The following is a 233499-nucleotide window of genomic DNA, read 5'->3' as shown; positions in this document are numbered from 1 at the left end:
GTTTTATTCTTCAGTCCCGCGCTGAAGATTGAATATTTGCCTTCTAGAGTTTTCATGAGCTAAAAATTGAACACTTTTCAAGAACAAGGGCAATAACTCATACTCAATATTATTCAGTATCGCCCTAAAGAGTTCAAAAGAAGTGTATGACTGAAGGTTGAATATTTCATACTGGTGATTGTTACTGTACTGCTAAATATTTTTATTCAAAATCAAAGCTGCCAGTGGGTCGATATTACCTTGCCTGGCAAGCTATCTTTCTTACATTCACTTCCAATTCCAATTTGCTCATTCAAATTACAGTTTTGTGAAACTAATTGTAAAGTTTCTGCTTTGTTTTTGGGATATAAAATAAAAATACAACAATTTCATCAATACTTATAATATTAATAGTTGTTCACATTATTTAAAACAAAATACATGTTAATATTGAAGTGTAAAATATTTGTTATAAACTAAGAAAATAATAATTTTATTTTAAATTAGCACTGTCTGTTTTGTTCTGCTTGTCTTAAAATACGAAAATCGCTTGGTATAAATGTAGAGATTATATTTTTTTTTAAACTGTTAGTTGTAAATAAAAGCCCATTCCTGCTATGATCAAATATTCTGCCTTCTTTAAATAAAACTCAGTGATCTAAAAATGACTATAAATGTGACTTAATGTCCATAAATCTGTATTTTGACTAAAAATATCTTTCCTTGGGAAAATTTTTGGGATTGTGTGCTGAATCACTCTTACCTAAAGAAATTTAATTATTTTAACAAAACTTAATTGTGTACTGCTCGAATATGATCTTGTAAATTATTATTCCTGGAAAAATCTTTATCACAAATATGACACTTAAATCTCACATTAAAATGTTTCGATCTAATATGGCGTCTCAAATCACCAGCATATCGATAAGACGCTCCGCAAAGATGACAAGATTCTCTTGGCCAACGTTCTACCTAAAATAACAAGAAGAATCAAATTAACAATTTGGACTTAAATTTCTGACATATACATGCTATAACATGGTATACGCCATACGGCTTATCAATCTCTTAAATGTCTATAGCAGGAACAAATTAAATTTTATAACATTTGTGGTCAATTTTCAATTTTTTAATTGTTTATGGTTTTTGCCAGATCAAATATTTTTGGTTGTAAACATGTCAAGATCATGAAAACCTTGTCAAGCATCTTTTTCCTTTCACAAAATACTCCAAAATCAGCCTATTATTCATAAAAACTATATATGGTAGATTCGTACCACCACTCAATATTCTCGTGTCTGTGTTATGCCAACTTAGTGATTTTTTTTGTCCATTATTAAAGATGATAAGAGATTTTTCCAGACTCACTTGAAGGTAAGGAGGGGTGTATACTGTTTTTATAATTTATAGTATTAGTTTATGTTTATTATTTATAAAACCAGTTTTATTGTGTAAGAACCCCATTATTTTACTGTTTTAGTAAACATTGTGTATGAATTATATTATATCTTTATCTTTCATAACAGAAATATGTGACTAAAATAATTGTATTTGTAAAAATACAACAAATAGGTAAAAATAATCCATTTAAAATAAATTTTAATTTGATAAATCTGTGTTAGTCTCTAGATATTCAATGTGTTGTTCTTTGATATGGGCTTTCAATTTGTATTTTCTAGTAAACTTCTTGTTACAAATAGGACATTGAACTCTTTCACCAAAATGTTGTGATTTAAAATGACGTTTGACATCTGCAGCTCTACCAAATAATTTCCCACAAATTGGACACTGCCTTTTATTGTAACCCTCAATTACAACCTACAATAATAAGAAAACTTTAATTTTCAAATGTCCTTGGTCTAATATGAATCTTAGTAAAATTATAAAAAATTATGAAATTTCCAAATGTCCTTGTTCTATTGAAAATTGAGTTTATAATTACATTTTTTATATGAAACAATAATGAAACCTCTTTCAACATAACTGAGGAAAATGATCATGTCATAACATACAAAACTTGCTTTAAAGGGATAGATTGACCAATCAAACTTTATTTTCAGAAACAGGAATTTTTTAGCTAACCCAATCAGTAATAGTGTTCACAGCTCATCGTCGAAATTTGACTCTTGAAATTTGAAATCCATGCGAGTCCAGAATTATCCACATTTGAATGTTAAGATGACAACTTGTCTTTACTTGAGACATTTATAAAAGTGAAAATCCTAGTTTGAGGTATTTTTGAAAGAATTATGCTGGGATCATGCTTGCTTTCTTGTTTTCATTTCATCTTAACATTTTTTTTGATTCAATCATTACTGAAAAATTACAATATTAAAATTTTTTTGGCCCCTAAACTTGAAATATTAGGCACTATATTTCTAGAGTTATTTTGCCTGAGTAGGCCTATCTCTATTATAGATTGTTAATTTTAATTAAGTTAACTGTGTCATGTAGGCCTATGATCAATTTAATTAATTTACAAGGCTTATTTAAAAAAAAAAATAATCAATTTGGAGTTTCAAAATCATGAATTTACGTGCTTGGCAAAAATCTCCCAACTTTTCATCAAATCTCCAGATTTTTCAAGGCAAATCTCCAGATTTTTTTTCTTGACCTGTACACGTCCAAAGAACTGGTAAGGCCAAATTTATCAGTGTAATATCAGGGGCCCAGCTTTAAAACATAATATAATGTATAAGTTTGTTTAATAACATTTTGTCCAGTTCAAATTTTACATACAAGACAGATGTCATATAAATTAAACAATGCCAACTAAGAAAAGTGCACTGAAAGTTCAAATTACAGATAACAAAATATATAACATCACAATATTTAAGTTTATAGCAACAATATTGTGTTAAAGAAAAACGACCTTATTTTACATGATAACAATTCCGTTTATCATATTTTCCATGTCTTTCTTATTGCTGCTCTCATACCAAACCCTTGGTATTGATCTGTTCTCTTTTACAGCTGGTTCAATTGAAATGAAATGAAGGATTTATTCAAGGACTCAGACTTCCACATGCCAACCAAGATCAGTTTGAAATTGAAATTTAAACACTAATTTTCATTCGACCAAGAAACCATGTTTTATGATAAATCAAAAATATGATGAACAGTGATCCTATGTCTTCTGAAATTATCCTTTCTTCTAAAAATGCGCTGACAAACAGAACAAGTATATTTTTCAGTTTGTAAATGAACATTACGCATGTGACGAGCACAACTACCAGCTTCTGTAAAAAGTTTACCACAAAATGGACACTGTTTTTTATTCTCCCATTTAGAATCAACCATCATCTGAAATCAAAATGAAATTTCTCATGTAAATAAGGAATTCAAATTCCATTTTGACTCAATACAATAGAGCAAGGTACAAAGAATTAATCTATTAAACTGTTATGATTTTGAAGTTCATTCAAGCTCCATATGTATCTGCAAAATGGTAGGGCAATTAAATGTACTGAACGCAATATTAATACTATTTAAAGTGTTCTTATACTTGAGATGGATTCATTCTTATCATAAAATTATTAAAATACAGGTAAATTGGTGAAAAAGTAAAAATTATCACATGACTAAAATGTAAATTGGTCACAGTTCATGTCTTCTTTGTTAAGTAAGTAACTACTTAAATAGGTATTAAACCAACCAAATCGTACTATGACTAATTTACCGTTTGACTAAATTCAGCTTGTGACCACAATATTGTAAACGATCACCAACGAACTAATTACTGTGACTAATTTGGCTGTGACTACTAGTCTTTGACTAAGGTAACATGTGACTAAATTACTGCCCTTGTTTTAATGAGGAAGCTTTTTATTATTCAATAGTGTTATTTCTTACCATATCTAGATCTATCTAGTCCAAATGCAAAAAAGAAGCTCTAGTTTAAATCTCCCCTTATTTTGAGATCAAACAAACCAAATTAGATAGAGATGTCGATATAGCTTATAGATTTTCGCATCCGATCTTTTTCAATCCCTTGGGACAATACAACAACGAATAATTTCATTGCAAAATTTGAGATTGCACAACACGAGTAAAGCTGTCATTACATGTGTATGTAAGCGCAACTCAAAGGACATAATTATGTAAGTAGACTGTTGGATTTACTAATAAGGACTAAAATGGTTTGCTATGGTGTGTTTTTTTCTTGGGCCATATTCTGAAGATAGGGTTTATTTTCATTGCTGAATTAAATTATGTATTGTACAGAAATACTATAGTTAACATTTGCTACATGAAGGTAACAGTTGAATAATGAAAATATAAAATCATAATGATATAAAAATGACACATTTACTCAGAACGATATAAAACGATACATTTATTCATAATGATATTAAATGATCATAAAAATATAATAATAAAAATGATATGTTTGTGTAATAACACAGTAATGCAAAAAAAAAAAAAAAAAAAATGAGTGTCACTATGATTTACTAAATACAAAATTCTGAAGAAAAATTACCAAGTCAAACTTCAAGGGTCTATCTTAATATTGGTACACAAAGAAGAAGCAATTAACAATAACTGACAAAAGAATTCCTATAAAAAGTTCAACAAAGAATGTAGCCTACATACCTCTAATCATTTGTAAAAAAAAGTGTGTGAATTCATACATCCTTCAGAGCATTCAATTTTAACTTTTGACAGTCAGATAAGACATTTCTGTACATATACATTAAATTAAAAGATGTCCTCAATGCTATAGAGTCAGGTGTTTGTCTAACAAATACATATGTCCCCAGTACTGTGGCTATGGCTTACAAATTCCATGTTTACTTTTCAAATGTTTTTGAAGGTGAACTTTTTGAGCGCATGATTTACCACATATTGGACACGTCAAGCGTATATTGAGATGTTGAGATCTGACATGTGTTCTCAGATTAGATCTATCACTGAAAAGCTTACCACACCATTCACATGCTCTTGAATCAATCCCCTACAACATAAACAAAAATCTTGTTTTAACATAGGCTAAATATTTCTAAAAAAAAAAAAAATTCCACAGATTAATAAATCTTGACTAGAAAAACTCAAACACTCAAATTTTACATCTCGTTCATAAAGAATAAATGAAATCAAAATCAAAAGTATTATTGAAGCCAAGCACTAATATGTGTCAAATTATAAACAAAAATTAAAGAAAGGAAAGGAAAAAGTTTTTGAACTTGTAATATTTATAACAAATATATGTATAAAAAATATGACATTAATGTTGTTGGGTTTGTTTCCAGCTTTTGAAAACCTGGAAAAGGCAAAATCTTGCCAACAATACATAAGAAATACAATTTTTTTCCTGCGTATTTGTTAAGGAATGACAAAAATCAGGAAGTGTATGCACATTATTCATCAAACACAAATACTTCAAAGACTATATCTTTGACCCTGTACATTCAGAAACAAGAAAAAAGGAGAAAAGTTATAATACAAAAAGTCATTTAAAAAAACATGGCAAAATGTAGCCTGTCAAACATGGACTTTATAAAAGAGCCGGATGGGGCACAGGAACATAAAACGTAAAATATCTGCCATGTATTGATGGACTCATTAATGGTTCAGCTTTGTGTCTTTATATCCATCATACTTGATGTCCATTTTTTACCGTTACCTTCATATTAGAACTACACTTGAAAATTATGAACAGTTTTTTTTTTATTGGAAACTAGCTTTGACAGAACATTACTGAAGAATTGACTATAAGCACATATTAATCAACAAGATGAGTTCTATGAATTCTTCTTATATGATCTCGAAGATGGTATTTCTGAGTACAAATCTTGCCACATATAGGACACTGAAAATTCTCGTTAAAATGAGCATGACGAATGTGTCGTCTCAAATTACCACGATGACTAAAAACTTTACCACAATCTATACACCTACAATTTCCATCTTCAATTCCAATCTACAACAAATCAAAAAGTAGAATTTCAATTTTTTGAATTAGAATAGAATGAAAAATCAAAATGGTGTTTTTTTGTTAGTTTTATAGAGAAAATCAGTGCATCATAGCAAACTTATGTTGTCTTTTTTAATTCAGTATTATGGGAAAGTTTTTAATGATGAAAATATGCAACATGTGTTTCAATTCATTTGAATAATATTGTGAATTATTATATTACTTTGAATATTCATTAACGTGGCTAATTTTTTTTCATTTTCTATACGGTAAAAAAAATATGCTCATTACAGCATGATTTAAATAATTCGTTTTCTTGAAACAAAATCAATTAATTTTCAGTATACTATTGAACTTACAAATCCTTATAAAATTAGTAACCTAAGGTGATTTTACTTAACATATTAAAACAAGAAAGTGCTAAAAATAACAATTAGTAAAATAATACACATCAATTAAAGTCATTTAATAGTCATCTACAAAAATTTGACAAGAGTTTTTTGAAATATTTTACAGCATTTCTTACAGTTAGCACAGTATTTCATTTTGGAAATATGGACATAATTTGATCTTTATGTACATTAGTTACATGAACTTTAAGATTGCTTTTCTGTGCAAATGTTTTGTCACAAAGCTGACATCTATAAGATTCTTTTAAATGTGATCCACGGATATGTCGTCTAAGATTACCCATATGACTAAAGACCATTCCACATATTTTACAAACTGGTTGGCCAGAATCATGAACAATCTACAAAATAAGACAACAGAAAATTAATCATAGCCTATTTCTTTAGATTCCATATTTACTAGAAAATAAATCTCAGGGATGTATTTCAAAATATTGTTGAAGTTCTAACTTATTACATATTTATATTTCTTGAATTAGGTTACTTAGAAATACCCTTAATTACAAGTGATGTTTCTATATAAGATATGTTCAATTGAAGTAAAGGTAAACACTGTTCAACAATGTTAGGTGTATCTATTTGTTTAATTCTGTGTAAGGTTTGACTAATAGATTCTGGATCCAAATAACACAAGCACTATTATACAAAAGGTTGTATATAATCACTATGACATTGTTTAATATGTAATTTAAGATATGATTGTCTAGAGAATGATTTATGACATATAAAACAATCTGGCCGATGATGAAAATGTTTTTCTTTCAGATGACGTCTCAAATTACATTTCAAGGTAAACTTCTGATTACAATAACTACAAGTTACATCTTTTTCCTTATTCTACAAAATATACAAATATTATAATTAGTTTTATACACATTTAGACAACTTCTATAAGTATATCTTTATCTTATTCATGCATATTATTCTACATTTTAATATTTTAAAGATTAAACCAGACTTAAAACTTTCTGAAGATAAATCTGTTAATGTGATTGTCAAAACAGTTTGACTTTCAGAAAATCTCAAAGAAAAGTATTTCATACTGTAAAACAATGAAATAAAATAGATATTTTGGCCTCTTTGTAAATTTTGTATAGCAAAGTAAAAAGTCAAAGTCTATTAATCCTTACATGGTACAAATAATCAAATTATTCAAAATCTTGTCAAACTTTAAAATGTTAAATTCCACTGTACATAAGCAGTTCTGTTATGCCCTCTAATAATTATCAGTGGCAGGGAAATTGTGTGTATTTCTTAAATGTGTTTTTAAATATTCCAAACGATAAAATGATGCTGAACACATAGAACAATTCACACTTTTAATATTCAGGTGTTTTTCTTTATTGTGTCTATTTAAACTGCTTCTAGTTGAAAAAGGTTTGTTACAAGGATAACAGATCAATTCTACTGCCTACAAAATATAAAATAGAAGAATTAGCTTGAATATCTCAAAAATTCACTTGATTTTTCCTCTTAAATCATAATGATGCCAATAAGATTCCTATATATAGAATCATGCCAAGATATACTATATACAGTATCAATATCTTAATGGTAACATTTTAACCTACATTTAGTGAAATACTGTATAACTATATATCAATTGTTAGAATTGACATTTAATAATCAATATTGATAATTTATATTAATGTAATATCATTAATACATGAATATATTCACACCAATAGCTTTAATGTACCAATAAACTGTGCAAGACCTATTAAAATACAAGACTACCTATGAAAATATACCATTAATACTGTAAAACTCCTAATATATTTTTATGAATTTGCTGGGTTATGACAATTTTCATTTATGTTGATCTGACTAGATATATAATGACATATCACATAACCTGAAACGCTAAGTAACATGTTTCAAGTTAATATTTCTATATTGCTCTACAATTGTTGTATTTAGCACTATTTTTACAGTGAAAATATTTTATTTTTATTTTAACAACAGATACATGTTGTACTTGTGAATTTATGTTTTGATACCACACATGAAACAGTCAATTTCACATATCATCTCTCTCACTTCAACACTTCCATTAAACATTTGGTGTATTAAAATTGTTCTGAAACCCTATATCATGGACAGTCTTCAAATGTTGTCTTAAATAACCGTCCCGACTGAAATGTCTATGACAAATAGGACAAGCAGCTCGATGTTTAGAGTTAAAATGCTGTTCTCTCATATGTCTTTTAATACTGCTTTTTGTTGTGAAGTACCTAGTACACAAAGAACAATAATTATCTGGGCCATCTTCTGCCTACAAAACATCAAATACAAAATTATTAATCTATTAACATACCAATCCAAACACTACAAATAAAAACATTAAACATTTAATTCTGTACAATGAGTCATCTAGATTTTTAAATTGCCAGCTGATAAGAGTTCAATTTCAACACTTCAATGTGTAAAAGAAATTTTCAGATAATAACAAATGCATTGTTATTCGTAACCTAATTGTGTAACCTAGTGGTGATGATATATCTTTCCTTTTTTCCCCAAAATTCTGTTCTGCAAATTGGTGGACTGTACAAAGTTATATTTTATTATCCTGGGGCTGACATGGAAAAAGCGTCTAGTCATTCAAAAGGGACACTAAACCGAGGCCTGGTGTGCTACAGGCTGTGCACATTAAAGATTGCTTGACAGTTGGAAATAAAAGAAGAGCAAGCTAATGCTTCATTAGTCTACATGGTGCAGAAAATCAGGACATAAAACTTTATTCATTTCATTTCTGGCAATTACATTCCGGAATATGACCTTGACACAAATAAACTCTCGAACTTAATAGTTGACATTCAAGACTATGTTCAGCTATTTGAATGTGTGTTATTTCCATGTGAGAACCATACATAATTTGTATGCCTGTTTAGCCAGTGACATAATGGCAGTGTGCCACCAGTGATATTGGTTTTATGGTTTTTGAACAGAAAGATCTGAAGTGATATATGGTAGTCCATAATTCCAAGCAAAGCTATTGTTGAGAAAATGCTATAAAATGACTGCATACATATAATGATTCCCTTTCCAATAGGAAAAAAAGTAATCCGCATCAGCTCAAAATATGTCACACAGATGCTAACAGCTATAGAGGACTGTGCTTAATTCATATTAAGACCAGAGTTTGTAAAGGGCTTGTAAGAGGTTTCCATCTTTTTTATGTGTAACTTTTCCTGAAATTGTAGAAATACTTAACCGTACATGATATTCATTCAAGCACCATTGTGAAAGCTATGTCATAGAATTTGTAATGTTTAGTTTTAATGGCATTGCAAGAACCACTGACTGAATATTAGAATGGTGCAAATACAATCTGTGTTTCCTTTAAAAAAAAGTTTTTGGAACCTTCTCAAAACCCCCCTTTTGATGTCAGCACTAGAATCTGCAGTTTTCATCTATACAAAAAAGGCAAAATAACAGTTTAAAAATCTTTTTCCCAGAATACAAAATATACAGATTAGTCTTTAAAACCAAGAAAACTACATCAACAAATTTTTGATGACACAAAATTCAAATTATAACCATACTTGAATTAATTTTTAATTTTGTTGCTCCATTTAAAATACAAACAAGATAGCTTCCAGTCAAGGTAATATACACCCACTCGCAGCTTTGATTTAGAATAAAAATATTTGGCAGTACAGTAACAATCACCAGTATGAAATATTCAACCTTCAGTCATACACTTGTTTTGAACTTTTTAGATACTGAATAATATTACCAAGTTTCGTTGAAATCTGTCAAGGATTTTGGGCGTTCTAGAGTGTTAACAGGCTAAAACTCATACTTAATATATTTCAATTTTTCTGATTTTTGATAGGGTTCATCCTTGAGTGATAACAAACATTTACACCAAGTTTAGTCAATAATTGAACCTTCTAGTGTTGACAAGCTAAAAATTTAAACCATCTTCAAGAACAAGGGCAATAACTCATACTTATTATTTTTCGTTTTTTTTTTTATTTTCTTCCTTGGGTGATAACAAACACTCACACCAAATTTTATCAAAATCTGTCAATTATTGCACCTTTTAGAGTGTTTACGAGCATTTAAAAAACAAGGGCAATAACCAATAGTAAATATCTTTTGATTTTTTAATTGGGTTAATACTTGGGTGATAACAATCAGTCAGGAATTATGCCTTCTAGAGTGTTTACGAGCAATTGTGGATGGAGGGAGGGATGTGGACGTATAATAATAACTAAATTGATTTTGACAAAATGGTCAGTGTATTAAAACCATGCAAAAAAATTCCTTCTTCAATTATCCCTTTGGAATGTTAAAAACCACTTCATAAAAAAGACAGAATTAGGATTGGCATTATCTGTATGTGTCTTTCCATTCATCAGAAACACGCCTACTTATATTGTTCTAGACACTATTATACTGTTGAATCATTTTTGTACAAGCGTTATGGCTAAAATTACAGCATCCATGTTGTCTGCATTTTTAATTCACTAATCTTAAGCAGAAATATTATGGACATATTTTATATGTTCTCTTAAAGTTGAAATTCTAGAAAAAGTTTTTTCACATAATATACATTGATGCCTCTGTTTTAAATGCTGTGCTTGAATATGTCTAGTTAAACTTCCTGTTTGAGTGAACGTCTTTTGACACCATTTACAACTTGCCAATTTTCCCTACAAAATACATACAGAAAATTTTAATTATCCTTCAATTTTGTCAAGGTTTATTCTTAAAGGTCATATCTGACATCAAAATTAATCACACTTGAATAATCATGCAAACAGCAAGAGATGATACAAGAATTTACAAGTATATATATATATAAATGTTTGATGATATATGCATACTTTTTTAACATCAAATTTCATGTAATATTTATCAGTATTTACATTTTTATTGATTACAAAATACTAAAATTAACTTTTCAAAATACAATGTTAAGTACCAGTACTACGAGTAGTAGTACCTTGTATTGTAACCTTGATCATGATCATACCTTTCAAATATTTCAATAGATTCATGTACATTCATTCATTCATTCATTCATGTGTCTTCAACAAATGAGTCGTGATGATGACGTTTTATATGAGCTATCAAATGAGCTTTTTGAGTACACTGTTTATCACATAATGGACAATGCAATCGAATATTCAAATGAGCTCCTTGTGTATGACGCGTTAAACTGCCTCTCTGTGTAAAATGCTTTCCACACCAATTACAGACAAATTTTCCCTACAAAGAAATAAAAAACAACTAGTTAATTCTTCAAAAGAATTCCTTTATTATTTTTCTGATCAATAATTTATTTCTTTTAATTCTTAGTTTAGATCTAATACGCTTCCATACAGTGGTGCAGTAGGATAGTTAATTTAATTTGTGTTTTTGTAATGTTTGTGTACATGTGTTCAATTACAGATGTATTTATGAAATTCGTGTGTAACAAAAACTTAACCTATTTTTTATGACTATCAAACTAGAATTAACTATCACTTCCTAACATCAAGTCAACTAATGCTGATCACTTGCAAATATCTAACATCTAAATGTTGGTATAAAAGCTATCCAGAGCTCTACTAGCAATTAAAATCTGACCCCAGGTTTCTCGTAATTCAACAATAAGGCACTGTCTCAATTAATTTGTCCTTTCTGGGCAATATTGACATACTTTTGTCATTTGATCAATATTTTCATCATAGTTAGAAGTCCCGAAAGTGTAAGTTTCTGTGTTGAATTATAGAATGAAAATACAAGTATTTACTTGACTGTATCTAATTTATGTTACATGTTATCTGCAGTTTGTAACATAATGATGATACTATTGGACAACTTCATATAGGCCTCAATGTAGAAAAATTGAACAAGTATCTTTTTATTTATCCTGATTTCTTGAAAATATTTAGATGTAAGAAATTGAAATCTGTTCATAAATTAGTGTAGAGAATTAGCTGTTGATTACATTTCTTATGTTATAAATAACAAATATCCATGATTTAAAAGCTAGTCTACACTGTTGTTTACACAGGAAATTTTATGATGAACTCTTAAATGACTTCTTAAATTGCCCCTCTGAGTAAAATATCTTGGTGAAGGACACACAGGACATAAATATCGGACATTTTTATGCAATCCATTAATGTGTCTGGTTAAACTGCCACTTTGAGTAAATTTCTTGCCACACCATTGACATATCAAACGTTCACAAGGACTCTCCTACAAGAGATTAAAAAAGTCCATTTTAGATTTTGACTGTAATTTAACTTTATGTGGTCGAACAGAAATATCCACAACAAACATTTATCATATATCAATCAAGCCACGGCAATCCTTTTTAGACAACAAAATTTTTCATGAAATATTTATTGTATTACATGTACATCATAATTTGATGAATTAATATATTTCTATCCACAGATTGTGTCTGTTTTTAATTTTTAACAGGTAAAGATGTTTATTATTGAAATTATAATTCAACTAATTTTAAATCATTGCCAATGATATTCAGAATGTCAAGTTTCGATTTGATGTAAAAAAAGAACCAGTGCCAATGAAATGGATATAGAAAGCTAGTTGTCAAAACTAAAATCAAAATAACAGTAATGCACAACACAAAGGCTAGTATTGTCAAAGTTAATATTGTATGCACCTCTGGAACTTCTTTACATATTTTTTTTTCATACATCATAACCCTCTTAATATGATCATTGAAAGTAACAAACTTCATTTCCAAAAAGTAACCATTCTAGAATCAGATATTTTCAATGACTGCTTGCAACTAACAGAATCTTTGAGTATTAGATCAATTGCTGGCATTATTTGCTGTGAATGCACCGTTAAGTAACAAATGGCAGTTCTTAATGTTTTACTTTCAATTGTTATCAACCAGTACAGTTGGAATGTTGCAGATCCACTTTATGATGTGCACAATCTTTTATTCAATTCCTTATTGAACATGTCATCATGAAAACAGTAAATTCTTAATCATACATAGTTCAAATCAAGTAAAATAATGATCATGTACATAGAAATAGATTGATCTAGGTGGTACTGTAGACAATAATTTGGTACACATTAAGGTATTAACCCTTGTAATTTGCAATAAACTAAATGTCTTTGTATCCATGGACAAATTCAATATGTCGCTTTAAGTTTCCTTTCAATGTGAATTCTTTTTGACATATTGGACAAGAGATTCTCAACTGAAGATGAGCAACTTGTATATGTCTGTTAAGACTTCCACGTTGGGTAAACATCTTGTGACATGTTGGACAGGAAAATTGTCTCTCCTGAAATAAATAAGTCAATTGTTTATGATTTAATAAATGTTTATTTTCATAAAAATGATCATAAAATTTACATCTAAAATCATTTAACACTGTTTATTAATAAACAGTTTAAATTGTACTTTGGTCTGATCTTTCATGTGTTTCAAATAAACCTTCACATTAGTTCAGCATGTCACACAAAATTTACTTCAAAATTAACCACAGGAAATAATGCTTTATACAGAAACGTAAAAACTTGTTGAAAATATAAATTACTATCTTGAGCCTTAAAGTTTCATAAAGTTTTGTTAATAATTGTGCCAGACTATTTACAAGTTAAAATTTTAACATATTTAAAGAACAAGGGCAACAACTCAGATAATTACTTATAAATTTCGTTTACAAATTAAGATATAAGTTAGCCTAACAAGAGAAAAAAGCAAACCAACCAAATCCACTCTCATTTTTTCCCAAATCAAACTTAACTGATCTTTTTCATGTTTTAGCCCAAAATATTTCGATGGTGACTGTATATATGACTTTTAAGCTTGGTTTGTTGACCAAACAACCTTTCACATCCTTCAACTGGACATTTCATACGAATATTATCATGTACAACTTTAACGCGCCGTTTTAAACTTCCAACTGTAGCAAACTGTCTAGAACACAGTCTACATTTAGTTACATCTTTATCTAATGGTATCTCTTTTCTTAAACTGAGTCTGTTTATATGCTGGTATGCCTAAAACACAGATATAATACTCAGTTAAATTACTGCTTTTGTGAGCAAGAATAGTATAGGTATTATAATATTAGAAATAATAAAATATTTTGACTATTAAAATAGTGCTTAAAATATCAATTTGTAGAGTGATATGGATTATCTATTGTAATATGAAAATCATATATATAAATCATATACAAAATCTCAATCAAATAATGTTAAACAGAGCTAGTAACCAAAACCATACTTTTAGTAACAAATTTGATTGTCATCATAGTAATAATATATTTATATCAACTGAAACTATTTGATGTCTGCTCTTAACACATACATGGACCCATTTAACTACCACCATTTTTACAATCTTATTGCATTTTATTTTATCATTTAACTGTCAATCACCACTAAGTGTCAACACCTTGCTTTTCATCAAATTATTTTGTATCCCTATAAAATCAGTTATAAAAAAAACTACTACAATATCAGAGTGGAAACAAGTAACATATTATAATTTGTTGTGTTGTTTTTTATCGTTTGTCCTAGGAATATCTGCATTGTGGCGAGTAATAATGTGATTCCTTAAGTCAGAAGTTTGTCCAAAACGTTTGTCACATCTTTCAAATGGACATTCTATTTTGATGTTTTCGTGGACCACTTTAACATGTCTCCTTAAACTTCCTGATGTTGCCATTTGTCGATGACAATATGGACACTTAGTTTCATCACTTGAATATTCTCTTCTGCTCATCAGATGCATCATATTCATATCCGTAGGGACCATTCCAATCTTATGTCTTGGTTCTCTTAACCCCTACAACACAGATTTAGAAAAGTCATTAATACAGATTCCTACAAATTAGGAATTTCCCTTCATTTAAGTTTTAATAACGTAAATGATAGCCCCTTTCAGATCTAATGTCAGTATTGGTAAATGGTTAATTCCAAAAATTTGTATTCAATTAATGTTTTGTTTAAATATTATTTTTATTCTGAATATATGAAACATATAAAATAGTAATTAAAAAGATATAGGAAATTGTTGATATCTTGTACAGAAATAAAAAAAACAATTTAAATAGCTGAGTGTTGAATCATGTCTTGAATATAGTATTATGGCAAAAAATAAACAAATTTGAAAAACCTATGTGATTAAGGCAGAAAACAAAACAGATTTGTTCAAAAATTGATAAGCACTATCATTCGTACTTAGTAGGAACACAATTGCACAAAATAGTTCTAATTAATCATGATTGGTGAATTTTCATATGTTGTCTTAGAGTAGATAATTGTGAAAAAGTCTTCAAGCAAACTGAACATTCGGCACGCTTTCCATAATGTAAACTTTCAATATGACGTTTAAGACTCCATTTTGATGTAAAACTTCTACCACAAAACGTACAAGAGAATTCCTGATCCTACAAAACACAAATATAATTTGATTGAAGATTTTCTTTAATTTATAATCATAAATACCTTAGAGAAAAAATCGTTTCAAAGATAAATGATTAATAAGAAGTCACAAAACTTCAAATTCTCAAATAATTGTTAATACCGAGTTCTCTTCTAAATCACATTTACAAAGTGCTATTTTTGTGATTAATCACATGCCTAAATTTCTGAGTTCAATATCACTGTGAATGTTCATGTAATAAAAACCCTCAAATTGTTAAACCATTTCATTTATATAAAAGTTATATACTTATATAAACTATAGACCCATTTTATGAACATTTTTGATATGTCTGACAAGATTTCCTTTCTGAGTAAAAACACAATCACAATTCATCACTGGACAATTAATTCGGAAATTCTGATGAGCTTCTTTAATATGTCTTTGACAGTTGCTCTTGGAAACAAACTTTCTGGCACAAAACAAACACTTATAAGACTGGTCCTCATCAAGATATATACCCTACAACACAGATAAAGAAATTTCAAATTAACATTATTCTAAATGATTTCTGCAATTTAATTTTGCAGATCTCTACATATTGTTTTCTTATATTTGTACATATATGTTGCAAGTTTATTGTGAAGAAGAACTTAAATTATTCATAAGGATAAAGGATCAATCTTTTCGGATGTTGGAACTGGTTCTACATGGAATTCCTTGTGTATCATTTGATTTACGCAAAAACCAGTCATGACTATGGAGTAGACTAATCAAGGTATTATTAAGGTTTATATTATCAATATTAATTTCTTATTTTTAAATAGTTAAGTTTAATAATTGGTGTATTCATGATTTTGCATTTGTTCACTGTGTATATGTTTCAAATGTTCCTTCAAATTTCCCTTCTGTGTAAAACTTTTAGAACATAGAGGACAATCAATTCTTATTTTCAGGTGTTTTCCTTCTATATGTCTTTTTAAATTTCCTTTTTGAGCAAAAGATCTGTGGCAAAGGTTACAGGAAAACATATATCCAGATTCCTACAAAATAAACAAAATAGAACTTAAAGCAGCAATAAGTAATCCAGTAGAGAGATAAATTGCAAATTACATGAAACTTAATGTGTTTACCTTCATTATCTAAAAATATAGTACCAGTGGAAATATTTTTGCTTTAGATTTTGTTTTTTTGAACAGTATTAATTTATTTTGAAACAATGAGCACATCTAAGAACTGGATTAGTGTTGTACTGCACAAAACTCTATATTAGTTCCCATCGTAATTGAAAGCGTTTATATAAGAAGTAGCAAATTTATTGATAAGCATTACTATGTAAATGCATATAATAACTTTCAAGTAAAACTATAAAAGAAGTATAATAAGATTAAAACATCTTGTCATTATTGTAGGCTATTTATTGAATGTATTTTAGTAAACGCAATAAACAACAAAGATAATTATTCACACCAAAATTAGTTTATTCACCCGATCAACTAAGCAATGATAACACTAATGGTACTAGGTTAAAATTAATCAATAATATTTGATAATCTACATACAATATACACTCATTTTTATAATTTTAAAAAATACTATGATTTCATATTTTACAACAATAATGAACAAATGAATTTATAATAAAAAAGTTGAGCACATTTTAATAAATGGAATGAAACAAATATTTTTACATCCTACTTTTCTACTCCATTAGAAGACAAACAATGTCATAAAATAAACAATTAGAACATATTTTCCAGGGGAGCATTTTACATTTTCCAAATATCAAGGTATAATTTGCACATTTGCTGATATCAAACACTGGAACCTGGGTTATTCAACAAGTGCCTAACAAATTAACACATTCATAGTTTCCACTGTTTTTGTAGAGAGAATGAGATGGAAATTTGGGGTTAATATAAGAACCTCTTATCATCCAAGGAATAAAATCATTTGAACTCAGAACCATGAATATATCTGAAATGTTCTTTAAGAGTTCCTTTCTGAGTGAAAGTTTTTGGACACAATGGACAAGCAACTCTTTTGTTTAGATGCCCTGTGTCAATGTGTCGTTTTAAATTTCCCTTACTAGTGAAGGCTTTCTTACAGTACATGCAGACAAAATCCTACAACAAAAAAAAAAGAAAATACTTTAATGGCTTGAAATTACAAAAAAAAAAAACCATTGACTCTGATATGCAAATACATGAATGTTAGTTGAAGAATTGAAGTTTGTTAAAATGAGTCTTTGTTCATCAGTGGACTTATCTGGTATCACAAGTATACAGTAATTTTTAACCATACTAGGAAGCGTGTTTCAATAAGTATTTAGTTTAATGGATATATCGTCTTATACAGAGATTATATTCTTTAGTCATGGCACCTTGCCCAACTGATGACCATGTTACAGACTTTATATTTCATGTCCATTCTAAGAGATAGTATTCTTTAAATAGCAGGAACTAAAACAGTGTCAAAATGTTCGTATACAGAATGTAAATCATGAAATGAAAAGAAGGAAGGCTAAAGGTGCGAATAAACGAGGTACGGTGTCTGGTACAGGATTATCAATACAGTAGAAAATAGAAGAAACGCAAACGTGTCCAGACCGCACCCATGCCTCGTGTGTTCACTTCTATTTTCGTTTGTATCAATTTTTCCGGACACCGTATTTGTCCATTCGAGGCTAAAGGTGGAATAGAACCTCTGATTGTATAATGTTATCTTTCTTCTTAGGGGAAAATTTAAGATACATGAGCACATCAGACTATGAATCAGGTCACAATTTGTCAAAGTTACTATTCTAACTGTATGCCTTATAGTCTTATGAATGATCTATGGGAATATAAATTGTAATGTGAACATAGCCCATATAAAGCAAATTTTTCCATACAACCTACAAATTTTCAGATCACTTCTGTCAACTATATTTATTCAAGCATGACCTCTTTATTTTTATTGAGTTACTGAACTAACATGCTTTAGTGAAATTCAACAAGTGGACATTCTATTTTCACTTTTTCAGTCAGATGATCCTTACTAACACCAGATTGCAGCACACCTTAGTACAGGTTCACCATAATAGGAATTTTCCATTTTAACAGATAGCTTAACACGAGTTCAGAAGACTGTGTCAGATCTAACAATTAGTCAGTGTATATGCTTATTCACGTCAGAATGACATGAAATAAAATGTGACTTTAAATTTTCCTTCCTGGTAAAGCTTTTATGACAAACGGGGCAATTATTTCTAATTTGTAAATGTGCAGACTGTAAATGTCGTCTTAGGTTCCCTTTAAAACTAAAAGAACTTCCACAGAACTGGCACGTAAAAAATGATGGAGCCTAAAATGGAAAAGAAAAACCAATTAGTTTTTTTTTTTTTATCTTTATTCAGAAATCAAAATATAAATATTGGAAGTTTTCTTTCAGAAAAATATTGAAAACCACACATAACTGAATATTTCAACATGAAAACCTCCACAAGTGATAGATAAGGTAATAATAAAAACGATGCATATCCTTGCATTTCCCCTATCAAAACCAGTTATGAAATTAACAAACCCTGATTCTCCAGCTAATAAAATCATAAAAATAATTTTCACAATAGCGATTTAAAACATATAAATTTGAAAGCTATATATATATATATATATATATTGAATTCAGCAGCAAATTTGTTACTTTGACAATTTCTTAACTACAGGAAGAAAGATCACTGGTAAAAGTTGAACTTTCATAAAGGCAAAGTTTTCAAAACATCCCTATGATTGATATGAACATGTTCCTTAAGATGACCTTTCTGAGAAAATGATCTAGTACAAAAAGGAAAATTTAAACGAATGTTTAAGTGCATTCCATTGATATGTCTTGATAAATTGTCTCTCTGAGTGAAAACTTTCTGGCAGTAACTACAAGTGAAACCAGTAAAAATTCCCTAGAAAATAATCAAAAATATTTTTCAATTTGCACATGAAAATTCTTCAAATTAACCAATATGTTAAATAAATTTTATTTAATGAAATTTAAACATTAGAGTTATGTATGGTATAGTGAGATTTTGCAGCAATTAAACATACAAAGTAATTTGTCGCTTATTTCCAAGAAGTTTTGTTCTTGTTTAGCAGTTGTACAGAGAAATTGAGATATATTTGAAGAATGATGTTAATTTGTATCATTCAGAGAATGGAAATTCACATCAATAGAAATTTAGCCCCATTCTTGAACAACCATAGCCTGTTCATGCTGTAATTCTTCATAATGTATACGCTTCATATGAGTTCTTAGGTTTTCTAAGCGTGAACATTTCTTTTGACAAAATTTACAAATCACATGTAGATTCAAATGCTTTTCTTTTATATGCCTATTCAAGGCACCTTTCCACAGAAAATCTTTTCCACACACAGAACATGTATAAATTCCTTTATCTTTGACCTAAAAGTAAAAATGACACATATCAGTTTTTTTTATGTTTGTGTCTTTTTATTTGATTAACATCTGTTTCAGTTTCTCTGATCTTATAAATGCTTCATTTCAGCAGGAAATAATTTATCTAGCAAAAACCCTACCTAATTTCACAAATATAAACTAATTACTCTTTAATTAATCATTAATTGAAAATATGCATGTGTAGAAGAGTAAATATCATAGATGGTACAAAACTTTGATGGGAGAAAGGCATACCATTAACTATCTTTTAATGGTGTGATTCCCAACCTCTCTTAGCCTTCACACCCCTAGAGCATTCACCTAGACCTTTCACACCCCCAAAGAATTGTTTCATCCACATTTTCGGCCATGTGTTGATGTGAGGTGCTCTATCAATTCAAAACAAATTCTTTTCCTACACATGTTGGCCACTCCCCTGACACTCTAGTCCCACACCCTCAGGTGGTGAAAACACCCCAGGTTGGGAACCAGGGTTTTAATGTGTCAGTTATTTAAAATGAACATTTCTCATATGACTGGATAAAGAGTCAGGTCTGTTAAATTCCCTGCCACAAACACTACATTTAAATCTATAGTTTAGATGATTTCCTCGCACATGTCTCTTTAAAGCACTTTTCCACAGAAAGCGTTTAGCACACCACACACAATTGTAATATCCTCCTGATGGGGTACTTGAGAAATCAAAGGCCTAAAATGATACAAAAGAGTGGAATAAGACACTTTTATTATTTGTAACTAAACATGAACATTTTATGCAGTAACATCCTTAACATCATTGTCTGTCTGTTGAATTTATTAGATTGCTTTTATTATACAAGAAAAAATAAATTACATTACAGACTTAAAAGCTGAATAACCCAAGATATCAGGAAAGGAAAATGTCAAGAACATAAGGTCACAAATCATTTGGTTTTGATGTTGTGTACAAATATATGTATCAAAAGAAAACTTCAGAACTATTTTAATTACTACATATTGTCTCTTCTACATTTACAGCATTTAAAAGTTTATTGTGTCACATATTTTCTGGAAGATCTATCTATGTTATGTATATTTCTGTAATGTGATAATAAAGCACTCTTCCTAGTGAAGGTAGAAAAACAAATATCACATTGAACTCTCTCATTAAAATGACGAGAAACAATATGTCTTTTTAAATCAACTTTCCACTTGTAACTCTTCTCACAATACGAACAATTCCAAGCCTACAATTACAAGGGATAATCTGTAACATGGATTAGATGAAGTCAGGAGGCTTACTATTTTAAACTACATGTATAACTATATTTAATTTGTTGCACCTGATAGTCCAAAATATCCAACATGATAACCAAATTATAAAAGACCTCTGAATCACATTTTAATACAAATGTTCAGTCTTAAATTGTTTTGGGTTGATAAAAATTTGAACACTTAAGAGAAAGTATTTGATAATTCAATATGTTTTTCAATTTTGTGGCACTTGCAACCAATCTGAGAGCAACTGAACACAAAGTTACTATAAAGTAAACCATGATTTTTAAGTCCAGTTTCTCTCAATTTCTGCAAGATGCAAGGGACAGATACTAATTTTGGGGGGTTGATTTGAGTCTTGAATATATGTAAATAGTTTTCAGAAGTACTACAAATGTAAAAAAAAATGAGTAAGATTAATTCTTTAAAGTTCTTCATCTCAAAAACACTAAAGATATCAGACTGGTTTCAGTATAAAGAAAATCGATAATAGGGATAAACTTTTATTTGTTAATACAATACATGTACATCATTATGCATTGTACTTCTCTGTATGATAAATATGAGGATATGTAGTCTGCTATTCATTCCTGTAAGTAGCTGGTAGAATATCTAACATACAATTACATTCAAACCAGCATAGGATACTTTACTATATTGGACAAATACAAGGGATTGTAAAGAGGTTTTTTAGCCTTATGTGTATCGCAGACACCTTTGACTTTCATTTGGGACATTCCAATTTTTTTTCCGAGGCCTGTGGCTCCTGCAATTTCAGAAAAAGTTAATCAAAAACTTGATTTACCAAATTGTTGCCTGACTATATTCAAACCGACCATTTTATCATAAATAATTGTATTAACCGCTCTTATTAGCACAAATATCATAAAACTCTCTATTCTGTTAAAACTAAGTAATATAAGACATAGTAATGAGTTTTATAAGGCAACGGTGAAGCAAAATGTGAATGAGTAGGCAATTTTTAGTTAGAAACCATCTTCTACGGAAATAACATATGTTATCATGCAATTGTCGTCTGGTGGCAGGTTGGTTACAAATTCTTTTACGGAAGCTGCTTTTCCGGTTAACTCTTTCTGGAATTGCAGGTACCACAGACATCGGATGAAGAATTGGAATGTCCCAAATAGAAGTCAAAGGTGTCCCGGTTCACCTCTTTACAATCCCTTTCAGGTATTAAAACTAAGAGTGATACAGATCCTGAATACAAGATTATTTCCTATATTTGACTTAAACTGTGTGCATTTCATTCTTCAGTGAGAAGATTTGTAATGAACATTCAAGCTCCAATTTCTTGTAAAAGATGCTTCGCAAAGGGTACATTTGTATCGCAGGTTTAAATGTTGAGCTGTCATATGTCTTTTAAGGTAGGATTTATATTGGAAACTTCTAAAACATACTGGACAAGCAATACCACTTTGTGAAGAATCCTGCAATGGATTATAGAGAATTGTGAGTAATATGGAATAATCTATTAAAGATCATGTCAAAGAGTTTGTTTCATATTTATTGAGTTATGTATGGATTTATAATGATCTGTTAGCCTCCAATTTCTAGTAAAAGAGGCTTCACACATTGTGCATTCATATCGAAAATTAAAATGTTGAGCTGTCATGTGTCTTTTTAGGTAGGATTTATATTTAAAACTTCTCTGACAAACTGGACAAACTATACCAAGTGATGGATCCTGCAATGAACATACAAAAACTTAATGCAATTGTATGGATAACCAAATTCTAGTGCAGTTCTCCCTTATTGGGTTAACACTCCTAAGGATACTCATATACATCGACTTGCTTAAAGACAATATCTCTTTTTCAAATCCCTAAGTCAATATGAGCCTCAAAATACAGGACTGTTGGTGTTAAACAAATACTAGGTTCATTTTTAAATTAGTTTTATTATGCAAAGTTTTTTCTTACATGATACAACTGGATTCAAACTATCAATAAAAAGACAATCATTCTCATGCAACAAATACTAGGTTCATTTTTAAATTAGTTTTATTATGCAAAGTTTTTTCTTACATGATACAACTGGACTCAAACTATCAATAAAAAGACAATCATTCTCATGCAAGACCAAATTGAGATTAGCCTGTTTATAAACAGTTAGTAGATATTTGCAATGCATACACCTAAATAAGAATATGAAAATCTGGCAATTCAACATCCATAAGCTCTCAAAAGTACAACAGACCAAGAATATAACCCAGTCACTTTGTGCCATGAAAACTCATTTTGTATGAAGCATATTAAGACCTTATTAGCACACTTTCTGTTTTGTCAAATAGGAAAGAAAACAATTAGAAATATCCATATATAAATTTGATTTGATTTGAATGGAGTTTTAGGTCCTACTTTTCTGCACCTTGTGGGCTAATGAAGACGGGCAACGCCAAGCAGGGTGCCATGAGGGAAATTTTTCCAGGACTGCGGCATTAGCCTGCTTTTTTTCGATTTCCAACTGTCGAGGGATCTTAAACGTGCACAGCCTGTAGCACACAGGACCTCGGTTTATTGTCCCATCCGAACGCTTTTTCCATGCCAGCCCCTCTTACCTGCATAACTGACAGGGAGAAACCGGGTTGAAAAATCCGAAGGTATTATCTCGACCTATGCCGGGATTGAACCCTGGACCTTCAGGTCAGCGAGCATTCGCCTTACATCACTGAGCCACCGCGGCTCCCATCCATATATAAAGAATCAAACCATTATTGCCTATTTGAGTAACATATTGAGTCATATTACTAAGTCACTTGAATTGTTTCACATAATCTGAATCTTTATGAACAGTCCTATAGTGAACATTCAAATTTCCTGTTAAAGTATAGCTTGCGTCACATAATTGACATCCATATCTGTAATTGAAATGAACTGCTTTCATATGACGTACAAGGTAGGATTTCCATTTAAATGATCTGTGGCAAACTGTACATCTATAGGCAAGCTTATCCTGTAATAGAGTTAGATAGATAATTTAACAGTGCTAATCACCTAATAACTTAACAGTGTTTATCATCTTATATTGCTGATAACTTAACGGTGCTTGTCTTTTTACACAGATAATTCAGAAGTTAATTTAAGTGTTTATCATCTTAAAACCAAGATAATTTAACAGTGTTAATCATCTTGTAACACAGATAATGTAACAGTGTTTATCATCTTATAACACAGATAATTTAACAGTGTTTATCATCTTATAACACAGATAATTTAACAGTGTTTATCATCTTATAACACATTGATTAACAATGGTTATCACCTTAAGACAACATAAATTTCAACTGAAATGTTTGTCATTACATGCAGTAAAGTTGTAGATCTACTGGAGGCAAATGTACTCACAAGACAGCATTAGTTGAGCCATCTATGACACAAGAGGAATATTTCACAGGCATACATTCCTTACTTTTATAGAATGAATAATTATGTATAATTATAATAATTTCATGTTTAGCAGGGCAGTTCAAACCACAAGACCTATGACAAAATCTGGGGTGGTCGGGAGATATCTGGCATGTTTTGTCGAAAGATGTGCCAATAATTTTACACCATTATTAAGTGTGAGCAGGCCTTTACGAAAACAATCAAAACTAGAGCCACACGTGGCACAGAGTGGGACTTTGCAAATGTAGCAAATTGCAAAAGACCCCGAAAAAATCAACCTTCCACGATAATTAGATCATGTGCAAGAACAGTCTAAAGTTGAGAAATTTTCATTTTTTAGAAGATTCTAATACCGGAAGTAGACGTCAGACCTCACAAATGTAACTATCAGCAGATAGCCAAGGTCAATGACCTTTGATCTTGTAAAGGAGAAGGTCTAAAAAGGTCAAGATCAAGAGATATACGTCATAAAATTTCTAATTGCACACGACCATAAAACCGGAAGTTGACATAGGACAGCAATTATAAAAGTATAAATAGATAGCCAATGCCAATGACGTTTGATCCTACAAAGGTCAAGGTCAACAAAGGTCAAGGTCAACAAAGGTCAAGGTCAAAAATTGAAAATTTTGAATTTCCAAAACCTGTTCCTTTTTTTGAACTATGAAGCGGAAACAACCGAACTTCGAAGACAAACTGGCTCAAAACATGAGGTAATTGTATGCAAAGTTCCATTTTGAACAAATGTATACTTTGCGAGTTATGCCCTTGGCCAAAAATGTCAATAATGAGTAATTTAACCTGGATGTGCCACGCCCACCTCAATTTTTTTTGCATAGGTTAATTGATATTCAAAATGTTTTGTCGTATTCCAAATTTCAAGCTTCTACATCATACAGGTCAAAAGATATAGGTCAACAAAAGTCAACAAAGGTCAAAATCGAAAAATGAAAATATCCAAATGTACAAAACCCGTTCCTTTTTTGAAACTATAAAGCTGAAACAGCTGAGCTGTTAACACAATCTGGCCAAAAGGAAGATGTAATTGTGTGCAAAGGCCCTTTTTGAACAAACGCATCCTATGCGAGTTATGCCCCTGCCTCTAAATGTAAACAATTAGTAATTCAACCTGGATGGGCCACACCCACATAAGTTTTTTTGTCATAGGTGAATTCATATTCAAAGTGTCTAGTTATATTCCAAATATCAAGGTTCTACATCAAATAGATCATAAGATATACGTACACCAAGCTCAAAAAGTCACAAATATTGTAAAAAAAAAAACTCAAATTTGAAAAAATCACGAATTTCAATTTTGCTTTAAAATAACGATTGTTATATCTATGTAAAGTACACGAGAAGCACATTAGGAAACCGAAAAAATTTACTCTCTAGGTTAATTAGGTCACGTGCTAGAGCAGTCCAAATTTGCGAATTTGGCTTTTTACGGATAGCCATAAAACCGGAAGTACATGTCGGAGGTCGAAGGTTAAAGTATCAAATGATAGCCAAGGTCAATGACCTTTGACCCTATGAAGGTCAAGGTCATCAAAGGTCAAGGTCACAAGAAATAAGCTTTCAAACTTTGAAAAAATTCAACCGAAAGTTGCAAAAATGCAAAAGCGAAATTCAAAAATCGGCTCCCAATGTTTTGTAGACTTTCGACAGCAGATTACATCGACACCAAAATTACGCAGGTTTAGTTTATTCCTAAGGACTTATTTCGAATTTAAGAAAAGTTGGAAATCAAAATGGCGGCCAAAGTATCACTTCCGGTCCGGCCATAGATTTTTATTTTATATCGCTCAACGAAATTCCGTTCATTTTGATAAATCTCACCGGAAGTTATTCGACAAATTCGATTTTGGACTTCAAGTGACTCAAACTTTGAAACCAGAAATGACGTAAAAAATCTTGACTGTATCATATCATTTACTTAAGTGATGTCTATTTGCATTTTAAATTTCAGATCAATCGATGCAAAAACAAAAAAGTAGCAAAAAAATTGAAAAATTTGATCGCAAAAAGTTTGCGACAAAGTTACGAATTTCGAAATTTTTTAAGTGCTATCTAGTCGACATTAGCCACCAGATGTTAAAATTGAAAAATGTTTCAATTTATATTTATGCACAACATTGCCATTATCTAAGGTTCAAGAAAGTTGAATGATTGCTGCAACTACTGCAGTCTAAGCTCAGGAAGGTGTGTAAAAATCGAAAAAAAAAAAAAAAAAAAAAAAAAGAATTGACATTTCGATAACAAACTGGGACTTTGCAAAAGCAAAGTCCCACAATCAGTTGATAAGAATTTTTTTTTTATTCCAAAAACATAAAATTGTTTGCATACATACAGCAAAGGGCCCTTCAGCTTCATTGAACAGTAAGTAAAACAGAATAACAAAATCCAAAAATCTGTTGCCAAACAAAACCCTGCTAGAAAAGGATAGAACAAGATTTGGGTTCCTTTCAGTTAAAATTGGTCTGCATCTCAGAGCACTTTTCATGACTTAGTGCTATATTGTGAATCTTTTGAAAATGTTTTTTCAAATGAGCTGACTGAGTGAATTGTTTTCCACAAATAGTGCAAGCTACTCGAACATTGAGATGTAATGAACTAATGTGTCGCTTGAGGTTAGAATTACTCCCCATCTTTTTACCACATGTTAAACACTTGTACTTCTCAGAAAGCATCTAAAACATACAAAAATATATGTTTGTTATCCAGATAGTCATATTAATACAAACTCTTCACATTGTCATTTTTCAAACATAAAACAAGATTGTATATGGTATTGTTGTCCACTGTTGTTTCAAACCGATTGCATCAAATAGTTCTAATATCTAATAAACCACAGCAAGTACACACACCCAAAATATCAATCAATTTAAACATCAGCTTTGCTTTCAGTTAATTAAACGTTACGAAGCTATAGTTTCTTATTTTTTAAATGTACGGTACATGACTATAATTAAATTTTCTTTGTTCAATTTATATTCTTATCTTGATATATCATTAAAGTAGTAAACAAATAATTTTTATAAAAGCATTATTCAACAGAGATGTGACTTGTTTTCCTTATTCACTGGGGATTGCTTTTCCACACAAGATTTGTAGACCCAACATTCATATTGTGTTCGACTAAAATGTGTCGCTTAAGTTCACACTTTTGTTGGAAAGATCTACCACATATGGAACAGTGGACAGCCATTTTAAGATGAACTGTTCTGATGTGACGATAAAGAACATATCCTTTGGTAAAGATTTTACCACAAACAGTACAAGAGTAACTTTTACCACCAGCCTAAAATCAGATAAAATATCACTTTAGAATCAAGATCATTCAAAAACAAGCTATATGCTACTAAATTAGTAGTTCTACAAGACACTAAATTACTGCAAATACTTGTATTCATGTATAAAATTCAAGTTTTACTAAGAATTATACATCTGTTCCACCCGAACTTTGGTATATGTACGTCATGGTGCTATGAAAAGTAGTTAATTTGGGTTGATTAATAAGTGGATGTTTATGAATCTTTCAAATCATGTCTTGGGCAACAATTCTGTATGAACTTTTTTAATGTGTCTTTTTAAGTTATCATCCTGTGTAAAAGTTCGGTAACAGATTGGACAAGTCACTCGATAATTCAGATGTTTTCCTTGAACATGTCTATCTAACTTGCTTTTATGTAAGAATTGTTTATGACACCATTGGCAGTTTAATTCACCAACTTTTACGTGAATCTACAAAATAAATAAAATGTCTTTTATTATTGAACATATGAACATGTTCCAAATGCAAATTGCTGGCTATGCCAGAAACAGATACTTGATAGCAGAAGATTCATATTCTTACAATTTATTCATGAATTTTAACATATTTTCTCGTCATAACTATTCATAATTATATATCTTTACTGCAATGTTTGTAAAATTAATGTCATTGTAATATTGATTATATATATGTAGCTCACATGGAGTATAATTTTTACCCACGATCTTTCTCTTTTGGATACTCTATTCTTATAACATTTGATCCTCCAATCAATTTCCAATTAAAATTTACCCAAAGCCATTTCCAACTAATTTCACGTATTTCAAGAGGCAACCTGTTGATTCTGCCATTTTATGATGGTGCAATCAGATATACCTTTAATCATTTGTTAATTGACAACACTCGACAATGGATTAGATTAAAAGATGATATTCGAGATTGGTTGATTAGGAATTTAATACGGAAACACAGTGATGAAAATTTATGGGCTATGTGGCCATCAAATATTTGTTTCAACACTAGGCTTGCAATCAAAAATTGTGAGAAAATGAGCATAGATATCTATGATATTGAGAAGCAAAAGATAATTCCTGTTATTTTTAACTATTTATTTACCGGTACTATAATCTCTAAATAACATTTAGAAGTAGATAGAACATTAAATAAATACTTAAATAAATTTATTTACTGTTTAAAAACATATTACAAAGTATTTGATATAAACATTTGCTGAATAGAAGTTTGATTGTACTAGTACCAAAAAAAAAACTTCTAATAAGTGAAAATTTATGTTGTATTTTGATCTCCACACCAAGAATGCATCTGAAATTGTTTTGAATGTACTAATTTCAAATGTTGTTTTAAATTATCATTTTGAGAGAAAGATCTTTCACAGAAGGGACACTCAGCTCGATAGTTCAAATGTCTTCCTCGGACATGTCTTTCTAACTTGCTTTTAAATAGAAATGCTTTATCACACCAATCACACTTCCAACTTCCAGATCTTATCACAGACATCTACAATGAAAGACAATCTGCTTTATTGATGACTTTTCTTAAAATGACTCTTTAAGTTTCCTTTTTGATTAAAGCTAATACCGCACACAGGACAAGTAAATCTTAAATTAAGATGAACACCTCTAACATGTCTATCCAGATTAGAGGTAGTTGTAAATATTTTACCACAATGACTACAATTTAAACTTCTTCTCCCACTAACCTACAACATACAAAAATATCTTCTGTCAATATTCCTTGGAAATCACAAAATATAGAGTTATATTGACTACAAATTATCAGTATTCACAAGAAGATCTTCTCTCACTAATTTCAAATGAAACTTCTTAATATGATCCCTTAAATTTCCTTTCCAATTGAAAATCTGACCACAAAAGGAACAAGACACTCTTTGTTTGAGGTGTACGCTTCGAATATGACGGTCCAAATTGGAAGATGTAGAAAAAACTTTATGACACCAAGTACAGAGACCAGTCCTTCTCTCCTAAAACAAAAAACACACCAATTAATGAAGGTTTCCAAAATATGTCAGTAAATTTTGTGGATATTACGTAAATGCACTTTTAAATTACTTCTTTTCACGAACTGACTATCACAAACTGGACAATTAACTCTATAATTTAAATGTTTGATTTGATAATGTTCTCGTAAAGTTGATTTCCTAGTACACCGCACTTCACAATATGGACACTGAAAACCCTTTGAATCATGACACGTTTGATGTTGAACTAAATCTTGAACGCCTTTTGATATGTACCCACACCAACAAGAATTGTTAAATGTTGGTATTTCCTAAAATAACAAAAAAAACTGAGCATTATTACGCTTATCACTAAGGGAATCATCAACATGAATAAAATGTTAACTTCACATCGTTATTCTTTAAAAAATCCACTATTAGAATGTACTCTCTTCACATGTTCTCTAAGGTTGCTTTTACGCACATACTCTAAATTACAAAAGGGACAAGTTATTTTATAGTTCAAATGTTTAATATGAATGTGTTCTTTTAAATTGCCTTTTCTTGAACAGCAAACAGGGCAATATGGACATTTAAAACCTTTTTTTCCCATATGCTCAAAACCACTTGTTTCATTAACAATTCCCTAAAAGAAAAAGAAAAGTGTGAATGTATCATCATTCAAGTCAACCTTAGTAAAGGTAATAATCTTGTACCACAGACAAGTTCTTTTTATCATTTCTATCAATTTAAAATTAATCAAATCAATTCAAAAGTCATAAAGGCATGATATCTGCATCAGTGCTAGTTGTGTAATAGGAAGCTAAGTTAACCTGAAGTTAGAAGCCTTCTTTCATAAGGACTTTAAGTGTAAGGACTGCTCTTATTCTGGACATTTGTAGTAGTGTTTGTATGTAAAGTATTGTCAACATAAGATATAATTGGTAATATTAACAATTCTACCATTATTACACCCTTTATTAAACCAGTTACATAAACTGACGTTTGTCACATAACAATATCAATATGGTGTATGAATACATCTCAAAACAAAACAATGACTCCATCTAAGATTTGTGTATAAGACAGTGCAGTTTGTATCAATATAAATATATATAATGCATGTTTGTGGCATGATCACATCAACATGAATAAAATGTTAAGTTCACATCATTATTCTTTAAGAAATCCACTATTAGAATGTACTCTCTTCACGTTCTCTAAGGTTGCTTTTACGCACATACTCTAAATTACAAAAGGGACAAGTTATTTTATAGTTCAAATGTTTAATATGAATGTGTTCTTTTAAATTTCCTTTTCTTGAACAGCAAACAGGGCAATATGGACATTTAAAACCTTTTTTCCCGTATGATCAATTGCTTTTACACATCAATAATACTGAGACAAACATTTTCATTCCTACATAAATCAATATAACTTTCAATTATTATTTTTATATTACTATATTTTCATATTAAATGAAATGTCTCTCAATCTATTTCCCTTAACAAGTAAGTCACTTTTTGTTCCACTGCCCTTATAATAAATACCCCATTATTTGCCCAGTTCTTTATTTAGTTTTACTGCCCTTACAATAAATACCCTGTTATTTGCTCAGTTCTTCACTATAAACTCACTTATTATTCTCCAGTCCTTACAATAAACACCCGGTTCTTTGTTTTCAGCTTTTGACAAACTCAATATTAGTCTTATTATTTGCTAATTTTCTGCTCTTGTCAAGAAAACTATTCTGTAAACTTAGAAGTAGACTATAGTTCTAGTTCTACAATTTTATTACAAAAATGAATGTTCTCGTTTCTTATGGAACATGAGATTATCTTTCTGAGAATAATTCTTTCCACAGATATCACAAATTTCTCTTTGCTTCAAATGAACACCTTTAACATGACGATTAAAATGATATTTGGTTGGAAAACTTTTATGACACCATTGACATCTATGCCCACCAGCCTAGAATAACAAAATGTTCAATGAACTTTTAAGCCAAGCACATCACTAATTTTAGAGAAGGAGTTGTGTTGAAGATAGTTGGTTTTTATAATTTTTACATATTACTAATGTGAATAAGTGAAATAATAGGGAGCTGCAAGAGACTTTATCCCGTTGAATATATAGTAATTTTTTCCTAGTCATGCTGCTAGCAGGAATAATATTTTTTATTGATGTTCAAGATATCAAATATAGAGAAATGTGCCCTTTAACATATCTGAAAGTTTTAACTAAAAAAATTCAACCATTAATTTTTAAATGCCCAAAATATTAAAAAACACTGCATTTGGTTTTTAGTTTGTTATACTGCTTGGAAACTGTTGGAAACTACTGTAAGGATTTGCATTAAATAAATGCCTATTTGTAGAGAAATATGTTTCCTACATATATCTTAAACATTTCAACTAAATATAACTAGCCATTAAAAAAAACAAAAGGTCAAACCAATTAACAATTGGTAACCAGTTTTTAATTAACCCTTTAAAAACAAATTGATGAAAAAGATACATAAATATAAATAGCATATTTTAGAAATTTTTTCAGGTATAATTAAAATATTTTTGATTATGAAAACTTTTTTCAAAAAAGCAGAAGGCCCCTTTAAAATTCTTGTGGTATTTTAAGGAAAATTAAAGATAGTTAAAAATACTAACTGAAATTATTGTGCCATGACACAAAAAAAGAAGATCTGCATTTTACCAACTCCAATTTCTTGCATTTCTAAATAAATTCATATTGCAACGTTTTAACTAGACCTCTTATGACCCATTCAAACTGACATGCTCCAGCTAGGGCCTAACAGCAAAGATGTAACTTGCTATGAAATTTACAGCTAACTCCAATTAAAACAGGCCAAATGTACAAGGAAAAATAATATTGAAATATCCAATATCCAAGGTTATACATGGTTAAATTACTTAAATCAAGTAAAATTCTACATAATTTATCTCATGCTATATTTAAAAGAAAACTTGGACCTCTTTTTCACTTATATTATTTGATCATAGAAGATTTCTAGTAAGAAGTTGTTTGGATTTATGACAAAGATCTAAGACAAAGGAATATTATTCTTTTGAGAAGTAAGAACATCTGAGTAATATTTACATGTAAAAAAACGTGAAAGTTTCTCACCTTAAATCATCTTGGTTCATTGTCAGAAAAGAAAACTCGAACAAAAATCATGCTCACACAAGATCGTAATCAAGGATAAATATGTGGTCCAGATTGTTATAAACTGATGCAGATAGTTCAATTAAGTTTGAATATACTTGAGGTTGAGATTTTCATCATTGAAAATAACGCTGTGAGCTTTAATTGTGACAACATGCCATTTTGTCCCCTACGCTTTATGTATAATAAGTGATACTATCATAAAGATACAAAATGAAAGAATGGACAAAGCAAATCTTGAAACCCAGTAACGAGTATTAGAGTAAGATACACAATATAACGATATTATAGGAATAACATTTACAAGAGGAGATATATCCCAAACTTAGGAATGATATGGCACTACATCTATTAATTTCTGGGTACATGGTGATAGTTATTGCTGATTAACTCAAATCTTTGATAACTACTAGTGATGTCTGTAAGATACTTTGAGGCTTGATAATATAAAGCAGATAAAAACCACATGCTAGCAACAGAGTGATGAAAGCAGAAGACCTTTCAAACACTAATATCTATATTATACCAATCAAATGGTATTTAGGTAATCAAAAACTGGATATTTGGCAATTTTCTTTTGTTATGAATGCAAAAGCTTTCAGATCTTTAAGGATTAGAGGTGAAAAGGACAGTCTCGCATGTAGGCTTAGATTCAATCAAAATACACCTATAGATTATTAACTTTATTTTTTCCTGTGTTTATTTCATTAATTTGGATATGACAAGATGTCTGGACTGTCAGATTTAACATTCAAAAGGAAAAAAAGTAATGGTAATTACTATTGATACCGTGAATCCAGGAGAAAACTCTTCTATTTGAATGACATTGAAGCAAAATGAAATTTTCCACAAGAAAATATCAACAAAACAATCTTTAGTTGTATTCCATTTAGATTCAAAAGACAAATATGCTGTCAAAGGAGTTTATCCTTTCTGTATATTAACAAAACAAGGTCATCTTAAACTGCTGAAATAACTGCAACAAGTACTGGCTACTTTATTTTATTTTTATCCAAAGAAGTTTCTAAATGTTGTATATCTGAAGCCAAAATTTTATAAAAGGCTTTAACAGATCGATAAAATTATAGTTTGAAAAACTGATAGAGCAAGTTTAAGCAGAGCCTGCAATGTTTAATATAAGACTGATAAATCCAATTTAATTCAAAACAAGGATTCCCTTCCATAAATTTATAAATATCACAAAGATCATTATAAAGAACTAGAGTGATATTCATTACTATCTATGCAAGAAAGTCTGTGAATGTAAGGTCCATTAACGAAACTCTCCATATACATTAGATTAAAATGTAACAATTGATATTTTTAACAATACAAATTGTTAGAAACTAGAATCATTACATTTATTGTGGATGGGGTCTGGGTGGGGTAGCTCAATCATTTCTTTATGGACACTAGTGCTCAAGCTAGAAAGAAACTGTCCAAAAATAGATTTTTTTATCATATAAACTTTCCAATAAATATTGCTGGAGTTTTTCTTCTGAGTTTGAGCACTATAAATTTAACTGTATAGGGTTCAATAATCAGTCAGGGATATGATCAGAATAAAAGGGTATAATTCTAGATATCAATGACCCACTATCAAAGAAAAGTTGAATTATGGGGAGGCATTTTTTGTGAGACTTTCTGGTATTTTTCACTTTTATTTTAATGAAGGTTTAATGCGTTGACTCAATTGCTTTGTAATACGTGTTAATATGTAAAATATAGAACAAAACTTACCTGCATAAAACTTTCAGATTTGACTTACAGTTTTACTCTAAAGAGTATGGCCAAAAAGAAAATTTTTCAGTTAAATATAAAAACTTATTCTTAGATCCCAAACATGACATATTTTTAGCAGTAAGGTTTTGTCTGAAAATTTTCTTTTCTTCTGATGACAATAAAATACCACAGAAAAAACTTAAAATTTAGCCAAATTTCAGAGCAGCATCAAATGACAATTTGCTGTCAATGTTCATTTCAAAACTGATGATTAATTTCATAATTTTACACCTCAATCATAAGACGAGTTTAACAAAATGTCATCAAAAATATCCCAAACTATTAAATTACATAGAAGAGGCATATTTCGCAATTTTGTAAGTTTTAACTTGTGATTTTATAAAGTCAACTTTATTCCTTCTTCAAAGAAACAACCAATAAGCAAGTATGACATGGTAGTTTTCTTTGAACAAAGAAAACATATACTTCTATAGGGAAAAAAGACTGGATTTAATACTTCCATACTAAATACTTTATTTATTTCACAATAAATTTAGATGAAGAGTTGATTCCAGTACTTTAGTCTCTATTGGCCAGAGGACAAATGATTGAGCATTTATGTTCTTCAGAAAAGCAATATTTTACAGCAGCTCCAATGGAATTGTAGCATAAAAAACACTTGCTCTTAATGAAGTCAAGGAAAAGGGAACAATGTGAAGAGTTTTCAGAGCAATATCAATATGAATCCATTCAAATCTTTTATTTCTGCATATTATTATATGTACACTATGTTTGGTATTAAAGACATATCTTTTAGTAGAACTATTTGATATGCTCCATATTTTTTTCCAAGTTTGAGGTTCACACCTTAGTCAATAGACTTCAAATAATAAGCTTTCAAGAATCAACCAAAACATTCACTCGATGTTGATTAGTAATTTTTGAATGATCACTGTCCATTGTTTACAAGAATGGAAATTTTCTTATTGTGAAAATTCAATGATAGAATTCATGTTGATACTGATAGTTAATGGACCTTGAACAATGTTATATACCTTCGTTTCTTTTTACACTGCCCACTGCCACACATTATCAAAAAATTTAAGACATTTCAAATTTGTAGTCGGATAAGCATCGAACAGAAGACATTTCTAAATTTAGAGCCCCAAAACTGTTGAATTTTCTTAAAATGATTTATCAATGGTTTTTGGTAATGACGTTTTCAGTGAGTCACAAAATGAAAAAACTTGTATCTGACGATTGGTATTATCACACTATGTAGCAGGAGTACAAAAGTCAAGGTATGAAACATTGCTAATAGTTTGAAATAAACAGTGAAACGTACCTGTTGATTTTGAGATGAAGAGGCGCCAGAGCCAGACACTGAAAATTAAAATCCATACTGATAAATACACAATATAAAGGTCAAGACATATATATATTGTTTGAATTCAATTGTGAGAAATTTATGAAAAACTCTGTGGACAAATACAATATTTTATTTCAAATTCTAGTTCTTAACCAAAAAATCTGACAAGAAGTTCTGTTACCTTTTCTCATCAAAACATTCCAGCAAATAAATAAGAAATATATAAATAACATACCTGACATGTAAGCGCCTTGTGATTGGTCAGGTAAATTAGGAATATCAGAAAAACTCTGATTGCTTGATTCATTGGTATGTAAGCCTACAGGATATAAACCAACAGTTTGTTCGCGCAAACTATTGAAAAAATCATCATCATTTGATTCACCACCGAAACTTGAAAGACTGTTATCACCACCCTGAGCACCTGAAAATATAGAACACAACCTGTAATTGACACTATTCTATTAGAACTCATCGGTTATTTAATGTTTGAAAGACTATTTCTGAAAATATTTAAGAAAAGAATACAAACTAGGTCATGTAAAAGATAGAATATATCACCAATTTCCATAATCAGTTTCAAATGCACTTACCAAAAGAAGGACGCTGAAAACTAACTGCTGGCTCCATCACACCATAATTAGATTCAGAATCTAGTACGCTGTCTACTTCATCTTTTACTGAAGTTAAATCAATTTCTATAACATCAGGTTCCGATGGTGCTCTAGATTTTGATGGGGTGAAGGGAGAACTATTTTTATTTGAAGGCTCATCCTGGGCACTTGTGTCTAATGATGAAGGTAATATTTCTGATGAACTTGCATCAGTTTCCATTTCCGCTGTATTATTTTCAGTGTCAGAAGTTTGTTTATCCGTTTCAATATCTGGTGGTTGTTCATTTTGACTAGAATCACCTTCTGCGATATTTTCTGAGTCTTTTTCACCGGTTGACGCTGTATCTATTGATAAATCATGACTAGTGACAGATTCTATTTTTAGTTGACCATCATCTCCTTCTGTTTTATTTTTATTACTAGCTACAACACTACCATTTTCTACTTTAATAACTTCAAATTTAATATCAGGTTTATCTGTTGTATCAGTAATATTACCAGTAGAATCTGATTCTGGTTTATCAGCACCAGGTAAAGAATGAGCTGGTGTTGCTGATACTGATGCTGGATCAACAGGAATAGGAATGGACGGAGATGTTATTGTTGATGTTGCATTTAATCTTTGTGATGGTGATGTTGGTATTTTTCGTGGTGATAATGATGATAAATTCATGGATTGGCGCTGAGGTGATGAAAAACGAGGCATTTTAGCCATTTGATGAGGAGGAAGTCTATTTTGATCAAAGGGTCTTCTTCTCATTTGAGGATTTCGATTTAGTGAACCTGGGTAACCTTGAGGTCGTGAAAACTGACCTCTTTGATGCATTGTGGGTCTTCCTCCCCCAGGTTCATCTGTCAAGTCCACACTAATGTCATAACGAGTTTTACCCAAAACATTTGGGGTGGGGGGAGGAAGTGGTCTGTCTAAATTTTTCTTTGGTGTTTTTTGTTGTGGATCAGTAGCATAGAAACTTTTACTGATAAATGTTGTTGAAGATTCATCACTTTTAGAAACTTTTTCATTCACAATATAATTAAATTCTGTTGCACTGTCAACTGTTAGAAATAAATGACCCACAACTTTCACATTTTTATCAAAATCTACATTTCCATGACAAACCGCTTGTAAATTTTTCACTAAAGCTGAGATAAATTGGTTAGCAGATTTTTCTTCTAAGGATACCATTTTTCAGAATGTTATTTCACATTGACTAAAAAAAAAAGAAATTCATTAACGATTGGTAACTATACGAAATAATTCTCAAATTGTATGGCTCTTTATGCACCATGATAACTTCTAAAGCATCTATAGTCATCTATAACCCTGTTTCCACTAAGAATTTTATTGTAAAGTAAATTTTGCACATAGCTAGCTTCATTGCCAAATGCATTGCATTTACACTGAGTTTAACTGGTTCCTGAACGACTTTAGCCTCGATTACAACCAGTAAAATGCAATAGACCACAAAGATCAGTATGCCCCTTATTGCTGAACAAGATAAAGCTGGCTTTTTGCGTTTCCACTGGTTAAGTAAAAGCCAGCTTTAAGCTAGCTTACAGTTGACCCTGATTCATTTCGGCAATTTGCCCAGTAGAAACACACAAAAGCTAGCTTAAAGCTGGCTTTTTCCTTCAGTGGAAGCACAGTATATTATACTTGACATATAGATGAAATTTAATTTCTTCAATAAAAAGTCATTTTTGTATGGATGAAGTGAAATATAAACTCCAAAATACCCCTTAGAATAGATTCTTAGGTGTCTTAGGGTGAAAAAATTGGTGGCAATAAATGCATCATTTATAGGCCTATGACCTTATCCCCTGTCAAATGTTATTGTTAAGAATAACTCAATAAGATGAGACTATAGCTATAATTGGGTATACAATCCTACATATTGAGCAAACAATGTCACTATTTTACTGTGCAAAAGTACAGGGTAAATTTAGCTTAACTGCAACAGCCCACTTTATACTACGGTAACTAATTCAAGCCAAGGACAACGACAAGTTGAAGATACATACAATACATGGTCAAAGTCACAGTGCCCACATTGCCACAATCTTGTTGCTTAAAATATCTCGACAGTCCAGCATACTGTCTGACCTATATTCTCTTCAAGATTGATTTTGCGATAAACCGATTACTTTTCACAGCGTCTATACTTACAAATTGCATTGATTCTTTGTTGTGGTCATGAATTATCGCGGGAATGCAAGATGAAATTGTCATAAAGATCTTTCTAGACCAACCACGCATCGCGCACTTTGCTTGCTCATTATCATAATAGCTGAGAGCGAGGCTAATATTCCGGAAAACTGTTGAACCAAATTGTACGGATTAGTTTCTGCTTCAGAAAATGTATACGTAGCGTTTATATGCGTTATAATGATTGAAATAATGATTATGTAATATTTATAGCACAGTTTTCTGATTAAACAGATTTAAGCATCGAACGAACCCCAGTTATTTAATAATTGCAGACATTTCCATTTTAATTTGGTGGGGGTGGGGTCGAACTTTTTTCTTGCTCAAATTTGTGAAAAACATACCGGTATGCTATATTAGGTCTACACCAAACCATATTATCTCCACCCTATTTTGAGCAGATCTCTTAATTTGTGACCTCGGCCAGTGCTTTACATAGGAGTTTCATAATTTCTATGAACTTCCTCACTCCCAATACCAAAACCTACAGAAATGTGAGTTTTAACTAAAAAAAATTCATGCATGGTTTATTTTTTTCAACGACAAAACTTCGTTAAATTATTATGCTTTTTGGTAGGTAAGAAAATTACTGTGTAGGCCTTGGATTTAAGCAAAATAAAGGCCTAACTGTAGAAAAATAATATATCTAATCCTTCTTAAGGTTTCAACTAATAATATCGATCCATAATATATCCAAACACTGAACTTTGTCAAAATGCTTAATAAACAATTGGAACTCTCCATTTTTGAATTAACCCTTTTAAGACAAATTCGATTTCATCAAGTAGATACAAAGATTTAAATACCGTACTTCAGAAATATTAATTTTTCAGGTATATTTTACGACGCTTTGAATAGGCTACTGCCGATTGAAATTATTTACATAATAAAAGAAATAATGTATCATGAATAATATTCTACACGCTAGAATAATAAATACTGAGGATTCGAACCGAAAAACAGGAGCACCAAATCCAAAATAATAGTTGGACAATATCTTAAATTCCACATCTCCTCATCTCATAAACTAATCAAGAAGCTGTTGATCTTAAATTAATTTTCATCAGTCTGAATTAAGAATTCTTTCAGATTGTTAATCACAGATTAAGTAGCCAGTAGTCAATCTGTTATCATCACATAACATATTAACAAGGAAGTGCGCATGACTTTGAAACAGTTCTTTAATTTATTTTATAACTTTTAATATGCATTCATTATTTTTCTGTTGTCTATTAATAATAAATAATAATAATATATTTGACACATATTTCACATTTTCAGTATCAAAAGTGATAAGAGAATAAATTACAATAAATGCAAAGGTCTGTCACAAACTAGATACGGTACAGTGTATTTCAAGTTAAATCAAGATTTAGCCTAATATAAAGAAATAAGGAGTGATAATAATCTGGTGATACCATTTCATCACGATCATTTGAAAGTAAAGCTTTATATACAAAAGTATTTTGTAGTGATTCAGAGAACTTATTCCAAATCTTGATAATGTCTTGTCGGTGTTCCCTCGTCCGATCCGAAATTTTTGTTTTGTTTAAACGACAATTACGGAAATTGACGGAAATAATTAATGAGCATGTTGAAGCCATCTTTCTAAAGAGAAACGCGTCAGTTGCGGCAGTGTTGATATTTACAGCGAAAGCCATAATATTATGGTTTTAATCTGAAGAAAATTTCATGTCTTATTTATCTATCAGGTAGTGTGAATTACAATAACTATATTGTATATCATTTGCAGGTCATATTGCTGGCATGGAGAAAACATAGAGCACCTCCAATCGCAAGAGTGACGCTATCTTTACCGCCATTTTGCTAGATTGTGAAACTTGTCTGGATCATTTGGCTGCAAACATAAAATATGGTCAGCAACCAGTCTGTGTTGCTAATTTGATGTTTGTAAAGTTGCATCTTAAGCAAATATAGTAGTCTTTGGACATTTCTTTGCAAATGTTTGTGTTCTTAAAGCTGATTATGTACCTTAGATAAAGATTCTTTTGTTCGTGGACGTAGGGTAGGGTTGGGTAGAGGCGTCAACTACTGTTCTGACGACAATGATTTCTGAATTGAATTTTGCCAATCATTTCCGTATGAATTGAAATATAAACAACTAAATACTTCTGAGAGCCTTACATTGTCTTTGGGTTAATGAAATGTCAACCACTGGAAAAGTTTTTGCTTGTAAACATGATTTTACTGAGATGAATTTTCATTTCGTAAAGTAGGTCATTTTCAAGTGAATTTTCTGGGAGAGAAGCATGTCTATTTAATATTGAAAGTCACTTAACCTTATATTTCTTGGACCCAAAGACATTCTAAGACAAATGGCATAGAGTTGAATATTTTATTTTGAATATTTATGAAATTAGAGAAAAAATTCAAATCAGAGCTCAATGTCAGATACTAAGATAGTCTCATCAACTTGCCAACCACTTTGTCAACAGCCCCAATTTAAATTCAGTAGCACATGCTTCAAATAAAGTGAAAGTTTTGATGATTTTTTTCTGAGCTAAATGATGAAATTGACAGGGTATTAGGAACCTCGTCCCCCTCCATCGCCCCCGCCCCCCTTTCTGCAGCTCTGCCCACCTTCGTATATAATTACTAGGCCTATTTATCACTTACTGTACTGATTCAGATCAGTTAATTTTTCTTTTAATTTACAGTGATTTAAAAAGAAGACTATGGCTTTGCCAGATGAAAAATCTGCTAACCAATTTATCTCGGCTTTGGTAAAAAATTTACAAGCTGTATGTCATGGAAATGTAGATTTTGATAAAAATGTGAAAGTTGTGGGTCATTTATTCCTAACAGTTGATAGTGCAACAGAATTTAATTATATTGTGAATGAAAAAGTTTCTAAAAGTGATGAATCTTCAACGACATTTATCAGTAAAAGTTTCTATGCCACTGATCCACAACAAAAAACACCAAAGAAAAATTTAGACAGACCACTTCCTCCCCCCACCCCAAATGTTTTGGGTAAAACTCGTTATGACATTAGTGTGGACTTGACAGATGAACCTGGGGGAGGAAGGTATCCGCAAATGCCAGGAAGGAGTCAGTTTTCTAGACCTCAAGGATATCCAGGCTCTCATCCAATGCACAGAACTCCAGCACGTCGTAGACCCTTTGATCAAAATAGACTTCCCCCTCATCAAATGGCTAAAATGCCTCGTCTTTCATCACCACAGCGTCAATCCATGAATTTATCATCATTATCACCACGAAAAATACCAACATCACCATCACAAAGATTAAATGCACCATCAACAATAACATCTCCGTCCATTCCTATTCCTGTTGATCCAGCATCAGTATCAGCAACACCAGCTCATTCTTTACCTGGTGCTGATAAACCAGAATCAGATTCTACTGGTAATATTACTGATACAACAGATAAACCTGATATTAAATTTGAAGTTATTAAAGTAGAAAATGGTAGTGTTGTAGCTAGTAATAAAAATAAAACAGAAGAAGATGATGGTCAACTAAAAATAGAATCTGTTACTAGTCATGATTTATCAATAGATACAGCGTCAACCGGTGAAAAAGACTCAGAAAATACAGCAGATGGTGGTTCTAGTCCAAGTGAAAAACCACCGGATATTCCTAATGAATCTGAACCAAGTGATAAAAATACAGCTGAAAATACCCCAACTGACCGTACAACTCCCTCTGAATCAACTGAAGAATCATCTCCATCAAAAGCACCTCAATCAAACGACCCTGAAGTTATAGAAATAGACTTGACCAAAGTTAAAGATGAAATAGATAGCTTATTTGACTCTGATTCAAGCAGTATGTTTGAAGCTTCTGGTGGTCAAAGGCAGCATTCAGGGAATTTTTCAGGTGTGTTTACTTTATCTGTATAACCAATGTTTAGTTTCAATTTCTTTTTCACCTTTTTTCATGGAATATTGTTTGTCCGATGCAATTTGTTTTGTTTTAGTACTGGTACCAACTACATTTAAAATGGGAATATTTTATTGTTTTATACTTTTGTGTTTCAGGTGCTCAGGGTGGTGATAACAGTCTTTCAAGTTTCGGTGGTGAATCAAATGATGATGATTTTTTCAATAGTTTGCGCGAACAAACTGTTGGTTTATATCCTGTAGGCTTACATGCCAATGAATCTAATCCTGGTGAACAATTTGAACATGGGTCAATTCCAAGCCTTCCTGGTGCTCAGTCTGATGGCGCTTACATGTCAAGTAAGTAATCTTTTATTGTCTGGTATTCATAGCATTTGTGAATTTCTAAATACAGGTACCTTACTTTAAATCGAAGTTACTTCTTGATGCCTCTAAATGTATCATAAATGACTTATTTTATTTTTCAGTGCCTGGCTCAAGCGCCTCCCCCTCTCAAAATCAACAGGTACGTTTAACTTTCATTCTTCACTTTTTCTACATAAAACCATTGGAACTTAAATTCAGTTGTGATCATAGCAACTATATCAGTCATTAGCTCATGCGTATTATTATTTACTAGGTGTAGCAGAACAAGAGTTTGATATGATCTTTTTTTGGAGTCTTAAACTTCTCATTCTTCAACGTATGGGAACAATTCCTGATAAATTATTTCTTATCTAAAACTACTGTATGATGACTTATAAAAATTAATCAAACTCATTTTCTGATATAGTTAGCCATACATTTCGGATTTCTTGTACACCACACCAATACTTTAAAATGTGACTTTGCTGTTTAAATTGATCAAGTTTGAAATTGAAGAAATATTTTACTTCCCTTTCTGTTATAAGGCTCAAAACTAAACATTTAAAATTAACTTTGACACTTGATACAATTATGAATTCAGCAAACAGTCAAATTTTAACAATTTTATAACATAAGCTTATTTGGTCAAAAAAGTTCAGTTTAGAAATATTGGCTTAATTAAATCTACATTTTATTTTTTGAAAAAAATTATCAAAACATATTTTTGCAAATAGTGTATAAGAAATAACAGTGAATTTATGTTTCTGGTGGTATTATGTAATATTTTGACTCACTTTCTTATTGCTAGAAAATTTGTAAAGTCAAATGTTTTGTTCACTGAAATAAATGATCAATCCAGACTTATTAATCTCTTTTGGTACATCCGATGATTATTTGGCACCAGATTGTAATGATTGATATTCCTATCCATTCTTAGTACCTCTCCCTTCAAATACACACCTCAATTTTTATGCCAATAGTATCCAAATTGGATACAGCCAAAGTCTTCAATTTTTCATATCCAGATCAACAGCTTAATCATTAAACAATCATTTAAAGATTAGTTGGAAAAGATAATTCAGAAATTTAGAGTAGTTTTCATAAGAAATCTTTAAATAATTTCTATTATTGAATAAAAAAAGTCTTTTTGTACATAAATTTTCACCTAGGCAAAAATCTGCTGAAAGCTTGTTGAAGACTTTAGGCTTGACAAGATAATCCAGAAACAAATGCCCTTGTCAACTCTTAATTTTTTTTTAAAGTTATTTAAAAGTAATGTATGCCATTGGAAAAGGTTGTTTCTCCAAAGATCATAACAAAATATTCCCTTTTAAAATCAAACTGAATTGCTTTGTTTTGTATAAAGAAAATTAGAGTTGACATAAACAGGTAAGTAAGGAAACTAAAGTATAACTAAAGGTTGCAATCCACCAATACCGTTCCAAGTTGGTTTGATAAGATTAAAGGCAGTTGTTAGGTGACAATGTTGGACCTATGCTTCAGTTGGTAAAATAAATAGGACAATTTCTGGCTATCGTAACTGATTGATTTTGGTACCTTGATTGACAAAGGTATATTTTACTTCAAGTGGGAAATCAATCTTGGTTTTGAAGTCATCCAGATATGTTTGAGTCTTATGACAATTAGCAAAGCACATATCCATCATTGTTGTTAAGGTATCTTAAGATGATCTTTGTGAGAATATGGTTATGAGCTCTGAGCCCTTGTTGTACTTTAGTTTCCTCCCTTTGATCTCCCACAATCAATATTCTGGATCGTCTTTAATGTCCTGACATAATCTGATGATTTGAGATATATAGCCAAACAGGAAATAGATTTTGTATAATACATTTATTCATTATGAACTCAACATTCAAATCTTGGAACACAGAAGTAATCTGACAAAATTGAATTCATTTAGGTTTTTATCTGAATCTGAAAGTTCATTTTGAAATGTGCCTCAAATCATCAGATCTGGTAGATAGAGCAATTGAATTTATTCAGTTGTGAAATCAGCTTTGTCAAAGCCCTTAACAAAATACATACAGTCCTATGCCATCTTATATTTTTGGAAGTTTTGAACAAAAAGAAAAACTTAAAACATGCAGGCTACAAAATCTAGAAAAAAATTTCTGAAAATACCTGCCCATTCTTTATATATGTGACTCTACCAAGTGGTATTAATCAATTAGAAAAATTTTCTGTCTACATACCGGTACATGTAAAAAAATAATAAAGCTTAAGAAATTTGTTAATTTTGAACTCATTCACTTAAAGTTTTTTTTGATCATTATAATGAAATTGACCAGATTCACTCCCTTGGTAGAATATACATGTTCAAGAATTTATGTAATTCTGTTACATTTTATTGTCCACTTGTCAAGTGAGACATTTCCTTCAACATTGTCCTGATTTCAGCTATAGGAATTATCTCATTACAATCTGGTGTAATAAGAAAGTGAGTCTGCATCAGGAGTACAAAAATGATGCCAAGTCATATTCATAACTTTTCTGATGGATACATTGCCTTCTTTTTGTACTGCTCATGCTTTTTTGTGAATTTGTATTCTGAAAAGGAATTGTTTCATGTAATTTGATTTCTAGAATGAAAATGAATATGTACATTCTTGCTGTGACAGATTATTATTGTTATAAGTCAAATTATTTGAAAGAATTCAGATTCAGATTGTGGTTTCAGATGAAATATTTTGAGAATAAAATATATACTTCAAAGACCACATTAATGGAAAGAGACTCGTGATATTTCCAGTAACTTATTTATATCTCTTTGTTATCTGTTCTTTTTTTTATCAAAATTAAACAAGTGATGTGTAAAGAAGATTCTGGGAATATCAGTAGTTTCTGTATTGACAACATTTTGAGAGAACGTCTTAACGAGAAGGTTTTCCCTCATATGGATGGGGCTTCTCTTATGATTGGGCTTCTCTTATCGTTAGGAAGTATCTTAAAATAGGTGTCTAAAAATAGTCCCTGTGTTTACTGCAATACATATTTTAGATTATTGACTGAAATTGACCCAAGATAAACAAGATCTTTTACATTTTGTCCCGACTTCATTGATACCAGTACCTAAATCAGTTGATGTCGAGTTTGCTATCATTTGAATGAATTAAACATTTAATTGGTAGACTGTTACCCTAGTTTGTAGAGAATTTGTTGTATAATTAATTGTTAGCAATTAAATCATTAACTTGCATCACACCATCGTCTGGGAAGATGATCTTTTGAATATAAGTATCTAGATATAACTATTAACTAGATAGAGCCATGAATTTATAAATAAACATAATTGAATAAAATCTGTATGATACGACAAACAATCTCAGTGTATTTTTTAAGGCAGCAAATGTTTACTATGTCATGAGCTTTAGATGCTGAATCTCATTGTTAAATACATATTGCTGTTTGCTCTAGTTACTTTCTTTATTAACAGTTTCTATAAAGCTCAATCTACCTAGAATAATATTGAAAGATGCCTCATGTATTCTTGTGCAAGACTCTTTTCTTCCATCATGTTTCCAATGATTTGTCATGTAATAGTTATATTACAACCTAAATATAGTCCATAGCTTCTTTTGTAGTCCCCAACCACAAGCCTCTTACATTTCCATTATTAGAATTTATCATTCATGTGACATTCTGGACATATTACCAGTTGATATGAACACTTAAACATATTGGAGTATTGCAGAGTTTTTTTTTTAAAACTGTTTGCATTTCTCCCATGTTTTAGATGTATTAAAACAAAAAAGTTTGCGCTTTTTCTGTAGCACTTGATTATTCCTAAGTCTGTCTTTTCTTTGAGTAATTTAATTCGAAGGTAAATAGTATTTATGAAAATTCTCTTACCAAGGCTTTGTGTCCAATAGATGCTTATGCATAAGCACTTAATATGTCATAAGTTACTCTTAAGGCCCTGTATGGATAACGCTTATTTCTAAATTCTTATGATGGTAGAAATTTCTTGTGTTGGATCAGGAGAGGCGTGTTGACTTGGTGAATCAGGCACTTGTTCTCTAACCTAATTGTCCAGGGTTCAATTCCAGCATGGGTGGAGAAAACACTGGTTTCCCCCTGTCAGTGATGCAGGTCATTGAAAACACCCCCAAAAAGCTAATGCCTACTGTCCTGGCATAAGCAAGTGCAGATAAGTAGGACTCCAAATTGATTTCCTATGTGTTTGAACAGTGATTTAGACTTATTTTGTCTTCATGTTTGTTAATTGTTAAAAGAAATACCATAAAATATGTTTATCAAATGTTAAGCTCCTGTATTACTTGATGAGTTGGGCATACCTATTGTTTACAAACTTACTTTTCATGATTCAGATAAATTTGACCTGTGATAAACATGGAATTAATCCAAGTCTGACTGGAATAGGCTAAATAGTGACATGATTACATTTTTTTGTTCTTATTAGCAAACGTTGGGACAATATTGTAGAGGTTCAAAGGTGCCACAATGTAAATACAAAGAAGAACTTAAAGAGGACACGTATTTCATAAAGGTTTCACATTGCATGTGTAGAAACATAACTAAATTTGAGACGAAAGCTGAATTTCTATTTCTTTGTTTATAGGTTGTAAAAGCTATCAATTTAAATCGGCATTGTAAATGGTGTGGTAAATATTTTTTGAGAAAATCGCAGTTGGAGCGACATGTTAGAGGTCTTCACCTTAAACAGAGAGTTGATTGTCCTTGCTGTACCAAATCTTATTCACAAATAGATAATCTTAAAGAACATATTAAAAAGTTTCATTCTAGTGACATTGAAAATTGGAAACGTAACCAAATATACAAAAAATACTGGAATTAAGTCTTGACGTCATATTGTACTTGTAAATTTCCTCTAAGAAAAACTGACAGATTTTCCATTTATATTTTGTAGGAATCTCCTAGTTTTTATCGATATCAGTGTATTTGGTGTATGGAGAATTTTGAAGCTCCTTCTCAATTAACTCAACATGAAAAGGACAAACATAGCAACTATTTCAATTCAGAAAACATGTCCTATATTTGTCATATTTGTAATCATATATATGCATCGCGGGGGCATTTTAAAGAACATGTCATGACCAAACATAGAAATTATAGAGCACAGTGTCCGTTCTGTGACCGTTCTTATTCTCGAAAACGGGATTTAATTAGACATATAAGAAGAATGCATACTGATAAAACTTGTTAGTTCTGTGATAGCATCCCAATACAGGATTATACCTTACTAAGGCGAAATAAACAATGGACCTGAGATGAAAAGGACACTACACTTGTTATATATGTGAACATTTATTTACACTAGGACGGCATTTTAAAGAATATATCTGATTAAACATCTGTTCTGTGACGGTTCTTATTCACAGAAAGATGAATTAATTATGTATAATTAAAAAATGGAAATAGTCATACTACTGATAATAACAAGTGCTCATGATATCAAATTATCACATTTCGTCTTATTATTGATCAGTTTAACAGTTGTGCTTCCACCTTACCACACTTTTCAAATACAACTTCTGCTCAAATTGGTTAGTGGAGTCTAAATTAGAACTTATTATATTATAGGATGTGGAAAGAATATTGGTTGAAACTGAAAAACTATGGAGTAAAACCAAGTCTATTGGCAAAGTTATCTGCCCTATATGTGGACAAATTTGTTCCAGAAAAGGAAACTTAAAAGAACACATTCAGATAGTTCATCTCAAATACCGTGTTCAGTGTCAAATGTGTGAACGTTCATATACTCGCAAAGTTGATTTAATGAAACACATTAGGAAAACTCATAGATTATTTGATGGTCAATCAACAAGTTAATTGAAAATATATCAATGCTTTTGTAAGGAATAAAATTGAAAATGCAGTTAAGCAGAAAGTGTAGCTCTTTGTTTCAAATAAAAAAGTGATTCAAACTTCTTATTTCATTATAGGATGTTGAAAGAATTCTTGACGATATTGAAGCAGCAGGGCTATGGAATTCTACAAAGTCAAGTGGCAAGGTTACCTGTCCAATATGTGGGCAAATCTGTTCAAAAAAGGGAAACTTGAAGGAACACATTCAAATTGTTCACCTGAAATATAGAGCCAATTGTCATTTGTGTCCAAAATCTTATACACGAAAAAACCAGTTGCGACATCATTTAATAAAAGATCATAATCTGGCCATTAAATTTAAAAACTGAAAAATTGTTATAACTTGATTATTATCATGTAATACATGAAAAGATGTTTGTAATGAAAGTTTGAAAGGCTAAACATACCTTATTCTATTTGAAGGAATAGTTTGATAACTACTTGAATTGTTATTTTGTAGGTTCCAAGTCAATTCTCATGCAGTATTTGTGGCAAATTGTTTTCAACCAAAGGCAATATGGTGCAACATATTAAAGGAGTTCACTTAAATTCTCTGTCTGTATCTTGCCAAATGTGTGGTAAACTTTTCACGCGTAAATCTAATTTAAGGGAACATATGCGAAGTGTTCATAAAGTTGATAAATGTAAAATCAAGTTGTGTAAGACTAATTTCTGAAGCTATTAATCTTAGTCTGTAATGTTAAAGGTAGCACGTTCTCATTTTTTGTATTGAAATTTTTACTTGTTCAGTGTAATATGTTACAAAGATTAAAGTATTTTATGGTTTTTTATCGCCTTTTCAAATTGAATCAACACCCAATTACATGAAAACTGCTGTCCACACTTGCTTCATATTGCTCCTTAAAAAGTAATAATTTAATAGAGAACTGTTGTTCAAAAAGGATTAACTTGTGAAATTTCAAGTGTTGGAAATCTTGATCACAATGGGAAAGGTGTTCATCTTAAAGTTTGCTTTCCATGCCCAATTTGTAGTAAAATTCTATAGAAAACTTGCCCTGCGTTTTCATCTTGTTTCCCGTCACTACTCTGAATTGAAATCTGAGCAACATCATGTTTAATAAAATAGTAAGTTTGAATGTATCTTTTTGTTTGTTGTAGGGCTATATGTGTCCTGTTTGTAATAGAGTGTGTACAACAAAATCTAATTATACTAAACATATTAAAGAGATACATATGAAGATTTATGTTACTTGTCCAGTTTGTCAACAGAAGTTCACACGAAAAAATACTCTACGCGATCATATCAGACGAAAACACCCAAATGAGTTGGTTTCTAATTTGTAATTCAACAGTACCACAGACTGAAGATTAACATTTACACTTCTTCCTTGTAGGTAGATGGTAAAAAAGTATATCCATGTCAGGTGTGTGGTAAACAATTTGGAACCTCGTCTAATCGACAGCGTCACATACGGGGAGTGCATCTTCAGTACCGTTGGCAATGTCCATATTGTGAAACTAGTTTTTGTCAAAAAGGGCACTTAAAAAATCATGTCCAAAAAAGCCATTAAGTTGTGTTGTAGGGGCTAAGTAATTGTTTGTGACATTCTGTATTGATTAAGAAAATTAAATGCTTTGATACACACGATCAATTAAGGCCTGTTGCTCTGTTGTATACACAAATTTAAGGAAAAAATGCATGTGAAAGACTGCATTTTTTGGTACCTGAGATATTGTCTATTTAGTAAAAGTTATTTATAAAAACAGAAAGATATTCCGGATCAATTTACATCATTGAACGTGGAGAGAGTCTAAACATGAAAATTTCGTTCATCGGTCACAGTTTTCGCTGAACTGGGTTAGCGTAGCTTCGGTAGGTTGTTTGAACTGTTGTTCAACACAATGGTTAATTAATTACTTTCTGGTCCAGAATGCAGATAATTGATTTTACTATAAACAATTTATGGAAATAAATGCAAGAATTTATGTATCTATTTAGTTTTCGCTGAAATTTTAATTAAGTAGAAAAATCAGCCCTGGCTGACATACGATTATTTCGCTGTTTGTGATGTGAAGTGGTCATGTTAAAAGCTTATTCCAGAAGGAAAATAAAGTTTTATCTTTTTAGAAAATTCCAATTAGTTTTGTCCCTGGAAATTTTTTTCCATTTTCTGGTAATTTTTTTACATTTCGATGGTTACCACCAAAACAATTATGATCAAAAATGAATAAAGAAAACATTATATTCTTTGCATTAAAATTGTCTTGTGATAGGTTAAGTGTGATGAAGATTGATCCACTCATTTTTCTGTCATTCTTATGTTGAAGGTTTGAAAAATCCAATTTTCATGACATGTTTATGGGCTGACATAATATTAAAAAAAATTCTGAAGGGTATAAAATCAAATAGAAACTGAAGGGAAAGACCTTTAAGTCATCATAAAATGCACAATCATTCTTAAATCAGTTTTTCATAGAATTAATCCATATTTTCATAACATGAAATAGACCAGTCAATGCAAGGTAATGATGTACAGTTTGTTTTAATGGGACAGGTGCACCAATCATGCCTAAGTCTCAGGAACATGAATTTTTGGGTTAAGCCAATCAGTAATAGTCTTAACAGCTCACTGTCGGAATTTGAGCATGGAAGCCATGTATGTTCAGAATTATCTGTGTTTGATTGAAAGTTAAGGAGACTAGTCACCATTTTTTAAGACTGCCATATGATAGAAAACATCTATAGAAAAATTCCTTGTTTGATATTTTTGAAGGAAATGTGCAAAGTTAGTACATTTCTAGTACTTCTGAAGACTATTTACATATATTCAAGACCTAAATCAACCCCTAAGAGTGGCACATCTGTCCCTTTAACACTGGTTCACAATCAATGATTTTCTTTACTATGTTGTAGGTTGTTGAACCAGTGTGTTTAGTTTGTGGCAAGGTATTTAGTCATAGAGGAAACCTCAACCGACATGTTAAGGAGGCTCACTTGAACAAGCGCTTTTTTTGTCCATTGTGCAATAGAGCATTTACTCAAAAGTCAGTCCTGAGGTATCATGTAGAACATGTGCATAACTTGGTTCAGTAATTTAATGATTTTACAATTGTGCAAATAATTGTCTGCACCAATAAAATTTATTGGTACTTCTTCTCTTATTCTAGAACATTACTCAGATGGTTGTTGTTTTAATTCATACTTTAAAAATTGGTTGGAAATGATGATAAATTCCTGTTTATATTGTAGGTCAATGTTGGCAAGATTTGTTTAGAAACTACTTGTAATGACTGTGGAAAGGTATTCAGCCACAAAGGCAATTTGAAACGACATATAAGAGAAGCCCATCTTGGTGTGCGTATTGTTTGTCCTGTCTGCCGAAAAAGATTCACTCAAAAAAATTACCTGTGGCAGCATTTGCGTAGGGTTCATAATTTAGATGTCCAAAACATGAAATAGGCATTTCAATTAATATAACAGTATTTTACTTTTAGTACTAAAGGCAAAAATTAGTTATGATTTATACAGTTTGTAGATTTGGTAGTCAAATGTGTCATAGTAATAAATAATAATTTTATTTTTAAAGTTCATATTGAGATTAGTGTGAGGAATTAACAAAACATAAGCTCATATTCCATATGTTATCAATGTATACATGTAAGAAGTAAAATATAGAAATAAGTTTGCTTTGACTGCCTATTGAAATTCATCTAAGTAAATCTAAACTTATGTTTATCTACTTTAAAGATTAAAGTGGCTATCAACAGTGTATGCTTATTTATATTTTAGGTAAAATTTCCTGGTAGTAAGACATGTTCCTGGTGTGCAAAAACATTCAGTAATATGGGTAATTTGAATCGCCATGTAAAAGAGGATCATCTCAAAAAAATATACTCTTGTCCTGTTTGTTGTAAATCAATTAAACAAAAGTCATATCTGAAATTACATTTACTTAAAGTTCACAATATCATGTTTGATAACACCTAAACTCTGCTATGGTCTTCTGCTTTTTCGACTTCGTGTATGGAACCTTTTCCTTTTTCAGAGTATCCTAATTTATATTTTAGGGAAAAAAGTCCTGTTCCTGGTGTGCAAAAACATTCAGCAATGTCGGTAATTTAAATCGCCATGTAAAAGAGGAACATCTCAATAAGATATACTTTTGTCCTATTTGTAGGAAGTCAATGAAACAAAAATCAAATTTGAAAAGGCATTTAGTAACTGTGCATAAATCTGGACTGTCTTAATACTGAATTCACATATGACATTTTCATTATTTATCTGTTTCCATATTTTGTTTCTATTATGTGATTTAAAGTTTGGATGGAGATAATGTTAATAAAAAAGTACTTGGTATTGATATTGTGTATGTATTCTCTGCCCATTAAAATATCAGTAAGAAAATGGTCTTACTACCTTCGTTTAATGCTGTCTTTTTGAGAACAGCCATTTGTGTTTTGTGGCATGCTAGAGTTACATTCACATCTTGTTTAGTTCTCTAAAATGCAAGGTGAATGTTTCTCGATCATAGAGGAAAATCGTCTTCCAGAATCCTTGCCTGATTATCAGTAAAAGACTCAAACAGTAGACAATCAAAGATATTACTTCTGATTATGTGAAGTTGTGCTCTAAGAGGTGCACTTAAGCTTGTTGATGCAGCTCATATTCAGCTATAAGTAATGCATTTCAAATCAGACCTACCAACAATCATACTCAAGGACATGATACTTTACCATTCATGATCTTATATCTGCTTGGATCAATTGAGACTACTGAAACTTCTGGTGATGTATTTGTGCTATCTTTTTATGGTTAGAATTATTTTTACAAACACATAGTACAAATAACATAATGGCAATTGCAAATATTTCAGTGTTAAATTCACAGTGTTAAACTTGTACAAATTGAAATCAAAGGATTTGGGATTTCACCTGTAAATTTATAGGATTGTATTCAATGTGTTCTACAAAATAATGTCCTCAATACTATATATCCATGAAAACCTGAAAAGAGAACATTACTAGAAGAAAAAATCTATGTTGTAACAAGATTTTATTTGTTTTTTGTAGGTAAATGTCCAATCAGATTGTACCTGTATGACATGTGGAAAGACATTTTGCCACATGGGAAATTTGAAGCGTCATGTCCGTCAAACACATCTTAATGAAAGACAATATTGCCCCGTTTGTTATAAAGCATTCAGTCGTAAACCTGCTTTACGGGCTCATTTTATTCTAAAACATAGCAATGGATAAATTAAGGCAATGATTCTGTTTCATTTATTTTGTAGGGTGAAAAATTGAAGTGTTCTTGGTGTGGTAAAGTGTTTACTCAATCTGGAAATTTAAAGAGACATATTGAGGCAAAACACCTTTATATTAGAACACAGTGTCCGTTTTGTGAGCGATCTTTTACACAGAAAGGGAATATGAAGGATCATGTTAGAATGTTTCATCAAGATAAACTTCTTTGTTATAAAAATAGTTGACATACAAAAATTAATTTATATTCTATACTGTTAATGAGCTTTATCAGCTGTTAAATACATGTATATGGTGACTGTGTCTGACAATGAGAAATCAAAAAGGAAATAGCTAATGCCTACTTTGACGTTTTGTTTTTATTCTGATAATAGTTGTCAGTGAAGAAGTATTTTTCATTAGTTATTATATTTTGAAAGTTTACTATTTAATATCTTGTTTGTGAAAAACATTTTTTTTAACAGTGTGATCTTCTGTGTTTTAGGTGTTTGTTGAACTGGAAAAGGGAGGACCGTTTAAGTGCTTAATGTGTGGGAAAATATTCAATTTCAAAGGAAATTTGAACAAACATATCCGAGGTGTTCATGGTAAAATGAAAGTAGAATGTCCAGTCTGTGGCAAAAAATTTTCTCAGCGAGGGAATGCTAAGACTCATCTTCAGAAAATTCACAAAATATATTCAGATACAGCTGAATAGGTAGAGATGTTATCCTAGTGTCAAGTCTGAAATATTTTTTTTTACTTTATTTTAGGTTCCTCAAGATAACAATAATGTCTGTTATGTTTGTCTTAAAGTTTTTTCAACTTCTGGAAATTTAAAACGACATATTCGAGAATCTCATCAGAATCAGCGTTTTCACTGTCCATTATGTCATCGACCATTCACTCAAAAATCACGTCTGAAAACACATCTTTTATCAATTCATAGTAATTTGAACAAAATATAGTCAAAACAGTGTTCGACAAGAATGTTAGAACACATTACAAAAATATTTGATAAGACGAGATGCAAGTCAACCTAGGATTTGAAGCATATTGTCATCTTAAATTACATTTGTTTCTGCTATTCTTTGTTTAAATGACATCATCATTCATGTATTAGAGTACATTTGGGTCTGCAAAACATTAAAACTTGCAGTCCACTTTTTTTTTGGTTAGTTTTTGTGGTTTCAAAAATAAAGTCAATGTTGAGAAATGTCCCTTTTTAAAAAAAAATAGTGTAACAATTTCTGTTTAGAATTGTTCATTTAGCTAATTCAAGTATTTTGTATGTTGTAGGTTTTCAGTAGTCAGAAAAGTGTGGGGAATTTTACATGTTTAGTTTGTGGAAAACATTTTAATTTCAAAGGAAATCTTAAAATACATATTGAAGGGAAACATTTAAAAATGAGGTTCAACTGTCCTGTTTGTAGCAAGAGTTTCTCTCAAAAAGGAAACATGAAAATGCATTTAAAGAAATGTCATTGAAATATAAAACAGGAATATTATTGTTGTCCTCCTAAATACTTCATTCAACTCTTTGAAATTCCAGTTTGAATGGACTCAATTTTAGTGTCATAGCACTTTATTTTGAGTAAAGATAATCTTCAGATTGTTTTACATTGTACATCTGTTGTCAACACTTTCAAGATTTTTTCTACATAGCATTTAAAAGTTTATTTAAGTGTTCAATGATCATAATTTTATTAAATAGTTTACTTCAATAGTTAACTTAAATATTTTTGTATTGCTAATGGCTACTTTTTGTCGGAGATTCTGATTAAATAGGGTTTGCTTTTGAAACATACATATCTGATTAACCACGACTTGATTGTATTACAAAATTTCTAAATTATTTCTAAATATTTTTGGTTTGAAATTTAATAAATAAATTTTGTTTGTTGTAGGTGACTGCTACAAGTTATAAACCATTTTCCTGTAAAGTCTGTGGAAAACAATTTAATTATAAAGGCAATCTTAAGAAACATTTTCAAGGGACTCATATGAAGATGAGATTTAGTTGTCCAATATGTGGGAAGTCATTTAGTCAGAAGGGAAAAGTTAAAATACATTTCAATAGTGTTCATATATGAATAGAGTATCTTTCAACATTGATACAAAATATAATTTGAAAATATTGGTAACTGAAATTATACATTTAATTATGTCAAATATATTAACTTCAAGCTATCTGAAAAAGTTTTTTGATTTTATATTGTAGGCCAAGAATCCTAGTCTTTGTAAATGGTGTGGCAAATATTTCTATAACAAGAGCACTCTCCGTCGACATATACAACATATCCATTTAAAAATAAGACATGCATGTTTATATTGTAACAAGACATTTGTTCAGAAACATTTATTAAACACCCATTTATTAAGAGTACATGGTCAGAAATAATTGACTTCCATTTCTTCTCAACTCTTTATTTTTATATTGTAGGGAATGGCTGATAATCTTTGTAAATGGTGTGGCAAATATTTCTATAACAAGAGCACCCTTAATCGTCATGTTCAAAATATTCATTACAAAACTAGAGCTCCCTGTCCTTACTGTGAAAAATCTTTTGTTCAAAAAACTTACTTGAATTATCATATTCGTAAAGTTCACATTCAAGGTTTTAATGTACAGCCAGAATGAAGAAGCTAGAGTAAATTACATGATAGGGATCTACTTATTGTCAAATTTTGTGAAAACGTTTAATTGAAATCTATAACCTTACTTTGTTTCTGATATATTTTGAAACTCCAATTATTTCCAACTCTGGTATTTTGTTTGCAACAATTTTGTATAATAATTAGTAGTTAAATTTGAAATATCTTGGTGAAAGTGTAATAAGATCAAGATTATGCATTTTCAAAATAAGTCAGTATATTATATCGAAGCCAGATATAAATTTATTGTGTTCAACCTTAGGTCTGTTAAAAAAAAAAAAAAGAAAAAAAAAAAGTCTTTACAGCATATCTAGTATGTTGTCTATTGTTTGATTTAAGTTTGTATAAACTGTATTATAAACATATATAGTACCAAATAATGACTTGACGAGTTTTTATAATAAAGATATAAAGTTAATAACAGTGTTTGTTTCATTGTAGATGTTTAGTAGTGGTAACTTTAGTTTCCCATGTCAATGGTGTGGTAAAATATTTAACGATAGAAGTAATTATAAACGTCACATTAACAATATACACCTCAATATGAAATTCACTTGTCATTTATGTCTAAAACAATTCACACAAAAATATAATCTAAAAACTCACATTAAAGTTGTACATAGACTTGTATAAAATATATTAAAAGAGTTTGTCAAGTATATACACATGTTTTTCCATTCTGTAGAATAGTAATCAATATTGTATGGGGATTGCTATTTATCATTTCTGCCTGTATTTTGTAGGACCAATATGGCCGAAGAGTTCATAACTGTTCTTGGTGTGGAAAATTATTCAATGATAGCAGTAATTTAAGACGACATGTTGAAGGAATACATTTAAAAATCAAGATACCTTGTCCTGTTTGTCATTTTAATTTTACAAGAAAATCTAGCATGATTCTACATTTGAAAAAAACACATACTCAACATTTCTAGCTGCCTTGTTTACACAAATTTTGCATCCAAACATTTTATTTGTATTTGTAACGAGAATAAAACAAACTTGCATATAAATGCATTAAAACAAAGCTTAGGTAATAACTTTAGATGAATTGATTTAAAATTGTTCTTTATAGAATCAAAATAACTTATTTTTTTTATAATGACCAGTAGCATAAAACTAAAGTACACATTAATAGATGTTCTTTATGAGCTATATGTAGAATTTTATTTTTCACACCTTGTTCAAAAACAGCCGTTATCTAACAATATGACTATCAATCTGTGACTGATTCAAACTTGATTGGTACAGTTCTCCTGATTTTGGCTCTCCCCTTGTATGACCATCCTATTAAATTTAGGTCTGTATTTTGTAGGTCGGAAATGGCCGGAGATGTTACGCTTGTCCTTGGTGTGGTAAACTATTTAATGATAGGAGCAATCAAAGACGACATATACAAAGTCTTCATTATAAAGTCAAGATTTATTGCCCACTGTGTCATAAGGATTTTACCCAAAGGTCCAGTATGCTGTGTCATGCCAAAAGTATTCATAAAACTAAACTGATTTGAATTATCAGTGTCTGAACTTGTTCTTGAAGTGTTAATTAAAGACTGTTTCATACAAAGAATTTGTGAAACGAATTTTCCCCATGAGAAAAGGTTTTTCAATACAGCTTATTTTCTGAAGTACCAGATTTTGCTGATGAATTATTTGAAGTTTCAAAACTATTTTGTACTTATTTCTCTGCAAAGCAGGTACATGTACTTAGTTCCTGTCATACGAATCCTTAGTTATTCATATAAGGTCAAGGCCACATTCATCCAAAAATGACTTAACAAAAATGGACAAAGATATTAACATTTGTTTTTTCTCAAACTTGTCATTAGGTTAAAGGTTTTACTAAGATGACTATTATCAGTAGGTGGACTAATTTCTTATTTTTTTGACTTATTTTAGGAATATTTTGGGAAAAGAAGTATTGACTGTAGTATTTGTGGTAAAATGTTCAGTGACAGAAGTAATTTGAGAAGACACATTAAAAATAAACATCTTGACATCAAGAGCATCTGTCCAGTTTGTAATAGAGAATTTTCACAGCAGACAAATATGAGAACACATGTTCGAAAATGTCATCCAGATTTTGTATACATTTTCACGCATGATTAATTGTCTGATAATAATTTTATGAATAAAAAATTTTAAATAGAATGTGAGGGAGACCCAATGAAAAAAATTAAATCTTAAATATTTTTGTTTTAGGTGCAAGGCCCATATAAAAGACCTTTTCATATTTGCCGATGGTGTGGAAAATCGTTTGAGTCATCAACATTGAGAAGACACATACGAAACAAACATCTGAATATACGCCATAACTGTCCTATTTGTCAAAAAGTCTTTACACAAGAAAATAACATGAAAACACATATCAAAACTCTACACAAGGATATACTGAACACATTTGTGCCCCAATAGTAGACAACTATGTGTTTCAAATGATTTTTTTTTTCATTAGAAAAGAAAAGAAAGAAGAAAAGGCCTTCATTGCAGGTGTACAGTGTACAACACTTTGAAGAAAGCACTTATTCTTTCTGGGGACTACTGACTTTGGGCTTCGTCACTTCGATTATCAATGAATTGTTTCATATCTGCCTTCTTGATTTTGTAGGCTTTTGAACCTAGAGTTATGTATAGACACATCAGTTTACTCTGTGCAATTTGTGCAAACATTAAGATAGACACAAAATAAACACATATAATCTAGATTCAAGTTGTAACAAAATTGGCTGAAGTCATTTGTTAGGGAAGGTTATTGCATCAAATTTAGTTTGAAATGATATGCGCTGAAACATAAATGATAATCAAGTCAAGAAAATAAGTAAGATAATAGGCATCCTTCAATTTCTAACGCAAGAGTGATATTTTATTTTTTTCTATGTTGTAGGCATCATTTGGGAGCAGTGTAGTTGAGTGTACATGGTGTGGTAAACCATTTAAGGACAGGAGTAATTTAAGGAAACATGTTCAAAGCAGACATTTAAATGTTCGATTTGACTGCCCAATATGCCACAGAAAATTCACTCTAAAACAAAACTTGAAAGTGCATATTAAAACGATTCATAGTTTCATTGAATAAAAATGTCTAAAAAAAATTATTATGAATATCTGATTTTCTAAATTGTTTTTTATTATCTTGTAGGCTTTCTCCTGCTGTATTTGTCAAAAATTGTTCCACCATAAAGGAAACTTGAAGAAACACATACAGGGTTTGCATATGAATGTTCGTTTTAAGTGTTCTTTCTGTGACAAGAGTTTTACAGAAAAAGGAAACTTGTCGAAGCATATTCAAAAATATCACAAAGAAAGACAATTTTAACTCAAACTACAATTTCTTGATTTCAAGGTTTCTTTATTTTAATTTTTTCCAATTTAGCAATCTGTTTTAACTTGTTCAATTTTGAAAGTTTAGTCGTAGTCTGTTTTCTCCACTGTTCATTCATTCACAATTGCTCGGTGCTAAGAGTTTCATTGGATTATGATATCTGAGATGAATTTGACTTCATGATTTTAATGTGATTAGTTTGCAGTTTACTTTGTCAAAAAACTCTAATTCAATACCAGACCACTGTTTTGTTAAGATTTTGTAATAATTACTGTTCATGCATATTAGGGATTTTCTTGCAAAAATGAGTTTTGTTTTTATTTCCAATGGCAGGAAAATGCCAAACAGCAATATTCCAAAATTCGAAGTTTTTAGATTATAACAAGTTAAATTTTTGAATGTATGTAAATAAATGATTTTTAGTATCAAGACAAATGTTAGTTTTTGTGGCAATCATTATATTATTAGGATGTAAATGTTGCTGTAAATAAACAATATGCATGATGAAAATAAAACATGAAAAATAACAAAACTTCCCTTTTATTTGTTGTAGGAGGCAAGATGGGTGAAATCTACTGGCTATCCCTGTAATATCTGTGGAAAAGTTTTTACCATGAAATACAATCTGAATACACATATAAAAGGAAAACATTTCAATATACGACACAAATGTCCTATCTGTCAGAAAGAATTCACATTTCAGAGCAACATGTTGACTCACTTGAAAAATGTACATTAAAATACCTGTAAATCATACATGAATCAGTATTTGGTGTTGTCAAAAATAGAATGTACATCATGCAGTAAACTTATATGTAATAATATAAGAACACTACTTATTAATATTTTCATATGCTGTAATTTCTCAGTAAATCACTGCTGAATGTTTGAATGTTACAATGTGGTAGTAAATAAAGAAGACAAATCTACTATTATAGGTTACATTATATAATCGTTCGAGGAATAAGCAAAGCTGTATAGTACATCTAGTACATTGATATGGTCAACTAATGCCAAACTTTCTAATAGTATTGCTGACAGCTCTATGTTAGATCAAAAGAATGAATTAAATCGTTATGAGAATTCAATTTGACCCCATTAAATTCAATGGTATTGATTTGCCTGTGTTAATTTTTACAGATATGTTTTCTAGTTCTTAACAAAGCTGCATGTGAACATGTGCAAAGATAATCTTTCTCTAATCTGTCAATCAGGAAAAGAAACCTATCCTGAAATACAAGACATGTAACTGAGGAAACAAGACTTTCCTCAATTTGAGACAGCCATATGTAGTCAAATTAACTTGGACTTAAAAATCTGATGTTTTCTTTATAATATGCATATAAACACTAACTTAGTCATTTTCAAGTAAACTAATCAAGAAAATTTTGTCTCATTTTAGGCCTTGTATGATAGACATATCAATGGTTTGACCTGTAAATTATGTGGTCAGGTGTTCACACAGAAATCCAATCTGAACACACATATCAGAGGAAAACATCTAAAAATAAAAAATCAGTGTCCAGTTTGTTATAAGGAGTTTTCTTTTCAGAGTAATCTTGCTCGACATATAAAACAAAATCATTTCAACCAATAAGATCACTAATATTAATTTATCTCCTTTGTTTCATTGTTTCAAATAGCCATGTCATTAGTTTCTAATCCAGTAAAATTTTATCTAATTTTAGGCTCTTTATGATATCCATGGTTACAGTTGTACAATATGTGGAAAAGTGTTCACAGAGAAATTTAATCTTCGAACTCATATAAAAGGAAAACATCTTAAGATTACAAATAGGTGTCACATTTGTTTAAAAGAATTTAGTTTCCCTGGTAATCTTGCTCGTCACATGAAACAATGCCATTCCAACATCATTTACTGAACTTTCATGCTAATTCCAAATTTTGTCTCATTTTAGGCGAAAAAAGATGTCCATACCTGTAATTTATGTGGAAAAGTGTTTACTCGCAGATTTAACCTTCAAACTCATATTAAAGGGAAACATCTTAAGATTAAAAATCAATGCCCAATTTGTCATATGGAGTTGGCCTTTCCTAGTAACCTTACTCGCCATTTAAGACATAGTCATCCTCACATGTAATCAGGTTAAAATTTAACACTTGTTTATACAGTATAAAGGCTGAAATGTTCTCTTTAGGAAGTAGTTTGAATAAGAAAGTAAGCAAATAAAATTGAAATCAGTTTTTTAAGATGTAGTTTACTTTATACAGTTATATTGAATATAAAATTCAAACCGAAAATCTGTATCAAATCATAACAGTAATATTATATTACACACTTACACCTGATATTATCTCATTTTAGGCGAATGAACAAGCTGGCCACTCCTGCAGTATCTGTGGTAAAGTGTTCACTCGGAAATCAAACTTAAAATGCCATATTAAAGGAAAACATCTACGTATCAAACAACAGTGTCCTATTTGTTTTAAAAAATTTGCTTATGATAGAAGTTTGCGTTTTCATATGAAACATGCATGTCGGCACTGAAAGTTATTTTTCACTTTGTGAAATCAAATTGTCCTCATGTGTAAATTATTATCAAAACAAAGTCATTCTTAAACTTGTACTCCTATTTGAAGAAGAGAATTTACATAAGAGTAATTGTTTTATTCAATTTACCAATTATATTACAAAGACAGGAGGTAGTCATAAGATCTTAAGAATCTATCTATAAAATAATATGCCATCTTATTTCATTCTAGGGGTTCGATAACAATGGATATGTCTGCCAATTCTGTCAAAAAGTGTTTACACAGAAAAGTAATCTACAAACGCATATTAAAGGAAAACATCTTAAAATCAAACACAAATGTCCTGCTTGTAATAAAGAATTTGCATTTCAAAGTAGTTTAAATCACCATATTAAACTAGTTCATTTTAAATAAGAGTAGAAAATAGTACCTAGCACTTGTGACTATCGGCTATAACTTCATGAAATTCTGATACTAGAAAAAAGCTTGAGTTGGTTGTTCCTATTTAGGTAGTTTGATTAAGATCTCAGCCAGTCCCCAAAAATCTAACTGTTCATAGATACCTAAGGCACTGGTTGTTTCTTTGTTTGATTGATTGAGCATGATCGTTTATTTAAAGATATATACCCTCTCTCATAATTATCTAACATGAAGGTACATGTTACAATATGTATCTTAGATACAGTATGTTTATTGGTATGTATCATTGTCATATATTGTCATAACTTGTATTTTCAATTTAACGAAACATTTCACTTTCTTTCATTGTAGGAAATGAGTGTTAATAGTTTTAGTGAAGTTTCTAGTCGTGGGTTTGTTTGTAAACTATGTCAAAAGGTTTTCAGCCAGAAATCCAATTTGAATACTCATATTAAAGGCAAACATTTAAAAATCAAATACCCTTGTCCAATTTGTTGTAAAGAGTTCACATTTCAAAGTAATATGACAAATCATTTGAAACAGTGTAGAGTGAACTATGTAAATTATTAGCCAAGTTAAAAAACTTTGTAATTTGTATAGTTGAACAACTATAATTTTGCACTTAGGGATTCAATGCAAAACATACAAATGACCAGTCAACTTTAATTGTTGGTACAGAATAAATAGTTATTGAACTGTACAACATAGTTCTTTCCATTACTACCACCATTTAAAGTGGATTACTCGTGTTTATGTTTTGAATTGTGAATTTTCAAATATATCTTTGCTGAACTATACTTATGAATACATAACACTTACTTTATTGTTGTATACATAGCATCAACATCATGGACATTATGTACATTTCAGAACCTGTTATTTAAGAATTTGACTTTATCTCAAAATAGTAGGATTTTAGATAATTAATAATTACTTTCTTCAGGTATTTGTAGTCAGACACTGTCTATTTGTCTTTTTTTTCCTTTTTTTCTCCTTTTTTTGTAAATCAGAACTGTATTTTCCTCAGTTTGTGTAAGATGTTAGTTTCTTTGAAAATAAAAGATAATAAGAATTAATCTTATAACATAAGAGATTTATCTGTATCACACCTTTACTAATACATAGATATATCTTTGATCATTGCCATTACCTTTTATTAAACCTGTATTAACTTGTGGCAGCTGTTACTTTATTACAATAATAAAACTAACATGATCACAAACCTGTCTGTGAAATGGCATTGTGACATTTATCTGCACAATGTCAAGCTACCTTGACTGCTATAGCGACCTTTCTTGCATCAAGGAATGTAGCACTTTGGCCGTTTTTGCTGAGCCTGTAAATGTGCTCTTTTTCTGTACAATCCAATGAAATTGGTACATTGACAAACTTCCATGATACAAGACTATTACAGTCAAGGTATTAGTACGAGGTTCGTGATAGTTTGACATTGTGAAGTTGTGTGACATTAGACTGAGGGAATATACTATTATACCATGATTGAATGGTTATGAACATGTTTCAAAAACGCTTACCATTTTGTTACTTTTGTTTTCTTTATATTTGTAGGGTCATGGTAATTTTGTCGGTTTCCCATGTACCATTTGTGGTTACGTATTTACCCAGAAAGGAAATTTAACTAAACATATGCAGGGCAAACATTTAAATGTTCGATTTTCTTGCCCAATATGTATGAAACAATTCACAGAAAAGGGCAATATGAAAAAACATGTCAAGTACTCTCATAAATTGAACTTGTCTTGATTTATCTTTTCTAAACAAGCATGGATGATTGCTCACATTCCAGTTAAGTAGTAATGTGATATTTTATATTAAGATGAAAATATTTGTACTCAAAAATAGTTTCATGAATTAAATTTGATAGTTATCAACCATTTTGATCTAACCTGAAAAATAAATTTTTCAAAAAAAATAAGCTGTTAACCAAGTCATATTGAGGAAAAGACTTGACATTCCTTCTGTAATGAAAAGTTTTCATTCTTGTCATTATAGGGTCTAGGCCAGGTTAGAGATGGTGGTTTCCCTTGTAAGATCTGTGGACATGTATTCAGTCAAAAAGGCAATCTGAAGAAACATGTTGAAGGCAAACATTTAAAAGTAAAACATTTCTGTCCTATTTGTAATAGGTCATTCACTGAAAAGGGCTCTATGAAGAAACATATTAAACATATCCATCCCAACATAATGATGCAAGAATACAAATCTTGAAATATGGCATGACCTATGCTTTTGAACTATTTCATTGAATATTTCCTCTCTACATCTATGTTTAATTTGAAACTTAAATACTTTGTTATAAACCAATATTTTGAATTCTTAAAAAGTTGAAAAATATTATATACTCACATGCGAGATCAGCTTTGATTGAATTTAGGTTCAGTTATTCTTCCTGGTTTTGTTCAGTGTAGGCTTATTAGATGCTAATTGTTGACTTCTTAACTGTATAATTCATGTACATTATAAGAATTTTTCTTCACCTGTACTTTTATTACTGTCTCTCTTTTAAAATAAAATGTGTTGAACAAATATGAATGTTTTATTTCTATTTATAATTTTGGACAATTTTGTGTTGTAGGGTGTGGTAAATGCAGGCCCTGAAGGTTTCCAATGCTCCTACTGTGAGAAAAAGTTTAACTATATTGGAAATTTAAACAAGCATATCAAGTCAATGCATCTGAAGCTTAGATTTAATTGTCCATTATGTGAGAAAACATTCTCAGAGAAAGGCTCTGTCAAGAAACATATTCGAGTTGTACATAATCATATAGTGGAGTCCTATAAACAAAAACATACTTAACAATTCACTTACTTTATCAAGTATAATATACCACTTACATTAACACTTTTATCAAAAAATAACAGAAATATATTTATATTTGTATATTCTTAATTTCCTTCATAAATACACCAGGTCCAACTTGATAAACCTTCTAAACTGTTTAGGAATTATGTGTGAAACACTGAATAAAGTTCCATCTATCATATTCCTTATTTATTTATTTGTAGGCGAAGGAAGTGAGAGGACACATTTGTCCTGTTTGTTTCAAACAATATGAATCCAGGTCCAATGTAGAAAGACATTTCAGAAGTAAACATATGAACATGTTTTCTGTTTGTCCAATATGTCAAAAGAAATATACAGATAAAAGTAATCTGACACGTCACATGAAGAATGCTCATCATGTAACTAAAGAATAAAACTGATGTAATGGTTGGAATGGTGTTAAAAATTCATTGAGTCAAATCTCTTCATGCTCTATAAAGTTGGCCATTTTACTGAAAGTTTCAACTTAATGTACATTAAATATGTTGTTAATGTTCTGAGGTTCCTGGTTGCATTATGTACTTAATCAGTTCAAATTATACATAACTTTCCAGTTGTACAATATGTCCTTCCAAATAGAACTGCTGGTTAAATGACACTATGACTTCAACTTAATAACACACCATGTCGATATTGTGGACCTTCTTGTAAACTTGAGAACAACCTTCACAGGTCGTTGAAAAATGTCCAAATTGGCAAAAAAACAACTCTGCCTTCCATCAAGGTTTATGGATAATGGGAGGCTAATGACATTGTGATTATATTTTGTAGGTTCAAGGGCAACAAGAAGACATATTTAGATGTTCAAAATGTGGGAAAGGATTTGCCAATAAATCCAACTTATCTAGACATATTAAAGGTGTACATCTAAACATCAAACGTTTCTGTCCAGCTTGTCATCAACAATTTACTGATGTTGGAAATATGAAAAAACATTTTGACAGAGTTCATAGATTATGTTGAAAGATGCCCTAGTCCTTGAATGCCAAACAATAACAAATCCTACTAAAAACAAATTTATAGTAACACAAATATCATGAATTTATTTGGAGAGACTGTGTAGAAAAACTAAACTTTTATTTAAAATATCTTTTGTAGGTTGCTTATTGGATAGGTGAAGATGGGTTATATCGATGTTCAGAGTGTTTCAAGTCTTTTAACCATAAATGTAGTTTAAAACGTCATTTTGAAGGCTCACATCTCAATATTCGACATACATGTCCTATTTGTTTGAAGTCTTTCTCTGATAGAGGAAATTTAGCCAAACATGTCAAACTCAAACATTATAAAAAAGAATAAGAAAATACAAAGTTTGAGTATTGTAAATGGTTAAATCCAAAAAATACAATTTTGATTTCCTATTGCCGTTGATTGATTGGATTTAAGGTAATGGAGCCTAAACATAAGTATAGAGTTGAAATCGTTGAACAGTACATGTATAAGTCAATGATTTTTGTTAACAATCATAACTAGACTGAAGATTGTATTAATGTGATAAGTCAATGATAACAGGGTTGGAATATTTGAGAGAAAAAAAAGGCTATTTAGAATTTTATTTGCACAGTTTTTTCCATCACCTAGTTCTTATCTTTAAAGAAAGTCTTCATTAATTCTGTCTTCTCTTGAATTATTATTCGAGAGGGAAGAAATGTACGTAAATGTATACACAATATTTAAAAAGATTAAATCATGCATAATATGACAAAATTGAATCTGAATTTTTCACTGTATATTTTTAGGCTACAGCTGATGCAGATTCATTATTTCAATGTCAGCTATGTGGTAAACTATTGAGTTGTCAGTTTAGTTTAAATAGACATGTTCGATGTACACATCTAGGATACAAACATAAGTGTCCTGTAGATAATTGTGGACAACAGTGGACCGATAAACGTGGCTTGCAACGGCACATGATAAAACAACATCCTAACTATCCTGCCTGGAAATCCCGGAAAAGGTGAAAAAAAAAACATGTCTATCTCCATACACAATTTGACTATATTTGTTTATAAACAATTAAAATACTGTCACAAAATCGTATTTTTAATACTTTGTTTGAAGTTGAGCACCTTGATTTTTAACCGTTATTTGAAATTGACATCATTGTACCTGATAATCTGATCATCATTAGTGACATCATTGTACCTGATAATCTGATCATCAGTGGTGACATCATTGTACCTGATAATCTGGTTGTCAGTGGTGACATCATTGTACCTGATAATCTGGTTGTCAGTGGTGACATCATTTTACCTGGTAATCTGGTTGTCAATGGTGACGTCCACCTTCAGTGGTAACAGCAAATCTAGTGTCACAATCTTACTTCACCCATCACCCAGTGATATATGATATTATTTGATAAAATTATTATTTAGTGTACAAATAGAAATGATATTTTATTATTGCTATATATATATATATATTGTAGGATGTGTTTCCACAACAGTTCACATGTTCAGTTTGTGGTAAAAATTTCCATTCTAAGTCTAATTTAACCAGACATTACAGAGGAGTTCATCTCAATTTTAAAGTCAGTTGTCCACTTTGTAATCAAACTTATACTGAGAGACACAATCTTAGGAAACATATAGCTCGACAGCATCCAGAAGCACTTCAAAATTAAATTAATCCTATTTATAATGCTGTGTTTATAATTGTGTGCTCACTATTTTATAAGGCTCTTTCAAGGGTCCTCATATCTGTTATTTTGGTATTTGATTATTGTTCTCAAATTGAACATGATGTTTCTGTTGTCAGTCAGTTGAATTTGCATTAAAATTTGAACACAAAATAATGTAAAGTAAATTGAGTTTGCAACACAAAATAATGTAAAGTAAATTGAGTTTGCAACACAAAATAATGTAAAGTAAATTGAGTTTGCAATGTTTTGTTGTGGATATTATCTCTAGTTTTGGTAGTTTTGTATTGTATATATATATACTGACTTTTGCAGAGTTATGTGTTTTATACTTCATCTTTTAAATGCTGTATACCAGTATATCACTCCTAGGGTGATGGTATGTTATATAGTTGTATTTAAGAAATTTATTGTAATGTTGAATAAAATTGTTATAATTTTTATGTATATTTTTTATATTGGGAAGTATTACTTTCAAAACATTACTTTCTTGATAGTTAAGTTTGTCAGCTGACCTTTTCATTCGTGTGACATGGTCTTTTAGTATTACAAGCATTAGATAATGAATAGTACATTGACAAGAACAATTGAAAAGCAAAGCAGTTTTATTGTTATGACCAAGTATGATGAAATGCACAATATTCAGGATTAAATGAAAATGAACATCCATGACAAAAGCCTGTATATGTACATTGTATTTTATGATGCTATTGGAAAGTAAAATAATACATACTTATGACACGTACATAAGGCATACTCAAGTCAATACTATAGTATTAAAGATTACACATTTGAAACAAATAGCCAGACACATGTATCTCAACACATATTATAGACTATAAGATATCACGAGCCATACACATGTATCCTAAAAGATACAATAGTTTTACAAGCATACTAAAACATCAATTGAAACTTATGCAAGCTGTACACGTGTATCTTAACATCTAATAGTATCATGAGCCATTCACATGTATCCTAAAACATCCAATGGTATCATGAGCCATAAACATGTGTTTTATGATTTTGATGTTTAGGGATACTTGTGTAGTATCGAATCATGTGGCTTGAAATACATGGTTTACAATACTATTGGACTGTGCAATGGTATAATTTTTTGCTGTACAAAATCTTGTTTTCTTAAATTTGATCATACGCTGTACATTTATTTTGTAGGTTAAACTACAAGATGATTTAAGTTGTTTGGTTTGTGGGAAAGTTTTTACCTATAGATCAAATTTAAGAAGACATTTTAAGACTTATCATCTTCAGTTTCGCTTTCATTGTCCAGTTTGTAAGAAAGCTTATCTTAAAAAATGTGATGTTAGAACCCATGTAAGGCACCAACATCCAGGGGTAAATGCGGATTTGATTTAGGTAGGCAAGATTTTGGTTGTCTTAAGGTCAAATTTTTTGTTTGTTACAAGTTGTCTAAAGATTATTACAAATGGATTGATTACTCTGAGGTGTTTATCTGTTGGATCATAGAAATTTATTAATACAGATCTGCAATATCTTATCAAAGATGTACATGTGCAGTACTAAAATATTTGAAAGTAAGAAGTTTCCACATCCTTAAAAACAAAATTGATTGAAATCTTGCAGTTGAAATTTACTGTTGCATAAAGATTTTGCTAATGAAAAAAATATCTGTTTTACTCTTGTTGCTTGTATATTACAAGTTATACATGTGTCTAATTATTTTCAAATATATTTTGTAGGAATCTAACAATGGTGTTTTTGACTGTCCAGAGTGTGGGAAAAAGTTCACATATAAATCTAACCTTAATCGACACATCCGAGGATCACATCTTGCTATTAAACACTCTTGTCCTGTTTGTTATAGTTCATATGCTTATGTTTCTGACATGAAAAATCATGTTCGAAGAAAACATCCTGAATTGTTCATGAACAGAAACCCAAATAACTATTAGAACTAGCATGACATTTGGATTATGTAATATATTTGTTTGGTAATTGTGAAAAGCAATGAAAAGTGTGAAATATCTATGCATGAAAAGTATGTACCGGTATTTCTTTGAAAGGTTCATTAACATAGTAATTATAAAGATTGATATGTGAATAATATTATTATAATAATAATGAAATATAATAAAAATGATCTTCCCTATCAAAAGTTTATGAAAGATAATGGTTAGGAAGATCATTCAGTCCAAAACAGCTCATTGGTTTGTCTTTACTGACTTTGAGAGTAGTGCTATTTAGTTGCTAGCAAGAAACACAAACATTTGTTTACAGTATATTTATATATATATATTACAATTGATACTGGAATGATAAATAAATTAATGTTTCTTCAATATATTTTGTAGGGTTATAATGATGAATTTGGTTGCCAAGTTTGTGGGAAAATGTTTGTTTGTAAATCCAGTTTAACGAGACATATCAGAGGATCTCATTTAAATGTTAAACACTGTTGTCCTATTTGTCATCAAGTTTATGTTTATCAATCAGATATGAAAAGTCATATGAAAAGAAAACATTTTCAAAATCTTGCCAGAAAGTGATTTCTAGATACGTGTTGTATATCGATTGATTTGAACGTGTGTCATTTTACATTGCATGTATTAATTCTTAAAGGGAGAGTTGATGTTTGGAAGAATTTAGTGCTAGTTTAACCTTTAATCAGAACCCGATAATAATATGACATAAGATGACATAATCAACCTGCTTGTTCAAAGAGCAAAGCATGGGGAGTAACTTATGCTTAATTTTATATTCAAAAAAACAATTTTACACACTTTAAATAAAAATACAACTCAATTAATAAGCATTATGTACTGTACAAAATTCAACATCAATTTCTTTGTATTTGTAGGCTGTTTTACCAGAAATATTTCCCTGTCCAGAATGTGATAAGATTTATGATTTTAAGTCCAGTATGTCCAGACACTTTCAATCTCAACATTTAAAACTGCGCTTTGATTGCCCATTCTGTAAGGGTACATTCACAGAAAGAGGAAATCTTCTCAAACATGTTCGAAAATTCCACAAAAATCAAACCTAGATCAAAAATATTGTGAGTAGAGTCTCTTATTAGAAAATATTGTGTCTTTTTTTCTTTTAAGTACACACTAATGCAAAGTAAGGCCCCTAGCCCCGTTTAAACCTTGTAGAAAAGTTCAAAATTAAACTGAAAATTTGAAATAAAACTGCTTTTAGTCTTTAAATTAATTTATTACTGTATTTTTGTAGGTTGGTGGTAATTTATCTTGTCCAGAATGTGGTAGAATCTTCAAACAACGTTATAATTTGAATCGACACATTCAAGGCACACACCTCAAAATCCGAGTACAATGTCCATACTGTCCTTGTAATTACACTGAAAAGGGAAATTTAATGAAACATATTAAAATAGTTCACAGAAAGTTAGATACAACGTAATGATTTAAATTGAAGTAGGATACTATTCTAAACAAATTAGCTCAATATTTCAGATCAGAGTAAGCAAATAAAACAATAATTACTTTAATTTTTAATATTATGAAACTACACAGATAAATGTTTATATGCTATTGTCTAATGTATATCTGTATAGCGGATGTCAGTACGTATGGCAGTGTTTTGGTTACTGTTACAAAGTAGTTAACAGTAGGTCGAGACTTAACTTGAAACCTACCCCTGATTTTGATATTCTTTTATGTTTAACCATCAAACTAAAGAATTGATTCAATAGAGCGCTTGATCTTCACCGCATCTTTGTAACTGATCCAAATAGAAATATTGATGATGACTTGCATCAATAGATTCCTTATAAATGGAAATGGGGGTGGAAGAGTGGGTAACAAATATTTCAACAAAACGAAATGATGAATGTGCTAAAACGATGGTTCAAAACTTTTTAAAACATATTTCTCTAATTTTAGTCTTGTAAATTAATTTATTACTATCATTTTGTAGGTTGGTGGTAATTTATCTTGTCCAGAATGTGGTAGAATCTTCAAACAACGTTATAATTTGAAACGACACATTCAAAGCACTCATTTAAAAATCCGAGTACAATGTCCATACTGTCAACGTAGTTATAGTGAAAAGGGGTCACTGATGAAACATATAAAACTCACACATAGATAGGATATTTGTATATTCGATATCAAAATCTGAAAAATTAGAAGTCATTAAGAATATACTTCCATGCTCTGCAAATTCCAGTGTTAGAATACAAAAACTTTCTGAAAATACAAATTTAATGTTGTGCTTTCATTCTATGACTATCTGTTATTCGATATTTCTTTTCATGGTATATAATAATTTCATTGTGGATTTGATCATTCTCTCATTAAATTTGTGTTATTTTTACTATTTTATAGGTTGGTTTATGTAAAAGTGGTTCTTATGGTTGTGCTATCTGTCACAAAGTCTTCTCCTCAAAGTCTAATTTATTACGTCATATACGAGGCACTCATACTAACCAATCTTTTAAATGTCCCTTCTGTTCCCATCAGGCTAGATACAAAGGAAATTTACAAATTCACATCAGAACTCAACATCCAAATTATTCAAATTTATGTTCAAACTAAGTAAGGTATGTTAAGAAATCACATAATCAGATACAGATACAAAATTTGTAATCACATAAGCAAGATTCAAGCCAGACAGGATACAAGCTGACAAGTTGTAACTGGCAAAATACACATAAACATATGACGATCATAAACAAGATACATGCCAGTAAAGCATGTAAACTGGATAAATACCAGGAAATCATATGAACCGAAAATCACATTAATATGAACATGTATAACAGGATTCATAATGTTTATAAACAAGATAAAAAGTAGGAAATCTCATTAATAAAGAGGTAAAAACTAGGATTTCATATTAACAGGATATAAACATAAACACAAAGATGCAAACTATCACATAATCAGGATATAAAGTAGGTATTCACGTAAATAGGATATATTCTACAAGATTACAAAAATGGTTATAAAATCACATAAACAGGTGCAAACTAGGAAATCACATTAACAGATACAATTTACTGAAATGCATGTGTAATTTTGGATTGAAGAATATGTTTCAAATGAGATTTTACTTGATCTAAATTTAAAATCCCCTACTCAAATCTTTATTTCTTCTATTTTAGGTGTATTTTAGAAGTAAGCAAGCATTTGAGTGTTATGCCTGTGGAAAGGGCTTCAGTCTAAAAGGAAATCTTAAGAAGCATATTGCAGGCAAACATTTAGATTTGAAATTATTTTGTCCAGTTTGTAACAAATCATTTAATTTTCAGTCAAATTTAATCAAACATATGCAAACAATACATAAAATATATAAATTTCAGTAATTCAGAGTTTCTTGTCTATTTCTGTTTAAACCTTTTCTAGAAATAAGGTTAATTCTTATTCAATTCATTAATAAATGTGAGAGTGAAATTGTAGAAATTATGAAAATGCTTCATTACATTTACCATTAAATACAATGGCGGTAGAGGGGTGGGAGATGAGAGGCATTAGGGCCCCTAAAAAAAATGATTTGAACCCAAATTGTATTCTTCAAATTTAACAAGTATAATAAAATATGATTTTTATATATTTTTGTCCTAAATATGTGTCCTAGGGGAGAACCCCGAAAGGCGCTCCATGGGAGGCTTGCCACTATGCACTTCAACATACCTGCCACATTTTAAACTCAACCTTGAAAGTTTTCCCTTGTCAGGCCAGTCTGCCTTCTATTTGTACCCAAAGTTTCGCAAAGGCTCACGTCCCTACATAGACATGTAATAAAATCTGTAAATCTATATTGACTTTCTAAACACACCAGCCTGTAATATATCACAGTTTCATTGTTATGTAATAATCTACTTGGTTTATATTTGTATCTAATTATATTGAAAGTTGTGTTTGTTATATATTGTAGATTGGTGAAGTCTATTCTTGTACGTTTTGTGAGAAATGTTTCAGAGTCAAAAGTAACTGGAAAAAACATATCAAAACACAACATCTGAATATAAGAGTTAAATGTCAGTTTTGTGGACAACTTTTTACTGAAGAATATGTTAAAAAACACATTAAAAGAGTCCATGCAAAAGAATATTTATGAAAATGTTATCCAAGTTTTTAATTATGCAAACAGAAGACAAAATAATAACAAATATTTTCATAATTATGTTAATATTGATAACTACACTTACGCATACAATAATAATTTTAAAAAGTAATCAGGGTATTAAAAGCTAAGAATATTTCTCAAGAATCAGTTGAAAAAGTTGGTTATAAAATAAACTTTATTTTCAATGTTATATATTTTAGGTATCTTCTATAGAAGGTTATTATTGTAGATATTGTGGGAAATGTTTTCGTGAAAATGGTAATAGATTAAAGCATATCAAAACCCAACATCTTAATATCAGGGTTAACTGTCCATATTGTAATAAAAGATTCACAGAGGAATATGTTAAAAAACACATCAAACGAGTTCATATAAGATGATAAAATGAAGAAAAAAAACCACACAATAATATCACTTCATTAAAAAAAAAAAGTAATTTACCCTCTAAGACATCTTCACAATGTCAAGCTATTAGTAATTCGTCTGTAAATGCAGCGATTTGATGCAGAGGTTTCGATAGAAAATCTGTGATCACAAAGCCATAATGTTTACAGCCTTTGTTGAGGATTCTGATAAGCTGTATTTGTGGCTGTACAATCCAATCCAATCAAATCACTGCTTTCCACGATACAAGAATAGTGGCCATATCAGTCAAGGTATAAGAAAGAAACGCTTGACATCGTGAAGATATTATACTGCATAATTTATAACTATGTCATTTTGTACTACCATAATAATTAACCTAGTTAGAATTTCTAATGTCTATTAAGTTTTGCACGGAAATCCATTGATGTTTATTAAGATATCTATATTGTTGGATTGAAAGTTTCACAGTTGAAAACTAATTGATACTGTTGTTGTTATATGAGATTAAACTTAATCAGGGTAGGCTACTAGTAATACAGTGTAGCCAAAAACATTGAGATGCGTGATGCATTCCAATTAAATGAAATCCTAAATGTGTTTCAGTATGTATTTAACTTATGTAAAGTTTTATATCATTTCATCACACAATGTAGTCCATATAAATAATATGTTTACTGTTTTATTTGTAGATTATTAAAACTGGTACATTTGAATGTGAATTTTGTGGCAAAGGTTTTACTTTAAAAGGCAATCTAAAGAAACATGTAGTAGGCAAACATTTAAATGTTAAATCTCAATGTTCAATATGTTTTAAAATGTTTGCTTATCAAGCAAGTCTTATCCATCATATGAAGCAGGTCCATCCTAAAGGCACTGATTTTAGATTTTGACCAATGATATGGACCATCATATCGAGGGCTCACTGCCAGAATTTGCTATATCTTAAAATTTATTTTGAGACAATGCTGGTAGTGGGTCTTCGATGTATCTAGTTGAATCGATGCATTTTGATTGAATATTTTTGTTTTTTTATTACGGTCAAGTCAAACCTTTTGAAAAAGTTTTAATTTTCAATCTGTATTGGCATTTATTCTCTGCATTTTTCTCAATTTATGTAAAATGTCTAGAATTCTGTAATTGTGTTATCTCTGTTACTGTAAATATATCTGTAAAGTAACACTTGCAGAAATGTCTGTTTGGTTATAATAAATATTATATTTTTCATGGTTGTTCTTCCTTATCTTGAGACTTTTTAAAATTTTGCAAAATGTTAAGATTACAGATGCCTGGAAAGGGACACCTAAAAGTTGCTATAACTAGTACAGCTATAACATCAAAATTTAATTCAATCAAATTAAGACCAAATTTATCACATAGTCTGTTAAAGACAAAATTATTGTTAACATCTTCTACATCATGGGCAATCCCTTTTATATTTGGATAGAATAAAGTAATTAAAACTTTATAAGTCAGACTTATATTCTATACATTAGAAACTACCTACCTCAAAATAAAGTGCACATGTTTAGTTTTGAATCATACAAAAATATTCTTCTCAACTCTAATTTTACTAGTAATGAATTATATATTATATAGAATATGAAGGAACAAGAATTCTGTTAGCTAATTTATTTTTTCTTATTTTGTAGTGGAGTAATTTTTCCGGGAGTATGGCGAAACTAGAATGTGAATTTTGTGGAAAACAGTTTAACTATAAGAGTAACTTAACTAAACATATTAAAGGACAACACATGAAAATTCGAAGTCATTGTCCTATTTGTGGCAAAAGTTTTTTACAAAAGGGATATCTTAAAATACACATCAGAGATCAGCACAAACTTCCATAGTTGAAATAATGTAATTGTAATATCAATGATTAGATAAATTTTAACTATGTCTGCTCTTATATAAATAAGTACTTTTACATGTTTCACATTAACATTTACAAAATTCATTGTAAGAAAAACAAATCAGAAATCAAATATAATGTAATATGTGAGTATGACTTCTAAGAATTCTATTGAGTGATATTGATAATAAATAACTATAAATACTAAAATACAGCAGTAAAGATCAATTCTGGCATTGAATAAACTTGTTCACAAACAATTCTTATTGCCTTGAATGTTTGCCAAAATTGTCAAATTCCATGGATGCTCATGTTAACACTTACGTGCAATTTCATATATATATATATATACAGACAGTATAATTGTTGTTAATTTCTGTTCTCTGTATATTGTAGGATGCCATTGTTGACATGAATACCAGAGAAAAGAAAATACCATGTCCTGTTTGTTACAAGGTTTTTTCTTCAAAAGGAAATTTAAGACAACATATGGAAGGAAAACATTTTAATCTTCGCTTTTCATGTACATTCTGTTCTCGGACATTTACACAGAAAAGTTCTTTAAAACTTCATATGCGAACAATTCACAAACTGGCACTATAATATAATATTGTATCATGAATGATATGATAAATAGAATCATACATGATGTTTTAGTTTAGTACCTGTAGTGTACAAGGTGTTTTGTTGGCTGTAGGTGGAATTTTAGAAAAATGATTATGTAATTTTTGGTTTCGGCTGAAACGCATTCAAAATCATTTTCTAGTAAAATGTTTATTTTGGAAAATCTCTAAACTTCCTTTTGTGGCACATCCTCTTAATTTCCTGTTAACTTTATCAGTGAGTCGTTTACAGACATTTGATTGATATCAAAACTAAGAAGTTACTGTATTTCTGTACATTGTTTGTATAAAAAGACACGGGTACTTGTATCAATTAATCACAAATTAGAACATTCAGTCCAAAATGTTGGTCAGAATCAGGTGCATTTACTCCTTCCATCAGAGAAATGTGAAGTTATCAAACCTCATGATTTTATGGGTCAAATGACATACCTAGGAAATGATTTAAAATTTCATTTTGTTAACATTTGAAATGACAGATAAAATATGTTTTACTTTGTTTTGGGATAAATCCTATGGAATGCATACAGTATCTAGATCTAAAAATGTTTCATTTTATTTTGTAGAATAAATCATCAAGACCTAATTTTGTGTGTTATATTTGTCAGCAAAGATTAACTAGTAAAGGCAACCTTAAGAAGCATATGCAAGGGAAACATTTTAATGTGAAATTTACATGTCCTGTTTGTCATCAAACATTTACACAGAATGGTTCTATGAGGAAACATCTATATAGAGTACATCAAATGTAAATCAACTAACTCCACCACACTTAATGATGACATATCTCTTACCTGTATCAAATCATAATTTTACTGAATAACCTAAATATATGGTGTTTTGGTTGTAGGACTGTTTCTTAGTACTAATATTTGACTTAATTGAAATTACTTGTACAACTTAACTAAATAATCAGTGTCTATATAAATCATTAAACTTGTATGTGATACTTGATTAAAAACACTGAATCAAAATAATAACTTGTACAGCTACATTAGATCATCCATATAATCATACATGGAAATCAGATCAACAGCTAAAAAAAAGTTGTTGAATGGTTGTATTGAAAAATTAAAAAAAAAAGACCATGGGTTTTCAGTGCAGGGAAAGCTATTGTAATTTTGAGACATTAAAGTTACACAATGTAATGATGATGAAACATGGATTACTCTTAGCTAATATTGTCCATGTATGATGTGTTGTATTGTGGCCAAAAATGGGTGCTAATTTTGGGATTGAACTTTACAACATTTTTGCACATTTCTCATATTATTTGAAAATAGTCCAATCATTCTTTATAATAATAATACTATAAACTGAGATATACAATATGTACTGTTTGACATATCACACTACCTATTTCTTATATATAGTGTAATAATAATGTGCTGAACTACAATTACATTGACTGGAAATTCTTCTTTATATTATAGGAAGATGGCTTGAATGATCAATGTCCAGAGTGTGGAAAAGTGTTTTCACATAAAGGAAATATGAAGGCACATTTAAAAGCAAGACATTGGAAAATAAAACATGATTGCCCCATTTGTGGACGAAAGTTCACTCAGCGTGGTTCATTAAAAGTTCACATACAAACACTTCATTTTAATCAGTCTTAAAACCATTGTTAGTGGTTTGTTAAATGACAAACTGAAATATAGTATTCTGCTTTATTTTATAGGGTGATATATTGGATGTTCAATGTCCAGTGTGTGGAAAATTATTCTCTAAAAAGGCAAATATGAAGGCACATGTGAAAGGAAAGCATTTAAATGTTCGATATGATTGTTCTATATGTGGTAGTAAGTTCACCCAGCGAAGCTCTTTAAAAACACACATTCAGAAATTTCATTTCAACCTCAAGTATATTACCTATTTGAAATGAATACAAGAAACTATTTTGTGAAACTAATATGAGTTGTGAGAAAGAAAAAACTTATCAAGTGATCCAGCAGATCAGACTTGTTTTCATCTTTCCAAAAGTGGATGGAGACATTTCATTTGTGTTACATCTATCAGGGTCACAATCAGTAACAGCAGAACTATTTTACACTCTGCTGAATCTGCAATTGTCTAGATGCTAGATAGAATAGAATATAGATTTATTGCAATGAGACTTCATCATTGACAATAAAATGGATTACTTTAAAGTTTTCCCATACAAAGTATGACACAGGCCCATTTTGAAGTTGAAAGTATTGAATGCACTGTTAGATAGGTGTTAGGTATATGTAGGATTATCTAGATACATTTTAAATTAAACAAGACTTAAAGTATACAATATTTACGATGAGTTTTTTGGTTATCTAATAAATTTAATTTAATAATTCATGAAACTTAACAAGATTTTGTTTTTTATTTTAGGGGATAATGTCAGTAAATGTTAGTTGTACAATTTGTGGCAAAGGTTATTCACGTCGCAGTAATTTAAACCAACATATTCGTAATAAACATTTTAATAGAACCTTTGATTGTCATTTGTGTGGAAAACAGTTTTCTCAGAAGATTTGTTTAAAAGTTCATCTCAAGAGAATTCATCAGTTGGCCGTCTAATAGATCATTAATTTCTTTGTATTTTCAATGATACTCATTATCTATTAGTTTTTCCAATATGTGTGAATAAGGCAGCAAAAATTAAAATATTAATGTGTGTTTATTTTTATCTTTTTTAGGGAAGTTCTGAGAATTATTGTTCACTTTGTAATAAATGGTTTTCTCATAAAGGAAATTTGAAGCAGCACATACGAACTATACATTTTAAAGAAAAGTTTGTCTGTCCTATTTGTGGAAAATTTTTTACTCAGAAAAATCGTGTTAAAACTCATCTACTAAGTATCCATGGGTCTAAGTAGTAGCTGAAAAAACTGACAACTCTATTTGAAAATCATGAAAGGGACAGATACACCACTTTGGGGGGTATAAGTAAATAGTCTTCAGTAGTACTAGAAATGTTTTCAAATGGCATAATTCCTTAAAAATATCTCAAAATAGGAATCTTTCTATTTCTTTTGATGTCTTTTTTTATATGTGACAATGTCTCAAGAAAAGACGAAGGCTCAAATTTTGAAGGTGAGCTGTGAACACTTACTAATAGGCCTAGCTAAAGAAAATTTCCATTTCTGGGACGAAGGTATGATTGGTCCAAAAAGGGTGCATCTGTCCCTTTAATCCATCCATTCACAGACACATTATAACATATAATACTTCAAAATGATACAAACATAAAAATTCCAGTATACAGTCATATCAATAATGATCTTCAATTTCCCAGGTTTTCAAAGTTTCTAAGATTAATAGGATTTTGTTAGTAGGTTTATTTTAGAGTTGAATAGTATTTTATAGCAATTACTTCAAAAGAAAAATAAATTATTAATGAATTAAGCGTAAATGATAATATTCTTATTTTTTGTCTTTGTAGGGATATTATGATCAACAGATCTGTCCAGTTTGTCATAAAATATTTTCACATAGAGGGAATATGATACAACATTTAAAGACTAAACATTTTAATCAGAGGATTTCATGTCCAATATGTGGTAAAAGTTTTACTAAGCGTCAGGCAGTGCGACATCATCTTCAACAACTTCATGGCTTAACAAATCCAGCTGAGTACATGAAACAACGTGATAATTTGAAAAATAATGTGTAACAACAAGATACAATAAAACTTATGTTAAAAAATTTGAGTTAATGATAATATCTCATTCCTTGACTAACTTTGACAACATTTTTACAATGCGTAAACTATTTTATAACATTACCTTGACAAAATCATTTTTTCTTAACTGCGATGTGATAATCACACTTAGGTTTTGATAACTTTAAAAACATATATGTATTGACTTTCATAACTGATTATTGCTGATAACAATTGAGTAACTAGTAGTTTCTAACAACATTGGTAACTTGGAAATATCCTTAATAACTGAATTATAAATTTGTTAACTGAGTTATAAATTTGATAACTGAATTGTAAATTGGTTAACTGAGTTATAAATTTGATAATTGAGTTATAAATTTGATAACTGAATTATAAATTTTTTAACTGAGTTATAAATTTGTTAACTGAGTTATACATTTGATTACTGAATTATAAATTTGATTACTGAATTATTAATTTGTTAACTGAGTTGTAAATATGATAACTTAATTATAAATTTGATTACTGAATTATAAATTTGATAACTGAGTTATAAATTTGATATCTAAGTTGTTTATATGATAACTGATTGTAAATTTGATAACTGAATATTGATCTTGATTACTGACTATATCATTGTGTTGATTTATTCAACCAAATTTTACACTAGACTAATAGAAGTTTCGGGAAATATTACCTTTAAACTTTCTATATTTTCAAAGATTCTAAATTGTTACTATTTTATTTTCCAGAATCCTATCTATCGGACACCTCACTATTGTTCTATTTGTGATAAGTGGTTTTCTCATAAAGGAAATTGGAAACAGCATATGGAAGGGAAGCATCTAAATGTCAGATTTGATTGTCCGCAATGTGGGAAAAGGTTTACTCAAAAAAGTTCATTAAAAACTCACATCAAGGGTGTACATTTATTCAATATGAGGATTAAGAACATGTAGCAATACATGTTCTGGACTTATTTAATTAAAAGATGGCAATATTTTGACATTTCCTAAATACAAAAGGTGATAATATTTAGACATGATCAAAATATAACTATTGACAATATATTGACTTATATTTAAATGATAACACCTGACAATGATTTGACTCGACAATTTTTGATTTATTTTTATCTTACAACAATATTTTTACTTAAAATTTAAATGGTAACAACTGACAATATTTTCACATATTTCAATGATAACAACAACTGATGATATTTTGACATATTTAATTGATTACAACTGGCAATATTTAGACTTGTTCAAAAGATAACTATTAACAATATCTTGACTTGTTTAAAAAGGAGAGATCAAGTAATTTGTGAGTATTTAATGGGTGACAACTGGAAATAGTTTGATGTTTTCGAAAGATAATCCAGCAATCCTATGGATAAAACAAATGATTGAAGTGTTTGAAAGTTAAAGACTAACAACAATTATTTGACCTATTTGAAATAACAACCTTTTAAGGCGCATAGTAAAATGTAAAATACTCTTGGGATAAAAATGTTAAGAATTACAATTAAGATGTATGATTATTAATGTTATCAAATTTGAAATAAGGGTGTTTTCATTCGACCGCTTGCTGTGCATATGTTATTTTTTTAACAGAAAATTATTCTTGCAATTCTATCTTTTGTAGGGTAAATTAATCCATTGTTCTATATGTGGTAAAAACTATACATTAAAAGGAAATTTGAAGAAACACATAGTTCAACAACATTTGAATGAAAGAGTTATCTGCCCTGTTTGTGGTAAAAATTTTACTCAGCGTGGTAATATGAAAACACACATGGCTAATGTGCATAAAATGTTTTAAACATTTGCAACATTTGTGTTTCTTAGATGATACTCATATCATTTGTCAATTCTTAATTTAATCATTCATTCTTATAAAAAGTTAATAATTTATTTTGTGGCCAGTTTTAAGGCAACTTAGTGGACCTAATAACAAACAATATAACATCTTGTTAGGATCTAGAGGGAAATTTGCATAAAGTATGTTGACAATTTGTCACTCTTCTGCAGTGAAATATTGAATGATAGCAGCACTTCAGAACTGAAGATTTTGCACTCACTTTCTGACACATTAGATTAGACCAGATTAGATTATATCAGATTAGACCAAACTTTTTATATTCATCGTATTTTGAATTTTGTATGTATATATCTACAAACTGAAGTCAATAAAAAAAATCAATTTATTTACCCATCTGAAGACTTATGTTCTGTCTAGGATTATTGTAAAACATGTTCTGTCTAGGATTATTGTCAAACATGTAAGATCAAGGATTAGTGTAAATCATGTACTATCAAGGATTATTGTAAAACATCTAAGATCAAGGATTAGTGTGAATCATGTACTATCAAGGATTAGTGTGAATCATGTACTATCATGTGAACTGTACTATCAAATGGTTATTGTGAACTGTACTATCAAATGGTTATTGTGAAAAGTGTACTTATATCTAATGATTATTATTAAAATGCTTGTGACATTATCACATTTATTCTACTTTTTTTCCATAATTGTGTTATTTTCATGTAAATATAGACAATTACATTTATCATGTGTGATTGTAGTTCAATCTCTTGGAATTTACTTTTGTATTTTTTCATCTTCACTATAACTATGCTATTTGGAGAGTAGTGTTTTCACTGCATTTACCCAAAATACAAACACACTTTGTGTATATTAGTATTAGTTTCATTATAAAGGTTCAATCAAATTCAACATTTATTTCATTCAAAATACATTGTTAGGAAATGAATGACACAAGTCTGTTATAATATCATATTTCAAAGATGAAAATGAATAATTTTATCTATATTATGTATATACATGCTCTGAATATGTATCTTTGACAGAAATTATCTTGTCATTGATTTGATTCTATCTATCATTTAGTTCAATGATAGCAATGTTTTATAATTAAAGATTTAAGAATTAAAGGTTGTTATATTTTTAATATTTTCTAGGATAAACCATCAAGAAGATATCAATGTCAAGTCTGTGGCAAGAGTTTTACTTTGAAGGGAAATCTCAAGAAACATATTGAACAACTTCATTTTAATTACAGAGTTTCTTGTCAAATTTGCAATAGAGAGTTCACAAGAAAAGCCAATATGTTCAATCATATGTGGAGTGTTCATCGTGTGAGGCCAGTTCCAATATCTTCTCATGACATTAATATAACAAGTAGCTTTGACCATTAGTGATCAATTACAATATGGTGGACCATCTGTAGGCATAACTACTTACTGTGAAACTTTTTGTGAAAAATTCCTAATATTTTTACTGTCTATAATGTGTAATTGTGGCAAGTTTCCTAATAATAAAAAACAGCACTATATATGCAACATACACATCATGTTAACTTGTACCATACATTATCATAATAATATAATAATAATAATAATAATAATAATAATAATAAAAATACCAATAAAATATTCATAAAAGTAATTTTAACATTGAATTATTATTTATTTGATTATTTTAATATAAATTCATTCTATATTATAATAAATAAACACATTATACATAATTTGAATTTTATAATAAAAAACATCAAAATTGTATTGCTGGGACTGGAGAATATTTGAAAAATTGGCTGGTGATGATTTGTGGTGTCCTTACCTCAAATAATGATAATAAATTGTGATAATACTGAAAAAACCTAATTTAAGTAGATTTTATTTATTTGTTGTAGGTTGAGTTTAAACGAGGTACCAGTAATAATGAGGATAAAGTTCAATGTCCACATTGTGAAAAATGGTTTGATTATGTATCAAGTTTAAAGAGGCACATCAATAGCATACATTTAAATAAAGTCCACACTTGTCCTATTTGTGGAAAACTATGTAGTCAAAAATACCATTTAAGAGATCATATTCGACGTAAACATAAAATACTTGGAGTTAGTCAAGAATAGGGAGTGTTACTTTGTGAAACAGGAGTGTATCATTGAGTTATTTTGGGATTTTATATTAGTAATTGATATTGTAATGTTTGATGACTTTGATAATGAAAACTTAAAAGTAACACAAAGTAGGAATTGACTTCAATACTTAATACAATCTCTCTGTAATTATAGGAAAATGATTTATACATTTGTGTTACTAGAAGTTTGTGTTCATTTAAGAAGTTATTTTTTCGCACCAATCAAAAGAGCTGTTTTCTAATGACTTAAAAATTAAACTTATGAATGTATTTTTGAAAAATGATGCTATGATATCAGAAAAATTGCATTTTTCTTAAGCACACTTTTCCTTGGTGAGTATTCTGAACATATTGATCAAGGTTCAACTACTAGCAAAGCAAAAAAGTGTATTTACATCTTTTTTTTTTTTTTTTTTTTTTTAAAAAAAAAGATTATTAGCGATGATATTAGGTTTCTTTAAAATCTTGTCAAACATATAATGGATTTTTCATTTTATATTTAAGGGATCAGAGGGACAAGCTTGTTATTGGTGTGAAAAGATATTTAAACACAAGCGTCATCTCAATCGACATATTAAGAGTAAACATATGAATATACGTCCATGTTGTAATCTGTGTGGAAAAGCATTTGCTTATAAAGAATCATTGAAGTATCACATGAAACATATACATTTACAGTACAACTTCTAAATTCTTAAACTATATTCTTAAAATCATATGTATATTCATTGTGTTATATTCTAAGCCATGCTACTACTCATATTTTGATAGTGCATTATCAATATTCATCAGCTTATTTCTGATGTGCCACAATATAAAAATAGAGGTTTATGAATGGTTCGATATTTATATTAAAAAGGGTAATATTATAAATAGTTCGAAATTTTACATTCATGGTCCCATTTGTATTTTCATGGTCCCAATATGCTATTTTATATACTTCCTTAATTGAAACTACTAATCTGAATTATTGATGAAAAATTATATTGTTTTTTATTTAAGGAGATCCAAGGTCGAGTTTGTCGTTGGTGTGGAAAGAAATTTAAACAAACTGGTCATCTAAATCGTCATATTAAAGGACAACATTTAAATATTCGTCAAACCTGTCCATTTTGTAACAAAACATTTGCATATAAAGACTCACTTCGCGATCATATCAAGGCATCTCATACTGCCCAGTTGAGCAAACTTGATAAAACAAATTGATAATGTTTAATTGCTAATGTAGTCCTGATTGATAAGCATGTCCTGTTACAATAGACACAACACTTGGATTTCTTTAAATGTAAAGTCTGATTGTTGAATCACTATTCGACATAATAAGTCAAATATTTCAACAAAGCCTTCATTTTCTAAACCTTTATTTGTGATTTGAAGGCTGAGTTGAAATATTTCAATCGAGGCAGAGATTTAAGATGGCTATGAACTATGTTCGTGTGTGTTATTTCCATGTAAGAACAATACATGCGTATGAGTTTGGTCCTATTGTATGATTGATATGCAAACATATTATCTACTGTTTTAAATAGATGTCATGGTAAATATGTGTAAATTTAAAGTTTTTTTATGTATTTTTTTAATAATTTCTTTATATTTTAGGATGATGTGGAACGTCCAATGTGTACTTTTTGTGGGAAACATTTTTCCAGTCGCAGTAATGTAGCTAAACACATTAAAGCATTTCATCTTAATATCTATTTTCAATGTCCATTTTGTGAAAAACAATGTAGTCAAAGATTTCGCCTTAGTGAGCATATAAATTTAAAACATGGAATATCTCCTGACAATTTTAGACTGGAACCAAAATTTAAAAAATAAGTTTTATTTGTAATATATGCTTTGATGTTTTTTAAGAATATTTTTTGACCAGTCCTATTGTGAACCTGACTTAAAATGAAATTTAATCATTCTTGATAATTCTATGGGTGAATATTTTGTTTATTTATATATATTAAATTCTAATATTTACATTTTATTGTCATGTAGTGATCTCCGATGACCTAATGATGTCGTAATGATGTCATCTCCTATGACAACGTGGGATGCGGCGTATAAATACACTAAAACTTTCAACTAAAAATAGACAAGGTGATGGAACAAATCTCGATTTCCGAGTTTGTGATGAATGTCAAAGTTATTTGTTTCTCTTACAGATGAACTTTCTAATGTTTTTCCATTCGTTTGTACAAATGACAATAATGATAGGTTTAACTATGTTATGGAAATAACTTTATCCTTCAAGTACGAACACTACCGAATGTAAATATAAGGATTGAATATAGATTTTTTTGCATTCATTTGTCGATGAACGCCAATATTTTCACGTGTTAAATCTTACATGTTTCGCCATTCATTCGAATTAACACTTGAAAATTCTGCGATCATCAACCAATGAACGCAAAAAAAATCTACATTCAATCCTTAAATAAATATTTTTGTTATTTTTGTAATTTTCTCATGAACTTATGATTTTCTTATTTTATGTTTTCATGATTATGTAACATTTTCATGATCTGGTATGTATATTTTGTTACATTTTCATAATCCATTTTAAGAAATTCACATGATTTAGAATTGTTTGTATCATTATGTAGAAAACTCATTATTTAGACTTGTATAAATATAACAATACATAGGTTAATCAGAATTATCCATTCACATTTTATCATTAATAATTGAAGTAATTAACTATTTTATGATTTACATTTTGTTATTTCTCGTGTCATGTAGATATATAGTTTGTAATAGTTTGACGGAAGTGGGTCAGTTAATTAGTGTTAAATTCTTCATTGTTATTGCATGAAATAGATTTTATAATGTTTTATAAATAAAGAATCAAGAATCCAAGATTTACTTGCGTCAATTTAGGGAAAAATAGAAAGATTACTGTATTTGTTATTTTAGATCAATGCTGATTAGGGTTTGGGCGTATCACACCTGCAACTCACTACAATTATCACAATATGAATCAGCACTAGATTCTAAAGATTTTTTGTTTTATATCCCAGCATTGGTAATGAGGAATGATATTGTTATTACTATACTATGATAGTGAAATAAAATGAAAAATTATAAACAATCGGGGTTTTTCACAACGTATTGGCCCTATAAAGTACACACACGTCTATCACATGGTGCGTACGTGACACTTAACACTAGTTATGGATGGCATGTTTCAGCTATTCGGATTTTCGTTAAATCTCATGCTTTTATAGGGAACGAGAACGGGAATGTGCCGATAAACGAGGCTCCACTGTAGATGATACTTTGAATTTTTACCTCTTAGGGTGTTGCAGGTCAGAAAGATTGCATGTAAAAAGTTCTTAGTTGTTCAGATAGGACAGTAAACTGAGACCCTGTGTGCTACAGGCTGTTAGAGATCATCAACAGTTCCCTCATTGCACACTGTGTGGTGTTGGACAATCATTTTATAACTTATGTTCTTCAAGAACTGCTAATAAGAGTCATTCCAAGATTATAACTTACTTCGCCATCCAAATAAACTTAGTATTCAATTTACTGACAAAATTTCACTAAGTCATTTTGATGTGATGTGTTCTAAGATATACAATATAAAGCTTTTTTTTCACTTCATGAATACCCATCTTCATTAGCGCACAAGGTGCAGAAGAGTAGGACGTAAAACTCCATTCATTTCATTTCATTCACTTCATGAATCAATTAAAATCATATTTTTGTATTTTCCAGGATAATAGCAGACCAAGCTGTCCACTTTGTGGAAAAGAATTTAGTTCTCAAAGAAATGTTAAACGCCATATTCAATCAGCACATCTACATGTAAATTATCAATGTCCATATTGTGAGAAGATATGCACACAAAAATATCATCTTAAAGATCATATAATAAGATGTCATAAAGAGTCCAACATAGCTGTTCTTTCAGATTCTTAAAATAAGACATTTGGTTTGTAACAAAATATAATAATATAGTTTCAATAATGAAACATTTTCATTGTTAGGATAATGCTCAATACATCAATTGTAGAGTGATATATAATATAAAAACAGAACTTAAAAAACATGTTATTGTTACTTGTTTCATGCCATGCGATCTTTAGACAACTATTCTCAGACTGTCTGTACTGAATATAGTTAACAGTTAATATAGAATTTATTTAATAATGCTTACATATTGTCAGATATTTTTTTAAGAGGGTAATATCAGGATCCTATCTGCCATTGATCTATCAGAGATATCCATACTCTAATTACAGCTTAGTCAACTTAGTTTTACCTATTCTATCTAATTTTGAATAAGAACTTTTATATTTTAAGTATAAGAGATATTACAAAATATGTTGAATATAAAAAACTTTTAGCCAATAGCTGTAAGAAATCTTTGAATGACATTAAGAAGTATTTACCAAATACAAAACAATAAAATTTTCTGTATCATAATTTTCTACATGTAAATAATCTTCTGAATTTAAATAATATGAACCATGATTTATCCATTCCATTTTTGTTAAAATTTGTACATTTTGTAATAAAGACTAAGATTTTTGTTCTGTTCTTGAGCTAGTCGAACACAAAGTGAAATATTTTAAAGGAATAGATTCACCATCCGATTTACCAATTGTACTTTAGTCTCAGAAACAGGATTAACTAAGCTAATCAGTAATAGTTTTCACAGCTGACTGTCGAAATCAAAGCCTTCAAACCCAAGTATGTCCATGCTCCGTATTCTTGAAACGATCTTAGCGCTAGGATGTCCTTGGGTGTTAACTTCTAACACTGTTTTTAGGACGTCCTAGAGCTAAGATCGTTTCGAGAATACGGGTTCAGAATTATCCGCGATTGAATGTTAAAATGACAACTCTGCCATATATAGAGACAATATCTAAAGAAATAGGAAAAATTTGAGGTATTTTTGAAGGAATTATGTGATATTTGTATTTCTGAAAACTCTTCATATATTTAGGACCCAAAACTAAATCAACCACTGAAAATAGTAAATTTCTCCCTTAAAGCTAATATTCCACTTAGTATCAGTACAATTTGATTGATTGATGAAAGTATGAAGAACCTGAAAACAATGGTGTTGATCCGTTTCAAAAAACATTTAGAGAATTTTGCTCCACTTCTTGGTTGTGGTATGCTGATAGATGCATGGTCAAATTACTTTTTCTGGAGAATGATTTATCACAGATTGGACAGTTAAATCTGATATTTTCATGAACTTCTCGTAAATGTAGAGTTACATTGTATTTTCTAGTAAACGTCTTTCCACAAACTGGACACATTTTACTACTTCCTGCACCTAACTGATCCTGCAAAGATAAAGAAAGACCGTTAAAGAGAAATATTTTTCACATACATCAGTGAAACATGATATTGTTATGATCCCTGATATTATTATTTTATTATACACAGTTCAAAAAACCTGGTAATCTTTTATCAATGTTCACAAGGTGTTCTTTGGGTGTATACAGACTTTAAGAATGCAGATCTACATTTCTTTGTAACAATTTTGTTTATATGACCAAATTTACCAATCAAAACTGCTGACACAATTTGCTGACTTAGGGAACAAGAGAAGTGCCATGGAAAGCTGAAATGTTGTTGAATTCACTTATAACTTTATCTGTTAAAATTGCTTAGAAAATTCAAAATTTGTAATTTTTGTATCAGATTATGTTTGATTTCCATAAAATTTTTAACCAGGAATGTATGAGCTAGATTTTTATATTTTAAAAGGCCCTGTTTTTAGTGAAGTAGTGTTTCTGAGATCCACTGTGATGTACCAAATCAAAATTGTGGTTGATAAACATGATATCATTTTGAATATTTTCGATGTTGCAATATACATATATACATAAGTAAAAGCCCAGTAGGATTATAACGCTTATAACATGATTGACAAAGGTCTGACAGCTGGGGGAGAGGCCTCTTGTTGTCTTCTGCTCATTTTTAATCTGTATTTTAGTTTCTAAGAAAGTGTTTTGTTTGGTGAATCAGTTTATGTCACAGACCCTGTTACAGATTTGTGTAGCAGAAAATATGAAATAAAGTACAACGTCTAAAATATCTACAACACAGCAACTTTGGATAATACCATTAAAAAAAAATCCATTAGTGATCAAATTTAAAACTTCACATACTGAATTTTTAATATTGGTCACAGTTTATACAGCAAGACATGGAATGTCGAGACTACGAATGTGACTTGATTTTCATACTATTTTCCATAACCAATTTGATAATATATTTACACAATCATGAATACAATTGACCTATATTTGTTGTGGCACGTGCTGGGGGTGTGGCTAATATGTCAGAATTATCTGTGTAGACAACTTCAGTCACTCCCCTCTTTCTATACATCTTCGGAGTAAATTGAGCTATAACTAAAAATTAAACCTTGTTATAGAATGGCCAGGCTCCTCCCAATAAAAAAAATCAAAGGAAATTCTCGATGTCATATTATAAGTTTCAATATTTGACCAAATTATGCTGTACTATTGTGTTCTACCAGTTTCCACACTTTTTAGGAAAAAGTTATTTCAGTAGGGTTAGGTGATTTCTAGAATGGCTGACCAAAGCCCCTCCAAACAAAGCCCCTGTGCAATTTTGAACATGGACAAGAGCCCCTGCAGAAATAATTAGGTAGAAAAAAAGCCCCCTATGCCAAAATATTTGTATATGAAATAGATAGAAATTCTAGATAAAATGTTAAAATATATAATTTAAAATCATTGTATTTACATACAGATAGAATTATAGTTGAGAGTGATTATTTAAAATGATTAGTACAGGGTCTTTTAGTGGGGCCTATAGGTTTATTAATCAATAAACAATTTGTTTTATGTTTAACTAAAATGATAATGACTTCTTTTAATGACAATAAATCAATTAATTTATGGATATTAACTTCTATTTATTAGTTAAACACATTTCATTACACATACATCACTTGAGAACATTGCTTGTATGTGTAATGAAACCTATTTAAATAATAAATAGAAGTTTATATCAATAAAACTGTTGTTTCTTAATCTAATACTTCTAAATGTCTTACAAGGATTAGGATTTAAAATGTCTTTTATTAAATCCATTTCCATCTCTTTGATGCTTTTGACTTCTATGTATTAGCTAATTATATACACCACCAATGTGTAAAATCATAGAAAATTCAAATATACCTTTACAACTGTTACAGGAATAGTTTTAAATTGTGTCACCAAATCATAACCATGCTACAGAGACCTCTGAAGATTTTTTTTAAAATGGGTACTTACTGGTCTATTGTTAAATTACTTTATATAATGTGCTACAACTCTTTTTTTAGAATATAAAGATATATATATGCATTTAATAATTATATATATATATAATATATATATTTGTTGCGGAAAGTTGTCTTAGGTGATGGGGGCTTTGTCCTGGTGCAAAATTGCAAAGGGGCTTTTATCCGTAGGGGCTTTCTTCAGACCACCAATTTCTAATGTGTTTGTAATGAATTTTGCCCAGTATCAATATTACTGAACATAGCAAAATATGACAACATCACATGCAAGCAAAAGACACTGTTGAGAGCTTAAACTTTTATGAATCAACCATCACTTTCCATCTTTTACAAAACTTTAATAAAATGTCACATTTACATCAAAAACTGAACACATAAAATGTGTAATATAAAAGTATAATTTCATATCTTAATCTTCTACAGTTTTTATGCTAAACAATATTTATTTAGATGGAATTTATTCAGTAGATAACAATTTGTAAACTATTGTCTGAGAAACGTAAAAATTTTTTAGAATTTTTTATGAGCACTGTAATAGGAACCTCAAAATAGTACTAGTAGTCTCAGAATGTCTTGAAGTGGGGGAAAAAAATAAACATGAACACACATGTCTTTGAAATTTATTTTACAGAGGGCAATTTTCAGTCAAAATTTTAAACTTGTGTGGTTGAAATTTTTAGGGAGGAAATGTATTTCTTCTCAATATAAACTTACAAACTATTATATTTTTATCAACACAAGACATTCTAAGACTAAGAATACTATTTAAAGGTTGACATACAGACAAACTGGTGTGGTGAAGGAACATGACTGTATTGATGAAAAAATATTATAAATCAGACATCACAGTTTATACAATTTTATGTAATCTTTCTCTTTTTTATCTAAAAATTGTGATAATCCTATCACCATTTTAACAATGATTTTTAAAAGACAAGTGGTTGCCTAGCAAGATACGCCCACTTTCCCGATATATTTTCAGTATATCAAGGGCGGTCACCAATCGGTGTCAAATCATACCAAAAATCTAATTTGTTGATTTAATCAAACACACAAAATTTAATGAAATTCTGACATAAACATTACTGTCCCCTCTATCGCGTTCACAAGCCAACAAATTTTGATGCGTTTTAATTAAGTCAAGGGCAATAACTCAAATTCTGTTGATCGAAAAATTGTCAAATTCAAATTTGACTAAGATCTCATCATTATAAATAATCACACCCAACTAAATCGGTAGAAGACTGTAGTCTCAATTGTAGTCAGAAAAAATTTTTTTCCTAAGTCAAGGGCATTAACTCAAAAAAGGTTCATCAAAATATTGTCAAATTCAAACTTGATTAGGATCTCATCAATATGAATTAAATCAGAAGATGACTGTAGTCTCAATTGTGTTCACAAACAAATTTTAACAGGTAACAGTCAAGGGCAATAACTAAAAAAAAGTTGATCGAATTATCGTCAAATTCAAACTTGATCTCGTCAATATAAATGATCACACAAAATTTCATTAAAATCAGTTGAAAGCTGTAGTCTCTGTTGTTTTCACAAACAAATTTTCCTAAGTTGAGGGCAATAACTCAAAAACCATTCATCGAAAGATTATCAAAATCAAACTTGTCTAAGATCTCATCAATATCAATAATCCCATCAAATTTCATTCAAATCAGTTGAAAATTGTGCCTCTATTATGTTCACAAACAAATTTGGATTCTTTTTTTGTAAGTCAAGGGCAATAATTCAAAAAAAGTTCATCGAAAGATCTTCAATTTCGAACTTGTCCAAGGTGTCTCAATTGTGCTCACAAGCCAAATATGGACGGATTGGGGCGACGACAATATACAGCATTATAATATGGCTGTATAAAAATGGAGATTATCTCATAGTACACAAACAATATCTGCAGATTTTGATTCTGTAAAAATAACTAAGGTAACATTATGGAAGGTACTAACAATCTAATTTGAATTAAATGATTTCATGACTATATCCTTGTAACTTTTAGTTTTGATCAGACTGATTTTCCCTCTGCTTGATTCACAATTGAGCAACAATATTCAAGTCAAATTTGACAACAAGTTATTGAATTATCAGAACTTTTCTTTATATTTCAGGTTTCCTGCAGACCAAGCTGTCCACTTTGTGGAAAAGAATTTAGTTCTCAAAGAAATGTTAAACGCCATATTCAATCAGCACATCTACATGTAAATTATCAATGTCCATATTGTGAGAAGATATGCACACAAAAATATCATCTACGTTCACATATAGCTAGTCGTCATGGACAATATAACAACATAGCTCATGAATGACTGAGCTGAAGAGTTAGTTCCTGATTTTTAAATTGATTAATTTGTACATCGTCCATGTTTTTTACTCAGTTTCTCATCTGTATATTATAATCCTACACATGGTGCAAAAGACTTTAGCCATAAGAATCAGTCAAACATTTTGATTTATAGATCAACAGCTCTATTTGTGGTTGTCCATAAAATGTACTCTTAAATAATTTTTTCTTGAGAATGATTTATCACAAATCGGACAGTTAAATCTGATATTTTCATGAACTTCTCGTAAATGTAGAGTTACATTATATTTTCTAGTAAACGTCTTTCCACAAACTGGACACATTTTACTACTTCCCTGAAAAAGAAAGAATGTTTTGTATAAAATATTTTTCTTTGCCCTTGACATGGCAAGATGCCATGTTAATTTTGTTCAAATCTGTAAATATAAGTTATATATAAACTTCCTTGAGTGGCATTTAGTAACTGGGGTATGAATAACTGGACACAATTATATAAATAACAATTAATTTAATAAATAACTTGCAACGTTTCGATGATGATGCTTTCATCTTTATCAAGCAATGATACAAAATAACAGAGGAGTGAGAATAAATGGTTTACATGGTTTCCCATAAGAATGCTATTTGTAACCCTAATCCATTGATCCTAATTATCTCAATTGATTAATCAAGACTTCTATTTGTAAATGTATTCCTTTATGTTAATCACCCTTGTCAACTATTTATTCTCACTGCTCTGTTATTTTGTATCAACAACGAACATTAACTTGTCAACTACCAACCAACCTGATTGTGTATCATTGCTTGATAAAGATAAAAGCAGCATCGTCGAAACTTATTTGCAAGTTATTTGTTAAAGTAATTGTTATCCATATAATTGCATCCAATTAAGTTATATTATAAGATTCTAGAATAAATTCAGACCAATATACTACACTAACAGATCATAATCGAATTGATATTATGGATCATAGATTTTCATCTAAAATTGAAATCTCCAGGCAGCACATTGATGATCTTACAACTCATACTAAAAATACAGTATGATGTCACTTAACAGTTTGCTCTGAAATACAGACAACAGGCAGCCTGACGTATGTAAGCAGGAAAGGTCATGCTGTATTTATGTTCATATCTAAATATGTGTAGTATTTGAGTTGTAATCTTGTAATACATAATCTGGGGTGTAATGGCCACTTTTAACTTTCATTGGAATTTTCACTGAAATTGTTTCACATCTTGCTGCCTAAAATAATAACAGTGTTACTAAACTGTTGAGGAGAAATTGCTAAATCATAACATCTGAATTATTGACTTACATTTAGAGTCTATTACCAAAATTTATGATTTGTGTAGGAACTATGGGCTATTTTCTCATGTTGACTTAATCTGTCCTTTCTACTGTAACATTTGTTACACTTTTGACACTGGAATTTATATTGTAGATGTTTGGAGTTCATATGTCGATATAAGGAACCATTTTGGGTAAATGACTTATCACAAATGTTACACTTGTACTTTCCATATGAACTGGCATTCATCTACAAGAAATAAAAAGAAATGTATATTTGAAAAGTTTATTAAAGAATTTTTATTGTGTAACAAAACTTTATACATGAAATATATCAATCCCAAATTTTCATTTCACTATAAAGATTTGGAATCAAACTTTTATTGCGACTATTCAGTTTAGACTTAAAATGTTTCAGACGGAAACTGAAATTCATCAAAACATTTAACAATGTCATCGATGTCTGATTCTAGACAGAATTAAAAACTTTTTCTTCACAAATATTTCTTAAAGGGACAGCTGTGCCATTTAGGGGGGTTGATTTGAGTCTTAAATATATGTAAATAGTCTTCAGAAGTACTAGAAATGTACGAAAATCGTAAAATTCCTTCAAAATATCTAAAACTGGGAATTTCTTTGCCTCAAAAATGACTTGTCTTTTTACCTTTCAGCATGGATAATTCTGGATACAAAATGATTTGAAGGCTAAAAGTTCGTTTGAAATTTCTGTGTTTTAAAAACACCTGCTCCTATCAGATATCAATTACAACTTTTGGTTATTTATTTAATATCTTATCATATAATAATTGCTTTAGCTACTTCATAAGTTATCTAGCTATTATCCATAATATACAAAATTTATATGGATAGCTCTTGACTTAACAACTACATTTGAAGTTGGCCCAAGGTCAGATGATACAGTTTTCAAATCTAAATTATGATATTATGCAATTTTTTTCAGCGGGGTTAGATGTTTGGTGTAATGACCTTACTTGACACTTAGCTTTGTCAATTATGCAAAACTGAAACTTACAATCAATTTAACTCTTGGAAATAAAAGTAAAAGAGCACAAGATTTATTAAATATTTCATAACATAATAATGAATTGCAGTTTAAATGAATGTAAAAATATTTCTCTGAGATCACAGAGTTGTGTTAAACGATGAAAACAGCTTTCATTGCTTTGTCTCCTATTGGCATCAGTAACACACTTTCTGGTAACTAATAATTCAATTTTGGCATACAACCTAACCCATATCATACATATCTTGCGTCTTAAATGACATCCATCACTGTAGACCAAAATCATTCACTTATCAAGGTCTCTCATTCAATAACACACACCAGTAACAGTCATGGTAATGTTAGTCGTGACCGAAAGTGACAAACAGACATATGCCTTCTCAAATAACCTTTTGATGAATACCAACTTGAGCACAGTTCACACTTGAATTTTCTTCTAGACCCAGTTGAAGTCTACAATAAAATAAACAATAATTTTGTTTTTTTTTCACTTTGTATTTGCCACATTTTTTATTGGATGAAAGGTTGCAAAGGTCAACAAATTTGAGATGTAACAAATTACATGTATATAGAACAAAACTAGAGAAACAGACAAAAGATGAAGTCAATCTAATCGTAGAGTAGAATAGTTCTAATCGTAGAATAGTTTAAGATTTTTAGATTTTTTTCATGCCATATTTCTTCAATATATGCCTGCTTAGATCCTCGTTAGGACTTTGAACATACACAACAGTTATAGCGAGATTTTAAATGTTGAACTAAAACATGGTGTGTCAGATGACTTTCAGCGATCACATAAATCACACTTGTAGGTTCCAATACACCCAGTTACAGTCTACAAAATAAATGAAATGTTCATCATTTTAAGAGATACTTCCTCTTAGAAAGAACATAAAATATTTAACTTCTCTTAACCTGGACTGGATGGACTGAACCTAAGAGGTAGTATTCCTTTAAAATCTCTTTTTAGCCAATATGTAATGGAATATGCAATGAACCTAGGCTAACAAAGATTATAGTTGAGAAAATAGTCAAATATTATAGTCCAGAAAACAATCAAGATTATAGAAAACAGTCAAAGATTATAGTCTAGAAAACAGTCAAAGATTATAGTCTAGAAAACAATCAAAGATTATAGACTAGAAAACAGTCAAAGACTATAGTTGAGAAAATAGTCAAAGATTATAGTCCAGAAAACAATCAAGATTATAGAAAACAGTCAAAGATTATAGTCTAGAAAACAATCAAAGATTATAGTCTAGAAAACAATCAAAGATTACAGTCTAGAAAACAGTCAAAGATTATAGTCCAGAAAACAATCAAAGATTACAGTCTAGAAAACAATCAAAGATTACAGTCTAGAAAACAGTCAGAGATTATAGTCCAGAAAACAATCAAAGATTATAGTCTAGAAAACAGTCAAAGATTATAGTCCAGAAAACAATCAAAGATTATAGTCTAGAAAACAGTCAAAGATTACAGTCTAGAAAACAATCAAAGATTATAGTCTAGAAAACAATCAAAGATTATAGTCTAGAAAAAAGTCAAAGATTACAGTCTAGAAAACAGTCAAAGATTATAGTCCAGAAAACAATCAAAGATTATAGTCTAGAAAACAGTCAAAGATTCCAGTCTAGAAAACAGTCAAAGATTATAGTCCAGAAAACAATCAAAGAATATAGTCTAGAAAACAGTCAAAGATTATAGACTAGAAAACAGTCAAAGATTATAGTCTAGAAAACAGTCAAAGATTACAGTCTAGAAAACAGTCAAAGATTACAGTCTAGAAAACAGTCAAATATTATAGTCCAAAAAACAATCAAAGACTAGAGCCACTCGTGGCACAGAGTGGGACTTTGCAAATGTAGCAAATTGCAAAAGACTCTGAAAAAATCAACTTTCTACGATAATTACATCACGCGCAAGAGCAGTCTAAAGTTGAGAAGAATTCTTTGGAAGATTGTTATAACGGAAGTAGACAGACCTCACAAATGAAAGTATCAGAAGATAGCCAAGATCAATGACATTTGACATTGAAAGGGAGAGGGTCAACAAAGGTTAAGGTTACGAGATACAAGTCATCAAAATTTTAAAATATATTCGGCTATAAAACCGGAAGTTGAGATAGGACAGCAAATATAAAAGTATAAATAGATAGCCAATGTGAATGACCTTTGATCCTACAAAAATCAGGGTCAAAAAAGGTCAAGATCAAAAATTGAAAATTTAGAATTTTCAAAACCTGTTCTTTTTTTGAACTATAAAGCTGAAACAATCGAACTTCTAAGACAACGTGGCTCAACGGATGAAGTAATTGTATGCAAAGTTCCATTTTGAACAAATGTATACGTTGCGAGTTAAGTCCCTTGTCAAAATTGTCAATAATGAGTAATTTAACCCGGATGTGCTACGCCCACCTCAATTTCTTTTGCATAGGTTAATTGATATTCTGAATGTTATGTTGTGTCCCAAATTTAAAGCTTCTACATCATACAGGTCAAAAGATATAGGTCAACAAGAGTCAATAAAGGTCAAAATAGAAAATTGAAAATATGGAAATTTCAAAACCCGTTCCTTTTTTAGAACTATAAAGCTGAAACAATTGACCTATTAACACAAACTGGCCAAAATAATGAGGTAATTGTGTGCAAAGTTCCTTTTTGAACAAATGTATCCTATGCGAGTTATGCCCCTTTCCCAAAATGTAAACAATTAGTAATTAAACCCGGATGTGCCACGCCCACCTCAACTTTTTTGTCATAGGTTAATTTATATTCAAATTGTCTTGTTGTGTTCCAAGTTTCAATGTTCTACATAAAATAGGTCATAAGATATATACACACCAAGCTCAAAGAAACAGAAATATTGTAAAAAAAAACTCAAATTTGAAAAATTCACGAATTTCAATTTTGCTTTAAAAAACGATTGTTATAAATCACTTGAAAGAGCATGAAAAGCACATTAAGAATCCGAAAAAATTAACCCTCTAGGTTAATTAGGTCACGTGCTAGAGCAGTCCACAGTTGCGAATTTGGCTGTTTTCGGACAGCTATAAAACCGGAAGTACATGTCGGAGGTCAAATGTCAAAGTATTAACTGATAGCTAAGGTCAATGACCTTTGACCTTATGAAGGTCAAGGTCATCAAAGTTCAAGATCACGAGATATGACCCTTCAAACTTTAAAAATTCAACCGGATGTTGCAAAAAAGCAAAATTGAGAATCGAAAAAGGGCTTCCTAATGTCATGTTTTTTTTTTATCTTCTTTCATTTGACACCAAAATCATTTAAATCGGATGAGCCATAATGTCCGAATAAAAATCGAATCATTTCAGAAAAATCAAAAAAGATTCACATTTGTTCCGGATCTTTTTTTCTTCGTTTTTTTGTCATAACTTTGTCTACCTATCAGCAAAAAAATTTTTGTCCTATACAAATTACACCGGAAGATATTCAACCGGAAGTGAACATCGATTTCCTGTTTAAACCGGAAGTGAAATTGAAAATTTGACTGTACCGTTTTGTTTACTTTCTTAAACTGTCTTTGCTCAATTTTTTTCAGATTAATCAGACGAAAAGCAAAAAAAATGAAAAAAATGCAAAATTTAGCAAAAAAAATGTCTGCGACAAATTTTCGAAATTTGAAATTTTGAAACTGCTATTCTTTCAGATTTTAACAGTAGATTCCAATAATGCAAACCCAAAGAAAATCGACCGAAAAATACGAATTCTAGAGCCGATTATCTATTCTTGCACATATTGAACTGTGGCACTTCCGGTTTTGCAAAAAAGATCCAAAATATATTTATGCACATCGTCGCCTATATCTAAGGTTCGTGAACGTTGAAAGGTTGCTGCAACTATTGTAGTCTAAGCTCAGGAAGGTGTGTAAAAATCGAAAAAAAAAAAAAAAAAAAGAATTGACATTTCGATAACAAACTGGGACTTTGCTGTAGCAAAGTCCCACAATTATAGTCTAGAAAACAGTCAAAGATTATTGTCTAGAAAACAATCAAAGATTATAGTCTAGAAAACAGTCAAAGATTATAGTCTAGAAAACAGTCAAAGATTATAGTCCAGGAAACTGTCAAAGATTATAGTCTAGAAAACAGTCAAAGATTATAGTCTAGAAAACAGTCAAAGATTACAGTCTAGAAAACAATCAAAGATTACAGTCTAGAAAACAATCAAAGATTATAGTCTAGAAAACAGCCAAAGATTACAGTCCAGAAAACAATCAAAGATTATAGTCTAGAAAACAGTCAAAGATTACAGTCTAGAAAACAGTCAGAGATTATAGTCTAGAAAACAGTCAAATATTATAGTCCAGGAAACTGTCAAAGATTATAGTCTAGAAAACAATCAAAGATTATAGTCTAGAAAACAGTCAAAGATTATAGTCTAGAAAACAGTCAAAGATTACAGTCTAGAAAACAGTCAAAGATTACAGTCTAGAAAACAGTCAAAGATTACAGTCCAGAAAACAGTCAAAGATTATAGTCTAGAAAAAAATCAAAGACTATAGTCTAGAAAACAGTCAAATATTATAGTCTAGAAAACAGTCAAAGAGTATAGTCTAGAAAAACAGTCAAAGATTATAGTCTAGAAAACAGTCGAAGATTATAGTCTAGAAAACAGTCAAAGATTATAGTCCAGGAATCTGTCAAAGATTATAGTCTAGAAAACAATCAAAGATTATAGTCTAGAAAACAATCAAAGATTACAGTATATAAAACAATCAAAGATTACAGTCTAGAAAACAATCAAAGATTACAGTCATCTTTATAAGTTCTAACTGTTTAATAATTATTCATGAGAGAATCCAAAACACAGGCTTAAGCATCTTCACAATGTCAAGTCATTACATACTTCATACTTATACCTTGACTGTAACAGTCATTATGTGTCATGAAAGTTTGTAAATGAAGTGATTTGATTGGATTGTTCCTAATACCTTACATCCTTGACAGAAAGTTTGACCAAAAAGCTATAAAAACCATATTACAGCCTTTCTGTCGAGGGCTCTGATTGGCTGATTTCACTGGCATACAATCCAATCAAATCACTTCATTTACAAAATTTCATGAAATATAATGACTGTTGAAGTCAAGGTATAAGTATGAACTTCATATTAGATTGACATTGTGAAGATGAGTGGCTAAGTGAGTTAAGACCCATGCTTGCTAACCTGCAGGTCCAGGGTTCAATCCTAGTATGTAGAGTTTGGAATTTCTACTCATTTATTTTAAATATAGATTTTATTCAATGAAAGATACTATAGTAATTAACTTTTTCAAAACACATTTTCAGATTTAAATATAGAAACATCCAAACAGAACTTGAATCATGTTACTCAGAGTTTCACACAATACACAACTTAGCATACATCAATAATGCATGATTTATATGCAAATATACAAAATATATCAGTAAAAACACAGTACTTTCATTCCATACTTGTTTGCTAATTAAATAATTACAATTAGGTCATAAACTTAGAAATTTGTGTACATTTACAAACAGATTGACACACAAAAATATTTATTATGTACTGTCGAAAAATAATATAAATTCATTTACTGTTGAAAAACAATGTCTCAACTATTGCAAAATAGATACAAAACAAATACAAAAACCTAATTTTTGATCTTGAAGAATTTGATTCATGTATGCAGTGTGTCAGTTGTCAGTCACCAGGTTTCCAAACAAAACTCAACATTTGTGTATAGCAAGACAGGCTTACATGTCATTAAGGCATCTTTCTATTTTGTATAACCAAACAAGACAATTTTGGAAATGTAAACTTACTCTTCAAAGAAGCATGATCACACTTGTTCTTTCGAAACAACACAATTGTTTGAAGCAGTACTGCTATATCAATATCTTGATAGGTAGGCCTGTTTGACAACAACAAAATATTTCTAATTTTAACTTAGTGTTTTTGATTGTCTGTTCTCAACATTTTGATCATTTTGAAATCCTTCTATCATTTCCCCATGCTTCCTTTTATAATGTTCCTTTAACTTGTCTTTTCTAGAAAGATACGTCCCACAAAAAACACACTGTAGTTGTTTTTTAAGATGTGTTGTTTGTACGTGTCGGTGGAGATTTCCTTTCTGAGTAAATTGTTGACCACAGATAGAACATTTTATATTATCATAATAACTACCAACCTATAATACAAATATAATAACAAAATATAAGGCAATTACCATGCATAAAGAAAAATCACGCTTAAACTTATATCTTTGCACAAAACCTTATATCATTTATTTACTGTAAAGTAAAATACAAACATTGTAAAATTATATACAAGTAATAAATATTGTATAATCATAAAGTTTCTTTTCATTTATTTTAAGTACAAAGTTTATTGTTTACACAATATTTAGTCTTTTGGCATTAGTTTGTTTGTCTTATGTGGAGTTTACAGTCTTTGACTTAATATTATCCATTAACAATCAATTGGTAAAATAATTTAGAATTTTAAGTAAAACTTGTAAATAAATACATAAGATTGTACAAAAGTACATAATGGATTTCAACCATAGCATTACACAATACTATAAATGCACAACTCTTGTATAAATATTGTATATTATATCAAATCCATGTTAGTTTAAGTCTTCAATTATTTTAACATTTTGAATTCGCTTACTTTGATTGAATGTTGCTAGTCCAAATATTGGAAAATTCAAACTTTTGTTCTTGTCTCTACAATCTTCTAGTCTATTGTTAACAAAATAATGTTATGTCAAGGGCAATAACTAAGAAAAGTACATTGCTCTATAGGAGTATATCTGTGTTTAAGACTTGCTTGCCGATGAATATTTTATTCACAATATTATTTAACGTTTTATAAAACTAAATAGTAGCACGTCACACTCCAATTTATTAATTTAAGTAATGTAAGTCAGAATACCAGTTCTTTGAGGTACATTCTTGATGATGAATCACAAAACCCTGGTGTTTCAAAATTAACGGCATGTCACAAATATGATTGGTTTTTCATCAAAATTAACGGCAAGTGACAAAAATGATTGGTATTTCATCAAAATTTACGGCAAGTCACAAATATGATTGGTTTATTAATGTCAATTCACAAATATGATTGGTTTTTCATCAAAATTAACGGCAAGTCACAACTATGATTCACATTACGTTTATAACAAAAGCACAAAATCACCTTTTGTCACTATGGTAACGATCAACATGAATTTTTAAATGATCACTACGTTTAAATGATTGTGAACAATATTGACAATATCTGCGAATTTCAAGATGCACGCTATGAACATGACGTCTTAAATCTTGCTTCCATTTAAAAACTTTGAGACACCAATGACACGTCAAGTTCCAAGTACTGAGATTTAAGTGAGGAATCTACAATATAAAAGATAGAGAAAGATAAGATAGAAATTCTAAAATATTTCCAAATCTCGAGAGCATGCACATATATCCTTATTATTAATCATGCAATCAGTTGAAGCACTCTTAATAGAATAGTACAGTATATTTATTCATTTTCAGAAAATGAAAATAAATCTATAAATATGGTTGCTTTCCAGATGTGGAGATCATTGAATTCCCTGATTTAATGAAAGCTTGGAAAAGTTTAGAATAGACAGAAGGGACTAACTCATTTAAAACAAACCTACATTTACATAACTAGTCATCATATTTTTATTCAGTTATTGGAAGGCTAAAACTTATATCATTTGTATCCAGTCTCACACCTCAGTCGCAAGGGAGATAACTTTATATTTGTCTTTTCACAGCTAGGCACCAAGACAGCCCAACACTAATTGACAAAGTGTATATTCCTGATTGTTACAATGAATCAATATCAAGCTTTCAAGTTTCCTGGCTTCCCCGAGCTGTTATTTTACTTCAAAACATTACTATCAAACTAGAGAGTACATGAAGTACGAAGAAAGTGTTTGCATTTATCATGAAATGAAAATGAAATGAATGGAGTTTTACGTCCTACTTTTCTGCACCATGTGGGCTAATGAAGACGGGCAACGCCATGCAGGGTGCGATGAGGGAAATTTTGCCAGGACAGCGGCATTAGCCTGCTCTTTTTCGATTTCCAACTGTCGAGGGATCTGTAACGTGCACAGCCTGTAGCACAAGGGGCCTCGGTTTATTGTCCAATCCGAACGACTAAACGCTTTTTCCATGTCAGCCCCTCTTACCTGGATCACTGACAGGGGGAAACCGGGTTGAAAAATCCGAAGGTATTATCTCAACCTATGCCGGGATTGAACCCTGGACCTTCAGGTTAGCGAGCAAGCGTCTAACTCACTGAGCCACCGCGGCTCCCTGCATTTATCATGAACAGACCTGGTTTTCTGGTGTGTTATGATATAACCAGATTGCATGGTTGTAGATTCTTAAAGGGAAATAAAACAGTATGATAAATGAGGTTTTATCTAACTTATTTTACGCCATATGCCACAATTTCTGTGATTGAAACAATCTTTATTCAATTATATCACTTTTCAAAAATAATATAATTTTACAATTTTTACCTTTTTCAGGTTTTATATTTGGAAATAATTTCATTGTGCAATATGTAACACTACTTTGTACATTCGTGAACATTGCTTTAACCCTGTGCCTTCTGTTGGGATAGTAACTTGTTACCTTTCAACCATACTAATCACTACTTTGTACTTCATTAAAAAGATAAATATCATTAACTGTTGACATTTTGTATAATACTAATTAATCCTACAACACAGCCTAAATTTTAATTTGTGTAATTTATCTATACCTTATTAAATAAAATTGTATGAGGCAATCATAGTAAACTGATGTCAAGTGAAGTCAGAGTTTAGGTAGCTTAACCGACATAGACACTGTAGTTTCAGTCAAGTTGGTCACAACAATCACAACAACTATATTAATCACATGATTTCACAGATGTCTAATATTTGACTTATAAGGTTTAGTTATGTCAGGTTTTGTCATTTATATAAATTATAATTTTCATTATCTAAGTCAGTAAAATGGACTGTTTTATTTTCTTTAACTGTCTTTTAACAAAAACTGATATCTCTAGAAACAATTGGCAACATGCTTTTTTTTCATAGCTCATTTTCTGAGCACTACAACCATCCAAGCAAGAATATGCATTTCAAACTAAGATCTCATATTTTGCAGACAACTAGAAGAACACATCACAGAGCAGTTTAAAAATGTTCACACGTAGACAAGTTTCGTGATTGATCGAACTCATCATAATGAAGTCTACCTACAATTTTGATCTTGAAATGTTCTTTACTGGAGAGATTATAACTTGTGTTTTTTCATATGGCGGGTCATATAATCTTTACGTTTAAACGTTGCAAAACAATAAGGACAAGTCTCTGTAATATTCATATGAACACTGCGAATATGTCGTATCTTATCTCTATACCATTTAAATACTTTTAAACACCAACTACATGTCAATTCAGACACATTTTTATATGGACCTTCTTCCTACAAAATACAAATAGAACACAATACACCATTTGAATCTTTTTGAAAAGCAAGAAATGACCCATTACTTTTCTTCACCTTTAAGTCTATTTGAACATAATTGGACAGTTTTGTTTTGCTTCAATCAAAGACAATCATTTTTAAATATATTGTAAAGCGGTTTCTTAATTTTGTATGTGTATCAAGGACACTGATAGCATCAACTTGCAACATTTAATTTTTAACAAGATGTCTGTGGTTCCTGCAATTCCACTTAAACTAAGTGTTCGATGACATCACTAATCCCATATTTTGAGATGAGTGACATCCATCAAACACTTTTTTTTTGTGGAATTTTCGGGAAACACAGACGTCTGACTGAAAATTGGGATATTGCAAATTGATGATCAGTGTTCCCGATTCACATTTTCGAAAATTAAATTTTCTGTACGTTTTGCAAATTTTCCAAAAAATTTTATTTCCACAGATTTGTCAAGCTTTTCAGAATTTTTAGTGTGAAAATCATTTGGTTGGCTTTTATTCACACTGCTTTCATTAAAAAATGGTAAAACAATGTAACAGTAATAACATGTTGATATTCCAACTAGGCTTACATTCATTTTTGTAAACCTTCTGCATAAATAGATTAAGTCTATCAACAGAACATTCATGACAAAATACCAAAAACAGAACAAAGAGTTCTTATGTTACTAATCAATATTACACATAATATATACCCAAGCAGCAGGTAAAGTGGCCAATACCAACATCATAAGCTTTAAGTCATATAACGTGGGGTTCATAGTATGTGACGTTTGATTTCATTTACACTCAGTGTTGAAACGGGTAAGAATCAAAATCTCACTTATTACTGCTTGGAAATTATATCTGTTTAAGATCCAGTTTTTAGTTAAAAACAGTATTCAGATAGGGTCTTAAATGAAATGCATCTATTCAAACATTACACATAATATAAAACACATCACAATTTTGTTAATGATGGACAATAATTATTTCTATGTTCCATCATCTTATCCCTCCTAGAAAATTTTAAACCACAAAGTTCACATGGATGTTTAATTCCTAGATGAATAGCTCTAATATGTCGCACTAAACTGCCTTTCTTTGTATATGAATGTCCACATTCAGGACACACAAAACTATTGCCAAGTCCAGACAAGGCCTATAAGAATAGAAAAAAATGTTTCAGTATTTGGCAAATGTGTTGCACAATATATACAAGAACTCATCAGTCACAAAAACTTTGAAGGAGCTTTTAGATCTGCACTATAAAAATGTCTGGAATAACATCTTTAATTTACCTGTATTTTATGTGCCTTAAACTTCATCTTTCTTTTCTTTCAACTTTTCAATTTCATCTACAGATAATATTTCTTTTTCTTTAACACTTATAACATATACATGTAGAAAATATATACAAGATGGTTTAAAAATTTGCATGATGAGCCTCAGGGAAATGGAGTTTGATTCTCAGCTTATTTGAAATTTGCTGAAATCATACTCAAGAATTTCCAAACACCCAGTATATCAGAGCTGCTTAATGCTTGCCAGTTTCAGCCTATATATGTTGTCCAACATGTCTTGATATGAAGAGACAAAGAACAAAGAAAGCAATACATATCAGCTATTTAATAATATTTGTCAAACTTCAGTCAAGACGCAGGCTGAAATGTGTCCGTTTTCTGAAGAGTGCACAGTGTAAAACTATGATTAAATAATATTTTTCAGGTTCTGTTTTAATATGCCTATTATCTGTTTCAATATATCTAAACATTACGAAGAGGTAAAGATATTTTCTAATCACATTTCACAAATCGAGCAAGAACTATCATTAGTTTCTGTTCCTCTATATCATAAAAGTTACACATAAATTAGCAACCATTTTTTTTTAATTTATTACAGTTGTGATTTTTTAAAGATTTTTCATAGCAAAACACAGTTTGACAAATTTCACAAGTATATTTCATATGTTTAGAGCTTGCTGGTTTGAAAAAATCTACAAAAGTCCCTCTTTTAGCTCTAGGTTTCACATCTGTTGTCTGCATTTTCTTTTTGGGTCTTCTCTTGGGAAAGCTAAAAATATTCTTGGTTAAATGAATTTTTTCCTTGCTCAAGTTAAAATCACAACTATGAATATCTAAAGATGCTTTGTTGAAGAATTGAATAGAACAGATATCACATTGATAAAGTTTTTGTTTAACATATGAAATAGATTGTGATGGTACTGCTATGTTACCCAGCTCTGACATTATACCTATACTGTTAAACTTCTCTATAGATATCATAGACTTTTCACCATCCTGAAATGGTAAAAATTTAATGATAATCTGAGAAGTCTAACAATAGGCATAGTTATTGTAATTTTTTACCTTATATCAAAGAAACTGTTATAAATTTATTATTATCTTAGAACAAAAAAGTCATAGTTCATGTTTAACATTAAAAACAGTCACTAATTAGAAAGTCATGGTTTATGATAGTCTGAGAAGTTCACATAAAAACAATCATGATTCAGTATTCTAATACATTACACAGAAAGGAATGAAATGAACTGCTATATTTGGCAACGAATTTCATAAATTTCATATTACATTACATATGCACTCGTCAAAAAACAGTCATGGTTTGGTATTCTGATACATTACCCAAATAGAGACTGTCATGGTTTATGATAGTCTAAGAAGTTCAAATAAAAATCAATCATCAGTATTCAGTATTCTAATACATTACACAATAGAAAGTCATGGTAAGTGATAGTCTGAGAAGTTAACATTGGAAACAATCATGGTTTGGTGTTTTAATACATTACACAGAATAGAAAGTCATGGTTTATGATAGTCTGAGAATTTGATTTTGGAAATAATCATGGAAAGGGTTATGGTATTTGATTGTTTGATATGTTAACTTTAAAAACAGCCATGGTTTATGATTGTCTGAGAAGTTAACATTGAATATGTGTGTACTGGTGATGTTTAGAAATAGAAAAAAAAAAAAGAAAGAAATAACATAAAAATGGCATGTAATTATTTCATTTATTTTATTATTCATTTCATGGTTATTTCTAACAAAATTAACTCAATCGAACCAATATAGATAACAGGAATAATTTCTAAACAGATTTATTTAAGTCGCATAATATCAATAATTTATCAAATAACTGTAATAGAGCGAAGAAATAAAACTAACAATCCACTCCAAGATTGGCAACTAATCAACAAGATTATTATTTCTTAAGACAGGATTCCATATGCTTTATTCTAGTTGACCGCCATTTAAATGGTTTATTACAATAATCACAACTGTATCTTGGTTCATTTCCATGTACTCCTTTAATATGGTCTTCTAGTCCTTGACTAGTGGTACAGTTAATACCACACACATGGCACTGAAATCTCTGATTAGAACATGACTCCATATGTTTCAATCGTGATGACCTCCATTTAAATGATTTATCACAATTATCACAATTATATCTCAGTTCATTACCATGAACACCTTTAATATGATCATGAAGGCTTTCATTTGTAGAGGTATTGATTCCACAGACATGGCATTGTTTGCCATCTGTAGAAATAGTTTGTCCACTACATTGTAATAAATGTCTGCGCAAGGTGGTGGGATAATAAAAACTACGAGAACATTTATCACAATTCAATTTTCTACCATTGTGTTTATTAGTATGACCATCATACGAATTTTTGCTGAAAAATTGTTCATTGCACTGTTGACAGAAATAAACTTTTCGAGTTCGTCCATGTTTTGAATTCAGGTGAATCTGCAAGCTTTTCTTTGAATTAAATCTTTTATTACACATGGAACAAGATGAATAAGCTCTATCAGTCAACATCAATTTTAAAATATTTCTAGTTTGGTCTTCAACACTTTTCTTATAACACATTTTCTTTTTCTTCTGAGCTCTCTTTGTGATTTTCTGAAATAAGAGTCAAAATCTTAAATAATCATAATGTGAAGGAGCTTGAACATATCTTCTTTTGTATAAAAATGTCATCTTTATTTTTTATGTAAAGAAATTATAAATCATTTTATGATGTTTATTAAAATACATGAATTTGTCAAAAAGAAAATACTTACACAAAAGAATCTACCTGTATGCTCGAAGCTCCAAAAGTAAACACGACTTTATACGCTATATAGGTATCATGGATGTGCCAGAATTAAATGGAATCTTGAGTTACAAGAAATAAATGAATCAATAACCAGTATTGTTTGAAGGATCTATATACCAAATAGATATTTGAAATTGTAATTGAATGTCATAATTTGAATTATCTAACTAAATTGAGAGGATAAGGTTTTTTCATCTATGCTAGTTAGAAGTCTATATATCATAATTATGCATGTACTTGGCCATTTCCTTTGAAATGATTACAAATAAACTATTGATTACAAACATGATTTTACTCTAGTAGCAGACTCATACAGAAAGAGATACCATCTAAGAATAAAGTGCCTTTTGCAAAGGTCATCTAAAATACAGATTGAATCATTCCACAGGGGAATAATGCTTTTAACTTCTAAGATAGAGATCCAAAAGTTATATAAACTAATAACTGTACCATAAACATTGACTGAAAGTGTGGTGGATCACATCAAAGTAATAATACTAAAAGAGTTGAGGGTATTTTTTAGAATCATCAAATAATCATGTTACTCATATAACACAATGGTCTTGGTTGGTCTTACTTTAATCCTCATATTAAACAATCACATATCTTTAAACTTTTTACATACGAAAATATCTAATAATATCCTTTCTGATTTTAGATTTAAAGAATGAAAATAATGCATACTAAGCCCATGATGCCTAGTACAGTGCTCTGAGCATCTAGAAAAAACAAGTCAAAACTAAGATTAGCTAAGATATTTTGTCAAACAGTAGTGTAATTATTATCATTGAAGCTGAGGCATTTTCATTTCATTACATGCAGTTTTCAGTGTACTGAAATATGACCTTAAATTGTCTATGTACGGTATCCTAAAAAGAAGTCTTTTGCCTAGGAAGTTTTTTAGAAGACATTTTGTGGAAGAACAAAATACTTTTTGGTCCACAGCAATTCTATAATAAATGAGACAGGATAGATTTGGACATATAAAATAGATCCAATCATTTCCATTATCACAGGGGCCACTTTCATAAATACAAGACAAAGAAAATTTCCAAATTTAACATACAATATTCTAATTGGTAGTTCCGTTCCTTCTATTGACCATTCAGATGACTTGATCACTTAATCTAGAATATGTTTGTCAATATTTTCTTATTTCTAGATCTTTCTGCTGGTAGTGAAAATATGTCAATTACTGTCATGTTTTTGAGAAACTGGCCCCTAGCAACCATAAAGTTTGGTATGTATTTTGTAAGATCAATATAAGATACAATTCAAAACCAAATATATACTATCATTTCATCATTATATTCACAGTGGAGAGATTTCTTCACATTTAATTGTTTGACTAGAATGTCGTTAGTTTTAAAACTATGGGGGGTTGATGTTAGTCTTGAATATATGTAAATAGTCTACTAGAAATGTAAAAATTCGCATAATTCCTTAAAAAATTCTTCAAACTAGGAATTTTATTTACTTTGTCTATATATGTTTTTTCTATATACCACAGAGTATCTTAAAATGACGAGTCGTCTTTCTAACATTTAAATGCGGATAATTCTGGGCACACAAGGATTTGAAGACTCAAATTTCGATGGTGAGCTGTGAACACAATTACCCATTGGCTTGGCTAAAAAATTCTTGTTTCTGAGACTAAAGTATGATTGGTCGAAAAATTGGCGCAACTGTCCCTTTAAGAAAATAGCCTGCTTAAAAAACATATCAGGAATTTATCTTGAGAAAACTTATTAACATCAAGATTGCTAATATTGCTAATTTTTCACATATTCTTCAGGGAAATATATAGTAACTCAATTTATGAGCTTAAGATGTTTTTGTAAGCAAATTTTAAACAGTTCTGAAAAATACCATGTCTGTCGGTCACTCCACAATGTTAATATGTTATGATGAAATGATAGACAACAATGAATGAAACCAATAAGTCAAACCAACCAATGTGGCTTTATCTTATCTCAACTCAAAGTTTGACAAATCTGAAACCTTAGAGAAAAATGATCTATAATTAACTGGATAGAAATAATCTCTTACTGTCTAATAATGAATTGGTTTTTGGTTGAAGTTTGAAATTTGTTGGTGCCTGATAAATTGGTTTTATTCATCGAATTTTGGAAATTAAACATGTTACTTACCACGCCTGCATTTTTAGAATAATCTGAACTTGTGCTTGGAACTGAAATATATATCAGTATACAATGAATGATTGACAATAACATATATAATATACAAGCATACTAAATATTCATCAAACTTACATAAACTTTCAATACTTTGAGTATAATATACTGAATGGGAATAATCCTACCTGATAAGTAATTTGCACCAGACATTCCAGGTAAATGTGGTACATCATAATTAGATTCTGTACCAGTATTTAAACCCATTGTTTGTTCTCGTAATGTATTAAAAAACTCCTCTGAATCTTGTTCTTGTTTGATATTACCGTCTTCACCCTCATCTTGTGAAAACGCTGAAAAAAGTATCATCAATTAAAAAAATGCAATTATCCTTCTATCACAGCTCCATAAGTCAAAATATATCATATCATTACAAACAGATTTTCATTTTATGCAAACATAAATTCAATTCCAACAGGAAAAATTAAATTCAAAATAACATCATGACAGCAACATACTGAAGGTAAAAATAAAATAAGAGTGTGAATTAGACTCTATTTCCTTACCTGAATTATTTTGTAAGTCTTCATCACCTTCTGGATTTTCTTTCGCTTCTTCTTTAACCCTTGACAAGTCCACATGACCAGAAATTTCTGTACTAGATAGTGGCAGGTTAGATGGGGATCTAGAAGGCGTTTCTAAAGGACTTGAATTGTTATCATTTTTAACTCGTTGTTCTGAATCAAATCCAACATTGTGAAAAACCTCATAATCATCATATTTCTGAACAGTTTCATCTGCTGGATGATGAACAGGAGGTACACGAGTGTCACTTTCTTTCACAGATTGAGTTTTAGATTCCGTTTCTGCTGGACCGAATGTCACTAACAAGTCAGAATCTAAATCAATTTCAATGGGATCCTTACATGGTGATAATTTGGGGACTTTTGGACTTGAGTTTCTACTATTAGAAAAACGTTTTTTGGATTGTGAACTATAATGAGGAGATTGAGTGAAACTATGATGAAAGCTTGAAGATGTAGAAAATCTATTTTGAGAAAACTGTCCATCACTAGAAGGATCTAAGCTAACAACTCGTGTTTTTCCAAGTATATCAGGTGTAGGTTGAGATAAGGGTCTATCAAAATTTTTCTTAGGTGATTTATGTTGTGGATCAGTGGCATAGAAACTTTTACTGATAAATGTCGTTGAAGATTCATCACTTTTAGAAACTTTTTCATTCACAATATAATTAAATTCTGTTGCACTATCAACTGTTAGGAATAAATGACCCACAATTTTCACATTTTGATCAAAATCTACATTTCCATGACATACAGCTTGTAGATTTTTCACTAAAGCTGAGATAAACTGAGATGTTGATTGACTCTTCATTTTCCCTGGGAAAAAATTTAACACTCCATTAACTGAAATTAAAATTTGGTACCGTAATTAAATAATAATAATGTTGCTGAACTGATAAGGATTGCAGAGTAACTCAAGCATGGTGAGGATTTTTTTGGACATACCAAGTAGATGAAAATTGGATCAAAACTGTAGCCTATATTGTGTTTACAAGGTTTATTTTTCACATCTTCCAAGCAAGAAAGATAAGCTTATAGCCCTACTTTAAACTACTTTACACTTTAGAAGTTCACTGCACACAAGGTTGAGAGGTAAGCTTACACCATGGGTGACTGCTTGAAACCTTGTATCACAGTATATGATGTAAAATTAATTTTTAAAATAAATGAAAAAAAATAAACTGTATGAGTATTTGATTAAAATCTTATATATTTTTTTTTTAAAGCTAAACATGGTTTTTATTCTTATACAATTTAAACCTTGTATAATAGTTTGAGTATTCTGACCTATTCACTCAATAGCATTATTGTATGGTGTACAAAGTTTTTCAGAAAAAAGAAGACCTTGAATAAAATCTTTTTAAAAGGTTTTAAACTGTCTGTTGATATTTAAATTGTGATTTAGGGTTATTTACAATCGAGCTAGGAATAAAAGATGATCACAAGATCTGCACTTTTACGAGCTTTCGAACAGTACCAAAAAGTCAAAATGACCAAATAGGCCTATAGATACTGTATGGCATATATCATAGAAATGAAATGAATGGAGTTTTACGTCCTACATTTTTTGCACCATGTGGGCTAATGGCAACGCCATGCAAGGTGCAATGAGGAAAAGCCACATTAGCCTTCTCTTTTTCAATTTTTAACGAACGAGGTTTAATGCGGTCACTGTCAATACATTATTCAAGGTGCTTTATTTTACCACAAATGAACAATGGATGCATAATAACTTTACTATCCATAATACTGTGAATGGTGTGAAGTTTGGTTTTCCAACAAAATTTTGTAGACGAGTTGGCATGTGACTGTGTAGACGATTTGACTGATGATATTTAGTAAGAGCCAAAGAAATGGGATTAAATGCGATTCTTATACATCAATATATAAATTGTTATTCAATTCATACCTGATAGTTATTGAATATTTATTTTTTCTAAAGCCTAATTTCAGGGCCACAAACAATAAAAAGCAGGCATGTACAGTACTTCACAAATTTCTTTTCTTCTTTACTCTTTTCATTTCCGGTTATCAAAATTATAATTTTAAGGACTAGAAATAGATTGTAAACGCGGCCAGTGGGTAATATCCAGAGTGCTAGAAGAATTTAAGAATATCCAAAAAAATGAGGATATCGATCCAGATTGTTATGTAGATCATGGCATTTATTATTAATCAGATAAATTTTATATGATATCCCTAATAGTGTTTCTAAATTTTTTATTGATGTACATATGAATTGTCTCAATCATTTTCTGATCCGTATTCTATTTTTTCAACGATAGTGCCGAATTTGATCAATTTTGCTGTCGGTCTTAAAGAACTGAATTCTCATTGTTCTGAAAGATGTTCAAAAAAGATGTATTTCTAGTTAACCAATTCAATGTCTTAGAATAGGCCTACAGAGACAACCGTTCTAAAAACGTTGTAGTGCTCATTATTGCCAACTCTGGTAATATACTGAGTTCAAACTAAACATTGATTTTTTTTTCATAATTTCATGATATAGTCAAGAATTTGCAATGCAGTACAATGATTAGCCTTGATTAGGTCTGCGAAGAAAGACGGTCAAAACAATATCCCATGGTTTCAATCAATATTCATGATGCATAGTCCTTAAACTTTCATTAGACAGTTACAAGTATTCTATTACGAGCTTAGCATGCCAAGAGTAAGACAAGACATGTAATTTCTTGAGGGTTGGGTAGGCCCTAGCCCTAGTTTGAATCACCTGCCTCTATTCCAGCTCCAGATAGCTATGTGAAGGTTATGACTGGATAAGGAACAACTAGGCCCTGTTTTATGGGGATTTTCCACACCTCCATAAGTAAATATGTTTAGAACAATCTCAGATTGTAAATGCAATTGAGGCAAAAACCTGACATTCCCAATAAAATTAACAGCCCATTCCAGAAACTATAATATATTTATTTTAAAAGAACTCTTCAATGATCCAAATATTTTTTAGTCAAATTATTTAAATGTAAATTATTCAAAGATTTAAAAACTGAAACTGATTTTTCCATTGTAGCTACATTAGAACTAATATTAAGAATGAAGAAGTTCCTAATTGGCATATGAAAATCAATTAATTACCATTCTTGTGAAGATATGATATATTTTGATCGTATTTTTAACATTTATGGAGGCCCTGTAGCCATCTATAAAGGTTTAATGAGCTTGATGTAAAGATTTGGGTCATATCATTGTAGACAGTTTTATATAAATAAGATTTTCATTATTTATTCATTTCAGAATCAACTTTTGGATTCTTACCATTCATCATGGCAAGTAAAGCAACAGAATTTATCTCAGCATTAGTGAAACATTTACAAGCTGTTTGTCATGGTCATTTTGATTTTGATGAAAATATCAAAGTTGTGGGACATTTATATCTGACTGTTGACAGTTGCTCTGAATTCAATTATGTTCTCAATGAAAGGGTTTCTAAAACTGATAAATCTTCTACCACTTTTGTTAGTAGAAGTTTTTATGCCACTGATCCACAACAAAAGCCATTGGTAAAGGCAGAATTGAATGAAAATATGATACCACCAGCTAACCAAAATCAAAGACAACAGTGGCAAAATCTACAAGAATCACAAGCTCGATTTTCAGATCAAAGACAGAAACAACCAACAATTAAAGAAGATATTCATCACCCAAATATTCAGAAACGAACTTTTCAAAAACGCTCTAGTGATAGTGCTTCTCCTGTGCCATTGAATAAAATGCCTAGAATGGGTGAACATGGGAATCAAATGCAACTAAATCGACAACAACAACACATAATGTATAATCGGGGTATGTTACCCAATAAAGTAGACACATGTGTACAACCTCAAATAGGAGAAATTCCAAAGAGAATGCCAATAGCTGTTGGAAATAAACCGCAAATCAAGTCAGAACCTCTTGACCCTAGCCAAAGTGTGAAAAATTTCCCCAAAACTAGTCCATCTTTACCTGTATCTAATAAATCTCCAGCACCAAAGTCTATTGTAACATCCTCTTCTAGTCAACCTTGTAATAGCAACAACAGTCAAGTGGTTGATGTTGATTTAACTAAGGTAAAAGAAGAACCTCAAGATGAACAATACTCTCTTGCTGAACAAAAAGCTTTTGCAGAAGCAGAAGCATGGAGTAAAGGTAGTTTTAGTCTTAAATTTATCAAATCTGCAGTTTTCATGCTTTCTGATTGAATATGGGCATGCTAAAGTAAATCATTTACATCTCGGACATTTATTATACCAAATAATATTTCTTTCTTGAAGAGATTATGTATTATTGCCCATAAGTCAAAATCATCTTGTTACTGTGATAGAAGCAACTAATGAGATCATGTTTGCACAATTATTGAGGTGGGAAGTTAAAACCGTCTGAACTCAAAATTTAAAGATGAAATCTTGAGCAATTAATTTTGCAGGTGAAGAGAAATATGAAGAGGATTATGATGAAGAAGGTTGTTATGATGAAGAAGGTTATGGTGAGGAAGAATATGGTGAAGAGGAGTATGCAGAAGGTTATGAAGATGAGTCTCATTATGAATTCTTGACAGGATTAAGGGAGCAGGCAGTAGATCTGTATCCTGTTGGTTATGTTAATCCAAAAGGTGAACAGGTACCAGTTAGTAATCATCCATCAGTTACCAGTGGTAATCAACCATTTGTACCAAATTCTCGAAATCCAACTTCCCAAGGTATGAAATATTTGTTCCTTTCTTTCTTTCTTTCTTTCTTTTAAAATATACAAAGTATATAAAAGATGAAATTGGTGTCATCCATACTTGCATTCTTCCAAAATGCCATCATGGAAATAGTTTGTTGATAAATCTCAACGATCTTTGGCTTTTTAAGGAAAGTGAATATTTAAGAAATAGTTTTCTGTACACTTATCTGTGGAGCTCACATTTACTTCCTAAACATGTTTTAAGATTAGCTCTTGTCAATGATTAATGCAAGTAACTTTAGTAACATAAATTCAACATTATTCAATTTATTGAGAATATAGAGCAGGTGGGCCATGCATCAATTTGTTAATAAGAGAATCTATTTACTTTGTGTGAGTTCAGACAGTTATGTTTATTTGTAGGTGCTGCACCTGGCCTTCCATTTCCAATTCCTCCAATAGCTGTAAGTACATCTAAATTGATATAATACGTATTTAAATGTCTTATTTAAATCACATACACAACATAAATTGTAATGCTACACAAACATCACTTTCCTAAGACTTCTTAAATTACTTTTAAATAGAAAACAAATAACTGTTTTTACAATAACTATTATACCTTTTGACTGACTTGTAAATTACTTCATTGACTTTGCTATATTTCATCTCATTCTGTCTAATGCATATAATATATAAGAATTGCTGTTGATAAATATAAAATTAGGGAAATGAAAATGTAACCATGTCTACTGATAGTGTCCTGAAAAGAATGCAATCTCTCAAGGAAACGCAAAATTTCAAACAAGCTCTGTTTCCTGTTTTGTAGGTTACCGACAGAAAAGGCTCTGGTTACTCATGTCATATTTGTGGTAGTGTTTTCACTCAAAAAGGACATTTGAAAAGACATATAGATAGTCGACATTTAAACAGGACTTACTACTGTGAAATTTGTCAAAGTAAATTTTCAAGAAAAGATTCACTTAGAATTCACATGAAAAGTTTTCATGATACATAAAACCATATTCTTTAGTGTTTGTGAAGAAAAGTTTTGATAATTTTGGAAATTGACAAGTGAATGCACTTTGACTAATTCTCTGAGGTGACATGTATGGACATTAGATTCTATAAGAGTTTTACACCTTTACTAGATGTGGATTTTGTTTCAGTCAAACATAATTTTATTTCAAAATAATATTCAATTAGGATTGTTATAATTTTATCAATTCAAACTCTTCCATAAATATTTAAGTGCATTTTCAGCAAAATGGGTTTACAGCATTAGATTATCAAGTGCACCACACCAATTATTGCATTTAGCGTTTCACATTATGGGATATCAGTTTGCAAAAAAGTGTTTTGCTCAAAGGGACTAACATGGGTTTGGAAATCCAGAAGGTTATTGTTGCTTAGAGGTCTCAACAAATTCAACAGAATAGAACCAAAATTTTTAGTCTATGTAAATGATGCTGATAGTTAAAAAGAATATAGTAAGGATTCAAATTATCTTGAAGCAAAATTTGATAATTAGTTCATGTGATATCAATCAGACATATCAATTGTTTGTAGGAAATCAAGAAGATCCCTACGGTATCTAATTTGTTTTGTGGTCAAAAGTTGTGTGATAGAAAAGACAAATCAAACGATATTGAAGAAGAACAACATATATTTTTAACTTACAAGTGTAACATTTGTCTACGTGTATTTATGAACAAAGAAACAATAAAGCTTCATATCAAAAATCATGTTGAGAAAGTCTCAGAATCTTTTCTATTACGACAATTAAAACAAATTCAAATTTACACAGATCACTGTTATTGTGGTTCAATTATTTGAGTTTAAAATTCTTGGGTATTGATAATATTAAAAACACCTTATATTTCAGGCTTTTAGGGTTTTTATGACTGTTTTTGTTTAAAACATTAAGTTATGAATTTGATAAATTAAGTTTATGCCAATCTAGCCTGCTATTGTTTTAAATGGTCTGACTTCACAAGTAATTTCATGTTGCACCCTCGTTTATGATTAGTCATTATTATTAAACATCTAAAATCAAAGCTTGTTTCCCAAATAATAAATGTATTATTTACAAGTATATTGCCAGTAAATTAACCCAAATCTACTTCTACATTGTATGGTCAATGATTTTCGATACAAAATATTATGTTACTGGTGTACATGAAAATGAGCGAAATGGTTTTGTTTATGAATAAATTCTTTCCAATCTGAAACCTTGGAATCAGGAAGTTATGAAAATATGGACTCTGATTGGAAATTATCTTCAATTTTGTTGACAATTTATCCACAAATAATGGAATCAAATTGTCTTATTTATCTGTTTAATGTTATTTGTTACTTATTTTACTAATATTTCTTAATTCTAATGAATGGTCACATTGTTAATTTGTACCTGAAAGATAATAAATTGTTCCAATATTATTTTTATGGGTTTAAATCAATTGAGATTTAATAACAATTTTATTGTTATCAATATTGTGAAGATTTTCAGTGGAATTTTATATGTTCAAAGCTGAGGAATTCATGAATATTCATTATTGATTATTGACAATAACTAAGTCTGAGAGGCCTCAAGTTGAGTTTGGATTCAGCAGCAATTAGTTCAGAAATAGTCAGCATTAAACCTGAAATAAAATAATTATTGTATTTACTTAGATTAGAATACTAAATGAAATTGTTCAATTAAATATCTGATGGCTCAAAGACATAATGTAACTTTTAATGTTTTTTCAGGGAGCAAGGAAGATCATGCCCAAGCATTTATGTAAATATTGTGGGAAATATTTTGCTGGTGAACCAACTTTAACTCGTCATATAAAATCTCAACATTTACAGGTCCGTGTCAACTGTCCAATCTGTTATGTTAGCTTCGCTCGTAAAGAGTCCATGAAGAAACACATGTTAAAAAAACATTCCAATGATTTATCTGCTCTGGAAGAGGTGGCGTGTCCAATTTGTGAAGAACCATTTACAAGTCAAGAACAATTACAGCAGCATTTGTTTGAAGTTCATAGATTAAATCCACCAACAGCATAGTTTGTTATATGATGTCAACCATATATATCAAATGTAGTATTTTTTGTACCAAGATTAAAAGCAGAAAATATCAGAATATTAGAGTGAATATTGAAATAGGTATACACTGGATTTTTCAAATTTCAAATTTTTCACATTATATTTCATTCCGTTTCTATGCATCATGAATATTTTCATAATGTTATTCCCACTCATTCTGTGGCCTTTGCTGTCCAAGATGATGTCAGTGTTTGTAGTATTTTGTTTTATTTGTGTTGCATCATAACTGTTCAATATATTCTGACACAAGAGGTTTTTATCAGCATTGTGCGTCTTTATTTCAATCATTGGTTGAACAAAATATTTTACATCTCACACCATCTGTTAAAGGATAAGACCTTAAGATTAACAGATGTGTTGTGAAACCCACTATTTTTATAGAAATAATAAATCCTGAATCTCAATAAATAATTTTGCTTTTTTTTCATTTCTTCACTCGACTGCTTCTTTCTCACCATTTGATATCACAATAAAGACCTTATGATAAGATTAGCAAAATTTAGAAAAGGGTGTTAACCCTTAGATTGAAAACAACCCAGACTGTTTGACTTTCACAATGAAACAATTTCAAAGACTATTCCTGTTTATTTACAATAAAGCATGAAGAATATCCCTGTACAAATCAAATTATTAATGGCAATAATGGCTGTTGTTAAGAGATACCTCCTTTTAAACCTTCTCTGCTCACAGGGCTTTAAATATTCTACAGGTCACAATAGGTTATAGAAGATCCTTTAAAACTTGTTGTTATTGAAATGCATAGAGAAACTTTGGCACTCAGTCTTGTCTAGATGCTTCATATAAAACTATCGCAAAGTCTAAATCATAACAATACGGCTTTTACATTAGCGTGTATTCAGTTCAAAGTTAAATGTAACAGGTGATTTAAAAGCTATGCTATTAATTCAACCATTATACCAATCTAAAAATAGTAACGATAAAGCACACATAACTAAGAAAAATAAAATCCACACTCTAAATTCAGCTTTCTTTTTTATAGCCTGAAAATAGAGAAAGAGAAAAGTAGAAAAGATTTCAAATGAAAGAACAATGCATTCTGCAATGGTAGCAAATATTGTATAAACATATTGTTCTTTAATAATAATGACCTTATTGCTTATTCATATAAAGTTTCTAACTGCATAATACCTTCTGAAAGGCAGTGTTTTAAGTTCAGATTAGACACAGTGACTATTAGTTTGCAAAATGAAAATAAATTTGATTATGTCATTGCTAGAAGCATGCACTGTGTGACATTTCCTGAAAGTCAGTATTCAAAGTTCAAACTGTCAGTAGGAAAATGTATTTACTGACCTCTCTAATTTCTTCATTAGCATCTATAATATTTTCTGTTGTACCAACTGTTGTACTTGCTATATGGTCTATTTCATGCTCCTAATACAAACAAAATATTCTTATTACACCATACAGATATAAAATATTTTAACACTTATCTCCCCTTGTAGTATAACAATATGGTTTATACATACAGTAATTCCAGCCATAAAGCATAAATATATTCAATATATTATTGACTGAGTCAATACATATTGTTATAAATGATGCTGAATAGTAATACTGAGTAAACATATATACACATTCTTTAGCTACATACTGATTTAAAAAGCAGCAATTTTCAGTGATATTGTCTGGTGTGTCGTCAACTTTCAGATGCAAATATGCCTATATACTTAAGTCATTTCACTTGAACTATTTCATGAAATGGTTTTATGAGAAACATAAATATATCACCTGTTCTAAAACTTTTTCTGCAAATATTTCCTGTAATTTAGCTATTTCTATAACTTTGCCTTCTATTTGCCTGAAGTAAATAATTATCTTGATACTATTAAGTGTATTTAAAACATAAAATAGTGAAAATACATAACTAACTCTGAAACAATCTCTGGCATGAGTGAACAAGAAATAAAGCAGTTATTTGTTAAGATTGGTTTTCTCTGTGTGATGGATATTGATCCTTAATCAATTTCTACTATATACTGTATAGTGTATGATTTGACATATTTTTTACTCACTTAACTTCATGAGACATACTGTTCATTTCATCATATAATGCTTTATTTTCCTCTTCAAACTATATATAAATAAAATAATGAAATTATTACGTCTGAAACACTATATTTTGATCTATTATTATGCGAACCAAATAAGAAATAGATGTGACAACGATACAAAAGGAACATAAGACTCAAGAAGCATTCATTTCCACCCTGTGATATGATATCATTTTAAAGAAATGGATTATATAAAAATATAAATTTCAATTTGCTAGTTTAAATCTTAAATTCAACCCCAAAAAAGGATCCAATAACCTGTTAAAATATTCATTATTGAATACATAATAAACATGTTTATTGAACACTAGATTAGAAATCTGTACAAACCATTTGTGATTCTTCGGGTGAGATTTCATCTTCTGGTAGTAAACTATTTTCATGATCAAATTCAGGACGGATTGATTTCTTTTCTGCAATACATTGATATGAATTACACCTCATTAAATACAATTTGACCAAAAAAACTCCTTTGAACATACAACTAAAAAATATGAAGATTTCCATTGATGACCACAATATTTATTACCTTAATGGTATACTTTGGCATTCATTTTCATTAGATCATCAATTCATCATTATATTGTCTATGGTAAAACAATTCATATTAAATGTATACCTGGGGAATTAGGAACTTGAGCATTAGAACTTTTATCAGTATCTCCACTACCCTTTTCATCTGTTGATTTCTTTATTAATGAACTTAAATCTACATTGTTCACAGGGCTATTAGAGGTCTCTGGCTTTAATTTAGATCTAGAATGAATAGAAACAGATCTAATGCATCAATTTTGCCACCTGTCTACAGAAGAAAGTTTTTCTTGTTGATCATTTACATGAGCAACCTTTCTTCCTGAACTTAAAGCAATCTAATTGAAAAAGTGTGAAGCTCAGGTTTCAAGGTCCTATTAGTTAATCCACATGAGCTATTTTACTTATCCAGGAAAAATTTTAAGGAAAACTTAATTGGAAGGATGGGGCTTCACTTTAAATTTTTCAGTCATCTCTAGTTATCACTATTGGATAAGAGCTAGTAATGTTTGAGATTTTGAAGATCAAGAAGAAACCCAACCTCTTATTACTGACAATTGAAATATACATACATATTTTTCCTATCTACAGCTCTTTTTACTCTGATAGCTTTCTGTTCACTATATATTTTACACACAGCTATAAAATGATATGAAATAAACATTATAAACAACTTACAAATACCATAGGGAATAGAGATCAAGGCAAATCCATTTTACTCCAATTATGGAGATATGAGTAACATGTACTCCAAAAATCTAGCTATTCAATACAATTATAATTGTAATAATTATAATGACATAATTGTGATGGTATGATAAAAGTTTAAATTATTAAAATAAAATTCTAATAACCAAAACCATTTGAATAATGAAATCATTCTGAATCTAAGGTATAAAGCCAATCGTGTCTTTTAGAGTTTTTGTTATAAACTAGTCACCATTCTTAAAAACATCTTGAAATATTAAATGACACAAACCATGTTTAGTAATCCTGGAATACTTCAGATAAATTGCTTAAATAAGTTTGTCAGTTAAAACCATTACTTACCTTTAAGATATTCATTCATAAGAAATATAACAATTTGTCTGTGTTCTTTAACTTGAGGGTGTACACGATGACTTGATAAATCTAATCGTAAAATTCCTATGGACTCCTGACATGTACGAATTATATTCTGGGCATCATTATCTATCTGATCTCTTTCTGAGTCTGTCATTTTGGAAGCTTCAGATGATAAGTGACTGAAAAATACACAAATTATGGCAGTAAAGAAACATTTCCTCATATGATGGAAGAAATATTGATTTTATGTTATTAACCCGCAGCTAAATTGACTAATACTGCTTGTTAGTAGTTTTATCTTATATAACCTTCCTAGAAGGTCAGAAACCCTTACACTAATTGAAATGACATCAACACTGGTATAAAACTAAGATATTTACGTAAAGAAAATATCAATCAACAAGTAAAGAACCTCACTTGCTCTTTCTTTACATCGTCCTTCAAAAACAGGCATGACAGCATTAATTTGTACAAATTTTGCTTGATATATTGAATCAAAAACTTTCACCCCCTTCTTAAAGGGACAGATGCGTCATTTTTTGACCAATCATACTTTAAGCACCGAAAAGGGATTTTTTTGGCTAATCTAATCAGTCATATTGAAATTTGAGCCTTTCAGAGTGTCCAGAATTATCCGCGTTAATGAATGTTAAAATGACGTCATTTTAAGATACTATGTGATATATAGAAAAGACATATTTAGAAATAGTGAGTAAAATTCCTAGTCTGAAGTATTTTTAAAGGAACTATGCAGACATTTCTAGTACTTCTGAAGACTATTTACATATATTCACGACCCAAATCAACCGCACATAATGGCGCATCTGGCCCTTTAATTGAGGTCTATCGTACCATACTATCAGTATTTATTTCAATTAAATGGAATTCAAGTAACTCACAAATAAATAAGTTCATTTCAAATTTCTTTTTCTTTCAGACATATTTAAAGGGCACTTTTTGCTCAATTTACGAAAACTATACACCAAAATCTAGAGAAATGTGTCCCTTGACCTTATCTGATAGTTTTAACTAAAAAGCCTGCTCTTAATTTTTTCAAAGTCAAAACTATTAAAAAATGACATAAACTATGCTGTTTTCTGGGTGTCAGAAACCTACTGTTAGGATTAAAGCAAAATAAACGCCAAATTAAAGAGAAATAAGTATTCTGGGTTATTAAGAATATTGAGTCTTTAAGAGGCCCAACACCAACACTAGTTTAAGATGGATACTTAACAATTAGAATACTCAACTCTATTTCAGTTTGATCAAGTAAATACAAGATACATATAGAAATTAAGAAAATATTTTCATGTTTAATTTACTGTGCTTTTGTTTAGGAAAATTTTGAAACTTCTCCTTTGAAAGTTTTTTGTGAATCAAATATGACTCAAAAAACAATATTTTTGGGGGGCTTGAGTGTTAGGTGGTGATGAGAACAGTCTCATTAGAGCACTGGCATAGGTAAAGAAATAAAGATTTATATCAAAATGAGGTGCAAGTTGAGGGTTAAAACAGTCATTTATTCCTCTTATATGGTCTAAATTCTGTTGGGTGACTTTTACATAAAAAAGTAATAACTTAAATTATTTTGATTCAACAAATTCTGAGAAATGAGAACATAAATATTTTGTAGACCCCTAAAATTTTATTTGGACCGTAAGCTTACATTTCATTTCTTTTAAGAATTTAGATCACACAAAAAAAAGAAATGGTGTACTGATTTATGTTACTCATTCAGATGACTAAATTTAATTTTAATCACATCTCATATAATTATGAGGGCAATGAAGTCGATGTTGTTCTAGGTCATAGTTTCTAAATGTCACAGACTAATTTTTAATTTTTAATTCCTGTAAAGAGATAACAAAGAATTGTGCATTATACACAGACAAGAAAAATACAAAAATCCTATCCTTACCTTCCTGAATTGATATATTCTTTCCTGTGTGACAAGAGGAAATCTCTTAATTGTGTTATATTTGTTATCTATAAATATCAAAAGAAATATGAACATATTCTTCAAACTCAACATAACATTTTTGTAAGGGAAGTTTAAGATGAATGTCACAAGGAATTCATCAAATTTGGTATTTATAGGATTAAAAGCCTAGTAAAATAACTACAGAAACAAACAGACTGCGTCAAACAAAATGGTGTCATTGTCACTCATTGCTTCATTCTCAAACAGATCACAGGATTAAAAAAGTGTTTGAATTTACTGATGGGTCAGTTTACAGTTTTAAATCAGTTGTTGAATCAAGATCTTATTGTTTCAATGAATCCATAGCCTACATTTAATTATCATGAATATTATTAAAGTGATACTCTGTCTTAGAATGAACATAAAAATTAAGTTCTCGAAATGGTCAATATGAGTATATATATTCATCAGTTATTTTACCCGGTGTCATAAAGTTACAACAGAATCCCTGTAAAATCTGGAAAATTCATAAAACTAAGTACCGGTAATTATTTAAAAATGCTTAATCTTGATATTAAGCGTTTTTCAATAGTTAATTGCATATATATGGATTTATCGGATTATATGAGGATCCTGTTATGTTATTTATGACACCGGGTATATCTACTGGCTCTTATTCGCCAAGTTTAAAATTCTTAAATTTTATGTTAATTCTAAGACGTACCGGTAGTATCACTTTAATAAGCTTGAAGGTGATTGATGATGGGCAGACAAAAAAAAAAAAGGCCTCTCGGAGGAGAGTTAAGAAATATGATTGTTATAACTCAATTGAATTAATCAATCAACTAAAAGCAACATAGATTTTAGATGCTTATTTACGACAGAAAAAAACGACAAAAAGCCTTCTTATAATTTCTTATTGATGGTTAACCGATCATCTCAAATCAGACCTGGTTACCAGTGAAATCCTACCCTAAATCGGTTAACTGATTAACTGTGTCAACACTAATATTTTGTGACAGTGCCCAACACAAAATATGGTCAGGTGGTACTGGTTTGGGACGTTGGGTCGGCTTGAAATCTACTGTAAAAATTCAAAATGATCACAAACCAACTTACAACTTCTTTGGCCTTTGATTCAAAGTCACCCTTTTGACGGGAGCGACTAAGAATGTTCTGTTTATCATTCACAGCATTCTCCCCAATAGCCTTATTTCTAGATTTTACTGACTTTACAGTTGCTTTAAAAAGATTTGTAACATCAACTGCCATGTTGGCTGTCTGCTATAATGACGTTGTTGTCCAGTCCTTCAATGTCGAAGTCATGGTCTAAAAGAGACGTGGAAATCGAAGAAATATCGGAAGTAAACAAGAGGAAAGTGCAATGTGGGAACGGGCACCGACTCTATAGGAAGCCGCGCCACTGGTTTCGTAATTATTTGGTTTCATATATATCCACATCGATCTTGTGCATTTCAGACAATTAAGGTGATTTTTGTAACGATATTCGTTGATTATTTTGCACGACCTCAATAACTACACTGGCGGTCAGTATTGCCTTGATTCAAGCTCACGAAATTCGTAGCGTAACGTTAGATGAATGTTGTCTTTTTTGGTCTCTGTAAATGCAGCCCCTGTGTGTATCAATGCCTTTTTCGATTTGTATCAATTGATATTTTTATTAGGATTGTATGGCACATGAACACTAATCATATGCTGTATGTCTAAATAGCATTTTAGTATGTAGCCCATGTGTTAATAAAAAATGATCTGTTTGAATTTTGATTTCTGTCCAACAAATATTGAAATACAGTGGTGTAACTTATTTTCGTGGATATAAGGATTCAACACTGAATTTCGTCAAAGTTAAAAAAACGAAAAAAATTTTTTATGTCTTAGATGTTTCCTCAGATATTCTACAAAATAATTAAAATTGGTTTATTTCGATTTTCTTTATGAATCCTTCACTTTGACCCATATTCCATGAGCAACCAACTCGGCAATGGCGGCAGAATGCGTCACTCATCTTCGTGTACAATGTTTGATCTATAAATAAGTCTAGAAAAACACGTATGGATACCGGGTGGTATAATTAACTTCTCTTAGTATTTATCTTTAATATCAATTCATTATAACTAGTGTCAATTCCTTCAAAGAACCACGATTTAAAAAAAAATATAGTGACTGACAACATAAGACATGTAGCGTGATTTATTGCTAAAAGTCCTGAAACAACATAAGAATACGGTCCACTTTGTGTTCCATTTTCTGCTGACACGGAATCCGGGGATATTATTCTGGATGTTTGAAGATAGATCATGTAATTTATTAAAGAAAACCATATTGTTTAGATCTGTTCAGGTTAAAAAAAGAATTGTATTAAAATTTATAAATATCTTTCAGGGAGTAATACCATACTCAATGATGTTTTATACTTTGTTCCATTTCAGTTTGGAAAATGTTCCTTTATAACCTGACCCTTCAGAGGGCATCAGGAATAACATTTGCAGTTCATGGTAATTTCTCTGGGTCTAAACATCAAGAGATATGTGTCTCCAGGGGAAAAATAATTGAACTGCTAAGACATGATCCAAATACTGGTAAAATATATCCGGTATTGTCAGTTGAAGTGTTTGGTATCATAAGAGCATTAATGCCATTCAAATTAACTGGTGGAACAAAAGGTTGGTTTTTTTTTCTCTAACTGCCGTTTTGTTTTTTGTGAAGTAGCTATGTACGTCTTTCTCTGAACATGTGCTTACTTTGATTTATGCAGATAAGTTTCACTGTTGAAGAGTCTCTTTGGCTTTACATTGATCTTGAAATTATATGATTGTTTTTGATGTTTCAGACTATATTGTTGTTGGTTCAGATTCAGGAAGAATTGTTATATTGGAATATATCCCATCTAAAAATATATTTGAAAAGGTTAGTTTTATATTGTCATATTTTGAAACATTCTCTGTCAGATGAAAGTTCAACTGAAGGGACCCACACACCATAGCCATCACCGGTTTTGTACGGTTTGAGAAAGTCAGTCTGATAAGCAAACTTTTGTTCAGATCTAAAGGGTAGGATGTGCCATGAATAGACTATTCATCAGGAAAACAAACTTGTGATTGACCCTTTCTTTATACTACCAGTCCACCACCTTATTTTATTCTTTATGATTCTTAATAGATTTAATGTCTGGTTGAAATGTATGTTTCTGTATAGTATAAGAAAATGTATCTGATCTATTTAATTTAAGGTTCATCAAGAAACATTTGGTAAGAGTGGTTGCAGAAGGATTGTTCCTGGCCAGTTTTTAGCTGTCGATCCAAAAGGCAGAGCTGTGATGGTTGGTTAGTATGGTTTAAATTCTTGTACTTATATTGTGATGTTTTATTATTTTTTATACGCCCACATGAAATTGGGTGTTCAATAAAATAGAAGACACACAAAGTTTTTTTACTGGTCCATTTTTAGTTGATCCAAATAATGTGGATACTCTATAGCACAACACATGGGTAAACATTCAAAAAATAATCTGCTATAGAATACGAAATGAGCCTTTGTGCTCTTGAAATATGTTAGACTTTAGGACTACTTAGTTTTTTCTATAGCAGATTATTTTTTTGAATGTTTACCCATGTGTTGTGCTATAGAGTATACACCTCATTTGGATCAACTAAAAATGGACCAGTAAAAAACCTTTGTAAAATGGTTTTTGTGTCTTCTGTTTTATTGAACACATGAAATGGGGGTTGTATATTGTTATCACCCATGTTGGCCCGTCGATGTTTGCTCGTAAACATTCCAAAAAGCACAATTCGTGACTGATTTTGACGAAACTTCGTATGATTGTTTGTAATCACCCAAGGTTGAACCAGAAATCAGAAAAATATTTAGTGTGAGTTATTGTCCTTGTTCTTGAAAAGTTCGTAAACATTCTTGAAGGTGTAATACTTGACGTATTTTGACGAAACTTTTGTGTGAGTGTTTGTTATCAACCAAGGATGAACTTTAATGAGAATTAGAAGAATCAAAAAATATTTAGTATGAGTCCTTATTCTTAAAAACATATTTTAACTTGTAAACGCTCTAGAAGTTTGAATTATTGACAGATTTTGACGAAACTTGCTAATATTATACAGTATCTCCCCAGAAAGTTCAAAAGAAGTGTAATACTGAAGGTTGAATATTTCATAATGTTAATTATTACTGTACTGTCAATTATTTTTATTTAAAATAAAAGCTGCCATTGAGCATATCTTACCTTGCCTGACAAGCTATCATTTCAAAGCATTTTTGATGTCTTTAATCAAAGAAAATAGATGATCTAAATAAAAACCTGATAAATCATGAAGAATTTTTTGATGAATGAGAGGCTTTTCATTCTGCAGTTTATAAACTTATCCCATAGTTTCCTCGTAGAAAGGCATGTCAATGTACCTAGATCCTTTGTGATGATGCAAATTAAACCTGATAAACCATGACGGTTTTTGACTAATGAGCCTGAAAGGATTCCAGCTGTACAGTTGATGATTCCCACAAGGTTCCTTGTGCAAAAGAAAGTTCATGAAATATGGTCCTCATACTTAGGTTGTTTGTGATGATTCAATATTAAACCTGATACGTCAGGAAGGTTTTTCTGACAAATGTGCCTGAAAGGAGTCTAAATCTTTTCTTTTTTTTTAAGTGTTTTAATTATTTAGTGCAAATAGGTATTTTTACCCACAGGCTTGGAACATTAAACATTGTTATAATCAGTCAATTCTTTCCATTTTCTAGGAGCTGTTGAAAAGCAGAAATTGGTATATATATTAAATAGAGATGCCCAGGCTAGATTAACTATCTCTTCACCACTAGAGGCACACAAATCAAATACATTAGTCTATCATATTGTTGGTGTAGACATTGGCTTTGAAAACCCTACTTTTGCATGTTTAGAAATAGATTATGAGGTAAAGCATTATTACTCTTAGCAAAAAAACTCATTTGGTAGATAATAGTTAAGAATATTGTATTTTGGACAAAATAAGCTGTCTTACCTGCTTAAAACTTTTGAAAATAAGTTTGATACTCTTGATTGAATATGATTTTCAAGAGAAATCACAAATCTGGTCAATATTACTTAAATAACATCAACTGATCAGTATTCCCTGTATAGTATAGTATAACTTTAACCAGTGATTGTTGTTCCATAAAGCTGTGTCTATATATTGTACTCACAATTGCTAAATGCCATTCAAAGACTTTATAGTATGGAACTTACTGTGTTATTGACAAAAGGATCTGATTTTTGAAATATGCCTCATTGTGAAAATTTGTCTTCCTTGTGGAAAATAACTTGTATGATTGTTATTGTAGGATGCTGATCAAGATCATACAGGAGAAGCAGCAGCTAAAAGTCAACAATTATTAACATATTATGAACTAGATTTAGGGTTAAATCATGTCGTTAGGAAATATTCTGAACAGTTAGAAGAACATGCCAATTTCTTAATATCAGGTAAGTTCTATTTGAAAGGAGTGTCTATTGTATTTGACATCACTATTATGTCTGATATGATGATAATGGGTTCCCGTACTATATCAATTATTTTAACATGGTACATGATATATTTTCAGTACCTGGTGGTAATGAAGGACCTAGTGGTGTATTAATTTGTTCAGAGAATTATATTACATATAAAAATCTTGGAGATCAACCAGATATAAGATGTCCTATTCCCAGGAGACGTGTAAGAACTTACTATTGTCTATACTTTTTATTTGTATCTTGTAAAACAGTAATAGCAATTCCTATTGTGGCAAACATGCTCAACACGATACATGATCACATGAAAATGTCTTTACTGGATCTTTGATGATGATGCATTTTAATCCCGATAAACCATGAAGGTTTTTCTGACTAATGAGCCTGAAAAGATTCTAGTTGTACAGTTTATAAAACATATTTCTTAGCAATTGCATGGACATGAAATAAATGGTCTTAAGTAGATATTTGATGATGATTCAATATTGAACCTGAGAAATCATGAAGGTTTTTCTGACTAATGGGCCTGAAAAGATCCTTATTCTGCAGTTCATAAACTTATCCCAGTGAAAACTCATGTTTGTGAATTATAATGGTCCTCCTGTTTAAATCCTTGATGATGATTCAATATAAAACCTGATCCACCATGAAGGTTTTTCTGACTAATGAGCCTGAAAGGAAAATGTAACAGTAAAATAAAATTATCGTTATGGATTTTAATGTAGATATTGGCATGGTTTTATGATATTATTATGAAACATTTGCCAATGTCAAAGCATAGATATGATGTTTTTTTCCGTGTTTCACCTGATTAACAGTGATTACAACTCTTTGAAAATCTGATCTATGCATGAAAAAAAGTATTTGTTACATTCAAAAGATTTTGAATTCCGAATTCCAAAGTATGACCCTGAATATTTGATATATATTTTTCAGTATGATTTAGATGATCCAGAAAGAGGAATGATATTTGTTTGTAGTGCTACACATAAAACTAAATCAATGTTTTTCTTCTTGGCTCAAACTGAGCAGGGGGATATTTTTAAAATAACATTGGAGACTGATGAAGACATTGTAAGTGCAAATGATTTCTTAATCCCAATTTAAAATATTGATAGATGATTCTTCCAAATTTCCTGTGTCATTCTCAAATGTAATAAGATATTCACGTTTTCAAACTCTGACTGTGCCCTCCTGGTCAATTGTCTTCTGATGTTGACTAAAGGTTGATATATTTTCTAGGTAACAGAAATAAGATTAAAATATTTTGATACTGTACCAGTAGCAGCTAGTATGTGTGTTTTAAAATCTGGATTTTTATTTGTTGCTTCAGAATTCGGAAACCAGTAAGTATACCATACTTTTATAATTCAATTTTGATATTCTTAGCCATTCTTGTCATGTTCTTCATGATATATATTAATGTGAAACTTACACTCTTATTTCAGTTACCTGTATCAAATTGCCCATCTTGGTGATGATGATGGGGAGCCAACATTTAGTAGTGCTATGCCCTTAGAAGAGGGAGATACCTTTCTGTTCTCACCTAGACCTCTGAAGAACTTAGTAGTTGTAGATGAGATGGATAGTTTATCACCTATAATGAATTGTCAGATAGCTGATTTAGCTAATGAAGATACTCCTCAGTTATATACATTATGTGGACGAGGTCCTAGGTCTTCATTGCGTGTCTTACGGCATGGGTTAGAGGTAGGTTGATAAATGTTTTGAATAACTGTCTATTAATCGAAAATTGAGGAAAGCTTTTGCAGCATCCAATCATTGCAGTCAACGCACACTTACTGATCTTTTATCATCTTTTAGCACTGCAGATTTACTGTAAACAATATGTCATCCAGATTGAATATGAAGTGGCAGAGGGGGAGAAAACTTTTATTTTTTGTGTTAATTTTGTTTTCCTTGATGATGATCCACTTACTTTCTTGTGGAATGAGAGACGAAGGGACTGAGTTTGTTGAAATCGCCATGTTGAAGTGAGCATGTGATACGTACCCGGAATTCTATTGGTTGACCTTTAACTAGGTCAGGACAATTTATTGGGAATGCCCACACTTGCTGATAAGGCAAGGTCAGGACCTTGCAAACTTCTTTGATTTCGCAAACTTCTTTGATTTGCACAATGACTGACTTTTATACTCTTAATACAATGTTAAATGTCGGTTTGAGACAATTTAATTGATTTTATGATTTAGGTATCTGAGATGGCTGTGTCAGAGTTGCCTGGTAATCCTAATGCTGTATGGACTGTTAAGCGTCGTATTGATGGTAAGATTCTTTAGTTTACTAACTGTACTATAGCAGTAGGAATAATTACTCTCCATTACATGTCAATTTCTCTTCAAAGAAACTTCAAATACACAAAAACAAACATCTGTAAAACCATGGTTTGATTTCTCTATAGACTATGATGTTAAAATATAGCAAAAACTTACCATAGGGCTAAAGCAACAATTCTATTTCAGATTCCAGTACTTTTTGTTTCAGAATTTATTTCAGGTGCTGATTCATTATTTCCTTTTTTTTTGTTGCTTATATTTATACGACCACAAGTGAAAGGTCAAAATCGATTTTTGGAAAGAACAATTTGATTCCAAACAATGCATTCATGTTTCCCCAAACATTCATTAAGACAAAGTTACTAAAAGAAAAAGGCTGGTTGTCTGGTACTAATTCCAACACCAAGCCTCTTTCTGCTTTCAGATGCTGCTATGTATGTAGTGTGAGTGAATGGTGTGGTGATCTTCAGGTTTGTATTCAATGCTCCAAGTTGATACAGATACCAGATACAAACATATCGAATGATAAAAGCTGAAAGTCAAATTTTAATTTTGTAATTGTGTGCACTCAATGTTATTTCCCTTTGGAATGATTTTCGGTACATCAATAGTGTTAAAACTTTTATTTCAAATTTGTTGTGAAACAGAAACCATAGCTTGTTTTGAATGAAACCAGACATGGCCAACAAGTTTATTGACATTAAAAAATGCATTTGTGCTGGGAAGCTTGGTTGGGATTAATCATTTGATTTATTTCACGCTACATTGAACAGAGATGTTTTGTATTTTCAGAGGATTATGATGCATATATTATTGTATCATTCGTGAACGCCACCCTGGTATTATCTATTGGTGAAACAGTAGAAGAAGTTACAGATTCTGGATTTCTTGGTACTACACCAACTATATCCTGTTCACAATTAGGAGATGATGCTCTTGTTCAGGTACAGATAATTCTAATTATTTAAAAGTTTATGAAGTTGATCGATATAAAAATACCAAAAAGAAAAAATACTTTCCAAGCATAGATATGATGTTTTTTCCGTGTTTCACCTGATTAACAGTGATTACAACTCTTTGAAAATCTGATCTATGCATGAAGAACTCTTCAAGTTTATTTCCATTATAAAAATGGTAGATGTGTTGGTTGGGTCTTTTAATTCCTTTTAATATAATATACAATCTAAACTGTTGTTTTAATGGTTAGCCAAGTATGTTAATTCCTATATCTATACTATTCAGATTTATCCAGAAGGTATTCGACATATTAGATCAGATAAACGTGTTAATGAATGGAAGACACCTGGTAAAAAATCTATTGTAAGATGTGCTGTAAATCAGAGACAGGTTGTTATTGCTTTAACTGGTGGTGAATTAGTTTATTTTGAAATGGATCCTGTAAGTTAAACATCTAATTTTGTCATTTAAAAAATCAATTTGGTTAATCCTTTACAACTCTGTGCAACTTATTCAATGTCATCCAGAAAAAATTATATTTTCAATGCTATCAAATAACTGAAGCCTTAGCTCAAGTGGACGACAACAAGATCCCATTACATCAACAGTGTGACAAGAACAGTAATGAAGCACTTTTATTTATATTGATGATTTGATTTGTAGACTGGTCAATTAAATGAATATACAGAGCGAAAAGAAATGTCGGCTGATGTAGTATGTATGGGTATATGTAGAGTACCACAAGGTGAACAGAGGTCAAGATTTTTAGCTGTTGGTTTAGCTGATAATACTGTCAGAATAGTATCTCTTGATCCCAATGTAAGTACTCGTCATTTTGTAAACATTAAGCAAGGAAAAATAATTATGTTTTCCGTAATCATTTATCTTGTTGACCAATTAGCTCATTAAATGTCTTTGTATAACAACAATATACAATTATTTTTATTGCTATTTACAGGATTGTCTATCACCATTAAGTATGCAAGCCTTACCAGCACAGCCAGAATCGTTGTGTATAATAGAAATGGGTGGTACTGAAGCTAAAGAGGATACAAATGAACCAGGAACATCTGGTGGTTTATATCTGAATATTGGTTTACAGGTATGTTTATACTTATAATTCGTTGAATTCCTGCCACTGAAAAACCAACTGTTATACAAGCTTTACCTGTGAAAAATGATTTCAGGGATTCTTTTTGGAAATGGTTGTGAATTTAATAAGTATGTTTTGTATTGTAGAATGGAGTCTTATTGAGAACTGTATTAGATATGGTTACTGGTGATTTATCAGATACAAGAACCCGATACTTAGGTTCCAGACCGGTCAAATTATTCAGAATATCTATGCAAGGTTCAGAATCTGTGAGTAACAAGTTAATAAACATCTATTATGGTCCCCTTTTAGTTGGGATGATTCATGTTAGGATTAAGAGGAATTCTTTTTCACAGAATATAGCCCATACAGAGAAAAACAACAAAAGAAATGACCAAAATCGGGCAAATAAAATACATGTAGTTCAGTCAAAAGGTATGTTTTTAAACAATATTATATCAAAAGTCAAGAAGATAAAAGCCTTAAAAAATTAATTGTGTCTTCTGTTAAAGAAAAACCTTGAATATTTCAGGTATTGGCTATGTCAAGTCAAACTTGGTTGAGTTATACTTATCAAAGTCGTTTCCATTTAACACCATTATCATATGAATCATTGGAGTATGCTTCTGGCTTTGCATCAGAACAGTGTCCAGAGGGTATTGTAGCCATTTCCACCAATACACTACGGTGAGCTAACATACAAATTTCAAACCCATTGATGTCTAAGATAGGATTACTAATAGATTTGATTAAATTCATCTTCATTATTAACTGCTTCATGTCTGAGACTTTTCAGACAGATATTCATCTTCTACATTTTATAACTTCAGATCCCTTAGAAGTTCCTCTCATCCAATACTATCTTTGAAAATATTTCAAATAACATTCATTGATATGAGAATGATTTCAGTTCAAGATTAAAACATGGTTATTGATGTTAATTTCAGTATTTTGGCTTTAGAGAAGTTGGGAGCTGTATTTAATCAAGTTTCATGGCCTTTGCAATATACACCTAGAAAATTTGTTATACATGAATCAAATAATTTAGTTATTGTTGAAACTGATCATAACACTTATACTGAAGAAACACAAACGCAACGTAAACAACAAATGGCAGAGGTTTGTACCTTTTTATCTAAAAGATTTTGACTACGAGTTCCTTCTAGTCCATCTCGTGCTATAAAAAAAAAAAATTTGTGTATGAGCAAAGCAATCAAATTTACTGAGCCAGGATGGGCACACCTCTTGACTTGGAATGTGCTGTAATTGTTGAGATAGCCTACATGATCTGAAGTAGCTTGCTATTATGAAGTGTGAGGTTATAAAACTTGGAAAATTTTGTTTCAGTAAATCAAAAATCTAAATACTTTGCAATACATTTTTATGATGTCCTTCCACAATAATGGCTAAAATCTATCTACATAAAATGATTTTAATTTCCGTGTTTCACCTGATAAGATAGTGATTACAATGTAATACATCTGATCTGTACATAATTTAACATTACATTTCTTTCTGTTGATCATTTCTCAATTTGAAAACAAAATTTTTATATCCCACAGTATGAAGTTGTCATCACCTCTGCCTATCGGCTTGACATTAAAATTTATTTTTTCTTTGTAGGAAATGATAGAAGCTGCTCAAGAGGAAGAACAAGAGTTAGCAGCTGAAATGGCAGCAGCCTTTCTAAATGAAGAACGACCAGAATCTGTATTTGGTTCACCTAAAGCTGGTATGGGATTGTGGGCATCTGTCATTAGAATAATAAACCCATTGAGTGGTGACACCTTAGATAAAATAAGTTTAGAACAGAATGAAGCTGCACACAGGTAGGTAACAACTTGTTTTAGGAAACATATTTTAGCATTGAAAATTATCACAAAACCAAACAGTTTAATTTGAGTTGTGTACATATATATATTCAAGTTTATGAAAATTCATACAATATTCTTCAAGTAAGTCTGCATTCAAGTTGACTTTTGTTCTGTTGATGAATAAAAATTTTCATTTCAGTATTGCATTAGTGAAGTTTGCCAATCGTCCAGATGATACAATATTATTAGTTGGTGTGGCTAGAGATTTAGTATTGAATCCCAGATCATTGAGTGGTGGTTTTATTTATGCCTACTTAGTGAAAGACAATGGAAATAAATTAACTTTCTTACATAAAACATCTGTTGATGAAGTACCTGGTGCTATTACTTCATTTCAAGGACGTGCTCTAATTGGAGTTGGAAAATATCTTCGAATTTACGACTTGGGAAAGAAAAAAATGCTGAGAAAATGTGAAAACAAAGTACGTAAAAAAAAATTGTACATGGCTTTAATTGAATTAACCAGAGTCAATTAATATGGTCAAACAGAGTAGCTGTGGCTTTATCTCAACTGAAATTTCTACTCAGAGTCTAAGAATTAAATTATTTTCAGATAAATCAGGATTGAAACAAATTTCTATAAGCATACCATTGTCCAGTGAGTTATTTCTTTGAATGATAGGATTTAGATGAAAATTCTTTATTTCATTTCAGAACATTCCCAACTTCATTGTCAATATACACACAAATGGAAACAGAGTATTGGTAGCTGATATACAAGAAAGTTTCCATTTCTTACGTTATAAAAGACAAGAGAATCAGTTGATAGTGTTTGCTGATGATACCAATCCTAGATGGTTAACATGTTCTTGTATGATAGATTATAATACTATGGCTGGAGCTGATAAATTTGGAAATGTGACAATTGTAAGTTTTGGGGGATTTTTTCTTGCATGTTCTAACTGAAGCAAAAAATTGTAATGTAATTTCCTTAACTTGTTATGTAAATTGGCAACACTGATTTTACAGAGGTGCACCATTCCAATCTTCAGTCAGACATCTTTGATTCTCGCCACTCCATTGAAACTTAGCGTTTTATGCCAAAAGTGGTTACATATTACATTAGCAGCTTTGGGATAGTGACATAAAACACTTAATAGACTAGTACAAATCGATGCTATCTGTAAGAGGAAGGTATTCCAGAATATTCTCCTAATATACTTTCAGATATTTAGTACCGATCCTTGATTTTCTTTGTAACCACAATAAGCTACTTCTTGTATTTAGAAATCTGACAGCGAGTCCTACGTTGTACTCAATAAATTTTTATACGCCCACACATAAGATAGGCGTATATTGTAATCACCCTGTTGGTCTGTCCGTTCACATTTGGTTCGTGCTCACTCTACAGGCTACAATTTTTTACAGATTCTTTTGATTTTGTTTGTCAATGTCATTATGAAGATGATCCCTATCGATTTTCGTGATGATCGGATAATTTTTCACCGAAATATCGTGTCTGACTTGACATTTCACTCTATTAGCTATATTGTGCAACTCGTGCTCACTCTATAGGCTACAATTCTTTACAGATTCTTTTGATTTTGTGTGTCAATGTCATTATGAAGATGATCCCTATCGATTTTTGTGATGATCGGATAATTTTTCACCGAAATATCTTGTCTGACTTGACGTTTCACTCTATTAGCTATATTGTGCAACTCATGTTCAATCATTTCTGACAGCTACCAGTGGGCGTATGTTACCTTGCCTGGCAAGCTATCTTTTGTTATTCAGGTCCGTTTACCAACAAGTGTTTCTGATGATGTTGATGAAGATCCTACTGGTAATAAAGCCTTATGGGATAGAGGAGTCTTAAATGGTGCCACTCAAAAGGTAAATTCTTTTCAGTCAAATTGCACTTAATCTCTATGAGAAGCATTTATGGAGATTTGTATCTGTTACTCAAAACATTAGTTCAAGTATCCTATCAGCTATACTAGGTAAAATGTCAGGATTAGTTAGTTTGGTGTATGAATTTGAAATACAAGTCAAATTGATCATACTGTTTGTTATTATAGGCAGATGTAGTATGTAATTTTTATGTGGGGGAAGTCATAACATCACTACAGAAAGCAACTTTAATACCAGGTGGTTCTGAATCCCTGGTTTATACAACATTATCAGGTGCTATTGGAATGTTAGTACCATTTACATCACATGAGGTAGGTAGATGCTAATAAAACAAGAGGATGTCGAAATGTGGAATCAAGTTATGAATATGCAAAATGAATAAGATTTTGATATGAAATGACATGGCCTCTTTTAGAGTGTTTTTCTATTATCATTAAACCTCAATTGCTTATTTAACTTTCACACCATTATCTTACAGGATCATGACTTTGTACAACATTTAGAAATGTATATGAGAACTGAACATCCACCATTATGTGGTAGAGATCATTTAGCTTACAGATCTTACCATTATCCATTAAAGGTTAGTCCAATGTCATGCTTACATTTGAGATATACTCTATGCACTTTTAACTCATAATATGAAATAAATGGTATCTGCTGTATTCAAAAGTGTTTTGTACTACAATAGTTTAAACTGGTTGTAAACATTTTTTTTTATTAAACTTCCACTCATAGCTTTATTTTATTTTAGAGTGTGATCGATGGTGATTTATGTGAAATGTTTAATTCTATGGAACCCAGCAAACAGAAAACCATGGCAGAAGAGTTGGATCGAACGCCTGCAGAGGTAGACATTTATTTTCTTACTAAGTAAAAAAATAAAATATAAACAGTTTGATTATTAATTCGGTAAATAAAATTCATCCGTCTAAACTTAATAATTTCTTTTTTCAGGTCTCAAAGAAGTTGGAAGATATTAGAACTAGATATGCTTTCTAATGCTGTTCAATATATTACAGTGGTTATTAAGAACAGAATCCCTAGCATACTGGTCTTGTGGGTTTTGTTGTCGTTTGTACTATAAGTGTATCATTTGTAAATATTTCATCACCATTCTGATGTGTATAATAAATAAAACATTGTCAAGTCGAAGTGTTTGTCATTTTCCCCAGTTGTATACATGGAATACAGGGGTGTATTTATGGGGTTAAATATTTGAGGATCTTTTTTAACACCAGCATGAAATATTGAGCAGTGATTAATAACTTCATTGAGAAATACTGAAAGTGTGCCCATTGTCACACCACATGGTGGCTAATTACCATGTATTTAGAAGTCTAAAAATATTTTCACATCAAACTATATATAAAATCATTTATTTGAAACCATAGAACAATCTTTCATAAAGTTCTTGATCTTGGTTATTTTTACATCTACCTTTTGCTTTTCTAAACAAAATTTACAAGACTCAGAAATGAATGCAAGAAGCATCAGATTAGAAAAAAGATACGCAGCCTATAATATACTATCAAACGATTCAAGCCTGAAAGAAATCAAAGTAATAATAACTAATGTATAGAAGCTAGTATGGGCTATTCAAATCTGGGTGATATTCAATATGTTAGAAGGAACTGACCACATTAGTATTTGAAAATGAGCTATAGCATGGTTGGTTAGTGTTAAGAATTTGATTTAATTTGGCATGTTAAAATTTGGTGACCTTAATTGAGTCCTCTTCAATTTAGTTGTAAATGGGTAAAGATGATTCAAGAAAGATGCCAAAAGGTAGACAGGATCTTAGTTTCTTTTTAAAAATAAGACCTTGTTGACCTCCGTTGTCCCAACAGATGTTTTTCTCACAACTCGAAACACTTATGAATCACATTAGTGGGACACAAGCATCTGGTTTCATATCACAAGTATCGGCATGGATAGGTTTCTTATATTTACACTGATTCCAAACTCGATACATTTTTATCCTTTTCCCACGATTTACTTGTAGTCGTCTATCTACTATATTTTGAACTTCTTCCAAACCAGCAGATTCAAACATATGTTTAAGTTCTTCTTGTTCAAAAAAATATACTCTTGTACCATCTCCACGAACATAAAAATTTTCACTTAAACAACGACCATCTTTAAATCGAAGTTGTGCTAGATCGTAGCGACCATAATCGCGAAACAAAATCATACCTCCAGGCTTCAAATGCCTACAGAGCCTATTAATAACAGTTTGCATTTTATCTGGATGGATAGCTGATAAGACATAGATCAATATGACTACATCTAAAGAGAATTCTGGAAAAGGCAAAGGAGAATTAGGATCAGACACATCACAAACAAAGGCATGACATTTAGTTTCATCATAATCTGGATGAGATTTAACATGGCTTATTCCAACAGATGAGAAATCGCAACAGTACATCATTAAATCAGGATTATTATTAGTTTCAATAACAGGAAACACAGTATTTCCAACACCACAACCTACTTCCAAGAATCTGTATTTAGCCTTTTTACCTGGAAATTCAACACTTACATCACATTGATCTTTTGTTAAACTCGTATCAGGTGATTGATGTTCTTGATCAAAATGTTTACAATTCAATTCAAAAAACTCTGTAAACAGCCAATGCCGGTCTTTAAAAAATTTATTTTTATGATTATTATAGAAAACATCCCAATATTCATCAGCTTTGTTCTCAAATTTTTCCTGTTCTTCCAGGGAAAGAGCATTTGCTGCTTGTTCGATTGTTTTCATTTTTGCTTCAGACTTTTGCTCATCATCCCAAACAACATGATCCCATGAATTATGCTGAAACACATCAGATTCATTTGTCAGTAATCTGTTTCCAAAGATGGGTTTTACATCCTCTTTCGATTTATTAGAGCTGGAGACGGAATGTGTTGAAGTGGGATTTACCGATTCACACATTCTAGTAAAAGGATATATGTTTGAATACAATAATTTTTTTAACAGACAGTTTCTACAAAGCACATGTGGCAATCGAACTATCCCACAATGCATCAGCGCACTTGTTCTCTCGAGAATAGAATCGATTTTGTCAGTATAATACAACAGAAATTTGTTAGGAGACTGTGTTTTTTTGATCTCGTCAACAAGAAAAACGAGAGAACATTGTCGAATATTGTTTCAATTATCGTTTACCACAGAATCATGATGGTCCCCTACTTATCATGTTTTTCATTCATCTTTCTCCAGGGCACCTGTTATCACGTGACCCTTTGCGTCATGCGCAAGAAAAGTGCGCAATTTCCAGCTATGGCAGCTGTAGTGATTCTAAATGTTGAATATCTTGACAACACGGACAACAATTGAACTATGAGCTTGTGAATTGTTTTCAGGGTCGTGCCCCTATATTTCAAAATGACTTCCAGAAAGCAGAGAGGTGATTATGACGGCAAAATCGCCGGACTGTATGATTTAGAGGACACTATCGGCCGAGGTCATTTTGCTGTTGTGAAGCTGGCAAGACATGTCTTTACTGGGGAAAAAGTAGCGGTTAAAGTCATTGATAAAACGAAATTGGATGAAGTTTCTCGTGCACATTTATTCCAAGAAGTGAGATGCATGAAATTAGTTCAACATCCTCATGTTGTGAGATTATACGAAGTGATAGATACTCAAACAAAGTTATATTTGATATTGGAATTAGGTGATGGAGGTGATATGTATGATTACATTATGAAACATAAAGCAGGCCTCCAGGAAAGTGCTGCAAGACTGTATTTTAGACAAATAGTGGAAGCTATATCGTATTGTCACAAACTTCATGTGGTTCATAGGGATTTAAAGCCAGAAAATGTTGTGTTCTTTGAGAAATTGGGAATAGTGAAATTAACTGACTTTGGTTTCAGCAATATGTTTAACCCTGGCAAACAATTAGAAACTTCTTGTGGATCTTTAGCTTATTCAGCACCTGAAATTTTATTAGGAGATTCTTATGATGCCCCAGCAGTAGGTAAGATTATAGAAAATTGACAGATTGATTAACATTAATCTCTCTATTCTCCTACTGTATTGTGATTGATTACTTTGATGTTAATGAGGTATTGTTCCCTTAATTGACAACAGGTGTTAACAAGACTTGACCCATAAAATGAAATAAAGGTAACCTGGTAATAGTAGCCTAATAGTATTAACTGTTATGGCATGTTATGAATAAATTGAGGTCAAGTTATAAGACAGTTGACTTGACAAGTTACCATAATTAACGCCAAATTTCATAATATTCCTATCATTTTACATTTATGTAAAAATTTATAACTTTTATGAAGTATATTCTCATTTCACTTTAACACTAAATTATATTTACATTCATCCAGTCCATCATGTTTACAGTTGACTCTTTTCATCTTAGACCAGGTCACATATAATAGTGGTCAACTATTCATTACCGTACTGAAACACATTGAGCCATACACAGTTTAATCAGCAATTTTGATTTTCATTGTTGATATGAATAAAATAGGATTATCCAAGTAGGTCTATAAGTCAGAGAAAGTGTTGAGAAAATTGATTGTTTCATGTCCCGTAACCATTTTAGTCAATCATACTCCAGTAAGTAACTGGGTTTGCGCAAGTTTTTATAGGGTATTATAGTAAGTAGGTTATAGATAGTTTTGAATAAATGTACAACAACTATTGAGCTGCAAGATGTCAGCACCCACCCACCGTATCTAACTATTTTTAGTACCAATACACAGGTCTTAATTGAAGTGCAATCTCATTTCATTCTACTAACATACTAACTGGATGGTTTTAACAGAAATCACAAGTAATACTAAATAGAAAATAGAAGATCAGCTTTCATGTCTGAATTAATAACCACTCTTACCCACAAACTAGTCTATAGAACATGTATAGGATAACATTCTAGCTGGAATTAAAAGAAAAATGAAATGCAATACTTTAGAACATTTCTAGAATTAACCGTTTAAAAATGCACCATTATAAAGCTTGGAAGTTGTCACCCAGGTATTATTTCAACTAGTAACAAGTAAGCAATTTGAGAATATTTTCGACACTGGTTAAATGTAGGGTATTTTACAACTTCAAGGATATCCTGATAGTAGATTTACTTATTGATTTACTTACATCCAGATAGTAGATTTAGTTCATGTTTGAAAATGTACAGTTAACATAGCTTTTTCTTTGATTTTTGAAAAAAAGCATTCTAAATGATTATTATTGTATTGTAAAATGTATCATAAATAACTGGACCACCACAAATAGTAGCTACTAAAGATATCCAATTTTGACTTGATTGAAATATTGCTATAGAAGAAGTCATTATAAAATTAGATTAAATTGGTACCATATACAATATTCAGTAGATGTGGAATGGAATGTTTTGGAGTATCTGTTCTCTTTTCCTTCAAGCGGTAACAAAAATACCATGAGATGTTAGTGCCAAATTCCATTATTTTAAACACTGTAAACATTAGAATTGAAAAGTCTAAACATCAAGTTTGTAAGATCTTTTTCTGGTACTTGTTAAAACTCTTTCGTAAGCTTATTCTAGGCTGTTTAACAAAATTTGTACTATTTCTTCTACTTGATTAAAGAATGAATACCCTCATTTTTTTATTTTTTAAACTTAGTAAACTTTCACTTGAATATCAATTGAATCTTCAGGTTTGTTCACTTTTATGCTATATGTAGTGCATTAGGCCCAACGACCATCATAAGATTTAATTTACTTTTTGATAATGAAAATGTTTTACAAAAAATTGAGGAAAAACACTCTTGTTTCATTGATGTAAAGGTACTTTCACATTCAAAACTTTAACCACTCTTATACTTACCTTTTTAGCATATATTTTGTATTGACTTGATTTCAGCTGTTTCATGTGCACAATGTAAGGTAGCACATGTTAACTAGTTTATCTTGTATTATATTTTCAGATATATGGAGTTTGGGAGTAATATTGTTTATGTTAGTCTGTGGTACACCACCATTTCAAGAAGTCAATGATAGTGAAACATTAACAATGATAATGGATTGTAAATATAAAGTTCCTTCTACTGTTTCTCCTCATTGTCAACAGTAAGTAAATATCATATTCTAAATTTAGTATATCTTAAAGCCATCTAAGGGTAGTGCTAAAGCTGCTATTTTATTTTATTGCTGACTATTCTGATATTCTGATTATAGTTTCACATCGGATTATATAAAAGTAAAAGCTAAATTTGAATAAATAGAATATTTCTGTAGCATGTTCCATTTACACGCTGAATACATCAGTGAACTCTGCAAACGAAAAACTGTTCACTTTCAAGCTGTTCTTTAGGTTTTTTCTTCACATATATGTTAAGTTACCCAAATACAGCAGTGAGCTAAGCACAAACTTGTAGACCTCAATTTTAGCATATGAAACTAGAAAAAAATCATTTTGTGAATAAAAAATATTTAATGGCCTTCCTGTCACATTAGGATATCCTCCTATTGTTGACTTGCAGGAATGCAGACACAATCTGCAAGATATTAGTACTGCAATAACAATGTCATGATGCCATAAGAGTAACATGTCATAGCATAGAAGTGACTTCTCAAAATTATCCAGCAGGTTTTTCAGGATTATGATTAAAGAAGTGGGTCAATTGAAAAAATTAAGCTTACTCATTAAAACATCAAGTGCATTGAGGTGTGGATGAAATTTCAATTTGCAATTTCTTCTTGTTAAGGCTAAACCCAACATAATGATAAAATTATTGTCAAGTCATCTTTATCTGAAGAAAGTTTAAACAATTATTTGTAAGTTCACCATCAGACAAAATGCAAAAAACCCATGTGCAAAAAAGAAGTTTAAAAAAGGTAAAATTATGAATTGTCTCTTCCTTAATGAGAGTAATCATTCACATCAACAATGTCAGATTGTTCATGTGTACTCAAATCTAGGTGTGACATTAAATTCTTTACTGAAATTTTGTTAAATTTAAACAGGCAAGCGGTCTGAGAAAGAGTTCCCACCAATATCTTTGTGAAAATATGTTGAATTTACCATCCATTTTAAAAAATATAAAATTTGAAGAAACAATTTGAAAGTTTTAATCTAATCTCCTGTGACTTTATTGGAACCTTCTATAATGTATAATCCTGATTTTAATCTATCAATTATGGCTGTCACTTTAGATACTACATTTCACACCACTAATGATAGATCCAATAGTGTGACATTCATTTTAAATATCAAACAATGTAATCATTACATGTAGTTGATATGGCATTGCCTTCAAAGAGAAAAGAATCTATCTATCTTTAAACTGGTAGTAGTTGTTTTGATGTTCAGACTGTTTTGATAACAATCAGTATAGATGTAGGATGAAAGTAAAGTATAATTACCAGAACTATTATAAACTATCATTCTTTGATATGGAATGGCTCCACCTATGGTCTAATTTGATCACTTGAGATAATAAATGGTATATTTCAGTTGATATCGAAATCTGACTATTATTGATCAGAGCTTGATAACTTTGTTGATGATTTATAGACACAGCTTTATGGAACAACAATCACTGGTTAAAATTTTTATGATACGTTTCTTTCGACAGGTTTCATTATGTGCCTGAAGATGATGGGGAAACATGTTGAAACGACAGGTTTCATTATGTGCCTGAAGATGATGGGGAAACATGTTGAAACATTACATAAAACTTTAATTGTTGTTCCATAAAGCTATGTCTATATATGGTACTCACAATTACTAAATGCCATTTAAAGACTTTGTTGATGATCATTAAATGGAAAGAAAACACATTGCCAAGAATATGGAAATTTCTCTTATAGATTCGATATAAAGGTGCATTTGAGCATATTTTTGCTGAGCAGTCTAAAATTACTGTCTAACAATTCATACTTGTACTAGGTTGCTGCATAGGCAGAAGTTATACAAATCTTGATAGGCCCATCATACTCTGGCATGGCATTTCATTTGGCAGCTTCTAGAAACACTGGATTAGGTCAGAGAACATTATGTGCCAATTAAATACCATCTCTGGCAATACAAATAAAACATGACTTGATTCTTCAAGACCTACTAAGCAACTTATAAACTGAAAGCTCAAACACTTTATTTTGAATTTATAGAATGTTTTCCTCTTTCACTTTTACAAAACTTATTAAATTCTGAGAGCTGATTGGATTAACTTTGTGTATAAAATTTTATCTTCAAAGTTTCTATTTATATTAATTTATAATTTTATATCTGTGATATTTGGTAATGTAGATGATAGAAATATCCACTTTTTATGGAATGAAAGGTATCGTCAAGTATTGATACATGACGTCTTGATACGATACATGTTTCATGGCATGACGTATTGCGATACATTGATTCACAGATATATTGCGCCAGCACTACTTGTAAGCCCCCTTCACCTTTTCCCATAAAAGAATTTCATCAGTGTCATTGTTGTTCACGTGTGGGGTGAATACAAGGACTAGATTTATGTTCTTTAAGAAGAGTTCCACAGAGAAGCATGCAAAGAACCACTGAATTTAATTATTTTAAATGGGCGACTGAATAAGCTTATGGAATATTTTTGTACAGCCTACTTTAAACAGTATTATTAACAACATGTTTCTGTTTTAATATTTCTGTATTGCTCTACAATTGATGTATTCAACACTATTTTAATAATAAAAATATTTTGTAATAGTATAATAGGTATTGACATAAGCAAATAAACAGCAGTGTCATTGCTAGTATTTAAAGTTCTATATAAATTGTTGGATTGAATTCTTAACTATAATTCACTCCTAGTCGCAATAGCTTTCTTGACAGTTTGGACCAATCTTTCAAAATCTTCTCTAAAAGTTACTGTTTTTTAACCTCTTTTTGTCACAGACTAAAACTAAACTGAGGATTCTTTTAAATATTTAAAAAGACAGGATATTTTCAAGTTGCCATTTTCATTCCAATAATCATTTACATGGCATCCTTTCAATTTTCTCAAGTTATATATAGCTATAATAGCTTTGTATTGATTTCTAAAACCTGACAATGACATCTGGTAAAATAATAATACAGTACCTAAATCTAGATGTAAATTGGGTAAATTGGATGTATGCTCAGGTAGGTAGTTAATAAAGGCTACAAAAAAACTGCTATTCAGCAGATGATTCTTTGGTGTGAACGATCAAAGCCAATTCAACATAGGGTTATTTTAATCAGGGTTCCACCCGACACCTTGGCAAATTAATATATAATGAAAAAAACTTCTCTTCCATCATGATATAGATTGATAGGTACCGGCAGTGAAAACTATAACAATTTGCCAAAATTACATGTATGTTAAAAAGATATTATTGGAATTGGCTGAATACCAAGAATTGTTCAGTTAAAAACTTGTGTTAGTATGGGATCTATTCTGGTTGTCTAATGAAGGTTATTTATAGACAGCAGGAAGTTTATTATTTGTGAAGTGTGGAACTCATTAATACTTCTATTTATATTAATTACAATTACTTCTTCCACTTACACATACTTGCAAATCTAATTTATTAGGCTGTACTCATTAAATATTAGATTCTGCATCCTATCTGAAAACCTTTCTCAAATGGAAGACATGGGTCAAAAGGCATAATGAGAATTAGTTATAACACTGAATGGGACGGGTTGGCCATCAGAATTATTAAGCTAAGATAATCAGTATGGTAATAATGTTCACAGCTCACCGTTAAAATTTGAAGCCTTCAAATTCATGTGTGTCCAGAATTATACGCATTTAAATGTTATAAAGATTCTTGATACACTGTCATATATGACACCATAGAAATAGTCAATTATGTGATTTCTTATACTTTTGAAGACTATTTACTTATGTTCAAAACCCAAATCAACCCTGAAAATGTCAAATCTGTCCCTCAAAGTCGTGTACATGGCTATGGGCATTGGGCAAAATCATTTTGTCTTAGCTGCAAAATCTTGTTAACAAATGTCTTATTTCACAAAAAGAAATGTATGTTAAATTTGTTAGTTGTACAATTAAAAAAAAAAAGATTTGTTTGTAGTTTACTGACTGTCTTGTCTAGTCCTGTGGATAGAAATAAATGAAGTATCTCTGTGATTGTAATTGCTCTTAATCTGTTTTTGTTCAGCATCGTTGTAATCTACATATAGAAATGGCAGGATGATTAACTAATCAATACCTATAACTTGCTAGAAAATACCTCAGTCTCCAGAATAAATGAGAATTGAGATTTAGTCTGACAATTCTCTTTAAGAGATGTCCCAGATGGGATGTGAATTGGAATTGGTAATGTTCATGTATTACCTTATACCAGATGTCTTATTAAGTCAGAAAAGAAATCAAATATACAGCCTGTGCTTAAAGGACTATGTTTGCTTTAGGTTCAGCCTGTCTATTAGTCCTAGTGACTGCCATACTCAAAATTTAATTGTATTTTTCTGTATTTGTATGATATTCATTTTTATATGCCCACACATTAAAAGTATATCAACATTGTCTTATGAATGCAAATTTGTTTTTGTTTGGATTATTTTCAAGTTGAAGGGACTTATGCATATTTGTAGATGGGTTAGAGATGATTTTCATAAAGATAAAACCTGCCATGAAATTCAATGTTGTGTGGGCTAACAGCCTTTTGGGTGAATGCTTGTTAGAATTTGAGTTGACATCTGAAAATTGTGTTGAAAAGTTTGAAACAATTTAAGCTACAACACAGATATTTACAGTTTAAGTAGTTCAGTGGTCGGTCGGTAAGATATAATTTACACTAATTGATAGTCCCTGAGGATATTTTCTAAACTTTATAATATTTATCACATACTCTGTAACTTGAATGAAATTTAAATTATTTACTTTAAAAATTTCTTATATTTCAGTTTAATATCCAGAATGTTAGTTAGAGAACCATCAAAACGAGCTAATTTAAGTGAAATATTAAGTAATCCCTGGTTAGTGTATGGATTAGAATGTGGTATAGATTATTTACCATCAAGTATGCCATTAATATCCAGAGAACATGTCTCAGAGGAAGATCATGAATATGTTATACAGAAGATGGTTGAAGGGAAAATAGCACTGAAAGAAGAGATTTTAGAGTGAGTATTAAGAGAATTTATATGAGGCTCTGAACATTTCCAGTCTAATCTTTAGTTTGTTTTTCTAAATTAACTGAACACTGTATGTTGTATCTCTTTAAACCCAGTGCCAGTGCCTATTGTTGAAATGTAACTCACATTTTTTTTAATTCTTTTTTGTCAAGTTGGAAACAGGCCTATCTCATGTAAAGATTAAAAATGGTTGCCAATTCTATCAAGATATCTTATTAAACAATTCATAGTAATCAGTATATTGACCAATCAGAAATATTTATATTATTGAGGTCAGTAGTAATGATGTACGCTAACCATGTTCTAGATCATTATCTGAGATAAAATGACTTATTAAGGGTATGGTTAGATCTAATGACAGGCCTATGATGTGCCATCATTCACAAGGTTAAGGTCATTTCAAAATTGGAGTGCCACAAATAGTCTTTAAGTATAATAGTTAAATTAGGTATCAACCAACCATATTATTAGTTTTTTAAAACAGAACATAATAACTCTGATTTGGCAGGAATATACAGTGATGTCTGAACTTATAGAGGATATTATTTTGTTTTTACAAGTAAATGATCTGTTTTGTGCCTTTTTTGAAAAAAATAATTCAATAATATTTATTTTATATCACCCAATATTCCTCCAAAATAAATAGATTTGTTTCGTTCTATGAAATTTGAAAATCTATTATATTTGTAATGTCCATTTCATGTCAGAGACCTTTTATTTGATTACATATAGATTACAATTACATAAGAATTATTTTCTCTACCATTGTAATTGTATATGTCTGAAAGGTTCTGTGTAATGAAGTCAATAGACAATTTTCTACCATCACATTAGCAGCAAGTTCTTCTTAAAATATCACCATTACTATTCACCCCTTAGACTTGAGTATTATTCTTTCCCATTTGATTGTGATTACATGTAGACTGTCTTGTTTCCTCTCTATTACTTGTAAAACATAAGAATGATATTAAGTTGCAATAAAAACTGTTTCAGCTTGACCTAGATAGACTTTGGCTAACAATTTTACTTATTTAACTAATTCAGGGGCTGCTTTCTTCAGTATGAAATTATTTATTAAAGGTATTGTAAAGAGGTTTTCTAAATTTGCTATGTGTATCCGTACAATGATAGCATCAATTTGTGCCATTCCAATTTTCAATCAGACATCTGTGGTTCTAGCAATTTTTCTGGAATTGCAGGAACAGACATCTGATTGAAAATTGGAATGGTGCAAATTGATGCTATCATTATCCCAAATACGCATACAAAATTGAGAAAACTTCTTAACAATCCCTTTAAGAGGCTTTCCTAGATTTTCTGATTAATGGTTCTTAAAATTCATTACCCTTGAATTAGATGTGGAATTGAACTTGAGGCACCATCTTGTTGAAACTTGGTACCATGTATATATTGATGAGATCTTGGTACAGTCCTCCTAATTTGGCATTAATTGAATGAATGTTTTAGTTATAGACCTTAAGGAAAACTCAGTATTTCTAACTTATAAATTGATGAGATATTAATATATATCAAGAGTTATTTTAACTACAAAGTATGCATTAAGAAATATTTGAGATAAGAAAATTTGTATTTTAGTTTATAAAGACACTATTATCTGACTATATTTCTGACATTTACCAGTGGATGTATATTTTCTTGTCTTGTCTGGCAGGCTATCTTGGCCAATGTCATTGTAGACAGATATAACAAAACCAATTATAACAAAAGTTTTATTTATGTGATCTGTGATCACAAAATCACTCAGTTCTCCCAGATCAATTAACATATAGTTTAATAAAAAAAAAAATTAACATATGGATGGTTACAGCTCTGCTTTTCTTTTTATGTATCTTATTTAATCAGCTGTTAATAGTATGTTTTGCATATTTTTACCATATTCTATTTATTTTGGCATTCTTTGACACTATGTTATGTGAAGATTTTTAAACACGATAAAACATAATCTATGTGTTTGTGTTGTCTACATGTTTGGTATGCACTATTATTATTATTAAATTGTTAAAGGTGCATTTGTTATGGTTTAAATGTTTCTATTAGTATATATGATTCAAACTGCTTGTTTTATACATTTCTGACATCATTATCTATTGTTAGGAAACAATACAATTCTCTGAGTCGATGGATTTTATCATGGTAACTGATTGGGATATGATTAGATGAATATATTTATCTTGCTTCCATCTTGAAATTGACAATATGAATGTTATCAATCAAGACATTTGCTTTGACATTTTGCTTGAATATTGTAGCTTATTTTATACATATCATACATTTTCTACTATATCATTTGTAATGAACCATATTTTTGAAATAGAAAATTGTGTAGATATATTCAATAGAGATAGTAGATTAATCTTATTGATGTAAACAGATATAGATAGCTCTCGGGTATTGAAGTGAATCAAGGGTAATGTGCCATGCTGTAGGAGAAAAGCAATAAAAGTTATATATATATATAACAGGACATTGACACACTATTACATCTAATATTTTGTAATTGAAAAACCTAGTACTAAAATCTCTTATAAAAGTATATTATTTACATTTGAATGTCCTCACCTTGAATACTCAGCCTTATGTTAAATAGATAAATTTACCTATCTTCTTATGATAAGATAAAATATATCATATAATACCATCATATCTCTTCATTTTTTGTTTTCAATGTTTTGGTATTTATTTACACTGACCAGCTATAAATATTTCGAATATCATGAATATTAAATACATTGTAACTTTAGTTAACCTTGGTTAGTGTGTCTAAATTTTGAGAAGGTGTGAATAAGGTAACATGTTCTACTCGGACTCTCTTCCGACTTTGTTAAATGATCAATGACTATTTCATGACCAGCCTATTAGACATAAGTACAAATCGGGCCTGTGAAGCAGGAAAGGGTTTAGGTTTTATACTGATTGGAATTAATTCATGAAGAAAACTCTTTAATGTGCTACATCAAACATTTTAATCTGTAGGTTATATTTATGATTTGGGAAGAGTTTATCATAATATATATACTATATAATTAAAAGTGTTGTCAATAGTCTGTAGCCTTGAAGTATATTTGGTATCTAGCCTTGGGTTCTGTCTATATTCCAATTTCTAATGTAAATAGTAAGCAGTGTTGATATTGACTCTGATTGACAAAAATATAATTATTGGACCGTTAGTTAAAATGTATGTCAAAATGAAAACTGCTTCTGTTTCAAATTGTATTTATACCATTTGCTATGACCTGACCTTCTATGACCTGACCTGAAATGTTTTGGTTTAGCAAGTTAAGTTAATGTGACAGAAAGACAAAGTTCTGTATGTATTGTAGAAATTACAATGAGTATACTTACATTTGAACAAAATTTCAATTCTGTCTGAAATGTTGAAAAACTATACATATTTCTCCATTAGTTCTGTGGTGTTGCTCAAAAAGTAATTATTTATATGGATTTTCAGTGCCAATTACAAGCCTACTGTTATACATCTTAGCTGATCTCCAGGTGCTAAAACACTATATAGCTGTAGGTTGTATTTATTATTGAGCCCTAGATGAGTTATTGTGTAAAGAGTATTTAGGTGTACTGTAATTATCTTGGTCTTATAGATTTGTATGTAATTATTGACAAGTAATCATTGTTCTTAACTTACAGACAGTTCTATCTTCAACTTTTACTTCCATTATTATCTTTATCTCAGCTAGAAATATTACTTAGACTAGTTAAAGAGGTTAACTCACAAACACTACTACTCTCATATTTTATTCTACATCTTAAATTGTATATACAAAACAGAATAAACCTTCTTGTGATGACCAGCAAACCTTGGAATGATATATAAAGTAATTTTGAAATTTCTAAATTAAGCATGAAGGCTTTCTTTAACTTATTAATATTTATGAACGTAACATTTAATGGTATACTACTTTTGATTTTATTGCATGTTTTACCTACTACATACATACTGAAATACTCATATTTAGTTTTATTCTGGACATTTTTTAAGTAGGCTATGCCCTTCAGCCTTATAACACTTGACATTTCTCACTCCTTAGCGCTATCTATAGAAATAATAGTCTGAATGATATTGAGTTTTACATACAAGAATTGGTTTAGACCAATGATCAATATTGTTAACTCTTGTGAGGACAGTAACCTAGATTAATAATATTGTTATGGACATTGTAAGCATTTCTTGTTAATGAAATAGAATCTTGCCAACAGTTTCCAATAAGGTATGGGCAGAATCAGTCTGCTTGGTGGTACTGTAGTGAAGTAGGACATATCAGTAGTGACTGGTATATAGACTTGTGTTCATTTATCTATAGTCCTGCTTTTTATTGGAATTGATAAGATCTCAGACAAGTTCTTACGTGACGTATTTTTGATGAACGGTTTTGAGTTGCCCTTGACTTAGTAAAAAAGCGTCAAAATTTGTTTGTGAACACAATAGAGACTACAGTTTTGAACTGATTTTAATGAAATGTGGTGTGATCATTTATATTGATGAGATCGTGGACAAGTTTGAACTTAATGATTTTTTGATGAACGGTTTTTGAGTTATTTCCCTTGACTTAGGAAAAACGCGTCAAAATTTTTTTTTTTGCCTTTGATTAGATCTGTGTGATTTAATTATTTGTTGTATTTGTGTTATTGATATTGATTTTTTAAAATTTTGTGGGAATTACTCAGCATAAATAACTGGCATATATATGTATATAATTGAATTCTTACTAATAAAATTTCTTCAATATGAGAAAGTTCTTACTTTATTCACTTAAGACTGTTTTATCATTTCTGACAGCTGCCAGTGGGCGTATGTTACCTTGCCTCCATATGATAGAATCTAAAATTGGAATATCCAGACGTATATTGTTATTGATGCTCCATTGTAATTTTCATCTTGTTGATCTAGCGTCATCTAATCACTTGACACGTACACTTTGTACACATGACCGTTTTTCGTAAATACTACAATTCAAGAGAATTTGCGGAGCAAAATTGAAAAAAATAAAATAGCAAATTTAGAAAAATGGATTTAGAATTTCGGTGAAATAAATTTTTGTCTGGCTCTGAAATTTGTATAAAATTGATCTTTTTATCGGAAAAATGCCGATTTAAAATATTAATACAAAGGGAATTCAATTTCACTTTATAATGTATATAGCATGTCTTGGAATGAATTTTAATAGTCCTGAGAATCAAGATACTGATTTTGCCTTTTTATACACCCACATTATAATGTCGTATATTGTCGTCGCCCCTGTCTGTCCATCCGTTGGTCCGTCCGTCAGTCCACAATTAGCTTGTGAACGCAATAGAGACAACAGTTTTTATCTGATTGGAATGAAATTTGGTGTGATCATTTATATTAATGAGATCTTGGACAAGTTTGAAATTGACAATCTTTGGATGAACGGTTTTTGAGTTATTGCCCTTGACTTATGAAAAACGGGTCAAAATTTGTTTGTGAACACAATAAAGACTGCAGATTTCATCCAATATAAATTAAATTTGGTGTTGATATTTATAGTGATGATATCTTGGACAAGTTCGAAGTTGGCTATCTTTGGATGATCGGTTTTTGAGTTAATGCCCTTGACTTCTGAAAAATTTGTTTCTGAACACAATGGAGAGTATAGTTTTCATCTGATTATATGAAATTTGGTATGATCATTTATAATGATTGAATTTGACAATTTTTTGATCAACAGAATTTGAGTTATTGCCCTTGACTTAGTTGAAACGCATCAAAATTTATTGGCGATAGAGGTAACAGTTTATGTCAGAATTTTATTAAATAATGTGTGTTTGTTTAAATCAACGATATCTTGCACATGCAAATGATTTGACACAAATAGGTGACCGCCCTTGATATACTGAAAATGTATCAGGAAAGTGGGAGTATCTTGCTAGACAACCACTTGTTAGGCTTGCAGCTATGAGTACCATGTAGCAGACAAACTCGCATGTTCTGACTCTATGATGCTGGTACCCCATTTGATAAGAGTTTAATGTTGACTGTATTTCAGAGAAAAGAATTTGAGTTACTAGGTTCTTTATGTTCATTGTTGAAAGATATTTTTTTGTATTTTTTTTTTTTTTCAGGTCTTTAGATAAAGATGGTTACGATCATATAGCAGCCACATATTATCTTTTAGTTGAACGACGTCTGAAAAAACATGAACAATTTCAACATCAACATGCAGCAGCCATGACCCATTTACGTAAGAAATCTGATGCTAGTCATGGTTCTGGTAAACCTCATTTGGAACCATTATCATTATCTCCACGGTATGTATCTCTCATCAGTCACAACATCTCAATATACAATATTTACCTCTTATATAATGGCAATGTCAGATAGTATGACATCTGTTGCCTATGCTTTATCATATATCTTCAACAACTCAAATACTATTGTAATTGGTAAAATGTCGATTTAATTTATGTCTTTGAATCATATCACTTATTCAAAGTCGTGAAAACTTTCAGGTTTTCTCTGTTTGCACACTTTTGGGATAGCTACACATTATCTTTATTGTCTACTGTTGCATGTTTCAATGGTCTTCACACAACCTGTTGATTAAACTGTCTATAATAAATCTGTACACAATATCTTATAAACTATAGGTGTGAGCCAGTTGAAAATTTCGCTTTTGGCGGAACGTTTATACGGTAATTGATTTTGCAATGATCTGAAAGCTTGCATTGTTACTTAAAATCAGGACCTAGCTTTCAATACATTTACAAACTGGCTGCTAAATTAGTTACACATTTCAACTCCCTAGGTTTCCAATTATACATAAATTAAATTGAAATTCCTGTTTATTCTAATTAAACTGTCAGCATTCATTGATACATCAAATTGGAAAGTTATGTGAGTTGAATGACTAATATTATGCGCATCATTAATAAGTGTTCAATGATAAACTGTTAGAGAGAATGTTGTTATGTATGACCCAAGAAAGCACAAATTTAAAAGCATTAAGCGTTGTTAAGTTGATTGTTACTTGCATGCTGTTATTCTAACAATAAATTGTACATTACACATATATAATGGTGAATTCTGTCAGAATTATATGATGTTCAAACATAAATATATTTTGGTTCGTTCTGGTTAGTTTTTGGTTTATTGTCCTTTTTGCGGTGTTTAGTTTCACCTCTCCCTATTATTTGCCTTTCATCATCATTAATACATCTGAAATTTCTGTTTCATTTTTTAGCAAACAGAAGGAACTAAAGAAGACAAAAACAGCTCCTTTAGGATTACAATGTTTACCTACTTCTGATATTATAGAACCCTTTTCTAATTTCCCATTAGGTTTAAATAGCCCTGGTACCAAACCAGAATTTGTCAAATCTATTACTGATTCAATGACTCTTGATAGAAAAAATAGTCAAAATAAGAAGAAGAAAGCTATTATATCTGGCGCAGTTAGTCCACAAGTTGACATTAAACCATTATCAGTTTCGGAAGCACCTCCAGGCTCCTATAAAACTCTTGAAAGTAAATCACCAAAGAAACCTCAGAAGGCATTTTCTAAAATAGCAATACTTAGTTCATTTTTTGAAAGAAAAGCTGTAGCTACTGCCTCAGGAAACACCCCTGCTGCTGAAAGAAAAGCTGGCTTTTTCGTCAAACAAGGAAATCGCAAAAAGACAGAGAAGTAATTGTCCATAATTTGGATCCCAATAAATGTTTGCAAGTCAATAGATAGTGTTTTTGTGGATGCATTCAGAGTAATCTCCCCTTTTTTCATCTCTGCATCAGCTTTACTTTCAGTCATCTCTTTAATACAAGTAGCCCTTCTAACATTCCTAAAATCACTTACTTAGATCTAAAATTACAGCTTTAAGAATTTTGTTTAGATTTAAACAAATATCAGTTAGTGATATATGTACAATTGTAGATTAGCAGTTTTATTATTGAATTAAACTAGAATTATTCAAGTCAGTATTTCTTTCAAAGCAATCTATGAAACATAGTATAAGACCATGCAAATTTAAAGTGATTTTAACAATGTTGCATGTAATCTAATAAATATTTCTCCAGTCAATGTATCCTTATTTTCTGCCGAAAAATCATTTTCATTTGCAGAAATATATCATTTTAATTTGTTTTGCTCCTATCCATATTGTTCAATTTCATTTTTAATCATTTCTGTGATTAATTTTATTTCATTTCTCAGGAATGGTGTGTGATATGACCCCACATGTATTTATTTTATCATTGCTTGAATTTATAATGGTTGAATTGATTTGAATTAAGATGCAGAACACACTTCCTCCTATATAATTATTTAATTTACCAGCGTTATACATAAATATGTAACTTGTGTATGGTAATACAGTGTACTAGTACAATACAAATCAGTTGATACAACTTCAACAATATGATTATTATGAAGAAAAAAAAATACCAACAATTAAGAAATGTAACCATTACTTTTACTAAAAACCAAGGAAATTAAAATGAATAGCCACACCATGGTATACATTTCAATTTTACGTCTTAACTCTACGGCACAGAAATAATTTTTTTTTTTAAAGTGTAAAAATTAGTAGTATTTGTTTTATTATGACATCAATTTCTTTGTTTCTAAGGGTCAAAAAGAAGGGATTAACAACTACTGTCGCAACACTTAGTTTTCCATGTGATGAGAATTATACTAAAGGGTAACAACCACAAAATATCTTTATATTGCTACCCGTAAACCATATATCTTTATATTTTTTGCCTTGTTTTGTTTCAGTGATAAGTCAGTGAGCGTTCTATTTCTTATCCTCATTTTTTTTTTTATTTTGCTTTTAAGATTTTGACATGGCTTCAACTTGTAAAGACATAATTTATGCAAATCATGCAATGCTTTCAAACAGTATCAGGCACGGCTTAATTTGCAAAATCAGTATGTTTGTTGACAAAATTCGAGTACAACAAATGAAAGGTTTAAATATGTCTAGCTTCATTTAAACTTTCAATTGATATATATTTCGTGTGAAAAATTTTACTCGAGTTTTGTCAACAAACAAAATATCTATATTATTTTAAACTTTAAACTTTTTATTTGAGGATTATTATACTTATGACAATAAATGACATTGCAAAATGTTTCGGGGGAAACAGTATTGGTGTTGGTTTTATTTCTTACCTCAATATTGTGTGTGTGATATGTGCATGATTGTTGCAAGAATGTAAATAATTTAAGTTTGATATAAAAGACTGAAATATAGGTAATCAATATATTGGTTAGAAAACTGCATGATGTTAAGCAACTGTGGAACTTGTATTATGTGAAAAATCCTTGGCCTTATTAACTGAAATTCTATGCTAGAAATAACATTTATTTTAAAGAGGTTATCAGTGATTACTGTACATGAAATAAATATGATAGCCCAGATTGATTCTACTGACCTGCTTTTCTATTTACAAACACAATACACTGCTCTAGTTTTCATTCCAGATACTCATTGTAGGTGATGAAATAGGTTCAGCATCGCACAAATTAACGACAATTTGTATTTGCTAGATCAAAGTAACAAATGTAATGATCATAATCTTTGGTCAAATCTATCAGATTTATTGACCTTGTCCTTCAAACAGATGTGAGATTAGTATTGTGTTTTGTATATCACACATTTTTTAGTTTTTACAAAAATTTCTTTTCACTATTTAATTGATGTAGCACCCACTGCCTTCTTTCTTTAAATTATTGAATTACTAAGGGAAGGATTTTTCTAAGGATAGTTCCATGGAAAGATTTATACTACATTATATTAAGGTGAAAGAGTGTGTGATTATGTTTCCATCAGTTAACAAAGCCCACCCGAGTTAAACATTGCGAAGTGAACCCTTCCTGTGCATGAATTCAAATCAAATATGTAAAAGATGAAGTTAATTGAAGAATATTTCTTGAAGTTTTAATATATATATATATATAAAAAATCACTTTATTCTATAATGTTCATATAAAATGTTACACTTTCTCACATCTTTAAATCTATGCATTTCTTCAATTTGTCTTGAATTTCTTTTTTTATTAATTTAATATTCTTATGTTTTTTAGAGTGATGACCCAAAGTACAAAGGATAAGGACACATCTAAGACAGGCTATGTACAGTCTTTGCTCTCACCACCAGGAGTACACCCTTCTGCAGGTAGTTCTAGAAAGAAGTCAGTTCCGGATACAAGCAACAAACCAAGTCGAATGCGTAAATGCAGCTTGATAAGAGAAGAATCATCAGAGACTTCGATTTGTAAAGAAGAGTTTATGGAAGTAGAGGTTGAACCCAGGCCAGTGAAGTCAATGGAAAATCTGCTTGATATAATTGATGAACCTACATCTTCTACGCCTATTTTGAAGGTAACTTCACCAAGTCATGATCAGCCTAAAAGAACTTTGAAATCTGTATGTAGTTCACCTCAGTTACTAAATCAGATATTTGAAGAAAATGAATCTGATGATGAAGATGATATTGTACCCTCAAAATTTCCTACAAATGCCATGTTTGTCAAACACAGTGGTATTGCTTCACCTGAAATACTACGAAAATATGAACAAAGAACAAAAAGACGAGGAGCTGGTCAACGTGGTACAAGCTGCAGCAGCTCAGATGCTAGTGACAATGATGAAGCTGAAGGCAGATCAAGGAAAGATAAACTAAAGCATAAGTTTGCTCACAGAAGAGACAGTAGTGATCATTCTAGTGATACTGATGGGCCTAGTGGACATGGTGGTAACTATGGCAGTGGTGCCAGATTTAATGGTGGAGGAGGTAGTAGTGGTGGAGGAGGTTCTGGACCTCCTAATTCTCAGGATAAAGATGATAGAAATTCAAATCGAAAGGATAATAGTGGTGGGAAATCTAAAGGACATAGACAAAATCATATCGGACATAATCTTGATGTCAATATGAAAGTGCTGACTAATAGACTAAGTCAAATTAGTGCTAAATCAGTGTCGACTCATAATGGAAATTGTAGTCACAGTCCTCAGAATTTAAATAGTCAAAATACAGTCAGTCAAAGTTCTTTCACATCTTTAGCCAGTCATTATATTGGACATACTGATACAGAGTCAATGATGGAGATACAGTCAAGAGCTTTTAGTGATATTGGACAAGAGTATGAACCAGTAGAGAAGAAGTCTCTATGTACTGATGACTGTCAATTGAATGGTAGTTTAAAATCTACTAATAAAATACTAACTGATATTAACAGTAATGGTATACAACCAACATATTGTAAACCAGACTTATCACAGTGTATTGTAGTACCTAGTGTAGAATCTAAATGTTGCTCTGTCGTCTAACTTTCTGTCGTTTTATTTTATGCTCAATTCTTTCCTTGCTCTTTATTATTTCTCATTCATGTTTCAAGACTTATCAGTTTCAGTGCCCATTTTATTCATCTTGCTTATAAATTTGTGATAATCTTTTTAATAACTTCATAACACTAATTACGGAATGTAATGACACTATCAAAAAATTTTATCATTTCAAAATCATGCTTTTAATTTTCCAAACATTTCATTATTTTTATTGTATAATAGTCTTTTAACTTTCATTTAAATCATCAGGATTTTTTTTACATTTCCATATGATTTATACACATAGGTTCATGCATGCTATTCAGATAAGCGACTATACAGATTGTTGCACTCTTCCATATTTGAATGAAGCTTAAGCTTTTATATTTTGGCGCCATTGAAAATATTACTTTCTGAAAACTAGTCAATCTGTTATGAAGCTCATGTTGGATGAAAACTTTCAGTAAGAGTTTAATGTGAACTGTAGATGTGTGTAATGGATATTTTTATCAATGTTGACGAAATAACTGCTGGGTTTGAGAATATATTGTTAAATTAAAAAGGCAATTTTTATAAAATATTTGTACCATTTCGATTTCCTGAAGTCTCCAAGAATCTTAAACAGATAATACCTCACCATTACAAGTACCAGGCAAGTCAAATGGTCTTTATGAAGTCTAAATCTGGTTACATTCATTCTTTATTACTGTAACCACAAATATCTTCTGGGAAATCCAAATGGTGCCAGTAGAAAGTTGTAAGTGTTCCCTATTATTCAAAGGTAAAAATCCTCTTTTAGGTCCCTGTAATATTTTCAGTTCAGGCCTTTGTTTCTCAAAAATTATCCAATAGTGAGGAACTTTACTAAATAAAAATTAATCTGCAGAAACAGGGTCAGCCATCTTTAAGATGGGATCTTATGAATAGTTGCTGAATTGGAGAGAAATACATGGTATTAAACCTGTAAATTCCACGATATAAATTTCATTATTTATGATGTTACATTTGTTAAATTGTTTGTTAAAGAAGTTGCTGTTTGTTATTAGTGAAGTGCCTGATGAATTGTACTGCAGTTTTAACCCTTTGTATCACTAAATGGAACATTGTTGGCAATAAAGTCACCTGTGTTTTCAAAGGTTTAATGTTATTATTTTTTGTTAAATCCTTCAACTTTTCCCTAATTATGTCAAAATCTTTCTACTATTCTCATATTACATTCAAAATACTATGATAAGATTATGACAGTGTAGAATTACATCGAAATGAAGTTTTTTTTAGAAACATTTTCATGATATATTACTAATGAATTTATGAACTCACAGATTTTAGATTTTCATTTTATGAAATAGATAAATCTTGTAGATGGTGATCATGGATTCAGAAGTAGTATAACATTCAGATATCAAAGGTTTTGTAAACAGGAGTGTAAAATAGAAAATTGTTATTTATTGAAAACCATGTAACCTCTATATTATTGACCAAGCAATGAAAGTATAAGGGCTATTTACAACATAGTTTTACCTGAATCCACAAAACTTTTAGTGTTTTGAGCTGAAGATGGCAGCCTCTTTATATGTTGGCAATATCAAATTCCCCTTTTAAAATTCTTGCAAGGGAGATGGAGAAAGATTTAATATCAGATAGTTGAAAATAAAAAATGTTTTGTGGAAGCAAGGCTAGAGAAGTTTTTATATATTTTGTAAAATTCCTGTGCTGGCATGGGTTTGTGTATATAAAATAGGTCATTTGATGTTATATTTAGTTTGTAAATATACAGTCATATTTTAAACTGCTTATAGAACAATATTTTTAATTTTGTGTTGTGAAATTGCTTCAGTATCAATTATTTTGTGCTTAATTGGCTCATGGAAGATTTTGATTTTAAGAAAGTAAGATTTTCCGATTTGTACTTGAAACTAAGATATATTTGTGTTCACATTTAACCATAATTAAAAAATATTATTTAACCTGGTGGTATTTTTACCCTTTAAGTTTATATATTAGATGTTATTTACCACTGGGGGTGAACAAACTTTAAGATGGTGCAATTTGGAAACAATATATATCCATGTACAGAATAATATATTCATTGTTATATATTCTTCCCAAATTGCATTACTTACATGATTTAAAAGTATTACATTGTATCACTGAAATTATTATAGTTATAGTTATAGAATATCCAGTCAAAAAACAAAATGAAAAGGGAGTGAATGCTAGGTTTATAAAAAAAAAAACAGCAATCAATGATTATCATGACTCAAACTTGTCACTTTCGAAATGTTCGGTTTTTTCATTATAGGGAGTAATGCTTGTTAAATAAGCTTCATTTGATTTTAACTTTTACAAAAACTGTCTGATTTCCCAAATTTTACCATCTTATATTCAGCTTGTCATTACAACTTTATCTGTTTCAAAATATGGTTTCTCAAAATACACATCCTCTTGAGTTCTTCAGAACATTTTTAAAAAATTTAAAAGAAAACTCTTGGAAAGTTGGCATCAAACCCTCTCTTTGCTAATCCTTTAAATGGAAGAACAAAACAGGACATAAATTTTATTTATATTTCATTGGATATTCTTCATCATTTTGTAACCCCAAAACTCTGCCTTAAAATTTTAAGAGTGTAAATGTGTTTTTGTGTGAACATTGAATTGTAAATTTAAATGGTATGTAATGTGTTTTGTTAAAGTGCAGCTCTACTCCCTGCACCAGCCCTGTACATTTCTTACATCTGTATTCTTAGTTTCACTCTAATCTATATTCTTATCTTTTAATCTTTTTATTTGTAAATATATTCTTATTTTAACTTGAAATTTCTCCACCTTGATCCAAATATCTTAAATATTAAAGGGATTTTGTTGTGTAAAGATTTGCTTCACCATTTGTAGCTCTATTTCAGCTATCTATAATTCAGCTCTATTGACAAATTAAGCAAATGTTTATTCAACTGGATCCCTTAAGAAGCTTAATCCCATTACTTTTGTTCAACAAACCATTTTCTGAGAGAATTTTGCATAGTCTTTAATATCTACAAAGCCAATTGCTCCCAAAATAGCTACCTGTAATATGTCAAAAAAAAAAAAAAAGATCCCAATGCATTTAGAAGATAGCTTAAGGTAGACTTGAGAATTTTTTTTTATAAATTCTTAAAGAGCCCACATATTTTATTATTTCTCCCGTCTATAATATGTATGGTGGTGTTTATAACCCTGTGAATCAATGTATGATGTAGATATAAACATTGTATCCCCATCTTCCCCTCTTACCCTTATACAGTCATGTTTGTATCTAGGGTTATATGAAAAGTAATAAAACTGTGTTATTAAAGTAGTGTAGAGTTTTAGTTTTAGTGATTGTCCCAATTAGTGAAAATGTGTGAAAGTGTCATCAAGTTTGACCATGTATTTCGGGTATATGCAGAATTGAAAATTGATAATGATATGTTTTCAAACAAATTAAAGCCACTTCTAATAGCTAATTCTACAGGTCATAAGATTGTCTCAAAATGAGCTCTATCATTTGACAAGGCACATATTTACACAACACTTTTATCTTTCCATTTTTGGCACATTTTTGGCAAAAGTGAAAAGACCTTAATACGGTGTCATTGTTAGAAATAAGTATGAATTGTTTCTTGTATATGATTTACAAAATGCACACAATTCGGATGAATGAAACCTTGGGAGACCAAAAGAGATTCAAAATTCAGTTAAAGATAGCTGTCGCCCTTTATTCTTGGTATTCAACGCGGTGGTTCAGTCTCCCGTATCTGGAGGTAAGAATAGGAGCAGACTGACGGGGCAACTTTTATGGATAGAGATTCCCTGCATATAAGGTCTGATGGTGGTTCTCGGAAAAAAAGGGATTTATATGGTGCATTCTGACATATAACTTTAGAATAGAAATCATATTTTAAATTCTAAAAAATATAAAGTGTACGTTTTTTGCGGAAGGGAGGATGGGGGCGTTACCCCTGCTGGCTAACCAGGGTACGATAGGTCGAGAGATGTAGTTCTGAGAAGCTGACTAGCCAGATGTGTCTTAGGCCGGATGGGACTGTGAAAATTGTTGTCCTTGCATTATTCTATAATTCATGGCTTTCTCCGTCTTCATTAGCCATATCAAGTGCAGGATATAAAATATAGATGATATTCGCGCAAAGAAATAACCCTCTTTGGTCACATTTCCTCCTAACAAAGAAGTCAAACTTGTTTTGTTTGACTTTCTTGGTCTATGTGATTACAGACAGTTCAACCTGAAATATTGCACAATTAATATAGGCATGTATAGTATTTCAAACTATTTTCATGGTAAAAAGGGAGAGTCCAGTTGATAATATTTGATATTTGCGCAGTTTTCTACAGTTTGCATCAGTAGGCGTGTTTTGACGTGGATATTTTTGTGTGGCTGACATAATGTTATTATAGTACTTTGATGTATTCCCAGCACCTCACATTCTATATAGAAATCCATAGATGCGTAAAGAGCGTTCAAACAATAGTTTGACAAATCAATTTAATAAAATTGATGCAATAGGTTTCGCTAGGCATATTATCGATTGTTTCTACATTAAAATAAAATATTTTCCAAAAAAGTAACAATTCACAGATACAGTTGCCCTTGAGGTAAGTTTTTTCACAGTTAAACAAAATGTTGAAAAACACAAAAAATGTTAGATATTGGCATCTGTATTCTGAAAGTAAGGGTTAACTTGACTTGTAGATGGTTTAATGTTCGATGTGCCTCTCGTGGATAAGTACGACGTCCTGCTTAAGTTTGCACTAATTGCTTAATTTATTGGTAGGTGGATGCTTAAAAGTATAAAGCATAATACACACCGACATAAAGGTAAATTACTACCTCTTAGGATGACCAAAAAATTGAAATTTTAAACCTTGGCAAAAATGAGTCTATTTTCATCAGTGGACCTGCATAGTGTACAACAGAATCCCTCTATAATCCAAAAAATCCATAAAACTAAGTAATAATTCATTAAACTAAATGTTGAAGCATGCTTAGAAGTGTGTTTCAATAATCATTTAGTTATATCGTCTCAAAAGGTCAGATGCGCCATTTTGTGGGACCAATAATTCTTTATTCTCAGAAAGGGGAATATTTTGGCTTTGTCAATCAGTGATAGTGTTCACAGATCACCTACGAAATTTGAGCTTTCAAATCCATGTGTCCAGAATAATCGACGTAGGCCTACTACGTCTTAGAATGAACATAAAATTTGATTAATAAACAATATGAGTATATATTCATCAGTGAACTTACCTGGAGTCATAAAGTTACAACAGAATCCCTGTAAAATCTAGAAAATTGGAAAATTCATAAAATTAAGTAATTATTGAGAAACACTTAGTCATAATATTAAGCGTTTTTCACTAGTTAATTGCATTTTTATTAAGTTTTTTTTAGATTTATCGGATTATATAAGGATCCTGTTATGTTATTTATGACACCGGGTATATCTACTGATAAATATATGCAAGGAAGTATGAAGAATGGGGTGTGGTTTGGACACTTTGATATTGCTGAAAATGATAGGCGGATAGCTGAAATATTGAGTATGCAACTGGTAAACTAAAACTTGTTGATTTTCAACCATTAACTTTCGGTAAAATCGTTTGGATTGATATTTTGGTATCCATCAAGTGAAACAGAAGTTTCAATGCAAAAATAACGTATTGTCTTATTAAATATAACAAAACATTATAATATTTTATTCTCAGGTACCTTCTGAGGGTACCAGAATCTCAAGTTAAAACTCGATTTTCACTATGTGGGAGAGTCACTGTTGTTTGTATATTTGTCCAAGCCCTTCAAATTAACAACCTTTTGATATGTTTAAACAAGATATAGTATTATATGTCGGTGTTGCTAAGACTCATAATAACAATGGTTTTATGATTTATATCAATCATTTCCCATGCAAGTCTATGGTAATTTGTATGCCTTTTGTGTGTGTATATGCTATTGACATATTACTCCTGTGGCATATCATTGTGATTATGTTTTCTGCTTATGTCATAATTATTTTAAAATATCACTTCCTTGTTGAATAGAGAAGAGATATTCGATCAGGTATGTACCTTTTGTAGAAATATTAAAACAGAACTTGAACGTTGTTATCCTAAATGTATATATTTTGTTAAGAACAAGTGTCCCTATATGATCCGAATCAACCCAATATGATATTGTTCCTTGTCACATATTACAGAGTTAATTTGGGATTAAATGCGATTTTCTACCTGTTCAGTAATAAATTAAAGGGATATAGTCGTGTAATTAATTGTAGGCCTATATCATCAGCTAATGAAGGTCAATATTTAATGTATTTTTAAACCAACTCTTTCATAATGCACCTGTGTTTTTAAAACTTTTACTAACAATGGAAATTCTGCAGAAACGAAACTTATATTATTTCCATCAAATAATCTGGTTATGAAGTTACATACATTGTAATTCAAACAACATATGAGGGCTAGCTACCATACCAAGTCGATGGTTTTAATTTATCTCTCAACAAAGTACACACTTTTGTTCGTGATACTCTTTGATAATAATGTGCACAAATATCTTATGAGAGATGCCCACATCATGGCAATATGACAATGGCAGTGGACGATCGTCGATCAACCACCATCATGTCATGTACTCGGGTTGTTTTCCAGAATGGTTATTGTTGAAGACCTTCTTGAACACCGGTCATCGCCAAAGCTCTCTCTGGTGCCAAAGAATTTCTCATCCCCTTCTTCACAATTGTAAAAGGAAGGGGCATCATCCCCTAAAGTGGAGACCAGGTCAGCATGTGTCTATGTTAGCACTTTTATTTTCAGGAGCAAAATAAATACCCTTAAGTCAGTTTCGGATGATTTCATTGGTTTTGTTTATAAGACGGTCTCGTACAATGATAATAAGTACTTGCTGTTGGGGAAAGGTTTCAATTTCAGTCCAATTAAGATACCCACTTCAGTGTAGAACTTTTCAGCCTACCCTCGTACAGACTTACATTTTTGTTATTATTAGCTGATCACCTGTAGTAAACTACATACATGTACCAAATTAGCGTAGTCTATATTGGAAAACGGGGGACGTTGTGGATTCTAACTGAATACATCACTTGAATGGTATCTTTGGTGGCATTCGTTATGGATCCACTATTGTTAATATAATTTTACAATATTTTGCCTATTGAAATAAGCGCGGACATAAGGAAACTCAAAACAAAAAACATGAATTTTACGCTTAGGCCTATCAATTTTTGGTGAAGTGGGGGTGGGGTGACTTTTCTAAGGTAACATTGATTTGTTAAAATGAAAAAAAGGGCTATAAATTTTTATGTATAAAGAATAAATACTTCCATAGATAACAGTTGTTAATTCGAACAGGATCGGGCCATGTAAACACAGGACACTTAAGGAAAGTAGCGACTTCCTTAAACAATACATATATAAATCGTAATAGTGATCATCTAATTATACTATAGTTAAAGTATTATTCAATTTCAGTATATTTAATACACATTACAGTATGTATTCAAGATATAGAAGAAGTACTCCAAGTTATAATAGAATAGACTATCGCCGAGGTCGAGAGCGACGCTATAACAGCAGACCATCAACAGATAACTGGTTTAAAAGATTTGCAGAGCGATGTAGTTGTCTACCTGAAGATTCAGACAAACAAACTATTGGTGGTACAGAACACATAGGTAGGCCTAACTATATGCTTGCAAAATAGATATAGATATATATAAATTGCTGTAATATTGTGTAGGCATAATGAATGAAGATTTCCCCAACACAATTAAAATTTTCATATGTTGGCTTGTGCCAATTTACCATATATTTATGAAAAAAGCCAGATTTTAACGATAACTCAGAATGAAACAAGTAATAATAACAATAGCAATTCAAGGAGTTTAGAATCAGCCAATTAGAACTCGCGTTGTGATGGTGCCAACCAATCAATAAAAAAAATTAATAAAAGATGATTTGTTTTATACACAGGTCTTCTTGAGTTTAAAACATATCGTAATCTATGCAATTTAATTATAAGATAAAAGTTCGTACAAGCAAGACAATTCCGTGAATCAAAAATCTCCTCCAAAGAATGATAAAATCGGGAGTAAAAATTGTAAAGAGAAGAACCATCAGGTGTTTCGAAAAGCATACTATGGATTGCCTCGCGCCCGACAACCGCCACTACTATAATGGTCAAAATCAAAATATGATTTGGAAGTTAAAGAATGAAGTAACCAAGGAATAATCTGTAGGCTTTAAAGGGACATAATTCCTTCAAATATGGACTCACTCCACTAATTCATTTGCCATCTCTTCCCATGTTAAAACACGAAATTCAACCTTCTATAACTTTTTCCAGAAATCTCGTTGAAAGCTTTCCAACATGTCGAATGAAAGCCTGACCAATTCTCAATGTCTCCTAAAAAATTCATTATATGATGACCATGAAAATTTTGAGCTACTAAAATTGAAAGTAGACTACTACCGGTTATACTCATCCGCTAGATGTTGGCACTTCACAAAACGACTATTTTTAGAATTAGCCTTCTGCCTTTAAGTCTCTCATCATCTCACCAAATCTGAAAGATAATGCAATTTCAGACATCAAATTCCAAATCTAGACCAAATTTTACCCAAAAAATAGGCAGGCAAAAACCCCAAAAGGGAGAGAGAAAGAAGATTTCTAAAAATAGCCTGGACTAAGATTTCTGAAAATAGCCTGGACTACATTCCTATACAATCAATCATTTGCATAAAATGTTTTGTCTTTTCTATATATCACAGAGTATCTTACATTCAAACGTGGATAATTCTGGACACATGGATTTGAAGGCTCAAATTTCGACGGTAAGCTGTGAACAATGATGATTGGTCAAAGAGAATGAAGCATCTGCCCCTTTAAATGTGTAATTTTGAATGCGGGAACGTTGAGTTCAGAATCAGCCAATGAATGCTCGCGTTGTCATGGTTCCAACTAATCACTGAGCACTGTCTTTAAAAAAAATGTTATTTCTTTACAGACCTTATCGAGGAAGAATTGACAAGTGCTATTAAAGTCAAAAACATTGAATTGAATATACAAGAGAATACAAAGAAACACCATACATCAAAATATGACTGTACAAGAGAAGATAGAAAAGAAAGGGGAGAAGAAGATGGGAAGAAAATACCAGCAGAATTAGTTGTTAGACGTGGTGATGAATTTACTCTTACAGTCACCTTTGATAAACCGTACGATAGAGAGAATGATAATCTGTCGTTTATATTTAAGACCGGTTAGTTTCATTTAGATTTATATGATATTACAGTTTCCAAGTAAGCTTTAATTTATGACACTGGCCCATTCAAGTTTAGCCCATATCTAATATAAATAGAATTGTTTCAACTCAAGTGAATCTTCAATCCCCATTTTCACAGACAACTGTACTGTTGTGCCAAGCAATGTTCGATGGCGATGCTTTAAAATATTTAGCCAATCACAGGTCATACATAGGTTATGCCGAGATTTTTTTTTCTTCTACTATTTTCTTCTGATTATTAACATTAAAAATCATTTCAGGAGAATTTCCTTTACCAAAATCTCGAACCCATTCTACTTGTAAGCTGAGTGGTGAGAAAACCTACAAACCAGGAGAATGGGGGGTTAGAATAATTAAAACAGGAGACGAGACAGAGGAAGGCAAATCACCATCTGTAACATTCGGTATATTTATACCAGCTAATTGTGTGATAGGAGAATGGAAATTTGTCATTAAGACGATTATTGATGTAGAAGATGGAAAACAGAAATCAGTACGATATGATCACCCAGATCCTATCAAAGTTCTACTAAATCCGTGGTGTAAAGGTGGGTAAATATAAGAACTTATATTATAGCTGACCAGAATCTCATTTGGTTAATTATGGACAATCCGGACATTGGATTTGCATGTTGGAAGTGATAACTAGTGATATTGATTGTGGTATATAAAAGCGATAGATATTATAGTAGGCTTTCTATATAGGTTTGTATATCTTCTTTAACATGTATTTCAAACACGATTTGATAATCTATTTGATTTGTATGTATTTGAGTTTGGTCAAAGGCATTAATTATTATTGTGTAGCACTAACTGTAGGCCTACTATACTGTACTATAATATTCGTTACTCATAACGTATACAGGTGTATAAAGCCCTACACTGCATTTGAACTCAATGATGTATGTAATAATAATCATTTAAAATATTTAATAGAGGACACTGTTTATTTACCCACCGAGAAGTTATTGGATGAATATATTTTAAACGATGGTGGTGCTATATATTATGGTAATTATAGACAGATTGGTTCTCGAGGCTGGAATTTCGCTCAGGTAAGTTATGTGGCTCATTAGAACAGTCCTTGACGACTCATGCAATGGCATAGTGATATAGTAAACATATATAGAATTGTATGCTTGAAGTCAATCAGCCTGCTTCATAACCTAGGAGCAACTTCAGCAAATGCTGGAAATACCTAATATTATAAAAGAACATTAATAGGCTGAAGACTATGGCGCAAGGTAGGTAAAAGAGGAACATTCTTCCACGTACTAAATTGGATAACATTTATTACACAGCAATAGCCACTGACTCTGCTCGTAGACAAGACTCACTGTCTTTGTAAAGCTCATGAGTTCCAGTCAAAACAAGACTTAATTGAAATTGGGTTCCACTAGCATGCTCAAACACTCTGCGACCTACGAAACACCGTTTATACCATTATGTTTTATTTGACAGTTTTCCGATGGTATTTTGGATGTAGCACTGTTCATTTTACAAAAATCGTTTGGTTTTAAAGTTGATGGAAATATGGGTGATCCTGTTTATATAGCTAGAGCTTTTTCTAGAATAGTGAGTACGCCATCTTTGTACTCAAGAAGTAATTTACAGTGTTAATTGAAGATTGGAACTGGAAGGTTGTTGTCTAATTAAGTCACGTCACTTGAGTGATCAAGATTTTTAGAGTCATAATGGCTAGATCTGGGAAGTGGACAAATTGTTTTTCATCTTTGCATAGACGAAACCTTACCTTGGAATTTCAGTAATTTTCAATAAAGGTTCCAATTATTCGATGCCATCCATAATGTAGTCTATGGCGCTCTGGCTTTAACGGAGTTCCACCTCTTTCTTATTTTATGAATAAGATATACTCCATAAAAACACTGCTGGTGACTTTGTTGAAATAACCACAAAAAGGAACCAATCCTGGCATCAGATATCGCCCTTACCTTGAGAGGAAATATATTGTTTTGATATTGAACACATTTCAGGTAAACAATAACGATGATGCCGGGGTTCTGGTAGGGAATTGGTCCGGAGATTATAAAGATGGCACAAGACCAACAGCTTGGGTGGGAAGTTACAAGATATTGATGGAATATATGGAAAAGGGGGAACCTGTAAAATTTGGACAGTGTTGGGTTTTCTCTGGAGTTTTGACAACAGGTGTGTATATAAGGTTATTAAAAATTACATGCTAGAAAACATACACAGATTCGGAAATACGTAAGCTTATAATATGTCAACAATGAAATTACACGATCGCCATAAAAAATATCATTCAAACACTTTTTTGTTTGTTTTGTATGTTTCTACATGCCTATTTTCAGTATGTCGAGCTGTAGGGTTACCTTGTCGAAGTGTTACTAACTTTATGTCAGCCCATGATACTGATATGAGTTGTACTATTGATAAAATATTTGCAATTGATGAAGAAGGTGATTTAAGCGAATGTGAAGGATATGGAGATTCTACTTGGTAAGGTTCCGTTTTGAACTGTCAATCCTCGTTATTCATCGTTATATGTGACATTTCTGTTGATATAATTCTTCTAGAATATGACCTATACAGGCTTCTTGATTAATCTTATACGGGCATTTCAGAACATTTCACATAGAGATGCATCACAATTGCAACGGTTAGAACTTACATCTGAAAATGCCTAAGATGTTCCACTACAGATCTTAATTGAATAAAGATGTAACTAATATAAATTATATATTCATTGCAGGAATTTCCATGTATGGAATGAGGTGTGGATGAAACGTCCAGATTTAGACTATGGTTATGATGGTTGGCAGGTTATTGATGCTACCCCACAAGAAACAAGTGACGGTGAGTAGTCTCGTTTGTAACCCTACGGGTAGGAAGAGGTGATGGCGATGACTTCGACAAAGCACTCCTGACAAGATGTGTATTATAAAATCATTACGATTTATTCAGTTGTATTTAGTTGATGGTTCTGTAAATAATGTAACGATGTCATTATACATATTGATGATCTGGATACTGTCGTGATGAACAGTCCAGAGTTCAGATAGCGCCGGTTCATTGCACGGTCACTATTTGATTTTTTCTTCAAGTTTAACCTTGAAAATAGAAAATAGAAGTCCCAGGAAGAATTCGTTAGAGAATATTATTAAGGTTTTACATTATCATTTGAAGGTGTGTATTGTCTCGGACCTTCACCGGTAACAGCAGTAAAGAAAGGAGAAATAAATACAGGTTTTGATACAGCCTTTGTTTTTGCTGAAGTTAATGCTGATTGTATAGATTGGTTGAGAGAAGATTATGATGATTTATATGTTTTGGGTGTCAATAAAACAAGGTGAGTTTGATAATTCAAGACACAATTATCACAAGTTGCAACATTTCAAATTCAATTTGTGGAAAGAGTGTTCTCGGTTGATGCTTAGACTTGAGGTATAAAGACAGGTATGGTGTATCGGTTCGCAGTATCAAATTTAGATATCGTCTTATGGGAGACAAGATTGCTTTCATTGAACTTTACAAATACTGTTGGAGGCGCAAAGAAATCAAAATGGTAGATTTTGTGGACTGTTGAACCACCACAAGCAGGATGCTCTGAGGATTGAATGTCCAAAGGAGGAGCAACAGTAGTATAAGGTTTTATTAGAGATAATCTCTTATAGTAGCACTTGCTTAGGTCACAAGTAGAGACTATGGAGTGGTATAATTTTGACCAATGCCAATTGTTGAAGAATGAAGGTATAGTAGGCTACTCTCTAGGGTATATGATCTACAAATATTTGAATTAATCTGAATGCATTCGCATCTACTGTATGTATTGAAAGATGATATTCTGCTGATGGCTCACAGAGATCAGTGTTTGCATGTTGCACATAATGGGTATTTTGGTGGACGTACATGTCTGTACGCAAGCCGAGAGAACTGTATTTCTCTATACAAAAGGGTAATTGTAAGATTTACGGATTCTTCCCAAAATCTCGGTGTTGTGTATATTATAGGGTGGGTAAGAAGATCAGTACAAAGAAAGCGACAGGGTTAGGTTACAATGGTCGACTTAGTATTTTTGGTGATGATCCTGATAGAGAAGATTTAACCTTATCCTACAAATATTTAGAAGGTATTAATTCTGTGTATACTTTATGTTACTGTGAACAGTAAATATAGCTATTCGGAAACTTTTTGACTCCTGAGACATATATTCTGCCGGTAACCGTCAAAAGTATCTTTCAGGGGAGAAGAGCTGTCAACAAATTTGGGAATACACTAACTTTATACCAAGTCAGTCGTTTATGGATTGATTTATGAATCCTTAGCCCAACCTGGTTTGCTTATGACCTTCAGAGCCCGATTGCATGCTTGAATCGTCAGTCTATTTCGCTGGCTCCAATCTTTACGTCGGTTACAAATATCACTGGAAAAAGTTTCAACGTTAAAGCGTCCAAATCATACATTTAACCCACACCAACTTTCCACATTACACTCATATAGTTTCTCCGTACCCACAAATTATAAAAATTAGAAAATCGTACTGTAAACTGAAATGATTTGATTTATTTTCAGGAAGTACAGAAGAAAGAGAAACTGTTAATAAAGTCCATAAAACAGCCAGTTCAAATAAGGTGCCTCATCTTGACAAATCTGTAAGTCTAAACTGGTTCCAAGCATATTTTGAGAGCTGTTAACTCATGCTGACAAGCATACATGTGACAAAATTACATTTCATCCAGAACTACACAGCTAATTCATGAGGAAATGCAGACTGCGTTAATCAGAGAAAGATTAAGCCTTTAAAATCACTTTACTAACTGAACATTCTGACCACAGAATAATGTTATGTTGCTATCATAAACATGAATCACAAACAATACTGAATTTGTTTAACATTCAAGAAAATATTGACACTTAACGAACTTAATTAATTACTTGAATGTTTCAGACTATAGAGTTAATTCTTGAGGACAAAGATGGAATTATGGTTGGAAATGATTTTAACTATTCTGTTATTATTAAAAATACCAGTGATAAAACTAGAAGTGTTAAAGTATCATTGTCAGTATTACAAATTGAATATGATGGAGATATTATTGGAAAAGTTGCCTCTAAACATTTTGATGAACAAGAAATTGAAAGTCGTTCAGGTAGTTTCAACATCCAATATAAGTTAAGAAATATTGAATCAGACATGGAGATATTGAACAAGACATTGGGAAATTAAATCAGAGATTGAGAAATTGAATCAGACATTCAGATATAAAATCAGGCATTGAGATTATTAAATCAGACATTGAGATATAGAATCAGACATTGAGGTAGCCTATTGAATCAGACATTGAGGTAGTGAATCAGACATTGAGATATTGAATCAGACATTCAGATATAGAATCAGACATTGAGATATAAAATCAGAGATATTGAATCAGAATTCAAATATAAACAATAATTTCAGGTACCAAATCAACACTATATAAAGCTTGGTTTCTACATTTCAGAGGCTAAGCTGACAATAGATGTTTTATCTGAGGAATATTTAGCTGTTTCAGCCAATCATTTCTCATTTAAAGTCATAGCTTTCTGTATTGTGAAAGAAGAGAGGACAGCTCATGTTGAATATGATGATTTTAGATTAAGAAGACCAGATATAACTATTGAGGTAACAGTTTTCAGTTGAATTATAGTGGAGGTGTTGCCTATCGCAAACAATGATGGTCATGAGTTTTAATCTCTGTTATTGTGCAAGACTTGGGCGAATGTATTTAGGAACCCTCAGTTATAATCCTCGTTAAATCTGGATGTATCTGCCTAAAATGCCATTGTAACATCATTATAGGAGTAAATGGAGATAAGTGTCCCTATATTCATAAAACGAAGATCAAGTTCGAATTTGAGCTATTTTCGACCGTAAGAAGCAGAGTTATTGCCCTTGCCCCAAAATCTTTAATATGTACCATTCGCATGCCGCGGTGGGCGTATATGGCTGTGGTCCACTATCTTTATATTTACAAATTCATTTAATTCAGGCACCAGAAGAATGTAAGGAAAATGACATACTTGAGGTCACAGCCTACTTTGAGAATCCTTTAAACAGAGCCCTGACAAAATGTTCTTTACAAGTGGAGGGGAGTTTACAATTATGTTCTGACAAACAGAAGAAAAATATCAAATTTCCGTAAGTATTGCTTACAGACCGTATATTATCTCTAATAAGCTCTCCGTATTTGTTGTTTTGAGTGGTTATATAATTTCAGTTGAATACAGGATATAATATTGTAATTTAATTATTCTTTTTACTATTCTTGTAGAGATGTTCCTCCTAAATCTAAATGGGAAACGAAACTGAAAGTAAAACCTAAAAAGAGAGATAATGATGAAAGAGATTTATTTTTAAGTTTTGATTGTGAAGAAATTCCAGATATTGTTGGATATCATACACTATTTATAGTGTAATGGAAGTTTTGTTGAATAGTTTCTTTTCATAAAATAAATTGAAATTTTCATACTCATAAAACATGATATTATTTAAGGATTGAAACTTTCTTCTTATTTGATAATTTATAATCGTTTGGAGCAGTTTAATATTTTATGTTATTTTATCTGTTTTATTGTTTTCACTGATCAGGCTACAGTTTCTATAAATCACAAATACAGCTTTCAATATTTTACTGTCTTCTTGAGATATTTAATCGTAGATATGATATCCTCCTTTCACAATTGATCACTAGGTAGCTATTAATGTATTGGATTGGTAAACAAACCTTTATTATAAAAGACTTCAGATCCAAGCTAAACAACCCAAAGAGATATACTTAAATAAGAATGAGCTTCTTTGCAAATAATGTTACTCTAATTTCAATATGTAATAATTTCATTCTTTAACATTGAATACAAATTTGTCTATTTTATTTCTTGAACAAATATGTTAATTTTCTATCCATATAATATAATTGGCTATTGCTCTTATAATGGTTTGTTATTTGTTATTTATTACACTGTGATACTTATGTTAATATAAATATTGGGAGAGGGCTGGGCAGTGAGAAATGATTTGTATTGCCTCTTAAAAAATCAGCATCAAAATATCATGATCACATATATAAAAACAAATGCAGCAGTAACAGCTGTCAAATATATTCACACTTTTCTTGTAACAAAAATGAATGAACCTAAGTTGTTGATAGATCATCTATTGTCTTCTATAACTATTACACGTGGTTGTATACCTCCAAATTCAACATATATAAACTGTATTTCATACTTCTGCCGTTCATTCTATAAAAATAAATAATATAAAATTAATCATAAAGCTATATTGACTCTGTAAGGGATGCTGTGTTGTAGTGCTGACTGCTGAAAGGAGTAATTGGATATCCGCTTAAAGTTACAAACTATAGGATAGAATCTTTGCTTTAAGTCTTCATGACTGCACTTTGATATAATCTTCACTGTTCAATCTATTTCTATAATCCATTAGTAACTGCAAAACTAAATATATGTACAAATATTTTAATAGGGAACGGTTACTCGCATGTCTGGAAATAGAAGCCAAGAACAATAAAAATCAGTGATCTTTAGAGCACTACTGAGTTGACAAATCTAGTTGCAACTGACTAGGGTCATTTAAATTGTGCCAAAATATTTATATAGATAGGAAATAACATCAGTACCTGTTTAGCTTCTAATGTTACAGTTCCCTTATTATGTGGGCCTTCTATATAGAACTTCATTCTTATACATTTAATTCCATCTTCCATAAATTCTATATGACTGAAAATTGAAAGAAATCTGATTTAAAGTGATACTACGTCTTAGAATACACTCGTCCTGTGGCTAATATTTGTTTATCAAGTTTGAAAAATCGACAATAAAACTATAATCATAATTTTTTTTAAAAAGTGAGCAAGCGACAAATCCGTTCAGTTTGAGAAAAAAAGAGTTTGGATAATGAACGCTAAAACAGGAAACAATCATCTTCCGGTGTATACAAACAAACTTTGTCAATGATTAATATTCGTTGAAAATTGTGTCAGTGGTGGAGTATTCATTCTAAATTGTATAAATTGCTTTTTTGCGGAGTCGATTAATCTCCTACGAGGCATCATTATTCCGTCTTCAAAATATGACAATGTCGAGGTCAATTCAAGAGTAGAGGTCAAGGACGCGGGAAACCTCACTTGAGAGTTACTTCCCCTTGAAAATTACACAGGATTTCCTAAACTCACGATTTGAAAATCGCTTAATGGATGTATTAAGCGATTTATAATTAATTACTTGATTTTGTGGATATATCAGATTATAGAGGGATTTTGGTGTATAGTTAGGACACCAGGTAAGTCCACTGATGGATACATACTGTTATTGGCCAAATTTGAACAAAATTAAAATTTTATGTTCATCCTAAGACGTAGTATCCCTTTAAATATAGTTCAAGATTTTGATTCAAAACTCATTAACAGACATTGTCAGGATCAATACAGTTCAAGTCTGACAATCACTTAAACCAATTACAAGTAATCTAAGGCTCTTCAGTCTTCACAAGAATATTTGTTAATATCAAGGTATAATTTATTTCAATTGATTAATCCCTTCAAAAACAGTTTTCATCATTAGTCTTATTTCCAAACCCTTCAATACAAATATAACATGAATATTTCATCATATACCCTGAAAATTGGCACATACTACCACTGCAGTCTGAATTTCAACACAATAGAGGTGCATACAAAGATATGACTTCTATTTTTGATTATTTGAGAATGAGAGGTAAACTCATTCTTGCAGCTGCAAAGTTTCCTTGCTGTGTTTTTTTTTTTGGATGACCATTAATATTAAACTATAATAATACCTGACATGTCTTCTTCTACCCCTTCTAGTTGTTTCACCATATCCTTTCAATGGTTCTCCACATATATCTTTTATCTACAAAAAGACAATTAAAATATCAACAGATTCTAAATGCAAAACTAAGACATAAGTCAATTCTACTGGAATGTCATGTTTTTCTTCTTGTAAACTTTAAGAAAAAGGAAAAAAATGAGTCTTTCTTACCTATTGAAGAGATAAACAATGTGGCAGATATCTGAATAGAACTAAAAATAAACAACATTTACGTATATACACTGTTAATTCAATTACAATTATTAAGCCTACCTGTGAATTCTGTTTACATTGTTTGTATGCATAGGTATACAGGCCACTAGGACTAGAACTTGAAAATAATTCACCAAATAATGTATAGAAAATGTAACCTAAAACAGAATTAAATAAAATCAGTTAATTTGCCCATTGCAAACGAAGGTTCAAGCAAAAAACATAAAATACATTTTAATTAGTTTTCTAGAAAAATTTGGAAATATTCAAATACAATAAGATCACGACAACATTTAGGGTAATAGTCCAGAAATTTCAAAAGTAAAAGTTTTTTTCAACAAAGAGCGCACTTTTGCAGTTTTACATTAAAATCTTAACTTTCCTTTGCATACAAATAATTACCAAAAGGCAAATTAGGTTAATTAGATGAATTAAAATAGACTACATACCAAATATTCCAATGCCGGCCACAATTACACCTAAATACGTTGCATCTTTACTGGCTTCTTTTACTGAAATAAATGACAATTTCAATTCAATATCTCCAATCCCTAAAAAACAATGTATATACTGTTTTTGTTCTTTAACACATTTAAGTTACTAATTCTTACTCTACTGGTTGGATTATGATTATGTAGCTTACAATGTATAAACTTCAAACTTTAGCTGCATTTAAGCTTAGCTCAACGGCTGATAAAGCTGTTAGTTGGATGTATGCCTATAATAATATGACTTATAATACTAGAACTAGGCTACAACATATTTTTTCTAACGTATTATTAAATTATTTTGAGGATAACTGTAGAGTAGTGCTGGGCATCACCATAACTTATGTCTGAAGTATTGCCTTTGCACACAGTTTTAAATGCCGATGCGAGATCAGTTTTGCAGATCCAAAATATATAAACAGGTTTAAGACCCCCCCATCTGCGGAGATGCAGTATGTCAATAAACCTGCTGAAATCTGTCCAAATAGCTATCAGAGACAAATGTTTCTGTCTACAACTTGCATACCTTTTTCAGCAGGTGAGAGTCCTGCATAGGGATTTTCATATGATTTCACAAGTTCTCTGGCTTGTTTTTCATTTTCTTTCTTATTCTGTAATTTTAGGATGTTGCAATGAAAATTCCTATGTTGAATACAAATAGGTATCGATGATGTTACTGGGATTATTCTGCTCCTTAACGCAATGTTCACGAATTTGAGTTTGTCAATGTCATAATACTTCTTGTTCTTTGGCACTTTAGTAACTGTAATAACTTTTGATAGGAAATGAATATTGGAGTTTCTCAATATTCTGGACATACTCTTGAGTTAGAATCAAAACATTTAGTATTTTGCAATTACCGACACTATAACAAACCATTCATTTTTTTTTTAAATTCATTTATTATGGTGTATTTAAAGTTAAAGCGTGACAGAAAAATAAAACAACACAGGAAGAAGTTGAGAGTTATCTTTTCCTGTCAAGAGCAGATAAACTAAAATTTGACAGTGAAGAACAGGAGAGTAACACCTTAGCTTAGACCTGGTAAATGCAAGTTACAATCTGTTATTAGGCCTACAGACCATACAGATTGTCTAATTTAAAGTTATAAATCTTGACCATTTGAAAAAAATGTGAGGTTCACCATCTTTGACCTTCAGTTTAGTTAGGTAAATAAATAGGTGAATCACTGATACTAGCCTAGTACTGAGTAGTGGCAGTGCAGGACTACAGATTGTCCGAAACATCTGCCTTTATTCAAGCCTCTGATGGATATGTTGACAGTAAGTTGTCAACTCAAGTGGAGTCAGAAAAAAAGACCCTGTTAAATGGGGATTTTCCACACATCTGCAGATGCGTTTTTTCTATCATGATATTAAATTATCCTACCTTTTATGATGACTGTAAATTAGTTTTTGGCAGCACTGTAACTTGGCTGTGCATGCAGTTTTAAATGGCCAATGTGAAAACAGTTTCTTCAACAAAAAACTGTCTGTACTACAAAAATACTCATCTATATCTTGGTTTTGCAGATCCGAGGTATCTAAATAGGTTTAAAAACCCCTGCATCTGTCGAGATGCGGAAAGTCTCCACTTTACAGGGCCTATTTTTATACGCCCACACGTAAGATGGGCGTATATTGTAATCACCCCGTCGGTCTGTCCGTTCACATTTGGCTGGTGCTCACTCTACAGGCTACAGTTCTTTATGGATTCTTTTGATTTTTATTTTGTATGTCAATATCATTATGAAGATGATCCCTATTGATTTTCGTGATGATCGGATAATTTTTCACCGAAATATCATGTCTGACTTGACGTTTTACTCTATTAGCTATATTGTGCAACTCGTGCTCACTCTACAGGCTACAATTTTTTACAGATTCTTTTGATTTTTATTTTGTGTGTCAATGTCATTATGAAGATGATCCCTATTGATTTTCGTGATGATCGGATAATATTTCACCGAAATATCGTGTCTGACTTCATGTTTCACTCTATTAGCTATATTGTGCAACCCTGTGCTCAATCCACAGGCGACAATTTTTTACAGATTCTTTTGATTTTTATTTTGTGTGTCAATGTCATTATGAAGATGGTTTATATTTGTATTTGGGTTATTGATATTGATTTTAAAAAATTTTGTGGAATTATTTAGCATGAATAATTTCTTCATTATGAGAAAATTCGTACTTTAGTCACTAAAGTCTGTTTTATTATTTCTGAGCTGCCAGTGGGCGTATGTTAGCTTGCAATGCAAGCTATCTTTTCTATCTCTACACCAGCCAGACATCTGTCCAAATAGCTATCAGAGGCTGGAATAGAGACAGGTGTTTCAGACTATATTTTAAATGTTGAGAGGTATGGTTAAATGACTAAATACCAGTATTATTCTCTTGACCAGAATCAGGTGCCAGCGGTTACAAAACTACATTAAATCAACTTACACAGTCCCAGCAATGAAAAATATAGTTCTCAAGCAGATCACAGGCACCAAACATTCAGTTTATACAGCTGCTCCTGCTAGTTTGCACCTTACTCCGCATGTTACTTAAGCAACAGTGGATTATCTAATATTACACCTAGTTTTTGAGTGATACACCCTGCACTGAACTCATAGCTTTATATATGTAGTCAGCAACCAATATTTTGAAAAAGCTTATTTTAGTATTACAATCAATGATTAAAATTCTATAAAGGCTCAACAAATCACAAATTAATATATCTATAGGATCATGTAGTGTTAGACAATATTGTTAAAGGGGTGTTCAGCCTTTTTGTAAAAAGTTTTCATTATCAAAAATATTGTAAATTATACCTGTAAATATTTCTAAAATATGCTATTTGTATCTATATACCGGTATCTTCTTGCTCAAACTGAATTTGTTAATTAAAATGGAGAGTACTAATTATTAATAATGCAGTTGGACCTAGATTGGTGTTTGGCTCTATAATGGCTCAATATTATCAGTTGAAACCTTCAGAATATGTAGGAGACATATTTCTCTACAACTGAGCCTTTATTTTACTCAGATTCGTTCACTAGTTTTTTAACAGCTTCCAAAAAAGCTTAACAAAGTTAAAAACCTTACAGTACGTTATGTTTTAAAATATTTTTGATGTTTAAGACTTAAGCCTATCATGTGAGTGAGGTGGCTGCCCTTGTATTTGAGTGTGCCAGGTTTTAGCCTATATTTTATGAAGACTCATTGAAATATAGCAGTTCCAATTCTGCAAGATTTGTGCGATGGGCCATAGTTGTTGATCGAAAATGTCTTATATAAGTGTAGATTTTAAAAAAGGGTTGAAAGATGTATGTGCCAGATTTTAACCTAGATCTTGTGAAAAGTTATTTGATTCCCTTTTGAAATAAATAAGACTGAATATATTAAGACTAATGTGGATACAATTTGATTCTGTTGTATTGTCAAGATTCCTCCCCCACCCCATCATTCCTTCAGGCATCGTTCTTTTTGTTGAATTTATCAATATCCTATATTTATTCTATCCTTTATCAATTTTCAGATTGTTCAATTTACCAGTGTTAAGAAATGTGGAAATATAGCTAAATAACATTGGGTATATAATTGAAAGTGTTATCAATGATATGAATTATCGCTATATCACAAACAACATTTCAGATACAGTGAAAAATATGGAAATGCCTGATATAACCTTTATAAATTTAGTGAATTGGGTGGCTGCCTCAGCTATGATATTCGGTGGTGTGGTTCCCTTCATACCTCAATATCTAGATATTAGAAAAAGTAGAAATGCTGATGGTTTCTCACTATTTGTGTGCCTTACTTTGTTGATAGCCAACATATTGAGAATCATGTTCTGGTAAGTTTAGTTTTATTATACAGTTAGCTTGAAAGAACTCACTCTTATTACTGTGTAGCCATTAAATTCAATAAGGCTCTTTTTTTTCTTTTTCTTTTAAGTATACTACAGCATTTTTATGTCACTATGTGAAGATATTCCATGTTCATTCTTACAAGATATATTTTAACTGAGAAAAATAACGATCAATCATGTTGCCTATACTACTTCTATATCCAGAAAGTGATTCCATCTGAGTTTATATAATTTGTTTTTCTCAGGTTTGGTAAACATTTTGAGTTACCGTTATTAGCTCAAAGTTTTATTATGGTAGTGACTATGATGGCTTTAGTGGAATTGTGTGTTCGTGTCAAAAGAGAAACTGAAATAGTTAGTGCCAAACAAAGAAGGTTTTTGGGTAAGTCTAAATATTTCCAATTGAAATTAAGAAAATAAGACAGAAAATAATTTTGAGCAGCTCTTGATAAGGATTATGTTAGATATAAATGGGTAGCAGTTAATGAATTAAGTTTAAGGTGAAACACCTTCGGATTGAACAAATTCAATAGCTACTTATTTTTCCCTGAACTGACCAGAATCTTTTTAAAGCTTTCATGAAATAAGACGTCCTTTCTCAAAAACTTACACAAATGGACTTAAGTAGAATCAATGTGAATCAACCCAAACAGGTCCACATCTGCTCTACCCATACAGGTCTACATCTGCACTACTCATACAGGTCTACTGCTCTAAATCTATTCCAGTGATTTTTCTTACATTCACTGTGATCAAAGTTTTTGAGGTCTTCAAAAGTTCAGCTATTACAAACTTCATCTTATGCCTTGACTGCAATAACCACATTTATTGTATTACAGAAATTTGTAAATGCAGCGATTTGGTTGGATTGTATGCTTGCAAATTGAACCAATCAGAGCCCTTGAGAGAAAGTCTGTAAACAATAAGCCATGGTTTTTTACAGTCGAGGGCTATGATTTGCTGTATTGCAATCCAAACAATAGGCTGCATTCTGTGACTTAAGAAAGGTGGCTATTGCAGTTAAGGTATAAGACTAAGTTTGTAATAGATTGAGTTATTACAATAGAGGTTCTGTCCACAAATTCCAGTGTTTAACTATTATTACATTTATATCTTTGTCCGACACGATATGTTAATGTTAGACAAGAATAACCTTAATCTTTCATGTTCTATTACTATAATCTTATTTTTTCTTTCTTAGATTCTAAATCCCATACATTTCTTGGTATGTACATATATGTACTCTCTTTTCATGAAAACCCATTTTTGCTTTTTGTTGTGAATTCTAATAGACATGTATAGAAAAATTGATTGCATGTATACTGAAATTTACTTGAATATTGTTATGAATTAATTAATAAAAGCATGGCTATTTTACAGTGTCCTCCCCTCTGTCAATGTTCCTTTCATCAATCATTTAAAAATGAGCTTTTCCCTATACTATTGTTATGAAAATGTACAAAAATCTTGGATTCTTGTGAAGCTATGCTGGTAATCAAATGAATGTAGGTTTTATGCTTATATATATATATATATATTATATTAAGCATGTTTTTGAAGATTTGGAGCAGTTGCATTGACCACCTGACAATTTCTATTTATTTTTTGACTCAATCTGAATAACAAAATGAAGTGTTTATACTTAATTAAGTCTTAATGATAAGCTATAAAATTGAGAACTTAACATGTAATGAATTTCACAAGGAAAAAATGCCTAATTTTTGGCAATTAGGTTTGATTCAGTAGATTTTTTATACGTATTTTTTTGATAATTCCATTTTGAAAACAATATGTTAGTTGTTGCTGATTTTGATGTGGCAAAAACAGTTGCAATCTTATTTGGGGTTGAGCCACATCAAAAATCTGTCTTTAATCTGTGCATTTTGTTTTGATAAAATTATTCAAGTAAAAGTTTAATAAAAATAAGATGAAAATGTTATTTGATGCACTGCTTGAGCATGATAGTTTCAGAAAAGGTTAAAATTTTTGTATTAGCCATTGAGTTATTTTGTACAATATATGCTTGATAATGCTTTTAATTTACCATATCGCATGTATGGTTTATATTTTGTGTCTATTTGACTTATGAAATTTGCAATTGTTTCAAAAAAAAGACCCCAAAAAACAAATGTTTGGTTCATTGAAATTTTTTTTAACAAACTGCATCTCAAAGCTTGTAATTATTTCAGTGAAGTAAAGCAACAGTTTACTCAGATAGATCCATTGATGATTACACGATGAAAGTTGTATGTGTAAAATTCATATCATTTTAGTTCTTGTACTGATATTCAAAGTAATCATCAGTTAGTGATTTAAATCTTGACAAGCTTACTAATATTTTTTTTATGCATTTTTTTCTTCAGATTTTGATTTGTCATATTTTTGGAAATGGTATGATTTTTTAAGTTATGTTGAATTTATGGTAACATTTACACTACTTGTGGGTGTTATGACATATATATTTTTAAATAACACAATATATGTAGAATTAATAGGATTTTTAGCTGTATTTGCTGAAGCTATGCTAGGTAGTCCACAATTTTATAGAAATCATCAAAATAAGTCCACTGCAGGAATGAGGTAAGCTATAAATAGCTCTCTATAAATAATAACTGTTGGAATTTATATTTGAATGCGTTTTAATTAAATTCTCCAGACCAATTCATATTGGTCAATAGATTATTAATGCTGTTTATACAACAGCACATTAATATAGTCGTTGCCCCTGTCTGTCTGTTTATCCACATTTGTTGCAGACACGATAAAGAGGTGGTTTCTTATTAGATTTTGATCAAAATTTGGTGTGAATGTTTAATATCATTTAAGGATGAAGCCTATTGAAAATCAGACAAATCCAAAAATATTTGATAAGAGTTAACGTCCTTGCTCTTGAAAATGCGTTGAAATTCTTAATTATTTCCAAATGATGTACCCTATAGATATTCAACAAATCTAAAAAGTATTTAATGAGTTATTGCCCTTGCTCTTGAAATCTCGTTCAGGGCACATTTAAAGATTTTAAAGAAACTTGGTGGAATCACCCAATGATGAACCCTAAAAAAGCTAAAAATAGAAAAATATTTGATATGGGTTCTTAAAAACATGTTCAATATTATGATGATTATATTATGATGATTATCTCTTTTCACTTCCGTTCTCTTATACCATTATTTTAATATGGTGACACATTAATGATTATTATGTATGGTGTGATATGTATGATTTACATAATATGTGTTATTTCTTCTTGGCCCTTTTATTCATGTCATTTTATATTCTTTTTTGCAGTATTCAAATGGTTGGTTTTTGGACTTGTGGTGATGTGTTTAAAACTGTATATTTTATATTAAGGAATTCACCAGCTCAATTTTGGATCTGTGGAATGTTACAAGTTTCTATAGACATTGCCATTTTATTACAAGTTTATTGTTATAGCAAAACTCAGGTTGTTCATAAACCAGCTCAGAGCTAGTCCCCATTTCTTTATATTATTCTTATATTATAGTTAAAAAAAGCCATGGGGGTTTCTCAGCTCCTAATCTCCACATTTCTCTCTGGTACTTTTATTTTTTAAGGGCAGAAAATAGAAATTTTACTGTTTTAGGTAAGGTATAGTTAGAAATTGTATGGTTGATGTAATGTTGATTTTTATACCCCCACACATAGTTTGGGCATATATTGTAATCACCCTGTCGGTCCGTCGGTTCACATTTGGCTTGTGTTCACTCTACCGAAATGTTATTTACAACCCTATAAGTTATAATGTGCAACTTTTGCTAACAATTCTTTATGGATTCTTTCAATTTTAATATGCTCACACTTAATATTTTATTATGAAGATACTTGCAAATGAACTTAAGAAATTCACTCTATTAGCTATATAGTACAACTTGTGCATACTCTACAGACAATAATTTCACAATGTATGCCCACAGTAGATTGGAAGCATATTGTCGTCCATCTGTCTGTCAATAGAAAACAGCCATGATGCGATACAATAAAGTTTGCTCAAAATTTTCTATAGACTAAACACAAACCAAATATGAAAAGACAACAAACTGATTTGTACTTGCAATTGGTGGGCATATGTCAGCTTGCTTCGCAAGTCTATATTTTTGAGATGTTAAATTAATAATTCATCTTATGTTAATTTATGTTTATACGAATTGAACTCACCTTAAATTCATGGCTGTTCATTTAGCGTTTTTACACTTTCTCATCAAATTCATATTTATTTGTAAATTTTTAAGGTGTGAATGAAAAATGAACAAAAACTCATTTTGCTAGAAATCTCAAAATTATTTTGCTAGATTTTATTTGTGGAACCAAGGGTTTTTCAATAAAATCGTGCTACAAGATTTTTTCTGGTGCGTGATAAGAACACTGACGACAAAAGGTGATGGGAAAATATTTTGAGAAACAGGGTCTAGAGTAACAAATAAAGAGTATAGTAATTCTGTGAATACTTGAAAAATTGGTATTATTCTTCAATTAGAAAATTGACATGGGTATATTTCTTCCATTCATTTGATATTATTATTCCTTATTATTTCCAGTTCATAAATAATGATATTATCTGATACTGCTAAAAGTGTCATCTATATATATCAAGTTAACCAACATAAAATAATAATTTAACAATGTGTCCTCTTATTTGCATTATTTATTTATATATAAATATTTGATGATCGAATAACATTGGTATTCCATTAGGTGACTTAAACAAATGTGGAGTCAAAATCTAGCTACACCAAGTGGATTTGAGTTCATTTAGCCTTCTACTTTCACATGTCTTTTGATTAAGAATGTGTGGATAATTCCTGTAGTATGTTTTTGTTGGATTGTAATAGAACCAAATGTTCTATATCAGATCTAAAAAATGTATGTATAGCTCAAAATCAGCTGAAAGAGCAAAATATTCAAATGACTTTACTCATTAAGCACACAATTCATATTATTTTGTGTATTTTTCACATTAGTTATTAAGGTTTCAGTCCTTCAGATACATCTGAATAGTTCTATATTCATGTATGTTTGCTAAGTGAATGATAATTGCAGGCCAAAAGCTTCTGTCAGGGAGTCATTTAATGACAACAGTTTATTTTATGTCTCGTTTTTCTTTGTAGCTTGTAATTGGGAGATCTATACTGTCTGAATATCAGTTCTTTACTAAAAGGGCTAAACCGGTTTTTTTTTGGTGGTCTTGATCCTGAAATACATAATCCTTCATGCCAACATGTAGAGGAAGATGCCCTTTACCTTTTAATGAAAGTTTCAACATGAAAAATCCAAGTGTTAAGTCACAATCCATAAAATAATTCTTTAACTGTTATATAAGTATTTAAATATCGTGGCAACCAAAACCTTTTGCGGATGTCCGTATTCTCAGAATTCCTTCCCAAAAGACGCTAAGAAACCATTCACGAGAAAACACTGGCTTCATATCAATTATAATAGGAAATTTGATGTTTTAAATGATTCCTCAGTGGCCAGGTAAAAAAAAGGGTTTAGATATCGTTTCAGGCATAATTAGCAATTAGGGTGATTGATTAGTGTAATTCTTCACCTGAAAAATAAACCAGTCTATCCCTTTAAATTCAATTAATTGTTTGACTAAAACATCAGTTAATATAATTGTCTTGGATGTTAATTAGTTTCCCTGTAATTAATAATCACTTTGTGTGTCATTTTTCATTGTAATTATTTGTTGAAATTATTAAACTGATTTTATCTGATCTTTGTCTTTTGCCCTTCTTATCTTAGACACCACACAATCTCATTGAGGATTATCTCTTATTGTCATGCATATTAATCAAGATTGAACCACAGAGGATATCTTCATCAATATCATCCAATAGGACATATTGATGCTAGGAAATCTTCTCTTGTATAAATTGTGATGTATAACATAGGTAATCTAAAATACAAACGAATGATAAAATGTTAATCATGAGAATAAGGTTATTTGTAGGATATAGTGTGGATAACTTCTTTCTTTTGGGCTAGAGATCAGAATCACTTTTAATATCATGAAAAAGAAAACAATAAAACTTTATCATATTATTATTTATCAATGTCTGTGAAATAAAAAAGATAGCTTGCCAGGCAAGGTAACATACGCCCACTGGCAGCTGTCAGAAATGATAAAACAGTCTTTAGTGACTAAAGTACGAATTTTCTCATATTAAAGAAATTTGATTGAAATCTGTAGTCTCTATTGTGCTCAATGAACAATTTTGAAGCATTTTTATCTAAGTCAAGGGCTATAACTCAAAAGCTGTTAATCGAAAAAATCATCAAGTTCAAACTTGTCCATCTCATCAATATAAATCATCACATCAAATTTCATTAAAATCAGTTGAAAACTGTAGACTCTTATGTGTTTACAAAGAAATTTGACACTTTTTTCCAAAGTCAAGGGAAATAACTCAAAAAATGTTCGAAAGATCGTCACTTCGAACTTGACCAAGACCTCATCAATATACCTTATCACACCAAGTTTCATTAAAATCAGATGAAAACTGAAGTCTCTATTGTGTTCACAAGAAATGTTGACGGACCAACGGACCGACGGACAAGGGCGACCGCAATATAGGTCCACATTTCCATGTGGGCGTATGAAAATAACATGTCTATCAATGACTTACCCTTGATGTTATGTATTAGGTTATGTTCATTGTTTTGCCACAATGATAGTAAATTATCTGATGTTATCGTATTTGATAACATCATTTCTTCCACTATAAACTTTTTACAGTGATACCTAAATTGTTAATAATGGAAAATAACTAGGTTTCAAATCAATAATCTGGAGTAAAAAAAAAAACTGTATAGCAGCCTGGTTTTGAGTGATGTCTTGGTGTTGCTTAAAAAGTAATCAAATTAATTTTCAAATTCACTGCAAAGATATGACCAACCAGATCCATTAGGGATGTGAGCAAAAAGGTCCATGAGGGATTTTGTTCCAATCAATCTTATTGCTCCTCAATCAAATATTTGGGATTAATTACAAGGATACTGTTGATATAATGATTGTTCTATATCATATAAATATTCTATCATCTGTGATAGTGTAGGATAAACAATATTACATCTTGTCATTATCTCCAGGTTTAACTCTGTTTTATTATTATTATATATCTTCATCACATTATGATATTGTTGTGACACTTTAGAATGACATTCTTTATACTCATCACTGAAATTATAAATCAGTCATTATTAATGCCAGAATACTTTATTCAATGACAACTTCCATTATTTCAATTACTGCAATAGTTGTTAAAGCATGAAAGAGCCATCACTCTTATGTGATTGGATTGGAAAACTGGGCATTTCTTGGTTTATATTCCTCATAGCCTACAGTTTATTTGTTCATTACATGCTAATCCTACAGTAGATCACTGTCTTCAATAGCCCACAGGGTGCGGAAAAGTAGAACGTAAAACTCCATTCATTTCATTTCATTTACAGTAGATCATTAGTCTATCAGTGTCAAACAGATTTTTCAGAAATTTTATACCGTAACAATAAATTATCCATACTCACAGTTTTGGTAACATTTCACATAATTTTTCATCTATATCTTCAATAATTTTATGCTGTAATTTATTTATAAGGTCATGGCATATTGCATGAAATGGTATTTCTAATGAGGTGGTGTTGACACAGTGTTCATATTGTTCTAACCTATTACATAATGACTTGATAATTGTCTCACATTCTATATTAGTATTTGTCCATTCTTTACATATCTGATTCACAACATCAAATGATTTCTGTAGAGCAGATTTCATCTTTAATTCTGCCATTTTCTAACAAAAAAATAACTAAAAAATTTAGGTGTAAATTACAGCAGGCTAACAATAGACTGTCAGACAAGATGGACTGGGTAATGCTCTATTAGTTTTTATATTTCAACTTATATGAGTTAAATGGATTATGGAACATACCAACCAAAGACTCGGAGACAGAGGTACCAGACCAAAATCAAGTTTGTTCAATCAAAGATGCCACTGCAGACTAGGCTACAGGCAAAATAATCTTGAATAGACCAAAAGTATGACTATGACTAGCCTATTACTAAAGAAGAGATTACAAGGAGAAAAGTGGGTTAATTTGACAAAATGCGTAGCCTGTTGGGCAGTCAAACAGGTTAATTCCACACAATAATATGTTTTTTTCCCTACAAATGTCCATGGGCTCATTTCTATTCAGAGTTATCCTTTCATTCTCAAATTGAATGGAAGTTTCTCAATAAATTAGCGCCTGGATAATCTATCCTACAAGGGGTCGCTGAACCGGATTTACAAGAAGTAAACAACATTATTCTGGAAACAAATTTGTTGATCAAGGTAAAACCTTATTACTGTTACCTAATAAATAACAATATTTTTATTGAAGAAAGTTAGAAGGTTAGTATCTTCTTTCCATTATATTGCCCAACTTTGGCTAGATCTACATACCAAGCATATCTTATGATTTTATTAAAATAGCCTAGGTAGAAATAAACAAACTTATCCACTCGTTCAATCATTAATGTGTAATCTAATCAGTTTTTTTTAGGTAATGACGTAGATGATGTTGAAGGTTGATGATCTTAAATACTTTTACTTAGCATATCAAACCCCAAATAGTTTGTAATAATATTGAAAATCTCAGAATGACTAATGTTGACACAGTAAACAAGGTTTAGTCAATTTAGAGAACAGTTATGTATGCCCTGTGGGTATTGTGAAATAGCTGATTATTTCGCATATAATATATTGATTATTTGATATATTTAGTCTACCTGTGTATTTAAGTGGACCCAATTTCCTTGATAACACATTGAAATTTATACTGGTAAGCTTACTTATACTGGCACTTACATATTTTTCTACTAGATGACAGTGGTAAAAGCTGGTTATTTAAAGAGACACAGCAGTAAGTTTTATTTAATTTTAAAGTACAGTCTCAAATACTCATTAATGTCAAAATTGGTCTATCAGATATAGCAATAGTCATAAAGTTAATTTGGGATCACTCTAAGGGAAAAAGTACCAATGCTGGTTAAAATTGAAATTCACACAAATTTGAACCTTGTAGGAGAATTTTGGAATGTCATCTTTAAAGTACCTGTATGTACAAGACAGTACAACACAGAGTTGGTTTTTTGTTTCCTGTCAGCGGATAATATAGATTAATTAATGTTTTATGACCCTGTAATTTTATAATGAAAAACGTATATTCTTCAGAATCAACTTCAATGTTTATTTGTAATATGGCCTTGTGTTATTTTTATTTTAGAGAGCTGGTTATCTGGAGGATGGAATCCAACATATTTAGAATTACGACCTGATTCTACTTTTTACATCTTCAAAAAACAGGGAGACTTGGAACCAAAAGCTAAAATTTATTTAAAGGTTAATAGTAGTCAATTAATTTAAATTGCATTGATGACCATTTGTACTGTTAAAACTGACGTTGTTGTAAAGACATGTTGTATTGGATAACAAATAGACAATGATATTATGAGTAACTAAATCTTAGTAATCTGAATTTCATTGTCTAACAAATTTGGATTTCTAAAGTAAAGGATGCAGTAATAAGCTTTGTTCTCATTTGATTCCATGAAATAAGTAGCAATATATATTTAGATATATTTAAATCAATGTTTCACATGCTTTTAAGTCTATCTGGAAAAAATGCAAAGATACTAGAAAAATTGTTGAATTTTATTAAATCTTATCAAGTCTGATTTATTTATTTTTCTTTTATATTTTTATAGGAAGTATGCAAACATTTTGCTTATGGTGAACACACAAATGGACTTCCTGACAGACCTTCACTACCTTCTGGAGCTAGTTCAGCTTTATTATTAGCTATACCAGTTAAACCCAGTCATAAAGCTAAAGTTTTCTGGTTTTTATGTCAGTCTGAAGCAGAGTTGCAGTAAGTTTCTTTATCTTTGATTGTTTTATATCCTGCTTTTTTTGTTGGAAACTGAACAATCTGACAATAATTTGTCCACATTAAATGCAAGTGATGGCTCTTGTTCTTCAAAATGCATTTTAATGTTCTTGCAAATGTCTTACTTTGATCAAATCTGCCAGTATGTGTGAAAGCTATCTGAATCCTTCACGGTACTTGTGTTTGTACATTATAAAAGATATAGAGAATAGGTTAACATATTGCTTTATTTATTTTAGTGATTGGATGGCTGCAATTGTCAGCACTGTAAGTAACATTTTGTTCATGAATAAGCCTACCTATTGGTAATATATGATTCCCCTAGCCATCGTTAAGCGCTGACTGAAGTAGGTGCTTTACAGTTGTTTTAAAATCTGAATACCTGCGAATAATAGCTAAGAATATCCAAGTAATAAATGTCACATTATTTTGATGAATTCCAAAGATTCAGATGATCTTCATAAGACTGGGATGCATTTTAATCTGATAACTTCTGTGTGTTATTGCAGCTACCACCACCTAAATCAAAATCCCATAGTGGACCACCACCCCAATCACAAGCTGTTGGTATTGTTCCTGAAAAACGGTCAGATGTATCATCAGGCTATTATCCTCCACCCCAGCAACCACAACCAGGAGCACCTTTAGGATTTGCTGGGTATCAAGGTAAGAACATGAAATTTGTTTTTATTCTAATAAATATAAAGTGAAATGCCAACACTTTTTTTATGTTTACTTGTGTTTTGTTTATATTTAGATATACAATAAGATGTCATTGTAATTATTAATAGATTGTTCTCCATAAATTGTAGTGTTATTGAAAAATGAAAACTTGAAAAAGGCATCAGATTGAAAACCTAAACTATAATCCATTGTTTTTTAGGACCACCTCAACCAGGATACCAACAACCTTATCCACAACAGGGTGGCTATGGTCCTCCACAAGGCTATGCTCCCCCTCCTCAAGGCTATGCACCTCCTCCACAAGGCTATGCTCCCCCTCCACAAGGTTATGCACCTCCATATCAGCAATATCCTCAACAAGGTTACCCACAACAAGGTTACCCTCAACAAGGCTACTATCCTCAACAGGGTTATCCTCAGCAACAGTATGGTAAGAATATTTGCTAGATTTTAACTTTGTTTCATTTTTGAACATAAATATTTTTCTTTATAGATTGTTGCTTTGTGCTTTTATTCTCAATTTCCGAAGTAAAATAGCTGATATATTGAAAACTATTATAAGTATTTCTTTCCCAATATATACAAATCCCCAGTCCTCTATCATCAGAAAAAATTTATAAATCTGTAGAAGCTAATCAAATTGCGAGGCAAATTGTGAAAAATTAAGATTGTGTATTAGAATAATAATGATAACTTATAGCTGTCATAAATTTTGTATCTACATGTATATCTATACCTATATCTTCTAGCAAATAATTGCTGCTTTTCTGTGTTAGTTTGAAAATGACTTCACAGTGTTAAATGATTGTTGACTAGACTGACATGATAAGGTATTAAGATGTCTATAATGTTAGGCATGGAATAAATATAAATTATATATCTTAATAGGTTATGGTCCACCACAAGGTCAACAACCTAATGTAGTTTATATACAACAGAAAGATAAGAGAGGTGGTATATTAGGAGGAGGGAAAGCTGGTACAGCTGCAGGTATGTTCTTTTTCTTTAACCCTACCTACCCTACCCTCTCTAGCTAACTAACTTTGCATTTCGTACTTTTACCCCCGTTTTAAACAACATTTAAGTAAAATATTTTTCTTGTCTTGCAGCTCTAGTTGGAGGAGCAGCTTTAGGATATGGTGCCTCCAGAATGTTTAATCCATTTGGTGGTTTTGGCTTTGGCAGACATGGCAGTTGGAGTTCTTTTAGTAGTTTTGGAAGTTGTGGAAGTTTTAGCAGCTTTGGAAGTTTTGATTAAGATTATATGCTCATATGCTTTTAATTTACTCTCATGTTATCTATGCCAAGTATATTATTATTATACATGTCACATTAATTAACATAAAACATAAACATGTCTTAAGATGCGGGCACACGAAGGTTGCCAACCAGAGTCTTGTTACGATTTTCACTGACTAGCACGAGCACACGAGGAGACCAAAATCTCCAGTTGGTCGTTTTCCACAGTGTTGATAAACATGTGCTGATCAGATGATGACGGTCTGTCATGCAAACGATAAAACTATTGGAGACAATTATCAAAGTTGTTTGATAAAATAAATCCTGTCAAGAACACGATAATCTTATTGTGGAAGCACAGGCACACACAAGATTTTAGTGAAGACTCTAATCGGTGACAAAAATCTCAGACCGTGACGGCTTGTGTGCCTGCACCCTAAGGCATTGGAATACTGTTTATTTTACATCTGTTTATTTATATTAATGTCTTTCACTGAATTGAAATATAAAATCTGGCTTACTTTGTGTCTTTTAAACTTATTTAGTCAATTTGTGAGACTATATTGATAAAATTTAGCACTAGTTTTTGTTATGGATTGTTAGATTTGTTGTTTTTTAGAATTATTATGTAAATTTATCATGAGAACATCTATAGTTGTGTACAAAAAAATTAGGAAATTTGGAAAACCCTTGTCTCTTATCTATGAAGTAATATAGAGGTATTTTTAAATATAAATGATATTCAGAATATAGTGCCATTATTCAAAGTACAATAACATAATACCATAGCTTGTTTCACACTTGAGCATTTGTAATAACAGACAGTAGTTTTAGATATATTTCTTTGTTCACATTTTGCATAATATAAGTAAACTTTTCAAACTGGAAACAGAATAATTATGTTAAATAGTCAAAAACAAAACTAGTTTATAGACATTATGTAAATAATTGTAAATTATTCTAACTATATTATCCTGTATTTATTGGATGTAATATATTAGGTCACCTAGGTGTTTTATCAATTTACATTTGTAAGAATTTTTTAGACGATTACATACTGGAAAAAGCTGAATTGAAAATAAGAGTAATAGATCTGAACTGATTCATGTGTTCTTTGTATTAAATTTGTTTATTTCTATGATGATTTGTGTAATTTTGATATTTCTTATTTGTATGTTATGTTTACAAGTGGTTTATTGGCAGTATACATTAGATCTTTGTTTGCATCATAAATTAAAGGAATGAACCAATAACCTTTTACCAATATGAGTGCAATACATCATTTCATTTTTGCTCATCCTGGTCCAATTCAAAACGTAAAGACATCCAGTCCACTTTATTATCAATTTCCATTTATTCTGTCAATAAAGTGGACTGGTTGTGTTTATGTTTTGAATTTGACCAGGATGAGCAAAAATATGTGCTGTACTATATACCCCATTGTATAGTTCAAATCCTGTATGATTGAATGTCACTATAATGGTTGAACTTCTGATACAGAAATTCACGATTTTATTGTTATAGCCAGAAATCCAGCAGCTGACCTGGATTAAAATAAAATGATTTTGTACCACAGACTATAGGTTTGATAATAAGCTGAAAAGGGAATGATATGGGAATGATCAAGCTTAAATATTACCTCTCATTGCATCACAAGCAATGAAGGCATGGGCCCATAAGTATTAATCAATTGTGGTTGGATAGATGATTTTAAAGCAACAGGCAAATATTAAAATGAGACCATTTGTTTTATAGCCTCTCACATTTGACAATACTTTATAACAACTGAAAATCAGTTTCATTTTGTATTCAACATCCTATTTCTATTTGAAACAAATAAATATACCATAAAAATTTATTTTGACATTTATACATGGAATACAATGATAAATATACAAAATGACAGGACAACACAACCAGTCAAACAAAATACAACAATACCCGCTAAAACAGTTTTAACAATCATACATAAGACATACATACTATATAAAATCACACAAGTACATTATAAAACAGGCATTTTCAAACAATCCCTTTAAAAATTACTGGTATATAAATTGATAACAAGTTTAAAATCTCAGTATCTGATTATCTTAACTTCTGCTGAAAAAAGCCATACTGGTGCAATAAATAACTTACTTCACCACACTCATTCAATGATATAATGATTGAAACATAAAGCATAGATATCACGTATGAAAATATATGGCAATTAAAGAGAACATGCATAGGAATTGATGATCTTCATTGCATCTCTGCTTGGAATTTTAAAACCATTCACTGGTATTTTATTCAAGGCTCTTATACCTTCATGAAATTTGGAATATAGTATGGGAATATATTTTCGTGTGGCCCTATATAAGAATGAGCAAACCAGATAAATTTAGATACAAGACACAAAATTAACAATTTTCGCCTAAAATTCAATTCATTGTTAAGTTTATCACTTCTCTCAATACCTGACAATTATTAATAGCACTAAATAGAGATATGGTTTGAGAGATAACTAAGAAATTATAAATAATATCATGATTAAAAACAAGTTACGAACACACAAAATAATAAACAATAAATAGATTAAAAAGGTTTTGCACAAGTACCCTATAATTTCAACAATGCTGGCCATAAAATAACAGTATTCCCAGATTTTAGTGCATTGCATTTTTTAAGTCAATTCAAATTCAATTTCATATATAAAAAGAAGGCAGATCTGTTCTTCAGCTGTCTTTCAATCAGTTTTCCTATAAAAATTCATTTGGATCACAAGAAAAAGATTTCATTAGAGATTTTGATTTATGTACATTTTGACTAATATAATTACAATAACTAGATTGCTTCAAGTATACATGCAGTATATATATACACAAAATATATAGAAATATACACAACTTTCCCCAAAACTAATCTACCTTTTCAATTGGAATTCAAAAAGTCATTGATGTTAAAAATCATTTTCTGTGTTTGGTTGAGCATGTTTTGTCAAAATTTGGATTAAAAACAAACTATTTTCTGTAGTTACCCTTTACACTGCCTTCAACAATATATTTAGTTTCACTGGCTTGGACCACATACACATGAAAGACGCCTCAATTACATTGTCCACACAATTTCTATTGCATCTAACAGCAGCCTGTAAGTTCGGTGTTCAACACACTAAAGCCGTATATGTTTTTATAAACAATGTATAACAAAACAAGTCTATAAATTAAGAACAATCACTAAGATGGAGGATATCATAATACGCTAGTTTGTACGATCACCAGGTAAGGGGTCAATATAATTTATCACAGCTGAAAGTTCCGTTTTATCTTCACTCACTAATGTAGTCACAGTTTGTTTCCAATATAAAAAGCTTATTCGTGAACTCTGAAAGTGAAAATAAGAATTTATCTTGAACAAACAAATCACAATTTATGAGTGTCAGTTTAACATAAAGTTAGCTTGCCAGGAAAAGTAATATACGCTCACTGGCAGCTTTGATTTTGAATAAAGATAGCTTGCCAGGCAAGGTAACATACGCCCACTGGCAGCTGTCAGAAATGATTAAACAGTCTTTAGTGACTACAGGGTTGCACAATATAGCTAATAGAGTGAAACGTCAGGTCAGACACGATATTTCGGTGAAAAATTATCCGATCATTATGAAAATCAATAGGGATCATCTTCATAACGACATAGACATACAAAATAAAAATCAAAAGAATCTGTAAAGAATTGTAGCCTGTAGAGTGAGCACGAGTTGCACAATATAGCTAATAGAGTGAAACGTCAAGTCAGACACGATATTTCGGTGAAAAATTATCCGATCATCATGAAAATCAATAGGGATTATCTTCATAATGACATTGACACACAAAATAAAAATCAAAAGAATCTGTAAAAAATTGTAGCCTGTAGAGTGAGCACGAGTTGCACAATATAGCTAATAGAGAAAAACGTCAAGTCAGACACGATATTTCGGTGAAAAATTATCCGATCATCACGAAAATCAATAGGGATCATCTTCATAATGACATTGACACACAATATAAAAATCAAAAGAATCCATAAAGAACTGTAGCCGGTAGAGTGAGCACGAGCCAAATGTGAACGGACCGACGGGGTGATTACAATATACGCCCATCTTATGTGTGGGCGTATAAAAATATTTGGCTGTAAACAATGACTAGTATGAGATATTCAACGTTCAGTCATACAAATCTTTGGAACAATACAGAATAATATTATGAAGTTTTGTCAAAATCCGGCAAGAATCAGGTCTTCTTACTGTTGACAAAATAAAAATTTAACACCTTTTCAAAAATAAGGGCAATGACTCATACTAAATATTTATCGATTTTTCTGATTTTCAATAGGGTTCATTCTTTGGTGATTACATCAAATCATTTTTGCACATGTGGTTACTCTAGTTGATGTAATTCAAATAAAGTTATATTTAAAAAGTTTCCACATTCTGAATTTATTTCAAAGAATTTCATGAAAATTATTGTGTAACAGTCACTGTGTTAAACAGTTTTAAACCTTACCTTTTCTAAGGCACTACAATCTTTATCTTTATGTAAATAATGGTCCTGCCAGAATATCAGTAAATCTCTGAAAATAACAGTTAAAATCATTGATTAATAACTCGTAACTATTTTACCTACTGTAAGAAACTTTTTAATCAGGTATTTGTTTGGAAGACTGTGCATGCCACATCTCACTTAGGACAAACATCTGAAGTGAAGGATGCTATTAGATATATTGTCCAGTTGGCAAAAGCAAATGTGACTAAACATCTATCTATAAGTTTACAAAAAAAATGTGAATAAAGCTCATTTCAAAATTATTGGTCTATTACCTGAAATTTCTCATGACTGAACTAGAACCATTTACATCTAACATGTCTTCTCTTTCATCACGTAATGCTTGGAGATAATTTGGTAATTCTTTCTTTCGATTAGCAAACATTAAAAATACTAATGTTGTATTTAAACAACTTACATTTTCCTACAAAAAAAATCAAATAGGTCATTCAAATTCCTAAATATTTCATAATTGTACCAGGATTTCTTCTGATTATACTTTAGACTTTTCTATGAACTTAGATCCAAATATTTTCCCCCCCCGAGGTACTGATGAGCGATACTTTGCCTTGATTTGTTTGTTTTTTTTTTCATAATTTTCTTTCATTGCTTTTTAAGCATTTCATGTGTTAACCTTTGATACAAGAAAATTAGTTCATTACTAACCTGGGTTAAATTTTGAACACTTATTATTTTAATTAATTTATACAAGTAATCTAACTGTCTGTTAAAATCACCAATATATAGCAATAATTTACTTTCTTTTTTGGCATATTCAGCGTAGGAATCTAAGATATAAATTGTAGATTGTGAGATTTCATAAAATTAAGCTAACCTCACAGAAAAATGATCCCATCTGATTTTCATCTATGATCAATAAATCTGTGGTGGTCATAATGCAGAAATATATATTTTTTTTTATAAATTTTTGCCTATTTCAACATTGATAGCAGAAATGGTTTATGAAATCTGTATACAAATTAGAATATTTGACTAGTTCTATGCAGAAAAAGTTTGAAAATAAAATCATTTGAATTATTTCAAAATAGTATCATACTTAAAAAATAACTTAATCTTACCATCACATTTTTCTCTGTTAGTAAAATGTTCTAGAGACAGAATTAGACTACGAATAAACATATTGGAATCAACCAAATTACGATTGACAGTGGCTACAAATTTATCCAACTGAAAAATAAACACACATCAATTATTTCAAACCTTGCCAAAATTATAGCCATTGACAAATATCATTTTACTGGAATTCTCAATATTGTTCATCCAGATCCTCTAGCAATTGACAACAATGATGCACATCTAGCAAGAAATTAAGAACTTGTAACTGTGCTCAGGTTAAATCTAGCAATTGATCAGATTATCCAGTAGTTGCTGGCAATTATGATGTCATCAGATGGTCCACATATTCCCTCCTTTAAATACAGACAAAAAGATCAAAACTTACTTTTGCTTGTGTATTGAGTATTTTATCGAATGTTTTGAAGGCCTCAATATTAAATTTGATAAGTTCTCCCAATAAGTCAAAGCTACTCTGTATAATTTCTTTATGACGTATTTCATGTTCCACTAAATTACTTGCTACATGCTGCAAATAAATAAATATTTCTAGAAAATTCAAAGGGGTTTTTTGATTCAAATATCACATATGAAAATCTGCCACTAAGCTTGTCAATTTGCCACCTTTCACGATTATTTGACATTGCTAAATGATTGCATGAATCGTGACTGATATATTGATCCAATATTCATTTCAAGTGCCACGTGGGAGTAATCTGTAAGATTCAAGTCTGCATGATGACTTTAATCTTTTAATCCCACTAGTTACAATAAATTAATCTTACTTGTAATAATCCCCTTCTCATGAGGAAAACTTGATCACAGAATGATGTATCACCACGTAAATAACTTTCTACTGCTCTGGCCAGCCAGAATCTTAAAAACAAATTCAATTTGTTCAAAAGAAATATTTTTAGGGGATTACAACACTTTGCTTCTTTGCAATACACAAAATTGACTTAAAGGGATTGTAAAGAGTTATTAAAATAAATTTTATGTGACATTGGGGACACTTATACCATTCCAAATTTCAAACAGACATCTAGTTCCTGCAATTTCCATTAAAACTAAGTGTTTGATGACGTCACTAATTGCGAAAGGCCTTTTGTGTAAAAGCATAAATTTCAGATTAGTGAATGGTGCAAATTAATACTATCATTGTTCCTCATACAGATACAAAATTTAGAAAAGTTCTTTACAATTCCTTTAAGTTACACTTCTGGTGAATTGATGTGATTTTAAATTCATCTAAAGAAATGATACTACCACAGATAGTATTACAGAGACATCCTTAGTTAACGTATCTTAACCTTTAACCCGCACCTTGTTTTATCATAAATCTTTACTTTGTGACCTAGGCCAGTGCTTTCATGAGACTATGCTCTCATCACCATCTAACAATGCTCCAGTAAATGAGCAAAAACTAGTATAGTATTCTCAACATTAATTTCAAAATAAACTTGCTTAAGCTGAAAGAAAAAAATCTGCTACTAATGATAGTCAGTGAGCTGTAGTCTAAATGTAATAATAGGTATGAAAACTGCTGGTAGCAAATTTTGTTACCTGAATGTCGAGGTTGTTGGTTCTTTCTTCATCACTTCAACTATTTTAGTTAATAAACCTTTACTACCATGACACATTAGTTGTCTACAAAAAAAAACAAATTGCATATAATAATAATTTCATATCTACAATGTACTGAGAAATTATACAGGGCAAAGCCTTTATACAATTTAATTTCTGTTAGATTTTGTTTTTGTTTGTATATAAAATGACTATAAAGAGTTTCTTACTTATTGACATTATCAAGGGTTGTTAAGGCTAAATCACCAGCTTTGGCTGAAAAGAAAAGATACATTTTATAAATAAACTGAGATTAGAACAATTTACCCACACTACAGAATTTTACCATGATCATTTGATTAGCTTATAACTGAAATATATCCATCATTGATCTAAAGGAAGTTAATGAGATAGATTTTATTTGACCTGAGTACTGGTTAGGACTATTTATATGAATGATACATGATAGCTTCTCGAGACAAAAAGAAAATAAAAAAAATTAGACGCATGATCCGAAAAAAATTGTCGCGATTTCCCTCCATGAATTTATAAAAAATTAAACTTTGAGAGTTTTTCACAATCATAATGGCGAATAGAGTCCTAGTGTTATTCTGACCAATCAACAAGCTTTGCTAGGAGCTAGGATATTCTTTACTTACAGTTGATTCTTTTGACTTCAATGAGTTCATTCTTTGATAATAGTAAATGCTTGTAGCTACAAAAATAAAGTGAAATATTAGTTGTAGACAGACAATTATATGTTAACTTTTCATAGAAATTATTTAGGAGTTGAAACAACTTGAAACAAGTTTTATTAACACAAAATTTCTACTTACTCTGAATGATCACAAAAACTATGAACCAATCTTAAAAACTGGATCTTTAATGCCACTTCCTGAAAAAGATATTTTAAGAAATATATTCATGTTTGTGTTTCTAAAAATATTTATCAAATATGAAACTCTTTCTGGGAGTGACTCTTAATATCTTAGATTGGAAAAGATTTTATGAAATATGGAAACAACCTTGAATTGGTATGTTTTTTATATCAATAATACATTCCTCATACAGAAATTCTTATAACTCAAGATTTAAGAAATCAGGCAACGTAAATTAATGTAGAATGAATGATAAAATAACAGTATTACAATGAAATAAAACAAAAAAAAAAGTGATTTTGAAAGAACTTACAGGACTACATTCACAGGCAGCGTTGTGACCTCTTAATCTATGTCTTGTATTGTGTCTACCTCTGTCAAAATAATCATTTTTTCATCAACATTAAAAACATGAAAGGTGATACTTATATTTTACAAATCAAACAAAGTGACTCAGATATCCAGTAAGAAAATGATGCAAGAATTCACTTAGCTCTCCATGTAACAATTCCAATTGTAAGAAATGTGTATAGTGAAATTCAATGCCTTTAACAGAATATTCAAATTTTTGTTATTTTGTCAATTTTGTAAATATCCAATGGACATGACACTCACATTTGACATTTCCATATAAATTGTTCAAATAAATCACTCAGACCAGCTGCTAACTTTAACTCTGCTAATTTTCTTTGAACCTGAAATAGAGAACAAATATAACCATAATAAAATCATGCAACCAGACACCTTGGGGTCAAATCTGACTTGACAAATATATTTTGCAATTTCAAAACTGTTAGTGCTTGAAATATCCTAATTTCTCTTACTTTTTTCCGATGTTTGCCTAGTAAAAATAGTCCCAATATATAAACAACTTCAACTCTTTGTATTAATTCTTCAGTCATTTTTAAACCTTGCTGTTGTACCATAGGTCCACCTTCTGTTGTTGGTTCAGAGATTCCTATAGAATAGAAAACAGCAAATATGATGCAATCTGATTTATACCCTGTTACCAGTGCTTTTTTCTGTTTTGAATCTAAGGTTTAAAGAATTATCTATGAAAAAATCCACTTTTAGAGTCCTTACATCAACAAATGTGGGAAATGTGCCTGATTTGGACAAAATAGAGCTAGTTCAGAAACAGTCATCCTTTGACATACATAAGCATCCAATGCTTCAAGCATATAGGACCTCATTAATATACACCAGCATCAAAATTCCATCCATCCATAGAGTTCGCACAGAATTGTCTGTGTACAGAAAAGGCACATTCCATTACCTGCCCTACCTATCAATTCTTAACATATCCTAAATCTCATCCCAGGAAGGACACATAAGACAGTTCTATTACCAACCTCCAATAAATAAATCCAGATCATCTTCCAACTGTGTTTCATATAGTTCTTCTGCCATTTGATTTTCTATCCATTCCATCCAACAATCTAATTCACTGGCCATACCTCTATATCTTGGTGTATCTAATAACAAAACAGATAACATAGGTTATGAAATTCTACAGCAATAACAATGTTCAGGAATATTAAAATACATACAGTACACTTGCAGTGCCAAATTTGTTACTTTTAAGTTGTACCTGTTCATACAATTAAGGCCAGAATTTTTAATAAGATTAAGTAAAACTGCCCCATTACTTGAAAAAGGGTTGCTGTGAAAGTGGACTTGTTAATAGCAGAAGACATAACCCAAATCATCATGATTTAAAGGTTTTATGGTTCCCTTATTTTCATTTATGAAATTGAAAATGCTAATACTTATATAAATAGAAAGTAGATGTGTTCTTATGACCTGGAAAACAACCAGTTTGTCTCACATGTCCATAATTCATAATAGTCTCAATTAGAAAAGTATTCCAATGAGTGACAGATCAAAAAGTCTGTGTTTTGTTTATCCAAATGGTACATGCATAGAAACACCAATAAGGAATCCCATCTTTAAGGAAATTTAAAGTTTACTTACATTCTTTTGAAATTGCCAACTTGACTAGTCTAGGTAATAATTCTGGAATGCTGAGTAACAGTTCTGAAAAAAAGAGCTCATGATGTTGAAGAACTATCATTGTCATAGTTTTTTTTTCTTTTGATGAATATATAAATTTCAAAAACAGTAGCTAATGTCTCTGGTTTAAATTATCTTGCATTGTATTATTTTGGATCATCAACACAAAAGGACCTTACCGATTGAAAACATTTTATTGTATAGCATTAATATAAATAATATATAGTATTATATTATTATACCAATTACCTTGGTTGATATCTCTGAGATTCACAAACCCTCTGCTTCTTTTCTGTTTATTTTGAGCAAATACTACAAAAAAACAAAACAAAACATTTTTAAACATTCACCAATAAAAATCTTGGGGACCATTTCATTAAAGCTTCTTATTCATAAAACATAGTAGACTATGATCGAATTGGTTAATAAAATTAATTTTCAACTTTTAACTACTAAAATACTACTACTCTGTTTTGCTTTAAGACCATTAAAAATATAATAAAAGGGGCATTCCTCTTTTATTGTAAAACATTTTCATTATTAGTTATAGGTATATTTAGTTGAAATCTTCAGAAAATGTAGGAGAAATATTTGTCTACAATAAGGCATTTATTTTACTCAAATCCGTACAGTAGATTTTTTAACAGCTTCCAAAAAGCATACGAACTTAACGTAAATGCAACCTTTGACAGTAAGTTTTGGCGTTAAAACATTAACAGCTGGAAATTTTTAGGTAAAACTTTCAGATACGTTACGGGACACATTTCACAGATTTCGGTTTATAGTTTTTCACAAATTTGTGCAAAAAGAATTTTCACCCTACAAAAAGAAGCGGAATGTCCCTTTTCACTCTCAAAACTTACATGAAGATTTATTTTCATAAATATCAAGATCTGATATTGCTACAGCTAAAATACGACAGAAATTGGCAAGTTGGTGATCATCAAGGCAACATATGAGACTCCTTAGATTATCTGTAAATATAAATGTGTTAATATAAAACAAATGATTTGTATGAAAAAATTTGTTTGAACTGGCTGAATCCAAGTCTTTCAAGTATTGTTAATCACATGCTAAATTCATACTTTCTTTCCAAAAACTTTCAGCATACTCTTCAGAGTACTATTTCCTCATTTTTTCTCTGTCAGCACCCCTCTGTCAGCTTGCTAGAAGCAAGCAACAAACTTTATAAGCCAACAACCAAAGTTACTTACTAATCCTATGTAAATCAAGCACATCTCTTTTAGATTGTAACATATCCTCTATTAATTGACAAGAGCTAATAAAAGTTTTTGGATGTGCTAATAGTGTAAAAACATAGTTCATAATGTCATCACTCTTCATTAATTCTGTAGTCACTTTCTCTCCAACAGTCTGAAATAAAAAGAGTATAAAAACAGTTAAAATAAGTGGCCATGAAACAAGTTTTTAGAAAATCAGTTAAAAAACCAAAGATTTTCTATACCGGACGTTTCATAGGTAAACTGTGCTTAAAATTTAAAAATTGTCGCATATCATTTTTTTTTATCAAAATCAGTTAAGAGCTACAGAGCTACAGAAAGAGCTCAAATCAATGCAATCTATAAAGGATCCCAAAGGGAAGTGAAAAAAAAAGGTTGAAATCGCCTGTTCTGGAAGATTTGCAAGAAAATGTCAATGGTGACAAAGAAAATATACATCCACTTAAAGAAATGTTGGTGTAAAAATAGAAATAAGTCTTCTATTTCTATGCTTTATGGTCAATACCAAAACTTCAGAGATATTAAATAAAAAATTAATGCATTACAATCACTTACTGTGGATGTTAACTTGGCTAAAACTTCTAAAACTAAACTTTTCAATCTTAATGTTCTTTCCGATTCGGTGATTACTGTAAAGAAAACAAATTTATCTAATCTAAACTGGAATTAGTCAATTGTGATACTCTAAATTGAGAACTTGCATGTCTGACAGGAGCTGATTTATATACTTCTATACAGCACTAGAAGACACCTTTCAATATGTATCTAAAGATATAAGTAATGCTAAAGTTTGAAAACTTAAACCAAAGTGCTAAAGCAAAGGTTGACCTCAGGAGTAAATTTGTAAAAAGTATCAGTATCAGGTTTGAACTTACTTCTGTTGGATCTGTAAGGATTAGGGAAGAGTGATCCAAACATTAGAATTCTAACTAAAACCTGAAATAATAAAATGTACTCACAATGGTTGTATAGCACAACAAACAAAACAATAAGACAATATGAATCAGAACTTTACTTTTGATAGTCTTAATTTGATGGGGGAATGTTGAAAATCAATATTTGGATGAGCAGTTTCATAATACTGAACTATCTTGGAGAAACAACAAAAATTCTGTTACTTGTAAGAAACCATGCCTAAAAAAAGCATCACATCTAGAAGAACACCTATTGATCACAGACATCAACGACTTGATTCTTACCTCTGTTCCTCCTAATTCATAAAACTTTTGAGCAAATTTATCCTGATCTTCATCTTGTGGCCCTTCATCGTGAGTTCTTCTTGGTTCAAAGTTCATTAACCTTCCCAATAAAATCTAAATTGAAAGTAAATTCAACATATAATTAACAACATGTTTGTTAAGCTTAAATAGCTATCAAAGTTTGAAACTATTACAATGCGATCAAAATTCTATGAATGTTTTAAAATTTGGCAAATCTAGTTGATATCATGTGTTTAAAAAATGTTTATCTATTTAGCAAACTGATCCTCTAAAATGCTGAGTTGAAATTGAAAAAATATCTCTATGTTTCAATTACTGTACTATAAATACTAGTACATACTAACTTGATAAGGTCATTAAGGCACGTGAAGTAACAATACTAAAGTTTCTGTAAAAAACAAAAATGTACTTTGTGATTACAACATGTAATCAAAAATATTTTATATTCGTTTTAACATATTTTTTATTTACTTTAGCAACAAGGTTTCAGAAGTTAAGGATTTCAAAAATTATTCAATTCGACTACCTTTAATTTTTGAATGCATTCATCTGTCTCAAAGTCAACTTGAACACTAAACTCTTCCAATTCACTAATCAACTCTGCAACCTGCTCTATATCACAAATTTGTGGTAAAATGTGTCTTGGGAGCTAAAATTAAGGAAAGAAAAAAATCAGAGGTTTGATTATGAATGAATTTTAACACTAATGATTCAGCTGCCTAATTGCATGGAAAAATAACTTTTTGTGGACACATCTCAAAGTATTTTGGCAACAAAAAAAAACCAAATCTGTTTCGACAGATTCTGAAGTTGCTAAACCAATGTTTATTGTTAGGGAAACTATAATTTACACAATGAAAAGATAATTGGGTCATACAATTGCAGACTTTAGTTATTTGCGAGGGAAAGCTGACATCAGTCATGGAATTTTAGGGTAATGAATATCTACTTTTGAGTAATCCTGTTAAAACAACTCCTGATACTATTTGTGATTTTGATATGTTTATAATTATAGTGGTTGAACGAATATAAATAAAGTATAAGCTACGATATACATGAAACAGAACTATATCCAACCAATTACCATAATCAAACTTTTTAAAATTATATCACATAATATGTGGATAAATTGACTGCATTCTTGCTTTTTTGTTGTTGATTGAATTTTGAAGAAATGTAAATATTTACTTTTGGCTCAAGTCAATCAATCCGAATGAAAAATGGAAACCATGTTAAAAGTTAATGACAAATAACATCTCCATGTCCAATTGCTGTATAGAGAAATATTTATCTTCTCTGTTCCGACCTTTCGCCAGTTTCGGTCAAAAGTGCAGAGGGGCTCAATGTCGAAATGGAGGATGAAGTGATAGTTTCATATAGACTAATACAGACCTGTCCAATTCTTTTGTAACTTTTCCCAGAATACTGCCATTGTTCGTGGGAGAGGAAAACTGATTTTTTCATGCTTCCTTTATGTGTTTTACGGCGCAGCATGTTGAATTTGGAAATAAAACTAAGACTAAATTGGGAAAGAGTTCCTTACTGAACTCAAGGCGGGCAGTGAAAGTGCATGCGCAGTTTGCTTTTCACGAGTTTGTTCAGAGGAAGCCCAAAATTTTGGTTTCGAATGCTATGTGTATCTAGAAAACTGAACAGTAAATATGACGATATTAATTGTAAATAATATAAAAAAATTATTTTGAATTTTGATACGATTGGGAACATAATCAAATAATAGGCTATCGTTCCACATTATTTCACTACGAAACTTTGACGTACACCGTTGCCTATGGTATTCGTGCAAACTGCAAGGTGCGTGAGTAAAGAAATCAGATAACGTTAGAAAATCTCATTAATAGTAAATGTCTTTCATGTGTATATGGGAAAAGATTATCTTATGGGATAATATAATCCGAGTAATTTTTCAATCGCTGACAAAATTCATTAATGAAATTGAGATTTCCTCTGTGTTGATAAACAGTGACCTACTTTTCAATGAATGTGATACATTGTTGTATTTTTTGATTTATTGTGCAGTATGATATTATGTCAACAAAGCCTGTTTGTTGATATGTTATTTTTTACTGGATCAAACATTTTAAATTTTGAAATATGGACTTGAACTGATGTTGGAATAGATCTAGAGATGAATGATATAGATGAAAATGTGACAGACGAAAAGGAAAATGCCATCTATAATACTGGTGTTGAAAATGAAGAAAAAGAAAATCCATATGCAGCAGGTTCGAAAGAGCTGACAGAACAATTGTTGGAAATTTCTGATGAAGAAAATTTGTATTTTTTCAATAAACCCATTTCTTCTGATGATTGGTCTGAAGCTGTTTCAGGATGGAAAGCTTCACCACCATATCCCAAGTATGTGCAGAGTTCTAGGAAGCGTAAACCTGTTGGAAACTCAGATATGTATGGGATTGTAAGATGTGTCAATGATGATGACAGTGACCATTATTTAAAATTTTGGAGGGCAGCAGTAGAACCCCTTACATTTAGATATGTTCCAAATAATGCGCTTTACAGGTTGAATAAGTTTACTCAAATTGATGGTGAGTGGTACACCGTAAGAAAAAATAAACCAGAAAAGGTTTTGAATGGAAGTCAGCACAGTCCAAAAAACAATAGGGAAAGCAGAAGCAAAAAAAGAGTGCCTCGAATGAGATCTGAGGCACGTTCACAAAGTACAAACTCTGATGGTGCATTGACTCGAAGAGCTAACAGAGTTAAAAACTTACTTCCCTACCATCCAGAGTTTCTTCAAAAATCAGCCAGTGACTTATTTATGGAGAATTTAGATTCAAAGTTAAATCAGGTTGAAAATCAAGTGAAACAAAATATGCAAAACAAAAAGATTGTAACAAAGCAATCAAATGAACATTTATATCGACCTAAGTCTAAGAATATGGTTGTTTCATTTGAAGTAGTTGATAGTAATAATGATGCCTGCTCTATATCTTCCAGTATAGCATCCCAAACTCTAAGACCTCTAGAGAAAGTGACTCCAAAGCAAAGAATGAAATCAGTTGAACTTTCCAAAGATTCTGAAGCCAAAAACATTCATGATTCACCTAAGATTCATGTTGATTCTTCTATAGTATTTGAGGGTGTGCAATCTCAACATGTGAAAAATTCAGATAATATTCAAAATGATTCTTACCTAATAGGTAAAGGCAATATTATGAATTCTTCCAAATCCCCTATGACGGTTCCTCTTAAAAAGAAAGGTGCAATTTTAAAGTATACAACTGCCAATTCATCTAATTCAAAAAAAAATAATCTGTGGGACCCAACGCAAGGAACCAATGGTACTGATATAGTGTCTGGATTTATGGGTGATCTACCAGAAGTTTCTGGAAAACAAATTCCAGTGTCATTTTCTTCACAGCGCCTATTCAGACAATAAATATTGTATACCTCAGAGTATTTGAACCAAATTTTCATTATTTATATGTTTTTGGTTGATTTTAAAGCATTATCAATGTAAATTAAGATAGAAACTTGAACAGCATGGTAATAATGTACCAAATTGTTCTATTCTACCTAGTCCTGTGTATTGCCAATCATGCCACAATATGATATGTATCACAATACATGGGTTATGATACAATACTTATTGCAATATTGGGTAATAGGATAAAAATTAACTCTTTACTTCGTAGTTTCAATATTTATTAATTTATAGCTTTAAACCTGTGATATTTGGTAATGTAGCTGATTGAAGTGGTTAACGTCCTTAAATCTTGAATCTTTGTTTAGCTCTTGACACATGATTTTGAAGGCTTCAATTTTAACGGTGAGCTGTGAACACTGTTACTTGGCTTTGCTAAAAAATTCCCGTTTCTGAGGCTAAAGTACGGTTGGTGAAAAATGGAGCACCTGTCCCTTAGAATTCAGTTTTTAAGTGTGAACTTATTTGAATATATCTCCTATAAGGTGTACTCTGATATTATGTAACATCATCTGTCTAAAATTGCATAATGATACAGGTAGCAGAATGTTGATCATTACTCCTGAATGGCTGTTTCAAAGTAAAACTTTTTATCTAACCTTTAGTCAAAACCTAGAATGTGCAATTTAATATAGATAACAGAAACAATTCCATACTGTATTCTGAATTGTTATACTGATTGTATGATATGGTTTTTTTTTATCAATGATTAACTAGCTGAGCTAATTACACCTTTGAGTAAGCTACCATCTGTGATCATTATTTACTGACTGTATACTCCAGTAATTTGGAGCACAGGATTATTTACAGACTGTATACTTCAGTAATTGAGAGCACAGTACTATTTATAGACTGAATACCCCAGTTATTGGCAGAACAGTATTATTTACAGACTCTATACTCCAGTTATTTGGAGTACAGCATTATTTACAGACTAAACTCCAGTAATTGGGAGTACAGCATTATTTACAGACTAAACTCCAGTAATTGGGAGCACAGCATTATTTACAGACTGTATACTCCAGTTATTTGGACCACAGTAATATTTACTTACTGTAAACTCCAGTTATTGGAAGCACAGAATTATTTACAGACTGTATACTCCAGTAAGTGGGAGTACAGCATTATTTACAGACTAAACTCCAGTAATTGGGAGCACAGCATTATTTACAGATCTGTTCAGTTATTGGTAGCATTTAACAATAATATGCTGGGCTTCAACGTTGTATTTCAGATAGCAGGTGTAATATAATATAAAAAGCATTATTGTCTTTAATAATATTAATTTTTGTATTTGTTTCAAAGGGGCGTAGCGTGGGTAGGTAGGTAAAAATTTGCTGAGATATAGGCTAGAGCTTGTTGAATCGCACATTATTTTGACAGTTGAAATAATTGTCAAAATATCTACCAGAGAAGGGATTCTGGGCTTCTACCAGAGACGGGTTGTGATGTGCTCTACCGTTGCATTTTTCACAACCAACACTCGTCCCATATTTAAAGTGATACTACGTCTTAGAATGAACATAAAATTTAATTCTCAAGAATGGTCAATATGAGTATATTCACCAGTGAACTTACCTGGTGTCATAAAGTTACCACAGAATCCCTGTAAAATCTAGAAAATTTGAAAATTCATAAAAATAAGGCATTATTGAAAAACGCTTAATCATATTAGGCGTTTTTCAATAGTTAATTGCATCTTTATTAAGTTTTTTGGATTTATCGGATTATATAAGGGTCCTGTTATGTACCAGGTATATCTACTGATGAATATATGCTCTTATTGGCCAAGTTTAAAATTTTTAAATTTATGTTTATTCTAAGACGTAGTATTAAAGGAAGAGAATATTATTTATCAATTAACGGAACAATAGCTTATTTGATAAAGCTTATCTACTGTTTACTCTGTTATAAAGTTGTTATGTCAATAAAAAGTTTATTGTTATGTAGTGGTATATGGTATATATTAGTATGTTTAATATACGTCCTTGTTGTTATAATATGTTTAAATTTCTTTATATTGTTAAATTATTTAAGACATCAATTTTGGTATCTCTCAACCGGGAGTAGTGAATTTGCTTGATGCCATTATATGTAATATCTGGATCTGTTGTAAAATAACATAAAATTTCAGAAAAATCGAATTACGAATAAAGTTTAAATTATAAGCCCTTCATTTTTGAAACAAGCTCAGGAGTCATTTCAACCATGCCTACTAGGTATGTAGACATAAAGTTTTGCATTATATCAATGTTTATCACTTAAAACTTATTTATGATTTGTTTTTTTCATGTCTTATAGGAGATCCAAACCGAGAAAATACTAATTACTCCAGCGATCCTTGAGCCTCTGTGCAGTTTGGCGGTATAAGCAACCCATAGAAACGAACAACTTCCTCAGTACCACCATCACAGAATGTTTCTGCGTCGATCACAATATCACATTGTCCAACGGACAAAGGGCATCATGACTCATGCCAAGCAAAGGTTGATGGTAATACTATTATAGGATGATCAAAAAATTGAATTTTTTTAAAATTGGCCTAAAATTTTGTTCATCAATGGACTTTCCTGGTGTCAAAATATACGACAGAATCTCCCTATATAATTCAATAAATCGATAAAATTTAATACAAGTAATCCATTAATCTAAGTAATTTTGAACCATGGATATATATATCATGTTATATAGAGATTCTATCCTTTAGTCATGGCACCTGGTAAGTCCAACTGATGAATAATTATACTCATTTTGGCCAAGTTTAAAAATTTCAATTTTGTCATCCTTAAAGTATTCCTTTAGGATAATATAGCGGGGAGATCATAGTCCACACGGTTGAAAACAAATATCACAAGAACATCATAAAGTAAGATCATTTAAAAAACAAATGGAAATTCTTTCTGTGAAACAAATTTAGACTTATCAGGAGATTATTTACAAATACAATGTCTTAATTTTCGCCCATCTCTTGTTTCTGCATCTTGCAGAGTTTGCGTACTACAGAATATTACCTATTATAGCAGATAAAGTAGATTAACGAATGGACCTAAAATCTGGTTCTAATCATAATATATATTGCTCTTATTTCGTTGGCAAAATTAAAGAGATAACAAGATAAGGCGCTAACGATACCTTAAAAACACCGAAAAGGGGTATGAACAGTTATCGATAGTAGTTTAAATATTTGCATGCTTTCCAAGCAAAGGAGCATGATTTTTGGTGTCCGAAGCGCTTTTCCGAAAGAAAAGTATTGGATTTCAGAATACATTCATTCGTAAGATTTTTTTTTTAACCGATAACCGATTTTGTATTTACTTTGGTCGTCTATCATTACATTTTCTCAATTTGGCATGTCTCGATTTCAACCTATTGAGTAGGCTCCGAAGTCGTCACAATAAGTCGAAATCGTCAGTGGTATTTTATTCAACAGTCGTCGTCGAGTAGGTTATTTTTTTTTCAACTATATAGTTGAAAACCCTTATGCAAGTAGTCGTCACGAATAAACAATGTAACATCTTCAAAATAACATGCAACATGCATGTAAATATATTGACAATATATGACAATTTAGAGCTATGATCTTAGACCCGGGATGTAGACCAGTGCATATCTTCTTTAATTAAGTTCTTTTATTGAACATTTATAATCAGAATACATTCAAGTATGTTGTATTTTTTGAAGGGGGACTTTAGTCATTAAAGTCATCTAAATTTTTAAGGGGGGTCTACCATTGAGGCCTTGATATTCAACACAAGGTGTTTTCATTAAGAAAATTAATACGGACGGCTGAATCCGGCCTCAATCAGCTGGGAAATCAAATACTTTGATAACAAGGTCGCTTTAACAGGGACACGCAGCAAAATTTGAATACCAGCCGTTGTCTCATTTTTAGAGTTAAAAGAGAATAATAGGCCTATATTGGCATTTATCATTTCTGAAGTCATCTTCACCACGTCAAGCTACTACGAACTTTGTACTTTCACCTTGACTGCAATAGGCTATAGCCACTATTCTTGTATCACGGAATGAAGCGATTTGATTGGATTGTACGCCAGCGAATCAGAGTCCTCTACCAAGATAAGGCAGAGGTTTCTCGGACTATTTTTTAGATAAAGAACAGCATTCGGCAATTCTCGATAAACGGCCTACTCTGCAATCGGATTCGCACCTTCGGTTCGACCCCTTTGAATAAATCCTGCGTAAGCCACTGGTCTCCCCACCCCTAGCTCGGTAAGCTGAATATGTTGCAGGGCGCTAGCGTAACTTTCACCACAGAACTGTATACTGTTCACCGATAATGCAGAAGAGGAGTAATCTGTTGTGGTCTGATTCCATACCCAGCATTTGATGACGTTCTTAACACCGGAAGTATACTTTTTACATAACCTTGTAAATAAATATATGCAGCTTACTGGAATTGTTAAATATATCAACCTAAGAAAATGCCTCTCCACTCTTATTTGCATACAGAAGAATGCAATTCGAAGATAACGACATATAAACAGTGCTTTCAAGATGTAATTTGATTTTTTTTTTTTAATAAATCTTCGTAAATAGGCCTAAACTAACTCTTTCTCTGGGCCTACTTCACTTGTGTAGTTGTAATGTTGTATTTTGTCAGATTTTTGGTTTTCTATCCGTACTAGATCAGATTCAGATTTAGGCCTATGGGAACTAAAAGTGGTCTACATGGTCTAAACATTAATAACCTTACAAAAGTATTCAGATAACAAGCCAGATAGTTTGTAGAAAATTTAGACTCAGTTGATTGCAATCAATCTGCTAGTAGAAGTGAAGACAGTTTCAATGAGCATTTATGACCTTCTCTTATATCAATAACATAATAATAATATCAAGTACATATACAAAAAGTACCTCAAGAGATTTAACTCCTTTCAAGATGTATTATTCCTGATCATCTTATAAGTAAATTATACATATTTCAATTTCAGCATTGGTATATGAAGTATTTTGGATTTTGTGACAGGCATAGAAAAGCTCTTGATAGCTGTTTACGAATAGAGGTAATGTCAAATGATATAATGAGACTGTTTTTGAGAGATCTTGTCAAAATCTCCTGTTTGCCCAAAAATGGTGATAGTTTTCGTGCCATGAACTTGGCGTTTTGATTGTGGGTACATTATGAAGGATTTATATCTAAAAATCAGCAAGAAACTAGTCAGTTTAGTGGGCATCTTTTATTATTTTATCATTACAGAGAGAGTTAAACAGAAAATACAATTCAAAGGACAATAGAGATGCCTATGACAGAATGATAAAAAAAGAATTAGAGGGTCAAGTTGAAAAGAAATTGAACAGTGATGCAAAAAAGACATGAAAGAAAGTTGTTCAATATTTATGTGGACTGATATGACGTTGTAAAGGTGTGACAGATTTCAAATTTAATAATGTTGGAATGATTGTGAATTCTATTGAAACTTTGTTAAAAGAATTTGTATAAATATTTCTTGTTTTTACACCTTTGTGGAGTATTGGTCTTTATCTTGCACTTATCTTGTTTAATACAATGAGTATGTTAAGGGTACAGAATCAAAATCAAAAATATAAAACTAAATTTTGTATACACTTGTTAAGGAATTCAAAAAAGGTTATCAAGTCTTTGTTATATTTCCCCATAATATCTGGTCACATTTTTCTGCAGTCATAGGAAAACCCTGATGGTGCAAATAATTGTCTGTTATGTACTCATAAAAGCTTGGAAACTTCTTGAATATCTTTCATTGCAAATGTCTAGTGTATATCAGATGTTGTTATTCCTTTCATATGATCGTGATCAGTCGGTACTCCCAGATTATAATCATCCCTTTTTTAATGTATTTTAAATATACCAACTGAACTAAATAGAACAGCGGTATTAGTTATACATCTATTTAAAATGAGTTCTATGAGTAAGTAAAACAAACTTTAAGAAGACTATCCCTGTAAGAAAGTTGTAAAGTTTATAAAATTAGGCCTCTAGTTCAGTGTTAAGGTGAAATGAGAATATAACTCATAGAAAGCACAGGCCTTAGTCCAAATCTAGTTCAGTGATCATCACCATCAGACTTAGGTTTATTGACTCTCAACAAAAAGCACATATCTGATTTCAAATATTAATTTATTTTACAGAGAAATACATTTAAGTGATAATTCAACTGCTTTCATGATCTACAAATTCTGTTTCCCTGAGAAATATCAAGAAATATGTGACTACTTATATTTATAATAGTCATCTGATGCTGATAAAATATCGTTATATAAATCACATTTCATAATGTTCATAGATGATCTCTTATAATTATTATTCTCTAACATTTTCATTAGGTTAATAGAATCGGAGAGTAGATTATTTTGATCAACTACAGCATTTATCAGACAATAGTCTTTAGCTTCAGGTCCAGTAAATCTTTTACCATATATAATAGCTTCATTTTGAGCTTGTCCTGGTGGTATTTTCGCCCTGAAAATATGAAGTACCATTTATTTCAAATAGAGAATTATATAGGGTGCTTATATTGAACCATAATAATATAAACACCAACTATTCAACATCTCTGTTCAGGTAGGAAATTCTAAAAATTTGTGTCACTCTTAGATGTTGAAATTTATGCCAGGCTGATAGTCAATTAATCTTCACTACCAGGTATGTCTTATTAAATCAAACTATCACTTAGTCAAACAAAAAATAAAATGACTTTGTTCCTTTAAAAAATGGGTAAGCAGTCACAAAAAGATTTAATCTCCAAAGAGCAGAAAACTTTTTACCACATTAATACTGTCAAGGAGAACTTAAGAATAAAAACCAATTAAAAACTGTGAGGGTCAAACTTGTTACAAATTCAATTCATTAAATTAAAAAAAAAAAATAGTGGTATCACCTGTACATGTCATTTTTTTTTATCTTTTTTGACTAAACTATGGGCAACTAAGAAACAGTTCAACAAGAGTGATAACTCCAAAACCTTCACAGAAAAAACAACATACATATATATATGCATACAAAATTCTGTCTGAAGATGAGCAAAGCTGTAGTTTACATGAACGTACATATAGGTTACAACAAGATACATTCACATTATAATGTGGGTGTATAAAAAGAGCAAGAAATCATACTTCACCTTAAGATCATGAATAAGAAATGATGAAATCGTAAGTGAATAAAAATTTCATTTAATGAAATCCATCCTCTATCCTTCCTCATGTATCTAAAATCATGTGAAAAGGCAAGGATAGCTCCAGCAGCAAAACTATGTCCTGAAAATAATTCATAGATTTCTAGTTCTGCATTTACAATAATCTGTTAGTTACCTGCTAACCTACAACATTTGAACACTCAAATAACTTGTTGAGTTACTTATGCATGTGCCAAAAAATTGTTGCTGCATTCAAAAGTGGTGCCATAAAGACATCAGCATGGAACATAAGTTAGTGACAGGAAAGTACATGACCACTTCCCGATTCATTGCCATCGAGGATTCCTTGTTTATGTAACTCACTCACCATTTAAGGCAGCAAGGGTTGGTACTGGAAAAGTTAAAATTCTTTCAAATAATTTTCTCACATCTTTAAAATATTTCCTTGTTCCATTATCATCTTGTTTCAATAAAAAATCTAAATCAAGACCATTTGAGAAAAACTTTCCATCTGCTGTGGTAATGAGAGATTTACATTCTGTGTTGCTTGAAAAAAGAAAACTAAATGATAAAAATATGAATGTCTTATGACAATATATATCATAATGTTCAGTTGGTACAAAAATTTGATATAATAATCACGAATGTCTTATGACATTATATATCACAATGTTCAGTTGGTCAGAAAATTTGATGTACCATGAACCAGGAAGACAGTAGTGTTCCTTGATTGTGTTCCCAAAAGAATAGATATAATTTATTTCAAAAACTTCGTTGTTCTTAGATAAACTCTGTAACTGTCATCTCCCTAAAAATTTGCCACTTGCTGGAGCTCTACCGTTTTATTTTGCAGCTTATATCTGAATTTATACCCTATATCCTATACTTTTGTAGTATTATGGGTGAAAGCTGATACTGGGATGACTCTTGCAAGCACTGGCCCCAGAATTTTGGGGATTTTGATGAGGATTCATGCCCTCCCAACAATTAATTTCCTGCACAAATAATTGCGAACGACAATCCAAATGGCTATCTACTGAGCTATTCCACCATAGAACACAGTTCTATGATTCCACCAGTAATCACATTATTTTACCCCGACATGTAAGTTACATCATGTAACAAATGAAAGGTCTACCTCTTTTAATTTCAACTCATAGAAAAAATAATACACTTGATCATTGCAGTTTTATTCTAAAATAGAAAAATGACTAGATGCATAGCGTTATATGGTCTTCATATTTGTCGTAAATGGTTGGCCATAAAAATCACCTTTCTACTTCATCCAACGCCAAATGAAAGTCCTTCATGAACTCATTACTAAACCTTTTCTCTCCTTCACCTAAATTTAGCACTCCAGTTTTGTCCTCAAACTTCACATTGATATTGTGGTTTGGACTGACATTAGATAATTTACGAACTAATACTGAATAACAAGGAGTAAACCTTTGTCGTCTTATTAGATTCATTTTTAAACACCAGAGGCGTTTTTAGGACTTGTAACACAAATAATCCGAAAACAGTTACTAAAAGACTTACCCAGAAAAACATTTTCAATAGCTTGACAGTGTGAAGACGAAGTTCGTTATTTCTTGACACTGCGAAGATGGGTTTCATTGCTTATATTTCATAGATAAAATTTAGTTATTATCAAAACTAGAAAATTGTTTAGCATACACATTCCGTTTTTTGTAGGTAGAAATTTGTTTTTGCTCAAATTTGTAAAAACTATAACCCAAAAGCTATAAAAATGTATCCCATATCTTGTCTGAAAATTTTTAACGCCAAAACTTCGCGTAAAAGGTTACGTAGCCTAACCTTTTAAAGTTCTTAGGAAACTACTGTAGGCTACGAATTTGAGTAAAATAAACGCCTAATTGTAGAGAAGTATAATATGTCTCCTACATTTTCTAAAAATTTCAACAAAATATAGCGAGCCATTATAAAGCCAATCACCGCAACTAGGTCAAATTAATTAATTAACAATTAGTACTCACAGATTTTAATTAACCCTTTTAAAACAAAATCAGTTTGATCAAGTAGATACATAGATAAATAGCATACTTCAGAAATATTTTCAGGTATAATTTACGAGTTTTTGATAATCAAAATATTTTACAAAAAAGCGGAAGTTCTTTTAATCGCTCTATGTCCGAACTTAGTGGGTTTGGGGTGTGAAATTATTGTCTACATATAGATAACTACGTATATCAAATAGATTTCGGATGTCATTTTTTAAATTAGTATAATACGTCCAAATCTATATTTCCAAATCAAATCCGATTTTGCAAAATTTGAGCCAAAAAAATTTTTGACCTACAAAAAAACGAAAAGTTCCTTTTAAATCAGAGTGGACTGATTCCAACGAAAATAAAACATGATTATCTCCCTTTAGTAAGAAAACTGTTTTCGGTGACTAATAAAGGCGCGGGTACACGAGCGGTCGTGGTAGGAGATTTTTGTCGCCGACTAGAGTCTTGTCATGAGTTTCTCCGACTGGAACGGGCGCACGAGAAGACAAAATCTCCGGTCGGTCGTTTTCCGCAATGTCGATAATCACATGCGGAGCATGCACTTGAAAGGATCTGATTAGATGCTGACGGTCTGACTTGCAGAGATAAAACTATCGGAAACAATTATCAAACTTGTTGATACATGTATTACAAATCCTTTCGGGTACGTGATAATCTTGTCGTGAAAGCACCGACCAAGACCGCTCGTGTACCCGCACCTTTACTCGATATGGTCTAATTTAACTGTCAAATACAGTAAATACGCCAATAACAAAATGTAGCGATTTTTCCTATACACTGTCAGCACCAGAATTACTCCTATTTAAGAACATAATCGAAATTCTGAACACGTGTCTGTCTTAAATCTGTATTTGATAATGACAAATTGAAGGACATTTCAAGTCTCCTGAAATTGACTTAGGCGAAATTCATTGCAGGTAGCTAAATAATGTGCTCTCTAGTTTTGATAACGAAAGGCTTTCTAGAGTGTTTACAAGCTAGAAATTGAACGAATTTCCAAGAACAAGGACAATAAGTCATACTAAATAATTTTCGATTTTTCTAATTTTCGACAGGGTTTATCCTCAGGTGATAACAAACAGTCACAACAAGTTTCATAATATTCCATCAAGAATTGTGTCTTCTAGAGTGTTTATGAGCTCAAAATTTAACGCATTTTCAAGAACAAGGGCAATAACTCATACTAAATATTTTTCGATTCTTCTGATTTTCAATAGGGTTCATCCATGTTTACGAGCAATAATTGTGGACGGGCGGACGGAGGACATAGGTTCGTGTGTTTTATTTCCATGTAAGAACCATGATGCGTAGTTTCGTATGCGTTATAAGAAGTTTACAATGCTGTATGCCCGGAGGGGATCGAGGTCGAATTCTAATCCGGTTCAGCAATTTCAAAGGGTTGATTATAGAAATATCTGTAGACTTGAGATCAGAGAAAATTCGAAAATGTATGTTTCAGACGAACAGTGAAAAATGAAATGTGATTTTGCACAGACAATTTGTTAAAAGAAATCTTAAAACAGAAACATTCACGTTAGTTCATGTTAGTCAACAAATGAAAACAATATCGACAGTTATTTTTTGAAGATCAAATCATACAAACGAAGGGTTTTTAAAAGAAATAACATTCTAACAACTTGAACCATTCTGTACTAGACACTACCAGACATGTTTCTTGTTAGTTTACTTCAAAGACAGTTATATTTCATGCTTGACTATAAAAATATTTGTATGACCTCTGCATTGTCTTCAGGCTGTGGATACCAATTCTGACTGGAAAATAAAATAACTTGTATGATACCGTTTAAATCAAATTAATTTTATGATTCTCAAACTTTGAAGACTGAAAAATTTTCAACCTTTGCCAAGAGTCAATTTTAAACTTTAAAATAATGTAAACGACCAAATATTTTCCATTGAGGTTCGCACATCGATGTAGTCTTTAATTCGATTTATACTTTCTATAGTATAAATTTTTTAGACGTGCGATTGCATATGAACCCCGCTTTCATCTGAGAAATGAAGGGGAAATAAAATATATTTAGAATGTAATATTTCTCTTGCATTCAATTAACACTAGGTCTAATTTTGGCTATAAATCTTACGATCTAGAAGACAAGAACTCAACAAACTGGAAAGATCATATCAAAGGTTTTCTACTTCATTAAGAAATATGAAAGATTTGTGATTGTCAAGGACGCCCTATGTCACCTTCAATGTAAATAATTCTGATTATTATGGATATTTTTGGTGTAATATACCGATGTTTTAATACGAGACAATGTGTATGTAATTCCAGAGAACTCTCCATTGCTGGACTGACAGTATATTTAAAGGTATACTATAGGATGACCAAAAAAACTGGAAATTTTAAAACTTGGTTAAAATGAGTCTTTTATCCTACTGATAAATCCGTAAAACTAAGTGATAATTCCTTAAACTAAGTACATTTAATTTTGAAGCATGCTTTATGGAAGCATGGATATATCGCCTTATATATAGAGATTCTATTCTTTAGTCATGGCACCTGGTATGCCATGATTATATACTTGTTGACCAAGTTTGAGACTTTAAATTTTATATCTATTTTAAGACTTCATTCATGGAGTTGACAATTCTACTTTCTAATTTAAAACTAATCGTTAATAGTGACAATGAAAAATTCACATTTAAATTACATCATAGCAATTTTTTCCTGCATCTGCAAAAAAAGGAAGTAATGCTCTTCAAAAATTCTCGCGGAAAATATCTTCTGCACCCAAACTTTCAACCATTCGGCAATACTCGGTAGTTTCCGTAAAGCTAAATCGGATCGATAGCTTTCAGTTTCACGCTATATAGTTAGTTTTTCAATGAAAGACGACTCCCAATGTTACACAATGTACGTGTTGAAGGCGAGGCTAACTATTTCAATCACATTTCAATATAACTCCCATTCTTATTCAGTTGCTTGTAATATTTTGCAATAACGTTGAATAACGACTGTTTCTGAGCTAAATCACACAAACCAAATTCACATTAATTATTGTTTTATATTGTGATATCTCTCGGCTACGAGCAAAATTCAAAAATGCCAATAGGAGAATATGTTTTATCACTATAAGCCTATACTGTAGATAAGGTACAGAAATGTTTATCACATGTAATGTCTGTAGATGGTACCACACCTCAATAATCAATACTAATTAATTGAAATCGATGGGTTTGTATTAAACGTGGCGATATTCTAAAGGTCGCAATTGAATGTCTTCATGATATGATTTCAAAATGGGGAAAAATTTATCTCCTATAAATTATAAATTGATATTGTACATTATATTTTTTATAAAGTGAACAACACATAAACCAATAATTTCCGGCTCGAAATTAGTCTTTTTTGTTGAAAGTTTTGTTGTTGTTGCTCTATCGTGTAAGTTAATCGTCTTAATAATATTCCGGAGATTGTTTCTTCAATTCTTTATAATACGACTTACCTGTAATAACTTTAGTCACGCAGTCCTGAACGGGATATTTATGGGTGAGCACTGCAAATTTGCTTTTACTGTTGATAATTACGATAATATATGCCACAAGATGGTTAGTGAAAATTCAGTTTTTAATTGTCATCATTTGGACTATCAAGGTTGACTCTCAGAAAAAGATGCAGAATTGGCAAACTCGTTTGCAGAGTGATTTCATATACACGAGTAAATCAATATATTAAATTTTGTACGCTTTTTTTTTAAACTTGTTAAATCTAAGCACATCAACGGAGTAAGTTGCTGATGGTGATGTGAATTTTAACACTGATTAAAATTGTCAGATTTACTTTAATTAAGACTTCAGATACCCATACACCTTGACATTACTAGACAAATTACTTTTATATTGGGATTTAACATCATTAAATAACCACGACAAGATCCTCCCCCGAGATCGATTTGATTTGCTAGTTTGAGATTTTTGAGACAGTATGGAATAATATTTTAATTTCAAGAGATAATAGATAGAAGTATATTTTGTATTAGAACATACCTTAGAGAACTGCTCTAATGATCTGTAGTCTAGTAAATTTCGATTCTGTCATTTGAAATTTGTCTGCCTAGTTTGTAACATCACGCAAAGAAAGGTTTTATCACGCTAAAGTTTATCATGTATACAACGGGGCCAGTCTATAGCTAATAGAAAGATTAAACTCGTGAATTTTATCCGTCAGTCAAAATTCGGAAGTTACTCGAGGGAAAACCGATAACAATAAGCATGCAAAGATGCAGTTCAATATTTTGGCTGTGGTCCGTGGTACCATGAGAGTGTCACTTGTATAAGGTCAAGGTAAAATATACTGTTAGAATTATGGTATTGGATCACCTGGAACGTCAACGTTTTCATCATAAGGCCTTTAGAAGAATAAAGTTAATTTCTACACATTTGCCGCTAAAGTTATTAAAAGAGATCGGTACCTGTTTATCACATATATGTAAACTCTCTAAGGGTTGTAAAGATGACATGTCCATCTGAGCTTCAATAGAGTGGTACATCGTTTAAATTTATGCAATAAAAGGCCACATTATAGAAGCGAGGTTTTGCCCTAGTTGACTGGTAAAAGTTGATGGTCTTTGTTCTTGGTTTCAGAAGAAATCTTGGGAATTTAATAGGTATAGTGTTAAAACAATCATTTCACCTATGTAATGATAAAGAAAAATTATATATATCAAATCGTAATGAAAATCACTGAACTATTGTAGACCTAATGGCGTTGATGATAAATCAGCACAGAAAATGATGTTGTCTTCAGCTTAATAATATCATACTGTACATTGTGGATTTCGATCAAATTTCAGCTTTATTAGCACCCGGCTAACCGTGAAAGCTACCCTAGCACTCTGCAACTGCCAAAGATTGCAGAATGCTTCATTAGCAGCCTGCTACCCTATTCCGCAATCCTCGGTAAAAAGCAGGCCATTTGGTACCAGCCGATGTTAATAATTTTACTGTGTTTAATGAAACGATTCTAGCATATTTTCGATATATCGTGAAATTTTCTTTTTAATTGAAACCGGACAATCTATCATATTTGGCAAGCGGTTAATATTATAAAAGATGGTTAAACATAAATTGTTACTGGATTAATGAGACATCAGAATTGTGATTAAAGACATGTCTTATCACAAATAACACTAGTCATTATGGTTATAGATTATGGAAATCTCACTATTCCTGTCTCAGCAACACTTTTATTCCTGGAATTTTCAATTAACAAGCTTAACTCTATAGCCTGCTAAATGAAGATAACATTATCTGGATTGTTCTTTTCAAACAAAATTTTAATAAAGTGAAAGTAGTCAATAGATTTATCTTTTCTATTGAGGAATTTATTTCAAAATTAATATCAACCATAATAATTCATATAAAGTAACGTAGTTTTATGTTGTAATATGAGTGGGCCTATCTTATTTTTACAGCAGTCAGTTCATGGTAGCATTTGTATCGTCAAATTTTACCGTCAGTGTCTGACACATCACAACTATATGTATATACATACGAAACTATATATGGCATGGTCCTTACGTGGAAATAACACACAAGAGCGTAGTTCACACCCATTTAGAATCTGAACCTCGACTAAATAAGCCGAATTAAAAAAAAAAACTTAATATTTCAGAAAAGCTTCAAATCACACTTAAAAGCTTAGAAACTTATTTCAAATTTTTCGTATGATCCAACTATAATGAATATGTCAAATCTCATACGTAGGTTTAACTTTTGACTTTTTTCTGATTTGATTACTCCGCTGCTCGGACTATAATTTGTCATATATGTCTATTATTTACGGGTGTACTTGCGTTTCAATGAAAACTATGCATTGAAAGCATAGCATGGAGTCATAACTAGTAACTTAAGGGGGTATAAACTTGCAGAATCTGAAACAACGGAAAACGATTGTTAGCAACTGGCGTCATATGATAGAATCCGATAAATCACTCAATTAAATCAACATAAGAGATCCAAAGACTAAAAATATCACCATTGCTACCAGTTCCATCATGTCGTCCACCTTAAAGGTCAACTTAACACATTGTTGTTGTGATCTATACAATAAACTTGATATAAGGGTTCAGAATATCTTGTCCTATATTATAGTTGGAATTTGATAAACACCATGGTGGGAAAATTGATTTAAAGAGGAACCGAGTTCTAATTAATATGATAGACTTAAATATCTCATTCTCATAGAATACCATTACCAACTGCCAGATTGAATTTACGCTATAGCTATTATGATGTCCAGATACTGCTGTTTTACCTAATACTATTACCCTACATACAGTTCAACCTCGACCTGTCGCAAGTCTATCTAGGAAATTTCTAAGCATCATACAAGTATTACTCGCCGATATACACCTCTACTTGGTAAGATGCACCCAGCTTATGTTGCTTAAATCTGACATTGCCCCAGTCAAGATATCCTGGCAGGGTAGAGGTAAAGAATAGCTTGAGAACGCATGTTAATTAATGTTAAAGATTCTCAAAATATACACAGAAATAGTGTTAAAACAAGCAACCAAACGTTGAAAAATAATATCTACCATCTCTGGTCTACATTTAATGCTTTTAAATTATTCATTTCATTTCATGACGACAACGATCTCATGTATCGTTGATTTGATCACGATGATCACAAACTTGTTTAAAACACATATCTTAAAGCCAACAAACGTAATTGTTATATGAAATAGTTGTATGAACTTGCTATAGTATGATTTATGGTTTACTTAAGTCTACGTATTTGTTAATGTAACTGTCAGTAACCGGTTTGCATGTTTCTACAACAGAAAATCCTAAAGCCTTGAATGTCGTATAGACGACACTTCTGATCACAACAAATAATCACACGTTTTAACCTGATATTAAATCACTTATTTAATCTGTACAATGACGGTGATAGTTTTCAGATTCTAAGGCAATCACGACAGTTTGGCGATGTGATGTTATATAGTTTATAAGAGATTCTTACTAAGAATGAATAGTTGTTTAGCCTTTCACTATTAATTGTGTGACAGCAAAACTAGATTGTTCCATGTTGAAGTTTAAATAGTCCCGTAAGGTGTAGGGTGCAGAATATTACGGTGCAAGACTTCATTCATTCCTTTTTTGCGTCCTTTGTCAAGTTTTGTGCTGAAAGTTTAGAGTAGCCAGTAGATAAGATGAAGTACTTCGAGTATAAGTTTTATTTTATTTTACGATCTACTATTCTGTTAATTATAAAATGTCATACATATATAAGGTAATAATGAAGTAGAAATCATTATTTTATATATTTTATATTGATTAAACAATACTATAAATGGCGATTATTTCGAGTACATTCATATTGATTGCTATAGAAATAATAATTTTTATCTTTTAAACTATTTGATCAATAAAGATAAAAGATATTACAAGTTGAAAAGAGCAACGCTTTTAGTGTACAAATATCTTAATCTAAATTAATCTTTATATAGCCTATATAAATTACTAATATTTCCGTAGCTTTTAACCAACAAACGGCTGATAATAAACTGGACGCTTGATTGATGAAAAGAAATCGTCGATAAAAGAAAGCAATTAATATTTCCACCCCAACCGACTGGCATGTCTTAAAAGATATCGGCTGTTTAAACTTGAAAAAGCCTTTTGATTACGTCATGATTATTCCGCAGAAAAACACAAAAGCCCTAGCGATTGGTTAATAAGCGTGAATCACAAACAGGAAATAGTGTGTGCATGTTCGCACTAAATCACATCCGATAAAATCAACTTCAAGAGCTTTGACAGGATTGGAGAAATCGAGAAAATAAGTTTTATTCATCAAACGAATTTGATTTTCGCTGTAAATTCTCAAGAATACTCTAGTTGCCTCGTCAAGTAGAATTATTAAAAAGTTGTATAGCCATGGAACATTGTGTTAAAACAAGTGAATTTCTAGTGGAGCGAATCTAACTCGTTTAAATCAATAGTTATTCATTCTTCTCCACGATATTTGGTAGACCTGTCTAACACACAGCTCTTCAACTAAACCTCAGTCCCACTTGAAAAATCTCAAAGTATTGGATGGTATCGATCATTCATCGTAACACAACTACACTTTAACTTTGTTCCTTTGAGATGAAATAAAATATGTGTGACGAAGAGAGTTTCCTTCAAGTTATATCAGCTCCCAATTTCAATACAACCGTTCTCCTCTTACCACGTCCTTCTAATTTGTAAGGAAAGGAAATTGAAAACTAATGCCATTGCCAATCGCATCTATCTCACGGCTAATTACTATATAAGAGGATCAATGATAGATTCGACAGTTATATCAAAATAACCGTAATTGAATGTTAGATGTTTGCGCTATGGTGTTACTTTCTTACAGGTCGGCAAGGGAAATTTCTGAAATAAAGTATTTCCAATTTATAATGTCAGTTGTATCTGCTGAAAATTTTTTATTTCGTATCCCAAGGATAAATAATAAAAAATCATTCAAACATCAAAGAAAACATTGCAAGTCAAGTTTTATAATTTAATGAAATGCCGATACTCGGTGTGAAATAAAAAATCTGGGTGATTGAGTTTGCTAAGCAAGATGTAAGTACCATTTTTAAAAATAAATCAGTTTCATGTATTGTTGTCTGTTATTCGCTTTTCTAAAATCACCCAAACATCGAAGTAAAGATTGCAAGTCTTGCGTATTATACGGAGTTGTAATATATCCCTGGTGTGTTGTCTCTGTTTTGTATTTCACCCGGGCCCCATGCTTTAAAACACACGTGGCTTTTCGGAAAGAAGTTCCTCATATAAGTAATGTTCCTACAAAGAAATTGCATTACCGTAAACGTTTGGACATGACTCGACGTATAAAATCGATAAAACTTGAGTGAAAGACTAACCATCGTGTTAAACAGCTAACACTGAAGGGAATAAAATTTTCTTAATTTGATATAAACAGAAAGACACTGGCGAACAAGACAAAGTGGCTACCACGAATGAATTTGGAGTAATGAAGTGGTGGTATTAGTAAACCACGCGCCAGGTATCTTAGTGTTTCAGAAGACGTCGTGTTCTACTTCCGGTTACAAGGTAAGTGTAGAAGATTGATAGGAGTACTTAAGGGGAAAGTTATTATTGGTTTCCATTTTTTACCTTAAGGCGTTCATGTATGGATCTTACCTGCTATGAATTAGAGGGCGCTTTAGGCATAGCTCCAATTCATGTTTTGTATTTAAGAAATCGAAATATATAAACCAACATTTTACATAGAATAGATCTCAGGAGTAATTCTTGCTGGAATTTGATTATATTCTCGCATGCTCTTATATAGATTCGTTGCGTGATTTCTGATAATGGTTAGTGGTGCCATTATAATACTAATGTAATCACGCTATGGTTGCTATTTATGATAACCGATCGCGGTTAATATGTTTTCATAGTATGAAATAATTACTAAAAATTATTTATTAGAAAAAAGACTGAAAGTCTATTAGTCGTTCTAATAAGTTTCTAATCCTGGATAATTGGCGTTTATCTGCTGCAATTAGTTGCAGGTTTCCTTTTAGTTGTCAATCTCAGTTTACCAGTCTTCTTTAACTCAATATGTAAATGATGCCGCCGTTCAAAGTAGTCTGGTAGCTTAACCAATTGACATTCTATCGACTTGTTTTATTATGTAAGTTGTCCGCCTGCAATTTCTTTCCAATTCTGATAAATCTTGCACAAGGAAACCAACAAAATGAAGGTTTCTTGGGAGTAATTTAAATACACGAAATAAACTCTTCAATTATAAGACCGCCAAGAACGTTACACGTCTTTGTATAAGTTGTCAGAAAGTATAAATAAAGAGAATTTACAACTTTTTTGAGTACATATCAGAAGTGGCCTCATTAAATCCGGAAATTCCGACATTACGTAGTTATACATACTTGCTGCAATGATATCTCACGAGGAATAAATAGGATGTAGACTCCTCTTATGACTAAACCGGAAGTTCAAATTGATTTTCTTTAAAGGGTAAAAAGGCATGTTAGATTCGAAATTTGTAAATATCTGCTGAAAATGGGATTCGAATGGTAGCACCGTATAGCAGAGAGGGATTGTAGGCTACCTTTAAGAGCATAATTCTATGTATGGATTAATCTCTAAACAACACTTTCAGTCTTGATGTGATCAAGCTAGTTATGTTGATGTGTGGGATGATATGCAATGCTGTTTTGGGAAAATAAAAATGTCTGCAATCTGCTGGTTTAATAATCTATGTGTTTATTTTTTACCAATTAATTTATTGACTGTGTATAATCCGTACACATTTAATCAGCCTATTCTTTATATCTGACAACTGGCAATAAAAATGATTGATTAAATAGATTAATATATTAAAACAATAGATATCAATTGCCATGCTGCATCTGAAAAACATTATAATATTAGAAGTTTGGGTTAAGGCAACTTAACTGGCAGTAATTGTCAGTTAAGAGTGGGGTTATAGTTACTTGTATGATTTTGAGGAAGCTGTGGCGTTTCTAATCGGCTGATTTTAGGGCTCATTTGGTAATCTATGACTGTGTCAAGGTAATGTACGATTGGTTAAAGTTAATGGTCTTGGTGGTAAGGTTGGATATGTATGACTGTGTCAAGTTAATGTACGATTGGTTGAAGGTAATGGTGTTGGTGGTACGGTTGGATATGTATGACTGTGTCAAGTTAATGTACGATTGGTTGAAGGTAATGGTGTTGGTGGTACGGTTGGATATGTATGACTGTGTCAAGTTAATGTACGATTGGTTGAAGGTAATGGTGTTGGTGGTAAGGTTGGATAT

At 30.9% G+C, this 233499-nt stretch overlaps 24 protein-coding genes across 24 annotated transcripts in view; 14 read left to right on the top strand and 10 right to left on the bottom strand.

Annotated features, from left to right (window-relative positions):
• LOTGIDRAFT_117588 (hypothetical protein) overlaps positions 1-7134 on the bottom strand; it is a gene marked incomplete at both ends in the record, with an annotated part of 9022 nt that extends 1888 nt beyond the window's left edge. The window contains 4 exons of the mRNA XM_009055977.1: positions 4774-4933; positions 5711-5899; positions 6474-6619; positions 7035-7134. Coding sequence (XP_009054225.1) covers positions 4774-4933; positions 5711-5899; positions 6474-6619; positions 7035-7134 — 595 coding nt within the window. The remainder of the gene's footprint in view (positions 1-4773; positions 4934-5710; positions 5900-6473; positions 6620-7034) is intronic.
• Positions 7135-8356: 1222 nt separating this feature from the next.
• LOTGIDRAFT_117395 (hypothetical protein) lies at positions 8357-13559 on the bottom strand (the record flags this gene model as incomplete). The annotated part of the gene is made up of 4 exons (XM_009055976.1): positions 8357-8571; positions 11370-11523; positions 12310-12498; positions 13416-13559. Coding segments are annotated over 4 exons (702 nt in total), but the record flags the coding sequence as incomplete, so codon positions are not given.
• A 1962-nt stretch (positions 13560-15521) lies between these two features.
• Positions 15522-23039, bottom strand: LOTGIDRAFT_117715 (hypothetical protein; the record flags this gene model as incomplete). Its single annotated transcript, XM_009055975.1, has 8 exons — positions 15522-15686; positions 16067-16098; positions 16539-16710; positions 18839-19012; positions 19898-20101; positions 20619-20804; positions 22645-22766; positions 22940-23039. Coding segments are annotated over 8 exons (1155 nt in total), but the record flags the coding sequence as incomplete, so codon positions are not given.
• A 1082-nt stretch (positions 23040-24121) lies between these two features.
• LOTGIDRAFT_215180 (hypothetical protein) lies at positions 24122-30624 on the bottom strand (the record flags this gene model as incomplete). Its single annotated transcript, XM_009055974.1, has 6 exons — positions 24122-24305; positions 27253-27446; positions 29375-29548; positions 29676-29750; positions 29856-30029; positions 30457-30624. 6 exons carry the CDS (start codon positions 30619-30621, stop codon positions 24122-24124), a joined length of 966 nt encoding a protein of 321 aa, XP_009054222.1.
• A 6248-nt stretch (positions 30625-36872) lies between these two features.
• LOTGIDRAFT_232155 (hypothetical protein) lies at positions 36873-39152 on the bottom strand (the record flags this gene model as incomplete). Its single annotated transcript, XM_009055973.1, has 2 exons — positions 39061-39152; positions 36873-38104 (listed from the first exon to the last, which is right to left on the bottom strand). A coding segment is annotated over exon 2 (1206 nt), but the record flags the coding sequence as incomplete, so codon positions are not given.
• A 1541-nt stretch (positions 39153-40693) lies between these two features.
• Positions 40694-48820, top strand: LOTGIDRAFT_232154 (hypothetical protein). Its single transcript, XM_009055972.1, has 5 exons — positions 40694-40811; positions 41778-42963; positions 43125-43325; positions 43454-43491; positions 48241-48820. Exons 2-5 carry the CDS (start codon positions 41796-41798, stop codon positions 48535-48537), a joined length of 1704 nt encoding a protein of 567 aa, XP_009054220.1. The 5' UTR covers positions 40694-40811; positions 41778-41795; the 3' UTR covers positions 48538-48820.
• An 851-nt stretch (positions 48821-49671) lies between these two features.
• Positions 49672-57991, top strand: LOTGIDRAFT_117514 (hypothetical protein; the record flags this gene model as incomplete). Its single annotated transcript, XM_009055971.1, has 8 exons — positions 49672-49824; positions 50555-50654; positions 52436-52519; positions 54932-55002; positions 56309-56482; positions 56845-57006; positions 57498-57668; positions 57800-57991. Coding segments are annotated over 8 exons (1107 nt in total), but the record flags the coding sequence as incomplete, so codon positions are not given.
• Positions 57992-58378: 387 nt separating this feature from the next.
• Positions 58379-62260, top strand: LOTGIDRAFT_160775 (hypothetical protein; the record flags this gene model as incomplete). The annotated part of the gene is made up of 4 exons (XM_009055970.1): positions 58379-58411; positions 60931-61107; positions 61780-61830; positions 62066-62260. 4 exons carry the CDS (start codon positions 58379-58381, stop codon positions 62258-62260), a joined length of 456 nt encoding a protein of 151 aa, XP_009054218.1.
• Positions 62261-63518: 1258 nt separating this feature from the next.
• LOTGIDRAFT_160774 (hypothetical protein) lies at positions 63519-73314 on the top strand (the record flags this gene model as incomplete). Its single annotated transcript, XM_009055969.1, has 16 exons — positions 63519-63566; positions 64860-65021; positions 65304-65408; positions 65887-66063; positions 66318-66494; positions 66907-66996; positions 67234-67404; positions 67875-68092; positions 68267-68399; positions 68564-68665; positions 69950-70108; positions 71107-71297; positions 71613-71673; positions 71990-72174; positions 72695-72725; positions 73105-73314. The coding sequence occupies 16 exons, from the start codon at positions 63519-63521 to the stop codon at positions 73312-73314; spliced, it is 2220 nt and encodes a 739-aa protein (XP_009054217.1).
• Positions 73315-73907: 593 nt separating this feature from the next.
• Positions 73908-76104, top strand: LOTGIDRAFT_117397 (hypothetical protein; the record flags this gene model as incomplete). The annotated part of the gene is made up of 4 exons (XM_009055968.1): positions 73908-74029; positions 74710-74815; positions 75049-75213; positions 75904-76104. Coding segments are annotated over 4 exons (594 nt in total), but the record flags the coding sequence as incomplete, so codon positions are not given.
• Positions 76105-82093: 5989 nt separating this feature from the next.
• LOTGIDRAFT_117551 (hypothetical protein) lies at positions 82094-119181 on the top strand (the record flags this gene model as incomplete). The annotated part of the gene is made up of 7 exons (XM_009055967.1): positions 82094-82249; positions 84311-84487; positions 85779-85881; positions 86293-86452; positions 88991-89145; positions 94735-94818; positions 119009-119181. Coding segments are annotated over 7 exons (1008 nt in total), but the record flags the coding sequence as incomplete, so codon positions are not given.
• A 2980-nt stretch (positions 119182-122161) lies between these two features.
• LOTGIDRAFT_117319 (hypothetical protein) lies at positions 122162-128120 on the bottom strand (the record flags this gene model as incomplete). Its single annotated transcript, XM_009055966.1, has 10 exons — positions 122162-122257; positions 122571-122651; positions 123009-123078; positions 123293-123351; positions 123662-123739; positions 123967-124087; positions 124435-124501; positions 124913-125106; positions 126846-126913; positions 127968-128120. The coding sequence occupies 10 exons, from the start codon at positions 128118-128120 to the stop codon at positions 122162-122164; spliced, it is 987 nt and encodes a 328-aa protein (XP_009054214.1).
• Positions 128121-128240: 120 nt separating this feature from the next.
• On the top strand, positions 128241-141597 carry LOTGIDRAFT_188836 (hypothetical protein). Its single transcript, XM_009055965.1, has 26 exons — positions 128241-128336; positions 129299-129532; positions 129700-129776; positions 130099-130192; positions 131622-131794; positions 132201-132342; positions 132462-132574; positions 133306-133443; positions 133612-133715; positions 133818-134079; positions 134583-134655; positions 135459-135610; positions 135909-136064; positions 136287-136442; positions 136582-136725; positions 136863-136985; positions 137249-137403; positions 137664-137835; positions 138340-138545; positions 138730-139012; positions 139245-139457; positions 140328-140426; positions 140612-140755; positions 140923-141027; positions 141199-141294; positions 141402-141597. The coding sequence occupies exons 2-26, from the start codon at positions 129307-129309 to the stop codon at positions 141444-141446; spliced, it is 3651 nt and encodes a 1216-aa protein (XP_009054213.1). The 5' UTR covers positions 128241-128336; positions 129299-129306; the 3' UTR covers positions 141447-141597.
• Positions 141598-142326: 729 nt separating this feature from the next.
• Positions 142327-143382, bottom strand: LOTGIDRAFT_117504 (hypothetical protein; the record flags this gene model as incomplete). Its single annotated transcript, XM_009055964.1, has 1 exon — positions 142327-143382. The coding sequence occupies one exon, from the start codon at positions 143380-143382 to the stop codon at positions 142327-142329; it is 1056 nt and encodes a 351-aa protein (XP_009054212.1).
• Positions 143383-143835: 453 nt separating this feature from the next.
• LOTGIDRAFT_117331 (hypothetical protein) lies at positions 143836-151545 on the top strand (the record flags this gene model as incomplete). The annotated part of the gene is made up of 3 exons (XM_009055963.1): positions 143836-144430; positions 146377-146518; positions 151323-151545. 3 exons carry the CDS (start codon positions 143836-143838, stop codon positions 151543-151545), a joined length of 960 nt encoding a protein of 319 aa, XP_009054211.1.
• A 5049-nt stretch (positions 151546-156594) lies between these two features.
• On the top strand, positions 156595-159236 carry LOTGIDRAFT_160764 (hypothetical protein; the record flags this gene model as incomplete). The annotated part of the gene is made up of 3 exons (XM_009055962.1): positions 156595-156611; positions 157671-157856; positions 158789-159236. 3 exons carry the CDS (start codon positions 156595-156597, stop codon positions 159234-159236), a joined length of 651 nt encoding a protein of 216 aa, XP_009054210.1.
• A 2397-nt stretch (positions 159237-161633) lies between these two features.
• On the top strand, positions 161634-163837 carry LOTGIDRAFT_232148 (hypothetical protein; the record flags this gene model as incomplete). The annotated part of the gene is made up of 1 exon (XM_009055961.1): positions 161634-163837. One exon carries the CDS (start codon positions 161634-161636, stop codon positions 162873-162875), a length of 1242 nt encoding a protein of 413 aa, XP_009054209.1. The 3' UTR covers positions 162876-163837.
• A 4597-nt stretch (positions 163838-168434) lies between these two features.
• Positions 168435-182670, top strand: LOTGIDRAFT_188829 (hypothetical protein). The gene is made up of 21 exons (XM_009055960.1): positions 168435-168457; positions 170391-170593; positions 171926-172180; positions 172465-172752; positions 173141-173259; positions 173666-173779; positions 174199-174373; positions 174538-174685; positions 174939-175042; positions 175373-175535; positions 176197-176315; positions 176759-176838; positions 177135-177336; positions 177688-177848; positions 178216-178364; positions 178498-179464; positions 179860-179959; positions 181038-181111; positions 181343-181440; positions 181732-181794; positions 182297-182670. Exons 2-16 carry the CDS (start codon positions 170413-170415, stop codon positions 178640-178642), a joined length of 2403 nt encoding a protein of 800 aa, XP_009054208.1. The 5' UTR covers positions 168435-168457; positions 170391-170412; the 3' UTR covers positions 178643-179464; positions 179860-179959; positions 181038-181111; positions 181343-181440; positions 181732-181794; positions 182297-182670.
• Positions 182671-185431: 2761 nt separating this feature from the next.
• LOTGIDRAFT_117571 (hypothetical protein) lies at positions 185432-186048 on the top strand (the record flags this gene model as incomplete). Its single annotated transcript, XM_009055959.1, has 2 exons — positions 185432-185613; positions 185874-186048. 2 exons carry the CDS (start codon positions 185432-185434, stop codon positions 186046-186048), a joined length of 357 nt encoding a protein of 118 aa, XP_009054207.1.
• A 4229-nt stretch (positions 186049-190277) lies between these two features.
• LOTGIDRAFT_232144 (hypothetical protein) lies at positions 190278-193442 on the bottom strand (the record flags this gene model as incomplete). The annotated part of the gene is made up of 4 exons (XM_009055958.1): positions 190278-191545; positions 192276-192391; positions 192647-192826; positions 193177-193442. 4 exons carry the CDS (start codon positions 193437-193439, stop codon positions 191499-191501), a joined length of 606 nt encoding a protein of 201 aa, XP_009054206.1. The 3' UTR covers positions 190278-191498.
• A 532-nt stretch (positions 193443-193974) lies between these two features.
• Positions 193975-197521, top strand: LOTGIDRAFT_232143 (hypothetical protein; the record flags this gene model as incomplete). Its single annotated transcript, XM_009055957.1, has 9 exons — positions 193975-194042; positions 194514-194553; positions 194917-195032; positions 195398-195561; positions 195819-195846; positions 196089-196245; positions 196463-196693; positions 197152-197253; positions 197373-197521. The coding sequence occupies exons 2-9, from the start codon at positions 194514-194516 to the stop codon at positions 197519-197521; spliced, it is 987 nt and encodes a 328-aa protein (XP_009054205.1). The 5' UTR covers positions 193975-194042.
• Positions 197522-199344: 1823 nt separating this feature from the next.
• LOTGIDRAFT_215160 (hypothetical protein) lies at positions 199345-206508 on the bottom strand (the record flags this gene model as incomplete). Its single annotated transcript, XM_009055956.1, has 14 exons — positions 199345-200868; positions 202029-202095; positions 202343-202491; positions 202734-202855; positions 203153-203255; positions 203530-203670; positions 203927-204017; positions 204705-204788; positions 204935-204980; positions 205364-205419; positions 205541-205599; positions 205896-205954; positions 206205-206277; positions 206407-206508. 14 exons carry the CDS (start codon positions 206506-206508, stop codon positions 200746-200748), a joined length of 1275 nt encoding a protein of 424 aa, XP_009054204.1. The 3' UTR covers positions 199345-200745.
• A 5694-nt stretch (positions 206509-212202) lies between these two features.
• On the top strand, positions 212203-213474 carry LOTGIDRAFT_160756 (hypothetical protein; the record flags this gene model as incomplete). Its single annotated transcript, XM_009055955.1, has 1 exon — positions 212203-213474. The coding sequence occupies one exon, from the start codon at positions 212203-212205 to the stop codon at positions 213472-213474; it is 1272 nt and encodes a 423-aa protein (XP_009054203.1).
• A 6144-nt stretch (positions 213475-219618) lies between these two features.
• LOTGIDRAFT_232141 (hypothetical protein) lies at positions 219619-222121 on the bottom strand (the record flags this gene model as incomplete). Its single annotated transcript, XM_009055954.1, has 4 exons — positions 219619-219979; positions 220638-220773; positions 221020-221198; positions 221925-222121. 4 exons carry the CDS (start codon positions 222119-222121, stop codon positions 219730-219732), a joined length of 762 nt encoding a protein of 253 aa, XP_009054202.1. The 3' UTR covers positions 219619-219729.
• Between the last annotated feature and the right edge of the window lie 11378 nt (positions 222122-233499).

This window comes from Lottia gigantea (genome assembly GCF_000327385.1).
Source record: "Lottia gigantea unplaced genomic scaffold LOTGIsca_26, whole genome shotgun sequence".
NCBI classification, from domain to species: Eukaryota; Metazoa; Mollusca; class Gastropoda; family Lottiidae; genus Lottia; species Lottia gigantea.
This window is presented reverse-complemented; position numbering and strand designations above follow the sequence as displayed.

Bases quoted from the DNA above. Each gene is read 5' to 3' on its own strand.
- LOTGIDRAFT_232154 (XM_009055972.1), top strand. From the start codon at position 41,796: ATGGCTTTGCCAGATGAAAAATCTGCTAACCAATTTATCTCGGCTTTG. The intron at 42,964-43,124 runs GTGTGTTTACTT...TTTGTGTTTCAG, and splicing joins GCATTCAGGGAATTTTTCAG to GTGCTCAGGGTGGTGATAAC. The intron at 43,326-43,453 runs GTAAGTAATCTT...TTTATTTTTCAG, and splicing joins TGATGGCGCTTACATGTCAA to TGCCTGGCTCAAGCGCCTCC.
- LOTGIDRAFT_188829 (XM_009055960.1), top strand. From the start codon at position 170,413: ATGTATTCAAGATATAGAAGAAGTACTCCAAGTTATAATAGAATAGAC. The intron at 174,374-174,537 runs GTGTGTATATAA...GCCTATTTTCAG, and splicing joins CTCTGGAGTTTTGACAACAG to TATGTCGAGCTGTAGGGTTA. The intron at 177,337-177,687 runs GTAGTTTCAACA...TCTACATTTCAG, and splicing joins AGAAATTGAAAGTCGTTCAG to AGGCTAAGCTGACAATAGAT.
- LOTGIDRAFT_188836 (XM_009055965.1), top strand. From the start codon at position 129,307: ATGTTCCTTTATAACCTGACCCTTCAGAGGGCATCAGGAATAACATTT. The intron at 132,575-133,305 runs GTAAGAACTTAC...TATATTTTTCAG, and splicing joins GTCCTATTCCCAGGAGACGT to TATGATTTAGATGATCCAGA. The intron at 134,656-135,458 runs GTAAGATTCTTT...TTGTATTTTCAG, and splicing joins TGTTAAGCGTCGTATTGATG to AGGATTATGATGCATATATT.